The sequence below is a fragment of the Emys orbicularis genome, chromosome 24 (genome assembly GCF_028017835.1).
Source record: "Emys orbicularis isolate rEmyOrb1 chromosome 24, rEmyOrb1.hap1, whole genome shotgun sequence".
Classification (NCBI taxonomy): Eukaryota; Metazoa; Chordata; order Testudines; family Emydidae; genus Emys; species Emys orbicularis.
This window is the reverse complement of record NC_088706.1, coordinates 12,712,037-12,945,826: the sequence shown is the minus strand read 5'-3', so window position 1 is coordinate 12,945,826 and position 233,790 is coordinate 12,712,037. Positions and strand designations below refer to the sequence as shown.

Genomic DNA, 233,790 nt, shown 5'->3' with positions numbered 1-233,790 from the left:
CCAGCAGATCTAAAATTGCAGCCAGGCACATGCTGGGAGTCAGCACCTAGGCACCGTGGGACCTTCTGATCTCCAATAGACACACAATTTGGTAGTTCCTGTTTTACAGGCAGCCTTTATTCTGCAGGAAGGCTGTTGGCTCTGCACTAGATATCACGGGGGCTGCTGGTACATTTTCCCCAATCGTGTTTTTGTGATGTAGAGCACAGATTGGAGGGGGGAGGGGGAGACAGTCCGCTGTAGCTAGCCTGAGCCCTGCCCTTCTAGTATTTTTGTGGCCTGAGCATAGGTGTTGAATCATGATGCAGTATAACTCCCTCAGTGGGTGGGGGGATTCTGCACCAATTACCACCGGCTATAAAGCCTTCAAGCCCCCATCCTGTTCCCCCACCCCTGGGCCCCTCAGTCCTCCTAACACAGGATCCTTTGCAATAAACCACAGCACGAAAGGGAGAAGGAAGTGGGTTCTGTAGCCACTGGCTCTTCAGCTGTCAATCCCACGGGTTCTTTTCCTGGCTCTGGCTCGTTCAGTTTTCACTTCAGCAGGCTGGGGTCCAGTGTCCCACAGCAGGCAGCTCCTCACTTCCCCTCGCACACCCCAGCCTTGTGCTGCTTCTCTCTGAAGTCAGGGGCCAAGCTCCTCCCTTTCAGTAGCCATGGCCCTTCTAGGTAAACAGCCAAGCCGGGAAAGGTGCCGGTTTGCAAACAATGCTGGCTGAAACAGAAGGATGTTCATAGGAGGCTTCAGGGGGAGGGAGTTCCAGACTATTCACTCTTCTGCAATCACTAGCAATAGCAACAACACAGAAGTTGCTGCGCTGCTTTGTGATCATAAAACTAACCACAGCGGTGCCCTGTACGGGGCAGCGGAGGTGGGGAATTACCGTGCACATGAAGCTGATCCCTCCAGGGAGATCCTGCAATCCACAGAAATGTTCAGATCTTTAATCCTTTTGAAGGAGGAAAGCAGCAGTAAGCTGTGACTTTTGAAATGCTGACTCATGGTTTTTTTAACCCCCTGCTTGCACTTCCCTACTAGCAGTTACATAGCTGACCAAACGTCCACACCAGTTCAGTCTCTTCTCTCTACCCCTCCCCTCTCCACTCCTGCCCCAGCTGCCCGCAGCGCTCTGCCCGAATCCCAGCACTGAGTGAACTCCAGGAAGGGGTCCCGAGGGAGTTTTTTGGACTCGCACAGGCAACAGGAATGCAATAGGGGACAGGTGGCCTTTGTGGGAAGGGGGACGTTAGCACCAACCTGTGAGCAGCACGCGCTCCATAGCCTGCAGACCTGGAGCTGTGCTTGCATCATAGCAGGCTGCTTTGGCAATCGTGTGTTCTGGCAGTCTGGTTAAGTGTTGGCTCTGCAGTTCACTTCCAGAACAGGACGCGGCAGGATCTTCCAGTGGGGGGTGTGCTGTGAGCAGGATGCTTTCAGGGCATGTTTGCTTTCCAGTGGTTTGGCATGGGGCTTTTGCTAGCTTTGACATGTTTCACTAAACCAACCAGCTGTCATTTAACTTGGACCAAATCTTAATCCCGTTTGAGTGTGGAAAAACCTGATCTTCGTCTGCCACTCTACACTTCAGGCGCTGAACTCTAGCGTGTCTGCGTTCTGCTTGCAGTTCGCCATCTCCCTCCTCTTTCAAAAATAAAATGTTAATTTCTCTAATTTACTTAATCTGATCCCGGCAGGGGTAATCTCAACAAGCTGTGAATTCTGCAGGGAGCAACTGGCTTCCATTTGTCCTCCATGGTGACTCCATCAAGTTACAGCACTTCATGTACTGGCGGCATTTTTATTTAAAAAAAAAAAAAAAGTTGCTCAAACATGATTTCCCCCCCTCTCATTTGTATCCATTTATTTTGTATGAAACAGAATAAATGTGACTCATAACTTCTTTCTGTTCATGGCTTTAATTTGCATTGCTTGTTCTCTTCATGCTTGACTTGATTCCTGACGCAGACTCTGAATCCTGGGGAAGGGAGAGGGTGGACCAATGAAAGTGCCCCCCCTCCCCAATTTAGAGGAAGGGCTACAGATGCCCCATTCTGCCACTGCACCTCAACCCTGGGCCCTTCTGCGTGAGACTGAGAAGGGAGATTGGACACTTTCATTCTGTCACTGGAGTGCCATCTGCTTGCTTCACACAGGCAGCAAAAGCCATCTGAGGGTAACAACTTAGAAATGATCTGAATTTGCTCCAATGTGGATGTAACTCCCCTTAAAGTCAGTGAGTTACTGCTACTTCAACCCAGGGTGGATTTGATTTAAATCATGATTTAAATCACTAGTCACGAAAACTTGATTTAATCATGGATTTCTACATAAAAGAGCATTCTTGTTGGTTGTTATAACCTTAATACATATTCTTCACAACTCGGAGATAGATGTAGGTTTCATTTTTAGAAGGTACACACTATACATTTTTTAACTGATTTATTTTGAAGACGTTTCAGATTCGTTTTACAGCTATATCAGAAAATGAAGGATTGTTTGGTTATTTCATTTACCAAAGGTAATTGAAGCAGATATTTATGAAGTCATTGGGAGGTGAACTATCTCCAATTCAACATATTAATCATTAATATTTGGAGGGTTTTCTTGCCATGCTGTATTAGGAGGAGAACATCACCAGACAGCCATTTAAATTGTTTTATTTAACTAAAACTACAATGTTATGTATTTTGGATTTTTTTTCTTCAACCGCAAACATATAATATTTTAACAAAACAAGCATATGAGTTTTTTTAATTTAGTTAAATGTGCAAGTTTTTTTTAAATCAGGTTTGTTTTGTTTAACTAAAGTAGTTAAATGAAATTTTTGTTTTTAAAAATCAAAACAAAAATTGACTGTCAGCCAGGTCAACATGAGAAACTTAAAATATTGGTTTCTGCAGCTCTGGAACCCCATAAGATTGGGTCTCTAGTCCATGAACTATTGGAACTCATTTACAAAACCTTTCTTAAACTTTACATGAATATATTGTCTCGTACTATAGAATTAGAATTTATAATCCCTATTCCATGATGAGATATCTTTGAGCTATAATGTAATTTAATTAAAACTATTGTTTTTTCCCCTCAAAAAGCATTTTATCAACAAAATTGATTTAAATAAAAAAAAAATCTGATTTTTATTCACCCTGACCTTAGCAGCTCTTGCTGCTGCTCGCTGGGTGCCAACTGATGACTTGCAGTTTTGCCATAACAGGACGTGCAACTTCTTGTATCAAAAGGCTACCGTCTTACCCACCCAGTTCATCGTGCTACTGCAGGTGCTACTAGAGATTTTGCTGTGCTGTACATGCTGATATGGGGACAGGTGACAAGATTTCATGAGTGACTGAACCTCAAGCGCTTTGGCTAAACAACTTTTGCATAGACACACCCACCCTGCCTAGGTGCTCAGCATGATGGGATTGCTTGCAAAAATGTAACCCTTCTGCCAGGTGGCGCCAGCAGCAACAAGGGCCGGGTTCAGTACCTAGGGGTTCCTTTTCACCAATACAACACCCCACCCAGTGACCTGGGACAATTATACACCACCACCTGGGCACCTCTAAGAGACAATACTTCCCCTCTCGCAAGCACAGAGTCTGAGTGTAGCAAAAACTTTTAATAAAAGGAGGGAAGTAACTCAGCATTAATTTGGGAAAACACCGCAACTAGGGTTCATAAACACAAACCATGAGCAAAAGCCCCACCCCCAAGTAAGTTAGGCAGTGTCCTTCTCCCCTCAGGCTCTTAAGTCCAGCAACCCAAAAGTCCCTTTAACGTGCCCGTCCCTTCTCTGCACCCCACCCACTCACAGTTGCTGTCCTTGGCCAGTGCAGCCCCAGAGTTCAGAGGTTCATCCACAGAGTTCACCTCCCGCCCTGTGTGGGTAAAGAGGCACCTTACACACTGCACTGCTCGGGCACTCGCTCGTCGCCCCAGCGGCCGATTGCCACGCCTCTGGGGGGCTCTGCTCTAGCCCTCTCTGCCAGCCGCCCTAAATTGTAGGCTACCTCTCTAAAAATGCTTGCAGGCCAGGGGCTGTCAGTTGCCTCTCTTCCTCCCTACCCCTGCACTGGCTACCTTTCGCAGGAGCTGATACCCCTCAGGAATTTGGGCCGGCACCTATTTCCCCCCTCCTTCATTCCACTGACCCTCAGGGACCCCGTGTCAAACATGGTGCCTCAAGGCCTGCCCACGGCCGCTGCGCACAGCACCGCCTGCCCCTCGCCTTGTTCCACCCGCCTCCCGGTGGTGGTCCAAATCTTACCCCCTTATTGCCACGTGCTGCACTGAGTAATTCTCTGCAAAGTGCAGCTGTGCCCATCTCCTCCCACCCCGTGTGCCCTGGGGCAGGGCTCACCCCTTCATGCCAATGCAACACGGGGGCAGAGGGAGAGATGCAGGGACCAGGGCCGGTGCTACCATTAAGGCAAACTAGGCGGTTGCCTAGGGCGCCAAGATTTGGGGGCGCCAAAAAGCGGTGCCCCCAATTTCCCCCCCACGGCAGCTCCCCACCCTCCGGCCCGGGTAGCCGTGCGGCAGTTCCCCACCCCAGCTCACCTCTGCTCCGCCTCCTCCCCAGCCCACCGCCCCCGCTCTAATTCTCCTCCCAGGCTTGCGGCGTCAAACAGCTGATTGGCACCGGAAGCCTGGGAGGCGGGAGAATTAGAGCGGGGGCGGCAGCTCGGGGAGGAGGCGGAGCAGAGGTGAGCTGGGGTGGGGAGCTGCGGGGGGGGGGGGGGGCGCCTCAGGGCAGAGGGGCGGGAGCCGCCACGGGGGGCACCTCAGGGCAGAGGGGGGGGAGCTGCCGCAGGGCTGGGGGGCGGGGGGGGCAAGGTGAAAGTTTCGCCTAGGTGCGAAACTTCCTTCCACCGGCCCTGGCAGGGACTGCTGTGACAATTTGGGGTACAGCCCCAGGGATGTGGGGCTCAGGGTGGGGGGTGGCCCCGAGCTCCAGATCAGGATGTGGGGGGCAGAGAGCGGGCTGGGGGGCGGGTCTCAGGGGCTGTGGCTGAGTCACGCTTCGCCCCCCGATCTGCCTCCCAGCCCCTGGGTCACAGCCGCCCCAGGCTGCAGCAAAAGGAGCGCGCGCGGCCCCTTTAAGGGAGGGGCGGGGCGTATCATGCAGTGCGGGGCGCCATGACGTGAAGGGGCGGAACCGGAAGTGGGGCCCGCCGCTGAGCTGGAGGGGGTGGGGCGGGGCGGGGCAGGGCATACGGTGGCCGGGGCGGGGTCCGGGAGCCGCGATCAGGTGAACGTCTGGGTGGGCGCGTCCGTTCTGGGGGGAGGGGAAAAGAACGGGAGCGGGGATATGGGGACTGGAGCGAGGGGTATATGGTATGAGGGGGGGCGGGGGATATACGGTAGGAGCGGGGTGGGTGGGAATGGGAAGCAGAGGGTATATGGTATGAGCGGGGGGTTGGGGGCGGGGATATGCGGTAGGAGCAAGGGTGAGAATGGGGGTGGGGGTTTATGGTATGGGGCTGGGAATGGGGGCAGGGGATATACGGTAGGAGCAAGGGTGAGAATGGGGGTGGGGGTTTATGGTATGGGGCTGGGAATGGGGGCAGGGGATATGCGGTAGGAGCAAGGGTGAGAATGGGGGTGGGGGTTTATGGTATGGGGCTGGGAATGGGGGCAGGGGATATACGGTAGGAGCAAGGGTGAGAATGGGGGTGGGGGTTTATGGTATGGGGCTGGGAATGGGGGCAGGGGATATGCGGTAGGAACGGGGGCGGGGGATATACGGCACGAATGGGGTGGGTGGGAATGGGAAGCAGGGGGTATATGGCATGAGTGGGGGGTTGGGGGCGGGGATATGCGGTAGGAGCAAGGGTGAGAATGGGGGTGGGGGTTTATGGTATGGGGGGTGGGAATGGGGGCAGGGGATATGCGGTAGGAACGGGGGCGGGGGATATACGGTAGGAGCGGGGTGGGTGGGAATGGGGAGCAGAGGGTATATGGTATGAGTGGGGGGTTGGGGGCGGGGATATACGGTAGGAGCAGGGGTGAGAACAGGGGTGGGGGATATGCAGTACGAGCGGGGGTGGGTGGGAATGGGGGTTGGGGGTATGTGGGGGTGGGGTGGGAATGGGGGCATGGGATATATGACATGAGCAGGGAGTATAGGAATAGGGGCATGGGATATACAGTATGAGTTGTGGGGGCAGGGATAAAGGGTATATATCTAGTCATTGGGGGTGGGGGGCAGCAGCATTATCTCAGCAGGCAGGAAAGTCACTTACTCCTTATTCTCTTCATGCCCACTCCAGGATGCCCGTTTATGAGACGGGAGAGTTATGAGCTCGAAAGGCAAGAAGCGGGTGGTTCTGCCGAGCCGGCCTGAACCACCCAGCGTGGAACAGATCCTTGAGGACGTCAGGAGCACCCAGCCATCCGATCCCATGTTTGTCCTTCTAGCAGAGTCCAGTAAAGGTAGGAGAATGCATCCCAGCCCTTTGCCCCAGGAATCTCCATGACCTGTTCTGTATGAAATCTACCAGACGATGGGAGCCTGTCTCTGTCCACTCCAATCCTACCTATGTTATAAAATCTCCATCAGCGAGCATTGCACAAATTAGCCCAGAAAGCTGCCATCTTGCCAGTTTGTTGGCTTGGGTGACATGAATTGCTGGGTCTCAGTCCTGTTCTTGGGGGACACCTCTTTATAGCCCAAAATCCACAGCTGTGATTGGTGCTCTTGTTGACATATTTTCAGGGAAGTCATAGACTTCATGGGGCCTGGAGACTGACCTTCCCTTTCACCTGTACAGGTGTCCTCCCCTGTTCGTAAGTAAGGCGCATTGGTCAGAGCATGGTAGGGAAACATCCCCTGCCGCTACCTGTGCTGTGCCAGTTTTGAGGCTATAAACAGACCTGAAGGTGTACCTGATCCAAAATGTAGCTTAGCTTTACATGAAGAGACTACTACCCCTTTTACATTCATGTTATTCTCTGTCTTTTCCCCCCACATTTCCCCTCCCCAGACTTGCCAGCCCCTAGGAAGAAGGAGGAGTCTGAAGTGAAGAGCGAGCGCCTGTACCAGCAGAGTCATTCTTACGTAGAGATGAACCAGCGGCTGCAGAAGGCCTGCAGTCTGCTGAAGGCGAAGTGTGAAGAGCTGAAGCAGGCGGGCGCGACTTTGGAACAGAATATCGTGGAAATTAAGGAAAAGGCCTTGTGAGGTTGTCTGGCCTCTCTGGAATGCCGAGAGATTGGGAGCAGAGACAAAAAGCTGGCCCAGGAGGGTTTGCTCTCGACAGTAACAAGCCCCGCCTCCTAGTCCTGACACACTTCTCAATGTGCGTTAGACTTTCACAGACGTCCCCAGTGTGGCTTCTTGTTTCTGTATCCAAATCATAGAGCCAGAAAGCCACCCAACCAGGTAACCCCGGTGTGTGCTTTGATTTAATGGAAGATCTGGCACGGCTGCATCTTGCCTGGAATCTCCAAGAGCCCGCCAAGCCTCATGAATGCAGCTTCACAAGAGTCGCCCCTCATGCTCATTGGAAACGCTAGGGGGTATGTGAGGGGGGAGTTTCATCTTTAAAGCTAAAAATGCTACAGGATTTGCCTCCGTAACCCCTTCCCAGTGGACAGCGCTGATCTCGTTGCTCATGTTCGGAAGGGACTCTTGGACCAGGCGTTTCGTTGAGCCATTAGGAGAACCTGATGCCAATTTCCAAATGGCAAGCTTGAACCTGACCTGGCTGGGGTAAGCGTGGGCTCCGGGCAGCCGCTGGCTTTTCCCAAGCTGCGTGTCACCGTCTCAGGTGCCCATGGTGACTGTTGGCATGACGTCCCCCTCACCCTCCAGGTTTACCTACGACTTCTCCATCTGGTACTGCCTCCATGACGACAATATTGCTTCCTGCATCTCCATGATGCTGAAAAAGCAAGGCCTCCAGGGTTATGCCGAACACCAGGACCAAGTGGCAGGGAGGTCCGTTCTCATGACGGCCACCGAGGTCATCCAAGCTAGCAGGGTTGCTATCGTCATCTTGTCGGCCAGCTCGCTGGACGACCCCTGGTGTCAGCGCGTCGTGGAGTGGAACCTGCATCATGTGATAGAGCAGGAGGGGACGAAGATGATCCCGGTTTACGTGGATGTGGAGAAAGAGCAGGTGCCTCTGGTTTTAAGGCATCTGAACGAACTCGACTACAGAAACAAATTCTTCGAGCGGAGGCTGCTGGAGAGCTTGAAAAGCAGCATGCCTCCAGTTGGCAGTGCGAGCGCTGTGCGCCCCTCCAAAGCGACCAGCGCCAAAAGCAGAGTCAGCCGATAGCAACTGGGACTTAGCAGCAGCAGCGCTGCTTACTGAGCCCCGTGGACTTGGCTTTGGTTGATTCCTGCCAGGGGGGACGCGGCATGTCTTGCCCTGTTCATTTGGCATCCGGGGTTTGCTGTGGGCCTCGTTGTGGTGGTGGCAGTGAACTAATCTGCTTGGCTTTGCGCCTAGACTCGACTGTGAGAAGGCTTAGAAAATAAAGTTGTTGCTGGTGGGAGTTTGCTATTAAAATGCAGTGGGAATCTATATGGAATGTTAGCCGCTGCTCATAAATCTCATTATTTAATAAGCTCTTATTAAAATCCATTCCTCAGAAAACTGAACGGCCGAGTCTTTGTTACGAGAGGGGTTGGGTAGGGATAAGATCAGGTCCTGCTGGGAGCCAATAATGAGCTTTATTCTCAGCTCTGACCCTGGCACCCCCATAACCCCACCCAACTTTTCATTGGCCGTGTCTGCCCTGGGTAACTAACTGGTCGTCTCCCAATGCTTTGCTACATTGATGCAGCTCACATCAGGCCCCTGGGAGCCCTGTCTGCACTAGCCGTTCCCAGTGTGGCTAGCAACAGATGGCGATGTCCCTAAAACTGCTGGTGTAAAATAGGCTTGTGCCTCAATTTCTTTCCATCTGTGAAATGGGTGTAACAATGCTCGCCTGTTTTGAAGGGGAGGGGGAGTTGTGAGCACTCGTTAAAGTTTGTGATTTCATTGGAAGTCGTAATGACCCCTAGCCCTTATTTAGTGCTTTTCAGCACCAGAGCTCAAAGCGCTTTACAAAGGAGGTCAATCTCATTATCCCCATCTTGTAGATGCGGAAACTGAGGCACAGGGAGGGGGCGTGACTTGCCCGAGGACACAACTAGCATGCTAGTGGAAGAGCTGGGAATAGAATTTAGGTCTTTGGAGACCCATCCCCTTGTTCTGTCCACTAGCTAAGTACCGTGGACCTGAAAAGCCTGAGCACTTTCCTTCAGATCTCTGCTAGCACCTGGGCGTTGGCTCCACCCCAATTTGCTCATTGGGATGTTGTGCTCCCTGCAGTTAAGACTCTTCAGTGAGCATTGGGTGGTTAAGACCTTGGTTTTACATCTCAGAAAGAGAGCAGCAGAGCTCCGGGAGAGGAATTGTTTTATTACATGCTACAAGCACCAACAGAGCTTCTTGCATGGGCTGGGTGCCGGGGAGGCGGTCAAAGGGGCATGTTGCAGTCGATCACATAAGTGGTTGCGAAAATGAAGGTAGCGGCATATCTCTTTATCGTGACAAGGTCCAGGGCTGTGCAGTGGCTGAGAGCTGGCACATGGGTGTGACAAGGTGACGGGGGTTGGGCGATCGGACTCTACGCTACAAACCTAGCTGGATCGGGGGAATGGGTCCAGATTTGTAATCTAGTCAGGCCCCAGCACCTGTTTCAGCAGCTCTTTGTGCCTAAAGATGTGCTCCTGGTCGAAGAGTGCAATAGAGAGGGAGTTAAAAGGGTCTGGAAACTGCAAGGAAGCAGTTTACATCTCTTACTTCTGTCAGGGCGTGTGGGCTGGGGGATTCGGCTATGTGGTGCAGGGGGGGGGTGTTGAGGGGTAGAATGTCACAGAGGTGTCGGAATCTGGCCCCAAAGTGTTCAGGAAGCATGTAATGGATTAGGCTTGTTTTTTACACTCTGAGTTCCTGTTTTTATGGCGGTAGCGAGGTGAGCACATGCTGTGTAGCAGCTCCTCTCCTCTCCCTGCCGGTAGCCTTCGCTCTGCAAACCTCACACCTCCGCCTCCTGAGAGCCCTTTCTCCCCCTGCCGCAGAGGAGATGCGAGTGCGCTCAGGGAAGGAGCGGGGTATATAACTACGAGCGGAAATGCCCCCCGGCAGAAGCGGTGGGGCGACGACGTCTGCAGACGGCTCAGCGTGGCGGCAGCATGAAGGCAGATGGGAAATTGCTCTTCCTGGTGCTGCTGTTCCTCCCCATTGGGAAGGCTGGTGAGTGGGTGATCGCGTGGTGCCGGGGAGTGGCAGGATGGTCCGGTGGATAGGAGCCCGGGGCTGGGAATCCGGAGGGCTGGATTCTAGTCCTGACTCTGCCCCTAATTTGAGTGGGCTCAGCTGAGCCACTTCTCCTCTCTCTCTGCCTCAATTCCCCCATTGGTGAAGGACTTTGCCTTTCTCTGAAGCATCCAGTATCAGCAGCTGCTGGAGCCAGGCCTCTGGATGTGATGGGTCAATAGACTGATGGTTTAATGTGGCTGGGGGGGAATCCGGGGCTCCTGATTCATACTCCGATGCCCTGCCTGCTGGACTGGAGTTAGCTACCTCCAGGCTTCAGGGCTTATACACCCACGGGCATAGTTGGAGCAGCTGGAACATGGATCGGTTCCAGCCTGGTAGTGCTGGGATTCGAACACACCTCCCTTTCTAAGGTTTGGGGTGAGAATTGTCCCCTGCATCTGCCTTGCTCCCCATCCCCGTGCACTGGGGCACGTTGTGCTGTTTCTTTACAGCAGGCCAGCTCCAGTCTTCGATCATTGGAGGACGCGAAGCATTGCCTCACTCCAGGCCCTACATGGTATCTATCCACAAAGGAGACACTCCCGCCTGCGGGGGAGTCCTAGTCCACGCGCGCTGGGTGCTGACGGCTGCGCACTGCTATGCCGACCTGTGAGTACAGAACCCACCCCTGGCTGGTGGGTTCCCGCAGATTAGGGCCAGAGGAGCAGGCTCCCGGCTCGACCGGGAGGAGCAGGGGTTGCTCTGCTGTTGCAGGGGCAAATAGTGAAACCTGGATTTAAGAAATGCCAGAGGAAAAGCCTTGATGCCAGCCCCAGGGAGGAAAAGGGCCATTATTTACTGAACACCTGTAGGAATCTCACCAACCAGTAGAGCAGCAAACTAGGAACCCTGAAGGTCATTCAGCTAGGCAGGCGCGCAGGGTCAGGGTTGGTCGTGAGGTGTAAATGGGGGGATTGAATACAATTGGGTTCTTTCTCCAGCTCCTCCGTGGCTTTGGGTGAGCCAGATAGGCCACATTTTTCAAAGGGGACCTCTGATTTGGGGTCTGTTGGCCTGATTTTCAGAGGCGGCTGAGAGCCTCCAGCTCCCCTGATGCCCACTGGAGTTGTGGGCGCTCAGCCTCTCTCGGAAGAATCTGGCCCAAAGGTGCGTCGCGGGCTGGGCACCCCAAAACCAAAGCACCCCAAATCAGAGGTGGTTTTTTTTTTAAAGAAGTGGTCTGAATGGCCCTGACCCTCAAAGGTATTTGGGCACCTAACTTCCAATGGAAATTAGACACCTAAATACTTTTGACGAATCTGGGCCAACGTGCCTCCCTCTGCATTGCTCGGCTCATGGGAGGCGTCTGCATGCCCATCTGCCCTCAGCACACCAGGGGCATGCCAGGAGGATCAGTGGTGGGGCCAGCGTCACTGGGGTCATGAGTCAAGAGCTGGGGGAACATGCTCCACCAGAAAGCCGACTTGCTCCTCTGACTGCAGGCTTAGCTTTGTGCCTCCCCGATGGGGTGTTTCCATTGGGATAGCCGGGTGTCCGCAGTGAGGGTGCGAACGCTAGAGAGGCTTTCTTTTTGTGTCTCAGGAGTAAGGGTCTCATCAGGGTGCTGGTGGGTCTCCATCGGCAGCCCAAGAGAAATGCCCGAGTGCAGGTCTTCACTGTCGCGAAGTTTGTCCCGCATCCTTCCTACAACCGCACGACTTTCGCAAATGACATCATGCTGCTCAAGGTACGTGGGCTTGCTAGGGAGCCATGGGCACCAGTTATTCTGGCTTCTGCTACAGGGGGCCCGTCCTACGAGGCGGCAGCGTCTGACCATGTGGCTAGGGCAGTGGAGTGGGTTCAAATCCTGGCTCTTCCTGTTGTGTGGTCTTGGGCAGGTCGTGTTGCCTCTGCCTGCCTTAGTTTCCCCCATCTGTAAAATGGAGGTAGTAATAGTCCCTAGCTCTTATCATCCGTGGATCTCAAAGCACTTTACAAAGGAGAGCAGAGTTGTCATCCTCCTTTTACAGATGGGGAAACTGAGGCACACCGAGGGAAAAGTGACTTGCCCGAGGTCACCCAGCAGGTCAGTGGCAGAGGCAGGACTAGAATGCAGCTGTCCTGAGTCCCAGCCAGTGCTCTAGCCACTAGCCCACGCTGCTAACGATATCAATATTTCCTTTGTGGATGGAAAGCGCTGGGTTAGGACCCTCCGAGGCAAGCCGGGGCATTCAGCACTGCGTAGGATTTACTCCTTCCTCTGTTCCTCCATCTCAGGGTAGGGGGAAGGTTGAGTGGGGTGAAGCGGAGATGGGGAGTGCGGGGGGGGGATGTCTCTCCGGAGGCCTCTCCTGCTGCGGCGAGAAAGGTGAGATTCAGAAGTGACAAACTGCCTAACCCTTACAGGAAATCTTTAACACTAGCAGCGCGCTCTAGCCAGCCTTGAGTCATTCTCAGCTCACACCCTCGCCTCCGAGGTGCTGGAAGGTGTGCAGCCTGGCCTTGCTTTCGCTGATGGGTAAAGTGTTTCCCGGAGTCTGGCCTCTTTAACCGAGCGAAGGAGGCTTCCCTTTGACCCTCAGCTGCTTCCCAACAGCTAGGAAGTCTCATTCCTCCCACCCCTTCCCGCCATCCCTCAGCTTCTGGGCCTGCACAGTTTCCTCTAGGGCTGGATTTGGGGTGGTGGGGGGGGAGGGGGGGTACTTCAGTGATTCCTAGATTCTGGGCTGCTCTAGGTGGGGCTGGTGCAGCCTTTCGTGGGCGTTAGAGCAGTCGCCGAGGCACCTGCTCTGCACTCCCCACACCAGCGTCTGCAAAGGGGGGGCCGTACACGCTGCCCCCGTTTGGGGGAATTCTCCCAGGAGCCCTGTGGCACAAAGGGGCGTTAGGAGAGGGCTGGAGCCAGGCCTCTGGCTGTTGGAGACTGGCCAGGCTTGGCCAGTGGGGGTTGGTCTCCATGTGTTTCTCAAACCTCCTCGGGTTGTGGACTCCCCCACTTAAGACAGACCATCTCCCCAGCCTAGGTCGCTATAGAACTTGGTAATGCAAAGAGTCCCATTTGGGCTCTTCGTATCAATGGCACAAAGCGAGCCCGGGACAGGGCCGCAGCCTGCGGGAGAAGCTGGAGGCATCTCCACTGAGATGGAAGCAGCTCGGGGGGACCGCAGTGGTGCTAGGGCTGGGAATCTTCCTGCAGCCTGGCGGAGTCTGTCCCCAAGGCCTGACCTTGGCTTTTGCTCCTGCCTGCAGCTGGACAGGAAGGTGGTTTGGAACAAGGAGACGAGCCTTCTCCCGCTGTCCAAGAAGAATCCGGCCCCGGGGACGCCGTGCAGCGTGGCTGGCTGGGGGAGGTTCAGAGAGGGAAGCAAGTATTCCCCCGTCCTGCGCGAACTCAACGTCAAGGTGATGGACATCAGGATGTGCAACAACAGCCGGTACTGGCATGGCGAGGTCACCAGCACCATGATGTGCTTCGAAGGGGTCGAGAAGGGCTCTGCCCCCTGCCAGGTGATGGCTTAACTGCAACACTGGTCTAGAACGGGCTGATGGGGGAGAGTCCCCAGCTGGCTGTGTGCAAGGGGGACGGCCTCGTTGCCAGGCCCGCGGGCTTAGCTGCCTGTTCTCGAGCGTGCATGGAGATGGCAGGATCCTACAGGGGTGCCCCAGACCTAGCTAAGATACTGAAGAACCCCGGGGAACATGGCAGACACTGACAGGCACAGGCGCCGACTTGCTGATTTCCCTGGGGGTGCTCGCTCCCTGCTCTGCCCCAGGGCCCGCCCTCAATCCACCCCTTCCCCCCAAAGCCCCACCCCTGCCCCTCCCCCGAGTATGCCTGGCCCTTGCTCCACCTCTTCCTGCTCCCCATCCCCCCCAGTGCCTGCTGCTGAACAGCTGATCAGCAGCGGGCAGGAGGCACTGGGTGGGGAGGGGGAGGAGCTGATCAGCAGGGCCCGCCACAGGGTGCTGAGCACCCCCTGTTTTTTTCCATGAGTGCTCCAGCCCTGGAGCACCCATGGAGTCGGCGCCTTTACTGACAGGGATGCCAGGGGGTTTGGCCATGTGTTCTCCCTGGGAATCGTGTCCCATTTTCCATCCCCGAGGCTTTGACCCTTTTTGGCAGGCGAGGATAAGTGAGGTGCAGGGAGCTGCTGGCCAGGGTCTCCCCACTCCTTTGAAGGCCTTGGTGGCGGGCTTGGCAGAGAGGCCAAAGACTGAATGGGCCATGGAGATTTGCCCCTCGGTCAGGGCCGAGCTCCGCTGGGGCATGTGTGTGGGACGCTTGCCCTACTCTGCACCCGCTCTGTGGAGAGAGGACTCCAGTCTCCAGGGCTGTCAGTCAAGCCCCTTTAACCAGCACAGGATTTGGCCCAAGTTGTTGGTTAGCTCCAGTCCTAGGACAACCCTCATGCCTGCCCCGTGCAATGTGCCCCACTGCCTCTCTCCTCCCTGTTGCTTGGCGCCACTGCCTCTGTGCTCTTCCACGCTCCTGACCCTCATCCCAATGCTGCGCGGGGCCCTCCCAGGCTAACACGCTGTGTACTCTGTGCTGTTGCAGGGTGATTCCGGGGGCCCTGTGGTATGTGGCAAGAAAGCGGAGGTAGCCGGCGTGATCTCCTTCACCGACAAAAGCTGTGTCAACATGTTCAAACCGCCCGTCGCGACGGCTGTCTTTAAATACAAGAGGTGGATCAAAAAATACCTACTCTGGAGCTGAGCCCTGTAACTGCAGCATCATCTGTAAGCTTGCCTGTCTGTCTCCTCTGCCCTGTATTGACCCCTCGTGGCTTCCCTATGCTGCCCAAGTTAGAGATCAGCTCACTCACCCAGCCGCATGTGCCTCATCCATCCGTCTGGGCACTGCTGGTGCAACTCCACCCCCCCCCCGTGCCTACCTGTTCTCTTATAGAGACTTCAGCTCTGTCCTTCTCTCTCTCGGGCCTGGCATGCAAACTGTCCGCCTGCGTCACGCTTCCTGCTGCTGATTTGAAATAAAAGTGAAACCTCATCTGGTCCTAGGTGTGTGTGTGTGTGTGTGTGTGTGTGTGTGTTGGGGGTATCACACTGTGGCTGCCTTGGCTCCAGCTGACACCACAGCCGTGTCTTGTAACTAAGCTAAAGTCTTGGCCAGCCCAACTCGGTGTTGGAAATTGGAACTGGGGTAAGGGACAGCTGGGTGGTGAGTAGCTTCCCTGCCCTGAGAGGCACTTGCTGCCTCCTGTAGCGATTACAGAGAGGCAGGAGCCTCTAAACATTTCCCCACATCACCTCCCTGGGCGGGGCGCGGTGCATCTACGCTACCTGGGGAAGCCCAGCTAGCCCTCAAGATATGCTACACAACCACTGTGTACTGTACGTGGGGGACTAGCTGGGTTCAAAGCTGAGGTTTTCCCAGCTCTGTGCATGGTCTCTCTGGCCAGAGTATCTGAGAGCCTGACCGCAGCCATGGTGTGAGAGGTTGGCATTATCCCTGTTTTATGGCTGGGGAAACTGAGGCACAGAAAGGGGGAGGTGTGTCCGTGTTAACTTTGAGAATTAAACCCAGATTTTCAAGCCCGTGCCTTAACCCTAAGCCCACCCTTCCTCTGGTGAGCAGGACACTGTGCCTGTGAATCACCAACTCCTCAAGCCAGTAGGGGAACCAACCACCTTTAGTTATTAAATTAAAACCCCTCCCCAGCCCCTGCTGGCTCTCTCCTCCCCCCTCCACCCCAACCACCATTTCCAACTGGCCACGCAGTCCTTATTAGAAGGGTGGAAAATAAAGAGAACCGCTTCCTATTTACATAGCTTTAATTTTAATACTGTCCAGTGCCCCAGTAAAATAACATCCTTAGTACGTACAGACAGCAGGTGGGGGAAGAAACCAGTAGCAAAGAACAGGACGGCTCAACACCCAGCGCATTGCTCGACAGAAGAGGATGGAAGCCGGGGGTAACAGTTAGGGGATGCTAGGCTAACAGAAAGCACAGCTGGGGGGAAGTTGTGTTTTAAAGTTAAACAAATGGTTACTGCAAAAATGGTGAGGTAATGCAGGTGTCCCCTGTTACTACAGGTGTGTTGTACCCTGAATTAATTACAGCATTTGGACTGGATGGTGTGTGTGGCTCCTGAGGGAGGGAGGGTTCAGGCTCTTTTTTTCCCTGGGGGAGGAGAGACAAGACCTTTGCTTGTTTAACCCCATGGCTGGCTGGGAATTTGCCACCGTACCAAGGCTGAACCTACACGTGGAGCTGACTCCCGCGGCTCTGAGTTTGCCACAACGAAGGCCTTCCCCGCCAGGGTTGTGTGAGTGGTGATGTCCTAGAGAGCGAGGTGCTGTGGGCCCCACACAGCGGGATGGAAAGGGGGGGGGGGTTGCCCCCATGTTACAGCACAACCCTTTGGGGAGTGATGCAGGAGACATGCAGCTGCCATCCCTGCGGGGGAGCCAGCATCTCTGCAAGGGGATCAAGGCTGTTGAGTGCCACAGCTGGGGTTGGTGTGGGCACGTTGGGTCCAGCAGCTGCTGTTTGAGGCCTTGGGCCAGCACGTGTTTGGAAGGGGCAAGACAGGCAGCTGGAGGGTAGGAAAGTTCAAGCCACGACACGCGTGCTGAGGCTGGAAAACCCACCTGCCCCAGCACGCTTCCCTTGAGATCAAGGAGCACAAGCCCCATCAGGAGCTAAAGTCCTGCCTCGAGCCAGTGCCGCAATTGGACCCTAGGGTGGATTGCAACACGGTGTCTCGCTGCTACAACCAGAAACTCTCCTAGCTGCAACCGCTAGGGCCCTGTCCAGCCTGTGCCAAGGACGGGCCTGAGGGTCTGCCCCGTCAGCTGCATGCCAGGCCCCACAACGGTAAGGTGCCCCAGCAGCCCGTTCTGCCCCTGCTTCATTTTTGTAACAAGAGTTGCAACGCATGTGACTCAAGCCCCTTCCAAAGCGAATTAACCCACTGCTCCCCAGGGAGAGGGAAGCGGGAGCGTTAGCCCGTCTACAGCTAGTGAGGCAGGCAGGGGGCAAAGCAAGTGGCCTTGTTCAGGGCAAGAAGCAGGCCCCACTTTGCTCTTTTTGGCACCCGGGGCGTCGCTCAAAACCATGCAAAGCCAAGGGGGAAACCGCTGCGGTTCCAACTTTGTGGCATTTCACACCCAGTGTGCATGGGTGGAAATCACCACAGCAGCCCTGAGCCAGCCAACCCCAAACCTGAGGTGGTTTTCGCTGTGTAGCTTTGCAGAGCAGGGCCTGGCTGACAAGGCTAGCAGGCTGGACTCAAGCTGGGGAGCTGGCTATAGGGGGCCAGGACCCCCCACCCCTGCACTTCCTTTGCTTGCACACTGAGTGCGGCCAACATAAAGAGCACAGCACCAGGCCTCATACACAGGCCAGGCCTCCGCTTTCAGCACTGCTTCAAAACGCCCAGCGAAAGGAGGAAAAAAACATGTAAGGGAACTTCCTGCTGCAGGATGTATTTAGCAGCTGCTGAGGGAGAAGGGGTACAGGCTGGCCCTCCTGAACCCTCCTGGCCTCACACAGCCCATCCAATGGCTGTTGGGGGGGGGGCGGGAGGGGCTGTGACTTGGTGGATTTAGTCCAGTTCTTAGTGGACCCATCTCCACCCCGTAAAAACCATTTGTGGCACTGATGGGGGCCTATCTGCCAGGCTGCCTGTCCACCCCAGGCGATGCCCAACCACTGCCCTGCTCTGTGATTGACCGGAGCCTTTCAGCTGCAAGGCTGTCCTTTCGCCAAGCCTAGCGTCACTCAAAAATATGACACGTCTATATTTTGAACAGCCTATAAGGCTCTGCCTAGCTCCTGAAAGCAACGTCAGGGGCTTAGTAGAGTGGCTCAGGAAGGGTTTTTCCATGAAAAAAATCAAAAGAAACAATATTTTGCAGCCCTTATTGGTGACGCATTGTCCATTTTCAGTCACGTGTTTCTGTTTTGAGAGGTTTTTAATCGAAAACTGGAATTTTGTTGGGGGAGGGGGTTTCTGTTGAAAAACTGGAAATTTTGGCACCTTGAGGACTTAAAATGTAGGGGCCAAGGGCCTTTCATGCAGCTCCAAAATGGGGCCGTTAGATGCACACGTCCCCTTTGTGAATGCCAGCCTCTCATTCCGGACTACAAATGTGGTGGCGCTGTTGAACTTGCCACACTTCCAAAGTGAATAGGAGCGTCCACACATGGAAGTCTTCCTGAATAGCTGTTCCTGAGTTGCTCCAGGTTTAGAGAAGCCCTTGTGCTCCTAAGCCACTGAGACACTTTTGAAAATGTCCCCCCCCCCAGTGTTTAGTACTTTCAGTGAGTACCTTGTACGACTCTCACTCTCCGTTGGAGCTGGTACGTATATGACCCCCCTCCCCCATTACCATATCACCTGGGCAACTTACCACGTTTAATCCTCATAACCTCCCTGGGAGGTAGGGCTATGTCCTTATTTTACAGATGGGGAAGTGAGGCATAAGGAGGGCCACGGTCACCCAGGGAGTCTGTGACAGAACAAGTCCTTGATGCCAGCTGTCCACAGGCCTAAGCTACAGCCACTCTGCCGGCCTTTCCACCTAAGGCTGCAACATCTCTGGTAGCTCTGCTCTGTCCTTGTTCCCACCTGCCCTCTCCTAACCCACTGTCCCCTTCCTGCCCATCATCTCCTGTTTCTACAGCGCGTCTTGGGGCACCCGGCCCATTGGGGAGGGGGGGGGCACTGGGGATGCTACTGTATTACAGATATTAAATAGCCATCTTTATCTTTCATTCAAAAGGGTCCCAAAGCATTTTGCACAGCACAGACTGAATAGTGGCCCCTGGGAAGTCGGTGACGAAACTTACATAGGCTTCAATGAGACCAGCATTTTGCCCCGTACAACAGCACCTTTATATGCAAGTATCTTCATCTGCCACTGAAATAAAGCCACCTCTGGGGCTGAACGTGGTGGCTCCTTTCAACAGCACACAGCAACGCTGCCAGCTGTGGAAATCAAGCTGTGCCCTGCCTCCAGCTGGAACGCCTGGATAATTCTAGGGAGGTGGAATGGAATAGCCCACCTTGGAATCGAGCCATGACCTGGTAAGAACACCTGCCTCTGTCAAAGACCCTGCATGTTGTCAGTGCTACTGCGAAGGGATCTGGGCGGCCTGCAAACGTCTATTCCTTTGGAACCTACCATACAATTATCATTCAGCAGATTTAAATAAAAAATCTGACATTCTGATTAATTCAGAACACTCTTGAAAGAGAGCGGGCACTGGCCAAACTGACACCCTCAGAATGCATCTTTTTTGTAAAATACCACTTCACGCCCCGCCCCTACAATCTGCCCTCCTGAGCCTAGGCAGCCACGTCGGCAGTTTCCCTCCGAGCTTTGCAACGTTAATCAAAGCCAAATCTGACCATGCTGGACAAAACCTGTAACAACAAAGCCCAAACATGTGGTAGGCAACCCCCTCTGCTTTTGATCAGGCAAGGCCCTGAAACAAACAAGGAGTCCCAAGTCCCAGCGTACCTATAAAGCCCAGTATCTTTGGGAGCAGGAGTGAGGATGGAGAGAGAGAGACGTGCCTCTTTCTCTCTGCCTCCTGTTTCCCACTTGCAAATCAGGAAGTCACTCCCCTGCCACTGACCTCAATGGTGTGATGCTGGTGTCAAACCACGAGAATCAGGACCATATTTTTAAGGGGAGATTTCCACTCCATGCCTATGGAATTAGGCACCCAATGAGCAACTCTGCCTCAGAGGCCAGGGTCAAGGGGCACTGGTACGGACCTCGCTCCTTTCCTCACATCCCACCGAGCCTGCGACTCCCACCCCTTGTCTGGGAGGTGTTGGAGAGCAAACTGGACTAACTACCAAAGGGAGGCCCTGATGCTCATTAGGAGTCGCCTCTGGCCCCACCTTTAGCGCAAAGCCTGCATAGTGGGGCTGAGTTTATAAAGAGGATGAACGGCATAAATCAGCCTCTCCCGCCCAGACCCGTCCCCTAACCCGCTGAAAAAACAAAAATGGCCTTTCCTCACCCCAGCTCCTTGGCGTTCCCCCATGTGCTGTGAGAAGTGTTTCCATAACAACCCTCCTCCCTTGGCGATAATAAGGTGCTGTTCTGCTCCCCCCCAGACACTGGGTGACACCCAACGCAAACACAATCCCAGCAAGTTAGTCATTAGCAGATTAACCAGTCACCATAATTACAGGCCTCGTACTGCGCAAATGGCTGGTTCCGTAACGGGGAGGTTCTGCCCTTCTTCTGTTCCCCATTGTAGAATCCTCCCCAGATCCCCTCACCCCACCCCTCTCCCGCTCTGCTTTTGGTCCATGGGTGGGTTTCTGAAGGTGTTTCTATAAATTAGCTGAGATTATTTGGATACATGGATATTAGTGCCGACATGTGAGACAAAGCATGCAGCTGAGACCTAAGATTAAGGCTTTTGCTTGAAGCATTCTTGGTGGTTGGGTTTGTTTGTTTTTTTAAATAGAAAGAGCAGCAATCCCAGTTCCCTTTGAAATCTCGACCTCCTGGGAGAACTTAGAGAGACCCCAGTGAATCAACGACCGCTGTTGGTTGTCCTCAGATCGAAAATCCCAAGTGTGCTTCAATGAAAGCGTGGAGAAAATGGGCCTACAGCCCCTCCTGGCATTGGGCTGTCTAGGGGGGAAGTTGGCTGATCGCTGCTTCAAAGTTCTTCAACAACTGTGAACTGTGAGGCCATCAAGACGTCCCATAGGCTTCACTGCAAAAGTCCATCCCTTCATGCAGGACACCTGTGGCCATCTAGACTCCACGGATAAAAATCCCTCTCCTTAAACTAGAGTGTATGGTGATCAGACATTGCAGAGAAGACACTGGCACAGCCATCAGCAGAACACAGATGTCGGGGGATAGGCAGTTACCTGGTTCTTTCCCAGTGCCCAACGGTAAAACTTCCAAAGCTCCATTAAACAAAAAAGAAAGGGCGGAGAGAGTAAAGGAATAAATACTTGCTTTTCTCCAGGTGTTTCATGTGTGTCTCAATCAAAATTGTCACAACCCTCCTGGCCAACAGTTACATCAACGCAAAAGTTCCTCCTTGGTTTGTTAAGCTCAAGAAAACAAAAACGCTGCTGCTTCTGTCTCTTTATGAACAAGAGTTTTGTCCTTACGGCGGTGCAGTAGTGAGAGTGCCTGGGGCTTTGTTCGTTTCTTAATACACTATCACCAAAGTTGAGGTGTTCTTTGCATTTGCAATAGCGGCTTAAGCTGGCATTTTTTCAAGCGATTTGTTGTTGATCATTGGTGCTACCATGGGGCTGGGAACGTAGTTGAAGGGAGTCACCCGGGCGGATCTACTGGGAGAGCTGTGCCTGCTGGAGGGGAAGCTCCCAACAGAGCCAGTCGGCCCTTCGTGGCCGAAGGAGATGGGCACAGTGCCCTTGATCGAAGTCAGGCACTCTGTCTCACTCTTGGGCATCTCCCGGGTCTCCAGCGTTGGAGAGGTGCTGGAGTTGGTCTTGGTGGTGGGGTAGTCCTCAGTTTGCACCACAGCATCACTGGTTTTCCTCTGGATGGGGATCTGAGCTTTGGGGGTCTCCTCCTCCAGGGTGCTGACCAGAGGCAGGGCTGAGGAAGGCAGGGTGCTTTTGAGGATGTGTGGGATGTCTTCGTCTCGGATCCTTCTCCAAGTACCCTTCATCATCGCCATCTGCTGCTTGTCCTGCTGCCCCGGGTTCCCCACTGCAGGATTCGGGGTCAGCTTGGAGGCCTCTTGGCTCTTCCTTCTCCTGGCTGACGACTCGGAGCAAGAGGACAGGACGGAGGAGGGGCTGCTGGTCCTCTTGATGATGCTGATGTTGGGGGAGGAGGAATACCTCTTGAAGGGCTCGGGCGAGGGGGTGTTGGTCTTCACAGGCAGCCGGGAAGGGCTCTCGGAGCTGGTCCTCCGAGGAGGCCTCTCACTGGGAGAAGTTTTGTTGTTGGCCGGGGTCCTTGAGATGACTGGCCTCTGGCTGGTCACCACCGGCTTGGCCACCTTGAGCTCTTCGCACCTGGAGGAACACAGGAACACAGCTGGGAGGCCTGGCCTGCTCCTCTTGGGGGAAGCGCTCTGAGACAGTGAGGACATGGACTCGCAGGAGGAGAGCTCAGAGCGATGCCTCATGATGAGGCTAGAGGACTCCTTGATGAAGGTGAGCTGCCTCAGGAAGCCGGACCGGTCCGACTCGCTGCCGCTGGACCTGGCCGAGGACATCCGCAGCAAATTGAGCCGGGCAGTCGGCAGGATGCCCTTCCCATTGCCTTTCAGCTTAGGGCTGCCCACGTGCTCTTCCAGCACCGGCATGGAGCTCCTGGCTGGCAGCATCTTCTTGTTTGGCTTCTGCATGAAGGGGATGCGGACGGGGGATTTCTGGGTCTTGTGCTGCTTGGTGGCTGGGGATTTCTGGGGGGGCGCTTTGGGAGCGGAGCCTGTTGGGGAGCTCCTGCCCACCTTCACCCCCTGAGACGGCAGCTGCTTGTTGAGCTGGGAGGGCGATGTTAACTTCTTCTGGGTGGGCTGGGAGGGGGTAGAGGTCCTAGAGGAGCCCGAGGAGGGGGGCTTGGTGATCCTGGCAGGAGGGGTGGCGCTCCTCTTGGGCAAAGTGAGGTCGGCCATCTCCGAGGCCTTCCCCAGCCTGTGAAGACTCCGTGACCTCTGCTGGCTCAGGGTGAGGTTTTGGATGGTGGCTTCGGGCTTAGTTGTGGCTGTTTTCTGTGGGGTGGACCTGGGGCTCGGGGAGTCCTTCACCGCGCTGGGCACGTAGATCACTGTCCTGCCTCGGAAGACCACTGGCAAGTTCGACATTGGCTTCTGCTGGCTTACATTTTTCTCCGCCCTGGCGTTTCTGCCCCCAGCGTCCATCACTTTCTTGCTCTCCTGAAAGACCATCGCATGGTCTCTCTTCTCCACCTCACGGCCTACCCCACTCCTAGCCCGCTTCTTATCCTTCCTGTCCAGGGACAGCTGCAGGGTGGGGCCGACAGACAGCCCTGACACGAAGGAGAGGATGGAGTCAGACTCCGAGGAAGGCTCCCTGGAGAGGGATGCTGCGGCCTGATGCAGCCACGTGACGATGGAGTTGGCGCCTTCTTGGATGGCCTTCCACTCAACACTGTCCAGGTCCGAGCCTTTGTCTGACACCATCTCGTCCGCTGGGTTGTGCCTCGGCTCCGGCTTCCGTTCCTTGCCAGCGGCGCTCTTGGGGTTGGCACCTTTCAGCTTCTGCTTGTGCTCGGCGTTCCTGCGCCGAGCGGAGTGCCGCCTCCTCCTGGGCAAGGCGGAGCCGATGCACTTCTGCAGCAGGTCGTCGTCCGAGGTGAAGCTCAGGGAGCTGGGGGAGCTGTCCCTCTCTCTGGCTAAGGCCCTAGAGGCCGCGCTTTCTTGCCTCCGGCTAAGGGTCAGCTGCCTGTTGGCCTTGTACAGGGTTGTCCGCTCCTCGTGGTCACAGAGGTCGATGTCACTCAGGGAGCTCATGGAGGAGCTGAGGGAATAGCAGGGCGGCGTCTCGTCCACGATGAGGTTGTTGTGGAGTTTGGCGGCCATCTTGGTTTTGGCGTGCAGCAGCTGCCTGGAGCTTTGCTCCGGCTCCTTCTTAGGGGCGGTGCCGCTCCAGCGTTCCTTCTTCTGAGCCTGGGCAGGGCTGGCCTTCCTCTTAGGCGAGTCTCTCCGCACCTCCAGCAGGTCGTCGGAGTCATTCTCATAGAAGCAGTAGACGGCCTCCTCGGTCGGCGTGGTGTGGCACAGGGACTGAAAGGCCATACCCCCGGGAGCACTGTCCTCACAGGGAGCACCCTTCCTGAGGGGGACACCCTCCGGGTGGACCCCCGCCCTGCCAAAGTCCAGCTCCAGGTTGGGTCCATTCTTCAGGGGAGGTAGCCCTCTCTTCACCTCAGCTGCTTGGCCCCTGCCTGTCTGCACAGGGCTGCCATGTCTCGACCCGCCCTTCTGCTGGTAGGCCGTACTCATCTTGGTGGGCGTCGAGGAGTTGGAAGCTGCTTTCCTGCCTGGCGCGGGACTCAAGCTCCCTTGCTCACGGTGTGCTTCCATATTGCGCCCCACCGGTGGCCCCGCCACTTCTTTCCTCTCCAGCCTCTTCCCGGGGCCGCGCTTGTGGTCAACCTCCTCCTTCAGTGGGTACTGGAGGGTCTCGTCGCTCAGGGAAGCGGCGCTGGAGAAGTTGATGGGGGTGCCTTCTGCGGAGTCGGTGAAGGAGTCGTCATCCTTGAAGAGGTCCCGGGCGGCAGGTCGCAGGTGTTTGGGGACGCCCCGGTGCGAATGGGTGGGCACCAGCATGTAGACCGGCACGTGCAGAGCCTTTTTGGTCTGAGGATTCAAAACCTGGCTGGGCAGGCTGGAGACAAGGGAGGTCTTGACCTTCCTGAAGCGTGAAGGCATGGCTGAGTTGATGCATTCCTTCAGGATCTCGATATCATCGTCAGAGTTGAGCTCTGGACGCTCCAGCTTCCTCTTGCCCTCCCTGAATCTCTCTTCCCGCCTGTCCTCCTGCTTCTCGTGTGCCACGAAATTCAGGCTGTTCCTCTCGGGGAAAGGCGGCATAAGCTTCAACTCCACGTCCTTCTGGATGTAGTGCTCGTGAAGGGGCAGGGCACTTAGACTGGAGGCGCAGGAGAAGTTCTCGTTGGGTTTCTCCACCGTGAAGTAGATCATGGAGTCCAGGTCTTGGGGCAGCTGGAAACGCTCCTTGAAATCCGTGATCTCCATGAACTTCTTGACGTTGTTTTCCCACTGGATGTTGAACTGGCTGGTCTCCTTCTCCGGCTGGGATCCCAGTTCGAACAGGGGCGTCTTGCTGCGGCTTGGGGGCATGGTCTGACCGGGGCTGTCCGGCAGCTCACTCGGGCTGATGGTGCCACTGATCATCTCACTACAGGGGTCGCTCTGGATGGAACTGGCAATGGATGGGCTTTCAAAGCTGCCCAGGGAGCTGACCGAGCTACACCGGCTCATCACCAGAGGGGTCTCCTGAATGTAGTTCTCCGAGGAGCTGGACGGGGTCAGGTCCTCGTGCCGGGATGGGGACGATTCCCTCAGGAAGAGCTTGTCGCGCTTCTGGAAGGGGATGGCGATGGGTTGGGAGATCCCTCCTGGCGTGGCTGGGCCCAGATCCGCCGCCTTCACCTTCTCCTGTCTCCTATCGCAGGCCTCGGCTTGCTCTACGTCACCTTCGGCCTCGGCACCCTCCTCCACCTCGATGATCTCCAGGGAGGAGTCGCTGTCCACCTCGTTCTCGCTGTGACTCTGCCCGTCCAGCACGTTGTCAGCGGAGGAGAGGGAAGAGAGGGAGCTGCACCGGGAGAAACAAATGGGGGTGTCCTCCACCGCGTACTTCTGGACTGACTCCTGCTCCACTGGGGCTGGCTTGTGGGCAGTCAGCTTCTCTGGGATCTTGCTCAAGTTCTCGGCCGTCTGGAGAAGCCCCGTGGGGAGCCAGGCTTGCTTCCGGCCTGGGAGAGTTGGGTGGTAACTAGCACCCGAGAGCCCCACGGCGCCAGGGGCCGGGCTGCTCTTGGCCAGGTTCTCCAGCAGGGGGACATGCTGGTAAGAAGGGGAGAGTTTGATGGTATGGACCTGAGGGTCAGGAGAAAGCTCATTGCCCGGCTCCTTCTTCCACTCAGGCTCCTTCTCAGGGGCGTTGGGGCTGGGGAACGTCACCGCTTTCTTAGCCCTGTCATGCGTGTCTCTCGGATCCAGTTTCTCCGGCTCGCCAGACTCTTTGACCTTGACCCCCGGCTGCTCCATCCTCTCAGGCCTGTGGACGAGGATGTTCTTCAGATCCAGCCTGCTGGGCCGCTTCTGGTATCTCTGCAGCTCCTCCTTGTAATCTAGGAAGGAGGCCCTGGTGCAGGGCTTCATGTGATCCTTGGTGCAGTAGCCGTCACTGGTGCTGCCGCTGTTCAGGCTGTCGTTGGACAAGCTGGTGTAAGCCTTCTTCAGCCTCAGCAGGGTGTGGGCCCGGCTCAGGTTCTCCCGCTTCACGAAGCTGCTGGCATCCGAGAGGCGGCACGGGGAGCAGGACTGGGCCCGGGCCTCGTGGACCTCATCAGAGCCGTACTGCCAGTCAAGGCAGTGGTCCTCCGAGCTCAGGCTGAAGCTGTCGTCCGAGGAGGTGTGGAGGGTGGAGATGTCCTCCACCAGCTTGTCGATCTTGGCCACCGTGGTGGAGATCTTGTTGGCCAGCTTCTCGGCCGCCAGCGACACCTCATCCTCGGGCAACGGCAGCTTCTTGGGCTCGGCCGGCTTGCTGCTCTCGTCCTTCTCAGGCTCCGGGCCCCTCCGCTGGGCGATGGCCCTGGGCAAGGCCTGGCCCTGGAGGAAGGAGGAGTTGAGGAACATGGAGAGGATGGAGGCATTCCCGGTCTCCGCCCCCGCCGAGACGTTGGGCACCTCGTCGTCGTCGAAGCAGCCGGAGTCGGAGGCGTAGTCCTTCGCCAGGCTGTCCATGTGCCTCAGGGGCTTCTTGAAGCTCTGCTTCTCCATGGTGTCGAAGGCCTCCGCCAGGTGCTTCGCATCCAGCTCGGCCTCCAGCGCCTTCTGCTTCCTCACGTAGAGCGAGGGCATGCAGGAGCCCGGGGAGATGACGGCGGTGTCCTTGTACTTGAGGGGTCGGTTGGTGAGCAGGTTCCGGAGGGCGGCGGCGCTGCCCATGGCGATCATCTTGTGCTTGGAGTGGATGAGGTTGCGCAGCATGCTGACGGCCCCCAGGTCCCACAGCAGCTCCTGGTCTTTGGGGCTCCGGGCGGAGAGGTTCCAGAGGGTCCCGCAGGCGTTGCTGACGATGGTGAGGCTGTGGGATTTGAGGTGCTGCAGCAGGGTCTGCAGGCAGTTGTGGTCCCGGAGCACTTGCCTGCAGGACATGGATCAGCCCTCCATTAGAATCACCCCGCTTTGAACATCAGAGAGTTAATGAACAACAACTCCACTTTGCCTCCTCGGCTGCCCCCCATCAGAGCATCTCAAAGCACCTCAAAATCCTCCAGTTGATCCACCCTCACAGCAGCCCCATTCTACAGGGGGGCAGCTGAGGCATAAATGAGTCACCAACAGAGCAACCCAGGAGTCCTGAATCCCAGCTCCCCCCACAACCCACTGGACCCCATTCCCCTCCCAGAGCTGAGAATAGAACCCAGGAGTCCTGACTGCCAGTCACTTCCCCACTTCATGCCTCAGTTTCCCCATCGTAAAATGGGCACAATGAGCTTTGCAAGGTGCTTTGGGATCTTCTGGCGAAAGCCCTGACGAAGAGCGCACAGTATTTACAAAAACCCGAACAATCAACGTAACGCTCCCGGGATGGTAAGGTTCCCCAAGGCACCGTGAGTCTGTTCTATGGGGGAGGCATACACCCCAGAGGGGGTCCGCCGAGCTACCATGAATAATATTAGCATCTCATCAGGGATAGCCCACAGTGACAGCACATCTTGCTGCCCTTATACTCAGGGGCCAGAATGGATCCAAGGCAGCTGGGAATGACCCACAGCCCCTCCAGATCCCGCCCACCAACCAGCACAGCGCTTTGGGGTGGGGTGGGAGACTTGGGAGCAGCGAGAGGATCGGAGCTGGGTGTGGCAGCTGCCCCCAGGGCAAGGCTGACCTGTAATCCTCCCGGGTGGCGATCAGGCTGGACACGTTCCTCAGGATGCCGCCTCCACTCTCGATGATGGCCAGCGAGTTGCTCTGGCACTTGTAGGTGAGGGTGCTCACCAGGAAGCCCAGGGCGCCCTGCACCAGGCAGATGGCGGCTTTGTTCTCGGTGCTGTGAGCGGACAGGTTCCACAGGGCACTGAGGACACTCTTCAGGGTGGATTCCTAGCCAGGATAAAATCACCATCAGCGTCCCTCTAGTGACAGGGCCTCTTCATATCTGTGAGTGCGTCTGCTTTGCACGTACACCCCGCCGCCGTTTGCACACTCACCGTAAGCATGCTCACTCCGTGCATGCCACAGCAACGTTTGCACCTCCAGCTCACTGTACACATGCGTGCCATCCCCTATGTACACGCTTATAGTGAGCGTGCAAGCCATCAGCTGCTCTGTGCGTGCAAGGGCAGCCTTTGCACATGCAGCTCATTGTGAGCACGTAAGCTGTCCCCCGTTTTGTGTGTGTGCCAACGCAGGGTTTGCACCCGCAGCCCAGAGATCAGGGCTCGTGCCTCTTACCTTGGTGGCGCGCAGGGCACACTGCATCAGGCCGGTCACGCTGCCCACCTCGCGCAGGGTCTTCTTGCTGTTGATGTCTGCCCTCCAGGAGAGGTTCCGCAGGATGCTGGAGACCACCTGGGGGGACAAGATGAGGATGTTCACGCACAGGGAGGGACATGGCCAGATTCCCGTGCTCAGCCCACCAGAGCTGTCAATACAGGACCGGAGCAGTTCGGTCACAGCCCAGCAGAGGGCAGCGTCACGACCCTCTTTCACCCCATCCGCCCTGCCACCCCAAAGTCTCCCAGCCCGCCCTCCTGTTCCAGCACCAGCTCCTGGGCCCCTTCGGATGATTCCAGGGCCCGCAGTGGAACAGCCAGGCGGGATGAGCAGCAAGGACTCAGCCAGCCTGCTCCAGGAGGAGCAGGAACTGGAGAATCCTGCACCCAACAGCACACGCTGGTCCTAGTGAAAGGCTCCAAGTCAGGGACCGGGCCAGGCTTTGCCCTGCAATCCCAGGCAGCCTCGCCTAGCCGTGCGTGCACGCCCCCAAGGCACGTGGGGACCTGGAATAACTCAGGCCCTGTGCAGCGGGCAGTAGCCAGCTACATGTGCCCAGGTGTATGCCGCGGCTCAGTGCGCGTGGGCACGACCACCCAAGCGTCTGCAACAGCCCCGGGGGAGCCAGTGTCCACTTACCTGGTGCAGCTCCTCGCTCTCGGAGGCCAGCTGGGCTACAATGGCCTGCATGCAGCCCCGGCGGGAGGACAGAGTCGCCTGCCAAGGGGAAGAGATGCGGGGGGTCAGATCCTGGACACACGCACTCCCAGTGCAGCCCGCGGGGACCCCAGAGCCCCTGCCAGTGTTGGAAGGGACCACGGCTGGGTCACCCAACGCCCTGAAGCTTAGAGCCGGCTGAGATCACTGCTCCCCAGGCCCCTTCCCTGACCCCTCCCCAGGCCCCTGGGCCCCATCCCCACCAGGATCCCTGCTCTGTCTGCATTCCCCTAACACCCCTGTCCCGCCCGCACCCCCAGGTCTCTGCTTCCCAGTCCCTGCCCCTGGGTCCTCACTCCCCTCCCCCCCGCTCTCCCCCAAGCCTTTTTATCCCTTCCCCCGACTCGTCCCCAGACCCCCACTCCCCAACCCCAGGGTCCCTGCCCCATCTGCCCCTGACCTCCTCCCCTTCACCCGTCACCTTCCCCAGTCCCCCACCCCTGGGTCTCCATTCCTCGTCCCCCCAGACACCTTTCCCAGCCCCCCCCCTCCGCACCTTGTTCACCACATCCCCAAAGGTGAGGTTGGTCAGCGCCATGCCCGCGTATCTCCTCAGCGCCAGGTTCAGAGGGTCGCTGGTCATTTTGTGCATCTCATAATCCACCTGCAGCAACTCAGCCACGGCCTGGAGACCACCTGGGGGACGATCCGGGGGGGGGGGGTTACAGAGATGGACGGGCCCAGCCAGGCACTGCGGGGGGACAACACCCCCCACTCCTCTTTGTGCCAGGGATTCCGCTGGTTTGTCAGTGAGGGGGTGGAGCTGGGATCAGGGTGTCCCATTGAAAAGGAGCCAGGGTGCTGTATTCCCAGCCCCCTCCCATGGGTTCCCCTCAGGCACCCACCCCACTGCCAGGCCGTGCCATGCAGGAGGGGGCTTGCTCTGCCCATGGCAAGGGGCACAGCAGCCCCCAGGGACTCTAACCCGTTGAGTCGTGTCCTCTGCACTCCCCGCCCACCCAGGGATGGGGGAGCAGAGCCCAGATCCCTCTTGGGGCCACGTGTGGCTTACCCAGCTCGTTCATGGCCCGCCTGTACTCCTCGTCGAAGGAGAGCTTCATGACGGCGCAGGTGGCCTGGCAGATCTGCGGCTCGATGGGCACCGGCACTGCAAGGAGAGCGGAGGTGAGCGACGCCAGCCTGCTGAGCGGCATGGGCCACACAAGATCCCAGCCCAGCCACGGATCAGACACACCTGGGTCCATTCGCCGTCGGGATCCCCAAATCCCAGCGAGGCGGGAGGGGACGGGGCTGTTTTCCCATCAGAGAGGATCTGTTTTGCTAACGGGACCAACAGACTCTCTAGGGCCAGTCCGCCCGGGGATCAGAACCAGGGGAGAGACACCTGTGCTTAACCATGCCCTGCACATGCTTCCGGCGCCCCTCCACCATGTGTGTGCACCTCGCACACCTGTGTGTAGCCATCCCTGCACACACGCCTTCACTTACAATCACACACATGCACTGACCCCCACACGCACAAACCTGTAGGTGCACACGCTCAGCTGTACACCGACACACACTCAGCTGCACACCGACACACACACACACACCCAGCTGCACACCGACACACACCCACCGACACCCACCATGTGCATACACACACACACTCAGCTGCACACCGACACACACACACACACTCAGCAGCACGTCAGCATGCACAAACATGCTTGCAAACCCCCTGTGACGGAGCAGGGAGCGGGGCAGATTTGACCTGGGAATGTTGCAGGGGGGTTACATTGGGGATGGGGGACTTCCCTTGAAGGAAGCTACCTGAGCTGTAACCTGAGCCAGGAGGGGGGTTGGGAGAAGTGACACCTTCTGCCCGGGAGACTGAACAAAGGAGAGGGGAGGGGGGAGAAAGCAGCTGGAGGAGTTTTTAGTTTCATTTTGGGCTGCGTGGTGCAACGCAGGGTACCCCAAGCTGGGGGTCTAAGCTCCCTGAACCCCCCAGAAGGACTTGATTGAGGGGTTCTGGTTGTACCTACACGCTCTGCTTGGGACTGTGTTCCTGTCATCTAATAAACCTTCTGTGTTACTGGCTGGCTGAGAGTCACGGTGAATCTCAGGAAGGGGGGTGCAGGGTCCTGACTCTCCCACACTCCATGACACCCCCCACCCCACCCCCCGCATACACATGCTCTCTCCAAGCAGAAGCATCAAGATCAGGTGTCCCCTGCTCCTTGTGTCCCCCCACACTCTGCTGGGAGCAGCAGGCCCTGGCGCCCCCTGCTGGAGACAGCGTCACCCTTCCCTACCGGCGCTGCCCTCGGGGCCCTTGCCCCCGTCTTTGCTCTGCATCTGCAGCCAGTCCCAGCAGGTCTCCGAGTAGGAGCGGATCTGCTCCAGCACATGCAGCACCCGCATCTCCTTCTTGGCCTGGCCCTCATCGGGCTGCGAGAAGATGATGTTGTGCAGGGCGGCGTTGGCCCGCATGCGGGAGTCCTTGCCGCTGCCGGGGCTCTGGGGGCCTCCCGGCTCCCTGTCCGTGTCGTGCAGGATCTGGATGAGGAGTGGGAGGCAGCCGGACTTGCGCATGGCCAGGCAGCTCTCCTGCGAGCTGGACATGGCCAGCAGGGTGCGGGACATGTCGTCCTTGTCCCGGGTGGCCAGCATGGACAGGAGCCAGAAGACCACTTCCACCTGCGGAGCACAAGCACCCAGTGGGTGACCCTGCACCCCACCCTGGCCAGACCCCCTTGCACAAACCCTGCTGCACTGTACCCTCTAGTGCAGAGGTCCCCAAACTGTGGGGAGCGGAGGAACGTTCGGGGGGGGGGCACAGCAGGTGTCCAGGCCAACCCCCACGGGGGGCAGGGAGGGAGTGCCACCCAGCTCCACTCCCGGCCCTGCCCCCTTACTCAACTCCAGGGAGGGGGTGTGTGGACGGGGTAAGGGAGGCACGAGGTAAAAAGTTTGGGGACCACTGGGGTCTATTCAATGGTGGGCAAAGTGAAACAGACAAGAGACAGGTCAATTTCACTCAGCAGCTGCCAGCCACCTCTGACAAGCCTGGGGCAGGGGTTAATCCTTCAGGTGTAGGGAACTGGGGCACAGAGGGGAGGCTACCTGACTTGCCCAAGATCACACAATGAACGTCCTTGAACCTTCTCAGCACCTTGGGCCTGATCCTCCTCTAACTCACCTCGGTGGAAATCACGAGCGACCCCACTAAAGTCAGTGGGTTTACACTGGTGTACAAGTGATGCAGGAACAGAATCAGGCTCCCTGCTTGCTTGGGGATCTAAATCTCAAGCCCTTTCCTGGTGCAATTAAACCAAGAAGCAACATGAGACCCCCCCCCTTCCGCCCCGAGCGGTGCTGGGGGAAACGTCGAATCAAATACTGGGGTCAGAGTGCACAATCTGAATAGACGTGTGTAGGAACTGGGTAGCATCCCTTGAAATAGATTGTGTGCCTGCTGCTGGCGCTCACTGTCTTCTGTGTTCCTGAAGCCACCAGACCCCCGGCAGAGCAGCAAGGTGTGAATGCAGCTAAGCCTGGCGAGTTGTACCTAGTCAGCACACGTAGTTATCTGGACCCTGCTGTGCCTGTGGGGTTCCTTCATTTTACATTTCTGGTGTAAAGAGCCAAAGACGCAACAATGGACCAAGGGCAGGAGGGGAAACTGAGGCACGGCGCGGGGAAGTGACTCGCCCATGGTCACCCAGCAGGTGAGCAGCAGAGCTGGCAGCAGAAGATCTAGGCCCAATGCTCTGTCCGCTACGCAACACTGACTGGCGCCGTTCAGAGCCGGGGAAGGACTCGATTTGTTCATCTCCAGCGAGCGTCTGCGTTTCCTCCATCAAATGCCCGAGGGATGGGGATTCTCGTTACCTTATTGTTGCTGAGGTGGCTCCCTCCCTCCTCGGGATGCGTTGGGATGTCCAGGCTCCCGCCCCCTTCCACGCCAGACAGCTTCCCACACAGCTACAAGAACAGAGAGAGGGGATGTGTAAGAACCCATGAGCTGTACAGAGCACATCCCAGCAGCTGCAGTGTGGGGCTGGCTGGCTCTGATTAGCCCCCTGCCCTGTGAGGACCCAGCTGGCTTAACTTCATGCAAGCAGCCTCCTCCGTTCATCCCGAGCCACTGGGAGGCCGGGCAGCAGCCGTGGTGTATGGATGGGTACAGGGGACTCCGTTCACGGAGGACTGGAAAATGCAGAGTGCTGTGATTTTATTCTCCTCTCCCGGTCTGCTTGTCCCGTCTCTCTGTCTGTCTCCTGCATCGGGCACACATAGAGCCCAGATCAGGGGTGAGTCTTGGTGCGATTTGCCCTCTCAAATCACACCCCAGTTAATTCAACTCAGCGGGCCAGACTCAGAGGGAGCGAAAGGTGGATGACATAACCAGAGCCTGCCAGAGCTAACCACAGGAGTCTCTGCAGCGTCTGCAGCTGGGGCAGTGACAGACTCACATCCCCTGTGGATCGGACATGGAGGGGGACCCGCGACACACTGATCAGTGGGTTCCACACCTTAAAGGTCAGCATAGGGCGTGAGTGGGACTTGGATGCTGGAGGCATGTGTCACACCAGTTTTCATGCCCTTAGATACACACGAGACCCAGTTCTGCTCCGTGAGAGGCCGGCAGCAAAAAAACATTTCATCTGAAGAGGCCAATTCCCTCCCCCCCCCCCCAAATACTACCCCATCGGCAGCTCGTTCCAGGCAAGCAAACTCTCTGGAAATTGCTAGGGGACCCTGGCTCTGTCCAGACCTGCTCTCAGATCCAAGTGTGCTCCAGAAAGACACCCAGCAAAGCGCCAGTCGCCTTCCAGGGGGCAGAGGGGCCCAGATAGGCCCCAATGCAGCAGAGGCTGGGAGGGGAGGAGGCATACATGGGACCCCTCGGCGTCACATAACTGGGCTCAGCAATGGAGAGAAGTTTGGGAGTAGGCTGTGCTCACTGGGACCTCGACTCAGCAAAGCACTTAAGCACTCACTTAAAATCCCATTGGCTTCCATGGGACTTGGGGGCTTTCCGAACCAGGGCCTGCAGCCCCTGTTCTAGCCCTGGGGCAGCACCCAGCAAGGGCAAAACTCCTCTTGACTTCAATGGGAGCAAGATTGCACCCTCTACAAGCCCTGGAGAGAGACCCTCCAGCTCAGTCCCGAGCCGGCTCCTTTCGCCAGCGCTAAACGGAGGGATACTGAACTGGAGGTGTCAGTGAACGGGATGCTGGGTTGCAGGAATGCCATGTGACTGTGTAATATGCAACATGGATTTTCCTATGAGGCCAATGCAAGCTTCAGCGTCTTCGCTGCACGGGGTTTTGCTAGGCCTTGCATGTAGGGTGGTCAGTTTTGGTTGGACGTATTCCTGGAGGTTTCATCACATGACATCTTAAACGAAAGATTATTCTTTAATTTCTGGAGACTCCTGGAAGGCCGGCAACCCTCCTTGCACAGTGGAGGAAATGACCTCTGGGTCCATGTAGAAGAGCCAATCCATCTCTCTACTACCATCCTTAGCGATGCATCTCCCACTCAGTCCTTGCTCCTCAATAATCCGCCCATATTAAATTATTGTAAACCCTTTCTCTCGAAGTACTTAGACAGCCCCAATCCCGTAGTATCGGAGCACCTCAAAGCCACCCTGTGAGACAGGGCAGCAATACTGTCTCCATTGCATAGGTGGGAAACTGAGGCACAGAGAAGCTAAGTGTCTTGCCCAAGGTCACACGCACAGTTTGTGTCAGAGGAGGGAATTGAACCCAGCTTTCCTGAGTCATAGGGCAAAGGGCCTAGGCACAGAACTATCCTTCCTTGCTACCGACCGGCCTTATTGCAGATGTATGTAAAACAATATGTATTGCCCAGAGATTCAAGGCCTCAGGACCGAGCGCTATGGCTCATTTCTCTTTCCAGGACAAATCCCCTTTTTAGCCAACAGTGCGATAATTGTCTTACTGAATCTAAACTGCTCCATCTTCCCAGGGCTTAGCTCAAAGCCCCGCTGGCTCCGGCTTTGCATGGGGTTAGGGGAGAAATTCACAGCCAGTTCTGCTATCGATTTCTTGGTGCAGAGAAAGGCTCTGGGGCAAAATAATTTGTCTCTGTATTCACTTAATCTCTGTCCCAGAAGGCAGGAGAGAGAGCACCAGTGACTGTTGGGAGCCCAGAATAGGAATCACGTGACCTCTGGCTTTTTAAACCCAGTTCAGATGTTAATGAAACCCTAAGGCGGAATTCTGATCCCACTGAAGTCAATGGCTAAACTCCTATTCATTTTAATAGGGCCAGGATTTCATATATGGCCTCTGGGTTTAAAAACTGTTCAGAGGCTAGTTAAACTCTGGGCACTTAACCCTTAGAAAAATGCTACAGTATTATGCAGTAATTATCCCAAACACTACAGCTTCCTGCCATATTACTGAACGATTCAGGAGTCTTATTGTAGAATGCCCTAGTATTTTTAATAACATTGTAGGTTTCTTATATTGTAGTATTTTTGTTTAAAAATACTATTCTTATTATAAAACTGTGCGGGGTGTTAAGTAATACTGCAATATCTTTAAAACAATATTGTAGTATTATTTCCTAGCACAACAGTATTTTTCTTTATAATCCTCTAGTATTTTTAATACAAAAGCAATAACTTTTATTGTAGAGCTGCAGGTATTTTTTCTTTAACAATTATATAGTATTTTTCTTATTACGTAATATATTTAATAAAACCATGGCATTTCCCCTTATAATGCTGAAGTATTTTTAAAGGGCTGTACTATTTAATAATACTGTAGTATTTTTTTTAAATGCTGCAGGTATTTTTCTTATAATTTAGCATTTTCTTATAATTTAGCATTTTTAATAAAAACTGTAATGTTTTTTCTTTTAATATGATAATTTTTAAATGTACAGTATTATCAAAAATACTATGTAGTTGATTTTATTCATAAAATAATGGTATTTTCCTTATAATGCTGTAGCATTTTTAATTTAGCATTGTTTAGTATTTTTGGGGAAATAATGCTGTAGCATTTCAATATTGCTGTAGTATTTTAAAAACAACATGGCAGTATTTTAATATTACTGAATCTTTTAAAATACGTGATAGTACTTTTACTATTACTGTAGTAGTTAAACATTATAATTTGAATATTAATGTAGGTTTTAAATAATACTCTCGTACTTTTATATTACTGGAGTATTTAGAGATTTCAAATAATGCTGTGGTAGTTTCGTACAGTTCCGGCAGGATATTCACCTTTGTTGTGGACTGTGTTAGATCTGTGGGGTCACTAACACACATCCAGCCTGAGCAGCAGTGGGATTAATTCAGGGGTCTTGGACACATCTGTCCCGCCCCCCCCCCCCAAACCCCACCCGCTCCTGACTCCCAGCATGGGGGTTGGCTCAGCTGCTCTGAGCTGATGACCCCGCGGCAGCTCTGCAGAATCCAACGCTGGACCTGCCAGCATCTCCCCGCATGGCCTACTTCTCGTCGCCATGGCAACTGCCCATTTCATGGTGCCCGAGACACACAAAGGCCTGGCCCTCCCGCTCAGTGGGGCGGGGAGGCCTCGGAGACCTGCCTGCCTCTAGTGCAGAGATGGGCAAACTACGGCCCGCGGGCTACATCCGGGCCACACAGTCAGGGGCAGGGGTCCGGGGGCAGTCAGGGGACAGGGAACAGGGGGGCGTGGATGGGGCAGGAGTCCCGGGGGGGCCGTCAGGGGGCGAGAAGCAGGGGGGGGGGGTTGGATAGGGGGCAGGGGCCGGGCCACGCCTGGCTGTTTGGGGCGGCACAGCCTCCCCTAACCGGCCCTCCATACAATTTCGGAAAACCGATGTGGCCCTCAGGCCAAAAAGTTTGCCCGCCCCTGCTCTAGCGCCATTCTCACCCCCATGCCATGCAGCCTCCTCAGAGAGCTCCTCAGAGAGCCCACACGCCCCTCATCCACCCAAATGCAGCCAGCGCTGCCATGGCCCGCACGACTCTGCCATTGCCTGCCCAGCCAGGCTGTCCAGACACAGTGCCCAGGCCTGCGGGTGGGACGCGAATTGCTCCCAAGGGCGAGCACAGGAGAAATACACCCCAACATCCAGCTAGGATGGAATGAGGTCACCGGGCGCCAGCTGGGGCAGAGGGAAATGCGCCAGAGATGCTGCCCAGCTGCTGCCTGCCACGGCAAGGCCCTGCAGAGACCCCAGCCACTGGAGAGCAGAGGATGGGGGAGACAGTCAGGGCCATGGCCCTAGACCCTCCACCTGAGGATCTCCAAGCCCTTTGTAAATACCAGTGAGCAAAGCTTCACACCCCACCTCTGGGCCAGGGGGAGTAAAGTATCATCCCGCCTGTTAGAGGGGGACACTGAGGCACAGAGAGGGGAACATGCATCAGGAGCGGGTGGCGAGCCCGGATTAGAACCCAGGTCTCCCCTAGATAGAGAGGGGTGTGTGTGTGTGTGTGTGTGTGTGTGTGTGTGTGTGTGTGTGTGTGTGTGTGTGTGTGTGTGTGTGTGAGAGAGAGAGAGAGAGAGCGCGCCTGGGGTATGTGCGCAGGGGAGGTCTCCCCCACGTTGGTGCAATGAGGGGTGTGTACAGGCAGAGAACGGGCACACCTGGACTGGTGGGGGGGGGGGAGGAGTGCATACCTGTCTTTGTAAGCACCAGCCCCCATTGAGTGCGTGTGCAATGGGTCAGGGCAGGGGAGTTTGTGGGTGACTACAAATGGCAGGTGCGAGTGTGCGAGCCCACATGTAAGTGTGCACGTGAGTCTGGAGTGCAGGTGTGAATGTGCGGGTGTGCACACCTGTGGGTGATGCTGTGCGTGCCGGTGAATGAGCGACACTCGCGGTGTAGACGGCTGGGTGTGTGCACGTGTGGGGGTGACGCAGTGGGGTGGGGGTGCACAGTGGTGTTGCACACACAGGACAGGGACTCTGTTAGCACCACCGCTCCCTCCTGGGGGTGCTGCAGCCTGAGGCCCAGCGGACCCGGCTCCTGCCCCATTACCTGCGGCTCCGACATCTGCACCTGGTCCTGAGCCTCCATCAGCTCCTTGTCGATCTGCTCCAGGCGGGACGCTCGGATCTGCGGGGATTTAACCACAGAGTCAGCAAGCGCCAGCCCCCCGCCTCCCGCAATGCCTTCCAGCCGTGTCCCATGAGGGGATGGGGCCAGGCAGCACGGGGCCTAGAGAGAGGCAGACTCAGCCACCAGGTGGGGAAGGGGGGGCATCCCTCTCCCAGATGAGCTACTCCCCCGTGCAAAAATAAACCACCCCATAGTAGAACATGATCCTGATTCCTACCCACCCCCTATTGTCCCGCTTTGTGGGTAGGGGGTTGCACCCTCATCCCCCCGCCCACTACCCAGATTTCTGGAGTGATGGGGGAGAGCCTGACCTCCCCCAATGCCTCCCATTGTCCATATTTTTTGGGGGGGTTGTTGCTTCCCAATCCACTTCTCCCCCCCTACACACACACACACACACACACACTGCCCCGCTTTGCAGGGAGGGCTTTGCAGTCTGATCCCTCCCATTACTTGGTTTTGCAAAGGGGGGGGCTGCATTACTGGGGGGAGAGGGGTGAGGCTGAAGGGGAATAACCGGCAGGAAGGGAGCAGCTGCCCTGCCCTGACCTGAGCCCTCTGCACCATCTCGTCGGTCGTCCCGAAGCGCTCCTCCATGAGCGAGCGGATGTGCTGGGCCTCGAACTCCAGCTGCTGCCGGATCAGATCCATCTGCATAGAGAACTGGGAGCCGGGAGGAGAGGCAGGGCGTGAGGGGCGAGATCCCAGCAGTCTGGCTGGCCCCGCTCTACCCCAGCACAGGGTATTCCCCCTGGGGCAAAGCGCATCCTACGGGGCAGGGGACTCGCTCAGGTCTTGGGCTGAGTCCTCAACACCCCATGAGCCCCTGGGACCTCCCAGCACCCAGGTCCACCTGGCAGAGGAGGGATCCCTGTCAGCTCAGGTCTCGGGCTGGGCCCTGGGCCCAGGGACTCACCGTCTCCACGTGAGGTAGCTCGTCCAGGCGCGTGGAGAGGCTCTGCAGCTGCGTGTAGTACCAGAGCTTCTCCTTCTCCTCCTTCTCAATCTCGCTCAGCAGGAAACACCTGAAGAAGGGGAGGGGGTAGAGGGCGGGCAGTCACGGATCCCCCCACTCCATGGACCCCACCCCCCGTGCTGAGCTGATGCCAACCCAACCCCCCCAGCCAGAACCCTCGCGAGGAGGGGGAAGAGCTACAGGAAGAGGGACAAATCCTCTAGGGGCCTCTTCAGCAGGCTCTCCCCACACCGAGCCCAGCTGAAGGGCTGGCTAATGGCCCCTGGGGGCATCCCGGGCCAGGGCACGCAGCAAGGTGACTGGGCAGAATGCTGGGCTGCACAGGATGCTGGGTAATGGGAGCAGCAAAGGGGCCCCTTAACCACCTGGCGAGCTAGGGCACAGACACTGTGGTGATGGGGGAAGGATGGAGAGAGACAGACAGGCAGGCAGACACCCGGGTGCACAGGGGGACAGACAGACGGATGGGTGCACAGGGGGAGAGGCAGACAGACAGACAGAGGGATGTGTAGGGGGACAGAGACGGGTGTGTAAGAGGACAGGCAGGCAGACAGGTGTGCAGGGGGACAGACAGACGGATGGGTGCACAGGGGGAGAGGCAGACAGACAGAGGGATGTGTAGGGGGACAGACAGATGGGTGTGTAAGAGGACAGGCAGGCAGGCAGACAGACAGGTGTGCAGGGGGAGAGGCAGACAGACAGAGAGATGTGTAGGGGACAGACAGATAGGTGTGTAAGAGGACAGGCAGGCAGACAGGTTTGCAGGGGGAGAGGCAGACAGACAGACAGAGGGATGTGTATGGGGACAGACAGACGGGTGTGTACGTTTACCTCTCTCTGTCCAGCTCCTCCAGCAGCCTGATGGTGGCTCGACTCAGCTCCCCCATGCTGTCCTTCTTCTGGGGAGCGGCTGAGTGCACGGGGCTGCCCTCGGGGCAGGCGAGCTCGGGCGCCAGGGCGGGAGGCTGGAACTTCAGGTTGTAGAGACTGGTGATGTCCATCTGCAGAGCTGGGGGGGCAGCGGGAACAAGGGCACCCTCGTGTGGATGGTGCTCGGAGGAACAGCGGGACTGAGCCTTGCTAGCGGCCCCTGGGTCTTGACCCGGCCCTGGATCGCTGCTCCCCCTACAGGATGGTTGTAGCATTGCAAGGCACCCCCAAACCAACCTCTGCCAGGATCCAGCAGCTGGCCAGCCCAGCTTCAGGAGAGGGTGGGGAACCCAGACTATGCTGTCCCAGCCAGCAGCCACTTAAAGCTGCATCCTCAGCCCCATCAGAAGCCTCGGGGCCTGGTGACAGCTCACACAATCCCTGTCCCTCTTTTCCCCCCAGGTGAATCCCATGCACCAGGGCACAGGTGGGGCAGTGAACCGAGCCCCTGGTTGTTACATGGTTCCATACCCTGCTTATCACTCAGTCTGGTCCTGTCCATACCAGCAAACTCAGCATGGTGGGAGTGGGAAGCGCTAGCATATTATAATATGCTGCCCCGATACGCCACCTGCATTTCCCAGCAAAGTGAAGGCTGCTCACAGATCAGATGGTTCAAACTCAGTTGGAAGTGGGCAGAGTTAAGGGGAGTTAAGTGGGCCAGCACCTCCTCATGCTCTGCTCACACTGGGAGGGGAACCGTGCAGCTGTGTTTGAACAGGATGCTGGCTGGCTCTGCCAGGGGACTCCCTTGGCACCGGGGATGGGGGAGGAACAGGGCTGGATCTAGGGGCACCTGAGGTGCCAGGCTTAGGGGGTGCTGGACTCGGGGTGCTGTTTTTGTTGTTAGGATCTGTAAATCTGTATTTATTCATGCTAGCAGACACATTTATCGTCTTATATGACAGGGACAAATCATGCATGTAAATTGTGCATCCAAGTCGTGAAATGGGCTACAAATGCAATAAAAAATAAAGTATTCAAATGGAGGCGGGGGGCCGTCGAAGACGGTCTTCGCCTGGGGCACCATTTGATCTAGGACCAGTCCTGGGGGCAGTTCCTCAGATAGTGCAAAGCAGGGTAGCTCCACTGAAGCAAATGAAACTGCTTGTGTGTTTAAAGCACACAGGTAGGTGTTTGCAGGATCAGGGCCTATAGGTGCATCGAAGGAGTCAATGGATCATTGGCTCTAGATTCCTATTATTAAATGAACAGCCTAGGGTTTGAAACCCGTTGTCCCTCCCACGCTTGCAGCATGCGACTTCCATGTGTAAGTAGAGCCTGATGCATAGTAAGGATCAGGATCTTCTCCAAGGTCACACAGGGAGTCAGTGGAAGATCTGGGAAAAGAACCCAGATCTCCCGAGTCCTGGCCCAGCAGCCATCTGCTAGACCCTACTCCCCTCCCAGGGCTACCAACAGAACCCAGGACCGATAACCCCCAGGACCCTGCTCTAATCACTAAACGCAACTCCCCCATCTGAGCTGGGGCTGGAACCCCGGACACCTCGCCCCAGTCCTCCCTGCCATGCAGAACACTGGCCTTCTCCTTTCTTGGATCAAGGACAATTTATTTTCCATGTTGCCCCCGGCCCCCAGGTTCTGGGTTTCTTGCTGCATCACCCCACCGGCCACCAGGACTCCCCTGGTGCAGAACAGAACCCCACCTGCCCTCACCTCCCTGCACGGGCCACCTCTTCGGGTTCACTCACCTTTCAGCTGGTCCAGAACCTCTGTCTGTCCGGAGGACACCATGACCCGGGCCTCTTGCTCCAGTTTGCCCTGAAGGTGCTTCAGGACTTCCTAACAAACAGAGGAACACAGCGCAAACAAGTCAAGCACCAGCCAGGCCCCTGCAGAGAAGCCAAGATGCAAATGGGCCACGGAGACGGGGCTCCCCTCCTACTCCTAAGGGGGATCCCTGCAGGGCAGGCTGGCTGCGCTCCTGGGCGGGTTGTTAACAGCAGGGATCAAACCCCCGCCTGCACTAGCCATGGCCGGCGCTGGCCCACAAGCTGCTACGCGTGGCCTAGGCATCACCAGTGAGGAACACGTACAGGCCAAGGGGATGGGCAAAGAGCATTAATTTCCAGGGCTCCGAGCTCAGCCCCTTTCACCAGCTCTTCCCAGCAGCAGGAGAACAAGAGGCAAAGTCGACATCTCAGCCGGCATCGCTCCAGCCAGGCCAGCGGAGGGGTGGGGTGGGGGGTGTAAATCCGAGCAGAACGTGGCCCAGAGAAGCACCACAACTGCCTGAGTCAAAAGCAGAGCGGGGGGTCAGAACGCTGGACCTCCCAGCTGCCTGCCCTGTGCTCCGCCCACTAGGCTCCCCTCCCTCTCCATGAAACCCAGCTGGAAACCCGCCCCCGCCCCCCACCCTGCTGCAGGGCATTGGGTGACATGCTCAGCAAGGGCTGGGCCCCGGGGCTGCCAGCGCCTTCACCTTCATGTCCGAGGTCTCATTCTCTAGCTTGGAGAGGTGGCTGGAGTTGTCCTCCAGCTCCCTGCGCAGATGGGTGTTCTCCTTCTTCAGCGCCTCCACCTGCCGCACCAGCTGGTCATAGGATGCTATGGAGCCAGACATCTTCAGCTCCTCCAGCGCCTGGGGAAAGAGAGAGACGTAGGTGCACCATCCCCGGCAGGGTCCCCCTGTGCCTTGGTGCGCCCGGTTGTAGGTGTGTTCCAGCAGTGTCCAGCGGAAGCACCGGGGGCTTGTGCACGGGGGGATGCAGGTCCCGATTCGGTGCTGGCTAACAGGAGAAATCCATTGCAAATGGGCAGGGGCTCAGATCCTAGGTAAGGGGGGCCAAGGAAGTACCATAGCAAGAGATGGGGGCCCCAGGGTGCTGCCCGGAGAGCCGGCCCCTGCCCCAGTCTAAGCCAGACCAAGGCAGGGTTATGTCCTACGTGTCAATTGTGGACCTCAGGTCCAAAGACAGTCAGCGACTTGTCCGAGGTCGCCCAGGGACTCAGCAGCAGGGCTGAGAACTGGCCCCAGACCAGCGTGCTCAGTGCCACAGGTGGACGTAGGAAGCAACCGTCCCTGCCCCAAAGAGCGTGCAGTCTAAATAGACAAAGGCCTTGGAGGGAAACAGGAAGGGGGGTGACTTGCCCAGGGTCACCCTGCCAGCCAGGAGCAGAGCTGGGAATGGCAGCACCCTACCCACTGAGCCATTCTGCCCTTAGGCCCTGCCCAGTCAGCTCACGTTACCCTGCATCCTTCTAGGGACCATCTCTTCTCTCACTTCCATCTCCCCAGCCAACCTTCTCCCCATCTGCTGCAGCTCTCTGCCCATCTCCTCCACCAGTATTTCTGTCCACGCCTCCCTCAGCCTGCCTGCCCGTCCTTGTTCTCCGCTCCTCTTGCTGCAGCATGTTCCAGCAGAAGCTCCTGGGAAGGAACCGCGGGCCAAGGATCCTGCCAGGGGGTGACGGAGCTGCCGGGGTCAGAGAGCAGCAAGCCCCGGCCAAGGGGATCCTTAGATCAGGTCACGGCTCCTTTGGGTCTCTCCTGCCTTTCCCCCTGGAAGGACATGCCCGGCTCCCGGGATTCCCCTTGGCCTCAGAATGACAGTGCACCTGCTGCAGTGACCAGCACCCACTCCCCACACCGCAGCTGGAAAGGGCAGCTTGGGTGCAAACCCATGCACCCGATTCAATTATATTTCCTCAGGGTGCCTCACACCTCTGGTCCTGCAGCACGGCTCCCTTTGAAGTCGGGGGGTGCTCAGGTTGGGATTGAGGGTCAGTAGCAGAGTTGTGGGGGATGAGGGGCAAAGCCCAGGGATAAGATACCAGAGGGGCTGTGGGTCAGGTAGGACTGAGGGACATTGACAGAGCTGTGGAGAGCCCAGGGCTGGGATAGCAGGGGGCTGTGGGTCGGGACTGAGGGGCACCAGCAGAGCTCAGGGAGGGGGAGCCCAGGGCTGGGATAGCAGGGGGCTGTGGGTCGGGACTGAGGAGCACCAGCAGAGCTCAGGGAGGGGGAGCCCAGGGCTGGGATAGCAGGGGGTTGTGGGTCGGGACTGAGGAGCATTGGCAGAGCTGTGTGTAGGGGGAGCCCAGGGCTGGGATAGCAGGGGGCTGTGGGTCGGGACTGAGGAGCACCAGCAGAGCTCAGGGAGGGGGAGCCCAGGGCTGGGATAGCAGGGGGGCTGGCGGACAGGCCACAGGGGTGTATGGATACAGCTCACACAGCAGCTGGCTTCGCAGGCCTAGCCCGTGCTGTTACTCCAATGCGCCCTCTCTTCTCTGCAGGGCCCCCTCTCACTCTTCCCTCCCCTTCCATTCCTCTGCAATCGCTCCCTTTTCTTTCCTCCTCCCTCCCCCTCTCCAGGCACAAGATGTGGCAGCCCAGAGCTCGGCAGCAGAGGCCCCGTCCCACATCACCAACCTGCCGCTGCCCTGGCGGACATTCCCGGGCCTGTCTCGGCTGGTGGGGCAGCCGGCACAGCTCTCACCCCAGATAAAGGAGCTCCCAAAACCACGCCAGCGTGGGGCAGCTAATCCCACCCTGGATTACAACATTAGCACCATTAGGAAGCATTTGCAAGGCAGCATTAGCTCAGCTAGGTTCCCTTATTAGGGAGGGGATTTGCAGTTAGCTGAGCTAATGCAAGGAGACGCAGGTTTGCAGGAATCAGCTGGCCCTGCAATGTGCCAGGCGATCGCCCTGTTCCCAGGCAGTGCTGCGCTGGCAGAGCCTGGCACGTGGCACCCGGGGGGAGGAGCTGGCAGCGTAGCCCCGAGCTGGGAGACCGGGGGGGGGGGGGGAACCAGTGCCAATCACTTGCTGTATGATGCATTACCCAGGCGCTCACACTGGCTTCGTGATGCCCACAGCAGGGGATGGGCATCTCCTGGCATCGCCTCTGTGGGGAGCGGTTTGCCCAGCATCGCAGGGCTGCTCAGTGAGGGTAAAGGGGCCTTTAGACACGGCAGCGGCACCAGCCCAACCTGTCCAAACCCGCAGCCAACACAGTCGCCGTCTGGCAGGGGAGGGCTCAGGAAAAACCCTGGAGTACCCAGGAGAAACAGGGCAACCCTGCAGCCGGTTCGGCCTATAGCCTATGGGCCATTTCTGAACCACAGCCTAGTGTTTATTTCCTCCCCCCCACACACACACACAGCTGAGACACCCCCGGATCGCCCAGCCCAGATGCCCTAACTAGGTTCACAAAGAACGGGCGCCCCTCTCCCCCAGCCAGAGAGAGAACAGCTCGCGGGGGGGGGGGGGGGGGGGGAAGGAACGCAAAGGGTTAACTCCAAGCAGGCAAATCATCAGCCAGGCCCAGCCACCTGCACTCCAAGTGACAGGCCCTACAACCCCTGGCCCTGCCGACTCCTAAGCGTCCCCCTGCCCCCCTCCTTCCTTCACCCTTGATCTCCCTGCACAAGCCCCCCAGAGGTGCCGTCTCTCCCCCCCCACACACCTGCTCCACTGCCTTCCCCCTTTGTCTGTCTGTCTCCCCCCAGCTCTCCTGGGTCTCTCCCCCTCCCTCTCATTCCTTTCTCTTTCTTTTCCTTTGGAAGGGAACAACAAAGGAGCCTTTGCCCCCATCCCACCTGAGCCCCCTCTGCCTCACCGGACACCCCCCTCGCTGCAGGCCGTCCTGGGGCAGACCAATGGTCCGGCTAGCCCGGTATCCGGCCGGGGCCAGGTGCTTCGCAGGGAATTATCCCCCGTCGTCCAGTCCCCTGCGCCCTCCCTCCCCTGCTCACCCCATATCCCACCCCGCAGCCTCCCGCCCTCCCCTCTAACCTCCAGCTCTCAGGGCTGCCCCCAGCGCCTTCTCCTGCCCCGCTGGCTCCGCGTCCCGGGGGGGCCCGTCTTTGCACTCGTTACCCCGAGGGCCTGGCCGGCAGGCTGGGGGGCGTCCGACGCCCTGGTGCGCGCTGCATGTTCGGCCCCGTCCCAGGCGCCTCATCGACGCTCGTGCACCGCGGGGGGGTTCCGTGATCAGCTAATTTCCTAGCAGCCCCCGCTCCACCCCCGGCATCTCCACAATCCGAGTGGAGACGGCGGCTGGGCTTTGTTTACCACGCGCGAGCGCTGGGCATGCTCATTCCTTCACACGCTGCACGGGGGCTAGGAAAGCAGCCCCAGCCCCCCCCCCCCCAACTGGAGCCTGGGTTAAAAATCTCCCCCAGGATTATTATTTGCTGCCTCTGAGGGTGCACCCCCCTCCCTCGGCCTGGGGTTCGGCACCGCCTGGGATGCCCGGGGGGACCCTCAGAGGGGAGGAGTTGCAGGGGAGGAGTTGCAGGGGAGCTACCCCCACTCCAGTCCAATGGGCCTCAGTCCTAACCCCAGGGGGCCTCGGCAGGGCCCAAGGGGAAGTTTGGGTTCCTGCGGCCCCATTCAGCCCTTCGCCGCTCTGCTGAGGGGGGCACCGAAGGGGACCCTTAGGGGTAGGTTTTCCAAAGAGCTCAGCACCTAGCAGCTCCCACTGAGAACAATGGGGCATCCCCCTCCCCCACTGAGACCAATGGGGCATCCCCCCCTCTCCCACTGAGAACAATGGGGCATCCCCCTCCCCCACTGAGAACAATGGGGCATCTCTCCCCTCCCCTCCTGAGAACAATGGGGCATCCCTCCCTCCCTCTCCCACTGAGACCAATGGGGCATCCCTCCCTCTCCCACTGAGACCAATAGGGCATCCCCCCCTCCCCTCCTGAGAACAATGGGGCATCCCCCCTCCCGCACTGAGAACAATGGGGCATCCCCCCCTCTCCCACTGAGAACAATAGGGCATCCCCCCTCCCCTCCTGAGAACAATGGGGCATCCCTCCCTCTCCCACTGAGAACAATGGGGCATCCCCCTCCCCCACTGAGAACAATGGGGCATCTCTCCCCTCCCCCACTGAGACCAATGGGGTATCCCTCCCTCCCTCTCCCACTGAGACCAATAGGGCATCCCCCCCTCCCCTCCTGAGAACAATGGGGCATCCCTCTCTCCCCCACTGAGACCAATGGGGCATCCCTCCCTCTCCCACTGAGAACAATGGGGCATCCCTCCCTCCCCTCCTGAGAACAATGGGGCATCCCCCTCCCCCACTGAGAACAATGGGGCATCCCTCCCTCTCCCACTGAGACCAATAGGGCATTCCCTTCCCTCACTGAGAACAATGGGGCACCCTCCCTCCCTCCCCTCCTGAGACCAATGGGGCATCCCTCCGTCTCCCACTGAGACCAATGAGGCATCCCTCCCTCTCCCACTGAGAACAATAGAGCATCCCTCTCTCCCCCACTGAGACCAATGGGGCATCCCTCCCTCTCCCACTGAGACCAATGGGGTATCCCTCCCTGCCCTCCTGAGACCAATGGGGTATCCCTCCCTCCCCTGCTGAGACCAATAGGGCATTCCCTTCCCTCACTGAGAACAATGGGGCACCCTTCCTCCCTCCCCTCCTGAGACCAATGGGGCATCCCTCCCTCTCCCACTGAGAACAATAGAGCATCCCTCTCTCCCCCACTGAGACCAATGGGGCATCCCTCCCTCTCCCACTGAGACCAATGGGGTATCCCTCCCTGCCCTCCTGAGACCAATGGGGTATCCCTCCCTCCCCTGCTGAGAACAATAGGGCATTCCCTTCCCTCACTGAGACCAATGGGGCACCCTCCCTCCCTCCCCTCCTGAGACCAACGGGGTATCCCTCTCTCCCTCTTGAGACCAATGGGGTATCCCCCCTCCCCTGCTGAGAACAATAGGGCATCCCTCCGTCCCCCACTGAGAACAATGGGGCATTCCCCTCCCCCATCGATAACAATGGGACATCCCACTCCCGCACTGAGGGAAATCTGGCCCTTACCGATAACGGCACTAGCGGGTCTTTGTGACGTATCTGTTGGAAACTCAACCGAGATCAGGACTCATTCACCCCGGTGCCACCAACAAGCCACTAGATGGTTTTCGCACAGCCTAGATTTGAACCAGAATCGCAGATGTGAGCAGCCGGGAGCAGCTCCGGTGCCCCCGAACTGAACAACGGAACAAAAATGGAACCCTAAAATACACCCCCACACACACATCCACCCACCCACACATGCTCTCTCTCTTCGATCGGGGACCCATTACAGAAAGGTGTTGCTGCCCAGTGTGTCAGTTGAAGCAAGGGCTGGGTGAATGGTTCTTTCAGCCACAACTTATTAGGATTAATTATTTTTCCTGTGGTAGCGGCCAGGAGCCCCAGTCATGGCTCAAGACCGTGCTGCGCTAGGCGCTGTACACACACAGAGCAAAGAGACAGTCCCTGCCCCCCAGAGCTCACCATCTTCCCAGCTGCATTCCTGTATCACCTGTCAGCTGAGGCTCTCAATGCACTGTGCACGTCAGTAAGCCGCTAGGAGGTCAGAGCCATTAATGGGAGCAGGGGTTCCCAGCACCCCTTAAAACTCAGGTCCCATGGCTAGAATTTTCAGAGGGGCTCAGCACCCCCAGGCAGGGCCACACTTTCCCAAGAGCGTCGGGTGCTGAGCCCTTGGAAATCTGGCCTCAGTGTCTCAAGCTGGGCACCAAAACCTAGTGGCCTCTTTAGAGGACATCAGCATGAATTACCCTAGGCCCGCTTTAGATTTAAATCCACACCCTCCACAACAGAGTCACTCTGGTTTTACATCCGTGTAAGTGACATCAGAAGCCGGCCCTTTGCCATTTCCTTTGCACAAGCGCCTGGAAAGACGGAGCCGTCGGGCGTGCGTGGAACGGCCAGAAGGGTCGCACCCTGGGGTCTCAGATAATGGGGACAAAGGCATTACCGGGGAGCCCGCGGCGATCAGAGTGGGCAGAGGAATAACCAATACTCACGCTGGTTGATCAGGACTCTGCGTCTATACTTCCCCTGGGGGACGGTTACCGTGGTAGCTGCGATGGTTTCACACGGCTCCCTGGGCTCTTGCGAGAGATTTTCATGTGGGTGCGGGACCCAGCAGCTCCCAGTGCGAACGGGGAGACAGTGGGTCATAGAATATCAGGGTTGGAAGGGACCTCAGGAGGTCATCTAGTCCAACCCCCTGCTCAAAGCAGGACCAATCCCCAACTCCCTAAATGCCCCCCCCCCCCATTGAACTCACAACCCTGGGTTTAGCAGGCCAACGCTCAAACCACTGAGCTAGCTTTATGTCCTCCATGGGACCTGCAGGGTGACATGGGCGTCCCCACAAGGGGGGCAGCGCGAGGGGGTGATGGGCAGTTCCAGGGCTTTAATAGCACTGCGGGGTCATTGCCAATGGCGCGCCGGTGGTGGTCCATGCAGGACCCCTTTGTGCTGCCCAGGCTGGAATCTCCCGAGTCTCCGTGTGCCAGGACGGGAGCCGTATGGGTCGGGCTTCGAGCTGTGAAATCCCTGTTTCCCCCAGAGCTCGCGGCATTTGCTTGCTGCCCCTTAGCTTCGGCGCGGGGTGTCCTGGGAGAGCTCGCACAAGGCCAGCGGGAGGGCAGGACAACAGCTGCTTCCCCATCGGTGCCCGCTAAATGTCTGAGCTTGCCAGAGGGCTGGTGAGTGGGCAGCAGCTCGCGTGCGTCTGTGTCCCGGCGTGTCAGCGCACACGTGTGCCAACGCGTCACAGAGCTCGGGCGTCTTTCAGGACGCGGGCGCTACCCACCGGGTCGCACGGCGGGTGTGCGTCCCAGTCTCTCTCTCGGGGTGCGATTGTGGCTCGGGGCGGCAGCGGGCACCTGGGAGGGAGACGGCGTGTGTGGTGCAGTGGCGGAGTGCGAGTGCGTGTCAGTGCCCGCACACTTCCTGTTCCAACGCCCGGACACAAGGAGGTAACAGCCACACCCCGTCTCCTGACACTTCACTGAGCGCCCACGTGAGGAACCAGCCCTGCTCTATGCCTTGGAGCGGCGGGGAGGGGCCAGGATTTAACTAGCCTGATGGGAAGTTGCGTTAGTGCTTGGAGAGCCGGACGGTGGCCTTATCTGCCACAGCCGGATTAAGGGGGAGGGATAGCTCAGTGGTTTGAGCATTGGCCTGCTAAACTCAGGCTTGTGAGTTCAATCCTTGAGGGGGCCACTTAGGGAGCTGGGGCAAAAATCAGTACTTGGTCCTGCTAGTGAAGGCAGGGGGCTGGACTCGATGACCTTTCAAGGTCCCTTCCAGTCCTAGGAGATAGAACATCTCCATTAATTTTTTTTATAACAGCCGCGCTCGCAACACCCTCCCCCACGGAGCTGCTCACAGATACAGATTCAGCTCTAGGGCGGTACCAGTGCACAGTGAAATGGGGATAATGCGACCACCCTCCTTTGTAAAGCGCCTTGAGGCTCCAGATAAGCTCTAGAGTGGGTTATTCCAGCGATCCAGAGAGCCAGACAGTAACACCAGCAGCGGCAGAAACCCCCTGGTAGTGGGGCCAAGGCAGCAGCCAAGTACCCCTCCCTCCAGCCTGTACAACCACGACTGACGCCCTCGCGTCTGACCCACCAGGGGCTGCTCCGTGGACCTAAAAGCACGAGCTAAAGAATGAACCCTCCTAGGTGGGCCTGAAAAGACCCACCCGCTCTGTGGATGGGGCACCCGGGGGGCACTGTCACCCACACATCAGTGAACTGCACAAGATCTCACCCAACTGACATTTCAGGGGGGACGGGGCTAGTCTGGGTCTGAGCAGGGGGCTCCCTCTTCCCACCAGTTAGTGGATTCAAGACCGTGCCGCCCAGAGAGTCACCCAGGTGGTCAGTCATTTAGCCAGAGCTGGTGAGGAAATTCACTGGTTTTCCCCTGCAAAAAAAAAAAAAAAAAAAAAAAATACTTCTACAAAACTCAGATGTCTTGGTTTCTTTTCTGTCTGTCTCCCCATTTCAAGGCCAAAAACATTCAAGGAAAACAGAATTTTCTTTCACAAAATCTCTGCTGTCAAAAGGCCCTTTCCTGTTTTAAAACCCCCTTCAGTGGAAAAATTCCAAACCTGCTTGACTTAGGACCTATGACCCAAGGGTTTCGAACTGCTCTGCAGACATCAATGACTTACACCTCGCAACAGTCCTGCAGGGAAAGGTTATCATTCCCATTTGACAGAGGGGGAAACCGAGGCACGGATCAGGCTCCGAGGCAGGAGTCCTATGCTGAGATCACTTCCCCACCCTTGCCTCGCCACCACCCAGGGGTTCTGGCTCCCAGACCCTTTGCACTAACCACTAGACTATACTCCCTCTCCAAGCCAGAAGAGAACCCAGGAGTCCTGACTCCCAGCCCTGCCTCGCTCCCCACCTCCCAGAGCACCCTGTCCTCTCCTCGACTCCTGTGCTTTAAACACCTTCCATGTGGCCTCACAGCAGTGCAACAGCGTCTGGTCCTCCCCAGTCTGATTGCACTTTGGGCTCCCTTATCCTCTTCCTAATTTCCTTCCTGAGCCGGCCGGCCGACTCCCCTCAACCAGCTTTGCCAAGACACGGCGCAGGCCCCACTCGGCAGAGATAATGGGCCGAGGGTTCCTTTAAACCAGAGCCAAGCCAATTCCCCACTAAATAAATAAATAGGAGACAAAAGGCTCCGCGGCTCTTTGAAGCCTCCTGAATCTTGAGTCGTGGGCGATTCCCATGCGATGCTGAATAAATCATGGCAATCAGGAAAAGCCATGGAGATGCTGCCAACGGGGCCAGCCAATCACAGCCTGGCCAAGGCTCTCTGGTTGCTATGGTGACAGCCAATCGCACCCCAGCAGCCGGAATATAAAGGCAAAGAAGCTTTCAATTTCTTTTCCATGGGCTCTCGACCATGCCATCAAATATAGATGCAAGCGTGCTTGGTAATTCCAGCTCCATCCTGGGTTTCTGGGCCCAGCTCAAGACAAGAACAGTCCGTGGTGAAATAAAAAGCGAGGGTTGGCGTTGGGAAAAGCAGAAGGCTGGTGCCAATCAGCCAGCGTCTTCCCTTGCAAAGGGACAAGCTCCCCAAACCCTTCAGGGACTGGGGCAGCTTTTACCAAAGTCTTTACTCAGGTTGCAAGCTCTTCGGGACAGGGACTGTTTCTCACTGCGCGTACGTACAGCGCCTAGCACAATAGCCTTCTGATGCCCGGATGAGACGCTGGGCGCTACCGTAATGCACATAATAGAAGGATGGGAGCATGCAAAACTCCACCAGCTACTAAAACCCAGTTTAGCTCTTTGGGGGCAGGGACCGTGTCTTTCTTCTGTGTTTATACAGGACCAAGCACAGAGACCCAATGCTGCTGTCTCACTTTACACACACACAAGCTTCAGAGCGAGCAGGATCTAGCCGAGCGGTCATTAGGTTGACATAAAGCAGCTGGGTCTAGTAAAAACCAGTTCAGTCCATCTCCTAGTTCCACTCATAATCCCCGCCTGTTATGTAGTGCTTTCAGTCATTCGATCTCAGAGCACCACCTTAGAGATGGGGAAACTGAGGCACAGAGCGGGGAAGTGATTCACCAGTGGCAAAACTGGGACTAGAACTAAGGTCTCCTGACTCCCAGGCTCTATTCTCCAGACCACATGGCCGCCCTCCAGCTAATGGGGTTTGATGGCCAGGTGCGGACAGGGCTGTAAGCCGGTTGCTGAGAAGCCCAATCAGGAAATCATAAAGACCTTTACGTTAAAGGAAAATTCGGGTTGGGGACATGTCCCCCTCCTTGGCACAGGGACTCTTTGGCTGAGGGATGCACACAGAGCACCCATGGGCATTAGAAACCGACAACAAATAATAGAACGCAGGGGAATTTCCACCAACAGAGTAAAGCCAAAGGCCCCGTCTCTGACCGCACCCGGGCAAGTGGCAGAGGAATCCACGCGGGACGGCCCTCCGTAATATCGCAGCACCACAATGGGTTTGTTTGCCTCCGAGGAAGGATTTAACAGGAAAACAAGAACCGCCCCCACCCCCGCCCCCTTGTACACACCCTTTGCCCATAGCACACAAAGCCCCCTCCAGCCAGCCTTCCCGTCTGCTGCTTTAATCAGCATTTGTCTTTCAGCTCCAGCGGGCAAATGAATTATTTAGGTGTCCCAGGTTCCCGGCTGTGATGGGGAATGGGGTGTGGCTGCTGGCAGTATTCCCTCAGCCTCGGCTCCTCCCCCCCCCCCAAACTCCATCCCTGGGAGAGGAATTCCTATAGGACACCCTCTAATCCCCACTCTCTCACAGTCCTGTCTCTCCTTCCCCACTTTTCCTCGTGCGCGCTGTCTTTTGCTCCTTCCACCGTTCATTCCCTCCCTCTCCCCCTTCCTTGCTCCGTGTTCCCCTGACTTTCTGCATTCCCTCCCCCCTCTTTCCAAGTATCCAGCCCTTCATCAGATCAGATGAGTTAACGCCCCCGGAGTCTCATCTCCAGATCACATGTTGTTCATCGAGCATCAAAGGCCAGCTCCCTAGCTGGCGCGAATGGCCACCGCTTCCCTGAAATCAATGCAGCCGTGCCAATTTACCCCTGCGGACCACCTGACCAACAGGCCCAATGCCTCATCGCCCCACACCTGGCCCAGCCATTTACACCAATCAAAACGAGCATCACACGCAACCAGCTCTACATCCATTCTGCTCTAGTGCACAAGGAGATCCGTGCCTTGTGCCTATCATCGCCTTGTTCCCGCAGCTCCTTCAATCGGCAGACGCCCACGCCCCAGAGAGAGAAGCAGCTCAAAGAATGAGAAACATCGACGCTAGACGCTAAATTTGTCCACTTCAAATCAAGGGAGATGGACGGGCTTCTGTTCCGCACTCAGCGTTTCCTTTGTGCATGAAAGCAGGCCCAGAAGATTGCACTGCCTAAGGCCCCTACAGACTTAGGGCTGGGTTTTCCATAGCGGGTTCTGTGTTTTCATAGCTGGGCTCCTCTGAACATCTGGCCCTTCGTGGAGCCAGACATTTGTGGGGACCGACATGATCATCTAGTCCGACCTCCTCCACAAGACAGGCCAGAGTACCCCACCCAGCCATTTCTGAGTCGACCCCACAGCGTCTGTTGGATCTGCAGCACCTCTCTTGGGAAGATGTCCGCTTGCGATTTAAGGACTTGAAGTGATGGAGACGCCATTACACCATTATGTCAGTTGTTGCAGGGGTTAAAAACGTGTCCCTTATTTCTAATCTGAATTTGTCTAGTTTCTGCTTCTAACCATTAGATGTCTGTTCCTGCTAGATAAAGAGCCCGGTACCAGGGAAATCTCTTCACCACGTAGGGACTTGATCAGGTCACAGTCTTAACTCTCCTTTGGATAAACTAGATGGATAGCGTTTCTCACTCCAAGGCATTCTAACCATGTCAGGAAAAAAAAATATTGACTCCTTTTTAATTAGCTTCGATTCCCATCCTAGCATCTTTCTGTCCTTGGCCTCAGACACTACCGATGGCAGAAGCAGTGATAGCCGAACATCTTAGTCCCTACAGTTTGCAACATCATTTTCTTTAATGAAAACAATCCAAAGTATTCGCTCCCCCGCCCCACTCACTAGACAGGCACAGATTTTAAGGCCAGAAGGAACTATTGATCCGACCTTGTTGCATAGCAGAGGCCGGGGTGAATAATGAAATACCCGCTGGATAAAGAGGGGGAAATAAAAACCCGTCCGGTTCTTATTCAATCATAAAATTCAACAAATTGTGCCACAAATTTCACTTTTCCCCCCTACTAAATATTTGACCAGTCAGTATCTTTGCCCCCCTTATTATCCACCCCTCTGAAGGCTCTTGTTACCAAAGGAAGGCCGGCCTCATGACTAGGGTACTGAATAGGTGACTAAAAAGATCTAGAGAGTCCTGTGGCACCTTTAAGACTAACAGATGTATTGGAGCATAAGCAGGTACATGTGTCTGATGAAGTGGGCATTCACCCACGAAAGCTTATGCTCCAATACTTCTGTTAGTCTTAAAGGTGCCACAGGACCCTCTGTTGCTTTTTACAGATCCAGACTAACACGGCTACCCCTCTGATACTAAAAAGATCTAGGTTCTAATCCTTGGCCTGCCTGTGACCTTGGGCAAATCACATCTGTCCTGCACTCCCGCTTCCCCACCAGTAAAATAAGGGTAATAATTCTTCCTGACCTCATAGGCTCGAGGAGAACTGTACCTCGGGAAGAGGCCGTGTTGTCTGGGCTGCTGTTTCTCCTCCTACCCTTTGTCTGTCACACCTATGGATCTTGTAGGCTCTTTCGGGCAGGCTCAGCCCCTCCCTGGGTGCTGGTGTAGCACCGAGCACCTCAGCTGGAGCTCTGAGCCACAACGCAGATAACAATCAGCTGGATTTTGCTGGCACGCACACAGCTAGTTTTCCTGGCCTAGTCCAAGCGCAGTGTCATGTTATTCACGCCGTGCTGTAACCGCTTGGTGACTCTATATCGCTTCCCGGCTGTAGATCTCCAAGCGCCTTGCGAAGGCAAGTCAATATCATATCCCCATTCTGCAGAGGGGAAAACCGAGGCATGGACAAGTTATCTCCACTGGGGGCGGAAAAGGCCCAAAGTGCAGCCAGCAGCCCCATCAGCTTCCTCTTCGGTCTCCCGGTCTGCAATGGGTGTTTTAGTCTGGGGGAACCTGAGCGAGTCATAGCTGTTTATGGCCGGAAGAGACCATTGGATCACCAGGCACTCCTTTATTGAGCCCAGTAACGTATGTTTGGCTAGAGCATGTCTCCCAGGCTGGCGTCTAAGGTGTCTAAGGTTCGCTTCACCAATGCAGGGCTCTGCTCTGGACCGGAAAGTGCATTCCGAGCGTCGGAGCTCACGTCTCAGGGCAGCCGGCACGCACATGTGCTCTCTCTCGCTCACTCAGACACACCCAGCGACAGGCTGAGCCGCGGGAGCCGGCTTGCACACGCAATCTGAGACCTGTGTTATTTTAAGGTGCTCATCATTATACATTACTGTCATGTTCTCCCCAGAGGGGGGATTTAATTCTTAGCAGCTCTGTAATTCTTCACACCTTCCAAAGGCAAATCATCGCAGCACAAACCCAGGGGAACGAGTGACCCTACGCCCGTGATTAGATCCCCGGTCCCCCCCCTGAGTCTTCCTGCTCCGGTGCCGTATCTGGGCGCCAGTTATTGTCCCCATTTTATAGCTTGGGGAAACTGAGGCAGTACGGGACTTGCTCAAGGCCACTCAGAGTCAATGTAAGAGCTGGGATTAGAACTCAGGGCTCCTGTGCTCACAGCACCAGCTGCTCTGATTGGTTCCCCCAACCTTTTTAGATCCCTCCCCATTGGCAGCCACCATCTTTCCGACTTACAGGCTGGAAGCCAAGGGAGGGGGAAAGGCCTTGGGGTGAGTCATTCAAACTGTAATAAACCATACTGGACAGTAGAAGCAGTTGAAGTCTAACCCCCCATGCACAGGGGTAACTGCAAGGTTTATGCTGCCAGAGGGAGACTCCCACAAGTCAGCAGCACAGGTCAATAGATAGCAGCACTTGGCTGGGACTCAGGAGACCTGGGTTCTAGTCCCCAACTCTGCCACTGACCTGCTGTGGGACTTGGGAAAAGTTGTTCCCCCCGTGTGTGCCTCAGTTTCACACACACCCCCCATACACACACACACTCTTTCCTATTTAGATTGGAAGCTCTTTGGGGCAGGGGCTCTCCCACTGTGTGTATGTGCAGCTCCTAGCACAATAGAGCCCTGATCTCACTTGGGACAGATGCCCATAGTAACTCCTTATGCCGCAATGGCCCTGCCCCCACGCAGGGTTCAGCACCCTGGACAGAACCCAGGGTGTCTTCTGGCCTAGCCACACCTGTGGAAGAGGCCAGTGGCATAGCTGGAGGCTGGAGGTAGAGTGTGGCCCTGTGAACGCCCACACACACTTAGTGTGCAATTAGCATATGTGCAATTAGCATATGCAGACTGACCAAGCAAGATTGAGAACACGGAACAGGGAGCAATGTGGGGTTCGTTATTTCACCATAAGGCGGGTGGCTCATGTGCACCTGGCCCAAGGAGCCAATAGTCAAGGGCCTGTGGCACGGACAGTAGGATGTAGTGACCAGAGCAGGGGACTAGGAATCAGGACTCCTGGGTTCTATCCCCAGCTCTGGGAAGGGAAGGTGTGTGTGTGTGTGAGATATTCAGGACATCTGGGTTCTGGTCCCAGCTCTGCCATCGACTCATCGTGTGACTATGAGCAACGTCTTTCCCTCTCTCCGGGCCTCAGTTTACTGACCTGTAACTGTGCAGGTTCTCAGGGAAGGGCCGGTGCTTCATTACCTGACACTGGCCAAGTGTCTCGACCCCTTTGACGTAGAGGTCACGAGCCAGCGGTGCAGATCACCCCCCGAGGATCTGGCTCAGTGCCGTTATACACTCCAAAGGGTTAGGATAGTTTTGGGGAAACATCAGCCAGGAAATCAAGTAAGAGAAACGGCGCCTGCCCCCTGCAAAGCCCTTATGTAACTCAGCGGCAAGCTCCCAATGCCGCTCACTGCCAACTCGAGCCACTATCCCGGTCACTGGCCCTCATCTGGCATCAGCCGCTGGCCTCTGTCCCAGCAGAACCCCAAGACTTTGCCAACAGGGGGAAGAGACTCCACTCTCCCCCCGCCCTACAGCTGATCAATGCACACCAAAATAAGCCATTGATTTCCAGGGCCAGACCCCCAGCTGGTGCACGGCCCTGTAACCCCTCTGAACTCATTAAAGGTGACGATTTAAACCCGCTGAGGACCTGGCCCCGGTTCTGAGTCTGGCACAAACCTGCCCCTCTGAAGTGTCTCATTGTACCCAGCAATATAGGGCCTAGCCGAGGGCACCCTCTGTGGTGACAGCCCTCTCGACAGCGACCGGCGGAGCCAGGACAGCTGCACCTGCCAAGACGCTTTCTGCAGAGAGGAATTTCATTCTCTCCTGCTCCCCTGACGCTCTGGTTACCTTCCCCAGACCTGGAGAAGAGCTCCGGGAAGCTCGAAAGCGTCTCCTTTCCCCCAACAGAAGCTGGTCCAATAAAAGGCATCCCCCCCCCCCGCCCAACCTTGTCTCTCTCTCAGCCTGGGACCCACACTGCAAACGCCCCCGTGTTCATTTCCAGGAAGTCCCGCAAGAACCCAAGCGACGGTAGCCATGGATCCTCAGCCAGGCAATATTCCTGATGAGGGGTATCTGACACTCGGGAGCCTTCCTCTTCGCCGTGGAGATCTGCCGGGGCCACGCCACCTCACCTTGGCCCGCGGCTCTCACGTGGCAATGGCCAGTTTTAGTCGGTGCAGCGCAAGGAGGGGAGGGGGGAAACCAATAGCATTGTGTTGATTGGCTCCTCCATGTGCTAGACTTAAAATCACTGCTAGGGCCTAGGTCTGTTCTGCACCATCCCAAGGCTCGGGAGTCTTAGCTACCAGCCCAGCTGTTGCGGGGAGATTACTGGGGTGGAAAGCCAAAACGTCTGGCTGCAGCTTCCCCTTGCTTAGCCAGGAGCTGTCTTTGTACCCAGCTGGGCATTTATAGGGAGAGGTGGGTGCGAGGTGCTTCTGCTGTCCCTGGTCCTTCTAGGGCGTAGGTCTGGAGAGAGGGGGTGTAGACCATCTGCCTCCATCTCCTGTTGCTACAACCTCGGCCAATAACAGGAGTTTCTTCCCTAACTCTCCCGGCCTTGTGTCCCACCCGCCCCACCCCTAGGGGAGCTGGTTCGGTCCCTGCAGGGTTCACCCCGTTATGGGACGTTTGATCCCCAGGAGCACGGGGTCAGAGGGGAGCGGTGGAAGAACAGGAAGGGTGCCCCCCCCCTCCACGGGGGATCCCAGGGGAGGTTTATTCTCCATCGGGATCAAGCGGGTGGAAAGAGGAGTTTGCGACAGCGAACGGAGGGTGAATAAAGAAGGAGCCATCAGCTGTGCCATCATCGCCCCCCCCCCCCGGCTGCGAAAGGCAGCGGCTTGGCCACTCCGCTCCCAGCAGCTGCTGTCACACAGATGCCCTTGAGAATGGGGTGCAGAGAGCTGAGGGGGGGGCAAGAAAGGAAGAGGGAAGCACACAGCGAGGTTACAAAGGGGTATTGCAGGAGGGGGCTGCATCTGCTGTTGCCTGTCTTCAAATTAGTGCAGGTCAAAACTCAGACCCATACCCCACTCTCACCCCCAGGGGCGGCCTCCAGCTCAGGCAGGCCAGCAGGGGGGGGGGGGGGGCTGCGTGGGTGGGGCCAGAGGGGCCAGGGGCTGCAGAGAGCAGAGAGCAGAAGACAGTCCCGATGGGAGAAAAGCAGCATCTCAGTCACAACAGACACCTCCGTTGCACAGCAGCCCCCTCCCCAGCAGGTCCCCGGGGGCATTAAACAAACAGCATGTTGTTACCAGCTTCCACTAATTGAAACCGGAGTAAAGGCTGGTTCCAGGCGAAGGGGGACCCAGCTGGGGGAGCGAGGGCGGGGGGAGAAACCCAATAGCCAGCAGCGCAAACAGCCCCGAGGGAGGGTTTGCCAGAGAACTACCCCCCCCACCCCCGCCTCTGAACATATCCCAGTCCGTACAGCAGGGACAATTACAAGCCAGAGGCAGGTCAATGCATGCATCCCCCACACCAATAAAGCCAACGCAAGCCTCTCAGGAAGCAAAGTGGGCATCAAATGGGCACAGAGGGGAACAGAGAACCCCGCAGCAACCAGGCCTGGCGGTCCGGGGTCTCGCCAGCCGCCTCTGTGCAGAGCCCCATCTCCAAGGCACAACTGATGGAGGCAGCCGGGACGAAATAACCAGGCCACATCTCGTGGAGCCACATCCCGTGCGGACGGCCCTGCGGCAGCCCCTAACACCCCGCCGCGATCCCGGGGAGCCGTATTCATTTCTGATCTGGTTTTGCTCGGAGATAAACGAAGCGACCCGGGCTCAGGACCTGCCTCGGGATTTTTATACTTCCACAAATCACCAGAACCGCACCGGGAACCAGGACAGATCCTTCCTCTCGGCGCACACCCCTGGGCAGATCTGCATCTGCCAGCCCCGGCTCTGGGGGCGGGAGACCTAGTGGGAATGATGAGAGGGAGGAGAGAGAGGAGAGGAAGTAGGAAAGTGAAGGGAGGCAGCAGGACAGATCCTGATCTCAGGGACACTTGGGTGAATCTGGAGGCACTCCACTTAACTCAATGGATTTAGGGGTAGATCCTGTTCTCAGTGGCACCCAGAGTCACACCCCTGACTTCAGGATCTGGCCCTCACGCCCAGTGAGGCTGGTGCAGATGCAGAACCGCTCCAGATTTGCACCGGCAGCCCCGAGATCAGGATCCAGCCCCCAATTCTGCTTTCAGTTACCCGCACACAATCCCCCAGAAGTCCACAGGAATGGAGGGCAGAATTGGTCCCGGTATGGATTGTATACACAAGAGAGCAGAGGTGCTAGAGAAAGACCTAGGTGATTTAGGCTCTCCATTGGAAGCCTCCCCTCTCACTGCCTCAGTTTCCCCTCGCAGCCTTTATCGATCTGGTCTCTTTTAATTGCAAGCTCCTTGTGACAGGGACTGTCTCCCCCCGGGTCCATGCAGGGCCCAGCACAGTGGAGCTTCTAAGTAACTATCCAGTATGTTTCACAGCGCACCGTCCAGCCCAGATTTAACGGCCGCCCGGGGGAGACTCTTCCACAGTCTCCGAGATCTCCCTGCCAGGATAAGAGTCCAAGCCCCCCCCACCTTCGACATCCTCATTCTGCCCGAGTTCTGTCAGACCTCCCCTGCGCCGGCCCTGCCCCTCCCTCCCGCCAGCACCTGCGGACACAGCTACGGATGCAGTGGAAACCTGAGAGCCAGCAAAGCTCAATTCCCAGGGAACTAGGACAGGTCCCAGACTGTTTCAGGGCAGGGCAATGTTCCACCTGCAGGGCTGGCCTTTGATTCGGGCGCTGGGATGGAACCAAGGAAAGTTATTCTGGGGGGGGGGGGAAGACTCCCCCAGCCAGGCTACTGAGTTTCTGCCTGTTTTCAAGCCTCCCCTGACTTTTTCTAAGTTCTCCAGGCCCCTGGCTTCGCACGGAGCTCCTCGCAGCAAAGACGGGGCCGGGACAGGCCATGAACTGAAGAATAGCGGAGATGTGGAGTGGGTACAACCCCAGAGCAGAGAGGGGCAAGAGACAACAGTGCCCAGGCAGCAGAGGGGGAAATAATTGGGGGGGGGAGAGGACTGGCTGCCTCCTATGCCCTAGGATCCCACCTCCTAACCACACCTGCCCAGCCCGGTAAGTGTCACCCAGAATCAGAGGATCCATTATCACAGGAGCGTCAATTCACCCCAAACTGGAGGCAGAGCCTTCCGCCTGCTCACCCACGCTGCGGAGAGAGCCTGCCACAAGAATATGATGCAAGAAGCTGTTTAAAATCAGCTGCCACTGTCCCTCAATCCTGACCTGCAGCCCCCCCCATCTGAGTCCTGGGCTCCCTCCAGCCCCCAACCCCCAGCTCTTCTGGTGCCCCTCAATCCTGACTCACAGCCCCCCTGCTACTCCAAACCCAGGCCGCCCCTGCCATTCCCAACCCCCAGCTCTGCTGAAGACCCCCAGGCCTGCCCTGCACTCCCCCGGCCCCCAGCAGCAAGACGTCAGGGCCTTGGGAAAGCTATTTTGCAATGAAATTCAGGGCGGTCTCCTCCCAGGGACGTCAGAGACGCCGCATTCCCGACCGAAGCCAGACACCAAGCCCAGGTTTAACATTCTGCCCCTCCCAACTATGCACTAGCCGTACAGAACCCGGCAGCCCCTGCCCCCCTCCCATGAAAACACCCCCCGGCTCCAGCAGAGACATACAAGGCCCAACCATCAGCCACCATTCAGGCCTCCGAATTTTAAAGCAATGCTGCCAGCCAGGGGGACTGTTTGACGTCTCATCGCAAGAGACTAAGAGGCCCAGACCGCTTGCGGTCACTAAGCTATCCCCTGGCATTTCCCCCACGAGTCAGGGACCCCGGCGTGGGGGGTTGGGGGAAGGGGTTATGCGCTCCCTGAAATTCCCTGCCTCGAAGAGACGTGGTGTGCCATGTGTCTAGGGCAGCACAGCTGCTGAGCTCCACCCCAGAGACAGCTGCCGCTCAGCGTGTGCGCGCGGGGGCGGTCTGGGATGCTGCTGGATGAAAGGCAATACAATGCCAGGCCAAATTCCTTCCTGGTGTAACTCCATTGGACTCGGCGGAGTTACACCCAGGATGGAGCTGGCCCGTCATTGTGATTGATGTGCGTAGGCTGTGAGGGTAAGAGGATGATCAGCCAGAACAGACCCTGCATCGATCCAGCTCCCCCCGCCTGGTCACCTCCCCTTCCCCCAGCACAACAAAGGTCCCGGGGCCCTGCCTGGCTGGGCAACAGACACTCCCCCCCCAACCTCCCTGCAATCCCCCGCGAGCTGCCAGGAACCCAGCAGAACCCCGCCATGCCCACCGGCTCCCAGCAGCACCGTAACCCTTGGTGGGAAGCCCAGATGCCAGTCCCCCCACCCAGAGTTCATAGCTGCGTGGGGGAATCCGAGGTGCAGCGCCCTCCGTGCGGAGGTGGGGATGGAGAATCAGCCCAGTGATGGAGAGATGGACCAAAAAAAAAGACAGGCAGAGGGCTGCCGTGGATCGCTCTGTCTCTCCAGACAGAACCCCCTCTACCAAAGCCCCGGCTGCAAGGCCCGCACCGAGCCCTGCTCGGTCTGTTATGCAACGAACGCCTCTGGAAAACGCACACACACCTTGCCATTGTGATGAAGCCATCGGCAGCCAGGCAGGGCCCAGGCTCTGCCTCCCGCTGCAGGGAGCTTTGTTTCCGTCCTACAACTCAAAGGGTCCCCACTGAACTTGCTAGATCGGATTGGTCATCCCAGCACCAGGCCGGCCTCAACCCGAGCCAGGAGACGCATTGTGCGGCCAGGTCCCCCCCAATCCAGGCACCTCCCCGCGCCACGGGGCTAGACACGGAGGAGACGATGATTTCGACTGTGCCCCGATCTCCCTCAAAATAAAACAGAGCGTGGATCAAAAGCCCCACCGCGATCGCTCCATGCGGAGACCACAGTCCCCAAATGTGCCCCCCCCCCACCATCTCTGTCTCCTGCAACAACCCCCCCCCAAACCCCCTGCAGCTTCAGGGAGGCTGCTGCTGACCCTGCTTAATATGCAGCTCAGGTTGGCAGCCTGAATATACAGCTACCAGCGGGGGGGGGGGGGGGGGGGGGAGCCCATTCCTTTCCTCCCCTGCCCCGCGTCAGCGGGCTTGGCCAGTCGATTGCACCTCAAATAGCCGTCGCCTTTTGCTTTACCTCATCTCCAAAGAAGGTCGAATGCAGAAAGGACAGGAACCAAAGCAGTCCCATGTAGCCAGCATCCTGCAGCAGCTGACGCTGTATCTGTCTCGCTCTGTCTCCTCCTCAAGGGCTGGGTCCTGGGAGTGGAATTTTTTACAAGAGCCGGGCTCCCAGCCCTAGGTGGCAGCAGATCCCATTTGGCTCCAGCGATCAGACCTAATGCAACAGCAATGAAAAGGGGAAATTCAAGTGTGCAAGCCTAGCTGCAAAGGCGCGTGAGCCTTGGAAAAAGATGGGGGTGGGGTGGGGAATAGACAAGACCTGAAGAGACAGCAAGGGAGACGCCGGCGGGGCCAGAAGTGTCAGGGGGACGGCAGGTCACACCTGAAACCATCAGATGAAAATACACAAATCTCATCTCAGACTAAGCGAGGCCAGCGATCAACTGCTCTCCACGGTCGCAGGCCAAGAAGAAATCAGCTAAAGTTTGCAGCCAGGGAGAATTAGATTGGATATTGGGCAAAACTTTCTGACTATACTGCTAGTTACGCTCCGGAAAAGGCTGCCTCGGGAGTGTTTGAGGGCAGGTTGGACAGCCACTGCTCAGGGATGGTCCCACTTCAGCGTAGGGGGTTGGACCGCTTGAGGCCTCGTCCAGCCCGATATTCCTATTATTCTATTCTGTAAACGGACAAAAAAAAAATCTTTCCAGAACCCTCCGAGATTGTTAGAACCAAGAGAACTTTAATCAGCAAATCTGTTGCTTTAGCATTTATTTCAGTTTAAGTAATAACTCACAGGGGCCGTGACACACCGTTAAGACCACAGTGCACGACTACAATCGCTTCAACGGGAGCTCCGCCGGCCACTTGCAAAAATTCCTTTCTGACCCTTATCTGAGAAGCAAACCCTCCCCCTTCTCCAAACCCCGTCCCATCGGACACTTGTCTTCTCTGATCCTCCTTTTAGGCCCTGATCCTGCAGTCCTTCAGCATTTGCAGGATCAAACGCTTACTATTGAATTTCACTCTCCGAGGTGCGGGGGGGGGGGGGGGGGCGCAGAGCGTGGCCCCATTGAAGTCAGTGGGAGCTGTCTCTGTCTATTTCTAGTCAGTTTCACTTCCTGATTCTCAGGCCCTCCTACTGAGGACAAGGAACAGCCCTTAGTTATCTGGCATCTTTGATCCCCTAGTCGCAAAGCGGGGTTAAAGTTCACTATCCTCATTTTACAGATGGGGGAAACTGAGGCGCGGGAAAGGGAAGAGATTTGTCCAAAGTGAGCCAGTGAGTGAGAGGCAGAGCCAAAAAACAGAACCCAGAAGTCCTGACCCTAATGCCAACTCCCTTCTCATCTCCAGACCACACGCCCCTCCCAGAGCTGGGCATACAACGCAGGAGTCCTCTTCCAGCCCTGCCACTACCTCATCCTATCAGGGTGATTTCCTCCCTTTATGCCCTCCTGTCGGGCAGCGAGGCTGCTCCCCTTTCGCCCCTTGCCCGGGCCCTTTCAAAGCCCTGGCACAAAGGGGAACAGGTGTTTTGTAAGCTGCAAAATCAACACAAACCCTGCAGGGTCCTACAGCATTTGTGCCGGAAGGGGATATAATTCTTCCTGATCCTCAGCCACGCTTGTGCCCTGGAGCATAGAGATCGTCGCTAAGGCTTTAGAGCAGTTCTCTGCAGAGACCCCCACGCCTGCCCTAAGGGTGGCATAGAGCAGGGCCTACGTTTAAAATCAGGCCACTCGCCCCATGCTCACGCCTCTCATGTGCCGACAGTACAGAGGTGACACGAATGACCTCGCAGCCTCCCAGCCTGTGCAATGACATCCTGCTCCCTTCCCCTCTTGAGGGCTCCCTGGTTGGTTCTGTTCTAGCCTCTTGCCCGGTCCTGGCTGCTCCAAACCAGCCCGAGCCGTGAACACGCCTGCACCTTGCATGCTACTCCGCTCGCCGCTATTTACAGCAAAACAAAGCAGCAGCGGGAGAGGTCCCTGGGCATTTCCTGGCGACCTCAGTTCCTGGGAGGAGACGGGTTGAGAAAGGTGCCACAGGAAAGGACCCTCCAACTCCAGGAGATGTCGCCGAACAACCTCTAACGTCCTTGATGCAAACTCCCAGGTAAAGGGGAAGCTGGGTTGGATCCTCCTGCTTAGTTTTCCCACTTCTGCCCTGCCCTGCCCCTGGGCTGTAGCTAACTGGCCACGTCCTCAACAGGTGTAAACCGGGGTCGCTCCCATCGCCTTCCAAACTAGGCTAATGGACCCCACTCAAGACCCCAGAAAGGGCTTGATTTCCAGAGGGAGAGAGCTAGACACTTCCTGAAAAACCCATCAGGGTTCTTCAAAGGTGTCTCAGGTTGCCCCCCCTCCCCCAAAACGGAGGCACCCAAACTAGCCAGCGCCTTGGAAAAGTTCAGCCAGAGGCAGCAGCACCAACTGGATTCTTTTTAAATTAAATTAATGGAGATATCCCATCTCCTAGAACTGGAAGGGACCTTGAAAGGTCATCGAGTCCAGCCCCCTGCCTTCACTAGCAGGACCAAGTACTGATTTTGCCCTAGATCCCTAAGTGGCCCCCTCAAGGACTGAGCTCACAAGCCTAGGTTTAGCAGGCCAATGCTCAAACCACTGAGCTATCCCTCCCCTAGGCTACAGAGGAAGGATGGCAGGGGCTCAGCTGAGAACCCAGCACAGCTCTTGCCTCCCCTCTCTCTTCCCCTTGTGCAGCCAGGCAGGGCTGGCCATAATCTGCCCCCATCTCTGCCGCTGATCTCCATTTCAGGGGGCTTTACCCATGAGCCGGGCCGTTTCCCCCTCTGTCCCGCCCCAGCCCTGGGAGCAGCCTGGCCGATCAATGCAGTTCATAAGGATTCCAAGAGCGGCTCCGGCCGCCCCTCAAGGGGATCAAAAGCATTGAACGGAGGCGGGTGCCCTGCCTGGACTCCGGCCACTTGCATCTCCTTTGCCGCTGAGCACGCTGGCCACAGACTGCACAAGCTTTCCTCAGCCCCTGCTCCTCGCTCCGGGCACCCACTGCCCCCCGCTGCTGTTCCAGTCCTGGGCTCTCCGCTTGTACACAGCTCTGCCAACGCCCTGAACTGCAGCCCCACTCCGGGATCCCCACCCTCAGCTCTGCTGATGCCCCACAGTCCAAACCCACCCCACTGCCCCTCACTCCTCAGGTACAAATTATTCCATGCCTGGGCCACTCCTGCACAGTTAAAGCCCCTCCTCCCACCCCCCCAAGGATCATCTGTCAGCTTTCCGCGGGGGCAACCTCCCCTCCCTTCTCCTTTGTCTGATTTCCACTGTCTTAGTAACTAAGATGACGATTTGAAGGCCTACAGTCACCCAGCAGGTCAGTGGTAGGAATAGAACCCAGGTCTCCTAGCTCCCAGGCCACAGGGCCAGCAATAGCCATTCCCCCACTAGCCAGGCCTCGTACAATCCCAGCCAACTGAGATGGCCAGCCTGAGGCTTACCAGAGCAGCTCAGCGGGTGAGGGCCAGGCCCTGCACCGTGCTAAGTTTAGGGAGGGATGGAGTCATAGCTCTGAATACAGGGAAAGGCCCCTGGGGCTCTGATCAGGACTATGAGGCACAAAATCCGGATGAACTGAGGCAGAGAAGCAAGAACAGCAGCAGCTTCGCCTCCCACCACTGACCGGGGATGGGGGAGTGGAAGCTCCACCAGGGTTTCTGCCCCGATGGGCCAGCAGAAATCATTGTCACGTGACAGCCTCCACCGAGCCTGTTAAAGAACCCATCGGGGCACAGGCAGGTTGGTCTGCAGGAAGGGCCCAGAGACGCGGGAGGAGGAGAGCTCTCCTCCAAAGCTGCAAGGGGCAAGGTCACCCCCGTGCCCCCTGAGCCATTCCTTGGAACCTCCCTGTAGCAAGGGAGCAGGGAGTGGGAGACAGGTGTCCTGGGTGCTGCGCCCTGCTCTGGCAATTAGGACTAGTGGCTCAGAGCAGGGGGCTGGAAGTCAGGACTCCTGGGTTCTCTTGCCAGCTCTGGGAGGGGCATGGGGTCTAGGGACTGGAATAGAGGGGGCTGGGATCCAGGATTCCCTTATCAATGACATGCTGGGTAAATGAGTGCCATTTCCCCTCTCCGTGCCTCAGTTTACTCCTCTGGGAGGGAAGAGAAGTTGGAGCCCTGCAGAATGCCACATGAGACAGGCCTTGAGACAGAAGAGCAAATCACCCAGAGTCTTCCCTCTGCCAGCTCTCAGGGAGGTAGGAACATGCAGCCCCCACCTATCCCCGTAGGGTTTGCAAGTGAGTTTCCAGCCCCTCGCAGTCAGTGGTATTGACAGATCAAACAACATAGCAGCAGAGACAATATCTGATCTTCATCCACCGCCTGGAGATCACCTAGCCAAGGGCCGGTGCAGCCTCCGTGCCAGGCTAAGGTCTGTCCCAGGACTGACACGGGTCAGGCAGGCAGAGGCTCTGTCTCTCGGCTCCACGGGATCGGTGCTACGGCCCCAGCCTCGGAACAGTCTCGAGGAGGAGCCCGGTCAGTGCGCCAGACCCCCCTAGGGGTCTCACTCTTCCTCCAGGGTAAGCCAGGCAGCTGGACCACACCGTGAGCTCCGTTCAGCGAGTCCCACTGAGACAGACCCCTCAGGGAGACAACGCACCTCGCCCAGCGTTTGCAGTGGAGAGTCCGGTTCGTTCATTAACTGGAAGTTCTGGGGGTAGTCTAGAGAACTGGAGGGGAAAGCAGAGCCCATTCTGGTTAGCCCAGAGCCCAGCCAAGCTGCGGGGAACCCCTTGGTTCAGGCTCTGTCTGTCTGACCTCCTTTGAGAGATCCCTTACTGCTTCCAGCAGCCAGCTCTTACCCCACACCAGTCCTTTGATCTCCAGCTGGGGGATTGTTGTTCATCTGCCCCGGGGAGAGATGGGGAAGTCCATATCCCTTGGGGATGTTGGTTGCTAGGTTCCAATGTCCTGGCGATTGGATTCACCACTGTCTTCTCCGATGCTCCGTTTATTGGAGACTAAGGCCCAGACAGCTAGGTGACACCCACACCTAATTCTCTTCGCCTGCCCCGAAAGCAAACAGTCCTTTTCCATCCCACTGGGTAACAATGCAGCACATGGGGAAACTGAGGCACAAACAGGACTCAAAAACATTACAAACTATTCCCACTTTGGGACACTCTTCCGCTAGGGAAGCAGGCAGGCAGCTCCCACCATCCCTGCACAAACGCGAACCCCAGCCCAGCCCACATTCCGCCAGCCCCTTCATCCCTGCTAATGCTGAGCTCCTTCTGAGCCTCAAAGACCTGATCCTTCCAGCCGGAGCAGCTCGTTACCTGGCTCTCTGTGGCAGTGGAGTCCCCTCTGTTAACGCAACACGACCCACCCAGACAGGGTGCGTGTCCTAAACGTACGATCCGAGCCTGGGAGCCGGGCCCCATCGTGCTGGGTGCTGCAGACACAGTGAGACTGGCCCTGCCTCACAGAGCTTGCAATCTAAACACACCAGATAGACAAAGGGTGGGAGGGGAAACTGAGGCACCGAGCAGGGACGTGACTTGCCCAAGGTCAGCCAGCAGGTCAGCGACAGAGCCGGGAATAGAAGCCAGGTCCCCCAATGACCACGCCCATGCCTTAATCACTAGCCTGGCCTTCCTCTCTAACACCTTCCATCCCCCATTACCTGTCTTTCCATCCAAGCGACAGTATTTCTCTAAGGCTCTGACTGGGCTGATTTCTAATGTAATCCAGAGGGTTCTAACCTGTTTCTCCCCTCCTCACGCTCCCTAAAGGCCAGGTGTGATGAAGTGGGGGATTATCTTGTTTTTTCTACCGTCTATACTCCTCTGCACAACACATCTACATCTCTCCTCCCCCCCCCCCCCCAGGCTGCCATGGAGGTGGACGCCGTCGCAAGCCTGCTGAGCGGCACCAGCGCACACGCCCCCCGCCTGTGTCGGGCTGGCTTGGCTGTGGTCTTCACGCTGCGTCTGGTTGCCTTGGCGGTTGGAGCCAGGACCCTGTGGCGGGACGAGGTGGGGGACTTGGCCTGCAACGCCAGCGCGGAGAGCTGCCGCCGCACCTGCTTCGACGCCGCCTTCCCCATCTCGCCCTTCAACCTGTTCGCGCTGCAGCTGGCGGTGATCTTCAGCCATGCTCTGGCCAGCTCCTGGCACTTCCGCCCACACGGCGAGGGCATGGGCAGCTGGCTGAAGCCCACGCTCTGGGGCAAGCAGCAGCGGCTCTGGCTCCACTTGGGAAGTCTCTTGGCCAAGGCTGTCCTAGAAGGCATCTTCCTGGTGATGTTCCACACGCTCTACAGCCACTTCCCCGTGCTGGTGCAATGCCCTCCCTCTCCCTGCCCGCCAGCCGTGACCTGCGCCATCCTGAATGCCCGGGAGAAGGACGCCTTTAACCACTTCATGGCCGGCTCCTCCTGGGCTTGTCTCCTGCTCAGTCTGCTGGGGACGCAGCACGCAGCCGTTCAGATCTTCCAGGAGGCTTCTGGAAAAGCTCCGCGAAAAGGCACAGCCAGGAAACCACGCGTGTAACTGGCCAGGTGTCACAATGACTTCGCCCGGTTGCCAGCAGGGCTTGAGCCCATGACTTTCAGTGCTAACTAGGAGGAGCCACCATTGCTTGAGCTAAAGGAGTAACTCCTCCGGCTGATAGCACCACTAGGCTATTATCCACTATTATCCAGCCACTAGCAGGGGACAAAGGCACACTGTGTGTTAGGGTGAGTTGCATAATCACCCCAGAGGGAGAACGAGGACGGTGGTGGAGGGGGTGTATATAGGAATAAGGGACACGGGTTTTGTCATTTCTCCATCAATCTCGCCCAAGAGTGACAATTAAAGCGACTCTGAAACGACCCCCAGCAGATCAGACCCTTACGGAACAAAGGCTGGCAGCTCCTTGGGACAAGGACCGTTTCTTTGTGCTGTTCATACAGCTCCAAGGATGATGGGGCCTGGTGCCACGGCGAGGGCCCCTGGGTGCTACTGTGATACAGCTACTAGGATGACATTTAGACGAGGGAATTTAAGCCGGGTAACAGGAAACATTTGCAAAAGGGCCGAGCTGATTGTGTGGAATAATCTCCCAAAGGGCTCGTGGTTAAAGACATTTAGAGCTGGAGTAGACAAAGCCCTATCTGTTTATCTCCTTACGTGGCCCACACCAGCAGGCCTGAGTTAGTGTTTATGCTCACACCCCCTCTACAGGGCACGGAAATATTAGCCTCATCTTACAGAATGGAGGTGCAGGGTAAGTGCAGAGATTTGACCAAGACCAGCCAAGAAGTCTGTGGCAGAGCCAAGTAGTCCCAGGCCCATGCCTTAACCCCAAACCCAGCCTTCCTCCCTGGAGCACCACCCTGTACGGGCAGGAGCTCGATGCGGATGGCTTCTCTGGCTTGGAGTTCCCAGGCTTCTACATTTAAAAGCCACGTGTGTTCGAAAGTGCGCCGAGAGAAGACGATAAGAGAAGAGCCGAATGAACCTAAAAAGCTGCCAGGAAATTTCAGGTTGTTCCTCCAAATTCTGACTGAGAGTTGGGCATCTGATTTAGACTTTTCATCTCAGGAAGGGTTACAAGCTCTGACCCCAGCAGCCAAACCCACCCTGCAATGCTAATCCTCTCTGACCACTGGTGAAAGAGGCAGTAAGCAAATTTCACATGATCTCCAGAAATATTGACCAAATGGGAATAATCTCACAGCGACATCTGCTGGCCAAAAAACACTACCTGGCTGCAAGCCAGCCTGGCCTGCAAATATCCTTCTGGCTCTCAGGCGGGGTAGCCTGGAGGTCATGCAGTTTTACTACAACAGCCTGTGCAAACATCAGTCATCCAGACAGTTCCTGGAGCTGTGGTAATGGCCATGTAGCAATATTTACGCTCATGCACTCGCCTCTGGGTGGCTTGCTAGCATTTCAGCAGCGGCGTGATCTATAGAGCGTAAAACACCTGGGGACACGGTTCTGCTGGATGAAGCAGAAAATGGTGTTAAGAGTAGCAGACAAACACACCAGGCACAGAGAATCGCTGTTCCTCTTTGGGGATCCCGCAGCACTTTGCTGTACCAGCAGTGCCATCCCCGGTGTCTCGTTATTATGCAGGAGGGCTCAATAGAACTTCTTTCGCACTGATGCTCCTAATGGGTTAAGAGAGCTGCATTCTTTAATCAGACCATTGCTGGGGTACCTGGAAAACAAATGGATGCAATAGATACAATAGCTACATCTTAACAGTGAATGCCTGTCCCCAGCCATTCATATGGAGATTAGGTTTGGTGCACAAAGGACATTCCGACACCAGGCAACCCAGTTCTCTCCTTTCTAAAGCCATCCAATTCCTCGGTTATTATTTAAGCTCCTGGACAGGCAGTCATTCGGGGACAAGGGGAGGGTGCAAAGCCTCTTTTTGAATCTAGGCTATTCCAAAGAGAACAAAGCTGGTAGAGCATGAAAAGGCTTTTTGGAACCAGCCACAAAGATTCCCTTTTGAACCCTGCTGCTAACTGACCTGGCGCCCCCGTCATACGCCAGCAAAGAGCAAGTCAATGGATGGCAGCCATGATGTGGTCACTGCGGGCACTGGGCCGGGCACCAAGGCTGCTGTAGTTGTTTTGGTGGGGGAGCGCCAGGAGAGGTAAATCTAGCATTGGTGAAAGGTCCTGGATTGGTAGATCAAGGCCAAGCCGCATAACAGGTACAGCAATACAAGCTTCCCACTAACACACCTCTGTCTGTATCTTGTCATATTTAACTGTAGACTCCTTGGGGCAGGGGCCGGCTTTGTGTCCTATGTCTGTACAGCACCTGGCACAATGGGGTCCTGCTCCAGGACTAAGGCTCCTAGGGGCTACGGTAATACAAATAGAAACTCTCTCCGCCTGGCTGCAGAAAGACCATCTTTTGAAGGGTGTCCAAGTCCTCCTGACTTCTCTGCTGAAACTGCAATGGTGGTGATGTTGCAGACACGTTTAATAGGAAATGGAATGAGACCCACCTGTTCTTTTCACACGGGCCATCAAACAGCCATCAGGGTAGTTCCCGTTGACCTGAGCCGAATTAGCGACGTTCGTTACCAAGCCCCTGCATGGGGAACTGAAGGGATAGCAATTGACGAGATCATTATGTAGCATCTTTCAGCCCCAAATGCCCCAGGCTAGTTTACAAATCAACCTACCACTGAAGTGCAGGCACCTTTGGGGAGAAACGTGGCCAGGAAAGTGGCATCACCAGCCTCAGTTATAGGCCTTATAGAACAGTTAGAGCTTCATACTAGGCACACTAGAGTTATTCTACCTACCACCCAGGATTCATCCCAACCCCCACTAGCTGTAGTGGGCGAGAGGCGTCTCCCAGCCAAGAGGTATCCAAGCTCAATATCACTTACCTTGCAAGATCTATAAAAGCACAGGCCAAAGGGAGACCTCAGTAGTTTGAAGAAAAGGAGCCAGGTTGCTCCAACCCCCATGTTTTAAAACATGTTATCATGAGATGTAATTAGAGGAAGCTCCCAAAACTCTGCATTTCAGTCAGAGGGAACGGAAGGAACCAGCACTACCCGGTAGCTTGCAGAACAAGGAAATGGGCTACCATTTGTTTGGGTCATTGACTGAAGTTTCACACACCTGCTGCCACAGGCAGAGGGGAATCTGTTGAACCCACTTGGGATTAGACCCCAGAACAAAGTCTTGGCAAACCACATGAACTTCTGTTTGACCTTAATATTACTAGACAAGAGAAGGAAAAACTGATGAGACCAGAGCTGTGTCAGGAGAAGGATTGAAGACTGGAGAACCAGGGTCTTAATACACAAGCCCTTTTATAACCATGCTTCTGCCATTGGGAACCTTTAGTAAAATCCTGTTTCAATTGAGTATCAATTACTTCTAAAGAAAATTGTGCTACAGAAAGCAATGCAGCTGTAAGGGAGCATGCTCAGGACATGGTATTTTAGACAGGTCCCATTAGGGTTTCATTTATTCAATGTTGTTTTTCTTTCCGGTTTTACACACACCCAACAATGAAACCACTCTGATTAGTTTCCATACAGGTGTTTGTTTTTAGTGGAAAAGGATTCTGGACCTCTCACGAGTACAATTAATGAAACCAGCACGGGATTTCCCGGGGCAGACCACGTAAAGAAAAGTTGCATTCACGTTTCTAGTCCATCTTCAGTGTTCTTCTCTAGCATTTACCCGTAGATCATGCCAGATGAGATTTTTCTGCACACTGAGATGCATCATTGACCTACAGGGTTTATTATACACCTCTACCTCGATAGAACGCTGTCCTCAGGAGCCAAAAATGTTTACCGCGTTATAGGTGAAACCGCGTTATATTGAACTTGCTTTGATCCACCAGAGTGCGCAGCCCCGCTCCCCCGGAGCGCTGCTTTACCGCATTCTATCCGAATTCGTGTTCTATCGGGGTAGAGGTGTAACATATTAAATATTTTTGGATGTCATGGAAGCTTGGAAAAAAAATTTTCATCCTTTTCTGTCAGCCACAGATTATTGCGTCCTTCAGATGTTCAGGGTAACCCCCACATTTGTTTATTCTGTATCAGCATCTTCATGGAAGTAACAAGAAAGGCCTTAGTACAGAAAGCAGCTGGGCACAGGAAGGGAACATACTTGGGACACCAAACCAAAAAACACTCAATAGGTTTCAAAGTGGCAGCACGAGCATAGTGACAATTTTTAGAGGTAGAGGATATCGACATCTAAGAATCCAGAGTGCATTCCTCCGACTATAACATCTAACAGCCAATAAACCTGATCTCTGCCTCTCTTTAATATTCAATATGTGCTTGAAAGATTCCAGAAGACTGGGCACATGGCCTGCCCCCCCACACCATACCACAAATTGGTGTGAAAGGATTTTACTCCTGTTTTTTAAGTACCAAGACTGTTGATTCTAGTCTTGCAGGAGGATATTGTTTACAGGATGACCAGACAGCAAATGTGACAAATAGGGACAGGGTGGGGTGTGTGTGTGTGTGTGTGTGTGTGTGTGTGTGGGTGGGTGGGGGGGGGGATAGGAGCCTATATAAGAAAAAGACCCAAAAACCGGGACATCTGGTCACCGTAGTTGTTTATAATGAGCTCTCATCCCTTCATTGAAGAGAGGGTCTCTAATCTTTATCGGGGACATCACTACTCCAAATGGCTAGTGACTGGAATCAGTAAGTTCTAGAACAGTCTGCGTAAGCCATCCTCCCCCACATTTAGCAGTTGTGATGTCATTTCACCAATCTTCAAGTCAGGCTCCCCGGGCTAGACCGCATCAGAATTACTCGCGTGAAAAATAAAAAGAAGAAACATTGAAAAATTCTTATCAGACCCGCAAACCGGCTTATTAGGGCACAAGCCCAGTCCCTCTCCCACCCGCCATTAGAGAGGACATTCCTAGACCAACTCATCAACAAGCTGTGCAACTGGGGACAAGACAGGAGAAGTATCCCTTGCAGCGTCAGGAAGGGATACTCCACCTGACTTGTCCCCATTTGCACAACACAAAGCGTTTTCAGTGAGCTTATGCAGACACATGGACCCAGATTCTCTACAGGACCCCCAGGCCTACACACAAGCTCCGAGTGGCATTTAGCTTCAGAAGGCACAGCCCAAATGGACGGGAAATTCTCAAGACCCTACCCAGAGAGAGACCAGAGACAGTGTTGCGCAGGAGCATTTTCTTTATTTACATATAGAAAACATTTCCCCAAAGCATCATTTACTTCAGAGGAATGAACCTAGATGAGTGGGTGGCACCGATACCAGGTCTGCCATGTTTCACTGGCTTGTAAGTGATGGAAAACTCGCCCAGGTAGTGGCCAATCATCTCGGGCTGCAAGAGAAAAGACAGGGTGACTATTCAGAAACAGGATTGATCTGACGTGACAAGCAGCTGAAAGCCTAAAACAGGAGAGTACCCTGCAAAGACCTCGAAGAGCATCCGAAGACAAGCTGGATTTCATGACACAGAGCTCTGGGATGATTGTTTAGAACTATTCTTTAAAAATGCAGTACCTCCAAACGCTTCTATCAGGTGCTTGGTACAGGTCGAGATGGGCATGCCATTTGCAGCCCATTGAATTAATGTAACCCTCTTTCTGTTTCCAAATTATCCAGGCAGACTGATTAATCTTTCACTGAATAAGAATGTAAACGTTTCAGCCTTCAGACTGCTCCAGGGTTCACTGCTACTACTGTTTTGAGCAAGCACAAGTCATACCTTGCCACTTCCCTGTGAGTGGGCACCAAGTGGCACAGCATTGCTCCTGCTCCCTGCAACAATGCTGTAGAGACAGCTGTACACACACGTGTGTGTGTGAGTGTGTGAGAGAGAGAGAGAGAGACACACACACACACACACTCACAAGTCTCGGTGACTGACAGAAATCGAATACATGGGGTCAAACACCAGAGTGAATTTTTTTCTTTCGGTATTCAGACAGCTCTAGTCACAGCTGCAGATCCTACTCTTCCTTATCACATTCAAAAATGACCCTCCTGCCCCCTCCCCGGACAGCACTCCCACCTCTCTGGCAGATAAGACTCTGTCTACACTACAGACTTCTGCTGACACAGCTGTGTCTGTCGGGTGTGAAAAGGTGCGATCCCTGACAGATAGCCCTAATGCAGATGCACTTATACCAGCAAAGCTTGTTTTGCTTGGGATGGGCTAAACTATCAGTAAAAGCACAGTTTTGTGGGCATTAGTTGCGTCCATGCTAGGAGCACTTACCAATATAACTACAGTGCTAAGGAACTCCTAGCGTAAACATGGCTTCGGCTATGCTTAGGCCACTGTAATTAGCTACAGCAATCCACATTGATAGACAGCCAAAGGATATGTTGAAAGGCACAAGTGGCAGTTATGATTTACATGTGTCTGATGAAGTGGGTATTCACCCACAAAAGCTTATGCTCCAATACATCTGTTAGTCTTTAAGGTGCCACAGGACTCTTTGTTGCTTTTTCCAGTTATGATTTAGTATCCCAGGTGTCTAACTCCCATTTCATGTCTAACTGCCACCTGTGCCTTTAAAAAAAATCACCCCCACGTGTCCAACTCAAAACATTCCCCCAACCAGAGAGCCCAAACAGGTTGATCTACCTTAAGCCCTTCAACAGGCTTTCAGGTTAGATTTCAACCACAAACAAAGCAGGCAAAGAAAATGTTGGTCGGTTGTTTAATCCTTCCTTGTAATATCAGATCACCGCACCTGCTGGCTACTTCATTTCCCGTTAGATCTGCAAGTCGGATTTCTCGATACAGCAAGACATTCTGTGGCTCTGTAACGGAGCCCCTGCTCGGTCACCACCAGGCAGGTGAGCGTAGGGGTGAGGGAATACAGGACTGCCCCAAAGGGTCTGTCTACATTGCAAGAAGCAACATGTTCTTAACTCCAGGCAGACCCTTCCCCCGATTACTTCTCTCATACACAGCAGCACTATACACAACTGATTCATTCACTGAATTACCAGGCGGGCAAGCAACCTCTTGCAAAGCTTCAGTCTAGGTCTTAACAAGCTAAGGAGAAAAAGCCTTGTATGTAGCACATTCCCCGAAGTCAGACACCACCTTCTCAAAGGAAAATAGAGAAGGATTTCATGACAAAGTTTTGGGGGTGTTTTTGTTGTTTTAAACAAAAAGCTCCCACAACAACCTGCCTTTCATAGGTGTTAAAGCCTCATATACAGAGACACTCCTCCAAGAGACAGAACTGGCCAAGCTCCAACTGGAACAGAAGTTCAAGCAAATTAAAGGGCAAATGGCTTACACTTTCAGAATCGATCCATTACAGGAAAATTCAGGATCGGAGACGGGGCTTAAGCAAGCAGGATGCTGGTAAGTTTCTGCTGCTATCAGGCAGTATTTAAACCTTTCGCTCCTGCATAGCTCACCTTGATTTCCACCTGGTTGAAGGTTTTGCCGTTGTATACGCCGACCATGCTGCCCACCATCTCGGGGAGGATGATCATGTCGCGCAGGTGAGTTTTGACTACCTCTGGCTTCTCCATGGGAGGGGCCTCCTTCTTGGCCTTGCGAAGGCGCTTCAGGAGGGAATGCTGCTTACGACGCAGGCCGCGGTTCAGACGCCTACGCTGGCGAGCACTGTACAGCTGCATCAGCTGCTCGCTGAAATAAAGAAGAGGACTAGATCAGCCGGGGGGGATAGCTCAGTGGTTTGAGCATTGGCCTGCTAAACCCAGGGTTGTGAGCTCAATCCTTGAGAGGGCCATTTAGGGATTGGTCCTGCTTTGAGCAGGGGGTTGGACTACATGACCTCCTGAGGTCCCTTCCAACCCTGAGATCCTATGACTCTAAACAAGAGTCAGCTCATATGTAACATTTAGATTCAGTGAGGAAAGGAGCAAAACACCGGAAACGGACCTGGCGCCAGGACTCCTGGGTTCTATTGCCAGCCGTGGGAGGATGGAATTATCATTTGTTCACAGTTGGGAAAGATTCAGGAGTGAGCAAATCCGTAGTCCAGTACTGCTGAGGACATTCCAATGAGATGCAGAGCCATGTATCAATTATTAATGATGTTCGCTGTGATACTGCTTAATGGTCAACCAAGGATTGGGCTAGGAGCTGTACAAACACAGCAGTAGATGGTCCTTGCCCCAAAGACAGTCAGCCATGACATCAAGGAAGGCCACAAGCAGAGTGAACAATGTGTGACAACTTTTTGAGGGTGGGTTTACTTAGAAGGGGGTTAACTAAATAGAAAGAGAGGAAGGGAAGTGGATGAGGGGGGCGGGGCAGGCATGGAGCAAAGCTGAGGCGAAGAGATTGAGAGATGGAGCAAACAGCCAATCGATGCAACATCCAGACAAACTGTAGAAAGTTTTCTGAATGGCCAGAGGTCCCTGCTCTGGAAATTCCCCTTCCTGCAAGCTGGAATCTAGGGCTCCTCTCTGCAGCTGCACCCCACCTGGGTCCTAGCGCCCTCAGAGTTAGGGGCTCTCCCCTGCAGTTCTGGGCCCATGGAATGCTGGGGGCGTGACCCCAGTTTGACACCACCCCTCCTCCCACACTCTGGTATCCTTAATTTGGACTAAGCGATACGAATGAATATGGCAAATTACTTCTATCAGAACACGCAAGTAAAATAGCGGACAACAAAACGTTGCTTTTCTATAGCCCTTTGTACTCAAAGATTCCAGGTCACATTACCCATATTAATGCATTTACCCTAAATTAAGTCTCCAGGAGGAAGATTGATAGTGTCGTTATTTTATAGATGGGGAAACTAAACAGAAGGTCTGGTCTTGTTATAAGGTTTTTGCTTGAGCGGATAGGAAAAAAGCTGTTCTATCCAAATTAAGGAACCACAGCTTAATCCCAATGAACACTTGGTTCAGAATATGGTCCACTGTCATTGTTAGGAGATGAGAAAAGTTAGTCATATAATACACTTGGCCCCAAACTACTTCACAATCCTGTTTAAACCTGGCTACTTCTGCAGTGAAGACAGGGCCTACAGACCTGTTGCACAGAATGTAGAGATCTTGATTTCCAGTCATGGTCTCTGGCCACAAGACCTGCCTTCATCTCTTAACATAACCTCATTGCTTGGTTTGATAACGGGGGAGAAGGGTGCCAATAAGCAAGAATTACTTACTAGGACATATCGAGGAGCTGATCCAGATCGACACCTCTGTAGGTGAATTTCCTAAAGGTACGTTTCTTCTTCTGTTCGACTTCCGCCTGGATTGAGAGAACCAGAGGGAAAACAGATGAGGCCTCCAAATTACAAAGACATCCAAGCAGGCGTGACGTTTTGCCAGATACCTTTGCTGCCCTGCTCCCATGTGTTTACCAGCCCAGTTATTGCCCACGTTTAGGTGTTACCGGGGGAAGAGGAGCACATGCGTGGTAGTTCATTAGTCTCTGTAAAAGTGCTCTGAAGAATATAAATAGAATATAAACTCTGTGTATTATTCGTAATGATTCACTGTTCGATAAATATTAATGCTCCTTCCACTTTGGAGCACACAGACCTAATGAAACACTCCCCCCAAGGGTTAAGCATTCCCATGGCTTAACTGGGCACATCCATATTTACAAGAGGTTGGTTACTGGACATATCTGGAGCCAGTTTCGCCTGGAGGAGCACAACGTACATAAACCAACCCTGCTCAGCATGCTCCCAGCCCATAAGCTTCACAGCCCTTCACAAACCCACCTTCAGCACCATGCCCAGCCCTACAACAGCTCCCCAGAGGGGCCCACGAGTTCCATCAGCCTCCACCAGCAAGCACCCCACATTTAACAGGCACACAATATTACACAGCACCCCCACAACCACATGCGTCATTGGCACCCTGTCTCCAGACAACTCCCTGGGTGCCCGTCCTGCCACAGCACACGTTACACACGCTCAGGCCCACAATGCTCCATGAGCCCAGCTCCACACATTGTACATGGACAATCTCACAACTCTCCTCTCCCCCCCACCCCCCAAGACACAACGCTCCCTCAACACAGAACCCCCAAGAGTCACAGACATCGCCTACAAAACACAACCCCACCTACCTACACTGCACACACCCGCAGCACCGCCAAGAGCCCCCCAAGACACATGCACAACACTCACACCCCAACTACACCATCACAATCCCTGCCCCCCACTCCTCCCCCGGACAACGCACCCCCCCACTCCTCTCCCGGGCCCACTCCCCCCACAACGCACTCTCCCACTCCGCTCGGGCCCCAGCCCCGGAGAAGACGGGTGACTCCACGCCCCCGCCAGGGCCCGGACCGGGCTGCAGCAGCCCAAGCCCAAGCCCAGGCCCGTTCCCCCACCACCACCATACAGCCCCAGGCGTGCAGGGGGCAGCGCCCTCCGGGGCTATCGGCACCCGGAGCCCCGGCCGAGCCGGCCCCGAAGCGGATGGAGCCGGATTAAGGGCTACGGCCCACGCCACTATCACCCACCATCTTGGCCGCGTCTCTTCGGAAAGGGCTGATCTCGTCCGGGCGGCGCCTGATATCGCGAGAGCAGGGCAAGGGGCAGGCCCCGGCCCCGCCCACTACGGCTTCAGCGCAGCCGTTCCGCCCTCACTGAGATTTAAAGGGGCCGCCGCTAAAAAAAAAAAGAGTGTGCGGGGGGAGGAGGGAAGCGGTGTTAGTCTCGCTCATCCCTGCTGGCGCAGCACGTGGGGTGCCAGCAACTACATGGCTCACCTATCCATTTCTAGGGCACCTCCCTACCCCAGACATACCCTAAAACCCTAAAGTCTCATCCGCACTGGCCCCCATCTCCTCTGCCACCCCCACCCCCCAATCCCACACTTATCCCTAAGGTTGGCAACACTGGGGGCTGTTTTCTCAGCACCCCCACCCCACTCTTCCACCTAATATTGTTTGTGAATACTAATCACAACCAGTACTCAGGTACCTGTGCATGGGGTATTTCTTGCAGCTTTTTGCAGCGCTCAGTAGAGAGATGAAGTAATAAAGGGACTGTTGGCAACCCTTATTCCCCCACCCTGCTCCAGACTAGCCCCAGCTGAACACAGCCCCCACCCTGGCACACGCTGCTTCCCCAGGTGGCTACCCTGGGCACCTACTCTGGGTACACACCCAGGCCCCTGTGGCATCCCCCACCCACATGCAGGTCCTTATCCAGCTCGACTTACCACAGAGGGTAGTAACAGATCTCCTAGTCCCCCTCGCCACTGCCTGGCTTCTGCCCCAGAAGTTGATACCCCACCAGCCACTATTCCATGCTAGGGATGTTTGACCCCTCTCCTCAATCTAAGCAAACATCCTAGAGAAGTCTGCTGTCTGTCTACTCCCTGGAGGTAGGGGCTGTGTGCTGGTTCTTCACATCCCACCTACAATCCATCACTCCCGAGGTGGCTGCTACCTGCCAAGTATTCACCCACCTGGGCCGGTCCTAAGCCCCCACAAATCCTGGCCCATACCTCAAGGGCTTTTCACTGGAAGTGGGTTTCAAAGTAGGCATTTCCCAAGGTTTTAGGAGACTTCCCTGGACTGTAGGCCAATCCTGGCTGTCACCTTTCACCCACCCCAGAGATGGCTGCAATTCAGTGGTCCTGTGGCACAGAAGATACTCTAGATCAGACATGTGCCCACACCAGAAACAAATATTGGAACCTCTCCCCATCAATTTGGGAAGGAGGTGGGGAGATGTCCATTAACATGGGACTGAGATCAGGAACCAACCCTTTTTGGGTGTTGTAAAACCTGACTGATAAAGTTAACTGTGAGAATGAGGGCAAAAATAGTATGGAAATAGCTATTGATTAAGCAGTTTCTATAAACCATTTCCCCGGCCCATGCTTTGCATAAGTTCACTGGAGGCTTGGGTTAGGAGCTGATCGAAAATTTTCTATTAAAAAGCATTTTTTAACAGAAAAATGCCTTACTGGGTAAATGGAAATTTTCATGGGAAAGATTCCATTTCTGTCATAATGAAATTTTTAGAGGGAAAAAAATAGTTTAAAACTGAAAATTGTTGAGGTTCCAATTTGTTTGTTCAAAGAAAAGCTGAAAGTTTTTGAGAAAAATAAAAACTGTTCCCCTCCATTTTCATCAACATTTCTCACAGAAAAAAAGTCACTCCCTGCTGGATTCTAGTTGTTTGGCTAGAATATAGATTTGAGTCCTTGTGAGCTTTATTAACCAAATTAATTTTAAGATAAAAAAAGAAAATTACAGAAAGGATATTTTGATAGTTTCATTTTAAATGACAGTGTCTCAATAAAACGTGAGTGATCTAACATAGCACAGTGGGACCAATTCTCAGTTACTCTATTCCTGTGCTTGGGGATACGAAGGGAAGAGGGACTATGTCACCTGTGGTCTCCCCATATTCTGAGTACATGGAGGCCCTGCTTGCCCCCTTGGTGTAAGTTAGAGCAGCCTCAGGGCTGCTCTAATTTATGCTGCTTTTCATCTCTCCCTCTAGGCCCTAGGAAGCAGCAAATAGTCATAATCACAGTACTCTGGCTATGCCGACAATCTGCCCCCTACGCCAGGGGCTAGGAGCAAGGCTGTCAGGTGATTTTGAGTCCTTCGGCTCTACACTCCAACCATACAGATGCCTGGGCAGGGTGGGAAGGGGCGGATGGAATTCCAGGAAGATGAAGAGGCTGCAGAAATTGGAGCAAAAGCAGGAGGTGAGGAGCAGATGGTTGAGGGGAATCCCCGCTGAGAAAGGGCAAGGCAAAAGAAATCCCCACTAGTGCAGGACTTACCAGAACAAGACATCAGGTCCAGGTGGAGGCAGAGAAGCTGCTGTAGGGCGGAGTAGGCTGTGAAGCAAAGCAGAACGCTTAGGCAGGGTGCTAGTCCCAGGTACGCAAGTAGCCACCTTTCAGAAGTAGGAGAGACCACTCGGCCATTTCCAGGTGGGAATCATGTCTGATTAAATGGCTGGCCCCAGCTGAGACCACTATGAAGGATGCTCCGCTTCAGAGCTAGGAGCTCTGCTTTCTATCCACTCCCCTGGGCTGAAGCAGAAATCTCAGGTCTCTGGCTTCTCTCCTTACTCTTCCTTTTTTCTGGTCTCCTATTCCTTCCTTAGTCCAGATGGAGGGAGAGAGCAGGAAAGATGAGGCAATGCCTCTGTGCTTCCAAGATAAGGAGGCAAAGAAAACCTAAGGGAGGCAACATGGTTGAGATTTATATGGGTTTCAGAACTGTTGCCTCCTTGCTTCCGAGTGGGTGGCACCATAAAACTATCCGTCCTTTTTCAACTCATCTAGGAGGGAGCAGAGAATTTGTCTCATACGAGGTAGGTCTTCAAGGCAGAGTTAACCTGGGTTCTTACTCAGGTGTTGCCCCTAAGCCCTCTCCCATCCACACACAACACCCCCTCACCTGAGTTTGGTGGTGCTCTGAACCCAGGCTAGCTGGCGACATGGATTGGAACTTGGGTGCTGCTTTCACTCACACTGGTCCTCACCCACTTTTAGTTTGGATGAGGCCAAATCACTCAAGTACTGATAGTCCCCCAATGCCTTCCCACAATTCCCTCCCTGTGCCCAGAACAGACAAGTGTCCCCTCCTGCCCTCCACCCCCATTCACTGGGAAAAAAATCACAAAGCATCTTGGTTTACTGCTGCAGCAGCACAAAGAACTATGGGATATGCCCCCAGAAGTCGGATAGGGCTTTGTACTAGTCTAGACCCAACTGCCAAACTCCTGAGTTAAGTGCAGTGAAGACATGCCCAAGATCAGATTTCTTAATAGAACTGTTCCTCCAATACTATCATTGGGGCATTTCTCGCTCTTGCTCACAGAATTTGGAGAGCCTCCAGCCTGCTGCGCTTTGTGAGAGGATTCACACATAAGCGTTAGGCCAAGGTGTGGCAGACAAATGCTGGCTCAGCTCTTAGCACAGGTTGATTCAGTTTCTGTTGCTGGGCAGAGCTGCACTTCAAACAGATTTAATGGTTTATTAAACAAAACCTGTCCAACCATTTAAAACATTCCCCTGCCGTGTTGCAATTCCAAACAGCTAAAGTGCAGGAGAACTGGAAAGCAAACCTGGTTTAGAAATTCAATGCATCCAGTCAAGCTTGCATCTCCAAGCTGCACAAAATACAAGATGAAAAGCATAAATAAAGAAGAGTTAAGATCTTCTCCATTATCCTGCCCCTTGTTGCAGTCAGTTACTCCAATGCAACATGAGAGTACAATGCTTCCAAGTCAGACGCCTAGGATTTTACACTCTTTGCTTTGGTTTAAATGACCAAATGTAAAATCCTTCCATTCTGATTTGGAAATATTTTCCTGCGCAAGGACCAGGCTAACAGTGAATCGAGACCCATGACATTTTTACTAAACTCCAGTCATTGTAGGAGTTAACATAGGGAAGGAAGAGTCTTGTTCACTGCAAGTAATAGCCAAGATTTTAAAGACTGAGAGCCACCGCTCTGAAATATCGTGCCCATGTAAAGGATCTCAAATTGGACACCCAAAATCACTAGTCACTCTGGAAAATTTAGGTCTCTTGAGTGTTTCTTTATAGATGACCAGGCGAGCTAACAAATAGGTCTACGTTCACAGAATACTTGAATAACTAGGTCATTAGAGATGCATTCAGCATAGTTTTCAGAGTCGCAGCCGTGTTAGTCTGTATCCGCAAAAAGAACAGGAGTACTTGTGGCACCTTAGAGACTAACAAATTTATTTGAGCATAAGCTTTTGTGGGCTACAGCCACAAGTACTCCTGTTAGTCTCCAAGGTGCCACAAGTACTCCTGTTTTCAGCATACTTTTAAATTCAAACTTTTAAATTTAAAAAAACTAAAGAGCTACTTCTGCCCTATCTCCCCACCGTAGGCTGGCAGTGGAAAGCGAGCAGATTGCTGGCCATAATGCAGTTTTTGCTTTAAGCTTTGCGGTTCATCTTCTGCCAGTGCCTGCCGTGCTGCTGAGGTGGCATTTGTGACACTAACACAACAGGAGCACAGTGCCACTGCAAGATCTGCTTTCACTCCCCATTTAACAGTGATTGGACAATACGGACACAAGCTGTTTAACATTCAGAGACCCCCATGCTTTAGCATTGAGAATCAGTGTAAATTAATCCACTATAGAAACTAATTTACCAGCTCCAAGAACAGCCAGAAATTGCACAGGAACCTGCTTCACATGGTCACTCCAGTTTTTCCTTTTGCAAAACTGGGGGCTCAGGAAGAGGTGCAGAGGGGACTACAGCCACCATTCTTCTCTGGAGAGGGCAGAAATCGGGGTTAACCTCCCCATGCATTGTTCATCTATTCAACTAGCATAGTCTGTTTTCACTGTGCATCTAGCCTACCATTTAAAATCCCATTTTAGCATTTTTCTGCTTGCTTCACCCATTAAAAAAAAAAAAAAAAAGCTAGTTCTACCCCAGAGTTATCAACGCTCAACTAAGCACCAGGCCTGGAGTTAGCAGAAGCTAGTGGACTCTTGATGCAGAGCCTAGGAGTATCAGAGGTGAACAATTGAGGATGGAGAACAAGAAGCAGTGGTTGGGTGCAAGGAGGAGAAAGGCTGAGTGTTTAAGCAATGCAAAGAAAATGCATAATTTAGCTTCATTTTTTTTTTTTTTTTAAAGAGTTATGGTCAAGTTGAGTTATGGTCCAGTGACATTTAAAGATGGGATCAGAGGGTACTGCTAGCATCCAAATTACATACAGACACACATACACAAGGGCCTTAGTTTGATTGACTTGAATTGTCTCCTCCCTATATAAGTGTCACAGTTTGTTATATTTGTACTGAGATTACAAGCATAACTCACGCACAGCAGGTAGCAGCAGAGATGTGAAATGCTGCAAGTGAAATTTTCCAGCATTAATAGAACTACATTAACTTGTGTTCAGAAGCTTGCAACTAATTCATCCAGTCTCTAAAATTCTGACCCATAACCTTCCCCAGATGTGCCAGTTGTCTCTGCAGTACAAATTACTGTGCTGTACAATGACAACGCTAAAAGCAGGTTGGAACCAGACATGCAAAGACAAGGGACCCAGCCCCAGCTTGCAATCTACACAATCAGCAGACGAAAGATGGAAGGTTGAAGGACATCAAGAAGCAACAGAGCAGAGCTGGTGCTGCAAAGTTAGTTCTCTGTTTTAACACTAAGGTTTACAGGCCAAATGAAGTGTTTACAGGACTTAGCAGAGGCACTGAAAATTCAGGCTGGAGGGAGCACCTCAGAACAGGAGGCTGCATGGAAGAAAGAAAAGCAAGATGGGGGTTTAGTTACTTGCAGAGAGGTAGGCAGAAGCCAAGTTATGCAGGGCTTTGAAGGTAAGAACAAGGAGCTTAATTGTGACACAGAGGTTCAGGGGAAGCCAATGAATGGGTTTCGGGAAGATCTGGGCATAGTGGGAGTGGCTTCTGTAGGTGTAGATTTGTGGTAAATTCTGGATGTGTTGATGAAGTGTCACACAAGCCTACAAGTTCAAACTAGTTTAGTTTGCATTCTGAACCATATATGAACCCAGCTCTGTGAAGGCGACACCACAGTTCATTAGCTCCCTATGACCTGCCCCGAAGCACTTTCTTGAATAAAGCAGCTAGCTCACATACCAGTTTGCAAACAATTGGAGTTTAATCCACTATCACTGCTCAAACCAGCACAAAGCTGATTCCAGAGGAATTATGCAGTGGAGGATTTTTTTCATAGATCAGATCCTTGATATGGGGAGGTAACACTACCTGGACTTGTACGAGGACACATGAGAAATTAAAAGGATATCCCAGAGAACAGTGCAATGTATATATTGCCACTGCTTATATATATATATATATATATATATATATATATATATATATATATATATATATATATATATATATATATATATCAAAAGGACCTCGAAATCTCAGAGGAGTTGGTCCCACCCTCTTCTTTGAGATGGATATATTCTTCCATTAGACATTTATGTACTTTGATCTCACCTCTTAAATTAAGAGCTTGTATATGTTTACACATTACATTTAGGATTTAAGATTACTTTGCAGCCTGATAATCTTGAAATTTAACCCACCTTTAATTCTAGACTAAAGCATATCACTGATTTAACATGCTAATGCACCGTAATGCATCAATTCCTGCTTATAGTCATGCACATGTAAGAGACAGAAGAGGGTTTTGGAGACTCATAATGGTATATTGAGTCTTTCACCTGTAGATTACCAGTTCAAATCCAGATCAGGCTGGTACGGATCTAAAGCTACTGAGGTTCTTCAGTAGCCTATGAAATGAATTTAATGGTCTCAGTCCAAATCCTACATCAACCCAATCATATCACTTGCATTAAGGGCTGAAAGGGCATGAAGAGTGCATTATGCTTTCACTTCTAGGCAGTACCTAAAGGTCCTGGTTGAGGCACAGGGCAAAAAGTGTGGGTAAGCGTGCACTGACGCTCTACCCACAAGGACTTCTTTTCCAGGGCTGTCAATCTGGCAACTTTCATGAGAACCCAAATTCACATGGAAAAATTTGTAAGGAAAAAGAAAATGGAGACAGGCTTATGTTTCTAATCCAAATGTACTTCTCTTTATTCAAACCAGGGGTAATCACTGGTTAGTGCAAAATGCACCTAAACCTTTTGCCTGAGGGAAATCTACATCTTAACAAGGCCTCCGTTAACCCCTAATGAAATCCACAGAGGATTTTAATGAGTTTGAAGCACAGATCTAAATGCTGTACTTCATAAGTGACACTGTGCATCAACAAGTCTGCACCTGCATTGTTACCAGTTCTATACTGTCAGGTAACAAAAGCAAAATACACTCAGTAGATTTCTTCTTTTAACTCCCAGAGTTTCTGGACCAACTGCCCCACCATTATGTTAGAAGTAAAGGGGTTGAAACGGACCATCACTTCCAACATTGCTAACGGAAACCCTGTTTTAAATTAAAAAATAAGCCAGCATACATAGTAGAAAATTTCTCTTAAAAATTTCACAATCTGTAAATGTATATATTTTTCTTTAAACATAAAAGTTTACAATATACGGTAAAACAAAGGCTCAGGAAAAATAATTTCAAAAAAAGAAACCTGAAGTTTTGAATTAAAGCTGAAGACATTTTTAAAACCCTGTAGTTTGAACCAGTGACATTTTCTTTATTTGTGCTGATGGGTTAGAGAAAGGAATATATTTAAAACCTGCAGTCCAAACACCCACAGCGTTGCCTTCAAAAGCCATCCCCCCTCCCATTCCCCTCCCCCAATGTTGTTAGATTTTTCTTCCATCAAGTATGTGATTGTCACAAGTTCAGAAGTCTGGGATTCCTGGGTTCAGCTGCTACCAGATATCCCACTGTGGACAGGATTCCCTGCATGTGCTAGCGTCTGTAGGGGTGAAATCCTTGCACATTATGGTTCTGTCCTCGTCCAAAACCACTTCCTCCTGCAGGTGGGCCACTTGATGGTGGCACCGAGGGGCCTCCATAGGAGGGGGGCTGCTGGCTGGGGTCGGAGAAACCTTGTCCAAAACCGCTCAAGTCTTGTCCATAACCTGGGAAGAAGAGGAAAAGGCTGCAGTAAGCTTCTATTACAGTCCACACGCTCAAAGGTAGAGGCGCAGCACCATTTCAAAACTGATGCCACGCACAGCAATGCACAGCCTTATGAACACACAATGATGTGCTGATCTAATACCCAGATGATAGTTGCTTTGACATTTGACCAAGTTATTTGGATTTACATGTAGAAAATACAGGAACTGATAAAAGGCAGAGAGGAGAGGGGACTGAATGCCTAATTGGAGATAGTGCTTTTCACTCTATATCAAATCTTACCCAGGCTGGTGGTGACCAAAATGTCATGCTACTGCTGTTCAGAGGCTTATGTAAAGTGGGTTGGTAGTATCTATTAGTCCATAATGGATAAGTGTTCATATTAGCAAAACTAGCATTCTGTCAGTTTCAGCAGAGGTAGAGAAGACTAATGGGGAAACATCTGTCTGAAAATTTGACAGTTACTATAGTTGATGTTTGTAACTGAAAGGAATTAGTGAAAGTTTGTGATTTTCGGTTTATTTTGTGTACAGCCAATTTTAGTTTCCTGTGTATGGTCAAGTTTTCCTTTGCTGAAAAGACCCCTATAAGATAACCGTAGGAAACTGTTTTAAAAAGGAGTTTTAAATACTAGGCCCTGAATGTATTTTTTTTTTAAGATGATGGTTGCATTAGAAACTGGAATTTTCTGAAATTGTCAATTAAAAAACCCAAGTTGACAGTGTCCCTTTCAAAGGCTGTGGTGACTGGACTCCCATAAACTTCCATCAAATCCACAGACCAGAATCAGGAAGCTTTGTTATTGCTGCTATTGCCCCCATTATGTGGTTAAAAAGGGAACTTCAGCTAATTGCCATCCAAATCCAACACCCTACCCCGGCGTTAACTCGCTGCACAGAACCAGCTGAAATGAGCAAATGGTGTGGCAAGTTTCTTCTCAAAGGTAGCTCAAAAGAACGGCAAAAGCTATTTTATCATCAGCTTCCCACATAACTTAAGCAGGCAGACTATATTTCCAATGTAGCAAAAACACTGAAGCAACAGATAAATAGTTATATTGGAATAGCCATCCCTTCTGTGTACCTTTGCAATTCATACTAACACAACCACTGAGTTAGTCTAAGCTGTTTCACCAGACTTACTCATTTTAAATCTAAAAGTGAGCTGTCCCTCTGTGAACTTTATGCTCATTTATTCTGTAAATCAGTATCTTTCTGACAGGGTAACAACTAGCTCCCTTTCCCTGACGAGATCATAAAGGTAACTACGGAATCAGGAGACTTTTACCTCCTACCACATCTTCCTCCTGCCTTGTCAATGAGATTGTAACCTCCATTCTACGACATAATCTGGAGCTGAGGTAAGAGATTTTGGAGCAACAGGTTTAGAGTAAGCAGGATGACAGAGGAGACAGAGAGACAGCCTTTCAATTTGGAGGAAAAAACTAAATTCCTGGAAGGCAAATGGATGTGTATTAATAGTAACTTACTAAAAGAAGTTAAGAAATCTAACAGAATATTTCTAGTGATTAAAATACAACTGTCAGTCATTACAATGGCATCAACGTGAAATTCCACTATGCAAGACAGCCTTGTTAAGAATCCTAGAATTACTCAGTAGATCTCTGTGACTCACATTTTTTCTGCACAGGGTTAAAGCAGGTTTAACTCTGCTAATCCAAAGCAACAGTCTCTTGGCATCTCCTCGGTATTTCAATTTCAAGCTCTGCCTGTCTCACAGGACTTACTACCACTAATGAACCCAACGATGCATTGATCATGGGCTTCCCCGTTTGAAGATTTCTCAAGCTGCTAATTCAGCCATTTTTGACACAAAGATCAGTAGGCAACCTTAAATGCATTAATTTAATGCCAAGTGGTGGGGTTCGGAGTAAAGATAATCACATTACTCTCACCAGCATTATGGCTTCCAGTGAAGAGTTAAGAAAACCAGAGCTCTGCTGGTTTGTTTGCCACAAAGGAATCCAGCAGTCAAACCAACAGCCAACTTTTTTTTTTTTGGGGGGGGCACTGTTCTTTCCTCCAGTGAACTATCCCACCACTGGTCTGCATTGTCACTTCCAACAGTGACACACAGCTGATTCACAACTCCAGAGTGACCTGGTTTCTAAGTCAGTTGTGTCAACAGTAGCAGGCGATACTGACTCTGTTGCTTAGGGTAACTAAATGCAATTTGCTTACACAAGACAATCTAAGTCTTGCCAATGCAATATCTTGGGAAGCGAACAGCAGCGGAGTCATATTCCAACGACGTGTTTTTACTTAGGCCAACTAACAGATATTTACAGTAGATTATCCTTGAACTGTAAAAAGCAAACATTTCCAAGCCACCATACTTATCTCACCCACCCTCAAAGAGAAGAGACCCTGCAAGAAACAAAAGTTAATTTCCCAAATGCAGATAAAGTAAGAGCATTGGTTGTAAATAGGCTCCACCTACCTAGGATATATCACTGCTCAGCCTGACCATAAGAGTGTAAACAAAGTATTGGCGCGTAGCCTGAAGGGTCTTGAGAATAGGTACCCAGCCCTAGTAAGAAATGAGGAGACCAGGGTGACTAACCCCAAGACAGCCCTGTACAGAGATATAATTTTTTTTTGGGGTGAGGGAGACACACCCTTGTTAGAGTTTAATTTACTAGAGTGTTTACATTTATCTCAGCTGTAAACATAGCAGCATTTATGATGCTGTGAAGCCAGGATGAATCTGTAAATGCCAAAACGATTAAATACTTTGATGCCTCTTTAAAGTCTATAAACTCTATGCATTTAAGTGAAAACATGAAAAACTTGTTAACTGCCTTTTGTATACCAATGCTGCTAGCTGAACTGCAAATGACATATGAAGTTCCAAAGATCTTAAAGAGGTTAAAAAGATCTTAAACATAGCTTTATAAACATGAAGAGGTTATTGACTTGGGTGGTGATACACTAAGTTGAACACTTCTATCACTGTGTACATATACTGTGAGAGTGCAGTCTTGCACAGAAGTAGTTTGCTTTCTGGCATGAATTTTGGGGTGAGAGAGATTAATCCCACTAATCCATTTAACAACATTATCTAACCCTCTTCCTCCTCCCAAAAAATCCATTAACCGCTAAGGACTAACTACAACCAGCATTTCGCTGTAGGAAAAAATGTCTCCAAGATTTATACAAGATGCAGCTGGTACTACATATTCCTTACACCAGACACCCCAACTATCCCTCACAGCATTGTTTTGAAAGTCGGTCAATTAAACTGAGTGGTGAATTTTTTAAAATGATAATTGGAGGTTACTACATAAAAGTCTTGCAACAGGAACTTTAGAGCAGAGTTCCCTGTATGGAAAGTTTATATATAAATCAATTATGGCTTTGCTGTTTGGATCCATTTTAATTATTGGTATTAAAAGACTTGGTTACCAAGTCTGAGACAAGATAAATTTGTATGCATCAGTTTTTATTCTATTCAGTAAATGTTTCCCCTCATATGTAACAGAGGCACATTTCCAACAAGACAAGAAAATCTTCCACCTGAAGTCAAATTGGGGGAAACTTTCGATCCCAGCTACTGTGTCTATGACACAAGCTTAAGAACATCTCTAACTAAACCCATCATAACTCTAACACCCTCATCTTATGCATGTCAAGAACAACTGAAAAGCTGATCTCCTCCTATCAGGAGTCTTATACTTCAGATTTTTTGGACTACAGAAAATCCATTCAAAGAACTTTATGAAGCAGACATTTCGTAATGAACAGCTTCTGCAGGTATTTTATATGGGACTAGTAGGGCATGCATAAACACAGGGGAAAAGTGGTTAAAATACAGGGACAGAGTGGCCATTCTTGATTCCTAGGCTCACCTTGTGTATTATGCTGCCTTCAGAGGCTACCAATGGCCATTGATCAAGAAGAAGGCACACCCACCCAGTTAAATGGGCAATGCTGCTCATGGAAGGCTTGGGTGCAAGAGTAAAATGAAAGAACTCCGTCCTGATCTCCACAAATAGTCATCTTTCAGCCAGTAGCACGAGACTTTGACTTCCCATATTTTGTCTTACTGTAGCTAACCTACTAAATCATTCTTTATCACCTACTTTCAGCAATGAGCTCCAGAGACTGATAAAGTTTTCCCTAGTAAGTATCCACTTTTGTTTTAAATTAGCTGCATCAAGTCTCATGAAACAGGAACAAAAGGGGCATGCAGGTCAGATTTTGCTATACCCTTTATTTTTTTTTGTCTCAGTCAATTCCCGTTACTCTAGAATAATTAGATACTACTTTTAAGTATCACTATTCTCTATGCTGAGCCCATCCTCTTATGGCAAGCCCCATCACTCAATGATTTTCAGTGCCCTTTTCACTGTGCTTTGCTTCAATTCTAGTGCATCTTCCTTGAGATAAGATTACCAGAATTCCCTTTGGCTGCTACTATGTTAACCAAAGACATTTCACCAGAAAAGGAAGCAAACTACTGAGCACCTTGCAGTGTGAAATTGTTAGTTGAACAAAAAAGGGTTTAAACTTGAGCATTTGGGGGAATGCAAGTGGTGACTTATCCCACCACTGCACAGATCTTTAGAGAGCCAGTTATTTAGCGATTCAGGAAATGGGCAATACTTCAGGCAGAGTAGGAATGAAACAATACTGTGATATCAGAGTATTGGATGTTTTGGGGGCCCTTGAGAGCTGGCATTCCCACCATTAGTACAAATGCTGTCAGCATTAATACACTGCTCCTGGAAACTGTGACTTTTCACCAAAACATTATGAATAAAAGGAAAGCAGAACCTTGGGGCTGAGGGGAAAGGTTGCCGCTCTGAGTGTATTTTATATGCAGTTACTTACCAAACTGGCTATAAGGGAATTCTGGCTGAGCAGTTGGGGGTTTGCTCATGTCCTGAGTTGCCTGAGATGGTGGTGGTGGCGGTGGGAAAGCTAGTGGTGTTGCCCCAGGAGTGGCAGGTGGAGGGGGTACTCCAGGAGGGGCAAACTGGTCAGGTGGAGGAGGTGGAGCACCATATCCAAAACCTGATAAATAAGAGGCAGAGCATAAAATCTGTGACATGTTACGAGGCCAAAAGCACTTGGACTTTTCACTTGGCTTCAGAGTAATTTAACATTTTGTTACTAAACCCTTTGTAAGGTGTCTACAGAAAAGAGATTACTACTTGTTGCCTGCAGCTGATGTAAAGGGATTGATTTAACCATCTCTTGACAGTCATCCTATCCACAGCTGAAGTCATTTAAGAGATGTGAAATCTTATACCTGTTACACAGACTGCATGTGCTTAACAGCAACTGAACCATCTTACCTAGCAAAAAATAGCTGAAGAGGTAGCCACAGGTACCGAAAGGTGTACTGGGGGAGCAGGGAAAGGCATGGTGAGACACCCCTCCAAAAAGCCTTTCATCCATCCAAATAAGGAAATTGTCAAAAGCCTCAGGCTGAAAAATCCTGGACAGGCTGCTTCCCCAAAGCACAAGAATCAGAACTAACAGGTGCATAATGGCTGTGCAAGAAACTCTGTATAATTAAGGGTATCTTTCTGTCAGTTTTAACCCAATTGTGCATAGGAATTTTAAAGGAACGTAAAGGAGTTAGGTACCCAAATCCCATTTAAATTCAAATGAGAGCAGGGTGCCTAATTTCTTAGGCTAGAATTTTCAAGGGAGCCTGTGTCTCTAGTTTTCAACATGCAGTATTACTATCTTGAATACCTCAGTTCTAGAAAGGAGAGGTCAAAAATAAAAGTCCTCAGTCAAAACGTAATAATACCGTAACCTCTCAGTTTGTCTAAGTATTATTAATATGATCAGAATTGACGGATTCAAAGAAACATGAACTGAAAATATACTGATTTCTAGTTACAGAACAGAAATATTTGAGTGGATCCACAGGTGAATCAAATGTGAAAGACTCCAGTGAATTCACAGAAAGGCATGAAACAAAGACAAACAGAACTGACTAAAACCCGTTCCTGTGTTCAATGGCACATCATTGGTTCGAGACTCACAGAGGACACTTACTAAATGGTGGAGGGGTGCCATAGCCCTGTGGAAACCCTTGTGGAGGTGGGAATCCTCCAGGAGGCGTAGAAACTATGTATGAGGTAAAAGGTGGTGGAGGAGGGGGGGCTCCTCTTCCTGGAGGAGGTGGTCCATACCCACCTAGAAAATCCAATACAGAGTTGTGAGAACAAGTGGTGCCTTCATCTAAATTCAGCAAAGGCAACTTTTTAATACTAAGTCAAAATTACCTAAAACAGAATAAAGAAGTTGTTATCGTACTTGGAACCAAATTCTCGGAAACTCTACCCCCTCTATGGATACGAACTTTGGAAAATATTCAGAGAACCCTGACTGTAAATAGCTCTACAGTTCTCTTCTTCGTATTTAATTTCTTGATGGCCAATATCAGTTTAATTGCATTATCAGCAAAAGGGTGTATTCCAATTCCCAACACTGAATAGTTAAGAACAGAACTGTTCCCCCTGCCCCATATTTTTTCCAATACAAACTCAAAAGTTGAGTTTTAAAACTGGCTTAGAAGCACTGTACTTGAGAAATTTACAGCCACCATCAATTCTCATTGAAAAGCAATTTACATCTGCACTACCAGTTGGCCTTTTCTACAGTTTACAATATACTAAACAATCAAACTTTTGTTACCTACTTACCAATTGCCTGTCCAGCTGGTACCCACATTCCTAAAACAATGAAACAGAATGATAGTTTATCCACTTATATATTGAAACTGTTCTATTAAAAATGGCATATAATGCAATTCTGAAAAAAATAGTGTTCTACATTGGTTAAAGAGCTAATGCAAGAAGTGTCCAGGAGTCTCAAAACTCAAATTACACGCAGTGTTCAAATTGAGAGAATATTCTAGCGTTAAAAGTCATTCCATAACTTTGTTTAAAAAGACTAAGGATTGCAAAGGTGAAGCTATAGATACAAGGTGTTTCAAATATAATGCTGATAAGAGTTATCATTCAGCTATTTCAAGTGTTTTAGAACCATGGAACCTCATTTTATATTTGCTGCAGTGTGAAGGTAGAAAGTTTAATTTATTTAACAGTCCTGCATTTAATCCCTCCCACAGACTGATATAATGATACCTTTCCCTACAAATAACCAAGATGAAAGTGATCTAGTTTCTCAATCTGAGTTTGCAGATTAGCAAATCTGTGCAGACTGTCAAAGCCTCAGGTGCAGTTTCAAGTTAATAAGTACCATGGGGAAACAGTAAGCCATCCTATGGGGGCATAATGGACAAGGTGACGCCACCCCCTATCCCCATGGTAATAATTTCTCATATCTGAGAAAGGCAGGTTATATATTCGGTTAGATGTCTCAATTATGCCACTTTATTTCTTCATATGGTATGAAAACATTCTTTAGATGAATTCAGCACATTTATTGTGTGTCCAAAATCTTGGGTTGTTTTTTTTATGGCATTCAAAACTAAAACAAGCATCTGCTCCTTCCAGCCCTAAAGGGCTCAAGCTAAATCAAGAAAATTATATGCATTAAGTGCTCCCCTGCATCACCACTAACAACTAACGCTAGAGCTGCTTGTTACTTTTCCAGACTACACTAAGTAATGAAATACAAAGACACAAGATAGCCTGTTTTCCCTTCATATTTCACTCGTAGTTTCCCTTGAAACTCATTTCAGATTTCATCTTTGAAAATCTGTGTTCCATAAATATTTTAAATCAGGGCCCCATGCCACCCACATTCCCACAGCTGCAGAATCATGGAATTCTCCCTGACTTCTCCCCACTACTGGTAAAAAGAACATGCTGATTTGGTACTCCTGCTCCCCACACAAACAGAATGGATGAAGCACCAATCACAGTAATGATCCCCACTTAATCAGGTTGGGGGATGTTGAGGAAACAGAACTTGTGCTGCCAAGACCCATTGATTTCTGCAGCATGTAACAAAAAATCATTCTGAAAAAATTAAACTAAGGAAAACCCCAGGCAGAATTGGGGAAAACAGATGCAGAGTACTTTAGTTCTCTACAGTGTCACTGCATAGACGGCTTCACTCCACTTGGAAGTATCTGTATCACTAATGAGATGTTGTTACCTTTTGAAAGAATAATGCAAGTTAAATGTGGTCTGTAACAAAACCATGGCTAGTGACAGACACTGCCAGTTTTAAGGAAGACAGGAATCACTTTGACTCTGGCTCTCTGAAACCTCCCCAAAGAAAATTTACCTTGAGGGCTGTATCCTTGTTGCCACGTAGGAGGGGGCTGACCTGCCCAGCCATTGGCAGCACTTGGCATGATCCGGCTTCCCCACTGGCTGGCACCTGGTGGCCCTGGGGTTTGGCTTTTGCTATCACGAGGTTCTGCACGTTTTACCTCCACCTAAACAAACAGATTAGCCATTTAGGAGATGATGTAGGTTAGTTCACCCCCCTTCCCTTCACACACACCCTTAATTACACTTAAGACTACACTTAGCACCTTATGACTTATGTCTAAATACTTAATTATAAAACTAGTTAGGCCAGTAATTAAAAAATGTTTCTCAGGTACAATAGATGCGATAGTAAGACATTACAAGTCCTATATCAACATATATTTAAAGCAAAACATGTCCTACAAACAATTGCTGTTCCATTATATTAGTCATTTGCTTGCTCATCTTAAAGCAGCAGTACCCTCTTACAATGGCTCTTTGCTAAAAATGTATAGGCACAATCTTTTTAACTTAGTCTTTAGACTATTTTTTAAATGTTCACTGTGACATTTACAAAGAAGAAAACAATTTTAGTAAAGATCTTTCCACAAGCAAAGAGTCCACTCTGAAAAAGGGTACTAATGCTTTAACATTTAAGGATGATTGGGGTTCATTTGGAAGTTATAGTTTAAACCCACCCCATCTACCTGCAATTTCAGCTCTGTTCATACCTGAGAAACACACATTCGTTTGTTTGGTTTTTTACTTAGGTTTTATTTAAATGTCTAATGGAAGATAAAGACTTACCTTCCCCAGGCTAACGCTTAAAGAATCTCAATAACTCAAACAATGTCAGAGGGAATGGATGTGATAAGAGAATCTTACATTACATCTAACAAAAAAGTAAACAAACATGCAAGTAATAAAAATGGACAGTTGAGTCAATAAGAAGCAAATCTTCATACTGTGTTAAGTCAGTGACAAAAACCTTCCTGTTTTTAAAAGTGTTAATAATCCTCAGTGCTTAACTTATTTCATTTAAAGATAAAATGTCTTAGGGCCCCAAGGCATCAAGTGCATCTGACCTACTTAAAATAAGCTCCACATTCAATATAAACCTCAACAAAAAAAATCCAGTTTCTGATTTAATGAAACACTCAGCACTCATGTATGCTGAATTAAAGTCTTTTTTTATTTTATGATTAATTTTAGTGGATGCCAGAGTACAAAGAAAATAAATCTCAATCGCTAATTGGCCTTAGTATGGAAAATAAAGTATTCAGAATTCTTCCTGCTAGGTCTTTAAACCATTCATGTTACAGAACAAACAGGAAATTGGCACAGCACAAGGACAAAGGCCTCCCTCTCCTCCTCCCCTTCTTCTGAAGATGCCCCAAGGACACTATACATGACAGTAACCAAACCTCTGTCAGCTGAAGGCCCTGCTAGAGAGGAACCAAGGGAATTTCTCAAAGAATTCAAATTAATGAGTCTTAACTCATTTTCCTGAAGGGAATTCGGTTACTGCTTACAAAAGCAAAGTCCTGCTCGTAATTTTAAATTTCTACTTTCACTAACATATGGATACAGATTCACTTCAGCAATACATTTTTAATTATAAAGAAAAGTATTTCAAAATCTTGAAGCGTCTATTAATAATCAATTAAGGGGGTGGACTATCCAATGTTACATTTATCTAAATGGCAGAATTTCATTAACCTGTAAACCAGCATTTGGAAGTGTTAGACTCCTAAACTAGGGATTGGGACAACCTAATGCAAACAAATTTTAGGATCAAGGTGAGAATTCTAGACCTGCCCAAGGCCAAAGTTATAAACACTCAAAAGAGGAAGAACTACCTAGGTTTCTTTCATGCAACCAGGGAAAATACTGCATATATTTGTGCATGTTTTAGACCAGGTCATGCAAGAAATAGTTAAAGTAATCCCAGAAAATTATTTCAACTCTGATACTGAGCCTGTTCAGGAACCACTGTATAGCAAATAGAGACCTAAAGAGGCACTATTAGTGAGTAGCAATTGATTGAAATACCTCAAGAACTGATCACATAAAAGATTATTTGCATGCAAGATGACTTGCATCTGAAGAAGTGAGGTTCTTACCCACGAAAGCTTATGCTCCCAATACTTCTGTTAGTCTTAAAGGTACCACAGGACCCTCTGTTGCTTTTTATAAAAGATTATGACACTTTAGAGACTTACAAGGGGGCTCTCCACAGATTTACAGAACCATAAAAAAGTAGCCGTGGCATCCCTTGATTCTGTTCATAAATGGCATACTGCCTTGCAATCTGTGCTCTAATTTAAGTAGTTCTTCCAAAGTTTAAGGTAATATCAGTGAAAAAGCAATGGATGTATAAAGGATAACAAGTAAATAAATGCTCCAATCCTGCAAACACACATATAACTTTACTCATGTAAGTAGCTGCATTGATTCAAATGAGATTACTCAACTACTCACAGCAAGAAAGTTACACATGTTCCTCCTTCCAAGGTTTGGGTCAAAAGTGTGTTCATGTAGATAATTCATTTGTATTAATTGGTAAACCATTCTTTTTCTCAATGTGACTGTAGTTTCAGTGTATCGAAATAGGGTAGTAACCCTTTAAATACTTAATTTTTAACAGTGACTTTTTAAAGCGCTTTGTATAGAGCACTGTAATCTAACAATGCAAATTTTGCACTAACCCACAAGAACACATTACCTGTCAGCCAAAGAAATGCCTGAGAGATACTAGGCTGTAGAAATCTTTTGAATTCAACATGGAAAAATGTTTGAGTTAAAGGAATATGACAAAGTCCTTTGGTTTTGATGCAAGTTTCTTTGGGGTACTTTTCATGTAGATTTTCAACAGCCTTCTAACATCTATGTTTTCAAATTCAGGGTAAGCTGTATAAAGCTGCAATATTTTCGATTTTACCAGAATTTCCCTTTTAGAAGCTGTGATATTCACAATATAATTAAGATTCTCTCAGGAACTACTTATTCATTCTACTTTTAAATTTTCAATAGGTGAATCTTAATGTTCACAGTTGATTAATACAATCAAAAGGAGTAGAAAGGCGGAATCCCTCACCTATCAAACCTCCTTGTGCTGACAACACAGTATGAAGATGAAACAACCAGAGGTCACTTAACTGCATTGTGGTTAAATACTATATAGAATATGTGGGTTCGTATCAAAGTTTCACAGTAAGTGACCCAATTTTTAAAAAACCAATCCTTCATGATGTTTTATGGTCTTTTTTGGGTTAAAGTTTAGGACTATAAAGGCAGATCCCCTCAAAGTGCCTCAAAATTTGAATATGAAATGCACATCTGAAGGAGTGGTATGTTAAACCGAGCCTTAGCCAGCTCAGAGATTTCACTGGGATCTCAATTTACAAACATATGAGAATTAAAACTAACTTCTATCCCTGCTGCTGAAAAGGAAAATAGTGAGCAGTCATGTAGCAGTGCATAAACCATGACTATTCATATAGTTAATTTATTCAGATACAAATTCTGCTCAAATGGAGCAGTTTGCTATTTGTATAATGGTCAAGGACTCATCTGAACTGTTTAAATAACTTGCATAAATACTCAGGCCTTCAAGGTCTGTTTCCTTCCCATGGGATAGGCAGCAAGTTAAGGAGAGGTTCCCCTCATATCCATTGTCTTATGCAAACTCAAGGGACTTTCCCCATCATCATGGACAAAGCCCTGAATTTGGATTTTCTTTAACTTTTTAGGATCTCCCCTGTTTAAACCACAAATTACTGATTCTATTTCGCCAGTGAAATTGCCAATTGCCCAAGACTTGGTTTTGTCTTAAGGTAAAATAAAACTACAACTACACACTTTTTTGCCCATGATGTCGTGAAAATGCATGTTGACAGCCTGGTCCACTGATTGTTCGTCCTCGAAAGTAATAAATCCAAAACCTAGCCAACGACGAAGAGTGAATCAAGGTAGCAGGGTGTTGTGACACAAAACAGGATGATGAACAGTATTAGGGGCGGACCAAGGGTTCAAGCAGGGGCTTCAGATAACCAAGGCTTGTGTTATGAAGTTCTCAAAAATCAGTCCTCTGAGAAAACTGTAGTGTGTACTTTATATATAAATTATCAGGCAACTAATGCCTCAGCTTAGTTTCATACATGCAACATTACAAACTGAAACAATTAAATCAATGTTTAGTTTCTTATATCTAATCCATCCACTAAAAGGGGTGGAGAGATAAACACTACCACAACCCTAAATGTTACTGTACCACAACTTCTAAAAACAATGTTTGTGGAACAGCAGGTTAAAATAAGGCAGCTTTGCTCTCATCCTTGAACCAAAATATATCCTAGGATTAGGAACCCAGGTAAAACTTACACTTATTACAGTTACTAACGCTGCAAAGTAACCCCCCCGCTCCTCCCCAAAAAATATTGTATGTGTGTGTGGGGTATTTACTTTCTTGGAAAACAGTACAAATTTAAAGGAAATTTTTTTGAAATGTAGCTGATAAAGCATGAGAATTTTTACCACTCCATGGATGAATGATAAGCTTCAGAAACTAACAGCCTAGGTCAGAGATTCTCAAACTTCTTACATCTTAACACAGAGAGCACTTAATGGACATTACCCCTTCCAATCATAGCTCTCCTGTGCCAAATATAGCAGTTGCCTACACAGCAAACGAGAAGTATTTAGCTGTTTAAAGTAACCAGGGTTGCCTTAAAAACAAAAACCAACCACTCATGTCTCTTGCTTGTCAATTCATCTCTGCCCAATCTGTTCTGTTGCTATCCCTTCCCCTTGCTGCCTGGTTCCCTTCTTCTTCAGTCTCAGTATATGTTCCCCAGGAGCCTTTTGCCCTGCACATCTCTACCACTGGTGCTCTGGTGTTCCTAAGGGTAATTCATTTCTTCCTCTCATCTATTGCAGCAATCCCACTGGATCCTCCTAGAATCCAGCTGCTTTTACAGGCAGCTGGGTTCCAATGCCCATAGAAGCAGCCAGAAAGGAGAAGATACCAGCACCATGTGATCTGAGAACTCTCTGCAGTCACAGTTTGAGAACCACTGCGCTTAGGCTGTAGCTGCTGACACTGCCTAGAGAGTGGCAAAGTAGTGGTTAATTTCACAGAACATTAAGGCTGAGTCATGCCATCAACCACTCACTGCTGGTGGAATAACCAAATCTCAGGAAAGGTAAGAACACATGCAGTATATAACAGTTTTGCCATTCTTTAAATTAGCTAAGGGGTACAGCAGTAAAATTAGAAAGAAAAAAAAAACCAAGGTGCAGCATCAAAAGCATATGGAATATGGGTGCATTTCTGCTTTTCTGAAACCCAAGTTTTCCCCCTTGGTTTGCATTTTGCTTTGCAGCTAGTGCTGACAGCAGCCATATATTGCTCTAAAGCGTTAAACAGAAATACAGTATCTATAACAGTTAGTGTCTCTCTAAGCTTATCCAACTGGGTTGGGTAAGCCCAAAGAGGCCTATTGTAGAGAAGGTTTATATATAAAATACACAAAGATACAGGCCAAAATAGATTCCAGCAGGTCAAATTCTGCTGTCAGCAACAAGAGCAAAAGACATCACTAAAATAAAATTAAAATAAAAGGAAAAAACTTTTAGCAATTCCCACACACAAGAGACTGGCAGTATAAACGAAGTTTTGTTGGTCTATGATGAAAGCAGCCTCAAAACTGAAAGCAGCATTTCATCAATATATTTGTCTGAAGTTAACTGGAATTCTCAGCAGCACTGGAGTAGAAAGAGGACACATTCAAAGTCTACATTGAGTATTAGATCAGTTTAATATTACAGCCTTCCACCTCAAAAGATGAGGGAAAAACAGATGATACCCATCCAACTACTGAGATGGTCCATTAAAGTTTGTTCACAGAAAACTGGGTGAAGACAGCAGACAGATGTCATGTGTCAGGGAAACAGACAATTTTTTAAAGACCCAAACACCATACCATAAAAAGAGTATTTAAGAAATGAGAATGATTACAGATGACAGAACGGCCACAAAATTTGAAAAGGATGTCGTAAAAAACGATAAATATAGCTATTGGAAGACTTGCTCTAACTTTTTTGAAGGCAGAAGTTTACTGATGGACTAGACAGATTTTGTGTTTAAGATGAAATCTAGGGGGACTCGAGAACAGTGAAGCTAGACTGCAGCTAAAGGGAAGAAACTGAACACACAGTAAGAACCTCTGAGCTACTGAAAAGTAGTTGGTTTAGTTAATGAAACAGCATGAAAGCAAAGATCACGACAAACAAAGCAGATTATTTCTTTTAGGAAGCAATAATAATAATGTTGGCTATGCTTCTACTTTACTTGGAATTTAGAAAAGTTCTTGATAAAGCACTGCACAAAAGACCACAACAATGTGAGTAGGTATGGGATGTGGAAAGGATAGGATTGTGTGTAAAGTGAAGGACTGGACTTGAGTATTGAAGACCCAGGGCCAGAGTCTCAGAAGTCAACACAGCAACCATGATTTATATCACCTGAGGATCTGGCCCCTGGTTTTCTTGTAGTAAGCAGTCTGAGATGGAGGAAGTAGCAGTAGACTGCCATAGAGGACAGTAACAGGGCCAATTTTGATTTCTTTCTCTCTCAGTCACTTGATAAAATGACATGCACTAAGGGATTTGTAGAAAGTGAGAGCGCACTAAAGTCAAAGGAGGAAGGCAAAATTCAGAATAATGTGGATAGAAAAGAATATTGGCAGATAAGTGAGCTTCTGCAATTTAATGCAGAGAAATTTAAGATAAGTCAAAAGAACAAGAAGAGTATAAGCTCAATAGCATTTTATATAACAAAATACCAAACAGGAGAAAAATATTCTTAGATGCACAAACAGCAGCATTGAATACAAACTATGAGGAAATTTTTCTAGCATTTTCTGAGGGATTAAGGAGGCCGTGTTTGGAAACTACATGCGGTTACCATGTTATGAAGAGGATACAGAAATGGAGACCAGAAACAAGCTACGACAGTGACAGGACTCAGGGATTTCAGTCATTTTTAAAAATTAGACAAATCAAAGAGAATTGTGGGGTACAACTACTCCCTCAAATGGATGGACTCATAGGCTTTCATCCCAGAGTATGATGTCTTAAAGTTCTGCTTTACCCTGTAACATTGTGAGTGGATTGGGAGCCTTCTATTAATTTTTTAGTGCAGTTTTAGCAGCGGAGCCATTAATCCAAACCAGCTGTGATGTTTTAGTCCTTTTTACTCAGAGATTGCAAGATTGGGATAAATATTTCAAAGGTACAGGTGATACAATAATTTCTAAAATATAGTTTCAAAACTCCAGGCAAGTTTTAATCAGGTGTTTATTTTGGTCTCCACTGCCTCCTCTATTTAAAATAAGCTGCTCTATAGCATTTACTGAATGGATGAATGTGTTTTTTATTTAAGGAGAACAGATCAGTTGCAAGAGGATTAAGACTCTATTATCAAGACAAAAACAAAACAAATATATTGAAACTTCGTTTACACCCCAATAAAGACAAAGCCCGCCCTTCCTCTGACTGTGGAACTGGCCTGTACCTCTGTGATAATTTATCACCTAGAGAGAAGAAATCTAAAGAGATATCGTTAATCACAGTTAAACAATTCACAGAGAGAAAAAGAAAAAGAAAAAAAAAAAAGAAAAAAAAAAAAACTTACTTAACATTACTGTACTTTACTATGAAACACTTAAATATGCCACTAAAGATGTATGTCTAAATTAAAAATAAAACTAAGACTTGACTTAGCTTAATAAATATGAAGTGAATATATTTCTTAATAATGGAATCAGAGGAGAAATGAAAGTTCAGATGGCAAACTATTCTCTAGCATGTCTCACATGCTACAAGGTGATCAGTGCAACTAAACTTCATGTACTTTTACAATAGTGCCTCTGTAATAGTCAACAAATAGATGATTGATGCAATGAAAGGCGGATGACATGAAAATTACTTCATATTTTGACCAAAGGTTACAGACTTGCTCATCTAGCCTATTAATTGCTTTCCTTTTTAAGGAACAAAAATAATAATTCTAGTATGAATGGGGACATAGTTCCTGCAAACATATAAACAACTTCTCAAAGGCAATTTTATGTAATTTAAGAAAATTGTTTTTCCTTGAATTTCAAGTAAAGACATTTAACCAAAACAAAAAGCACAAATGGATGGATCTGATTCCAATCTCATGTTTAGAGATAATTTGAACTGCAAAGAAAAAAACTGAATACAACACAACTGTAGACTTTAACATACCTTCATGTTAAACAGGGGGAAAATCTGAGGCAAATTAGTTAATTGAACTTTTTCAATATTTTAAACCATGTGTTCGGTTCAGATGTTTAATTCTGTTCATATTCAAGTAAAAAGAACCAGCAAAAAAATGAACATGTAACATCTGACTTTAAAAACAGAGACACCAAATGAAGCTGTGTATGAAAAGCCTACGTTTGTGATATTTGTCCACTGAAATCTTTTCCTGAGGCAATGTAAAAAACAAACAAACAAAAAAAAAAACACTACGTTTTTTGATGGTGTGAAATAGTTTGCCATCCGACTACAGGAGAGGATGAAGAAATTTCAAGGACAAACTAGATCAGCCTTTACCTCGGGGCCTCTGTTTCTCTGCATCATAGATCATTACAACTTCAGTGACCTGGAAGAGAGAAGGGAAATTCTACTAACTATGTTACCAGGGGAGTGATACAAGCAGAGTAGAACAGGCTGGTTTCCAGCACTCAATCCACAAAGCACAATTAAATGCCTGATGTAGCCATCAATACTTGTCTGTCACAGCACAATGCAAATAAACTCCAGTAAAGAGCAACACTTCCCATTTATGAAAATTCTAATTGAGTTCATTTGTTCCTAGCAACTAAAGTATAATCACATTTTTGCTTATTTAGGACTGCAACAAACTTTACCCACCAAAAACATTGATAAACTAGAGTTACGGTTGCTAAACTGCATATCCCACCAACCAGATCATAAAAATAAGGAAACAAACAATTAAATCATTCAAAACCTCTTTTCAGTACTACTTCTCAGTCTCAACTACCTTTCTTCCACAACATGCACATTTCCACCCTCATCCTGAACAAGGTAGCCTTAATTCCAACTACTTTACTGACTAATATAGGATTTGTGTAGCTTTCCTGCTTATGCCTCTCTGTGGAGCATGGTGTCCCTGAGATAAGACATTTCTGTGATGTTTAGGCAAAGTTATGCCAGTGGGTAATGCTAATGATTGTTGTTTTAAATATGGAAGTGATTAAAATGCCAAATTACAAAACTGGTGTTAAATCTGAGATGTTATCACATACGCATAGAGAGAGAAGCTTAAAGTTTTTGAGAACTGTGATCATTTAAGCTGTAGGAAAACAGGATAAAAGTTCAAAAAATGTTTCCTTGGCAAACACTGGTAAATATTACACGGAAAAGCCAACTGGCCTCAAGAGTTATTATGAAAAATTTGTACTGAGACTAAATTCCATAAAATATTAAAGAATGCAAGCTTATTGGAGCTGAAATTGATGTCTCCATTTTATTTTGAAATACTCTGAAGTATAGACTCTCCAAAGTACTATAGAACTAGTACAGAACACATGCATGTATTAAACAGAGTTCATCTGTACTGCTTTAGGGCTGCTTATTTTCAATATTAATCACCCCTCTCCAGATTTTTCAGAATAAAAATTCACTGCACAATTAAGGTGATATGCATAGACTAACCCCAGGGGTGCCATTTATTTTAATACCAATTTTAAAGGCAGGTCATATGGCCATTTTCAAGTTAAATATAAAAATAAACCAGAAAGTTTCCAGTTTCATAACAATCTTGTGGCTATTCCTATATCACTACATCCCTGCTTTAAAAAACTACTTTCAATTTAGCTTAGAACATTTGTATCTCAAGCAGCTGAAATAATCTATTAGTCTGATACTCATTTGTCCTGCTTTCCAACTTCTGTGAAAGATTCCAGTCATGTTTTGGAGATCACCACAAAGGATACACTCACTTGAAGGTATATTATCGAACTCTGCTGATTCAGGTTTGTCATCATTTAGAGCTGGTAGGCCATTTGGAAGCATGACAACAAGCCATAATATTAATTTGACACATCTGTTCCGCTGGTTTGTTCGATACCGCTTTGCTTGGTTTGAGTCCTACTTGCCACATTGGTCAGTAACAATCCCCATAGGTCTCTTAGAATCAGAGCCTGCCTTTTTGTTGTCGTCTTAGCTTCTAGTTTTTCAGGCTGCTATACCTGTAATTCTGTGTGCTCTTGAATGTGTTTTTTCCAGAATGCAGGATCCCATATTTCTACAGGTACTTAAATGACTACACACACAATTCTTGTCTTAAGAATGCTACCTTGGCTCCCCAAATTCTATTTTAACTATAAAGTGCTTCTACTTACTTTTATGGCACTTACACTCAATGGTTGTGGCCTCCTATATCTGATGGAACTTAACCCTGTATCTCCCAAGCCATCCAGGTCAGAATTGGAAAGCCATAAGTCTGCGAGAAGAGCCTTTAGAAATTATGCTCCACAACTATGGATTCCACTCCCCATTTTTATTTGTAAACTCAGTCTGTTGCAGCTTTTCAAACTAAAGAAACATCTATTAGCCATTGGTGTTGATAATTTTTTTAAAAAAAGATTGTTTTAACCAACTTTCATTGAAAAACATCATGATACCACTTGAGAAAGATGGCTACATAGATGCTTTGGGCTGCTGATGGAATTTAGAAAGATAGGTGATTTAAAGGTGAAGATGGTGACAAAAGCATTTTGGAGTTAGGGCGACCAACCAATAGCCACTGTGAATCTCTTTGCTTTTGACATTATGACTAGTACAATTGACATGAACAGTCATAAAATTTATACTACTCCACAATATTTTAAATTGAACTTAATATACAAACTAATCTTTGAACATTGTAACAATTTACCTATTCCAGAAAAAATCTGACAATAAAAGTAGAAATAAATGTGAGTTTAATGAAGTCATATCTGGACATCTTCATTCTATATCGACTTAAAACTGAAGCGGGCAAAATTTCAAGAAAAGCATGAGTAAGAAACTGCATGAATAGTAGTCTGACCCTAGAAATGAGATTCTGAAGACCGAAAGGACTCAGTTAACTTTAAAACAGCATAGTGAAACCAAAACAATGTCAAGTGGATCACCAAAAAGTCTTTCACCAATTTGCTTAGAGGACAGAGACCTGTGATGATGCAAATTCACTGAAGTACCTGCTGTTCCAAAAGCAAATGGAAAGTTTTCATAATCAAACTAAGGTACACTAAAACAGCAGCTGAAAGGAGGGTGATAAGTCACATTTATACTCAAGTCATAATTAAACTTGAGGGTTTTTCCTCCCCCCCCTTTGAAGAGGGGAGAGAAAATAGTATCAGGAATAGCTAAACCAAAGGAGGCAGGGGAAGGTGCATAACAAGTTGCGCACAAGAGGGCAAGCGATCTGATGAAAAATGGCAAATGTGCTGCAAAAGTAAACATTTACTATACTTTATCACAAAACACTTCAATATGTCTCTGTGGAAGTTTGCCTAAATTAACACTAAAATTTGACAGCTTAATGAAATCAGAATGAAGACGGGGGAAAAACATCTTGTAACCAGCCGATGCTTGCCATGATGATGAATGACTCACCACTCCGAATTTCTTGAAGTATTCCCTGAGCTCAGTCTCGCCACAGTTGTGAGGGATCCCACCAACAAAAATTTTATTTGATTTACTGTTATCACTTCTGGGTCCTTTCTGCTAAATCAAGAGGGATAAAATACTGTTAGTTAGAACTGTGATAAACACTGTAGCATAATCTTCCTTCACTGGTACATGAAGGTGAGTTGCTCTAATCCATTTTGCATTCTAGGACTAACAAAGTCACAATTCAAATTGGAGTCCAAACTTGGAAGACACCCATTTTGTTTCAAATGGAGCAAAAGTGTGTTCTGGATTCATTAATTTGGTATGCTTAGCTATAACTTGGTGTCCTTTCTTGGTAAGGATGGAGAACTGAGGGCAATGTTCTGAAAGCATTTATTTCTTAATTAAGCAGTATTAACCAGCAGGTTGTGGGTTGTGCTGGGATAGCAAATAACCTTAAGGGGATTTTTAGACACTATCATTTACATTCTTTCAATCCACAAAAGTTGGGTAATTAAAAAACACCTCTACCCAGATATAACGCTGTCCTCGGGAGCCAAAAAAATCTTACCGCGTTATAGGTGAAACCGCGTTATATCGAACTTGCTTTGATCCGCCGGAGTGTGCCGCCCCGCCCCCCCAGACCACTGCGTTACCGTGTTATATCCGAATTCGTGTTATATCAGGTCTCGTTATATCAGGGTAGAGGTGTATTACTGATGTCATTGGAGAAACTTGAATGTTGATTAGTCAATCGCCCAAATGAAGATGAACATCTGTAGTAAACCTGGACTGTACTCTACCTAAACATCCCCACGGATATTGAAGAATCACAGTCCAGGATTACCTAAAGCCCCCCCTCCCCCCGCCTTTTTTTTTTTTTTTTTTTTTTTTTTAAATGAGAGCTACTTACAGCCTAGAAAATGTCAAAGCCTATCAATTGTTGACTCTATACTCAATTTCAGCAACCATGAATTTACAAGCCAGGTGGACTTGGTTCACAATCAGTGGAAGGCTAAACATGTTATTCTGGGAAATCAAGATATGAGTCCAAGTAAAACAGACTTCATTAAAGTAACTTTTTTATGGATTTCTACAATTCTGGGTAATTAGAACAATTTTTTTTTGTAGGGTGGGGGGATGGAGGGGGGAAGAATACTGGGTAGCAGAGAATTTACACTGATCAGTCCTAAATTGTAGTCAGATGGTTTCTACTTCAGTTTATTCACTTACAGGATAGACATTCAGGATAAAATTTTCATAAGTGGCTAAGTGACTCAGAACCACAAGTCATGCTAAAAAGGTGATGGACATACATCTCAATGAAAATCGAAAGGACTCAGGCTCCTAAGTCATTTAAGTCCTTCTGAAAATTTTACCCAAGTGCATCTATTCCCACAGGCATTTCAAATATAATGCCTATATCATTCTCTTATCTAGAGTATATCATGAACTGTTTAATTTTCTTCCTCTGAGCACAAGCACCTTTCATTTTCTTAGAAACTGGGAGCTGAAAAGAAAGGGAGTATTTGCAGTACTAAATTTTTTTTTATAATGCAAGTTATTCCAGTAGAAGCCAAATATCCCCATCATATTCCCCAAGTAGATAGATGCAGCTTACACCAAGCAATTCATGTTCAGGATTTACTGTTCTTCAGAAACACAGTTCAGATTTGGGGACAATTTATACCTTCAAGCCAGCGGCACTGCTATGGGTACCCACATGGCCCCACAGTATGCCAACATTTTTATGGCTGACTCAGAACAACACTTCCTCAGCTCTCGTCCCCTAGAGCCCCTACTCTACTTGTGCTACATTGATGGCATCTTCATCATCTGGACGCATGGGAAGGAGGCCCTTGTTGAAATCCTGGTGGAATTCCTCAATTTCCACCCCACCATCAACCTCAGCCTGAACCAGTCCACACAAGAGATCCACTTCCTGGACACTACAGTGCAAAGAAGCGATGGTCACATAAACACCACCCTATACCAGAAACCTACTGACCACTACATGCCTCCAGCTTTCATCCAGACCACATCACACGATCCATTGTCTACAGCCAAGCCCTAAGATACAACCGCATTTGCTCCAATCCCTTAGACAGAGACAAACACCTACAGGATCTCTATCAAGCGTTCTTAAAACTACAATACCCACCTGAGGAAGCAAAGAAACAGACTGAGAGCCAGAAGGGTACCCAGAAGTCACCTACTACAGGACAGGCACAACAAAAAGTAACAGAACGCCACTAGCCATCACCTACAGGCCCCAACTAAATCCTCTCCAGTGCATCACAAAGGATTTACAACCTATCCTGAAGGACGATCCCTCACGGACCTTGGGAGACAGGCCAGTCCTTGCTTACAGACAGCCCCCCAACCTGAAGCAAATACTCACCAGCAACTACATACCACACAACAAAAACACTAACCCAGGAGCCAATCCCTGCAACAAACCCTGTTGCCAACTCTGTCTGCATATCTATTCAAGGGACGCTGTCATAGGACCCAACCACATCAGCCACACCAACAGGGGCTTGTTCACCTGTACATCCACCAATGAGATATATGCCATCATGTGCCAGCAATGCCCCGCTGCCATGTACATTGGCCAAACCGGACAGTCTCTACACAAAAGAATAAATGGACACAAATGAGACATCAAGAATTGTAACATTCAAAGACCAGTAGGAGAGCACTTCAATCACCTTCAACACTCAATAACAGACTTAAAAGTGGCCATTCTTCAACAAAAAAAAACTTCAAAAACAAACAAACTTCAACAAGAAACTGCAGAACTGGAATTAATTTGCAAACTCGACCCCATCAAATTAGGCCTGAATAAAGACTGGGAGTGGCTGGGTCACTACAAAAAGTAATTTTCCCTCTGTTGATACTCATACCTTCTTGTCAACTGTTGGGAATGGGCGACATCCACCCTGATTGAATTGGCTTCGTTAGCACTAACCCCCCACTTGGTAAGGCAAGTGCCATCTTTTCATGTGCTGTAATATATATACCTGCCTACTGTATTTTTCCCTCCATGCATTTGATGAAGTGGGTTTTAGCCCATGAAAGCTTATGCCCAAATATATTTATTAGTCTCTAAGGTGCCACAAGGACTCCTCATTGTTTTTGCTGATACAGACTAACACGGCTACCCCTCTGAAACAGAACTCAATTTGTAGACTTAACTATAAAGGAAGACTGAAAGGGACATCAGTTGATTAAAAAAGGCTAGTCAAAAATGGGATCTCAAGAATTTGGCTATAACTGCAAAGATTTCATCCTCATTTTGTGCCTTGCATGCTCACTCATAGATTTTACAAGTTACACTACCTGAAGAATAGGAAAAAAAGTAGATGCTAGACAAACAGCTACTTTACCAGTTAGATTAAAAACAAAAACAAAAAACACACACACCCAGGAGACAGAACAATACTAAAATTAAACCAATAAAATAAATATATTTCAGAAAAAAATATGTTCAAAATATAGCAGAACTTTAAACAGAGCAACAATCCAGTTTTCTTCCCCAAAAAGGTGGTGGTGGAGGTTAAGCTGTGGTACAAAATACCCAATGCTACCACAGTATAAGGAACATAAATAAGTTTTTAATTAATTCATCCCCCTATCTCTCTCCCCCCAAAAACCCTTACACAAGTGTTGATGAAATTCTTGAACTTTGTTTGGCTCCTGTAAATCAGACGTAAGAGTTAATTCAGATTTAGCCTGTTTGAAATTTCACAAAAGCATACAATTTAACTTCTACTCTATTTGTCCTTGCATAGTCACAGATCTTCATCACCACCATTACCCACATTCAATCATACTTGCTTCTTGTCAAAGTATTTCTTTGATTTCCATACTCTGGCTTGTTGTACACCCAGCAGCAATCAGTAGATATGTCACAATGTCAGTTAAAACCGCAAGAATCTTTGAACAAAAGACCTAGTAGCATAACCAACAATTCCAATGAGAGCTGCACCCCTATGAAAAAAACACTTGGCTGTTAGAACTAAAATTCTGTTGAAGCAGCATGTATGAAAGTAAACTCCTTCACACATCATAATATAAAATGTAGTCAGCTTTAATTAAGAAGGCATCTGGCCTTAATACCAACTGCTTACTGTGTTTTACGCCAACACTTCTGCACTTCTCTCTCAGTTCCAAGCAGGTAAAAGAGCTTTCTAAAATTTACGTAAGATGATCAGGAACTGAGAGAAATACCAACATGATATTCATGATGCGTACAGGCTGAAGAGCGCATGCTGCTAGCCAGAAAGACCTTAGAATATATCTATCAGCATACTTTAAGGAACTCTCCTTACCCATCCCTCCTTTGGCCGTGTTCTTTCTGGTTGCATTCCCCGAGGTGTACATGGCTTTGGATCAATCTGTAACAAGTTCCAAATTGGTCAGTTCTAAGTGTGCAGAATATTTTGCTCTAATAAATGCATTCAAAGCGCCTGTGGATGCCATTCTCTAAACTTAACACTTCTGACAAAAGTTACCCCCAGATTACACATTTTGGAAGGAACAGTCATTGAATTAAACCTAGCCTGAATTATTCATATGTCAACCACCACCCAAATTACTTTTAAATTCACCAATTTAAAAAAAATATTAAAGACCTAGTCATATTCTAATTAGTTAAAACCAAAGTGACAGGTAAACTTACATTTCGGCCATCTAATGTATGTGGTCTGCTGGCCAGTACTGTTCCCACGCAGTTGGGATCTTTAAATTTGACAAATCCAAACCCTCGAGATTGGTTTGTTGTTTTATCTTTCATTATTACGCAGTCTACAACTTCTCCATATTGGGAAAAGTAGCTACGGAGAGTTTCTGTTAAAAAATATGGTATTAAGCAGAACCAGCTATTAAAGAGTTTAACTTTTAGTAAAACTGACATGTCTAAATCTTCTAATATGCACTTGCTAAAACCTCGCATCTGATGATTTGTATCATTTAAAGAGGATATACTAGCCATGTATCTGAAAACAGAAGATGCTCATTGTTTTAACTCCACTCAGGCAGATGGAAGAAAATAGTGCAGTAAATTAATTTTCAAAACAGAGATCAGCTATTTCTGAGTCAGCACTTTAAGGGATATCAAAACCAACTTTTCCTAATATCAACCAACATAACCAGGGAATATAAAATTTCCCCATATCCTTGTCCAGGAGATATGAAAGTGACATAATGTAAAGATGAACAACACAGTCAGGAGAGAAACGTAAATTTAAAGTTTCTTTACGGGAATTCTATTACTGTCATTCATTAAAAAACAACAAAATCGAAGATTAGTAGTAAAGACTCAATTTTCTAGAGATGTTACTACTATATTACTTTATAAGAAAGTATGAGGTATAAAGTTTTGTCCTTTGTAATTTTTTGGTATAATGGTTGTAGAATACATAACTTACCTTGTGTTGTACTCCAGTCTAGGCCACCCACAAACAACTTTCTGTAATTCAAACAACATATTGTGGTTAAAGTCTGAGGTCTGAATCAAACATGATGCATTTATTTTAAGTAATAACATACACAACCTGTTTGTGCTTTCATCTAGCTAATGTAGTATTTTAGCATACTTTGAAGAACTCAAGGCCTGTTACTCACTGAAGATCCATTTCTCCTTTGCTTTTAAGTTTCCATTTTTATTTCAAGATTATCTTCAGGTATGTTACATACTGTTAGAATAGTGAAGGATTTAAAAACACTGAAGTATTATTTCTTCTGCATCCCACAGGTATAGGATTGCACGTTTATACCAAGAATATATTTTATTCTCATTTGAAATAGCAGATAGGATATATGCCAGAAAAGCAGAAGTCAAATCAAACATCTATAGTTTTGACATTCATAAAAGAAAATATATGTCTAACAACATTAAAATATCCAGAAGAAAGAAGACAACACCAAATATCTTTACTTATCTACTTTTTGGGACCAAGTGGGGTTGTTCATGTTGTGAAAATCCCCATGGTTCAGAGAGTATGAGCAAGGATCTACTCATCATTTTATTCCCGAGTTAAGGGTTTGAAGTAGTTCGTAGGATCTTGCATGGACCCTCTGAGAATAAGCTCAGAGAACACCAGTGTGACTGTTTTAATAAACCCATTAAACACTGAATGTTGAACACAACATACAAAATTGTTAAGAAGGATAAATAACAACCCAACTAGATAACAGATGATTTTAATAACTGTAGAGTATCCAATGGGATATGTAAACACTGCAAATACTGCAGTCCCTGAATCCCCTTTGTAAGAATAAATGTTATAGCAGATTTCCCAAGTTCTCTAATGTACTTCACTTTACCTTTCCTTCTTCAAGGGACTATCTTTAAAACTACTGGTGTATGAAAATTTATTCCACCTCAATTACTAAAGTTATCTTGTACCAACTTCCAAATGTCAAGCAATAAATGCGTACACACAGGGAAATGGTATAGCAAATTTCTCTTGTGTGCCATATGGTAAAAGCTCAATGGGAATCATGACTAAAAGACACATGCTTCACTTTAAAGCATATTGAACTAGACGCAATAATGAAAAATTCAGGCATCATTAATTCCAATCTCCTGGAACTTCTGTATACCGCTTTTCCTTTGACCTAATTATAAACTTAGAGAACAACATTTGAATTTCCCCCCACTCTCAAATCAGAGAGCTGGAGTTGGTCCTTTAGGTGAATTACACCCACTTGTCTTTGGGCTCCCAAAAATCAGAAAGAGACAAAGTCAGACCCAAAAATCCATAAAAAGAAATTCTTACATAGCAAACAAAACATTAAAAGTAATTATTTATTCGCTACTTATATGTTACTACTTCACTTATCTTGGAAGACAAGTCAGATTCATTTTTGGTTACTGTCAGATTCTAGTTAATAAATGAAAGTGAAAGGAAAAGTAACTACAAAGTTCAGGTTAAAAACTGCAGGGGAAAGTTTAGTTTTTAAAATGTATATTGGCATAAAAAACAGGGAAACATTTCTATTGTTTGGTCTTTAGGTCTTGGAAAGCTCATTTTCACAATAGCTACATCATTCTAGGGAAAAATCTAACCTGATAGCATCTCGGTCAAGTTGTTTGTTAACTGCGGTGAAAACTAAAGAGCAGTGAAGTTAGGCTCCGCTATCCTGACAGTCAGGCTACAAAAAGATCCTTCCGTAGCTAATTTTTGAAACACAAAATTAATGATTTGCAGTCTAAGACTGCAGACTGCACCATTTTTGTATGGTAGTCTCTCTTCTTGAAGAATAAACGCAAGATACCAAATAAAAGTGGAAATTCATGCTAATTTGGTTGTATCTGAAGAAAGTTTTATGCTATGGTAAGAGCCTGTTAGGAGAAGACTATCTTATATACTGCTACCCATTACCATAGTATCGGAGCACCTTCCACATAAAATCAATAGCAAAGATTTCTGCTTCACGGTAACAGAACAGAATGCCAAGGCCTTTCCCACAAGGAAAATACATAGTCTAGTAATTCTGTAAACTTTGCTGTGCAGTCAGCACATCATGTTTTGTTTGATCTTACTTTAGAAATGATTTTTTTTTTTAAATTACTTGAAATTAATGACTCTCAGACTCATTAGTAAGTTCTTAAATTATTTTAGTTTCCAAAAATAAGTTTATATGAAATATGACATTCAAAAAAGATTGTGATGTAATAAGAAGGCGTTTCCTAGGAACCTTCAGGCACTAGGTAAAGAAGACAAGCCCATTTTAACAAACTTATGAAAAATATTTTTGCTGCAGTTGAAACCAAATGGCAAACATTAAATTGTGTGCTCCCCACTTTAAAAACAGAACACAGCAGGTCAAGTTTCATTTCGTGCACTGAACATCTGGAATACTAAAATATGGTATTTAGTTTTAGTAAAATTGTCACAATAGGTAGCTTTGAAAACCAATCAAAATGCATTGCTTAGGTATGCTGGTTGGTCAGAATTTGTAGTTTTGTTACAAAGACAAGAGGCATGACAGTGACATATGTATTCATACAATGCCTTTCATTTGAGTTCATCAAGGTGTTTAATAGTTATTAATCCACCTGTGATTTGAAAAATGTGAAACAGAAGTGACCGGTCCACCGTCATGAAAGTCAGACACCGAATTAAAAAATGAACTTTGGAGTACTGATTTCCAGGATTGAGATCAACCACCAGAAAACTCCTTAATACTGAACTGTGAAACCATACCTACAATGTCACCTTATGATACAGTTTAAAAGTAACAAGTGAGGACAGTCTCATGCCTGTTGTATATCAGGAAGTTATGGACCAAAACACTAAGACTATAAAAAATTACCAATTCTTAAACTAAAATGTAGCAGAAATCTAGGTCAAGGGCAAGTTTTCAAAAACAGCATCTAAATTGGTACCCAGAAGTTCTCCATGTTACAGCATGCCCCAAAATTTCTATTTGTGCACAGACGCTGGACTACCTGATTTGCAACTGTATGCACATGCATATCAATTTTAGCATTTTAAAAAAACCCTACATATACAAAAAGTGCATCCCATAATTAAAAGCTAACTTAAGGCCATCCCAACATTTGGCCCTTACTCAGAAGCAGCATCTTAAAGGTCCACCTGTTATATTTTAGTAAGTAACTGAGTTTACACTAATATGACAGGGCGGTCTACTTCGTAAGAAAATGTCCTGTTTTCATGATCTTTCTCCAGAGAAAAGAGGAAATGATCTATTGTTTTTGTTTTCCACTTTGCTATAGTGCAGTGTATAGCTCAGCTGAAGTCAGAAAAAAGTGTCTCCCAATGAGAGGAGAAAGTTTCATTTGTATTTTTCCCATTCTCAGCCCGTAGATAAAAAAAAAGAGCTACTTTACCCTATGAGAAAATGTTGCAACTTCCTCTCACCTGCTTTATGCAGAAGAAACTGGCTCTATTAAACAAACAGCTACTCCCTAACAATGGCTGCCATAAGGCACCAGTAATCTTAGCTGTTGCTAATTTACCGAATTGTGAGTGCAGTAGTAATTAATCATCAGGAATTTTGGATAATTCTGCTGTACAGAAGAAGATTAGTAGTGGTAGCATAGACTTCACTTGTTCACTTGAGCTAGGAGCTCCAGGGAGGTATAGCAGTTTAGAAAAAGGCTGCAGTCAAGCCTCAGGAGCTAAAATTTGATTCCAGGAGCTGTAATTTTAATTTTTCTTGCATTTCTTTTAAAACACACATTACACCAACTTGCTCCAAGACATCTCAAGCTTACCTCAGCTGCTCAGCAAATGATAGTAAATAAAAATGCTTTAAGAATTTAGGTTTCCAGAGTCTAAAAATAATTAACACATTGTACAAATTTTAATCTTATTAAATGGTATTTTAAAATTTGCCTAGATGGATCAGGGATTTCACCTCTAAGTCACTGGTTCGTAGATGGACGAGATCAGCAATGACATAAGCCTTATCTGCACTAGAAAACTGATTTGCTGCTGAGAACAGTTGTCAGTGGGTTCACATGAACCAGTCCAGAAAACGACTATCAGTGTACAAAGGACAATTTTCAGCACTCTTACAAAAACACTGACTACATCCACACTTAAATTGTTTTGGGGGAATGATCATTAACCATATCCTCACCATTGATACCAGTATATACAGGGCTTCAGTGTTTTAACTGCTATATAACCCAACTCTGCCGAAAGCTGGTCTAAATGATACAAAAGTAAAAATGCCTGGGCACGCCCACCATTTGTTACCACCAGTGAAGCTGCACCCACAGTAGTGCGCAACAGAGGGAGATTTCCTGGAAGATACTATTAAACTAGGCTTACATGTTGAGAATGTTTTCCACAATGGTGCTAAAAATGGTTTTGTCCTGTCTCTAGGCATTGAAATGTTTGCAGCATCAGTTCAAAGGAACCCACACATTGCTGACAATAGTTTCGAGTAACATGCCATTTTTTGGTTTGGATAAGGTTTTAAAGCCTACCACCAGATGGTCTATTTGGTTATCTGCGTGAAGCAAATTTCTTTCCATCCAATTGCCCATAGGCAGATACAAAAACAGTTTTGCTAGCAGTCTCACCAAAGTGGCCAAGATGAGAACTGCACTCTTCCTTAGATCTGGTCCCCCCAAAAGAGAGCCTTCACTGCTCCTTCCTATGCTGTACCTATTCTGTGAAAACCAAGTTTCTAATAATGCCTAATAGGAACCACACAAAGATGTTTTTAAAATAAATCAGGTAGTTTTGTGTATAACAAAATATTCACAATTAAATATTATAAATAAAAAAGGCAACGATTTTAGCTTTAGTTTTAAACCAAGGACTCTGGATTAGCAATACGCTCTTCATCTGCCACATACAACTATTCTATGTCAGGTTATCAAATATAAAAAAAAAATATACCATCTGTGGGTTTCTGACAGACCATCTAGTTGTTTGACTGCAGGGAGTTCCCCTTCTCGATAATGACCATTGAAACCTTCCAACTCCATTATAAATTATTTCTAGCCACTTCACAGACAAATATTCAAACAAAAAAGAAGGGTTGTCTAAGGTCAACTACAGCAGCTGTATGTAAATAGAGCACTTCTATTTATATGCATACTATAGAATGGCAAAAGCCAAGACAATCTTAGCCTTCAGCTCTGCGATGGATGGATTCTAATATACTGAGCAAAAGTAAACCCTATTTAACCAACCCACCTGCCTAAAACAAGGATACAGGCACAATATATAAAGGAAAGCTGACAGAAGCAAAATATTTAAGAAAGGACAGTGCAAGAGGATTGCTCATCTTGCAACATTTAGCTTATACCATCATCAACCTGTTCTCATGAGTCTTACACAAGCTGAGGCTTGGCCATTTACAGCTTTGCTTGTACAAACACTTAAGGACAGGTAGTTAGTAAACTCTTGCCATCAGTTCAAGTATTGTGCAAGTGTACTTCTCTCTCACACACACAAAAATCAATGTTTTCACAAAGCTATATATAACAACTGACATTATGGAGCTGCTGTAATCAACCCATAGTAAGGCTGAAGTTAACTTCTCTCAAACAAAGCAGACTGTTCTGAAATTTTGCATGCTTCACCTCATCCCAGAGTAGTTTGCATGGGACAATACAAGTGGAGGAGGAATATATGACATGCAAAGCAGCTCCATCCCACCTCTGGAGTCAATGTGTTAACTATGCCCAGAAATATTACACAACAATTGAAACTTTCAACAATGTGAAAGTTTTGAATTAACTATAACAAAGACACTTATTAAACTAAATCTCCAATTAATATCCTCGCTGATGAATACATCAGCTGTTTTCAATGTAGTTTCAGTAGGCTACAGAGTCCTCCAGGAGTACACCATTTTCTTTGGCACACAGTAGTTTAAGTAGTAACTGCAGTGAATAGTATCCATAAAATCTCTATGTGCCCCTGCTAGTGCAAAGGATTACAGCCCTTATGTGTATAATGTATCACCTAGGTGATTTGCCTTGGAATCTCATGTCGTTTTCCCTTCAATTATATAGGCAATCATAACCAATATGGTATGAAATAACAGAAGCAGGTTTCACCAGTAGTCGAGAGAGAACGAGTCTTAGGGGCTCATAGCAGTATGAGACTATATACTCAGGTATTAAATATTTTCAACCACAAATCCCAAATTTACAAAACTAAAATTCCACGTGCTGTATGGCACAAATTCCCCTCCCTTCATTACCATTACCCTATTTCTCAATACAGCGGGAAGACAGTGAACTAATCAAAGTCTTATTTTATTATATGAGTTTACCAGGCTTCCATGAATGTCAGAACTGTAATATTTGGCAGTAAGCATGAAGTATAGGTAGCTAAAGTAATAAATCTCAAGACACAAGGAGCAGCAAAGAGATTTGAAAATAGAAGCCATGTCAGACGGAATAATCAAAAGGCAGGAGAAGCACTCTACTACTCCATTCTCAGGCATTATCTCTCAAATTAGATGTTTTGAGTCCAGCAGACCCAGAACATCTTTCAGATCTTATTTTTTTTTAATAATTTTACACATTGTAATACCATAAATATTTAAAACTGTTTCTTCAGAGTGATTATCACATATCAACTTTAGCAGTTAGCCTACTGGAAACACATAAGTGATCAAAAATATGAAAACTTTTTTTCTTTCTAGTATCTGTCAATTCAATATTCCCCACTATACAAATTACACCTATACCCCGATATAACATGAATTCGGATATAATACGGTAAAGCAGCGCTCGGGGGGAGAGGGGGGAGGAGAGGAGAGAGACTGCGCACTCCGGCAGATCAAAGCAAGTTCGATATAACGCCGTTTCATCTATAAAGCGGTGAGATTTTTTGGCTCCCGAGGACAGCGTTATATCGGGGTAGAGGTGTAGTTCAACAAGCTTGGAATGTTCTTTTTTTAAGTTAATGCTGACAGTTCAATTACTCCCACATATTTTGTTTCTAAGCTTTTAAAAAAATGTTATCAACTTACATTTTTGCATTAGAAGGTAAGACTCATACTCTAGTCAATTAGGCAGCCACAGAAGATTTATAACAGCTTCCAAAATACAATTTTTATTTCTTAAGATTAATTTCTAGTTGACTGCCAAACAGACTTGACATCATAGTAAGTTGTCTAAAACTGCAACATATCCTATTTTTTTCACCTTTCCCTTCTAAGTATTTTTGAGTGGATGAAGAAATTAATGATTATTGTTTTTTACCAACTAAAATCTGATCCTTCCACACCTAAATATAAACTCAGGGAGTGAAATTATGAGCAATTTGCAATCCACAACAAGCCCATTGCCCAGAATGTGAGTTAACATAATATTTTGCCCAGTATTTATAAGCCTGTTTTAAACATGTTACTCCAGAGCAACAAATTAGTCACTTTGAGAAATGCAGCTGTCAATGCCCTCCCATGGGAGGGCATTTCATAAATTAGTTTCAACAGTAATTGGGGCTCAGGACACAAAAATAATACTTTCAGAACAGGCAAATGCAATAACCATAACCCAAGGGGCAAACACCATTCACTGAGACAAGTTATTTTCAAGGTATTCAGTACTATTACATCTCTTGTACTTCTGAGCTAGTTCAGAACTTAAACACAGAGGGACACAATAGATGAACCATTCTAGGAGTATAGTCCTGGACAATGTCGTCTAAGGTTTTAGTTTATGATTTTATGTATATTTTAGTTTTTACAAGGATGAACAGTTTATCATGGTGGAAAAATTCACCGTCAACTGTTGCTACATTTCACTACAACAAAACACTTGGCAACCAGTGTTGTGTAAAAATACTCTATAGTTTTCTGTCAATTCTCCCATGCACCGTCCACTGTCTTGCGAGTCTTAACATTGTAAAATGTTTGAGCAGTGTGTATGGAAAATTATATAAAATGCTATCTTAAATCCATGGGGAGCCATATATGGCATTATCTATTTGAAATAGCCAAAGTCCCCAGAAGGCCTTTAAAGCAAGGGGAACTTTTCTTTTTTAAATTCAGCCATTCAAGATTCCTAATGTGAAGCTGATCTGTGGAAGCCTGTCAGTGGAAGGGAAGGTTAAAAGACCAGAGGCACAGTACAAGGTTCCCGTCTCTAGTAGGGAAGCAGAGGGAAGATAAAAAGACTCTCTGTTTCCGTCTTTGTCCTGCCAGTCTTGGAGGGGTAGATGTAGATGCATCGTTCACCCTCAGCGTGCACCTCCCGACACAAGGGGGAAAACGATGTGGGCAAAGCCTGATGAGTCAGGGACTCCTTGCCCTGGGGCAAGACTGTCAGCAGATTTTGCATCTTCCTCGGCACCATCAAGGTGAGGACAAGCGAGGTGCAGGGCTGCCGCAGTTGCTCTGGTCCCATGAGACCCGCTTCGTGGTACGTCTGTGCGGACCCCATAGCTGGGACCCGGCTGGGCTGGCAAGCACTCACAGACAAGGGGCCCTACGAGGCTGCGATCCCCCCCCCCCAGACACATGGGATGCTCCCGGGCCCACGGAAATGGGGCTCCGCGGACGCTTCGATTCACGGCCTGGAGGAGGGAGCAAAGGCTCCCGCTTCGGAGCTGGCAGGGAGCCCCTATGACCTTGGGCCGCGGCGCGAAGCACCTGCAGCCGCCAGGCCCCCGGCTAGGCGCGGGACCGGCTTGGGGGGGGGGGGAGCAGCACGTGGAGGGGAAACCCCCCCCCCTGATGAGATGCGCGAGGACTCAGGATGGCGTCAGCCGCCAGCTCGTGGCCAGGGGCAGCCTGGGGGGGGCAATATCCCAGCCCCCGGAACTGCCCGGTCTTAGCCCCTTCACTGGGGGGCTCCCCCCGCCCTGAATCCCCCCAGCTCCCCCTCCCCTTCCCTCGCACAACCCCCCCCCCCCAACGGCTCGGCGTCCCCGGAGCCCCTCAGCCGCCCCAGCCCGCCGCGCCGCCCCCCTCACCCGATCTCGTCGGCGCCTCCCACGTTGTTCATGGCGGCGGCTCCAGTCAGCGTCCGGGCCGGGCCCGGCTCCCTCAGGCCCAGGCGGCGGCAGCAGCGGAAGGTCACGGGCTCCGCTTCCCTCCCGAGCTGCGCAACGGCGGCTCCGGCCCCCTCTTCCCCTCAGCGCCGCCCGCCAACCGCCGCTGCGCGTGCACCCTGGCCTCGCTACGGGGTCTCCGGGACCGCGCCCAACGAGCGGGTGAGGGGAAAGGGGTAGCGCGCCTGCGCGGCAGGCGCAGGGCAGCACGGGAAACGTAGTCCAGCGCCGGCTGGCTAACACGTGGTGCAGCCCCGCGGCAGCCATGCGGATTCGAGCCGGCAGGAGGGAGCGAGAGGGCAGTGCGTGCGAGAAAGAGAGGCCGTGTGGGTGCTAAGGAGCGGACGCGTGAGAGAGCCCATGAGTGAATGCATAAGATTTAGCGTGTGAAAGGGAATGGGAGGTTGGCAGGAAAGTTGTTTGCAAGTGAGGCCTGGTCTACACTTAAATATAAAAATTGACCAGGGACATGAAAAAAATTGCATAATAAGGTCCTAGTTTGTCAACACTGGGGATCAGGCTGACCTCAGCTAGGTTTCTGTCAGCCTATCTCCAGCCTCTCAGAGGGGTGGATTAACTATATCAATGGAAAAACCCCTTCGGTCTGTGTAGGAAGCGTCTATGCTACAGCGCCATAGCTGCAGTGCTGCACTTGCAGTGTAGACGCAGTCAGAGTGTGTGCATAGCATGGGGTGTACAGCCTGCGGGCGGCGGGGGGAGGGTGTGTGGGGCAGAGGTGCTCTTGCGTATTTAGTAAGGTGTGAGTGTGCCTATGGCTTTGCCTAGACTAGGGCCTGGTATACACACAGTTTTTGTGCTGGTATCATTATGTCACAGAGGGATGTGATTTTTAACCAAAATAGTTATACCAGTACAGCCCATAGTGTGAACAGTTACACTGGTATAATGGTGCCTCACACTGATACAGCTTATCCCTCTTCCTGTAAGGAAAAAGCTGTACCTGTATAAGCACATTTATACCGATATATCTGTAGTCACACTACGGAGGTTATACCACTTTACCCATCCACTACAGTTAAAGCAGTACAACTTTTGTGTGTAGACAAGCCTTAGGAAAAACAATACTTTTTTAGGCCTGGTCTATACTACAGGGTTAGGTTGATGTAAGCAGCCCTGCATCGACCTAGCTTTGGAAGTATCTTCAGTTAAATTTGGCTCCTGCCAAGGTAAGTGCCTCTATATGCTGATTTAGTAACGTCACCTTCCCAAGCGGCATACAGTCACAGTCAATGTAGTTAGGTTGACGCAGTGTCAGTGTAGATCCTGTGTTGCTTACCGATTGTTCCTGGCTTTCAGGAGCCATCCCACAATGCTCTACACCGACAGTACAATTGATATAAGCGCTCCTGGTGAGGACGTGCACCATGGACACAAGGAGCCAAGTGTGCGCGCACACACACACACGAGTGATTTAATGACTGCAGTGGCTGTATGCTGACGTAAGTTAGGTCGACATACTTTTATAGTGCAGACATCTCCTTAATCGTTAGAGTTTAGCTAACTCCATGGAACTAATGTGATTGAAAAAAGCACCCTTTTTCCTATGCCTGATTTACACGTAAAAAGTTTTACCAGCATTAGTGGAATCTGTGAACTATGTCAGTGGTGTAATACTTTGCCAACATATCAGAGGGGGAGCCGTGTTAGTCTGGATCTGTAAAAAGCGACAAAGAGTCCTGTGGCACCTTATAGACTAACAGACATATTGGAGCATAAGCTTTCATGGATGCCAATAAAAGCCCTACTGTAGATACGGTATAAGCACTTTTGTACGGTTATAACTGGATCTACGCTACGGTTTTTTTGCCGCTTTGAGGTTCAGTCTGCACTTAGCAGCTGCCCCACTGCAGTGCTTCAGTGTAGACACTCGCTACAGCGACGGGAGGGGCTCTCCTGTCACTGCAGTTAAACCGACCTAGCGCTGTCTACACCGGGGACTGGATCGGCTTAACTACTTGACCAGGGTGTGGATTTTCCACAGCCCTGAGAGACGTTGTGATGTCGATGTAAGTTTTCTGCGTAGACCAGCCCTAACTAAGCCAGCATAGTTAAACCAGCAAAACTTTGAAATGTAGGCAAGGCCTGAGGCCTGGTCTACCCTAGGAAATGAGGTTGGTATAACTACATAGCTCAGGGGTGTGAAAAATCCACATCCCTGAGCAACGCATTTAAACTGACCTAACCCCTGGGGTAGACAGCGCGAGGGCGACAGGAGAATTCCTCCATCGACCGATCTATGCCAATGGGAGAACTCCTCCCAGTGGCGTAGGTCGTGTCTTCACTGAAATAAAAACACTTGCTGCCTGTTACAATATCATTGGCTTATGCTTTTCCCTTGTGCTGCACACAAACAGAAACTATCCATGCACCTATGGATGCTGCACATATAGGTCTTGTATGGACTTAAGGCTTGTCTGCACTTAAAACACTGCAGCTGCAGTGTTTTAACTGAGCAACGCATTTAAACTGACCTAACCCCTGGGGTAGACAGCGCGAGGGCGACAGGAGAATTCCTCCATCGACCGATCTATGCCAATGGGAGAACTCCTCCCAGTGGCGTAGGTCGTGTCTTCACTGAAGCAGTACAGCAGGCAGCAAGTGTTTTTATTTCAATGTCAGAAGGATACCTAGCCCTTGTTAACTAGTATGATTTAGTTTTGTATTTATATAGCACCATTGCTGTATATTAGTCCCCTAGCAGTCTGGGAGCATGATGATTCTGTAGATCTCTATGAATCACATAACACCCCCTCTTCCCTTTCTATCACTAATTTGCCCATGGGATTACACATACTCCCAGACTGTAGAGGGCAGGAAAGGCAATTTAATCCCATATGTTGCACAGTTTGGGAGTGGGGTTTTCTTTCTGCAGATTTATTTTTACCCAGGTGTCTGATCTTTCTGGCATGCACCTGCCACATCTCGTTCTTCGGGAGGAAAACATCCTAATTTTGGATTAAGTCTAAGGCAGTTTTATTTGAAAACCTCTCCCTATTGGGAGGAAGGATTTTGCTTATGTGGGTTTCAATGTGACATTTAAAATCTCACACTTGAGGTGGGTTTTTTGGAAATCTAACTTTCTATCTATTGAAATAGTCACACAGCATGGATGCCCTGCTCGCCCTCCTGATAATAGAGAAGCAGGGACATCTAGTGGCTCTAGCTGAATCCCAGAAGGATATTTAAGGGTTTGATTGGCAGAAGTGCCGTGTACCCAAAACTCTGGCTGAGTTCAGTGGATGCTGTGGGTACTCAGCACTTACAAAAACCATGCCCCTATCCCCGGATCCTGTAAAGTGTTATTCATAGAATTCACTTTACTACCAAGTCGATGGGACTACTTACAGTAGTAAAGTTAAGCATACCCGTAAGTGTTTGCGGGATAGTCTGTATCTCAGGGGCTTGGGCAGAGAATTAAAATTCACAGAGAAAGACTGATGCACGGACTCACCCCAGTTTGGGATGGGTGTGGTGTTTCTGTAGGCAGATGGCTTGCACAAAACTGACAACTGCATAAGTGATGCACCTGGCATAAGGTTAGGCTAACAGCGCAATCTTTTTCGAGAGAAGAGAATTGCTTTTATCCCAGTGGGTAGAGTACAGATAATCCATGTGCTGGGCAGAGATATGCCATCCAACCAGGCTGCACTTTTAGGGGTGGCTGATGGAGTGTGGCTAGACAGGAATTTGCTTGATGATTATCTGTTGTGGCTGAGGACTTCTCCTTGCCTTGAGGAACTGTAAGTATGAGCCTAGCTCTTGAGCCATTGATTTCAGCTGCCTTTTGCCCAGTAGTGGACCCTCACTCACACACCCTTTTCCAAACCTGCCAAATCTCCCTCTTTTAGATGGGGACTCTCGTTTAAGACTCGTCTGCATGAAGGGATTTTGCTGCAGGTTTCAGAGAGGCGTTAATATCCTTGTTCCGTTAGCGTGTCCTGCACCTTGGCATTGTCCTGTCTTGCAGTTAGTATAAGCTGGCTCCATGTGTCAGATGGAATGATACCGAAAGATTCCTTCCTTCCCTGATCACAGAGGGAGGGGAAGTGCTCTGTTTACATGTCTCCTTGCAACCTGCTTTCGCTCAGCCGGGTAATCTGTGTCAATGCATTTCTCCAAGGCATCAGCAGATGTCCCTCGTTCACATCTCTGCCCTCCTCCTCTCCCACTTTTTACTGGGCATGCTCAGGACCACAGCCCAGATAAGGGATCCCTTTTACCCAGAAGTAGCCTCTGCTCTTCTTTGCACACGCAGCTTTTTCTGGCTTGCCTATATAAAGCCAGCGAGATCACGGGGGCTCCCTTTCTCTCCTCTCCCCTCCTTAGCCTGCTGGACTTTCCTCTACCATGAGCTCTTCCGAGGTTGCTTGTCCTATCTTCCTCCAGGGAGAGAACTGCAAGCCGTCATGGAAGGAGGCAGACGCTGGCTTCAATCAGACGGACACCCACTTAGAGATCTTGGGCAAACCAGTGATGGAGAGGTGGGAGACCCCTTACATGCATTCTCTGGCTACGGTAGCAGCATCCAAAGGTAAGTGACTAGTGAGGTCCCAGCTCCTTGCAGGGGGGCGAGTATTGTCTGCAGCTAGGGAGTTGTGATGCACTAGTGGGGATTCGGAGGGATTTTATTTGGAACTGAATTCAAGTGTTTTCTGTCATTCTCCGCTCTGGAACGCTGTCCTGAATGGGGCTTCTTGTTGTGGTTAGTTGAGATAAACTTCCCAAAGTTTTTGTGCATTTGGGAACAACAGCTAACAAAGACTAGCAACAGTCAGCAATTTAGCCTGGGAATTAATGTTGCACTATGTTCTTAGTCTAACATGTGCAGCTCAGACTATGAAATAAAGAGCAGTTTGCAGACACGGCTGAGGGTGTACGTGTGTTTTGGAATCTTGCTTCAGTTGATTATCCCTTTGCACTGTTCACAGCACCAATTGATCATGTTAAAGAGAAACTGCTACATGTTAGAAGATTGAAAGTTCTGTTTCCTTTATCAATAGGAGCTGGGCTTTGCGTATCCTGAAATGAATTGATAACGTAACAAGCATTTCCTTCCCGTATGAAGACTGGTGTTGAATAAAACATACAGCTCTTTTAAATAAGGAGCTGGGCTCCCAGCATACAGCCAAAAGCATGGTGTTTTTTAAACCTTCCGGTGAAGTCATTGCCCATGTAACTATCTGCTGTATTGTTAGTAGCACTTACCGCTAGCATCTCAAAGTCACTGTCAGCTTTTTATGAATTGATTCACTTCGTGATTCAAAGAGCAGTGGAAGCCAGAGGGGAAAATGTGGTTTTGAGTACATCAGTACAGTGGTTCATGTCCCCTAACGAAACTTTCAATATGGCTCGTGCAGATAGATCGAGACTTCAGATCAGAGTTTTGGACTTTCATTCTACATGGATGCCTTTAAAGTATTTGATTTCTGCACAGCTTTGAAGGTAACATTGTGAGGGGAAATCAGGCCTGTTGTAGCTTTTCAGTCTAAAGTCAAGAGAACTCCAACAGTGCATATATAATCTCCTGTCCATTGTCCTTGGTGTTCACTCTTCTCTGTCATGCAATCCACATTTTAACTGTAAATGCCAGGCCAAACCATATGCTCCACTAGAGGCAAGGTTAAGAATAGCCCCACTGTAACAGTAGCTGTGTTAAACAGTTGTGCTCTGTGTAATAGAAGACAGGTTTCCAAATAGCTGCAGACTTATCCGTAGGGCAAGAGAGGGGGAAGGGAGGTCTGCAGTTCTGCATGGGAGCAGGGACTAAAGTACCAGAACCCTCCGGTGCTCTACTTGATCTTTGCACTTTACCTTTCATTTAAAAACAAAGTGTCTGATCCAAAGCCCATTGAAATGAATGGAAAGACTCACGTGGACTTCAGGTTTCAGAGAGGTAGCCGTGTTAGTCTGTATCAGCAAAAACAACGAGGAGTCCACCTTAAAGACTAACAAATTTATTTGGGCATAAGCTTTCGTGGGCTAGAACTCACTTCATCAGATGCATGAAGTGAAAAATACAGGAGCAGATATAAATACCTGAAAGGATGGGGGTTGCTTTACCAAGTGTGGTAAAGACTTCAGTACGCTGCGGTTTAGGCCCAAAGCTCTTGAAACATGTCACCTGGAGATTTTTAGTGGCATTTCTACAAGCAGTGAATTGTTACCAGAGAAACAGCCCAGAGGGATCAGGTAGTTTGGTTTTGTTAGGAAAAGGTCTAACCACATTTCATATAAGTAATGACGGTATTGTGGGTTTTTAAAATTGTTTTGGAGGAAAAAATCCTCAAAGTTTAGAAGGGCGATAACCCCTTTTAGGGCATAAACTCACCTCTCTCTGATGGGGGTCAGGAAGAAACGTTCTCCAAGGGCAGGTTAATTTCTGAACCTTCTTTTGAAGCATCTGGTGATGGCCACTGTCAGAGAGGAGTTGGACCTCTGCTTTTCTCCAGTCTGTTTTGCAGTGTTGTTGTAGCCATGTTTGTGCCAGGATATGAGAGAGACAAGGTGTGGGAGGGAATATCTTTTATTGGACCAACTTCCGTTGGTGAAAGAGACACGCTTTTGAGCTCCACAGAGTTTTTCCTCAGGTCTGGCAGTCCTCTGTCCCTATGGAGTCAAACATTACCTGGAGTCTTGTGCAGCGCCAGCCACTGTAGTGTGACTCCAATGCACGAGGGCCAGAATAGGGTAATAATACTTCACACTTATCCAGTGTTCCATTTTCAAAGCAGCCTCCCAAACAGTTAGGCTCTGATCCTGAACATGCACTTATACAAGCACATGAGCAGTCCCCTTGCCATCAGTGGGATTGTCACATGTTTAAAGTTAAGCCTGCAGATAGGTGTTTGCATGATCAGGACCTCATGAGCCAAAAGACAGTGAAACTGACTAGAAACATAGGTGAAACTGACAAACTGAGTTTCCCTCTACCAGCAAAGAAACAGTATAAATGTGTGGGGGGGGGGGGGAAGTAATTTCTTGTCTAGTTTTAATAATTTCAGGGATTAATAGTTGGATGACAGGATATTTATGTTTAAGTAACATTTTAACCCGACAATGTCCCCTTAAGAATAAAATAATGACTGTGTTTGGGAGGTGACTGACAATAGACCAAACGAATAAGGTATGCAGAACATTCCTTTCATTCATGCCCATTCACCGATTTTACAGGGTTGCATGTTGCTGGAGGAAGTAATGCCATCACATCCTTGGTGAAAGTGGGTCAGTGGTAGGACTTTACGCCCACTGATTGGGAGTTTGCATACACTGAGTCATTCCCGTGCTGATGAATTAATTTTCTAGCCTGCCAAGCCATGTGGATCTTGTTCCTTCCTGAGGTTTTCAAATTCCTTATCTCCTTTTCTCTTCCAACACATTTGCAGGGTTTTCTCTCCAGTTAGGCAGGACACCCATGAGTTAGGAGGCAGGGTTTTGTGTTTAAGGTACAGGAGGAAGGAGAGACATGGCTAGAGTGGGAGTAGATAAGTAACAAATCACTGCACCATTTTCCAATCTAGCTTTGATTTAGCCGGCTGGGCAGGCCCCTTGGTGCTGATTCACAGCTTGCCTTGATCTTAGTGCTAACGAAAGGGGCCAGAGCATGAAAATCCCCTGGCTTGAGAATGGGTCCAATATGCAGAGGTGGGACAAGCTTCCCCTGCATGCTACCCTACTGATGTGACCCCCACCCTGACCTGGAGGGACCTCCTTTAGGGCTAAGAGTGATTTTCAGTCTCCATGGCCCATCCAGTCCTTGGTCACATTGCTGAGACTGTCGAGAGAGGAGACCCAGCTGGGTGGGGGCAGACATCAAGACCAAAAAGCCTTCAGATAGGAATGACTGCTGGTCACTAGCAGCCTGGCTTGGACCCGCACCAGTGACCTATCGGTGAAAGGCTCTATACCGGCCCAGCCAGTTCCTCCCAGGTTTGTATCTGAGCACAGAAGACTAAGGGACCAGCTGCCTTGTATCCTGCGATCAAGACAGCTGTCATTTAACTCCCGAGCGTGCCTGCAGAACACTGGTAGCCAGGCTGTGACCTGTCTTTCCCCAGGCGGCCGTGTGCTGGAAGTGGGGTTTGGCATGGCCATCGCTGCCACCAAACTGGAAGAGTTCGACATTGAGGAGCACTGGATCATTGAATGCAATGAGGGCGTCTTCCAGAGGCTGCAGGAGTGGGCCAAGAAACAGCCACACAAGGTACGAGCAGCTCCGCTCGCTGTAGACAAGGATGCGTTGCAGACTCCGTGCTACAGCTGAGCTCAGATGGAAGCATCAAAGGGCCACAATATGGCCTGGGATGGGGGGCGGGGGGGGGGAGACTTATCCCAATCTCTGGCTGTGTAGCTATGTCCATATACAGCCCTTATCACCAGGCTCCAAGCGCCTTGCAGTTGGCAAAGGATTCTGTCCCTCCTCCCACTCCCCAAAGCATTACCCCCATCTTACAGCTGGGGAGGTGAGGCACAGGCTAGATTGTGGTTTGCCCAGGGTCACACAGGGAGCTGGTCAGAGCCAGGAAATGACTCCAGATTGTGAGTCTCTCCCCAGTGCCCTAACCAGTAGGCCAGCCTTCTGTGGTGTTTAGATGTGCTTGTACTTATTAGAACTGGGAGCACTGGCTGTTGGGAGTCTGAAAGGACAGGAAGGAGGCGGGAGGAGTTGAGGAGGCTGAGTGAGAGTTACAGAGGGTGCAGCAGCAGCTTGGTAAAGAGGTTTCCACTGTAAAAATAAAGTCCTGTTGAATATCAGAAGGGTAGCCGTGTTAGTCTGGATCTGTAAAAAGCAACAGAGTCCTGTGGCACCTTTAAGAGTAACAGATGTTAGTCCTGTTGAAATTTGTTAGTACCTTGCCTGGTTGATACACCACCTTCCTGCCCATTTCTTACCCTCTAGATTTCCCTGAGCTGAATGAGGAAACCCTTGGAACCAGAGTTAAAAAAACCGAAACTTTCATAACTTGGAAGCAGAAGAAAAGTTTAGCAACACACAACTACTCCATTAAGCAAACTATTAACTCTCTCAGTAAAGCGAAGGCTGGCCCCACACGCTTCCTGTACGCTCACTAGTATCAAGTTGTTTATTAATTTGCACCATAAACCCGTTTTTTAAATCAGTCACAGTGTATTAGAGTCCACTTGATGGGGTAGAGCAGGGATCGGCAACCTTTCCGAAGTGTTGTGTCGAGTCTTCATTTATTCACTCTGTTTTAAGGTTTCGCGTGCCAGTCATACATTTTAACGTTTTTAGAAGGTCTCTTTCTATAAGTCTATAATATATAACTAAACTATTGTTGTATGTAAAGTAAATAAGGTTTTAAAAATGTTTAAGAAGCTTCATTTAAAATTAAATTAAAATGCAGAGCCCCCCGGACCGGTGGCCAGGATCCAGGCAGTGTGAGTGCCACTGAAAATCAGCTCGCGTGCCGCCTTCGGCACACGTGCCATAGGTTGCCTACCCCTGGGGTAAAGGATCCTCAGTTAATCTAACACACACAGGCACCGCATCAGCCCTGGGTTACATGGATGCCACTCCACTGAGGACCAGCGAGATGCCAGTGGGGTTGAATTTGACTTGTGGACTCTCCCCCCCCACACACACACTTTTACTAGGCCAAATCCGTCCCTAGTGTAACTTACACTGCAGCAAATGGACTTGAATTACACCAGGGTGGGATTTGGCCCAATATCTGTGTGTTAGAAGTTGCAAATGCTGGTCTTGTGACACACACACACTCTCTCTTGCCCAATCCCTGGTGCAGATCAGCTTAGCTCCTTTGAAGCGATCATGCTCCAGCGACGTACACCCATTGTGGAGCTGGACTTTTATATTTAATCGGGGCTTGTTAAGAGGAAACCAAGTTTAATGCTGCCTGTAGCGGAAATTGATCCAACTTTTCCTTCCTGCCCCATTCCCTGGGTGTTGCTTATTCTCTCTTTGGTCAATCATTGATCAGAATCTGTGCCTACATACCATCTTGTGACTTCTTGTCTTGCCTGAAGGTCGTCCCCTTGAAGGGGCTGTGGGAGGACGTGGCGCCGACGCTGCCAGATGGACACTTTGACGGTAAGGGAAGCAGATTGAAATAAAAATCCAAAGGGATCATTGGAATCCCAGGGGTGGGTTGTGGGGAAGGAGGCTGCCGGGCAGTGAGGACCTCTACAACATCCATGGATCAGGGGCCCAGCGAAAGACAAACTACACCAGAGCCAGCAAGCCCTAGTTTATTGGGCAGTATTTAGAGTGGCACGTGCTCTGGCCTGCAATGTTCTGGAATCTAGAACAGGTGTGGCCATTAGACAATGGAGGGATTCAAATGGAGCATGAATCAGAGGCTCTAGCTATATACTCCATAGGAGGGAGCTACATAAACCCAGTGTGAACAGGACCTGAGCTTATTCATGCTAAGAGTAGGAATGACCACGCACCCATAAGAAAATATACCAGCTGGCCTAATTTTCACAGGTGTTGAGCACCTGAAACTCCCATCCAGTTCAAAGGGAGCTGACCTTGCTCAGGCGCTATGAAAAAAAATCAGGCCCTAGGACTTTAAGAACCATACGTGGCTGGAGGAGCTGCACATTAGCTACATGGGAGGCTGTGACACCTAGTGGATAGAGCACCAGAGCCCCATTGGGCTAGGTGGTGCACCCACATACGGTGAGAGACAATCTCTGCCCTATAGGGCTTACAGTCTAAATCAACAAGACAAAGGGCTGGAGGGGAAACTGAGGCACACAAAAGGGAGGTGACTTGCCCAAGGGCAGTGGCAGAGCCAAGACTAGAACTGGTGCCTCCTGACTCCCAGCTCAGTGGCCTGCCCGCTAGGCCCTGCTGCCTCATTAAAGCGGGAGGGATGAAATTCAGCTAGCCAGCTTAGCCCAGCCTGCCAAAGGTTGGCAGAAGGAAAGCACGTTGTTCTCGCTACAATGAAGCTATCGCCAACGTTGGTGTTATCAAATGCATGTGACTCAAATGTCATGTATTAAGGGGTGGGGGGGACACGCCAGGCAGCCAGCTACGAAGAGGAATCTTAGCCCAACTAAATGGTCCCAGTCCGTGCTACAGCATTTCTTGCAGCTAATGCATTATTTCCCTCGGTTTTCCTGGACAGGCATCCTCTATGATACCTATCCCCTGTCGGCAGAAACCTGGCACACCCACCAGTTCAGCTTTATCAAGGTAAAAGGCTCTGCTGCTGTTTTCCAACGAGCAGCGTTCTTCACTCGTTATCTGCATATTGCAAGCCCCCTGCTAGTGTTTCTGCAGCAGCGCCAGGCGGTTGGGGCCTGCTCAGACAAGGTGCTGAGCGCTCTCAGCTCCGGTTGGGTTTCTCTGGGAACTGAGGACACATCACCTGGCAGGGTCAGGACTGTCATTCCCCAGAGGAAGAGACGCTCTCTCTGAGCTGGAGAGTTAGATCTGTAGCCCACGTCCAAAGCCACACGGGAGTCGTCATGAGATGGCACCGGCCCTGAGAGACTTGCTAGGATGAGCCTTTGCCCGTTGTTACGTTACAGCCATCCGCTTCTCCATGCTGCTTTGGGGCCCAGGGTGTTTTAGGATGTGGGATTTTTGCACGTAGCCCACGTTTGTCTCCTGTGACACCTTTCCTACCAGTGCTACCCAAGAAGTGTTTTGCTGGAGTTATGTGGGAGAGGGACCAACACTAGCAAGGGACAATTGAAGCTTTCTGAGATTCTCTGAAAGGAAATGGAGAGGGGAGACGTAGGGGGAGGTTGTTCTAGATGGCAGGCGCTACAGTAGGGTGGCCAGGTGCCCGGTTTTTGACTGGAAAATCCAGTCAAAAAGGGGACCTGACAGTGTCCAGTCAGATCTACTGACTGGACACCCAAAGTCCAGTTACTGCACACAGGAAGGCACTGGGTCATCACCCACTCCAGCCCCTACTCAGCCATTCCCAGACCCATCTCCGCAGGCAAGTCCCTCCTGGCGGGGGTGGGGTGGGAGGGGAAAAGCAGCGAGAGACAGGCGGGGGGGAGGGAGAGGAGTGGACAAGGGCAGAATCTCAGGAGAAGAGGTGGGACAGGGCGGGGCTTTGGGGGAAGAGGAGGGACAGGGAGGTCCTGGCACTCCTGCTGGAGAGTCCATTTTTTAAATATTACAAGTTGTCAACCCTACGCTACGGAGGGCAGGCTCCTGCCCCAGAAAGGGGCAGAGAGGAGCACGGTGTTCAGGCCAGCCCCTAAATCCCATCAGCCTCCGGTTTGTTTCCCTCTTCCACAGGGTCACGCTTTCCGCTTGCTGAAAGCCGGCGGCGTGCTCACCTACTGCAACCTGACGTCCTGGGGGGAGCTGCTGAAGACGCAGTACACGGACATCGAGAAGATGTTTGAGGTGAGGAGGGGCAGAGGCTCGGAGAGCCTGATGGCAGACACGACCGCAGGCGAGGGGGTGCCAAACCCTGCAGTCGTTTCTCACTCACCCAAGGTGGCTGCTGACAGGAGCTTACAGATACCAGAGTCCTACCACCTGCCCGACTGTGGATGAAGAGCTGCATTTAGCCTCGCACCTGCCATTCGGTTTGCAGACACAAACAAGCACATGAGTTTTACAGGCCTGGATGAGATCCACAGAAAAGCCGGCCAGTCCTCAGCTCTTTGGAAACAGACCCTCTGGTAAAGGGCACGGTTAGATAACAGGCAGGTGGGAACAGGAGCAGGAAGGAACGGTTGACAAGTAGGGCTTGGCGGGACCCAGTTAAAGGATACACTTCAGAAGCACCATCAAGTACAGTGGGTGTTTTTCCAGGGCCGTTCTAAAGCTTCAGCCATCTTAGCGGCTGGGGCAGAGTCATTTTAACGTAACCAGACCGGTTAAACAAAGGGTTAGGCGTCGCGTTCATCGGGGATCACATTGGGACGGACTTTGTGTTCAGTCGGAGGTGGCTCAGAACCTCACCGGTCTCTGTCTCACCTGTTCCTCTCTTAGGAGACTCAAGTTGCACCCCTGATGGAGGCAGGGTTCAAGAAGGAGAACATAAGCAACAGCGTGATGGACCTGATCCCGCCCGATGACTGCCGCTACTACTCCTTCCACAAGATGATCACGCCCACCATCCTCAAAGAGTGAGCAGCCACCCAGCACCCACTCCCGTCTCGCTCGCTCAGCTGCAACAAAGAGCGAGGGAAGAAATCCCGCCAGCTGGAGTGAAAACGAAATCATCAAGGACTGGCTATTGCCAATCCAGGGAGGGGAGGAAATATTCGTCGCTCTACAGTACTAATGAGGGAACATTCACATATCGATTGGACTTTCCAGGAAAATTGGAGGGCGGAGAGGATTTGGGAAAGTAGAGTAGGAAGTTTGTGACAGTTTAGAACTAGCACGTCAGTAGTGGACCCTGCACCACAGAGGGCCCAAGTGGCTAGGACTGGGATTCAGGACGCCTGCCTTCTATTCCCAGCGCTGCCCCTGAGCTGCTGGTGCTTTGAGCAAGTCACTGCCCCCTCTGTGCCTCAGTTTCCCCATCCACAATACATCGTTATCCCCTTTCCCCCAATGCTTTGAGATCTATGGCTCCAAGACACTAGGTCAGAGCTAGGTGTTATTTGATCAAAGAAATCTGCCCCGAGGGCAGACCCCTTGTGGGATATCCTGGCTGTGGAATTTCTCCTACGTTTTTAAAGAACGTTTTTATTGTGGGGTTTGACCAGCGCTCAGAGCCCTCGCTGTAGGCTCCACAGAGGTTGATTAAAGTAAAAATCAGGAGGGGACTGTAGGTAACTTGAATGAGGGATTTCCAAATCTAGGTTTCCTGGGGAACACTGTCTTTTTTTAAAAGATCAAGACTTGACTCTCCACGACAAGCCGAGTAAAGTACCCTCCACCCCCGAGTTTAATTCTGAAAGCCTGACATTTGCATTTGTGTAATTAAATGAGATTCAGACAACTCCCAGAGCAAATCCCGTGGGAATCTCTGCTCATATTTTTGGCTAATGGCCTGTTTTTAATTAAGATTTTGGTAACAAATTCTTATGACCTTCCTGGAAGCTTACCGTTACATGAATAATTACCCACCTCTGTACATAGATGTGGTGGACATGCTATTAATACGAACACTAAAGACATTAAATTGATTCAATCCACAGCTGAGACTTCAGAAAAATTTATTTTCATTTTTTATAAGCCCATGTGTAACTCTGCAAAGGCTCTGTGCTCCTCATTACAGATGGCTTGAGGTGCTGGTAGCAAATCACCAATCTGTTTACTCTTCAGCAGCTCCTGTGGTCCTGATGTAGGCAGCCTAAGCTCGGCTTAGAAGCTTTCTATCCTGGTCCCATTTTCACAAAGGCCGCAGCCTTTTAATAAGATTGCTGGGCAAGATTCTAGCTAAAGCAGGTGCCTAAATGTAGACTGTGAGCCCACAAACCAAGACCCCATTGCGCTAGGGGCTGTACAAATGGATGGGCCCTGCCCCACAGAGCTTCCAATCTAAGACAAGAGATAACACGTGGATACTGACGGAAATGGGGGGAGCAAAGAAAACAATGAGAATGTTGGTCAGCATGACAGGCAGGGGTCTCAGCACTTAGTTAAGCAACCAGATAAGAGGCCCGATGTACAGAAATGCTAAGTATCCAACGGGATCTATAGCTCTAAAGAGAAGTCAAATACAGTCGTGTTGTATGCATAGACGTGGAACAGGGAGGTAAATCCTTCTCTGTACAGCTCTGGTGCTGCCGTACCTGGGACATTGTACTAGGCATCACATTATCAGAACGATGATGATAAACTAGCTGGAGTTCAGAGAAGAGCCGCAAAACCTATCCAGAGGGACTAACTTAGCAGTACAGATTATCAAAGGGGTGAGAGGTAATGGGTTGGCTGAAGCGAGGACTGAAGATCAGTGATCAGTTCACAGACACGTGAAAAGTAACCAAAGATAGCAGAGATTTAGGGCAGCAAAGGGACGTACAGAAGCTGCAGTAATGGGCTGAAATGAAGACTATAAATGTTGATTTCGGTCCATATCAGCCACTGCTGGAGCTGTGCTTTTGCCAACAGCATCAAGCTCAGAATTTCACACGCGAGGAAGTGGAGATGAGACTTCTGGGAGTTAGGTTTAGAGCAGGCTTGGGACTGATTTACAAAACGGCCCATCTGTGGCAAAGCTGGGGATACGTCTCAGTCCTCATCGCCACAGAGGGGTCAAAAAACCCCAAATAAATCTCATCTACGCAAGCTGAATCTAAGCCTGTTATCGTCGAAGAGGTAGGAGTTTCAAGGTACTTTCCCCCAGTTTAAAATCAAGCCAGGACTCTGTGAAACATGTGAAACTCACTTATGTATCTGCCTCAACGTCTCTGGTATTAGAACTTGGTTTGGCCGCTTGCACAGTTAACACTATTTTACGTAAATAACATCACTACACAAGAGGGGGTCGTTTCCAGAACCTGCAATTTCCACTGCAGCCAATGGGTCAAACCCAGAGTCGCAGAAGGGAGGGAGGCTGCAGAACAGATTTGTTTGCCAACAGCGGATAACGATATGAAGAACCTAGTGGGCATGCTCTCTCCCCCGCATGAACCATTCAAGCCAGGAACCAGTGTATTCGGAATCCTGATTTAATCCTTATACCCCTGGGGGGTATGCGTGTGGGGGGAGGGCACCCAGAACACCTGGGGGGGGGGGAATTGGGTGAGTTGCAGAGAGTCCCTGAAAAAGAAAGGGATGGCTCCCAGGGAGCACCTGGGGGGTGCAACGACACTAGCTATGAGGTGTGCCCCCCCCAGTTTAAATAACCGAGTGGGAATGTTAAAGACAGGAGATCACATTAAACAGACGACGTTTATTGTGAGGCTTGTGCAGACCACAGCTGCAGTGTGCGTGACAATACAAATACATTTCTCTGTCAGGGAAGGGGGCGAATAGCGAGGTCATAAATAAGGGAGGCTATTTCCTGTACCAGATTTGAATCTTCTTCTCCCGCTTGATTTTCTTCTGCAGCTGCAGGATTCCATAGAGCAGTGCTTCGGCGGTAGGCGGGCAGCCTGAGGGAGAGAGGGAGAGCCTGAGAATTGTAAGCTCTTTGGGGCCGTGTTTGTCCAGTGCCTAGCACCTGGGGGTCCTGCTCCATGACTGGAGCTCCTAGGTGCTACCTCAGTACACAGAATAAACACCAGCCAGCCAGCTGCACTGGGTGGGCTAAAGACACCAGTACTGGAGCTGACATACAAAAGGGCCACTCAGAAAGAGATTGCATAAATGAATATGTTTTAAGGCCGGAAGGGGCCCATTAGACCATCTAGTTTGACCTCCTGCATAGCACAGGTCAGAGAATTTCACCCAGTTACCCCTGCATGGAGCCCAATAACTTGTGTTTGACTAAAGCATCTCCCCCAGAAAGGCAGCTGGTCTCGTTCTGAAGACGTCTGTGACAGTTTGTTCCAGGGGGGTTTAATCCCCCTCACTGTTAAGTAAGAAATAAGGCACAAAATTTTTCTCCTGCATTAAAAAAAGCAGCCGTCACAGAGGAGAGGGCTGTATTTTTAGACATTAGAACTGAGATGCACTTGGAAAAGTTTTATGAATGTCAGAACTGCTTTTCCTTGTAAATACACCTCTACCCCGATATAACACGAATTCGGATAGAACGTGGTAAAGCAGCACTCCGGGGGGTCGGGGCTGCGCACTCCGGCGGATCAAAGCAAGTTCGATATAACGCGGTTTCACCTATAACGCAGTAAGATTTTTTGGCTCCCGAGGACAGCGTTCTATCAGGGTAGAGGTGTAACTTGGAACATCTTGACACAGAACATTCCTTCCTTGGGGAATGACGAATACCCAGACTGGACTGGATGCAATTGCCTGTATAGAAGTTACAAGGATTTGACTTTTCTCCCACTTCCTTGTTGGAACACAATGTAATGAAAGCCTGAAAATGTAAGCGATGCAGCTTAAAACTTAAACCAAAGGCCCGTAAGTAACTACATACTGGACAGGAGTCAGAACATATTACAATCACAGTCCAAACTAAAACACAACGTTCGGTTGCCGCAGCTCTGTTCCAGCTTGCTGCGCTCAGAGTAATGTACTGTAATCCCAGAGACGAGCAGAGTTCCTTTTTACCTGGGACGTAGATGTCCACTGGCACAATGCGGTCGCAGCCCCTCACCACGGAATAGGAGTAGTGGTAGTAACCACCGCCATTAGCACAGCTACAAAAGACGTAAAGGGTTCAGTGTCCTTTGAAATGCAACTCGGGAGCAGCAGGCAAGAATTACACAGAAGGCAAGGCAAGGCTTTACGCGCGCATCGGAGATGCTGAGAGAACAGAGCCACACGGCAGTTAAAGCAAAAGACTTTAGAGCCATGGGCAAGTTTCAGACAGTTCAGTGCTGGGTCAATATTGTGGCCATTCAACAGGAACACACAGGGCCAAGCTCTCAAGACAAGAGCCTAAGTGACACGTGGTTATCTGCACATGCAGATGAATAATTGTGCACCAGTGCATCTCCCACGGGCATGGCTTAGGCTCCTGGTTCTGAGAATCGCTGGACACCCCGGCTGCTTTCCCGACAGACCAGATTCTGAGCAAGGGACTTAAGAATTTCATTCATTTAAAAGAAATCTACATTCTAAAAGTCTCCGTGTCAGTCACAACAATAACCCAAACCTGCGTCATGATCTGTGCATACAAACAGGGTTTTAGAAACCAGCCTGGTTAAAATCACTGCTGCTCCTGCTGACGCGTGCTGCTCGTTCCGATACACGTTCTTAGGGTAGGTCTATACTGCACTCACGGGTGGGATTGCAGCTCGTGTAATCTAGCTAGCTGGGGTCCTGGAGCAGGGAAGCTGCAGCAGTGTTAGTCATAACACTTCAGCACACGCTAGTCCCATACGTAATTATGCAGGGTCCTGGGCAGGTTTCCAGAGCCCACTCTGCAACCCGTGCTGCCATAGCTTCACTGCTCCAGGACCTGAGCTAGTCAGAGTCAAGCTACCTCAGTACGCCTACAGGAGGCGCAATTACACCCCACGACCACATACCCTCGGTGAAGCGGTGCTGGCGACAATGGGAAGGGCAATTCGCACACCGTTCATCCCCACTTGCCTACAAACGTCTGTGATGGAATCAGCCACACGTGAAAGGTCCATATATGCTACAGCGCTACGTATCAGTCCTTACGTTTACGAATCGCTACAGCGAGCGCCACTTTGCTGCCACTGCCGGCAAGTCTATGGATCTGATTACACCACTTCTGAAAACAGAGACAGGTGCTACTAACGCGTACTGGGATCACAACCTAAGACTCACTAAGAGCCATTTCTTAGTGTGGCTGTAAATTATAGCACAGATGAGACCGAAGGCCAAAACACAAGGGGTAGCCAGCAATGCTAGAAACATGTTTGTGAGTTTCCTGATGAAGGGAGAAGCCAGTGGGGAGAGCCCTGTGAAATTCTTTTTATTTTTAATCATTTTTTGTTTTTCCCCCCCGGGAATTTCATGTTTATCCATTTTATCTCCCAAGGAGGTCAGAAGGCCCTGTGGGGATGTCAGCTCCTACCCCCCAGGAGGTGGGTTGGAGAACGAACCTGCCCCACACTTGCCCCCCCAGCGGCAGCTCCTGTCCCATGGGGCTGCACCCAGCTCCCCACTCTGGCCGTTGGGGCTGCAGCATCGCTCACACAAATTTGGCCCGGCTGCCCCTCTAGTCACGAGGGAGCGAGGTTTTTAGTTCCAGTTCATTTAATACGTCATTTTATTTTGTGTTACTTCGCATTTGTGAAGAACACGGGGCTCTACCCCTGGGTGCAGACTGAATAATGGAATTAGCCCCGTTCCTAACCGCGTCTGCCTCCCTATGCACCTGGACGCAGCACTGCCAGGTGCTAACGTCTGCTTCCACGTCACTGGGGTTACTCGCACCAGCAGAGGAGCCAGCTCCGATCCGCTGCTCAGGATCTGCAGACGGTGGGAATTGTCTCATGTTTTGTTCATTACGGATGATTAACGCTAGCTGTCCACTTTTCCCTTCTTTGGGATTTTTATAGGAGAATTTGGCGGCTCCTCCCCTCCTTTGTAAAAAGAAACCTCCGTAGCTCACAGTTCAGAGTTCTGACTCCCAGAGAGGACACTAATATTAAAAAATATTCTAACATCTCCCCCCTCACCAAAAGGGAACCTTGGGCCTTATTTTCATTTACACCAAGGCCTCTAGACACAGTGTAAAGGGCTGGACACATGAGTGAGAAACAGGCCCTTTATCTACTGACTTAATACAGGCAGTGGCAACCGATTTCCTTCCAGCAAATTGTAAGATAATAAGGAAGCCTCTGGCATTTACCTTCCCATGGAGACCACGTAGCGTGGTTCAGGCATCTGGTCATAAACCTGGAGGCGAGAGAGATTTCACAGTGAACTCTGTTTGCATCTGAGTTATAAAGCTGCACTTGCCAGTGCGGCCAGCATCCATACCTTCCGAAGGGCTGGGGCCATTTTGTTGGTCAGAGTGCCTGCCACAATCATGACGTCCGCCTGCCGGGGGCTGGCCCGGAACACCACCCCGAAGCGATCCATGTCGTAGCGAGGAGCCGCCATGTGCATCATCTCCACCGCACAGCACGCCAGGCCAAAGGTCATCGGCCACAGGGAGCTCTGGGACGGCAGAGATCTGAGTTAGGTTACAGGACTGGGGTCTGCAGCACGGAGACCCACGTGGGCTGCTCAGAATGTTTCAAGGGACAGTAAGTCTGTGGGGGGGTGGGGTGGGAGGGTATGGCAAAGGTGTTTTACGTTCTGTAGGACGCATGTAGTGCTACAGATGGATGTGGGCTTTGCATCACTGAAATGCAGCCAGATCTAGAACAGAGGGGCAGCTGCCAGCGCACAACAAACTGCACAAGGGCCCAGGAGAATGGAGAAAAGCAATCTTGGCCAGGATAAAGCCTTACTCTCCAGAGCAGAGAGACCGCAGTTTAAGGTGTCATCTATAGAGCCCCACGCTATAGCCCACGAAAGCTTATGCTCAAATAAATGTGTTAGTCTCTAAGGTGCCACAAGTACTCCTGTTCTTTTTGCGGATACAGACTAACATGGCTGCGACTCTGAAACCTGTCAGATACGGATAAAGAGCCAAGAAAGCGACATTTGCTGGAATATACAAGGCAGGAGGGAAACCACAGAGGAACAGGGTGACTCTCTCAGCACATATTTAAGCAAGTTTGTAGCGCCTTCAGATTAAGACGTTAGTCCTCTGTCTGAAGCAGAAACTCCCAAGCCCCCAGCTCTGGCCAAGGAACATGCCCTATTTCATTGCAGGGCACCAGAGGATTTGAACTCGATTGCTGCCCTTTCGAAGAGACAGGCTCATCTACCTTCCCGCAAGCACTCCGAAGCCTGTTACCCGTTCTCGTTTACAGGCCACGGGCGCTCCTGGCCACTCACCCTACGAGCCCAGTTGATTAGGTCATCGAGTTTGGTGACAACATACTCTCCCCGGCTGGTAGGGACGTAGGATTTTTTCTGGACGACGGTAGTGCTCTTTTGCCGGACCTGGGAGGGGCTGAGAACAAACAGCATGGATGGCAACACCAGCTTACAATCTACCCGGTTATTAACAGAGTCACTGACTAAGGTGTCTCAACTCTGAGGACATTCGATCCCCTGCAGAGGCTGTAATAAGCTCCTCACAGTCAATTCAATACCAGCTGCTGCTGCTAAAGATGGCACAGTAGGGTGAGGGCAGACTCAGCGGTCATCTTTGGACCAGCCAGTTTAAAATCCAGAGGAAATCTCACAATACCACTCCATTTGGCACAATAAAGCCTGTCTGGTCAGGGCTGGAAAGGCAGGGGACGGTGCAGTTCAGGACCGGGATCCACTGGCAGACCTGTGCATGGGATCCAGGATTGGAAGAGCAAGTCACAATGAAGGTGCTCTGGTAAGGAGCCGGTGGTCTGGAATAGACGGGGATACTGCTGGCCAGGTCAGAGGGAAGAATGGGAAAGGATGCACCCGGCTCAAATACCAGTGCTGTTTGTCCCCCGCTTTCACAAGCACTGGAACTCATCCCCAAATTAAAGACCAGGATTCCAGTCGATGAAGAAGAGGAGCACAATACATAGAACATTTGTAAATATCACTCATCTGCCTTGTGACGCAGGCGGCTGAAGATGGCGAGGGTTTTGGATCACAGGCTGTATATGCTGCATCGAGTTTTGTTTCGGAGAGTTCTAACCGTTAAAAATAGCACACCAGGGCTAGTGCTGAGGGAGCTCTATGCTGTTCAAACGAGCAGACTCCACATAGGGGGGAGAAGCCCAAATATCGTGGAATCTGCTGCTCAGACAGGGAACCTTCACTACCCTCAGGCTACCTGGCAGGCTCATCTCTAGGACCCAACACCTTGCCATTTAATACTGATTGCTAAGAGGAGAGAGAAACGGGGCTTTCTTCGGCCATACACCGGAACGGAGCTGTAGCACACAGACATTCTTTCCTGTATCACTTGCAATCTCCCACCTGAAGAAGTGACACTCAGCTAAAGAACTTAGATGGTAGCGTGGCGTTACCTGTCAGCATGGCCGGTTGCTGGCGTCTCATGGAGCGACTGAGCATGAACAGGAGTCACAGCACTGGGCCTGTAAAAATGAACACAGCCAAACATCATGGTGCAGCAGCAACACTTTGCCGGCCATGTCGTCCCTTCCATCCTAGGATCTCACAGTGCTTTACAGATACTATCTAATTAAGCCCCTCAGCCCCGTGAAGCATAATACCCTCATTTACAGACAGGTAAACGGACCAATGGAGGAATTAAGTGTTCTGACCAAAGTCCGTGGCAAAGTGAGAACAGAAGCGGAGTCCTGACTTCTAGCCCTGTGATCTAACCACGGGGCAACATTTTCCAGAGACCCTATCACAATCAGACAAGTCAGGCTTGTTTCCCTGAATGTCCGTTAAGAACTTGACGTTACTGTCTCTATACGACCAGCAACAACTCAAGCAGAGAGCTGTACAGCTGCAATCAGCGCAAATTCACTCTCACTTAAGGAGAAATACATTAAAGGAATAGGGCTGTAGAGGCGGCAGATTGGAAGGATTCACGAGAAAGGCATGAAGAGGGCTGCAAGCAGCAAAATGATTTAATCCATTTTGCCTTTCTCCCCCCGACACAAGTTAAGTTTCTTCTCTGTGGTTGCTCAACCAACCAGGTGCTACTTACCGCAAAAGAAATATCCCAACCCGGGCCAGGCGAGGAGCTGTGAACAAAAGCCACATGGCAGTTTACCTTTAACACAGCCAGAATCTCAATGAAAGAGGATAACGGTGCTGCACTGCCATCCTGGCAGCAGCATTCCACTAAGTGTGCTATTCCTCCCCCAAGGCTCAGAGCTGAGGATAACGGGGGGTGGAGGCAGGGGAAGGAGAGGTGGGAAGTCCAAGCCCCAGGTAGGAGGTTTAATACTGACCAACCTGCCTCATCATCATTCGCAAATGGGTATAATTCTGCAACGATTGGAAAGCTAAGCAGATCTCTCAGTCATAAAACTCTAACCCATTCCCCTGTATTCCCCCCAAAGTCACATTCATCCACTAAAATAAATTAGCCCTTAAACCAAGCAAAGCAATAAATAAATAAATGCACACACAGACTGGTGCTTTTTTAAATGTCAAGAACAATGCACTTCAAGAAAGTGTTACTGCACCTCTGTCCAAATCACAAGTGTGATTAAAAGAAAAGAGTGCCTACAATTCACTGCCTAGGGCAAAAGTAGGTCAGTGACTTAAATGACACTCTTTCAACGGTCCCTTGAAATTGTTAACTACTTATGCTAAACAATCTGTTCCACCTTGGATTTAGCAGTTAGTTTCCCAAACCGGAAGAAGAGCTCTGTGGAGCTCAAAAGCTTGTCTCTCTCCCCAACAGAAGTTGGTCCAATAAAAGATATTACCCCACCTGCCTTGTCACTATTTCAAACTGTCTCACACACTGACAGCCCTGCAGGTAACACTGCCTGGGTGGAAGTAAGCAATCTAGTACCCGTCTAGGGTCGGGAGAGCAGCCTAATATTTGGGGAGCCAAGCATTTGCCACTCCCCGAATCCAGTTCAGAGCCCGCTGTGGTGCATTTCTCAGTTTGCTCAGCGCCCTGCAGCCTGTTGATCAACAGCCCAGGACTTGCCACCTGTTTGAGTTTGTCAGACAAGCCGCACTGAGCTGTCACAACCCCGCTGCAGGGGTATCGGTGCCCGCACTGGTCCCCAAGAGATCCCAGAGGATCAGGCTGCCAGAATCCATGTGTGGGCTGGAAGGAGGGGAGAGTTACTTTCCAGGCACTTTACAAGAGGGTCCTGCAACCGTGTGTCACCCGCACACTGAACTTCACGCTTCCTCCCAGCCGTAAACACCACCCCGCCAGGGAGACGCACAACCCAGACCCCTAAGCTGGGAGGTAGAAGGGGGGGGGGCTTCTTACCAGAGAGGTTGGGCTGAGCCCACTGGACAGGGTTCCCCCTCCCCCCAAGACAGAAGGGAAGCAAACCCCCTTTTCCACCTTCTTCGAGGGGGCTGCCCTGCCCCCCACCCCACTCCCAGCCCCCCCAGGCAGGGAGGCTGGCCCTACACGTGTCCTAGAGGGGGGGCTACCCCACCCTCCAGGGAAGGGGGGGCGTCCCTGCCTCCTACCCCCAGAAAGGGGAGGGGCTGCGTGCGTATGCCCCTCCTGCTGCCCCCCACTCACCAGCCAACGCAGCCATCTCACCTCCAGCCCTTCAGCCAACCTCTGCCGGGCAGGGGCCGTGCACCCGCCTAAGCCATCCGGCGGGGAGCCGGTGCAGCCCCACATCCGGTCCCCGGCAGGCCGGGGAAACGCAGGGAGGCCCCCCAGGTTCCGTGTGTGTGTGTGTGTGTGTGTCTGTGTGTGAAAGGAGGGGTGTGTGTGTGTGAAAGGAGGCGTCTCTCTCTGTGTGTGTGTGTGTAAGGAGGTGTGAGTGAAAGGAGGTAGGGGTAGTGTGTGTGTGTGTGTGTGTGAAAGGCTGGCGGTGCAAAATTATTTGCAAAGGGGGGGGGGGGTGTTCAAAAGGTGAGGCCAGGAACTTGCCAGGGGCGGGGACTCAGATCTGCAGCGCGGGGTGGCCGAGGGGGCGCAGAACACGTGTGCGTGGCACCCACTTGTCCCAGACACTTGCAGGGGGGTTGTTTGCAGCGCAGACTGGGCACAGGATTAGCGAGGGGGTGCAAAGGGGACTCCCAGCTGCACCGGCTTGGGGTGTGTGTTAAAAAAACACGTTCTCCCTCCTTGGCTCCTGGCGCAGCCATCTTGAGTAGGGGCAGCTCTTGTCTGGCTGCTCACTGACTTCCCTCCCCCACTTAGTGTCCCACTCAAATGCTACCGTCCCTCGTGCAAAATGCAGCCTCCCTTCCCCTGTCCTTCAGGAAGAGGGTTTATTTCCCTTGCACAAGCCACAGCTCCCCACTCGCAACCTGGGCCGTTCCCTTTGCATCCCCCCCACACCCAGCCCCAGGGCTGCTTGGGGGCAAAAAAGGAGAACCGCGTCCCTGGGTGGGCTCGAACCACCAACCTTTCGGTTAACAGCCGAACGCGCTAACCGATTGCGCCACAGAGACCGCGCTACTAAGTTGTATTCTGCAGCCCCCTAAGATCTTAAATTCATGTCCTGCTCTGTACCTACCACTTAAAGGACTTTGCAAAACAAAGTGGCAGAAATTATTCCAGGGCGAGCGAGGAAGGGCTGAACTGGAAAAAGGACTGGCCTTCCTCAGCAGCTCGCCCAGCTGCCTGATCCCTCCGATTCAGAGCCCCTGGGTTTGCAAGGCTACAGCTAATACTCCTGGGGAAGGGACAAGAGACTTAGTCTCCAAAGAGGTGGTGTTTTTTTAATGTGCAGCGTTGTGATAATTAATACCAATAAAGAATGTTCTGATTAGCCATGCAAAGCAACAGGGCTCTAACTATAGACTAGATTCCAGGAGGAGGGAATTCCCTAAGGAGGCCTGGCCACTTGGCCCCTCCTAGTTATTGCCCAGGGGGTGAGCCTGATGGTGTCAGGGCCGCATGCAGCCTGTGGGCTTTAGCTTTGCGGGGCTCCCAAAAGCTGTGGGGGTCTTGTGAAACCAGGCTGAGGTGCTGCTGCAAAGGGAGGAGATTGTCTTGCGTCATTTTGTCCCTGTGAAAGATGCGGATGACACCTTCCAAGGAAGGGGGCCTTTTTGCTTGTGGGCTGGCACATCCCAAACACGGGCTGACTTTCGCCACAACTTGCTGACAGTCAGACAAACCATTGGTGCAGTCCCAGGACACTGTATTAGGTGACAGGCTTCAGAGGGGTAGCCGTGTTAGTCTGTATCAGCAAAAAGAATGAGGAGTCCTTGTGGCACCTTAGAGACTAACACATTTATTTGGGCATAAGCTTTTGCATAACTCACTTCATCAGATGCATGCAGTGGAAAATACAGTAGAAATATACATACATACACATACACATACAGAGAGAGAACATGAAAAAATGGGGGTTACCATACCAACGCTTACAGACTAATCAATTAAGGTGGGCTATTATCAGCAGGAGAAAAAAAATTGTAGTGATTATTTTTCTCCTACTGATAATAGCCCACCTTAATTGATTAGTCTCGTTGGAGTTGGTATCGTAACCCCCATTTTTTCATGTTCTCTGTGTATATCTATATCTATATCTATCTTCCTACTGTATTTTCCACTGCATGCATCCGATGAAGTGGGTTTTAGCCCACAAAAGCTTATGCCCAAATAAATTTGTTAGTCTCTAAGGTGCCACAAGTACTCCCGTTCTTTTTGTATTAGGTGAGAGGGCACATTTCATTGACTCCAGATCATCTCATTGCAACAGCATGAGTGTCAGCAACCTCCTCTACCAGGGTGCAGGGCCAGTGGCCAGAACTTGATCTGATTAAAAAAAAAAAAAAAAAAAAAAAAACTCTCTGTGGGATTTGTGTTTACTCCCTCACTGCCCCCACAGCCCTATGCTTTGCTCACTTGAGAAAGCCTGGATGACTGTCCCTCTGCTCCTTCAGTTGGTCTTGCATATGAGCATCCAGAGCCAGCATTTGCAAAGGAGTAAGGGTAGAAATCTGGCCTATTTTCTGGGGACATATTTCATATATATAGCCAAATTTTAGCCCCCTCTCCACGCACATCCGCTGCAATCTGCTCCCCCAGCCCCAAGAAAACAACCCAAGCCTCCTTTCTTCTCACCCACTTAATCAGTAACACCGTCAACTGTACTGGAGTCATTTTAGTGGGACAAAGGCATATCTGTCCTGCATGTCTTCCCTGGACTGGCTGGGCCAGTGTCTTCTTCGGTTGGGTACAGCACTGCACGCTGATGGCTATCAAATCAAACAAGGAAGTGGACCTTTGCATACATTGGCAATGGGCTACATAGGCAAACACCAAAGCGCTCGATCAATACATGAATAAAGACACTTTAATAAACCCTTGGGCATCAATCTTCAATTTCAGGGTAAGGAGGAGAGAAAGGAGACCACAATCAGCCGAAATAGCTCAGTTGGGAGAGCGTTAGACTGAAGATCTAAAGGTCCCTGGTTCGATCCCGGGTTTCGGCAGATGTTTTCCTTGGTCAAAAGGGGTTAGTTTTAGCAGTTTCCATGTCCCAAGCATCAGTTAGGTTCCAAGCCCTGATGCCTTGCGGTGTATTCGCAAATGCAGCACCAACTGAGCAAACGTTTCACCTGCTGACTCCTGATATGCAACTGGGAGCTAAGAGCCACTGTTGCAAATCTCCCTTTGAACTCTTCCCTCTGCAACTAAGCAACAGGCTCATAGTCCAGAGAGTGGATTGTATTTTTTAACTAGAGAACGAGATAGGTGGAAGGATTTTACAAAAAATTCTCCCTACTCTTAAAACCTCTAACAATGAAGTGCCTCCCTCCTGCCACTCTAAAGCCCTTAGACCCCTCTCCCTACAGGGCAGAAGCCCCTAGTCCAGGAGTAGGCAACCTATAGCACATGTGCCAAAGGCAACATACGAGCTGATTTTCAGTAGCACCCACACTGCCCGGGTCCTGGCCACCGGTCCAGGGGGGCCTCTGCATTTTAATTTAATTTTAAATGAAGCTTCTTAAACATTTTAAAAACCTTATTTACTTTACATACCATCGTTTAGTTCTAAATTATAGCCTTATAGAAAGAGACCTTCTAAAAATGTTAAAATGAATTACTGGCACGCGAAACCTTATATCAGAGTGAATAAATGAAGACTCCGCACACCACTTCTGAAAGGTTGCCGACCCCCACCTAGTCTCATAACCGTGCCACAGGCAGAAGCCCTGAGCTTCCCCGTGCCCAGTCTTGTAGGCAGAAAATGTGTGTGTGCGCGCACGTGCGCCCTCCAGGTGCCACACATTAACTGTAAAAAAGCCACAGGTTGCTCACAAGCCACAGTTTGGCCATGCCTGCCATAGACACTTATTTTAGCTTAAGAGGGGCATATATTGACTGAGTGGACAGATTCCTGAAAAGCATGATCACAGTGGGGTTTATACAGGTTTAACATATTTTAGATAAAACTGTAATTTCCATTCAGCTGAGGTTCTTGCGAGGATCAGCATTTTCTCTGAGAAATGGGTCTGAGGGATGGAGCAGTAAGAGGCTATTCTTAAAATCTGATATGCAACAGTACAGTATTTGGAGCTGCAACTAGCTAGGCAATAGTGCCTCTTTGTTTATTCTCATTCCCTGCAAAATGCTGCTTTCCATTTACAGAGAATTAAAAATGTCATTACCGACAAGAACAGCTTAACAACTAAAAAGCCTGGAGTTTACACACACACACACACAATTTAACAGAACCTTCTTCCCTAGGATTTTGTCCATACATTGCTTAGATATGAAGAAATATGCCATAGATGTATATCAATGAACTAGTTTAAGGAGGGGGGAAAGTATTTAGGGTGAGGACTTGTCTACATAGGGATATTTATCAACCTAGCTACCCTGATATACACCTCTACCTCGATGATATAACCTTGTCCTCGGGAACCAAAAAAATCTTACCGCGTTATAGGTGAAACCGCGTTATATTGAACTTGCTTTGATCCGCTGGAGCGCACAGCCCCGCCCCCCCAGAGCACTGCTTTACCGCGTTATATCTGAATTCGTGTTATATCAGGTACAATATCGGGGTAGAGGTGTATTTATAACTCCCCCTCTGGACACTCACTCCAGAATAAGTGTCTCTTTCTGGTTTAATTTATGTTGCTTAGGAAGTGACAAACTAAATCTCAAAGAGGGACTCATGTCAGAATAAGAGCATTCACATTAGAAGTTACAATTATGCCAGTAAGTGTCTCCATGTAGCTTAGCCTTAAAGTACTGAACAAGATTCCATCATCAGGGTTTCAAATGATTAAATTGTGTTTGGAAAAAAAAACATCTGAGATATTTGAAGGCCCATTCTTATTACAGTTCTAAAAGGCAAATAGCCTACAATGAAAGTATAAGTAAAACACATTAGTGTACATGTTGAAGGCAAAGTTATCAAAATGTTATTAACAATAATATTGACAGGGGATCTCAGAAGGTTCAATTTAGATAAACACATCACAAATACTTTTGGATACTTACTCAAAACCCTCCATGGGTTAGAAATAAACACAGGCAGACATAAGTTAAACATTCTAAGAAGAAACCACTTCGCTGACAGAATATTGGAAGTGCTATTTTTAAACTGTACTGTATATCCCAATGAAGAACAAGCCACTGATTAAAATTGTTTCTTTTTGGTTACTCTGCTTTATTAAAAATTACAATACAGGACACTGCTTTCTTATATTCACCCAGATGTTATCTTACAAGATAAACAAAATATTTCAACATAAAACACTGTCATTTAATGGTATTTGACATACCCATAGTAGGAAGAAAACAAAAATCAACTCAACTGTCAGACAATACAAAATGCAGCTGGAAGATTTTTTGGTTAAACTGAGAGCAATGGATTACATGAACTGTATCTGAAGCAACTGAATTTATTTAAACAAAGTAGAAATAATATACCTTGGAGAGTTCATGCCTTGTTAGGTACCAGTTTTAGTTGGTATTTAAGAAACTGAAGTCACACAAAATACCATAAAAAGGTAAATACTGTATATCATATTTACTTTCTATTACTGCATTAGGCAATATCAATCTGAATGTACTGTTAAATTTAATACAATATCTTATGGGAATTCAAAAAGACGGTCTTCAGATTTATCTGTACTTTACAGAAATGCGCTTTCTACAATGAGTGGAAAGTATTTGTCATTCCAATTAAGTTTACAGATCCAATTAAGCCTTTGGATACATATGTGCAGCACCCACTGAAGTTAATGACAGCCAAATGTGGATTTGAGTGCAGAATTTGGCCTTAATATACCCATAAAAACAACAGTTTAAATAAAATAAAAAAAAGCTATCTAGCCTTTGGTTTCTTGAAGATAATAATGTTTAAATTTTGTTTTTAATATTTTCAAGGCTAAGTTGTGCTAGGCACATATTAAAAACAAACTTCAACATGATGTACTACTTTAGGGCAATTCATTCTTGGTTAACAAAGTGCAATTAGATTAGCTATTACTACTAGTTTGTATTTTAAAAAAAGTCTTATGGTAGGATGTGATTAGAAGAGGAAAGGGGAAAAAATGAACATGGAAAAGAGTGTGATACATAGAAATGAGGCATCAGAATTTTTGAGGTTACTTCTCCCCAGACTGTAATTCGAGAACATGAGATATTAGAATTTCAGCTACTGTGGCATTGCTTAGAAGTCCCATAACCATTATGGCAATATTGATGAAAAGTGCATGTGTGGTGATGATTGATTTCAGGAGGGGAAATGGGTATCGCACTGTGATTTAAGCCTTTCCCTCCCTTCTTTCCCCCAACTTTAAGAGATCTACATTTGGTGTGGCCCATTATCTCTGGCTGCAGTAGTTTTGTTTGTTTGTTTGTGTTAAATCTCTCTTCTGAACACGAAGCTTGCACATTGTAAAAGAGATAGCACCAAGCTTCAGAAATCTCCATCTATAATTAATGTCTGCCAAAGCAGCTTTCAAGACCTTTGCAGAGCTGAAGGTATATTTATATAACTGGCTTGTAATTAAAGGTTTTATACCATGACAAAAAGTGTATATAAATTGCATTATCCCTTTTTCAAAAAGTTTTAGTGAAAAGTAATATGAAAGAAGATTTTAGTACGATATCCTCACATTCATTTGTTACATTCATGTTCTTAATACACCTATTTAATAGGTCACTAAACCATACAAGGAGGATGGACTCTCAAGATACAGTGCAGTTAGTGTCATTTGAAGAACTATTCAGATGAGTACAATATATATACACACATAATATCAATATGCCATTTTACATTCCATTTTCTCACAAGGAATTAGATATGAAAAAAATTAAGCTACATCATTTAATTCCATATAAATCAAACTACACCTCAGTTCAGACTGTATACCACACCCTGATCAGAGATTCGTACTACAAATAGAATATAAATAGCCAACCTTTTTGATTGGCTCTTCCCAAATTAAGACGTATTCTGTCAATGAATTCTGATGTCAGCCAGCTTCACTGTAGGCCAGCCAACAGTAATCTGTTTGCAACACGCTAATGAATTTGTGATACCATGATGTGAACTGCTTCTAATGCTGGCACAGCCCCAGAAGCATGCAGATTTGATTTTTGAATAGGCTAGACATAAAAATGCTAAACATGACACTCATTGAATTTATTGCTTCATCTTTCTAAATGAGGTGAAGCTGATTGTATTATAAAATAATTCTAGTGTGTTGAACGCCTTCTCTTACTCTAAAGTTTAAAGTTGCCCTCTTAACAGAAAGAGAGCTTCTGTGCCTTGGGTTTCATTAATGGGTGGCATTTTTATTTCCCCATAGGTACATAAATTAAAGTAGAGCAAGAACAATCAACCTCTGAAAATTTTAAAACAGGAAACCCAGTAATGAAACTACCAAAGCATACTTGGCTATAGAAAATCCTGTAACTCTACATTTCTATCATCACAGATTCCTCTGATGGCAGACCTTTGTTTCCAAAAATATTCTGAAAGGCTAATCCACACAAAATTAAATACAAATTACATGATTATGTCAAAAGCCTCACAAAGCATTTGCCATTTATCCTCTTAGATTGTTACTAATGTACATTTCAAGTAGGGTAGGGTGACGTCAAGCTGACTAGCAATATGTCCATAAAAATTTATATTACATCTTTGTAAAATTAATTTTACAGGGAGTTCAGTAGTATATCACTCAGAGGAAAGCAATGAGCAGTTCCATAGAACAAAAAACTTACAACAAGACGTAGAAGTACAATTGCATCCGAAAGAACACAGCACTCTGAAGACTCAGCACATCCACTAAAGAATATTTACACGTTGATAAAAAAGTAAAAATATTTCACAATTTATTCAAAAAATTGCCTTCTTCTCCAGGATATACATTCAGCGCCAGTGCAGACTTTAAAGCTCCCTACTGCTGTTGCTATACACTGTCTTCAGGGGCAAGGTCAGTCTTCAGCAGCTCCAGTTTCTTTTTTTCTAGAATTTCTGTGTCAAATATTTCTCTTTCCCTGAAAGAAAAAAAAACACAAAACCCCGAACATTGCACTGAACTTCTGCATTTAAAAATAAAAACTTACTTTCTTCTTAAAAAACAAAACACACACCCAAAACACACTATTGTCAGTAGGAATATTTCCAACATTTAATCATTTCAGCACTTGGATAATGAAAGAAGTTAGCTTTACAATTATAAGTGGGCAGTCAAGGTACATTTTAAAAATGTAAGCATTTTAGAATATCTGTTAGTTATTTTTAAATACCGGCAATCTTGGGTCTTCATCTTGTCTAGAAGTTTGCATTTTCACCGTAACAAAGACCATCTAAACTAGTTTTTAATCAAAAACTGATTACAGTAGAACCTCAGAGTTACAAACACCTTGGGAATGGAGGTTGTCTGTAACTCTGAAATGTTCATAGCTCTGAACAAAATGTTATGGTTGCTCTTTCAAAATGTTTACAAATGAACATTGACTTAACACAGCTTTGAAACTTTGCTGTGCAGAAGAACAATGCTGCTTTTAACCATCTTAATTTAAATGAAACAAGCACATAAACAGTTTCCTTACCTTGTCAATTTTCTTTAATTTTCCCCTTTATTTTTCTAGTTTACATTTAACAGTACTGTACTGTATCTGCTTTCCACCCCCACCCCTGTCTCTGCTGCTGCCTGATTGCGTACTTCTGGTTCCAAATGAGGTGTGTGGTTGACCAGTCAGCTCATAATTCTGAGGTCCTACTGTACATGCATTAAGCGAAACTGAACGGGAGTCTCCATTTCCTCTTCATCTTCAAATTATCCCTTTGTATATGTCACAACTGTGCTACATAAACAATGACTAGTATTATGCAGTAATCTTCTATGCACCAATTTAATTGGGTTTAGTTACTGTTGCTCAATACATATCAGCCTATGGGCTGCTCTAACTTCAGACAGAGGGATATGGTTCCTAAAGGCCCACATGCCAGCAGAGAATTGGCCTGGGGAGAATTGGCTCCATTCTATCCCCTCCCCATGCCACTCCAAACTCACTTCCTCCCCTGGTATGCCCCCTTATGCCAGGGAGGAGGCTGGCAAAGGCACACTGCACCAGCATTATGCGAGTTAAGAATTCCCCTCCACCAGCAGAATTCACAACTGGGCAGCTTCAGCCACATTACAACCTCTGAGCACCACGCATTCAGCATAAAGGGGACTGAACTGGAGCAAAGACTCTAGCCCTTTTTTTTTTTTTTTTTTTTTTTTTAAAGTAAGATGAAAAGCCAAATACTAAGTTTTTCAAGGAGTTAAAATTTCTGACAAGTTTCCATGTTGGAATAGTCAAATCTTGCTTTAAATATGAATATAGAGTAATATTTTTGCAAAAGCTGAGGGACGGCTAGAAAAGCCCACTTTTGAGAAGATTTTACTGATTGAGAAAACAAGGTAAAACCTAATGAGTCTTATTTCCTTATGAACTGAAAGTTGGGGCTACATGCTGATTTTTTATGCAAAGATGGGTGAGAATCAGGCTAATTTCTAGGCGAAAAGTCTGACAAGTAAAATTCTGGAGATTACAATAACCACCATACCTTTTGCTGACAGATGGTCCCTTTATGTACTTCTCCTCTGCTTTCTTGTAGTCTATATCATCCACAGCAGAAATTGCATAAATGATGGCCTGTAAGAACAGAGTTTATTGATACTAGTGAAAAATTAAAGTTTAAATTGTATGAACAATAATCTGAAAACAGCAACTGAAATTGTCTCAGCAGATGAACAAAATTCTGGAATAAGATTTTACCTTATTTAGTAAAGTTCGCTCATCGTGCTTTTAGAAAAAAAGTGTGTATTTAAAGAAATGAAATTCAGGAAATAAACTTTCCCTGTAACCCACTTGGAAGGATCTTTTTGCAGCCATAAGAGCTAGAAGTTTAAATTTTGTTTTAAAGAAATTTTAGTTTCTATAGAAGTTGGAAAAGTTCCTTACAAGGATTTTTCCAGTTCTTTTTATAGGCCACATTACAGAAGTATTTATAGAGTTTAGGAAAAGTTGTTTGTGTAATTTTCTAAAAATGCAGAGATTGGAATAATAAAAGCATTTCAGAAAGGCAAATTATAATTAGCATACTGTGAGAAGCAGCCATCTTCCCTAAAGGTAACATTTTGTGACACCAGAAATACATGAGCCCAGAGAGCTATTGTATAGCGCTCTTATTCTACAATAAGGCAATTTTTGACAAACCATTAATGTTTGATATTTAAACTGGTGCTTACATAAGAAGTTTCAGAATAAATCAAGCTGGACAACGGTTTATAAATGGAGACAGAGCTGCCGTTATGCTGGTGTGCATACTCACTTTTCAACAAGATAGCAACACCAGCAGGAGGCCCAGAATGCTAATTTGGCACTTTATTTTCAAAGAATATTTAAAAAAACATATACATGTAAGCTTTCAGATTGCTCTGCTGAACCAAATGGACACCTTTGACCTCCCAAGGCTGAGCCACATAAACATGGTTTAATATTATTAATATATAATAATAAATAATAATAATAATAAAAAGGGTCCACCTTTAATCTTAGTTGCCTAAATCCAGAGTCAGATACTTAATCTGAAGAACCCAAGATTAAAAACTGGGCCCATTAATTTTAACTTGTCTAGCTCAAATATCACTCAATGACTGGGGAACATTCAGCAAGTCTCTGAACCAAGGTCAAACAACAGTAAAGATGTTCACTTACTTCAGGCAAAAGGACATCCAAAATAAATTTTATTCTATCACCATTTTTTACATCCAGCTTCCTGGTATCTATTTCATGACAGACTTCTTGCAAATAATTCACCACGAGGTCCAACTGCTCTTCATCCTCAAGGTAGGTCTCACAGGTCATATACTGACTTGAATTCAGAAATTCTCTCAGCCATCTGGACTGCTTTTTGCTTTTCAAAATAGCCAAAAGATGCTCTTCTGCCCCCTTTGTCTTCACTATGAAGTCAACTATCTTTGAGTTGGCTTTGTCTCTGGCGGCCCTTGTTCTATCAGGAAGAACTTTCTTGGAGGGTTTGATAGGTGCAGTTTCTGACAAAGATTCTTCAAGGTCTTCCTCTGCTATGACTGGGAAGGTCATTCGTAATTTACCTTGATTAACTTCTTTTCTAACTGGATAGCCTGAAAGGAAAGCCAGCCTTAAAGTAACTGCATCCAAATACACTGCAGATAAGAAAAATAAAATATTTTTGATTCTGGAAGAGAAACCTTTAACTATGCCAGAAAAGAAACTAAAGAACTGAAATTCGGATAGAAGTGGTTTTGAAATGTATTTGTTCTCAGAACATCGGAGTTCCCATGCTGAAGTGGGCCACTTGTTGATCTAATGTGGCATCAGGTCTTCATCCGCAGCCAATGTCTGATTGACGAAGAATGAAGGCACCCCATAATGCACACTGCTATTTGTGCAATTCTGGATGACAGTGAGATTGGGCCGAGTGAAGTAAAAAATAAAACAGGAAAGATTCCTGCCTAGTGCTTATACGTATCAGCTTATTCCTTGAAGGGTGACAACAGATGTCTTCTCTAACTATGATCTATCTTGTGTATTAAATTCATTATTATTTGCTGGTGTATAGAGCTGCACACACTCGGTGAGATACAGATAAGGAGTCTTTGCCTCAAAATGCTTTCTGTCCAAAAGACAGACAGCTGATAAGAGGCACTGAGAACCCTGAAGGAGTGAACTTAGATTTTACCTTCATCCTAGTCACTACAGTAGTGACCAACTCACCAAATACCTTATAATATGGCATGTTTAGGACGGAGTCTGTTCAAGAGAGGACAGGATTATCAGGGGATAGAGGTGGAAGAAAAATGCAGCCTGGGTTGTTAGCAATATGTAAATTTATGGAGTCTATTAAAAACAGGCTAAATTATGCCAGTCATTACATCTGCTCTAAAATGAACCATGTCCAGGAAAATAAGCCAGTGCACAGAAGACATGGCATTTTGCTGGAAAGAAGCACAGTAGTCAGGACAGAGAGCAGCAGCTGAGGAGGAAAGAAAAATGATTGGTGCCATGCCACCAGCAGAAGTCAAGAGAGTGGCCAGGAAACGAGAAGAGAACTTATCACCCAGAACTGTAGAACAGGCCTAGGAACAGAAACCTCTCCTAAAAGAGACCAACAGCCATCTTTGGCATGAGTCAGGCAGCACCTCCACCTTAATCTGTAGGTCAGATAACACGACCCTCACATCTCCCATTGTCATCTGCAGGCTTAGTGCATCCCTCTTTTCCATATCATGCTATAGTTAGCGTATGGGACTGTGCAGGAAAGGTCAGTTTTGACAAGTTTCAAAAGGCAGGTTGTTTGGGGTCAAAATGATTTTTTGTTTTGAAATTTAAGTTAATTTATAAGAAAAAATAAAGGTCAAAATCAAAATGTTTTGATTGCTCTTCTGATTTCACCCTCCACCCCGATTTTCAGTTTGCCAAAACGTTTAAGATTTACTTTTTGTCCCAATTCAAGATGGCAAAGTTTTCAAAAACTCAACAATTCTCATGGGACAGGAAAACGGTTTCCTGCCTAATTTGACATTGAATGCCTCCCCTCCCCCTGAATGCTTCTCTTGATCCCTCTTCCTAACATTCTAACTCAATGCTTTGAAGTCTTGATGTTTTCTCTATATCCCTAATAGTTGGAGTGCTTACGCCTGATCCTTACTTCCTTATTCTGGCAGCTCACCCATTTTTTACACCTGTTCTCCCTCCCCAGCTCACTGTGAAGAAGCAAGTACTACCTACAAACACATGGTGCGGGTACCTTGCCAACCATTTGCAGTGTGTCAAATAAGGGAAAGCGCCCCAGGTCTTAGCAGGTGTCTTGAGAAAAAAAAAGTAGTATGGATTTCACCCTGCCCCATCTCTTTTTCTCTGGGGGCTGCACTGACGGGAAGAGATAAAGGCAACTAGGTATTTCTGATCTGACAATATGAAACAACTGTTATTCATTTGCACGAGCACGGAAAAACATGTGCTATAAAAACTGACTCAGATATTTTCAGTTCCAAAATTAAAAGGCAAGTTAACAGCAAAATTTTTAGGCATCCCTGAAGTATGTTGTCAGAAAATCTAACTGCAAGAATTTGGTAGACTAATACATAGGAAGCTATCTACACTGGCTGACATGGACATGAGGAAAAAAACCCAGCCTCACCATGGAAATACTTACTGATGTCATCAGCACAGTATTCCAAGAAGGATCCTGTAAAAGAACGACAACCTGAAAAAAATAAAGGAACCTTTATCAATCCAATTAGAATCTCTGAAAACAAAAGTTTGAGATTTTCTACGCAAAGACTGCACCTAAAGAAACTTTACAGCTTTTAGGCTGTAAATATTCTAAATTTAAGGTGCTGTAATAAAGACATGATTCAACCATTAAAATACTTTAGTGCAACAGGCATACAGTGTGCAAATTTTAAAACAGAGAAGCCACTTAAAGGTGTCCTGCACAGATAAAGTGCCAATATTGATCAGGTGAACATTTCCAAGCTATGAAGGGTATTCAGCACATTATCTAAACACCACATTGCTCATAATACAGCACCTTTCAACTGAGCATTTCAAAGCCTAAATACTGACCTGTCTGAAGGTGTGGCCCAATAGTCTAATGCCAGAACCGAGAGCCAGGAACACCTGAGTTCCAATCCCAGTTTGTAGGGCAACTCTTTTGGCCATGAGCATGTCACTTGCCTCAGCTTCTTCCTCATCCATAAGATGGGGAAACCTACTTTTTAAAGAGGCGTTGTGAAGATTTGTCAGTCTCTAATGGACTGTGTAAATATTGATTATTTTTTCAGTTCCCATGGCATCCAGCCCACGGCAGGTGGCCCCTGTGAAGCCCACACAATGCATGGTGCTACAAAATTAGAGCGACCACAGAACCCCTAGCACAGCTAACTCATAACTGCGGTGAGGGGAGCAGAACAGGAATATGTTTTCTTGGCTTTGAACATTTTCTCTTGCAGACTTGATATAATATATAAACTAGAAAATCAGGTGTATACTTTTTTCTGAGGATTCAAAGCACATTGAAAATATTGATTAATGAAGACTCAGCATCCAGTGAGGTATAATTAGCACATAGGTGGGCAAACCGAGGCACAAGAAGGAAGAGTTAACTTCAGCCTGCAATAAATCCCAGGTCTCAAGTCTTCTACTCTACCACAATGTCCTGTAAGTATAAGGGCCTAAGCTCCACCGGATCTAAAGAAAGACAATATTGCAATAGATATATACTAGAAAGGACATGGTTGACAGCCTTGACCCATTTGCTTACCTACTCTAATTCTGTAGTCAGCAATCAATTCAATGCACCACTCAATTTCCTGGCTGTAGTCCTCTTTGGCTTTGTCCTACAATAAAAAAAGTCAACAGGTTGGATTTAAACTGAATAATTCCTCCTCTCTCAACCAATCAAAAAATAATGCAGGGATGTTTGGTCAGTGTTTTTCTGCAACAGAGTAATGTGTCCATTTGCCATCATAAAATGGATAAGGCTTGCTTATGAAATTGCTTGTTTCTATTTCCAAGGGGAGAAATGGTTCCCAAGTTTTGGGACTGCATTACAGAGGAATCTGAAGATTTCTTAAGGCTTGCAGAAGTGCAAGCTAACATGGGCTGAGCTTCAATCTCCCCCATCCTGCAATTAGCACAGAAGTAATTAGATTTTTAAATGAGTATGGCTCCACAGGCTACTCAGATTTTAACACCTACCCCATTTAGGGTTAGGGTTACTGATGGAAGCTGGTGAACACTCAGGACAAGTCATCTTCTGGGAGTCCAGTCACACTGGGAAGTTGATTGTAGAATGCATTTGTTTGACAACCCAGACAGAATGGTTGTAGGTGCCTGAGCACTCTTCCCCTCACAAAGAGCAAGCTTTACTTTATACACTCCAAACCAGCCAACTACATTAACCGACTGACAGAAAACAGCATCCACATCTCCCTGCTTCACAGAATGTACACAACACCCACAATTCGGTCAATTTGTTGGTCTTCAGCCTTGTAAACATACACACACTCCTTTCCCACTTGCTCTTAGCTGCAGGTTTCCCTCTGCCAGAGCTCACAGGTGAACTGGGATATCTATTCTAGGTCAAAGGGCAGTTAAAGCTCATCTTACTCAGCATCAGCGGGGAGAGAACATGGCTTGCAGTTCCAAAGCAGAGGGATTAATTTTGTCTATTACATAGTGTAACAGCCATTTGATCCATATAACCCAAGAACAATTTGATCCCTTTAAAATGGTTAATACACATTTTAGAAATCTATAAGCTTTCAATGTAGATTAAAAAGAGTACATACTATTATGAATCCATTTCAAGGATATAGAAAACCCTATTGAAATCAATGCACTTTGTATATTAGTACACAATCCACAAAAATACACATGCTAAAAGGCGCTAAGAAAAACCATTCCTAGTGAATATAATGTAGCTCATCTTACATGTTAGACATTTATGAGAGAACTCAGTCCACACTGAATAAATAATACAAAATATTAAGTACTTTTAAAATACTAAAAACCTGAAGACAATTCAAGTACAAGTTTTTTGAGAAAGTACTTTGGAGAGTCTTATGGATTATTTGCCTATGGATTCCTTCTTGGCTGGGCAATGCTTTTGGCACTTGTCTTTTCAAGGCTTGATTTGAATTTTGAAAGCCTAAAACTAATTTCAATGAAAATGCAAACGCTCGGGAACAGAAGCAATGCACTGTGCTGCCGTAATACGCTGGAACTTCAGCTCGGTCTCACAAGTATGCTCTAGTGGGGTAAAAATTATGTAACTACTAACTGGAGCATTTATGACTTACCAAACTGCCACCCATTTAGACAGATTCAAGCAAAAATTCCTTTAGGCCTGGTCGATGCTAGGAAACTAAAGAACGCTTTCTGCAATGCGTGCTGAATGTGGTTTTGTCCTAAGAAGACAGTTAAAGGAAGCCAGATGCTGACAGCCATTAGCTATGGATTACCTTGCAGATACAGGCACTTAGAGAGCTTTGAGCTTGGAAGCAGTAAGTCAAACGAAAACCAGTTCCAGAGACAATCCGAGGTACCCACCCTCAAATGCACCCTCCTGCCCTCCATTTTGAAAGACGTATCATGCCTTGAATATCTACATTTAATTACTTTGTTCAAGATTGCATTCCAGCTGAAAAAAGTTATACGAACAATAGATTTGAAAAAAGGTAAGATATATTTGCATAAAATTTTATTATGGAATAAAGGACCAATTACGGCCAATAAGTAGGGATTCAGCTTTAAAGTAATGTCATATACTGAAGAAAAATGTGACACCTGCTTCTTATTACTGTACTTACTATTAGCTTCTGCTTTTCTTTACAGTCAAAGTGCTTTAGATTTTTGAGACCTATAGAGAAACTTCATGGGGAAAAAAAAAGAGGAACATAGTTAGTGCATACAGACAAGCTTAGATTCTCACCCCACAGCCCCCCAAATTCTACATCTTTCTGCAGGTTAGGTTCCATAACTAGTTTAAGAATAGAATTTGTACCAGTTTTAATTCTTATAAGCTACCAGTTCATATTCAAGGAATTGTTTGATGCTAAATTGGGTTAGGCACAAGACAACAGAACAACTGATTTAGGAGTGACATTGACGAGCTTTGAGGGAAGCTATGTCCAGTGGTCCTCAGCTACAGAGATAAAGATGGCCACATGAAGACTGAAGTGCAAGTTTTAAGTTGCTTTGCAGACTTAAGCCAACCCACAAGGACAGGCACATCCACCTTTACTCAACATATGCCGTTTTGTAAAGTTAAGAATCCTTCTGTATGATCTGCAACACACTGAACTAAAGTTTTATAAAAGCCATGCACATTTTAAGGGGTGGGATGAGGAAGACCTCTCGAGGTTGTTGGCAGTTGTAACAGGATTCCATGGTGGACATGCCATTAACAGCTAAGAGCTACTTTATGCCAACTCAAAACCAGAATGATTGGCTGTGCTGGGCTTCGTACTAGCAAAAGGAATTATGTTCAGAATGCCTCTATTACCCTGGTTGTTAAGGCACTTAGCACAATTCTAACAAATGGTAAGTGAAGTTAGGAAACTAATCAGAATCAACAAAATATACCCCTTTGCCTTCTTGTTATTCATACCCGCTTCTATTAGCAGCACATTTGCTTTTTTATATTTCCGCGTCACTCTTTTTATCTGTTGAAAATATAAAGACAAGTTAATATTCTAGAAACTTGATTGCTTATAAAGCAATCACATTATTTCCACTTGCATTTTTATATATTTCTCCATGTATCATTACAGAAAATAGATTAAACTTGACTATGTCTAACAGGCAAACAAATAAAGCAAATAAAATTGGTACATTAAGAATAGCATGTGCACACATGGCTTTGTTAGTTGTTTGATTATGCAATTTGTTTTACTTCATTTGAATTTATTCCCTTATTGCCGCACAATGGAAAAAAGCAAAGTAGCATGATCAAAACAAATTTACAAATTAAAGACAAGAATAATTGATAATTTAGAGTTAATTCATCTTTGGATGCTACCTGTTAACACTGTATTATGATGTACATTAATCATTCTTTCCTATTCAGAACAGAGTAATGCGTGTTAACAGCCACAAGAGGGACCACTTTGCTGGCTGTTCTGACAGGTAGCAACATAATACAACGCAATGAATAAGGAGGAACTCATGAGATTTTACTACCTAATAGAATGGGTTTCAATGGAGAATTTATTATGTATTACAAAGCTCTCTGAGTGATTATCACCTTCTATACTGGAATCTGTAGCAAGTGCTCTATCTTTAGACACCAGACTTGTATAGGGTGACCAGATATCCCAATTTTATAGGGAAAGTTGGGATTTTGGGGGATTTTTCTTATATAGGCACCTATTACTCCCCACCCCGTCCCGATTTTTCACACTTGACATCTGGTCACCCTAGACTTGCAGCTACACACTTCAACAAGCATGTCATCCTTAACATCTGTCTCTTAAAGGTGACTGATGAGTTCCCAGTGATGTCTGAAAAGGAAAAATATTGGGCTTATGCCCTTTTTTCTACTTTATAGGGTTTAAAGATTATGTCAAGAGATTTCACAAACACACATTTTTTGCCCCTGCTCGTTTTTTACATCCAAAATACAGGTTCTCTTTACCCCAAAATATTACAGTGATTAGAGAATGAGGGAAACATCACAAGAATCAAGACAGATGAGCAATTTAGTAAGGCACTGATTTTTAATCAGGGGGATAAAGCTTTGGGGAGTGGGTTGTTTTTCATTAAAAAATAATTTAATTCAAATGCCTAAATAGCACTTTGAATCTATAATAGAGACATTTTTTGTCCAAAAAAACCTCGTTTTTCAGTGGAAGTAAGCACTAATAAGACATTTGAGACATACCTTTCTCCACACACACCCTCCCCAAAAGATATTCTTCCAGCTAAACTAGAGAAAAGTCTACACATTGAAGTTCCTGATATTTTAAAAAGTAAAAATCAAAATAAAAGTAAAAACCTTTAAAATGCCTTTTGGTCTCTGTGCATAAAAATCCTTCACAGTTCATCTAGCAAGCTCAGATCGGCACTGCACACCTTGCCATGGGAAAGCAAAAATCTATCCTGCTTTCAGGTAGCCGTTGTTTTTAAATGTTGTTCAAAGATTTTGAACCAATGTAAGTAACAACACAGGGAAGAGTGCTGAGTGTTCTCAGCTTATCCTGAAGTCAGTGAGGGCTGAAGATATTCAATACAGCCATACAGGATTTCAGAATCAGACCCTTGGATCCCATTTTCAAAAAAGTAGTAAGGTGCTGTACTTACCACTGCTGGCCAATATGGATATCTTCGCAATTTGCACCAGACCAACATCCCTGGTTCAATTGAACATGGTTCTACAGCACAAAAATAAAAGTTAATTGGACTACATAATTAGACAAGTGTAATATTTACATAGCATCATTGATGTTCAAACAAATAAGACAAGGTCCCTGAACTACAACCTCAAGTTACGCTAAGAAACAGGGTCCCTTTGTGCTAGGCATTGTACACAATACATAAGATGACTGTCCCTGCCCCAGAGATCTTACAATCTCAGTATCTCCATTAGTCTCCTAGGAACACAGGAATTGCGAAACTGGATCAAACTCATGGTCCATCTAGTCCAGTGTCCTCTCCAACAGTGGCCAGTGCCAGATGCTTCAGAGGAACATGCAAGCAACCCTGCAGCTGGCAAATGTGAAATAATCTGCCCTCTATGACAATCTCAACCCAATCCCTAATAGCTAGAGATTAGTGGCAGGCCTTAAGACACTATCAGCATTAACTATAACAATCCTGGATAATATTGCTATCCAGATAAGTGCAATCACTCTTGGGATCTTGGTAATTTTTTTGGCCTCATCAACATTCTGTGGCAACAAGTTCCACAGTCTAATTATGTGTTCTGTGGGGAAAAAGTCCTTTTATTGGATATGAATTTGTTATATTTCAGTTTCATTAGCTGTTCCCTTGTTCCTGTGTTATGAGACAAGGAGAACAGATGCTCCTAAGCTAGTCTCTACACTAGTCATTATTCTGTATGTTATCACCATGTCCTTTTGTCATTATCCCTTTTTTAAGGTAAACCAGCCCAATCTTTTCCATCTCTATTTGTACAAGAGTTTTTTACATGGCCTAATCATTCTCATCATCAGTAAGATAGGGTAACAAGTGCCACACATAGTATTCAAGAGGAGAGTGCACCATTGATTTACATAATGGCATAACAACTTTTTGGAGTGTCCTCCAACATGGATCAGACAGAGACAAAGATTTGGTGAAGGTGAATGAGGGAGCCAAGGAGACAAGGATAGAAGTTTTTGTGAACTATGCCTAGAGGGAAGCAAGAGTGGTGTGACAGGGTGCAAAGTGGATACTTCTAGTTCCGTGTTGGGACTGGATAGCCAGGGCTGGCCTTACCATGAGGCGAACTGAGGTGGCTGCCTCAGGTGTCAGATGGGGTGGGGCGCACTAGGACCCAGAGTGTAGAAAATGGTGTCTGCTGCTCGTGCATCTGTATTCTCTCTGCTCTAGATGCACCGAGATGGTGGAGTGCTGTGCTGGAGGAAGGAGGGCACAAGAGACATAACAGGCAGGCAGGAGAAAAGGCGAGAGGAAACAACAAAAAGCAGCAGGAGCTGCAGGGAGAGAGAGGAGGAGGAGTCTCTTATGTATCTCTCTAGCACCCCCAGGAGCCTGGACTGATTCACACCAGCTTCTCAGGGAGCTTCCTGTTTCCTGCTGCTTCCCTGAACCCACTTGAGGAGAACAGGCAGTCAACTGAAGTAGTAGGAGCCAGTTAGACCCTTAAGACACTGATATCTTCCCTCATTCAGGCCCTGCTACCAGCCTGCTTATTTGCCCCCTTCAACTGAGTGTTGAGAGCCACTATAGCTGGCACAGAACAGCAGTCATGAGTGAAAGAAGAAAATGCCCCTCTGGGGCAGCATTCAGAAAGTAAGCAAGCAAAGGAAGCTTTTCTATCTAAGCAGGAAGGAACTCTCCTGAGATAATAGACACAAATGTTCACGATGAGCCTGCCAGCCCCAGTGAGGATGTGAGTGGTGAGGAGATGCCTGATCGTCCAGTTAGTCAGAGTGCAGGTGACCTGGCAGCTACTGCAGCATCCATATCTCCATCTCAAATGGATGTAACCATGCACATTCCTGAAGAAAAGTATAGATCAGAGAAGAGTATGGTGGAGACGCAAGAAACAGCTGCTGCTGAGTTTAGTTCCTTAAGTCTAGATGATCCAGGACTGTGAACCCACTTGAGCAGTAGCCTGAGGGACTTCCTTGTACTGCATGGGCCACAGCAAGTGAAAAACGTAATGTTCGCCAAAGACAATGAAAATAGAAGTTTCCATCCAACACATTACTGGCGTGAAATCCCCAATGGTGACAAAGTGGAGAGGCCATGGCTTATGTACTCAAAAACCCAGAATGCTGCATACTGTTTTTGTTGCAAACTCTTCCAGTCTAATGTTCCAACCACATTGGGTTCTACAGGAACAAAGGACCTGAAAAATCTGGCTAGAAATCTGGCATGCCATGAGAAGGCAGCAAATCACCAGAGAGCATTCCATAGGTGGAAAGAGCTTGAGATGAGACTAATGTTAAAGGCCACCATAGATGATCAACATCAAGAGAAGATTGCATCAGTCTCTCTTTACTGGCAAAATGTTCTGAAAAGGCTCATTGCCATTGTGAGAATGCTTGCTACCCAAAACCTAGCACTGCGTGGCACTTCAGATCGGATGTATGTGCCAAACAATGGAAACTTCCTTAAAATTGTGGAGCTGATGGCGGAGTTTGATGCTGTACTCCAGGAGCACCTAAGAAGAGTCACCACCCAAGAACGTACACACATCACTACCTTGGAAAAACAATTCAAAACGAGATCACACAGTTACTGGCAACAAGTCAAACAGAAGATTGTGGCAGATCTGAAGTCAGCAAAATATTACTCTGTTATTCTCGACCGCACATCTGACATCAGCCATATGGAACAAATGACTTTAATGGTGCATTTTGTAACAACAACAGAACCTAGTGAAAATGTCCCTGCAATGGTGACGGTCAGAAAGCATTTTCTAAAATGTATTGACATTGATGTACAACAAGAGCTGGTATGACAAATGTGCTTCTTAAAAAGCTGGAAGATATGGGAATTGCGATAGCGGACATGAGAGGTCAGGGCTACGATAATGGTGCCAACATGAGAGGAAAGAACAGAGGAGTGCAGACATGGATCCGAGAGTTAAACCCTCGAGCTTTTTTTGTCTCATGCAGTTCTCATTCATTGAACTTGGTGGGTCAGTGATGCAGCGTCAGCTTCTAGTGAAGCTGCTGAATTTTTTAAATGTAATTCAAAGCATCTATGTATTTTTCTCTGCATCAACTCATTGATGGCAAATTTTGAAGCAACATCTGGGAACATTCTCTCTGACACTGAAACCACCGAGTGCCACATAATGGGAAAGTTGAGTGGAGGCAGTATGTTTGGGATGTTGTATGATATTCCAAAGCTCCTCACTATACCTGAAGAAGACCTACACCAGCAATGCAGGGCACTAGAGACAGTGTTGACACATGATGACATGCGCGATATTGATGCAAGTGATTTAGGTGATGAACTGAAAACCCTTTCAAGATACATTTCAGCAGGATCAACTCCAAAGGCTGTTCTGGAATATATGTGCACAAATAAGATGACCACCCTCTTTCCAAATGCTTTTGTTGCTCTGCGCATACTTCTAACACTTCCTGTAACAGCTGCCAGTGGAGAACACAGCTTCTCCAAGCTGAAGTTAATAAAAACACATCTATGCTCCACAATGACACGGAGAGGCTGGTTGGCCTTGCAACCATCTCAATAGAGCATGAGCTGGCCCAGACTGTGGACCTTCAGGAAGCAGTTCAAATCTTTGCAACCAGGAAGGCATGGAAAGCACCAATTTGATTATTCAAACAGATAAAAATGCCAGTGTTTACTATGCAGACAAGAAAAGTTACATTTGCTGTTCAGGTGTTTGAAAGTTAAGTGTTACTTAAAATTTCTGAACAAGGCATTTTAAGTTGTTAAGTTCTCCTTTATTGGGGTAGGCAGCAGAGCAGTACCACGAGAGGAGAAGAACAGGAAGAAGGCAGAATTGAGACCTTTCAAATTTTTGGCCCAAGCAAGGGGGTATGGGGTAGCATAGGTGCCAAAATGTTGTGGGCCAGCCCTCTGGACAGCATACACATCCCCTGACATTCACCCACACCTGGAGTGAGGGGGAAGAAAGACAAAAGTCATCACATCATCGCAGCTCTTTCCAAAGACTACTCTTGTACTGGTAAAAGAAATGGACTGTCAGAGGCCCGAAAGAAGCCCATGTTTCTGGGAGCAGAGAGGTAAGACAGCATGGCCTGAAGAGATTCCTTTAAGAGGAGTTTGCATGCAGCTTCTAGAGCGGTGCATGAACATGTTGCCACACTCAAATGAACAAAACAACATTCACAGTTTCTAACAAGAACAAGTCTAATGAATAAAAACATTTGTTTGTTACCAAGCTATTAGTAAACAAAGTCTAAATCATAGTTAAGTCTTCAATGACTCTAAGGCTCAAAGAAATAGTTACATTCTCTTCTTACCTTGACGTAAAAGAATACTAGGAAGTTCTTCATCTTCCTCTTCTTCCGCCTCATCTACCAAAGTTGTATCGAGAGAGATATCTCCTGGAGAGCTAAACTTCAAAGACAGATCAGAGGATTCCAATCCTGTCAGTGAAGTGAGAAGAATTGTTTTATCATATTTTTTTCTGGTCATGCGAGGTATCTTAATTGAAAAATATCCCAATAGTATTTTGAATTACTGAGTTCGTTACATCTATTAAGCTATGACAATTTGCCATTGCGCATTCTAACCTAGGCACACTGACAACTCAATTTAATTTTAATGGAGTTACTTCAAACTTACCCTGGTGTAAAATCAGAATCTGGCCAGTGAATATTGAGTTAAGTGCTTAAGAAATTAGGAAGGGGAGAGGAGCAGACTTCTGTAGATAAGTGTCTGGAAACAACAAGGATCTTTTAAAAGAAAAAAAAGGGAAGGGGAGAGACTTCTGCTAGGGTAGAATCCTTATGACTCAGAGAAAGGAAGAAAGTCAAAAGGTTGCATGGGATGCCTGAATTGAAGGAAATAATACAATACATTTTAGACAGACAAGCAAGTAGCAGTCTTGAGTACTGGAGAAATAATTATTCAAATATGAAATGATGCACACACATTAGTTGACAGGTATTTAGCCATATTTTAAAGGGTGGCTTGTCCTTGGGCTGGAGAGCCTGGGGCCAAGCCAACCCTGATTACACGAGTCCTACCTGAGGGGAATAAGGCAATTCCATATGAAGGGCAGAAGGTGGCTGCAGTCAGGGGGAAGCTCAGAAGACTGCAGAGGAGCTCCTGCAGGGAAGACCCTGAGCCCAAGGGAATTGCTCCAGCTAGGAAGAACTGGGAGTAGCCTGCAAAGGCAGAGGGGACTCTGACCAGACCAGGGGAGTTTTGGCTGTAACCAGATAAAGGCTGGAGAGGCGACTTTTGCATTTAGTTTTGAACTTTAAGTTAATAAATTAAACCCTACAGAAGGCAGTGGCAACCAGACTGGAAAAACCTTGTGCGGAGTTTATCTAGGGAATCCAAGAAGGGAAACTGAGGTGAGGGACTGCATGTTGGGCTGCCATGAGGTGGCTACTTGTCTGCATCATATGATTCCACTAAGCCACACAACAGGATCTATACAGATTAATCCATAAATAAGCAGTTCAGTGTTGACCCACACACTGAAGAGAAATAAGAATATATTTGTAGATATGGTACTAGCCTGCTTCTTTGCACAGTAAGAAAATAAAGAAAGCAGCAAGCTATGGCTTGGCTTTGACTAAGACTCAAGTCTATGAAAAAAAAATGTAGTGGAAAGGAAGCATCTAAACACTTGTTACTAATTTAACTGACTTCGTAACTAGAAATAGAACAAATTAGCAAGAACAATTAACGCTCTTTAGAACAGTGAATTTTGGAAAAAAGGAAATCAAAATAAGCTCTAAAAGAGTGGTAAGAGAGGCAAGGTGTGAAATTGACTGCTCAAACTACAAGTATTGCCAAAGATTATCTGCCTCCTTATAAATAATACACTTGTCAATGGATGTAGAAACTGTAGATATTCAAGTAGTAAAACATCAAGCCGAGGTCAAACGATGAAGGAGACTGAAGTCAAGAATTAACACTGGAGAATTACAGTAGGAATCGACAAGGCATTAAAATACAATGCTTGTGCGATTTTCATGTGAATTGTTCAGCGAAGGAACCAGAACCTCTAAAAAGTGTGCTAAGAAACTTATCAGTTACTATCAGAACGCTGAAGAGCAGTAAAAATCCTACCAATTAATGGAAGGTTTGCAAGTTCCCACTATATTTCTTAGTAACATTGAACTGCAAAATAGATAATAATCTGGCACTGCACAAAAAGTTAAAACATTTAGTAAAGCAGAAATGACATGTCATGGGTACTGTAAAGATGCTCATTGTCACACACTAACATCTTGTTAATAGAGAGAGCCAATGATTATACCACTGTATAACGTTTCTCTAAACAAAAGCTCATTGTTGTAATGATTATTGTATTGTGTCGGATATTTACATGGATAGAAGTTGCAAAAACTTCCTAAATAAAGAGTTTAATAAAAAACAAAAATAAAATTTAGTAAATCACATCTAGTACTGGTAAATTATTCTGTATCCTAACTTTCAATCCAAAGCATTGTTGGAATGGAGAAAGTGTTGAATTGTCCATCTCACTAAGCAATTCTGAAATTTCCCCAACAGGGAAATATCTTCCTTCTAGACAATATGACTGAACTGTTTCCACATTTAAATTTCAGGGAAACAAAACAAAACAAAAAATGTCAGATAGAGGGACTGGCCATGATGGACTTTAGTATAAAATGAGTATTCAGAGAACACCTTCCTCAAGATATTGCAACTTCCCACAATAATAGATAAGCAATATTTGAACATCAAATGGCATAAAAGTCCTAGTTCCCCCACTGAAATACTTTACCTTCTTCGTCTTCCTCAAAATCAGGTAGCTGACAGTTTTTAGTTTTATTCACAGGACTGTATGAAGTATCCTTATTCTCCTCTTTTTTAAACTCAGAAAGAGGGCTATCAGAATAATTTGTGTGTTGAGAAGCCCCAGATAAAGGTTCAGGGCCACTTATGCATCCCCCTTTTCTGTGCAGAGGTGACACTGCAGTAGTCTTTTGTTTCCAGCTAACACACTTTGAATTCACTGGCTTTTTGCTCCCATCTAACATTTTATATTTCCTTGCTGGAGTGTCTCTTTCTTCACTGCTGTTACTCTCTAATTCAGGTGAGGTACTTGTAATAGAAAAATCCAGTAATCTCTTTTTGGGCAAACCCCTAACATTTGGCCTTTTTCCAGCAGATATTAACATAGTAGAATTGCAGGAAGCAGATACTGGGGTACTCTCTCTAACAAAAACACGTGCTGTATCATCTGGGGATTTAGTGCTAGGAGATGAGGATTCGCTTGCATCTCTTGGTCTCTTTCTTCCTTTCTTCCTTTTCTCATTCTCTTTTAGCAAAAGCGATGAGCTTTTTCCTGTTTTGGACTTTGGCAACAATTTGGATTTTACTTTTTTCTGTTGAGTTAATGTTTTTAGTTTTGATTTAGCTGTCTTGCAATGCTGGCTTTCTGACTTCCATGTGCTAGAAAAGTCCCCAGATTTAGATACTAAAGAATTTGTTCTGTTTCCATGTGTTTTAGCCGTCTCCTTGGAACTGAGCCGACATTTTCGTTTGTTTTTTTCTGTATCAGTTTGTGGACTGGTTGTCTTTTGTTTCTTTTTTTTCTTCAAGGTCTCACCCCCTTCCAATTTTATTTTTGGGGAAGATATTGGACATCTAGTCACGGGAGGAGATAATGAAGTTCTTGTTTTATTTTCTTTCTGGGCTGATCGAGTAGTTCGTCCCTCATCTGAAGGTCTTACTTGTTTCGGAGAGGCACTCAAAATATCTAGAGCGATTTTAAGAGCTTTCCGATACTTCAGTTCTTCCACAGGGTGACTAGGTTTATTCCTCTGGTCTGTTGAAAGAGGCATGCAAGAAGTTATGACTACTTTTCCTTTGTGTATTAAAAATATAATGTACTGTTTTTATAGTACCTCTTGCACAGTGCATCACAGAATGCATGGCAAAAAGCACCATTAGTTTTTTAAAGGCAGAAAGGAAATGCTAACAAAAAGGCTCATGCTTCTCTCTGATTACAAATTTTAAATAGACTTGTACAGGTTAAAACACATCCTGGCCAAGATTCTCCGTTATGCCTCCCTCAGTGCAGCACGGAAGGCCTAGCACAGGGGAAGGAAGAGCAAAAGTGAATAAAAGAGCATATAACTAAACTGCTACCAAAATGGTCATCAGACCATTTTCCACATGCAGATTTGAGATACCAACTAAATGAAGCAAGCTGGAAACCCATAAGGAAAATGATTCACAGGCATTAAGGTCAGAAGAGACTATTACAACACTCTTCTAGTCTGATCTCCTGCGTAACACAGGCCAAAGAACCTCACCCAGTAAACTGTGCATCAAGGCCATAACTTTTGTTAAGCTATATAGCACAGGGGTGGCCAACCTGAGCCTGAGAAGGAGCGAGAATTTACCAATGTACATTGCCAAAGAGCCACAGTAATATGTCAGCAGCCCCCCATCTGCTTCCCTTCCCTGGCTCCCAGCGCCTCCTGCCCCCTGGCAGCCCCGCCAATCAGCGCCTCTCCCTCCCTCCCCACACTTCCCAATCAGCTGTTTCATGGCGGGCTGGAGATGGGTGGGGGGAAGCGAGGGCACGGCAGACTCAGAGGAGGGGTGGAGCGGGGGCAGGGCCTGCGGCAGAGCCAGGGGTTGAGCAGTGAGCACCCCCCGGCACATTGAAAAGTTGGTGCCTGTAGCTCCAGACCCGGAGTCGGTGCCTATACGAGGAGCCGCATATTAACTTCTGAAGAGCCGAACGTGGCACCGGAGCCACAGGTTGGCCACCCCTGATATAGCATCTCTTTCCTAAAGATACCCAGTCCTGATTTAAAGACTTCAGATTATGAAGACTCCACAACATCCCTAGGTAAGGTGTTCCAACGGTGAATTACCCTCACTGTTAAAAATATGCACCTTGTTTCTTATCTGAATTTGTCTAGTTTCAGCTTCCAACCACTGGATCCCATTATGCCTTCTCCTGCTATACTAAAGTGCCCTTTACTATCAGAAGTCTCTTCCCCATATAAGTATTGGTAGACTGATCAAATCACCTCTTAACCTTCTCTTGGATAAACTAAATAGACTGAGGCCAGGCCTACACTTGGAAGGATTTGCCAGTATAGTGCTACTAAGTATCAGAGCGGTAGCCATGTTAGTCTGGATCTGTAAAAAGCGACAGAGTCCTGTGGCACCTTATAGACTAACAGACGTATTGGAGCATAAGCTTTCGTGGGTGAATACCCACTTCGTCAGATGAATGTGATACTGGTATACTACAGCAGCAAAGCACTCTAGCGTGGATGCAATTTATATTGGGAAAACTGCACTTTTGCCAGTATAACTTATACCACGCCTCCTAAACAAAATAAGGTATACCAGCAAAAACTGCATCTACGGTAGGGGCTTTTGACAGCAGAGCGACATCAGTCATACCTCATCAGACCCCTGACCGACATAGCTATGCTGGCAACAGTTTTTAGTGTACACCTGGCCTGAGCTTCTTCAAGTATAAGACATCTTTTCCAGTCATTGAACCTGGAGACAGAAAAATGAAGCAGCTTTGCCCAAGGCAATATAGCAAATCAGTGGCAGAGCCATAATCAGAACTCAAGACCTGCTGACTCCCATTTGTCCTCATGCCTTTAAGAATAAAGTTTACATATCTGTGTTGCTTCACACACCATTTCCAAATTACAAATAACTTAACAGGGGAGTTAGGTGACAGTCTTACTACTAAATATGCTTTTTAAAAAAAATAACTGTTACATGGCTTGCACAGAAGTCACTCCTCAGTACATATTGGTATCACATTACAGAGATGGCATATTTGGGGAACATCAGAGGTAGCTGTTTGTGATGTTTCATGTATCCACATGGAGACTATTTTTGGAAGCCTCCCAGGGAAACGAATGAGTCAGGTATTTAGATACTCCCCCACCTAGTTCTTCCTTTTCTACCACCCATGTAAAGTAAAGTATCCCACCTAATTCAGAGGCAATGATTTTTATGCGCTCCTCCTCCAAAGGCTCCGTGTCCGTACAGTCCACATTAGTCCTGAAAGAACAGTAAAATTGTTCAAGTCTTAAATTAGTAATGACATTACATTGTTTTAGAAGTCTCGTTTTCTTTAGACAATAGGAAATCAATACCTTTTCCTCAGTATTTTGAATAGCACAAATCAACTGCCATATTGAGAGAAAAACATTGCAACTTGCTGGTTAGTATGGACTGTAAGGACAATAATAAAATCAAGAGGTTGACTGGTAAGGTGGAAGATATCAAGCCCACTATCTAAAATATTTCAATAATTACATGTATACGGAAGTATAGTAATCAAAAAAGAAATGTTAACTTTTGCCTTCTGAAATACCAGGAGGCTTTGCTACTTTTAATGACCATGAAACAGGTTTCAAATCAAAGCCTAGAACAGTTTAAGAATGGCATATTAGTACAATTGTTCAGTCATAAGATTTTATGCATTTAAAAACTGTCACACAAAATTCTGGTTAGCCAACAAGACACTTCAGAAATCAATTAATCTGGTTTTAGAGACAGCTTCAAGAATCAATGATTACAGCATGTTTGCCACATATTTGCATTCTTAAATATAAGACGATTAATGAAAAGGGTACTTAACTGTTCTTCCAGACCGAGTATTTCAACTTTGAAAGAGGCTGCTTTTGCTTTAGCAACAATTGGTCTTCTGGAAGTTCTGTTTTCGTATAAAACCTAAATGAAGAAAAAGTATAATTTTTACAGCCATGCACACAATGCTCATAAGAGTAAAGATGTCATACAGCATGCAGCCCAAGTGAAGGCCTGAGGAGAAACTCAGAAAGCTATGTTGTAAGGAAAAGCCTAGTCCTAGCTATATTGGATCTGGGATATGCAATGGAAACCATCTTAAAATTAAGTATTCCCCCTCCTCAGATAATTTAACATATTATTTGCATATCAAACTATTAACAGAACAGCACCACCTATGCACACTAATGTCCCTGAAACCTTGGAAAGTACCCCACACACACACAAAAAAATCAGTGTTAGCTTTTAGTCAACACATACAACATTTCCTCAAACTGTAACTGTTTTTTTTAAGGAGCATTTGCTAGAGTTTATATATTTACCTGTGACTTTTATACAGCGGGTCTGAGAAGATGCCATATCACTCCATGGAAACAAACATTCCATGATTGTTGTAAGAGGCTATTTTAAGAAAACTAATTTTACAGAAGGTAGGGATAGAAGAGATTCTATTCAATCAAGTCTGTCCCCTAGCAGGATATAACCTTTAACAGAGCCAAAAGGCCACAGAGTTTCATGTTTCTAATCTGAAGGCTTTTTTCTATTCTTGTTATTTCTCACACTTGCTGACCTGAAAATAAACAGAACCAATTTACTTTCCAACCTGCCCAGAGAATCTGAACCACTTTCAAACAAAAATAGTATGTGTTTGTGTCAGCCTGGAAAGAAATTTCAGCTATGCCACAGAGAAAATTGCCCTCCCACAACTAACCCATGGAAGGCGAGAGACTTGGATTGAGCAATCAAACTAATTAAGTTTAAGAACATCAATAAGTGTACTTGCTTTCTCTGATTTAGAATATTTTGTTACATTATTTTAGTCTGATCTTTTCTGCAGCAGATCAACACAAAAGGTGTGCTCGATATTCATGGTGCCAACTTCTCTACCAGATTGTCCCAAATCTCATTTTGTTTTGCTTCATGCTGTTGAATGAAATCTGAAGTGAATAGCTCTGGAGCATCTTGTGAATATAAGAAACCATTTAACAGAATACTGTTGCTAATAGTTGCTAATAGTGCTGTTATTCCTTTCCCCCTACCCTTGCCTATGCCCAATGAAACTTTAAATAGACAACGTGCAAAACAAATTTTGCATTTATGTGGGTATTTAGATCACGTTCACCCTGGTGGCAACTTAGTGTCTTTATTTTGGCACATATATCAAGTTTTGCAGGAACTGTGTAACAGGAGCAAACACGCAGCAAAGTAGATTAACTATGCTTGGAACAAATTAAGATCTCTTTTGTTGAATATAGGTTAAGAATGATGTATCTTATGAGCACCCTTCTGATACTTATATCCAAATCTACTAAAATACAGGGAACCAATAAAGATCTCTAGTTTTCCTAAAATAAACTACCCATTTGCACTAGGAAATATAAAACATTATTATTCGTAAATGCATATTACGATTCTTTTAGGATAAATTAAAATCTCCTAAATAAATTCAAATTACAAAACTCCTAGTTTACTAACAAAACAAGCATCTTACAATGAAAACATAACTGTGCATGAGGGACCTTTTCCATTAAGAACTCCCATCTAGTCCAGGTGGCTTGTGTTTCAAAATAGCAAGTACACCGCTACCTCGATATAACGCGACCCGATACAACACGAATTCGGATATAACGCGGTAAAGCAGTGCTCCGGGGGGGTGGGGCTGCGCACTCCGGTGGATCAAAGCAAGTTCAATATAATGCGGTAAGATTTTTTGGCTCCCGAGGACAGTGTTATATTGAGGTAGAGGTGTACAATGTTTTGGATGATTGATGCTCTTTCTGGTTGCCTTGCAGAAGAAACAGGGAACAGTAAGTGAAAATTTAGTATAAAGGAAGCTAAAGTGTACCGGAAAAAATTATGCAAAGGAAGTGAAAAGGAGTTGAGGAAAAGAAAACAGACAAATTATAAAGGAAATAACAGGAATGAAGAATATGGCACAGATAAGTACATCCTTCTCTTGTGTTAAACTACCTCCCAGGAACGATAAGAAACTAAGGAGAAGAGTTGGAGAATTAAACTGGGAACATGCTTATGAATACATTTAACAAAATGCACTGTGACAAAACCAAGCGTTTCACTTGTTTAAGCAGGAAAGTGGTAAGTAAAGTGATACTTTACATCAAGCAGACCTTACTGACTTTACATTAGGTTAATATAAAAGTTATCTTCCCTCAATAAAAGGATTTTTTAAAGTATGACAGGGAATGAGGCTGCATCTCCCACATAAGTGGGGAAACCCTGTCTTATCTATTACAGCTTACATTTGGCTTCAACTCCTTGCCATCCAGCGAACATTCAAGACAAATCTGCCGACAGTATGGGATCATCCTTAATTAGAAACACTTCCCTAGCTCCCTCTTCGCCATCATATCAAACAAACTTCTTTTCGTCATTTTAAAGTCCGTCCTGACCTATCCCCACTCTACCTGCCATCTCTCATTCAGTATTAAAGTAGACTCCCGCCTCTGCTTGGCCCACGAGGTCAGTTTCTATCACCCATTTGCTAAGTTTTCAAACAAGCACCTTCATGCTTCCGCTGATGCTTCCCCTCATGCTTGGTAGAAGCTCCCTGGAAATATTTGCAAAACTAACTCATTTTCCTTCAAAACTCTCCTTTGTTGTGAGGAACAGAAAAAAACTGACAACAGGTAGGCTGCTGGAGTGCTAAGATCACTGCCGATCATGCGGACAGATACTGTCTCGTTGCTTCCTTGTATGCCCCCATCTGTCTGTATCCATCTCTTCTCTCATTTTATACACCTCTACCTCGATATAACGCTGTCCTCGGGAGCCAAAAAAATCTTACCGCGTTATAGGTAAAACCACGTTATATTGAACTTGCTTTGATCCACCGAAGTATGCAGCCCTGCCCCCCCCGGAGCACTACTTTACCGCGTTATATCCAAATTCGTGTTATATCGCGTGGCGTTATATCGAGGTAGCGGTGTACTTAGATTGTAAGTTGTGTGGGGCAGGAGCCTCTGTTTGTGCATCATTTAATATAATGGGTCCATATACATAAGTCCAGGATTGGGGTTCCTAGATGCTAGCAAAACACAAATCATCAACATCATGTTTACTTGGAAATCATAATTTCTAAATAAGATTTGTCCCTGTCAATAATTCCAATTTTTTTGGCCTAGGTAATTCATTTCTGGTGTTGTCTCCAAATAGGAAGTTTCAAGGAGAATAAGTTTCTTGGCTTTTGATCACATATCATATGACGCATCCCTCTCCCACACTCCCTATCTTTTCCTGATATCTTGAAGAGGATGGGAGGGAACCTCCACAAAGTTTCTCCTCATTCCTATACCTATTTAAATGGTACCATAATGCTCTCACCTTTGCTGGCCATAAACGGTTCTTCCATTTGCATAGGATATATTCTTGATCTGTCATGATTGTGCTTCATGTAGGATGAGCAAGGTAACTAAGGCCCAGCGAATTCTGAAACAAAACTGATATTACATGGGACCTCTAAGTGTAACAGTCTTTTTACAACTCAATTTACCTTATGAAATAAGAGTTATGCAATATCTCAAAACAATTTAATACTACATAATTATTGCTTATTTAATATTATAAATTTCTGTTAATTTCTCCCATATTGTTTTGTACATACGCAGCCCAGCATTATCAAGGATAGCTATTAATACTAATGCACGAAGTGCAAATCATTCTAGGCTAGTGCAACACACCACCAATGTGTTTCAGGTTGCTTGAGTGGTCCTGTTGTATTGCGAAATCTAGTGAATAAAGTGAACCTACAAATGAGAATAAACTAATATTTCAATCATCATTGCAGTCTAGTGCATGCTAGAGGGGACTAACGTACTTGTCTAGTTTGCCCACTGAGCTAGTTGGAAAGGATATAACATTCACTTTTTACCAAATTCTGATAACCAATGTTTCTACAAAATACCCAAAGAGTCTAATTTATAGCATTGAAAAGTAAGTGCGTCCCAGGTTTATGTAGGTGAATTGTCACATCCTGTAACTTATGCCAAACGTGGCAACCCTTTTTGAGGCTTATTTAGAGAATGTGAATTTTTCAGATTCTGAATATTTTACATGTTTGTTAGAGACCTGAAAAAGTCAATGAATTACATATTAAGAGCCAAAAAAGCTTCATGTACTTACAAGGCTGAAGACTTAATTACATGAAGTCTTGTTTTTTGGTCCTACATATGAAAAGTTAAGTGAAAAGTAAAGTGTAATTACTGTACTTAAATGTAAAACTTAAGAGACCATACTTATCACCTTGTTTGCATCACCGAAACATGAGATATTTACAAATAACTTTTTCCCTCCCTTGTATTTTGTGTTCCATGTTTCTCCAGACAATTTTGTACTTTGGATACAGATTACATCCCATTTCCTACCTCTCAAACACAAACAGACACATTGCTAGTGCTAAATAAATAACTTTGTTTTAGCAAGAATAATAAAAACAATATAAAGGTATAATTATCATTGCTACATAAGTTATGTTAGTGCAGAAATATTGCCCTACTTTTAGTCCCCAGTACAGTCCACTTTAGTCCCTAGCTCAGAATGATCCATACATGCCCACTTACTATTTTATTCAGCTTGCATTAGTTTTGTTGCACTCAAATTACATTTAACTCACTCCAAAAACCTGCTTCGGAAAACGTGTGCTACTGCCCAGAAAAAGGTTCATTCCACCAGTCAACAAAAATATACCTCATCAGTGCCAGACGGGCATGTGCAAAACGAGAGACCAGGACAGTATCTGGCACCCCCAAACCTTGAGCCCTCACGAGTTCCAACGCAGAAGAGACAGGGCAGGCCAGCCTGCTAAAGTGCAGCCCCCACGTGCCAACCCACCCCAGAAAAATTCACGTGGAAAAGTGGACGCAGAGGCAAAAGTCACACAGCTCAGAGGGCGAGGGGAAGAAAACAAGAGGGCCCTTTAAAGTCTCACACACACACCCCTGGGGGGAAAGGGCTGGTCTGTCTTATACACACAGCCCAGCCCAGCCCACTCTTAATGGGAAGAGGGGCGCCCCCCCAAGATCCCCCTTGTGTGGGTCAGGGCGGGGGGGGGTGAGGAACCCAGCGGGGGGGGGGGGGGGAGTCCCACGCGCCCTCTCTGAGGAGAGCTGAGTAGTGTGAGCCACCCCGCCGCTACAGAAGGGCCCCAGCCCCCAATTCCTCAGGCGCCCCCCATTGAGGGGGGTGAGACCCAGCGGGGGGGTGAGTGGGAGAATGGGGGTGCTCAGGGGCACCCCCTGAGGAAGGCTGGAGTTGTCTGATCCCATTCTAAGGGGAGAGCCCGAGCGCTACCACCCCCCCATGACCAACCCGCACGCGCAGAGCCCCCCCGCCGTTACCTCAGCGCTCTACGCACGCAGCCGCCCAGCCCAGCCCCGCCCCCTTCGCTCACCGCGCGTAAACAATAGCAGGACCCGGACCTCCGGCCCCTTCCGCCATACCTAGCCTCGTTCTGGCTCCGCCCCAACGGCGTCTCCGCGCGCCCGGCCCGGCCCGGCCCGGCCCGGCCCCGCCCACCCCGCGCCGCCTTGACTCCTGCTCATGCGCGAGAGTTGTAACTTTTTCAACCTCGCGCAAAAGGGCCTGGGGGCGGGGGAGCGCCGGCGGCCAATCAGAAGGCGGCTTCCCCTTGAGTCCCCCCCTCCCCACCTGAACTAGACTTGGGGATGGGTCCACCTCACACACACACACCCCAAGTTGGTGACGTGAATGGTTTGTGATGTCAGCACGTCGGGCCGTGAGGCGGCAGCTTCAGGCGGTACCGCAGTGTGGGCCTGGCGTGGGGCTTGAGTGACAAGGGGCTGCCAGGCGGCTGTTGTGACATCATGAGTTGGCATAGCAACCTGGGGGCGTGATGTCGGCCGGTCTGGGCGTGACCCAATGAAATATGCTGGGGGGATCCTGACAGCTGGTTGAAATTGGCACAATCCTGGTCAGTTTCATGCCTCCCCATGGAATAGACTCATGAAACTGACACAGTTCTTGTCAGTTTCATGCCTCCCCCAGACTCATGAAACTGACCATCCGAAGAAGTGGGCTGTAGCCCACAAAAGCTTATGCTCTAATAAATGTGTTAGTCTCTAAGGTGCCACAAGTACTCCTGTTCTTTTTGTGGATACAGACTAACAGGGCTGCTACTCTGAAATCTGTGACCAGATTGGTCTTTTTTTTTCACCATTGAGGTGGGCGGCCAGGAAACTGACAAGAATCATGTCAATTTCATAGAATCATAGAATATCAGGGTTGGAAGGGACCTCAGGAGGTCATCTAGTCCAACCCCCTGCTCAAAGCAGGACCAATCCCCAACTAAATCATCCCAGCCAGGGCTTTGTCAAGCAGGGCCACCCAGAGGATTCAGGGGGCCTGGAGCAAAGCGGGGGAGTGGACATAAAAAAAGGCGTCACCCGCTGCAGCGCTTGTACTCACCGGGAGGTGCTCCAAGTCTGCGGCGGCGGTGGGTCCTTCAGTCGCTCCGTGTCTTCGGCAGCACTGAAGGACCCGTTGCCGAAATGCCACCGAAGACCCGGAGCGACTGAAGGGTCTGCCGCCGAAGTGCCGCCGAAGTCCCGGAGCGGGTGAAGGGCCCGCCACCGAAATGCCGCCGAAGACCCGGACTGCTGCCGGGTAAGTAAAAATTAAAAAGGCGCCTCTAGCCAGGGAAGGGATTCTCGGCCAGGGCTCGTGGGGCCTGGGGCAAATTGCCCCACTTGTCCCCCCCCAGGCGGCCCTGTCGTCAAGCCTGACCTTAAAAACCTCTAAGGAAGGAGATTCCACCACCTCCCTAGGTAACCCATTCCAGTGCTCCAGTGTAGCAATTTCAGCCAGGCTTTTCCAGGGTCCCTGGCTGGGGAACAGCTCTGACATGTGGACTGCCCCAGTGATCCTGGAAACCCATCCCAGGACTTCCAGGCTGCCAGCTCCATGTCAGGGAGTTTGGACCCAGTGGCAGTCTATGTGGAGGGACTGCCTTGGAGTTGCAGACCTTGGAAGCCCAAGCTCCCCAGGCAAGCTGGCAGGCAGGGCCAGCTTTAGGAAGTGTGGGGCCCGATTTGAATAGTTTCCACAAGGCCCCAGCAGGGATGACTCACCCGGCGGCGCTCCGGGTCTTTGGCGGCACTTTGGCGGCGGGTCCTTCACTCGCTCTGAGTCTTCGGCGGCACTGAAAGACCTGCCACCGAAGACCCGGAGCGAGTGAAGGACCCGCCGCTGAAATGCCGCCAAAGACCCAGAGCGAGTGAAGGACCCGCCGCCGAAATGCTGCCGAAGACCCTGAGCGAGTGAAGGATCCGCCGCCGAAATGCCGCTGAAGACCCCGAGCGAGTGAAGGACCCGCCGCCGAAGAACCCGGAGCACGGGGCCCTCTTAGGCACGGGGCCCAATTCGGGGGAATCGGCCTAAAGCCGGCCCTGCTGGCAGGATTCCATCAGAATTCTGCTTCTGGTTTATCAGAAGTGCATCGAACCCAATACGTTCCCACAGAACATTTCAGGTTAGTCAAATCAACATTTTCCTGATTAGCTCTAGTCATTAACAGACTATAGCCAGAAGTCCAGGCTACTCTTGCTTAGAGCAGCCACAAGGGCCCAACCCACTAACCAACCCTTAGGCTTGCATTGTGTAATCGTGCCCCAGGCAGAACTTGAGCTAGTACTTTTTCTGCTTAACTACATCCTTTGCAATCTTCACAGAATCCACTTTCCTCATTCCCAGTTTTGGAAAAATATCTTTTACAATCCTCAAAAGCATCAATCAGAGCCAACTACCAAACAAGTCAAGTGGGGCAGAGGGAAGCGTGACTGTAAGTGTGGGGGCTCTACTTTAGTTTGAGACACTCCTGGAAAAACAAAAGGCCATTTGCTACCATGGGCCCTTGAAGTTTACACTGATTTTGTTTTATTGGTTGGTAGTTTTTGTTTTGAGTTCCTAAACAGTTTAATGTCTGAACTCACTAGGCATGGTCTAATTCCAGCAGAGGTAACCTTGGAGTGAATGAGTGGTTTATAAACCTACATTTAAAGAGTTCAGAATGTTCACTCCATCCAGCAGTGGGATTTAATGGAAATCTATAAGTGTGCTATAGTATGAAAAAAACAAACAAAAGACAGCCTAGGGAGCCATTGCTTTGTCAAGTCTAAATCACTGGAGTGTTGCTATATCTGTGCTGGTCTCCAGATATTAGAGAGGCAAGATGGGTGAGGTAATCTCTCTTACTGGACCAACTTCTATTGGTGAAAGAGAAGCTTTCCAGCTTACATAGAGCTCTTCTTCAGGTCTGGGCCTAAAATCAGACATTTTAGGGCATTCTCAACAGGATGACAGCCTAGAACAGGGGTAGTTGATAGGCGGACCACGGGCCAAATCTGGACCACCAGACATTTTTGAACAGACCCCGAAATCTTTTTATTTACTTGTTATCATTATTGTTATTTTCTCTTTAGTCTGGACCTTGACTTTACAGGCTTAACTTGGTCCACTTGGGCAATAGATGGCCTACTTGGAAGGACAGATTCTTATTACACTAAGGAGCCTTCATGTAAAGGAAAATCAGACTGAGAATCTTGTCCCTTTATCTTCCAGTCAAACAGAAGCCAGGCAATGGAAGCCCTTAAAAACCTAGGTCCTAGATGTAGTATTCAGTTTCCTGAGGCCTGAAAGTCTGTTATGTGAAGATGGATTCAGGCAACCATGTAAAAACGAGATCAGCTGAGAATTATTTGTCCCTACCAGATGAGCAACACAATCCCCTAACCTTCCCCTCTGTCTGACAGCTCAACAGTAAACACAAAGGATCCATGTGTTATAATGATTAATATTTATTGATACTTTTATAAATACCTATAACACTGAAAATGTTAACACTTAATTGAATTTGTAAATTATTATTAAAACACATATCTACAGATCAAAGCTGTACGTTCTACTTAGGTTTATTCCAGGGAGTACATTTTCTCTACCTTTAAGCTATCATTATTTACAGAATAATTCTTTTTTGAAATGACAGATTTATTTATTTTTGCGTAGTATTTTCCCTTGGATTCCTTCTATCGTTGCAATATCCTTTGTTATTCAGTGTTCCCAGCCTATCCATTTTTTTTTTGTAGTTCATCCTGCAAAATAAAGAGCGCCCTCAACTGCCATTGAAGTCAACCCAGTAGTTATTTAGCAATTCACTGGGTTGGACCCTAAGCTTTATGGGCTATGTTGGCGTGATGGGCTTGAGCCTTCAGGGTGCACTAGGCACTCTGGTCCTGATCTGTAAAACATTTAAGCTTGTGCTTAACTTTAAGCATTTGTGGCCCCACTGAAGTCCAATTAAGCAAAGCAACGTTTAAAGGTGAAGTCCTGACCCCACTAAAATTAATGGCAAAACTCCCATTGACTTTGATGAGGAGACGATTTAATCCTAAGAGTTTTGCAAGATCAGGGCCAGCATGTTCAGCACTCTGTGAAATCAAGCCCTACATGCATTAAAAAAAACACCCCTGTTTTCCTTTCAGATTCTGTCATTGATCTCACCTTAACAATATAATCTGCATTAATTTGACATCAGCTGTTTTCAAGATCCCATATTCTATTCTTCCCAGACAATTCTCTGCATCCAAACTGATATCTTTCTAACGCATCTCTGCAGATGCATGCTATCCCATCTAAGAAATAAATATTAATTAGAGGAGTACTTCTCTAGCCTAGAACTAATACTTTTCCAATCAGTAAAACTCTAGGACTTAATCTCTCCCCACTACATTTTTTGTTTCACATCAAAATGCTCCATACTCAAATAAAAAAAATTTCCTTATAAACCCTTATGTGTAATCTTTCCAATTTCTACTTGTGCTGTGAATATATCTGAAAACCATTTGACTTTGTTTTATAGTTCTGACTTGCTCTCTATCCCCTTTTAGATTTTGCATCAGCAACACTAAATGCTTAGGCTAAATGTAAATGTAAGTTTTATTTGTGAGCCCTTAGTTATCAGATTCCGAACTGTACATACAAAGTATCAAAAATGAACCGTATTTACACATTTCCATCTCTTTCGATTGAGATTTTTCTGCCAGGAGCCCATTGTTGCACACATTGGGTCAGCTCCTCAGTGGTGTTAATCCATTAACTGAACTGGAGCTATGCCAGTTTACAAGTTTTGAGACTGGATCTATAGGGAGTGATCTGACTGAATGACAACTCATAGTCCCAAACAGGTTACATATTTCTAAAATTGCTTTTCACTGATTTGATGCCTCTGAATGGTTATCCAGCAGTATGGGGTATAATTGCGCCAAAAAAAGCTAACTGGGATTTTTCCCCAATACTCTATCAGTTGATTTCAATAACCTTAAAAAAACTGAAACAACATTATGCTGTACAAAGACATTGTCTTCAACGCAGGATACCCAGAAACAACAGCTCTTCTTGCATGTTACAAACAAAGTCTTAGGATGCTCAGTAGAAATATTTGCATTGTTCATCATTAGAATTAATTGTGTAAATTGTCGCTTAGAAAGCAAATGCAAAGGCCAATGGCCTCTGCTATTAAGAACCATGTGATCTGCATTGTTGTCCCTAGCACAAGACTGAACTTCTTAAAAACAACTGAAACTGGAGTGTAATTGAAGCACAAATTAAACAGGGCAAGCACGATTTCTTTGTATGGCATCAAATGCCTAGGTCCAGATGTGTCTACCAACCCTACCTAAAATATCCCGCAGTTGGGCCTCGAAGATTTAACAACAATAATAATAGAGATAACATAGATTCACTGTCTTCCCTCATTAAATAGACCTAAGAGGATTATTTACATTAAATTACAAAACAAGTCATGAAGATAACATAATTTCTTTTGTAGGGATGGTAAAAATGCCTCTATCTGCTGTTTGCTCCTCTTTCATATGCCATAGACAAGGTGGCCATGAACAGTTTGTTGAAAGTTCAACTTGCCAACTTTGACTTGCTAGGTTGGTCCATACAGACACCCACATAGACGGCCACCAGTTACAATTGTACTGGAGACAGGACATTAAATAAGGATGCGTCACATGAGAGACCAAGTGCTTATCAAAGCACACCTACTACATGCTATATATTATTCAGAGTCCCAGTTTCCAATCATTTCTCAGATGCTCCTCCCATTGCTGGGTCTTCTTCTGCCTACTCCTCTCCATATGGCTGTGGCCAAGAGTCATGGGATATTGTTTAGTTAAAGTTGTTAAGAGCCAGCAGCCATATTTATAACATTAACTTTCACAGCTGGCCCCATTAAACGCAACCTTGGGAGCTGCAGGGCAATCACTTTGGAAAGCTTCCAGGTTCTCTGCCTTTGCTGAGGGACCTGTTGCGCTGGATTCTGGGCGGCTGGCCATGGAAGAGCTATCGGGATTGTCTTGAAGACAGGAGTTCTCAGCTGCCTGAGCCAGGCACGGTTCTTTGGTACCTTCGTGAGTACGTCCATTTCTGGAGCTGTCATGATGCCCGTGGTTACCTAGGCGGCTCGAAGCGACTACAGCTTTCATTGCAGCCTATTTAAAAACAAGCACAAGGAGTTAATGAACAGCAGTGGTGCAAGGATGCATTTCAGAGATTTGCTACTTGGATGTAAGTTCAGAAACACTCTGATGCTACATGAAATGGCTGTAATGGTTCCCAGGCCTGTGTTGCTAAAATAAAAAAAACCTCGACAAAATAACCTTGGTTCTTCAATAGGGCCAGTGGGATGAAGAGACAAGGTCACATGGAAATAAATATATATATATATTTCCATATGTGGTATGTTTCTTGGCTCTAAGGAAGGATAATGAATAGCTTAGATCAGAGACCAATGTATTCTTACAAGAGATCAAATCATATTAGGCCAACCAGAGGGATTTATTTTATTTTGATTGTATTAACATTTTCCAATCAAATGTATTTTATATTGTATTAAAGTGTATCCCTAGGCCCCAACCCTGCAAAACTTAATGCGTATGTAAGTTCAAAGTCAATTGGACTACCCATCTGGGTAAAGTTACAAGCGTGAATCTTTGCAGGATCGAGGCCCTAATGTGCATCTATAAGTAATAAAAATAAATACAATTAAAAGACTTACAGTGTTTTCATTAGTAAAACTGGGGTTTTAAAAAAGTAATTTGTTCATTTAAGTTCCTAGAGTGAATTTAGTGTCAGAGAAAGGTTCTGGAGCGACAGCCCTGGGTAGACAGAGGACTTCCGTCTGTCTAGAACAGATAGAACATGGTCCGTATCAGTTTCCCCAGTGTAAGTCCGGATTTGGAGACATACCCCTCCCCTCTAGAGGAAAGAGATCAGTTTCCATGGGCCATTCATTCCTTGGTATCTGGGCTAACAAGGGGGCCAATTATTTTTGTGGCAACATCCATCCACCAGGGATGGACTGAGACTTCTGGTTCGTTTCACGCAGGCCGCCAAAGAGACGCCAGCTTGCAATGACTTTGAGATAGATTTGAAGTGATGCCATAGGCTATGACTCCAGAGTAAAAAAAGATGTGTTTTCTCATCATGTTAGCAACTGCAATGTAAAATCCCAGTGAAGACAGAGCACAGGCAGTTTTTACCTCAGCGTAGCTAGCAGAGTCCAAACACTCTACCAGTCACTGGGGTTTATTTCAACTAGCCACATCAAGGTAGAAGCTACCTGTGCCTGGTCCCCACCAGAATTTTACACTGTGATAGCTAACGACATAACAGCAGCCCTATTTTTGGCAGTGGAAACAGCCTCAGACGCAAAAAGCTTCATATCCTTTTACCAGTTCCCTGAGCCATCCAGTCCCCCATCAAACCTGTAACATTTTAATTAATGTTTGTCTACACATGGAGTTATTTTGGAATAGCTCTTGGGCTGCATATTCATGCCCTATCATAATCCACATCAGCTCGAAAGTGTAGACAAATCTCAAGTGTTTCTTAACTAAAACCACTGCATTCTGAAGAGCTGACGATAGCAGATCTGGTTAGCAGTGACAATTTGTACAGTCTATGTAAAAGGGAAATAAGAAATATACCAGAATGATTAACAGCAAGGCTCTGTAATGTTACCTTCAGTTTCCGCCGGGCATTAAACTCTTGCAGTTTCTTTTGTGTGCTATCCATATGAGCAAATTTAGCTGCTTTGCCAGTGACCCAGGGGTGTCCCAGTGCTTGATGTACTGTTAGCCTCTTCTGTGGGTCCAAGACTATCAGTTTTTGAACCTGCAGCCAGATTTCAAACAAGTAAGTTTAAATATGTTTGTTCAAAAGGAATTGGAAATTTATCATTAATGTCATCCGCAGTCCGGCGATGGGGAATGCAATTACAAGGGGATGCATCTTCTTGCTGTAGGGCACAGAATGATCACCAGCGTGAGTCAAGAAGAATTTATCCCATTGTAGAGTATAGCAAAAGTAAGCATATCGGAGGGATGGTTTAAGTCTTCTTATAAAGCACTGAGCACTGTCAGAGGCCCCAGTTCACAGATCACATGCTTAGTGCTTTCCTGAACTGGGGCCAGACACAGGAAAGAGAATTCAGATAGACCATTGGTCTGTTTTGGTTTGGCAAATCCTCTGTTCCTGTATTTTTTACAAATGGATTGATCGTAAAACATTTTAATATTATCAGTTGACAGTGGATGATAATCATTCATTGATAATGCTGATCTGAATGGTTTTAATTTATATTTTGTTGCTGGAAACGGCGAGAGTTTTAACTTTAGATTGATTCCTGTCATCTTTTGCTGTCATTTTATAAGGCTCATCCATGTTTGTCTTTTCTTTTGGCTATCCATTGTACTTTGTGAGATTGGAAAGACTGCTAAATGGAATCACTTATGTACTTTTCAAGATATTAGTACTTCAATATTGCACTTCAGAAGGATTGCTCTGCAAATCTGCTTTGTATTATTATTAAATATTATTATTATTGAATAACAGCTATAACAAAATAGAGAGCTTTGCACCCAGAGATCTCAAAATGTTTAACAAAGCATTACCCCCCTCATTTTGCAGATGGGGCACAGAGAGATTTGTGCAAGGTCTCAACATGTGAATAGCAGAGCCGCGGGTAGGACTGGCTGAGGGTAAGAGGGCTATTGTCCCAGAATCAGGCTACACCAAACTAAAACCAATGAGTTCAATATCTCGTAGGGAACCTCAGGGTGTATGGCAAGGACACTTAGACTGAGGGCAAAGCACAGCCGTAGTGATTTTTATTAAGATCAATAATAAAGCCAGAAAAGCTCCAAATCACATAAAAGAGTTAGGAATAACACAGTATTGGGGAGTATCTGTGGTATCATTCTTTGCATATGCTCTTAGACTTGCATACTTTTACCCTTCCTTGAGACTTGCATACTTGCACCGTTCCTTGAGGACCTGATGGTAAGAGACAAAGGGCCAGCCCTGTCTCTGGCATGCTGAATGAGTCCAATGGTCCAGGTTCCTCAATGGCTAAGATTGATGGCAGATAACAATAGAGCGGAAGGGTCCAATGATGGAAAGCTAACCCCCGCCACATGGTGGTTTGCCCTATTATAGGGCCTGCGCATTATCATGAAGGTTCATTTTAATGCTCATGTCCAAATCTAACTTCCTCACCCTGGTAATACTGGGGTGCACTTATCCTATAGGTTAACGTATCGTATGCATACACAGTAATGCCATTTAACTCATTATCATACATCTCACTTATTGCTCAAGCAAATTTGTGGTTAAACATCTGCCACAGATCTGTTTAGCTATCCTAAAACATAGGGGTTAGCTATCCTAAAACATCCAAGCCCAGTATCACTTCAGTGTTTGTGCACAGTTAGGTTCCAACTCCTGCTGTTGAGCAAGCTATTACTAGTTCCCCAAAATCTAAGGGTGACTGTCAGGGCATTTATCTATGAGTCACAGGCCTACTGTACTGGATTATACTTATGGGAACTTGCTTAAGCTAATGTCTTCCAGGATACAGGCCTGTATGTTCCTTGCATTACAGCTGAATATAATAAAGGCTAAGCTAGCCCTATGGGCTACAGTATAGAAATGTCACACACACAAAATAAAATAAATAAAAATCACACTCTGAAGCAAAAAGTTTCTGGTGTAGACCTGGCCTTACAAAGTTCTTCCCTGACAAGACGCCCCCTCATGTTACCTACAATACCGAGGTCATAATTTCTTCCACATCATGGCATCTATATCTGTGGCCTTGGGTAACTTACCAAGTCCTTGGCATTGAGGGAGACTTCATCCCACCAAGGGGAAACAAACTCATAGTCACAGTTCAGTATCCTGCTGTACATGTACTGGTCCCCTCTTGGATCAAAAAATGGTTCAAACCCACAAAGCCTGAAAACACAGTGGGATAAAATTAAGAAAAGGGAATCTGAGGCTACATACAAGTAGCAGGGGACAATTTCTGCCAGTAAGAGTTGTAACGCTGTGGAGCAGTCAAGAAAAATGGCGGAAGCCTAGATCCACAAAGGAATTCCACTGAATTCAATGGAAATTAGGAACCCAAAATCCTTTGTGAATCTGGGCCGGAAGCACTATTACCTGGGACATTGACAACGATAGTGGACAAAACACTGGAGCACATCCGGTAGGGAACAATCTTGAGCATTTGCCGTGGCGGATGGACTGGATTACTTTATAGGGCTTTTCCCCCCATCTGTAATTTCTGAGTCATGCTACACTTTAGCATATGGCACAACGAAAGGAACCTATAAGAACAATCAAGAGAGCTTCTGCCCCTTGCTGAGCATCTGTTAGTTTTGCAAGCATGTAGAATTCACAGCCAGTAATACCGTGCACATTCCAAATAGGGCCAGAGCTACTGAACGGCTGCGACGTGCTCACAATAGTTCGGTGATCATTTTGGAAAGAGGTGGATAAAATTTTGCAGCTCAGTTACACCAGTGCAAATTAGGACAATTCTACTCCAGTCAGCGGAGCTACTCTGGATTTACACCGTGGCAACAAATCTGAACTTGGCCAAGGAACGTTTTTAACCTAAAAAATGGTCCCAGTTCTCAGTTGTCCTGTACCTTATGCTGTCATCTACATCAGGGCATAGTAAGGGTAAAGTGGATGTAAGACGTTATACTCCAAGCGCCTGCCAGTCGTGCAGTAAGTGATCTGACCAAGGTCTTGTCTACATGGGGGAAATTGACCAACGTAGCCATTCCAGATTCTTTTTTAAGTGGAGTAACTTTTTTTCTGGAACAGAGTTTCCACATGGGTAGAGACTGCGGTATTGTTATTCCAAATAGTTACGATGATCAGCTTCCACATTGTCACATGTGATTCGTTCTCTCTCTCATCCTCTTACTTTGGAGTAACAGATTCCAGCCCACTGATTTCAGTGAGACTAGGAGCAAAGTAAAGTTCTACTCATTGTGAATAAGTGTGGTAGCATATAACTGTCTAGGGTTCGAAGTTTTAAAAAGACTCATATACTCGTAGAAAAAACTAATGAGAGAAATCCTCCTGGGGCATTAATAAAGTTAACTAACTAACTAAAGTTGTTTTTTAAAAAAACACCAGTACTCAGCTAATAGCAGATGATAGCAGTAGGGACTGTTCAAATCTTCATCCATCCAGTGATGGAAGCTCATTTATCAGCTGGCACTCACTGTCTGTACTATGAAGTTCAGCCAGTCAGAAGATATCTGCTTTCTCCAGCTGTGTTTACAACATGCCTGCAGGGCCCCATAAGTTCAAAGTTGGCCAGTAATTGACATTTTTTTTAAAAAGGGTTCCAATAAGGGAATCTGTATTACTGGGTGTAGCCACCGCTCCGAAAATAAAGAGGCCAGAGTCACTTACAGCAGAACGAGGCTTGAAAAAGAAATTGGGTGACTGAAGGCTTTTAGAAAAATCAGACATTCGTGATCAAAGACCCTGGTAACAAATCATGATATACCATAAAACTGACAGCCATCTCTCAAAAAGCCGTATATATTTCTCTCTCTCTCTTCTTAGTATGACTTATTTTTATTATCTGCAAACAAAGGGCCAGATTGTGAGCCCATTTCTCAAACCAGTGAGAACGCTCCCACGAGTTAAGTCAAAGGTCCAGATGTTCAAAAGTATTTAGGTGCCTAACTCCCAATGGAAGGGAAGTATCTAAGTACCTATGAAGATCTTGGCCAATGAGACAACTTGTTAGAGTTAACGGCTCACTGCTGTGACTAAGGGGTTAAAATCTAGTCCAACGAGCATAAAGATTGTCCACCCCGCCTCACTTGGTAGATGCTAAGGGCTGAGACTGCCAACCCTGAGTCCCGTTCTCATTAATGGGAGTCCTCAGGTAAGTCCTCATTCTTGTAAGGGTTGCATGGACTAGACGTGTAATTAACATGAGTTGCGTGGTAGGCCCTGGAGCAGATTGGTGAAAACACCAGACACGTTTGCAGATGGAGTTAAGATGAGTCAGTGCTTCTCTGCTTAGGGACAGCGGTTGGAAAAAGCAGCAAAGATGAGGGGGCGTGGGCTGCTGTCAGAGATTTTCAGCGTTACTCACAGTATATACGTTATGACACCCACAGACCACATATCCACTTCGGGTCCATACGGACAGCCATGGAGAATTTCAGGCGCTGAAAGCATAATTCACAGTTAAAATATGCCAGCAGGAGGCATCTGTCAACACCCTGAGGATCAAATTCTGCTATCTAGATTATTTATATGGCTCCCATCACCACAGCACCTGAGTGTTGCACAGCTCCCCGGGTGGGGCAGGGCAGTGCTATTATCCCCATTTTACAGATAGGGAACTGAGGCACAAAGAGGCTAAGTGACTTGCCCAGGGCCACATAGTGGAAGTCTGTGGCAGAGAAGGGAATTACACCCATGTTTCCCGAGTCCCAGGCCAGAGCCCTAACCACTGCACATCCCTCCCTTCACCTGCTTTCAGTTACATTGGTGTAAATCCAGAGCAATAGGGTTACTATAGAGTCAAACAGTCGTGTGTTAATGTCTCTCACAGAAATTGGTCAGTCTGCTGTACTTAATAGGTGTTTTATCAGCTGCTAAATATTGCAGATGAAAATTCCAAAACAATGTCATGTTTACATCGTGCCTTTACCAGCTCAAAGCAGTGACAGTGTACTGAAATCTCACTTTTTGAGCTAACTTCCTGTTTCAAGCCACTTCCATTAAAGGGACCACAGCAAGTAATTTAGGCCCAAAACTCAGGTTTTCAGGATCTTTTATAACCCTAATATGAAGAGAATTGGTTTCAAGGAATTAAAAAATAAGTGTCAATGAAAAACATGTTTTGCTGTTGGGATTTAAACATTCCCTTGCAGAGGTTAGAACACGGATAAGACAGCATTGTTCTAGACAATGTACAGGAAGAACCAAAAATGAAGCATATTAAAAACTGGTTATACAGAAAAGCAGAATCATCTAGATCTTGGGGACCAATATCAGTAAGAAGCAAAGAGGAAATAAGTGGCTTGAACAACAATATTTTAAATAAAGCCTACAAATAAATTCGCACTTCTGTAGAACATTATCAGCTGAAGATTTCAAGGCAGTTAACAACCATATTAGAGATATGGGAAACTGAGGCACAGAAAGATGAAGTGACTTGAACAAGTCTGTGACAGATTAGGGAAGAGACTCTAGACCTACTGAGTCCCAGTCCTGTGCTTTACTCACAAGGGAACCCGCCCTGAAAACTAGACTGTAAAATATTCTCCCTGTCTTTAGAGTTCAAGATATTACTAGTGGCACATGTAAGAATTTAGTCTGAGATTATCAAAGCTGCAGTTCCAATTAATTTGAGTGGCAAATGGGCATCCCAATCTTTTGGGCAGCTTTGAAAATCGGAGCCTAAATATAAATAAATTATATGGATTTTTAAAATAATAGTATCTCTTTAAGACGCAGTCTGCGGCTTACCTTTCACAAGTGCCTGGTGATTCTGGGTGCCTAGTTTGAGACACCTTAAAAGGGCCTGCTCTACAGAAGTTGGATGCTAGGCACTTTCTGAAAATCAGACTCTTAAGGCATCTCAAGCTGGGCATCCAAAAATGGAGGCAACACAGATCACTAGTTGCTTGTGAAAATCTTGAAAGTCTTTGCAGACCCAGGGTGGGATTTTCAAAAGAGCCAGAAGGAATTAGGTGCCTAATTCCCATTGGACAGCAATGCGACCTGCACTCCTAAACCCCTGCAGTGCTTCTCCTGGGTGACAGGACCGTTCTCTTTAACACGACTGAATGGCAATTCTTAGGACATGTCTTCACTGCAGAGTTAACCTGGGTGATCAGCATCTGGGTCTGAGGAGCTGGGCTAGCCTACCCCAGGTATGAGTGTCCCCAAAACACAGCCCCGGCCACTTTACTCCATCCTCACTGTCCCTGATCTCACCCGGGTGGGCCTGGAGGTGTAACCCTTGGTTCTTTGATTCTACGGTTGTTCTACGATTCATTCCCAGTCCATTGTGCCAACTGTGGGAGAACTTGTCTGCCCTCCCCAGGGAGAACTGGGGGAAGACACAGGAGACTGCATCCTAACTGCAAAGCAGGTGGGTTCAAGCCTGAATTACAGCAGAGTCCAGGCTGTAATCTCCCCCTCCCCTCCCAAAATGGGTTAAATAGCCTGGGCTTAAAGCACCTCCAGGTAGGAGGGTTTTCTGTGTGGACAGTAGTGGGGGTTTGGGCAAACCCCCTGTGCAATGAAGACAAACCCTTAGGGGTTTCTGTCTATCAGAACATGCAAAGATACATTCCCTCTCCGCTCCCACCTCCACAAGCTCCCCACTACGCGATTCCTCCACGCTCAGCCACTTACCGCAATATCCCGGAGTACCACAAACAGTCTTCATGGTGTCCTGCTCGTCCACTATCTTGGACAATCCAAAATCACCTGTAAGGGAACAGACGGGCAGAAAAAGGACTGTTACGCTGACAGGTGCCCACTGGCTGCCATCCGGGTCGGGCCTTTGATCCTAGACAATCACAGCTCTTGTTAAAGCCAACTGGGTGTGCTGAGCAGCCTTCTTTCAGTGGAAGGCGCAATTCAGCCCCTTTATGTAGCAAAACAACTGCAGACAATGGAGGCTACCACGTGAGGCACTCAACTGCCCAGGCACACTCCTCAGCACAGCTAACCCAGATGAGCTAACCAGGGTTGCCCTGGTTGCCCAGGCTACCACACTGGTTTTGCAACCTGTGCGTACGAGGGCTCATCCATACGTGAAAGTCGGTTTGGGGAATGTTTATCCGCGTGGAGTGATCCGGAACAACGGTTGCGCAAGCAGCACACCCCCCCCACCTTGTTATCCTAGGTTAAGCTGCCCCTCTTTGGGATCAGCATGTCCACACAATGGTGTGCTGTTTTGAATTCAGCACTCAGCAGCCTGGGCAGATATCCCACGCATCCCACCTGGGCTCGGTGCAGTCTCGGATTTTTTCCTCGCGGCATGTTGTGGGATAGCTACCAGAAGGCCCTGGAATTCTGGGACTTGGGGTCAAACTGAAGAATTCCCATTAATTTCTCTCATTGCATCCCTGCCTTCATTTGGCTTTAATAAGCCAGAATTTAAATGGGGAGGTGACATCCAGTCAAAGTGACCCCAGAGCAGTAGAGGACACTCAGGTAAGCAGACTGGTTGACACAGGTAGTCAGCCAAGCAGTGTGGGATCCAGAGGGAGGACTGCCAGGTGTGGATTCAGGACAGGGATGGAAAACTCATCCCAAATGTCAGCAAACTCATTTCCCCAGTGGGTTTATTAGCGTGGGTTGAAACATCAGATGACTGAAAAGAAAATCGTTTGCATGTAGATACAAGACACTTTATCCACCAAAAAACTCAGGTTAATCCAAAACAACTTTCAAGTACAGACAATTCCTGAGAGACAGAAAGAGAAGAATGGTGAGCATGACCCTGAGATGGAGATTCTTGGGCACAGAGCTCACTGGAGGGGCAGACTCGGGGATTTCTGAGCAAGGAAACTGCCTGCTGTTAGCTTCTATTGTGATCAGGGAGACAGGTCTGTCTGTGCATTTTTTTGTAAATAAGATTACAGCCAAGAATAGACTCGACTAGTAGCGTCAATCTCTCCTCCTACTGTAAACAACCCAGCAAGGCCCCAAATATTGGCTAATCGCTCACGCCAAAGGGGCAACGGTACCGTGGCATGCTCCGCAGCCAGCATGGGGATTTCAGCTGATAGGCTTCTTTGAATGTCCTAGTCTCAGTTTAAGGGAGTTACGAATTCACTGGGATGTGAGTGCCTAATTCCCATAGGCTCCTTGGAGAATCCCAGACTGAATTATTACTATTCCAGCCATGAAAAGGGGGAAGTAACTTCCACCCTCCCTAGAGTAAAGGGGAAAGGCGGGAAGGAACTGAGTCACAATTCAGAGTGAAATCCCGCCCCATTGAGGCTAATGGGAGTTTCACTATGGACGTCAATGGGGCCATTCTACCCTTTTTCTCTCATCTGCTCCTGGGACAATGCAGCTCCACACCACCCCCTTACTCAGAGCAGACTGAAAGAGTATAGTCTACTCTAGCCCACTGAAATCAAGAACCAAATTCCCACTCCCTGTTGGACTGGGCCTTCCCCATGGACGGTAGCTGCCTTTGCACAGGAAACCCCAACTCTGCTGCTTGCCCCCCAAACATACCGATTTTGAGAGGGGCATCTGGGGAAAGGTCTGCATACAGGAGATTCTCTGGTTTCAGATCACGGTGGACGACTCCATTTTCATGCAAATACTGGAGAGACAGAGAAAATGAAGCGGGGGAGAAAAAGCCAACTCAGGGTCAGACAAAATGCAGGGATGATAACTGATAATACAGCAGCGTTCAGAGTATTAATTACATTGAGCCAAACCCTGGAGAGTTCGCTCAGGGCCCGATTCTGATACCTTTATTCACATGGAGTTGCAACTTTCTCTACAAGTGACGTCTCATTCCACTGACATCCATGGGACTAGGAATAAGGTACCATTCAATGTCAATAAGGGTATCTGGCCCTTGGTTTTTGGCCAATGTAATTACACTGTTACTGGTATTCGCCATTTATAAGCTAATTACTTACAAATCACCAGTCACTCTTTATAGTGTGACCGGGAAGCATCGCTGAATGGCTGATAACATCAAACGGCACGAACTCAAGTTGAATGGCGAGCTCAGTTTTCCAACCCCCTCAAATGGTTGCCCAGCGCCTTCTAAGATGGCGTGGTTATCCATTCCGAATGCCCGTCAACCTCCGGCATGAATCCTCTTTGACTTTGACCCAAAGAAAGGAGGATGGAAAAGACCCGGTGGAAAACCTCAACTCCGATGGCTGGACGACATCAACGGACACTGGTCCTTCAGAGGACTCTTTTCCCAGAACATGCCAGAGTCGGTTTAGGATAGAATGACATGGAGGCGCATAACCGGTTCCGTAGCCTCTACGCTGTATCACTAGTGTGAGACTTAGCGACCTGCATTGTGATTGCCCCAAGTGATGGACCCTGGTTCTCTGTAAACACATGTCAAAAGACAGTAACCAGATCTCCAGCTGGTGTAAATTCGTGTAGCTCCGCTGAAGTCAATGGAGTTATGCCGGCTTACACCAGTGCGGGATCCGGCCCAATGCCCCAGTTGTGAATTTGCAGTCTGATTCAGACACAGCTCATCAGTTCATGTACAAGAGGTCACAGAGAACGTCTTCATTGAGGAGATCAACCTATGAAGACTTTGCAAAGGAAGAAGATTTGTGTCTTGAAGAATCACAAAATACCCACTTAGATTTCCTTACCACAATGCTTAGTTTGTATTAAACAGAGTACGAGAGTCCATAGACAGAACTATCCAATCACATAGGGCCTTACTCTCTTTTACATGGCTCTGGCAGTGTAAAGGGGCCTTGGTGTGGACGAAAATCAGGCCCCAGTCTCTGTTCAGTTCTAGACAGAGTTCTCAGCAGACAAAGACAGCTGAAGATTAGAACTCTCTTTCAACATTGGATCATGCTTTGACTGCACCCAAGCACTCCTAGTCAACAGGAACACACCAGTTACCTGGTGTTAATCCATATGCAACAGACACAGAGATAGGTCACCCTGTCATTGCTGAAGTCGATATTGTGCCTGGCACGTATCGAACAGTTATAAGTGACTGGAAGGAGCTGAGGGAGGGTCTTTGAGAACTAGCGGGTGGCTTTCAGGAAAGTGGATGTACGAGAGTGGGAAAAGGAGCCAAAGGGAGCAAGGAGAAGAGAGGATATGGAGGAATGAGAGCAGAGGAGGCAGAATGCAAAACACACTATCAGTGAGTAGATGGTAGGGCCCAATAGCTGGGAACCTACCCCGAATACCAAGAGACCCGAATTCCATCCCCAGCTCTTCCATTGACCTAGCATGTGACTATGAGCAAGTTGTTTCCCTTCCTTCCCCTTGGTCTCTCTTCCTGTTTGGATTGTCAGCTTTGTCGCCCACTACGGGCAGCACCAAGCACACAACCAAGCACCTGATGCTTCTATAGTATAAATAATGGCACCTTGGCTGTGTCCGGAACGACGTAAATGGCTGTTGCCACAGTGGCAGCAGGGGAGAGAAAAATGTTCCCTTCGGCTCATATTGATCAGCTGTTGTATTCTATTGTACTGATCAACTATAGGAATCTAACACTCCTCCTCCAAGCACAGCTCGCTTACAGAAATCACCGCCCCCTACGGTAACCTGCTCCCCCCTTAACCCTGACCTGCTAATCAGCTTTCTTTACGAAAGGGCAGGGAAGAGCACATCTGGGGATGTGCAGCATGTTGCCCCGGTTTGCTGTGTGATGTGGCGCGCCTAGAGATCCCAAAATCCCAATTATTTCCTTTAAAACCCCCTTTGCTGGATGCCTTACTCCTGGGTCCATTGTTGCTCTCTCCCTGCCTACGTGGACGGAGGTGCAATTTCCACACGGGAGATTTTCTGTTATGAGCTTCCCTTTTTAAACCCTCTGTTGCCATAGAGACTCTCTTCAGCTAACCTTTCATGTAGAGAAACAGTGACCTTCCTGATACAAATCCAAGGTATTTTCTCTCTGTCTCTTTGATCCTCTCCAGAGCACAGATCTGAAGAGGCAGCTCCTCCGAACAAGGCATCGTGGGTTCCTTTGTGAGTGGCGGGGATTTTTCAGTTGCACAAAAACACAGTTTGGCAGATTTTGCGGCTGTTGTAAACTTGTTTGTGAAGACTGACAGCGCTTGCTAGAAACACGCCCGGTCATGACAGGCTTGCCCCAAAGCCTAAGTCCCCACTCACTGATTTAATAACCAGCCCCTGGGACAGTTTGAGCATATCTAGGGCCACCCCACCCCCACAAAGCCATTTTGATGGGCTCCCCCCTTTGCCCCAGTGGTCAGCACAAAAACAGTCCCATTAAAGAGACCCTGTAACAATGACGCCTTGGCCCTGCACATATCTGTTTTAATCCTGGATCCGAGCCATCTAATTCAGTAGCTGCCTCTAGCAGTGGCCAGTCCCTGCAGGTGAGCTTGAGCCTATAATGCATCTAGTTAACTGTGCATTAATTCACATGGAGGAGGGACTGGGGTAGAGGATCCAATATCCAGTAGCGGATGGTGGGAGAGCGAGCTCCGTTCTCGCTTGCCTTATGCACCGGCAGCCCAGCGGCCAGCTAAATTCCGATTCCGGAACGTTTATCATTGACGATGGAAGGAGACAATGCCTGAGGCCGAGAGCACGTAGCTTTATTTTTAGATGCCAGGTTAGGCTCGTAGTGCTGGAAGTTGGAAAGATCTTGCTTTGATGTATAAGCTTCCCCACTAGGGAAGTCACGGAGGCAGGATAAGGAAGGGAGCCCCTCTGTTTCATATGCAGGGGTCCTAGCCGGGCTGTGCTCCGAGTACAAGGCATTTCCCTCCACTACAATGGGGAGGTATCCAGCTTTCTTTTTCCTCCACAAACACAGGGTACAGGCCTCCCTTGTAATTGTGCTTGAATCTGCAGCACTGCTGCTGTGCTCTTCATTTCGCAGACTGCTGATCCCCGAGACGGGTGACCTTAAAAGGCCGGGAAGGGGCCACCAGTTAACAGGACAAAAGCCAAGCTGCAGCTGTTCTCTCGGGTACTCAGAGACCCACTCCTTTCTTATGCCATTTGGCAGCAGGTTTATGAGACCAGCGTCTTCTAAGCAAAATGCCTTAAATATGCATAATATTTCATTTACATTACCTTAGCGCCTTTAGGCCCCATTGTGCCGTACAGACAGAGTGAGAGACAGTCCTTGCTTGAAAGAGTTTAACCTAAATAGACCAGGCAAAGGGTGGGAGAACAGAAGTATCATCATCTCCAGTTTACAGCTAAAGGAACCAAGGCCCAGCTAAGTGACTTGACCAAGGTCACACAAGGAAACTGTGGCAGAGCCAAGAATTGAACGTAAACTTCTGAGTCCTACCATGACGCTTTAACCACAAAGCCCCCCGTCCTCTCTGAACAACCCATGATCCAGTATAAAGCAGGTGCCCCCCCTGTCATCCTGTCCTCTTTTTAGGGAACCAGGTATAGAGAAAGGGAGAAAGATAAACAGAATCAGAAAAACAACATATAATATTTTGCTCTTGTATCTCAGAGAGCTTGAGAGACATTAATGAAGCCTCACAGAGGTAGGTGAGTTATTAGCCCTTTGGTAAACTGAGGTACAGAGGTGCCCAAGGTCTCACAGTGCTAGAGACAGGCGGCTTATCTCTTGATCTAACCAGCAAACCACTGGTTCTTAATCTTTGCCATACTGAGGAACCTCCTCCTGTTAAGCTAGGACCTCCCTCCCATCTATTCTTCTTGGGGCCTGGTGAACATTAGAACTGGGGGACATTTTTTTGGCTGAAACTTTTTTTTTGGCCAAGAAATGCAGCTTCAGGTCAAGCGAAACCTGGTGTGAATTCATGTCAGATCCCCCGGAATTATTTCAGTCGGGGGAAAAAAATGAAACATTTCCATTCAAAACCACTTTGCGTTGTGAATTTTACCTCAATGTTATTTTTTTTTAAAGTTTAAAAAAAAGAAACAATAATGAAACAAAACATTGTATTTGACACAATTTCCCCCCTCCCAACTTTATCAGTTATTTTCCCTGCTCTAATGGTTGCGATCCCTTGACAGCTGTCCATGACCCCCAGGGTCTGACAGAGGCAGAGAGGGCAAAATACTGTAGACAGATAAAGAAACAGAGGCAAACTTACAGATACAGCTTCTAGGATCTGCTTGACCACATGGGCTGCATCTCTTTCGCTGTAGAATCCTCTCTCTACAATCCTGTAAGGTGAAGACAGCAAAGAGGTCACAAAGAAGCCTGCGTAGCAATGGCACATCCCAATCCCAGGGTGGCTCACAGCCTGCCCTGGAATCAATTCACACCAAGTTTGAGACCCTTTTGCACTACGAGGCTCTTCCTCTATAAACCGTCATCCTTATTTCTGCACTTGGCCAGTTCACGCCTGGAAACAGGAAGGGAAAAATAAAGGGCTGATTTCAGAACCTCGAAAAAGGTTCAGTTCCAGCCCATCGTGTGAGCTTACTCCACTTCCCTAGTGGAAACTCAAACGAGGCCCAAAGAAAACAGCTTTTTCCCCCATCCCCAAAAGATAGCCCAGCCCACACCAGTTATAAGTTAACTATTCCATATAGACTTTATCACAGTGACCTCTTAATACTAAAGCCCAGCTCTTTAGCAGCTATCATTCATCTGATGCTGGCTTTTCCCAGAGGTAAATGTAGGGCATTAGAGAATCAGGTCTTTTTGTGTCCCTCGTTGGCCACTTGCAAATCACCTGGTTTCCTGAATTGACTGGATCTATGAGCCTGGAGATGGAAAGCTGGTAATTTAGCCCCTGAGCCACTCAGATCTCCCTTCCATCCTCCACGTTTTTGGTGGGGCTAGACGTGTCTCCTTTTATTAAGAATTTGCAGGTTCAATGAAGGTCTAGCTGAGTACCTGTCAAAGAGCTCTCCTCCCGTCACTAGTTCAAGTATGAGCACAATCTTGGAGGGCGTTTCGAAGATCTCCTTCAGTTTGATCTGAAAAGAACAGGAACAGTTCACTCACAGTCCTGCTCCCTTGCCAGAACGGGGCCATTCTTCCAACCGCGTCAATTACAAGCCCGGCGCAGAGGGAATTTTCCGCCAGCCCTGTACTCGCTGTAAGTCAATTTATTCCTAGAACAGGTTAATTCGTTCATGAGATGCATGCCGGGGAGGCTCGTCGTGGTGAGAGGAATAAATAAATGCAGAACAGATTGCGTAGATGTAACAAGTTCAGCATCAGCGTAACAGGGCTGCCGTCAGCAAATATGCCTAATTTTTTTTTTTTTTACTTGAACATGGCATTTTAACTGTTCAAAACAGGTTTGCTCACTTAATCGGGCATTTAAAAAAACAACAACTGCAAATTAGAGCAGGGAAACAGACCCGCACGCCCTGCATTTATTCTCTCCAGATCCTGACGCTCATTATTGTAAGTGGAATGTACTGTAGCCTATGAAAGCTTTTTAAATTAGCAGCCCCTCCATCCCTGCCAGGATGACTGAGCAACCTCTGCTGTACACATTCCTGTGGCTTTGCAAAGCCTATTGTCCTTGGCTCTTTCACTCAACCGCTGGTTCTGCTAATTGGAGTGTTTTACCCCTAAGGGTGAAATCCCGGCCCACTGAAGTTAATGGGAGCTTTGCCATTGACTTCAGCAGGGCCGGGATTATAGCTTGAAGCTCTTGGGCCTGATTCTCATGCCTGGTCTATGCTTCCAATGTCGGTTGACATAGTCATGGTGCTCAGAAGTGTGAAAAATCCACACCCCTCGGCTCTGGAGCTGTACTGATCTAGCCCCCAGGTAGATGCAGCTAGGTTGATGGAAGAACATTTCCATTGCCCTAGTTACTGTCGCTCAGGAAAGTGGAGTTTCTACAGTGACAGGAAACCCCCTCACAGTGCTGTCGGCGATGTCTACACTACAGTGGGCTATACCACTATAGCACCTCTAGGGTGGACTTGGCTTCAGTTACTCCATTCCTGCACTTGGATCAAAGAGAGGAGGAGATGCAAACTCCCTGTTCAGAGGCTTGCCTGGTTGCTGGGGTCAGTTACAGCAGCCTTAAGGCTACTCTAACTTACGCTCTGGTTCCCACCATGGGAAGCAAACATAGCTATGGAGCATTGCATTCTGGTCACATCCCTGATTCACTGCCTAGGTCAGAGAATGGGAGCAAGGTTGGAGGAGCTCCTTTATGCCAGCTCTGCAGTGGCTGGGCATGGCCCCTGCACAGGGGGATACTCCGGGGACTGTTTCATCCACTCTAAGGTTGCTTTCTGATGCCACAGCCATGTAAAGGGACCTTAGTGTTACTGAGAATAAGGGTGCTTGCATTTACAGTCCTGCTAATCCCAAGTGTCTAGGCTTGAAAAAATAACGAGATCATCTTAAAAAAGCATGAGATTTTTATATAATTTTTTGTTTTTTTTATTTGCCTTCTGATCTTTGAGCGTTTTGATGTCACATTTTCAAGTTTTCCTATGCAACTGTGAGCACTAGAAACTGGCTTAAAAAAATAAAAAGAATGTAAGCCAAGGGTTTTACACAATCCCATGACTCCAGGAGCTGAGGCTTTAAGGAAAAAACACCAAATATCATGAGACCCACATTAAAATTGCCAGAATTGGCCACAGGGCATTTATGCTGGAATCGCCAACTGCAGTTGAGTTATCTGCCCTTTCCTGGAACAAACTGTACCATTATTCCAGTATGTTATTTGCAGTATCCTTAGATCATGAAAGGATAAAAAGGACAGGAAAGGAAAATTAAATGAATGTGTCAGGGCCGCCCGGGGGGGGGGGGGGGAGAGGCAAGTGGGGTAATTTGCTCCAGGCCTCCCAGGGGCCCCCACGAGAGTTTTTCGGGACCCCTGGAGCGGGGTCCTTCACTCGCTCCGGGGGCCCCAGAAAACTCTCGCGGGGCCCGGGCCTCCGGAGCTTCTTCCGCTCCGGGTCTTCGGCGGCAATTCGGCAGCGGGGGGTCCTTCCGCTCCGTGACCCGCCGCCGAAGTGCCCCAAAGACCCGCGGTGGGGGGTCCTTCCGCCCCGGGACCCGCCGCCGAAGTGCCGGGTCTTCGGCGGCGGGGGCCCCCCACCGCCGAAGACCCCAGGCCCCCTGAATCCTCTGGGCGGCCCTGGAATGTGTGCCGAAGACACATGATTGGGTCCCATGTGCCTATACACAGCAAACTTCTTTTGCTACAGCCTGATGTTTTAGGAACCTCTCATGTTTAGGTAGTGATTGTATACATTGTTTTTCAGGAATAAGAGACCAGCTCTGTTATTTTTGAAAATGTGACGTTGGGCACCTAAGTCAGTTAGGCACCTTTGAAAAGGTCGCCTGTGACACACGGGCTGTTTTGTCATGAGGAGAGCAGAAAAGAAATAATATTTCCTGAAGATTTAAAAAAAATAAATGAGACTAAATGAGACTGCCTGCATTGGCCTTTTGTGCCAATGCAGCAAATGTGGAATTAACAGGGCTCATAAAAATGCATCACGTGCATTTTTTTTAAATGGAAAGAAGAAAATTTCATAGTGCTTAAGACTTTTGTGACACTGTGAATTTCATGGGGCTTTAATCATTACCTACGTATGAGACATCGTGGCAGCTTACTGTATTATAATACTACACAGAAGCGCTATAATTTTCCTATTAACTTCAAAAGTTTACAATCCTATTATCGTCTGCTCTTGAGGTGGGTACGGAATGACAGCAAGAAGCGTACAGATGTCACCAGTGTAAATAATGAAATGAAGCATCATTTTTAAAAAAATCATTTGAACTAGGGAGTGAGCAGAACTGATTTAAATACTAAAGCTGTCCAATTGGTTATGTCAATGGAGCTGGCCTGTAGCTGCGCCTAGTTCTGGGGTGGGCAAATTAAGTTTTCTACCCCCTTTATAACACACCGGAGGCAATCTCTCCTTTGCCTCTCCCCCAGACTCTACACAAACAAGACTTCAGAGACCATGTGGTGCATCTACAGCAAATGTGGGACCTCATCTGGTATAAGCTGATGCTGCTCCACTGGGCTGATTTACGCCAACTGAGAATCTGGTCTGGGTCTCTGTCATATCTTTTAAAAAGACGTAGGGTAACATATTCAAAAGTGGCTTGATCTTGTTCCATTGAAGTCAATGGGAGTTTCACCATTGATTTTTATGGGAGCAGGATCGAAACCCAAGTGATTTAGGAGCTGAAGTGTCACTGTGGGAAATAGGCCTGGTCTACACTTAACACTTAGATGGACATAGTTGTGGTGGCCAGGAGTGTGAAAAATCCACATCCCTCAGGGCGGTAGCTGTGCCGACATAATCCCTGATGTGCACATGGCTAAGTCAACGGAAGAATGCTCAAGGAGGCGGAGGTGGTGGAATTCCTACAGTGAGGAAAACCTGTAGGCTACATCTACACTACAGGGTTGTACTGGGATAGCTAAGGTGCCACAGACAGCCTTAGGTGCTCTTGAAAAACTTCCTCCTTAACGAAATACAGCTTGCCAGTCATTCACACTCATCAAAAGAGGAGAACTGAATGCTGAAATCAGTCTAGAAAGCAGGTGGAAAAGAATCAGACCCTCAAAGCTTACCAGGGGCATTAACAGATAAGGCCATACACAGCCTTTTGGCCCCAATTCAGGATCTCTCTATAAGTATGTGCCTATTCGAGACAGAACTTAAGTATACGGAATCATAGATTGTAAGGCCAGACGGGACCACTGTGATCACCTAGTCTGACCTCCTGTGTAACACAAGCCATAGAATTTCCCCTATATAATTCCTGCAGCAGATCTTTTAGCATGGGATGGAGCTCAGTCCCTGGCAGGATCAGGAGCTTGAGTGCACAGGCAGAGTAGACAGAGCTGTGTGTCGCATGTTCCACGTGGCCTGACAAGAAGATCCCATCGAGGCGGTCGCCTTCTGTAATGATATCTGCTCCTGGGTGTTACAAATTGCTCCAGTTCAACTGCTTACCGGCTGTTCCAAAAGGGGATGCTTTCCTGCACCAGGGGTCACTAATGGAGACCATCAAAGAACAAATACAAATACGAATATAGCTGTCTCAGACCAGGCAGCCTGCTCCAGCCCTCTAACAACGGGTGTCCAGATCTTTTCAGTGACGATTTCCTGGCAGGGAGCTAAGAATGTGAAATAGCCTCTGTGGGTAAGTACAGCAAGTTCCTTTGCTTGGGGCATTTACAGCACTAGGAAATGTCACACAAATGTGTGTGTGTGTTGGGGGTGGAGGTGGGGGGAGGATAGACAAAGGTAGGGTGACCAGATGTCCCTATTTTAAAGGGACAGTTCCAATATTTGGGGCATTTTCTTCTATAGGTGCCTATTAACCCCCCACCCCGGTCCCTATTTTTCACACATGCTGTCTGGTCACCCTAGACAAAGGACAAAATCCATCCCTGGAGTGAGTGGAGTTACACTGGGGGTGGATTTTCCCCCAGCTGCCTGATTTCCAGCGATTCCCTGTCCTGTTGGCTTTGCTTTTGCCAGGAGGATCTTTAACGATTACAAGTGGGCAAGACTTCCATTCTCAATCTCAACCCCACGAGGAGGGCGGGGATTGTTGAAAGCTCCTTCACCCGGGGAAGTGGCCAAAAGCAGCCTTTCTGGGAAATGGGGGTTACCCTGCAACAATGAAAATAAAATTCAGATTGCCTGGCGTTCTGCGGACCTGTGAAAAAACCATCCGTTTACAAATGGGTGCTTTTCTTCCAGGAATTACATTACAGCACAGCATGCACAGGGGGCAGGAAGGTAGAAAGCAGCCATCTGGTCTCCTGGTAATTCCATGTCAGCTGGGGAAGTAAACAGCCAGGAATAAACCTCTGGAGATAGAAAGGCCGGGAAAGGGGTCCAATCCTGCCCAGCACACAGCCCCTGCAGCTCAACGGGTGCTAACCCCGGTAGAATTAACAGCTTGAATGTCTGGGACTAGTAGACAGAGCAGCGTGTCGCGTCAGTTACATGGAACCTGACAAGAAGGTCCCATCTAGGCCGACTCCTTCTGTAATTATATCTGTTCCTGCGCGTTACAAATTGTTCCAGTTCAACTGTCATTATCCTCTGAGCGCTGCATTATATCAACGCCGCTCTGTTCATGCCGGCGAGCGGCTGAGAGCTCAGCTGTTGCAAGACATGGCCTGGCGTTCTTGACTTTATCTTCCTTTGCAGGATTCGTTACAAACAGGCACTTTTCTTTGGCATTCAATTGATCTCCTCGATAGAAATCGCTTACCGAATGGAAACCCTTAGAGGGGGGAGTCTAGTGGCCTGAATGTCAGACTGGAACACCTGAAAGACCCCTGGAAACTCAGACAGTGGCAAACTCCAGCAGGGCTAATTCACATCCTGTCCTTCCCGAGGCAGTGGGTAAAGTGAGTTCCATGCACGGTGCTGCTGGTGGGTGTTTTGAATGAGACCTTTAAAATAAAAATAAACCACGAGGAACAGGGTGGCCTGCCCTACAGCGGGACTGGGATCCTGTGGGTCCTGCAGACCTGCTGCCATAATTGCGGGAATGGGATAAAAATTCAACAAACAATGTGGGAGGGGGTGGGAATGGGTATTGTGGGGCGGGATTAAGAAAACAGTCCCGTGCAGGACTCTTGCCTGCCCCTGTTAGGGCCAGAGGCCTGGAGCCAGCTGTCCTGGTCACTAATCAGATGCAGCTGAGCAGGGGATAGATCAAGATCAGCAGGAAGTGGAGTGGGACCACCGAAAGGGACTGTCTCTCGCAGGAGTCCTTGGAGAAGGGAGGCAGCAGGTTGAAAGCTCTGGGGATTATGGCTGGGCAGACAGCCCCAGCTGGAAGGTTTGTTTTCCTTTGGAGAGTTTGGTGGCTAGGCCTGGAGGAAAAGGCTAAGGGCTGATTTGAGCCTGGCTGACGGTTTCCCAGGCGGGCGAGGAAGGCTGCCAAGCTGCAGCGCGCGTCTGCTTTGTGCAGAGAGGAATGATGGCACAGAGAAGTCTGGGGAACACACCTCACAGGGAGAGACTTAGGAGCTCCGCTTATTAAGGCTTGGTCTACACTAGGAAATTCGACCAGTTTAACTGCATCACTCAGAGGTGTGAAATATCCACACCCCTGAATGAGACAGTTATACCGACCTGACCCCTGGTGTAGACAGCGCTAGGCCTCCCGTCGACCTCGCTACTGCCTCTCGGGGAGGTGGATTACCTGTGCCAACAGGAGAAGCCCTCCCGCCGGTGTAGCGTTTTAGGTGTAGACACGTTGCTGTACAGGTGTAGTTAATTCATCTTCCCAAGAGCTATGACATAGTGCCGTCTACACTGGGGATTAGGTCAGTGGATTTTCACACCCCGAACGACGTAGTTATACCAAAGTAATTCTGTACTGTACTCTAGACCTGCCCGTAGTTTATCAAAAGTCGAGAGGCGGCTTGATCTCGGTCTGCCAGTTCCCCTGTGCAGAGATGGGACTTGAGGGCAGAGGGCTCGAACCTGGCAGGCAAAGGAAGAACAAGGCCCAGGGGGTGAGAGCGGCCAGGAGAAAAATTTCAACTGGAAACAAGGTGAAAATTTTTAAGGAGATTCGCCGTCGGAGCAGCTTCCCGGTGGCGAAGTCCCCCATCATCTGCCACCTTGAAAGGTGAGATTTTTTGAAGGCGCTCATGGGAGTTAGGCACTTAGTTGAATTCCTGCTGACTTTCGGAAGGGGGCTAGACATCCAGTTCCCTTAGGTGCTTCTGAAAATCCCATCCTCTATCAAGACTGGCTGGGACTCAACAGATGCTCTCGCTCAGCCGTAAGTTAATGGGCGGGTGGCAGGAGTCACTGGGTGAAACACAACGGCTCGGGTTATGCAGGAGGTCAGGGTAGATCAGGGGTAGGCAACCTATGGCACGCGTGCCGAAGGCGGCACGCGAGCTGATTTTCAGTGGCACTCACACTGCCCGGGTCCTGGCCACCGGTCCAGGGGGCTCTGCATTTTAATTTAATTTTAAATTAAGCTTCTTAAACATTTTAAAAACCTTGTTTACTTTACATACAACAATAGTTTAGTTATATATTATAGACTTATAGAAAGAGACCTTCTAAAAACATTAAAATGTATTACTGGCACGCAAAACCTTATATTAGAGTGAATAAATGAAGACTCGGCACACGCACACCACTTCGGAAAGGTTGCCGACCCCTGGGGTAGACAGGCCATAAGGGACCGCTACAAGAGATAGGGGTTTGCTCCAGCATCTTTGGCCAAAGATTCCCTGTTTTGCTGCCCACTGTGCGCCTGGCATTGCCCTTTGCCCCAGAGGTGGCTGCATTTCAGTACTGCCGCATGGAGAGCGCTTAGGGGAAACAGTTGGGGATCCCATCTGTTATCTTAGGGTTTGAGACCAGTGCCCATCACCTGGGTGAAATGCGCTAGAGAAATCTACAGCATAACAACCAACAAATCAAAACTGCATTCCGTTGGGAAGATACTTTCCTCCCCCCCATAACAAGGTGTGTTTGTGTGTTTCCGTTTCTCTCTGGGCAATAACTGGACCCCGGCGCCCCTGATGAGGGGCCATGGGGTTCTGGGAATCCCAGCATGGGTTAGGGTGCAATACCAGGAGGTTCAGGAGGTAGAGGGCTACGCACATCCACTGCTTCCATCCTTCCTTCTGCCGCTGGCTTGTGTTGGCCTCCCTCAAAATGTTATGGCTATTTACTTCAGGACAGATTCATAGCGGACTCCCGTCTGGGGAGCACACGAGTGGATTTAAGTCACAAAGCAGCCGCACGGTTCGTACTCACAATGTGGGGGTGCGAAAGCCTCAGTAAGACACCAATTTCCGTCCGTACAATCTTTTTGTCAATCTAAAAATCAATAAAATAAAATAAGAACCATGACGCAAATCATTACATTTTCAAACTCTTCTGGACGTCGGGCTTGAGCAGCACATAAATGCAGAGACCTCTGCTGCTGTTTAAAACCAGGTTGGAATGAATTCTGAACCGGATCGTATTAACCGCATGTAAATTCTCCCACTTCCACTCAAGCACGTCTTCTAAATACGTATGTGAGGGGAACCCCCAAGAGCAGAACAGAGAGCTGCACAGCTGTGTGGGAGACAGACTAGAGAGCTGAAGAGAGCAGGGCTTCCACCCCCCTTCAGTTGGCTGGTCATGACCCATTGTACAGAGAGAGGAACTGTAAATCGAGAGTCAAGGTTTGAGCCTCAGCTGCAGACGATAAACATGTCGGGCAGCAAAGGGGTTTGGCAAAGGTTGCTTTCAGCCATCTGTTTGGTTCCCCAAATCCTGGGGGTGGTGAGGGCTGAGCTAGTCCCTTAACATCCAAGTCTGCTCTGAGTTATTCCTGGCAGCTCACAAGGGGTCATTCCAGCAACCAGGAATTCCCCAGCCATGGTCATAAGAACGGCTGTACTGGGTCAGACCAAAGGTCCATCTAGCCCAGTATCCTGTCTTCCGACAGTGGCCAGTGCCAGGTGCCCCAGAGGGAATGAACAGAACAGGGAATCATCAAGTGATCCATCCCCTGTCACCCACTCCCAGCTTCTGGCAAACAGAGGCTAGGGACACCATCCCTGCCCATCCTGGCTAATAGCCATTGATGGATCTATCCTCCATGAATTTATCTAGCTCTTTTTTGAATCCTGTTATAGTCTTGGCCTTTACAACATCCTCTGGCAAGGAGTACCACAGGTTGATGGTGCGTTATGTGAAAAAATACTTCCTTTTGTTTGTTTTAAACCTGCTGCCTGTTAATTTCATTTGGTGACCTCTAGTTCTTGTGTTATGAGAGGAACTAAATAACACTTCCGTATTTACTTTCTCCACACCAGTCATGATTTTATAGACCTCTATCATATCCCCCTTTAGTCGTCTCTTTTCCAAGCTGAAAAGTCCCAGTTTTATTAATCTCTCCTCATATGGAAGCCGTTCCATACCCCTAATAATTTTTGTTGCCCTTTTCTGAACTTTTTCCAAGTCCAATGTATCTTTTTTGAGATGGGGCGACCACATCTGCACGCAGTATTCAAGGTGTGGGCATACCATGGATTTATATAGAAGCAATATGATATTTTCTGTCTTATTATCTATCCCTTTCTTAATGATTCCCAACATTCTGTTTGCTTTTTTGACTGCCGCTGCACATTGAGTGGATGTTTTCAGAGAACTATCCACAATGACTCCAAGATCTCTTTCTTGAGTGGTAACAGCTAATTTAGACCCCATCATTTTACATGTATAGTTGGGATTATGTTTTCCAATGTGCATTACTTTGCATTTATCAACATTGAATTTCATCTGCCATTTTGTTGCCCAGTCACCCAGTTTTGACAGATCCTTTTGAAGCTCTTCGCAGTCTGCCTGGGACTTAACTATGTTGAGTAGTTTTGTATCATCTGCAAATTTTGCCACCCCTTTTTCCAGATCGTTTATGAATATGTTGAATAGGACTGGGCCCAGTACAGACCCCAGGGGGGACACCACTATTTACCCCTCTCCATTCTGAAAACTGACCATTTATTCCTACTCTTTGTTTCCTGTCTTTTAACCAGTTACCAGTTCATGAGAGGATCTTCCCTCTTATCCCATGACAGCTTACTTTGCTTAAGAGCCTTTGGTGAGGGACCTTGTCAAAGGCTTTCTGAAAATCTAAATACACTATATCCACTGGATCCCCCTTGTCCACATGCTTTTTGACCCCCTCAAAGAATTCTAGTAGATTGGTGAGGCATGATTTCCCTTTACAAAAATCATGTTGACTATTCCCCAACAAATTATGTTCATCTATGTGTCTGACAATTTTGTTCTTTACTATAGTTTCAACCAGTTTGCCCGGTACTGAAGTCAGGTTTACCGGCCTGTAATTGCCGGGGTCTCCTCTGGAGCCCTTTTTAAAAATTGGCATCACATTAGCTATTAGATGTCTGAACCACATGCTCCTCTGCACCTGTCGGCTTTCCCCCAGCCCTTAGTTTAAAAACTGCTCTACGACCTTTTTAATTTTAAGCGCCAGCAATCTGGTTCCATTTTGGTTTAGGTGGAGCCCATCCTTCCTGTATACGGTTCATTTTTCCCCAGGGCCAGAAAATTCCCCAGCCATGCATGCCTTCACTCCCTCTGTCTCCAGGGGATTCTCCCATTTCCCCCAGCCACATGGCTGCTTATTTCTTCCTCTTCCTGGCATTAATTAGTAGCAGCCAAAAGTACCAAGAGAAGAAACATCTGCTTGTATCAATGCAGATGCTTTGCAGTCCAGGCGGAATTTGTAACCGTGCAGTCCTAAATCCAGACCTCAGTGGGGGCCTCTTCACTTATGGGGGAATTTAGGGTTGACCTCAACCTGCTAACTCATGTTGAGACTACAAACTGCCTTGTCTACACGAGGATTTTCCCCTCCCGTTACTTACCACGTGTTGCTAACGCCTGCTCAGAACCTTTTGGAAATCACTGAGGACGGCGTCCCAGGTACTTACCGTCTTCTTCAGGATTTTGGCCGCGTACTGCGTGTGGGTTCCTTTCTCTTCACAGCTGTACACCACGGAAGTGGCACCCCTACAGAAAGAAGGAGAGGTCAACCGTGTTACCAGTCCTCCGGACAGAAAAGCCACGCCTGTTCAAAGACAACCTGCAAAGGGGGGGCTGGTGCACTTTTCAACGATTCTTTGCGATGGATAAAGAAGGCAGAAAGGAGACTGAAGGGTGGTTTGCTGCTTGCTTTTGAAGTTTGAAATTCAGGTCTTGGCTAGCCTGGAAGATGGTCCTTGTCTATACAAGGGCTAAGGTGCTCACGCCGGCTTTCCAGCTCAGAGGCTGCTCGGCCTCATCGCATCACATACACCCAGCCTCTGCTTCTAACACGCCTCCTTTTGGGGGCCACTTGTAACTGTGCTGAGGTTGCCTTTTCCAGATCCCGGAGCTGGACTGTGGGACAGGCAAAGCGGAGACTGGACAACCCCACCCTGGGGGTGATACTCCCGCTGGGGCAGGACTTTGCTCAGCACTGGATGCCCACGCAGCGCAGACCTGAGCTCTGTGGCTCAGAGTCATGCACCTCCCTATGGAGTCGCGGTGCCTTGGTTTAAGGCACGTCTAGTCACCTTGGGCACATGTGGGAGGCAGTGATGTCTAGCGGATAGAGCACTGGAATGGGGCACAGGAGATCTGGGTTCTGTTCCTGGCTCTGCTTCTGGGTGACCTTGGGCACGTCACTTCCCTCTATGTGCCTCAACTTCCCCATCTCTTAAATGGGGGTATGATACTGAGCTCCTTTGTCAAGCGCTCAGAGATGTATGGATGAGAAGCGCTATGTAGAGCGAGGTCTGGTGGCTGTACACTCACTACTGCAACGACACCACCTGGGCCTCTCTCATCACGCTACCTCCGTGGACTTTTCACAGCTGCAGCCCTGGGGGTGATGGGCACCGTCATGCAGCACGTGGGAGCTGCTGCTCGTTCTGCTGCTGTCGTGCCACCCGAGGGGGATGCAGAGACTGTGACCTTTGATTGCGCCAAGATCAGCGCGCTCAGCCGTGCGAGGGGCTTATATTTCCCCCCTGAATCGCTTCCGGCTTTCCTCGGTAAAACCATTTTAATTAAAAACAGAATATTGAGGCGGTCTAAATCCTTAAGCAGCTTTTAAGACCGAAAGAAGCATCCCCTCCCCCCACATCCCAGTAAGTGAATCAGCCGCAAGCGGAGGGTAAAGAAGAGATTACATCCTTGTGGGGGAGCACAAGGGGAGACTCTCGAGAATGTACGACATGTGTGCTCCCTGAACAAGCCTCCAGGGCCACGAACTCCCCCTTGGCACCAGGATGCTAATGCCATGGTGCTTTCAATGCACATGATGCCCTGCATGCAAGATCCCACAGCCCAGCCCATAGGTGGGTGTGATCATCCCCATTTTACAGATGGGGAAATTGAGGCACAGAGCGTTCTTATTAGCAACCTCAAGTCACACAGCCATCCAGGCCCATGGCTGGGACTAAACACAGGTCTCCTGACTCCCCGGCTAGTGCTTGGAGCCCAGGACGGTCTGGGGTTATTTGGGTACACCCCCACTTTGAGCTGGAGGAGACATACCTGCAGTAGGAGCTACCATGCTAAAAATATAGTGGGTGGTGCGAGTGTTGGGAGGGGCTAGCTGCCCTGAGTACAATCCCGAGCCACCATTCACACCTCCAGCTGGAAGTGTGAATGTACCCTAGGACTGAGCAGTTGCTGCCTTTAATGATGCCTGTGTTCTTCTTTGCATTAAAGCAGCGAGAGCTTGCATTTAACAGTCACACGGCAGCAGGCTGCTTCCCACGACACCGCGCATCCCTACGCAACAAGACACCGGCTCTGGGCAGCGCCTGGGCCAGCAGCCCCGAAGACCGACACAAGGAAGGCTACGTACGCCGCAGAGTTTGATCAACCACTTTCCCCAGCCTTGGAGGAACTTTTCAATTCATCTCCTCTCCTCTTGTAGACGCGACCGGTCACCCCCGAGGAGCAAACCCAAACTCCCCATCTCCCCCTCACAAACAAACCCAATCAAGTGGGATTGGACCCTGGGCATTAGGCCATTTGCAAATCCACTAACTTCGGTTGCAGAGAGCAAGCTGTCTCCGGAGCACAGCCGACCTGTTCTGTTCCATCACGTTTTCGCAAAGGCGGTGAATGGGCTCCGCTGAATTGTGACTTTGAACTATCCAGCCCCTAAGGTGAGGAGGGTAGTAACCAGCACTTAATTTGTGCCAGGGTTGAACCCCGGCACCTCTAGGCTTGGCCGTTCATAGCCCCGGCACCTGCGGGCTTGCTGCATCTGGTCCGAAAGTAAAAATATTGCTTGAGCCCCGGCGCCTCTTTCATTACAAAGCAAGCAGTGGTAGTAACCCAATGCTGTGTGTGTCAAAAGAAAGAGAGAGGCTGCATTCCAGCCAGGGGTGGCTCTATGTATTTTGCTGCCCCAAGCACGGCAGTCAGGCGGCTTTCAGCGGCATGCCTGCGGGAGGTCCGCTGGTCTTGCGCCTTCGGTGTACCTGCCGCCGAATTGCCGCCGAAGACGCGGGACCGGTGGACCTCCCGCAGGCATGCCACCGAAGGCAGCCTGACTGCCGCCCTCATGGCGACCGGCAGGCCGCCCCCCGCGGCTTACCGCCCCAGGCACGTGCTTGGTGCGCTGGTGCCTGGAGCTGCCCCTGATTCCAGCGCCCGGGCTATTTGGAAAGGCTGCGGTATATATAATGGGGTTTGCCTGGGAACTCCTTTGTCAAAGGGCAATTGTCTCTCAACGTCCCATCACTCTCCAAATTGGAACAGGCTCGGTCCATCACCCTCCAACCTCACGCCTGGCCCATACCTCTTCCACCAAGGGCATAGCTACAGTGGGACAGGACCCACGAGGTTATGGGGGCCCAATCAGAGTGGGCACTGGGTGAGAGCAGGGCCTGTTGGCCCCCAGTGGCAGGGGGTGGCTGGGATGGGGGGCCCTTCCATCCAGGATGACCCTGGGCACGAGCAGCCAGCAAGGATGCATGGAGAAGGTGTGGGGGAAATAGCAGCACCAGGGGATGCGCGAGGGGTGGGGGGCAGAGATGGAAGATGTGGCCCCTCAGAGGTGGAGTGCAAGGCAGAAAGCCTTGGCCACTTTGCTTGGGGCAGAACTGGGTGGAGCTGGGGGGCTGGATAAGAGCTGAGGAGGGCAAGGAAAGGGGGTTGGAGCACAGCTCAGGGGGCTGGAGCAGAGCTGCAGGGGCTGGGAGCAGAGCGGGGACCATGGGAGGAAGCTGGGGGAGGGCTTGTGGGGGCCTGACATGGGGCTGGGAAGTAGATCAGAGAAGTGGGGGCAGGAGGGGAGCTCAAAGGTCCTGGTGGGGTGATTGGATCGGGGCTGGGAGAGCTGAGGGCTGGAGTGGGATGAGGGAGAGCTGGGAGGATGGGATCAGAACTGGAGGGGACCAAGGGGAGCCAGGGGACAAGCTGCAGGTCTGCAGAGGGCCTGCAAGGGAGTTGGGGGGAAGCTAGGCAGGGGCCAAGGTGTGGGAGATCTGGATTGTGGCTATGGGGGAACCAGCTGAGGGTCCAGAGATGTACAGCAGGCTGGACTGGGGCTGTGGGGAAGCTCAAAGGGGGTGGATTTCGTAATGGGGAAGGGGGTCCCTAAATTATATTTGCACCAGGGCCCTCTGGGGCCTTTGTAGGCCGTTGTCTTCTACTGACACTGTAAGCTCCGAGGCAGGGCCGCTGGACCACTGACTTCAGCTGGAGTGCGGGGGGAAACCAGAGTCCGCGATGTCTCCCTTACTTGTGGAGGACCTCGCGCTACAAGCCCTAAGCCCTGATTACCCACCATTCAGATAATGCAGAGTAACATTTTCAAGAGTATCTGGTTTAGGATCCTAAGTCCCGTTTCAAAAGTGGCTGGGGCATTGGCGTCTCTACACTGGAAAGTGTGCATTTAAACTGCAATAACTCTTCCTGAATACCTCCGTGTGTAGACACACTTATTCCTGCTTAGCTTAATCCACTTCCAACTAGGTCCTGATCCGCATCTTTAGGCACCTAAATACCTTTAAACATTTGGCCCTTAGGCACTTTTGAAAATGGGACTTAGGATCCTAAGTCTCTTAGATGCTTCTGGAAATGTGGCCTCCTTGCCTACATTCTAAACTGCACCAGTTTCCCTAAAAGTGTTATTTCAAACCAGTATAAAACCCTGTATGGACACCCTCAATGTCATTTACACTCGGCTTATGCCCATTGTGCTGAACTCCGTTTTGAATGAATCAAAATAGAAACAGGCCGGGTTTAAATCACATTAAGCGTCCACACAAGGTTTTGTCCTGGATTAACTAAATCAGTTTAAAATCATACCTTCCAGTTAAATCCATGCAAGGTTGTGGTTAGACCAGGCCCAAAGCACCTCTTAGGGGTTGTCTCCACACAGAAGTTGCATAGTTTTAACTAGATGATATAATTAAAGCGCACTCCTCGTGTGAACTCAGTTATGCCGGTGTAAAGGCGCTTATAGCCGTCGTTTCATAGCTGCCTCGAATTTAAGGCCAGAAGGGATTAATAGATCTAGTCTGAGCTCCTGCAGAGCACAGGCCATCCAATGTCATGTTGAGCCCAATGATTGCAGTTAAACCAAGGCATTTTAGTCCCCAGGAGACCACCCCGTTACACACCCCAGGCAGAGAACAGGAGGGACAGAGGTGCACCAATGCCCCTGCAATGGCAGGGAATTGATTAGATGAGACATGGCCAGATGATCCCAGCAGGCAATCTACCCCCCATGCAGAGGAAGGCAAAAAAAGTCCCAAACTATGGTCCCAAGGTCCCATAATCTATACTGGTATAGGACACCTTTATATCCATATAACCCATCCACAGAGGGTAAAACTACACTGATAACAAAAAATAACCTCCCTCCCTGTCCTAGTTCTACTGGTACAAAAATCTGTGTATTAAACTGCAGTGAGAGCGAACATCCAGGGGCTGGCATCAGTTTGCAAACCAGGGCAGGCTATAAGCTCTTCAGGCCCAGTGCACTACAGAAATAATAACGAAATCGTCAAGAGGATTATCTGGGAGGACTAGCCCGTGGCCCTTCCCACCCGTCCCCTCTTTTGTGCCTTCACCGCTTACACAGCAGCCAGGAGTGGGTCTCGTCATTCCGAGACAAGGAGTCGGGTGGCTTCTGCACCATGAAAGGCACGCCCGTAGGGTGACCAGATGTCCCAATTTTATAGGGACAGTCCTGATATTTGGGGCTTTTTCTTATATAGGTGCCTAGTACCCCCCACCTCCGTCCCGATTTTTCACACTTGCTGTCTGGTCACCCTACACGCCCGCCATCCTTTAACCAGGAAGAGCTGCCAGGCAAGGAGCTTTGCAGACAAGTCCTCTTCCCGCTAGTCTCGCCTGGGGCCCCTCCAAGGGGGCTCCCTGGGGTGGTTGTGCTTTGCTGGGATGTCACCCTAATCGCCGGGGCAGGGAGTGAATGTGAGCATGCAGAGCAGGTTCAGGAACACACGTGCCAGAGTGATGAGGGCTGGGGGAAGAGCATGGACTGAGCTGTGCCTCTGGGACTGATGCTGGTTATTTTTCCAAGGTGGGTGAGGGCAGTGGCCGCCGCGTAACAAGCTCGGCTGCATCTTTAAGCCACCTCTGTCTCCCGCTCCTGGGCTCTGGTCAGGGCTTCCTGGAAGAGCAGCAAACACTGTCACCCATAGCCTTATGAGGCAGAGAAGTGCTGCTCTTCCCATTGTACAGGGAAAACAGAGGTGACTTGTCCAAGGACACCTAGTATTGCCAGTAGCAGAGCTGCGAATAGAACCCAGGAGTCCTGATTCCCCCTCCCCTCCAAGGCCAGGAACAGCACCCAGGGGTCTTGACTCCCAGTCACCTGCTCTAACCACTAGACCCCCAAAATGCTTTCCCAGTTTTCTGAGGATCAGCAAAATGGTCCAGGAAAGGTACCAGTGTATAAAATTAAGCCACTTCAAGTTACTAAAGGGGAATCATTACGTTTAAAATCCTCCGCAGTGTCAGTCACTTGCCAGTAATTTTTAGATCTAGTTCACAACATCTCCTAACCACTGGACAGTGAAATCAGCCTACTGCTTGTGTGGCCACGGCACAACCTTGCAATTTCAGCTTTGATGCAGGATTCCTCTTAGCAGGTTAATTCCCGCTCCGAGTAATCGAACACATTTTATTACTCTTTGACTTTCTTGTCTTGGGGGGGAATCAAGTGTCAGTTCTGATTCTTTGCCCCCCATATTTATTCTTCCCATTGCACAGATGGTTGCACAGTGACTCAGTGGCAGAGCTAGGAACAGAACCTTTGCACCCTGAACCTATCGCCACCCGTGCAAAGTTTGAATCCAACACCAGACTTTGATGTGTCTCATCCCTCTACCGTTCAAGGTGAACGTTCTGCATGGCTACTTTAGAGCCCAAATCCTGCATTTAGTATAATCATTTACAAATAATCAGCTCAGAGTTTAAGAGATGCTCAGTTTTGCGTGTCAGTCTACACGCAAGAGCCTCTTACCCTTTGTGTTTTCCAATAACATTATCAGTGGCAGCGGCAGGATTTAGACAAATTAGCTACACCCCAGTCAGTCTGTATCGCTGGCCCAGTCTCTGAGCTTCCAGAAAAGAGTCATCTTCTATTTCTACTTAAAGCTCTGAATAAATAACCGTAATCAACCTTGACTGTGAATGGAGATATAATTGTGTTTGTTTTACAGATGACTGGAAAGTGTGTAACAATGGAATTTGTTGAAAAAAGACTGGATTTGCTTCTAATGCGAGTGTACACTTTATCCAATATCATCGTTTGTGGAGGAGGAGCCAAAGACTATGGGCCGAGTTTTGGCCTGGCTATTGTGAGATGCTCCCGGGTCCAGGGCATTCCAGGGCCATCCTACCAGTGCAGAGGGCTCCCCTGGCTGGTGTGCTGCGGGCTCTATGCACACCCTGCTCCCAGCCCCTAGCTGAGGGACTGGATTGGGGGTTGTGATTGGACCAGTGTACTGCCCTGCAGCTGCCCTATTTCCCAGGGGCCAAGGGAAACAAAGTGTAAATTAGAGCAGCCTTGAGGCTGCTCTAACTTACTCCCAGGGCCTCCATAACCCCAGAATACAGCGAGCACAAAGATGGCTGAAAGTCATCCCTGCCCCACGAACAGGTCCAAAATAACTGCAAATCAGGCCTCAAACATGCAGGCATGGCCACACCTCCAGGCTGGCTGGCCCCCTCCCCTTTGTTAGGTCCTCCCAGTCTAACATGCAAGCAAAGCACTCTAGTCACCCCAGTTCCTGCACAGATGTAATTGAAGAGGTTCCCTGCTGCACCTTTTCTCACCTGGGGGCGCCGACACTACTAAGACACAGCAGGATTTTGCATGTTGTACTCAGCGCTGATCGAGAATCCAGCTGCAATTTCTCATCTTACATCACTGAGATGTAGATATTTTAAATTTATACTTATATGACACTGAAAGCTGGATAAAAATCCACATTTTCCCCACCAATAATCAAACAAACATATGAGATTTAAGGCCTTGATCCTGCAAGTCATATCAGGTAGACCCAGGACCCATGTAGATCAGATTTCAGACTCAGGGCCTATCTTTTCTTCCTCACGGCAATATCCTTCAGCAATTAATTTTTACCCGGAATAAACTATTACCTCACTCGCTGGTTGGCCGTTTTTTGTTCAATCCAGTCTGTCTTTGGAACTGATTTGTGCAATATTCCAAAGCCCTCCTCCCCTGCGCCTGATAAATATCACTTGTCTATGCTCGTTTGTCGGATAATGGCCTTGACACCCCGCTTTATGGATTTCCCCCCACTCCCCCTTTAAGCTGAGTGCTGTGATTCACTGTTTGATTAGAAGAAACTATTGGCTACAAATCAGTCTGCAGAAGGCGTTCTGCTCGGTCAGTTTCAATGCACCAGAGGCAGCGTGGCACTAAGTGACAAATGCATGTGGAGAAGGGTCTTCTATCACCCCAGATTACATACAGTACTTGGCGTTTCAAGTTGTGAAAGAAAAAAATAGAGAGAGGCGAAGGACTGACAATACAGACAGAGGGTTTTTTGGGGAAGGAACAAAATTAATTTGATTGAAATCTGGACATTTCAATTGCACCCACATTCGAATCCCCCCACCCCCCGTTGCTATTTCTCTCTAGTGGCTGCACAGGTATGTGCAGGTTAGGAGGTGACAAAGCCGGCTCAGGGCCCCGGATTTGCAGTGGCGGAGTGGGCCGCCGAAAGCTTCCATTGCTAGATAAATAAAACATCCTTGAGTTGGATTGTAAGTTCTTTGGGGGCAGAGGCTGACTTTTTGTTCGGTGTCTGTGCAGCCCGCAATATAATGACGTCCTTGGCCGTGCCGAGAGCTCCTCGGCGCTATCGCAACACAAAGAAATACATAATGGTAAATAAAAACAAAGGCCGGAGCAGGCTATAAATATCCACTCTTACAAAGGCCGGTGTTACAAATGCTTTACTGAAACCAAAGGACACTATCGGAAGGCGCTGAGATACTGCAGTGTTGAGTGCGGTATAAGAACTTACACAGAACACAACAGATCTTAGTTGTGCTGTTGTTTCAAAGTGGTGATACTCAGACTTCAGTGATTCAGGAGCCAAATCAGAGATCAGCGTTACCCAAAAGAGCCACAGGAGGGTGAATTCCGTGTTTCATTGTCTATCGTACTATATATTCATGTTTAAACAGTATGGCAGGGGAAATATTTAGTTGATATACTATTATATATATTCTCAATTCTCACAGCAAAATGACTAAGTATTATTATTTTATCACCTACAATTGGTTAATAACATAGTACAAGCATCCTGATTGGTTAATACCTTAGCTTGGTTAGTAATTAAATCACCCAGCATTTTAATAGCATGTGCTGCAAAGAGCTGCAGGAGGCACATTAAGAGGCCACTTGCAGCTCCCGAGTCTCAGTCTGTGTATCCCTGTTTTAAAGGAACAGAACTATTCCCCTACACTAAACTCAGCAGACCTGAGACTGCTGCACACTCCAGCGCGCAGCTGTAGTAAGAACGACCCAGGTACAACCGGGAGTATGGTACATCCACTTTGCGCCGGGGTGAACAACTGTGTGAGGGGCAGCCTGATGGAGGACTGGGCCCTGGACCTGGCTTGTTGGGCCAAATACTGAGACGGTGCTGAGCCCGTGTGACAATTCCCAAGGACATCACTGACAGCTGCAGGAGCTCAGCACATGATCTGGGCTCTTTTCCCCTTGTCTCTCATCCCTGACGTGTTGGTGCCAAACCTCTCTATCCGCACCCCACCCCCCCGCGCCCTCCCCGCAGAAGGCAGAACACGTGTTTGGGAGGAATTAACTCCTTGACTGCCACTTCTGCTACAGGGCCTCTACAACCCACCTCCATATGCTTGAGTCCTCTCGTAATCCATAAAACTCCCTGAGAATACCCCTTGCCAGTGCACAATTGATGTCAAGACTCTGCATCAGTCCTGCTCCCAGCTCCTGGTATGGGGGCTGTGTTGGAGTATGTATGGAGTGCAAAGCCCTACAGCTGTTGTCTGCTTCCCACAGGGGGCCCGGGGAAACAACATAAGTTACAGCAGCCCTGAGACTGCTCTAAATTACACCACGGGCTGGATGTTGCAAGAATACAGGGAACACAAAAGTATCTTAAAGCCCCCATAATCTCCCAACTCTACCCTCCAAGTGCAGGAATGGAGTAACTGAGAGTCGGCCCCCTGTCTTTGACAAGAAGGGTAACTGACTCATGGAATGGAATCTCCATTGCAGTCAGCTGTAGCCTCCTCTGTTATTATGATCCTTGAAGAGCCCTTGGAACTTAATGCAGATGGATTTTCAAGTTCAAGTATTAGCTTCACATCATTTGCCAGAGAGTAAAACAACCTCCCAAAGTCTATAGAAATGAAATTTAAATTCAGTTCCCTTGGAGCTCATTCATCCTGATTGCTGTGCTATTTTTCTCAGACAAAGCATTAATAAAATCCACGTCTGCGGTATTAATATCTGGCGACACAAAGCCAAGAGCTAACAGACACTCCACTTGTTCTTTGCCTCTGGTTTTTACTGGCAACCTGGGTTTTTTCCTCCGCCCTTCCAGGGTTTTTCATGAATAGAACAGTAGAGCTGGGCAAAAGTTTTCGACCAAAACTTTTTTGGGGCCAAAATGCAGATTTGGGTCGACCGAAATACATCATGAATTCGCGTCGAATTTGCTGAATTGTTTTGGTCGGGAAACAAACAAAATTCTGAAGAAATCAAAATGTTTTGTTTTGATATTTTCCAAAGGGAACGGGTTGATTTGTCAATAAAATTGCCTTCAGTTTTACTTTTAGAAAACATTTTAAAAAGCTCAAAATCTACACAAAACATTCAGTTTGACCTGAAACTATTTTGTTGTTGTTGCTTTCTGACTTGCTGAAAAAGTCAAAAAAATTCATTTCGGATCATCCTGAAACGATTTCCCCTCCAATTTTGCCAAACTGCCAGTGAACCGAAAAACCAGCTCTTTGCACAGCTCTGTCTAGCAGCGCATCTGAGCTGTGGTGAGTGAGTTAAGAGCTTTGTTAGTGTTTCTATTCGAGACTGGGATCCTGTCCTGCTCCCAGGGAAGTCAATGGACTGGAAGTTCTACCACAGCAATGGAATGGGGTCAAACCGTGGAATGCTATGTCAGGATTTAGGCCCAGCAAAGCGCTGAACATTGCCACCTGCTAAATCAAGAGCTGCTGGAGACAACGGGCAAACCCTCATTCACGTGGGGGCGAAACTGACTCCCCATGCACACGGCCAGTGCAAAACCCGTGCAATAGCGATACCCTATTTTGAAGGCTTAAGTGGGGCTTGAAGGCTGCATGTCTTATGCAGTAAGTAACTACAGTATTCCTCTAAAATATTTTTTAAATTATTAAATCGGCAGGTTCATAATCTTATTTGTTTATTTCTACCACTCACAGCGGGACAAAATTCTGTGCAATCATTGAGTTTAATGGAATTGTATGAAGTATGAGGAAGGTTAAGTACCTGGTGTAATTATGGTCAAAACTAGAAAAACAACACATTTAGGTGATCAAGTAACTGGTCCCTGTACCAGCCTCCAGTGGGAGTTCAGTGCAAAAAGGTCTTCAGAATAATTAAAATAATAATAATTAATGGAGATATCCCATCTCCTAGAACTGGAAGGGACCTTGAAAGGTCATCGAGTCCAGCCCCCTGCCTTCGCTAGCAGGACCAAGTACTGATTTTTTGCCCCAGATCCCCAAGTGGCCCCCTTAAGGATTGAACTCACAACCCTGGGTTTAGAAGGCCAATGCTCAAACCACTGAGCTATCCCTCCCCCCATTATTATTAATGTTTAAAAGGGGACTGGATAAATTCATGGTGGCTAAGTCCATAAATGGCTATTAGCCAGGATGGGTAAGAATGGTGTCCCTAGCCTCTGTTCGTCAGAGGATGGAGATGGATGGCAGGAGAGAGATCACTTATGTTCTTATAGTGACCCTGTGCATGGCGGGTGAATCACACCCAACCCCCGTCCAGTGGTGAACTTCCCATTGATTTCAGTAGTGCAGGATTGGGCCTTAAATCAATGGGTTTAGTCACGTGAGTAAAGGCTACTTGTGTGTGTGAAAGGTTGCTGGCTCAGGCTCCGAACATTGAAGAGCTACGAGTGCAAAAAAAAGGAAAGAAATAGCCGAGCTTTTGCTCCAGTGACACGAAGGTTATTGTCGGCAGCTGTGCAGAGCGTTGTTCTCTAAGGGCCTGATCCAAAGCCACCGGTGTCACTAGGTGTCGATGCCAAAGGGTGTTGGATCAGGCCTTAAAATAGCCTGGTGCCTTTGTGGATGGGCAGGGATATGAAGTGAAAACCGACAGAGCTATTTCATTTCCAGTTCTCTACAGCTGCCATTCTAAGGTATATATATGGTCCCCATAACCATAACATCAGAGCACCTCACAACCTGCCAATGCATTTACCCTCACAACCCCCTGGGAGGCGGGGCCTTGCTAATATCCCCATTTTACATATGGGAAATTGAGGCCTGGAGTGGTTAAGTGATTTGCCCAAGGTCACACAGGCAGTCTGTGGCAGAGCAGGGAATTAAATTCAGGTCTCCTAAAGCTGAAGTTAGGTGCCCTAATCAGTGCACCATCCTACCTCAGTTGTTCCTGCCCCTTTCTACTCCTTGCGCATTTCTTGAGCTTCTTGAGCTCATAGCTGATAGCTGAGTAAAGCAAACAGATTTAAAAGCTCTTCTGTGCTTGTGGCCATGATAGGGTTTAACAGGTCACAAGGAAGAAAAAAGAATCAGCTTTTTAAAAGAGTCCCTAATTAAGGATTTACACACACAGGCTCAGTTACGCTTGTTGCACAGATCAGGATAAAAATATAAGCGCTTTAAAACATTCCTAAACTGTGTATTTATTGGAACAGCCCTCAGGACCTATCGCTAAGATTAATGCACGTTTTAAACCTGCCCAATCTCACCTCCACTTCCAAGAAAGAATTTCCTGTGTGCATTTGCAGATTTTTCATTTTTATATTAGGTAGTTTAATAATGACCAGTAAGCATTGAACGGGAAACTCATGAGGCAAGCGAGCTAGCTGGTTAAAAATACAAAGGTTCCTTCTCTAGAAAGCCCTTGTAGGCAACAGTTTGAAACAATGTTGGTCCTAAAACCAAAAATACCCACATCTGTGGTTTGTTGCCCTCCCTCCCTTTTTCATTTTGATCACTAGCAGTAACTACCCAAGGGCAGGGCATTCCCAGGGATTACAGGCATGAGGTTCTCAATTGGTCATTGATCTGCACAACGCTTGGAGATTGCTCATTGTTTTAATCAAACAACAAAGAAGAATTAATTCCCAAGAGAAGCCACTGGGATGACAGCAAAATCTGACTTCCACTGTCCGCTGACAGAAAATTGTCTTCAATAGAGTTGGTCACATTTTCCCTTGGAAGTTTTTTCACAAGGAAATCTAGATTTAAAAAAAAACAAAACACATTTTGGGGATTTTTTGGTGGGGAAAAAAAAAGAATTTCTGGCAAAAAAATATTTTTTCAACATTTTAAAATGGCAAATGTTGAGAAACTGACTTTTTTTGGGGGGGGGGTATTTTTGAAATTTTTTGTTAAAAAATCGTGGGTTTTTCTGACTGTTTTCCAACTGGCAAAGGTTGGACATGTTCATGGAACCAAGTCCGGTTTTCCAGCCAGCACTAATCTGAAGGCTCCTAAATTTGGTCCTGAATTTACCTTGTAGCATCCAGTTATAGTAGACCCAGCCCAAAATCTCGCATTGTTTCTTCCCATGACCCAAATCCCACAATCCTCTGCAACCACAAAGGACCATGGAATATAAGCCCGAATGTCTACACCGCAATTGTATAGCCCCCACAACCCAAGCCCCTTTAAGTCAGCTGATCCGGGCCAGCTGCAGGCGTTTTACTGCAGTGTAGACACACCCAGAGAGTCTCATTTCATTACACAACCCTAACCATGGCAGAGTTGTCTAAGAGTCTCAGCGAGGATGACCCGAGCCCTGCCCTGGATTGTAATGGTCTCATCTTGAGAGACCCAGAGCGCTTGCTAATCCTACTGAAGGCAATTGCCAGTGCTCAGTACTTCTTTGGATCTGACCTGGAATATGCAGCCTTGGCGCAAGAGACTGAAGCTCTAGTCTGCTCACTTCCCCCATCTGAAGAAAGTCCTGTCCCCCAGGTAGATGTACAGGGCTCTGTAAGCACGGAGGGCCTGGTGCTCAGTGGTGCTGGGCATTCACAACCTCCTTTGACAGCCGCATGCCAGTACTTTAGGAAATCAGGCCCTGAGGATTGTTCTTAACCAATGGGAGCTGCAACAGCTAGACACAGCAGGGTACAGGGTTGCCAACCCCAAACATGCACAAATTGCAAGCCCAGCCCTCCAGCCTCATGCGTTTTTGGCTTACCAATGATGAGAATAAAAAAACCCCTCTTTTGGAAAATGATGATGTTGTTTGGTGCATTGATTCTATTTATTTATTTACTTCTGTTGCGGTAGCGTCCAGGAGCCCCATTCATGGACCAGAACCTCCCTGCGCTAGGTGCTGTGCAAACAGTAACCAAAAAGATGGCCCCAAGATCTTACGTTTGTCTGCTGGGTTCTGAGCCTTTAAGTTTCATGTTTGCAAGCTTTTCTCTGCAGCCATGAGGGCTAGAAGCTTGTTTTGTTTAAATGGAAGCTGAGAGTCTCACCTAATCACCTGACTCCAGGAGCAGGCGCTTTTGGAAAAGCACCAAATACTGCAAGACTCGTGACAAAATCATGAGAGTCAGCGACACGTATTTAAGGGCAGGTTTTTAGTTTTACCTTCGCACTTCCTGCCTATGCTTCCATCAGACTTTTATGTTACATGGATGTTTGCAATGCAAATTACTTACAGGCAACTTCTAGAGCTGGTCTAGAAGGCCGCGACCACAGGAGGGCTTCAACATTCCAGCTTCAAACTCGTCTGAACTTTAGGGGGTACTTCCAATCTGAACCAAGCTCTAGAGCTGGGTTTTGCAAATTGCCCATTTCTTTGTAAGGGCCCAAACCAAGGGCCAGCTACTGGTCAGCAGGAGTCTTTCTGCTGACTTCAGTGGGATTTGGATCAGAGAAACTCTGTGTCTACTAACTTACACGACCACACCGGTCTCTCCCATCACTTTGTCCTCTCACTCTCTGCCCCGCCCACTTCGTCCCATCTGTCTATTGAATCACCTAGAACCTGATCGAAAGCCCACTGAAGTAAAGGGGAGCCTTTCCATTGACATCAATGAACCCTTTGCATAGTGTGAGCTCTCTGGGGCAGAGACTGTCTATGTTATTGGTTTGTACAGCGCCTAGCACCACAGGGCCTGGATCCCTGACTGAGCGGCCCCCTTATGCGCTACTGCAATGCAAATAAGAAATAATAAGAAGTGACCCTCGCTGGAGAAAACGATTGCTCAAAAAGACACATTCTAGGGTTTGAAGCACAACGTTTGGCTTACTTTAAAATCTCATTTTTCTCCGACATAGAGACGAGTCTGGAAATTTCACCCCGGCTTGGTTTAGCGCAAGTCCCGACATAAACAAAGCAGGGCACAGGCCCTGCCCGTTATGAGAGCACCGCTCCTTGTTAGGACCTATCAGAAAGAAGTTGCAGGTCTGTCCACTGAATGAGCTCTCCACAGCCGCTGTCATTAGCTTTATAGTCCAGACTGACAAGAGAACTGGTGAGCACCAGTTGTGATGGTGGACAAAAGCCCGGTAGGACTTGGACTGAGACCCACCACACCCATTGCACATCAGCCCCGCAAGGCCCGGGCAGGGAGTAATCACTTTTACAGAACTTCCTTTGCAAAATGGGGCAGATTCAAATCCGAGGCTCTGGTCCTTGTTATCAATTCCTGAACTATCTGGTGCTTAAGGACATAGAACGTCCACACTGGGTCAGGCCAATGGCCCATCTAACCCAGTATCCTGACTTCTGACAGTGGCTGGTGCCAGATGCTTCAAAGGGAACAAACAGAACAGGGCAATTTCAAATGATCCATCCCTTGTCATCCAGCCCCAGCATCTGGCAGTCAGAAGCTTAGGGACATCAAGAGCATGGGGTTGCATCCCTGACTATCTTGGCTAATAGCCATTGATGGACCTGTCCTCCAGGAACTTATCTAGTTCTTTTTTGAACCCAGTTATAGTTTTGGCCTTCACAACATCCTCTGGCAAGGAGTTCCACAGGTTGACTGTGCGTTGTGTGAAGAAATACTTCTTTGTGTTTGTTTTAAACCTGTTGCCTGTTAATTTCATTGGGCGACCCCTGATTCTTGTGGTCTGTGAAGGGATAAATAACACTTCCCTGTTCACTTTCTCCACCCCAGTCATGATTTTGTAGACCTCTCTCATAGCCCCCTTAGCCGTCTCTTTTCCATGCTGAACACTCCCAGTCTTTTTAAACTCTCCTCATACAGAAGCTGTTCTATGCCCTTAATTATTTTTGTTGCCCTTCTCTGTATCTTTTCCAATTCCAATATATCTTCTTTGAGATAGGGTGACCAGAACTGCACGCAGTATTCAAGGTGTGGGCATACCATGGATTTATATAGTGGCATTATGGTATTTATTGTTTTATTATCTATCCCTTTCCTAATGGTTCCTAACATTCTGTTCGCTTTTTCGAATGCCGCTGCGGATGTTTTCAGAGAACTCTCCACAATGACTCCAAGATCTCTTTCTGGAGTGGTAACAGCTAATTTTATTTTTTATTTATTTATTTTTATTTGTTTTTAATTTAGACCCCATCATTTTGTATGTATAGTTGGGATTATGTTTTCCAATGCGCATTACATTGCATCTATCAACAATGAATTTCATCCTCCATTTTGTTGCCCCGTCACCCAGTTTTGTGAGATCCCTTTGTAACTCTTCGCAGTCAGCTTTGGACTTAACTAACTTGAGTAATTTTGTATCGTCTGCAAACTTTGCCACCTCCCTGTTTACCCCTTTTTTACAGGGAGGAGGCACCCCTCCGCCTGCTGAATCATGGCAGAGCTCATTTCTTGACATGCCTAAGTCACTCCTGGAGAAGGTGGGAGAGTAGGGAATAATCTGAACATCAATCAAGAGCCATTGAAGACACTCTACCCTTTACAGGGTCAGGCTCCAGAGAAGGAAAGGCCCAGTCCTATAAACCCTGAACTGATCTCCCTCATCACCTACCAGATATAATCCTGGTCCTGGGCTTGGTTGGCACGATCTAATGAAAACAATTTGCCCCTCTCTCCCATCCATTGGGAGACCCTCTCCACATTTCACTCCAGGCTCTTGACCTACCCGTCCCGTGCACTTGACCCCCAACTGCAAGAGGCACCGTTAGGAGCAAGAGACACAACGCTCACCCACGCCACGAATCAAAATCCGATAACCTCAAACCGTTACCTTCCCAGTTCCGGGCCCATCGTGTAGAAGTCCTCCAGGGCAGAGTTGCGGTGGGACCCGTCAATCCAGTACTCCGCTCCGGGGTTGGAGGTAGGCATGTCGGGGGGCCGCAGAAAGGAATTTCCTGCTAGACGTGGGGCAGAGATTGGAATCTTGCTGTGACTTCCCACCCTCCGCACCTAGTCCAGTGTCAAACATGCAGATGGACTAAAAAGCAGTTCTCGGGATTCTCTGGTGGAATAAAATTATATCCACAAATCTCTGTCCTTACGGACCTGCACACTGGGTTTAGTCAGATCGATTCCTCCCTCCTGTGTTTTTCATGATGTCTCTGCACGCCCCCTTATTTTTCATGTCTTTTCAATGCCAAAACCTGATTTTCATAGACTCTGCCAGCAATGCTAGCTGAAGCAGGGATCTCCCTCCATGCACATAAGGAGATGGTCACTTTAGGAGATTTGTGTCTTGGTATTTTTCTCAGGAGACGGCAGAAATCAAGACATCAGGGGTGTCCTCTATTTCTGGAACATGCTTCCTTCTGCCGGTGGCTTGCATCATCCTGAATCCTTTCATCTAGTTGCTCTTTGCAACTTGATTAATATTCATTTTGATTTCATTACCGAACATAACCGCAGAGAAGGAATCGCTGCTTATTGAAGCATCGCTCTCATGAATCCTTTGTGCGCATTTGTCCCCGATTCAAGGTTTGCTCTTTAAAGTCCCAAACATTTTGGGTTAGTTGGCAAGAAAAACACCCCCGCCTCTGATTGCACCTTCACTTCTGTTCCACTACGGTTCTGCTTCTTTGACCCGATGCTCAAGGCCCGTGCTGCAAATTGTCCCAAACTGGCTGGGCCATCCCAGAGCAACTCCCAGATTTGCAATCTTGGAAGATTTCCGATATGTGCTGATCCGCTGAAATTTGCAGCTTGTGGTCCCAGCCCTCTTGGCTATGGAAAATCCCAGGATTTCACGTTTCAGATGCCTCCCTCGTCCACAAAGAGAAGGCTAGGGAGAGGCAGACAGTTTGGCATCTGTGCAAGCAATTCAGCACTGCATTCAAAAATCAGCGCACAGGTTTCTCTCTCGCTGTGTCATTCTTGGGGGGCTCGAGGAAGGCATAACACCACGCCCGGCAGCTGCAGCGTACAAGTGACCTTTATGAGAAACACCAACGATTTCTAGCCCCTCCTTTCTAGCTGGCTCTCTTGTGCCACCAAATGGCTCTTTGCTCTCACTGCAATCTCCTTCACAGCACAAAAAACCCTACCTGACAGCTGGTTCCTTAAATAACCCCGGTCATTTCACCCAATGCATTCATATTACTAGTATATATCATAGGAACAAATAGAGGCCTCCTCACATCCAAGATCAGAGCCCCATGGTACTAGGTACGGACACAAAATAAAACAGTGCCTGCCCCGATGAGTTTACAGACGCTGGGGGAAAGGAAGGATTCTTATGCCACATTTACAGATAATACCTAGCTCTGATACAGCACTTTTCATCAATCTTTTGTTCTTTATGCAACCAAATAATATGTAGAAACCACACCGGCCCAGTGGGGGTCCCAATAACAATGTTCACTAGCTACACACCCGTGGTCTAGCTGCATACACATACTGCTGCTCCGCCCGGTTTGTAAAGCATAGAACATAGTGAGCACCACAAGAGGGCTCACACACTATTTAAAGGGGGATTTCCAATTCCTCTACACTATAAAAACTGAGGTTCAGGGAGCTTAAGGGTGAGCTTTGCAAAAGTACTCAGGATTAACCAAACTCTGCTCCCGCTGAAGTCAGTGATAAAAGTCTCATTGGTTGCAATGGGAGGAGAGCTAGGCCTTTTGAAAGCTCCCATCCTCCGTGAGCTGTCCCAGGGTCACAAGCTGTGGCGGGGCCAGGAATTAAACAAAGATCTGTAGCCACCTGCATGGAACTTGGAGAGAAGAGCACAGGTTGCAGGAGGGAAGTGTTTGGCGGAGGCACCGGGAGGTCGGTCTGTGTGCACATGGCTAGAATGCTCGCTGCAGCGTCTCAGCAAATAGTTCTCTTACTAAACAGCCAGTTGAGTTGCAAGCATGGACTCCTTTTATGTTCTGACCACGCAGGCCGTGCCTCAAACAAGATCAAATGTATCCCTGGCTGGTGCCCTAAGCACAAAACTATCCTTCCAATCCAGTCCCAACCCCACACAGCCGTACTGTGACTTTCACCCAGCCAATAGCCAAGCACCCCTAGGATGGGCAGGCTTGGCTTGTAAATGGGTCCTGGGCTTAGCTGGAGGGGAACGGAGACTTTAAGGCCTGATGCTGAGAGGAGCTGAGCCCCTTGACTTCTGTGGGTGTTGCCGATGCTCAGCAAATCTCAGATCCTGTTAGATTCACTCCCTCTGGGGCACCTGGCATTGGCCACTGTTGGCAGACAGGATGCTGGGCTAGATGGACCCTTGGTCTGACCCAGTATGGCCGTTCTTATACAGGCCAGATTTGTCCATCAACACACTGAGTTCTCCAGGAGAAGCGTCCACATAGAGGGAACACGGGTCTAGTGATTAGAGCACCGGCCTGGACATCAAGGGAACTGGGTTCTATGCCTGACTCTGACATCTACTTGCTCTCTGACCTCAGGCAAGTTACAGCGCCTGTCTGTGCCTCAGTTTCCCCACCTGCAATCGGCTAACACCTCCCTGTCTCACCGGGGTGTTGTGGGGATCTGCGATCGATGGGAGCTAGAGAAGTGTAAGGTAACATTGTCCTTGATCTAACTCTCTTGCAAGCCCTGTGGCTTCCTTCCTGCTGCCTGCCTTCTTCTCTGACCAGCAAAGGTGGGAACAGATCCCTGCAGGAAGGAACGTGCTTCCCACTGGGGCAGTGCCCTGCTCTGCCTCTGCCATGGCAAGTCTGGCTCTTGGAAAAGGCAGCAGAGGCAGGGATCAGCTCGCAAAGGGGAAAGCAGTCGCTTCTCAGTCGGGAGCCCTGAGACAATGCAATGAGGTGGGGCAGATGGGCCGTCCCCCAACCTCCAGCAGGCAAAAATGAAACGCAATCCCTCAGCGTCCGTGTAACGACGGCTCCGCCCCGGCATCGCCCATCAGCAGGGTTTGGACCTGGAACCCTCACCACAGATCTCTGCCGCTCGAGTGAAAGGAGTAGCTCCTTTAGCTGGTAGCAGTAGTAGGATGTTCTCTTGGAGCAGCCGGCAGA

The 233,790-nt window shown here is 48.0% G+C and overlaps 10 protein-coding genes and 2 non-coding genes across 30 annotated transcripts; 5 read left to right on the top strand and 7 right to left on the bottom strand.

Moving 5' to 3' along the window:
• The first annotated feature begins 5,206 nt into the window (after positions 1-5,206).
• On the top strand, positions 5,207-7,189 carry C24H19orf25 (chromosome 24 C19orf25 homolog). Of its 3 annotated transcripts, none has more exons than XM_065422100.1 (3): positions 5,207-5,252; positions 6,274-6,436; positions 6,988-7,189. In XM_065422100.1, exons 2-3 carry the CDS (start codon positions 6,301-6,303, stop codon positions 7,182-7,184), a joined length of 333 nt encoding a protein of 110 aa, XP_065278172.1. In that variant the 5' UTR covers positions 5,207-5,252; positions 6,274-6,300; the 3' UTR covers positions 7,185-7,189. The 3 variants fall into 3 exon arrangements, with proteins under 3 accessions (XP_065278172.1, XP_065278174.1, XP_065278173.1); XM_065422102.1 differs by lacking the exon at positions 5,207-5,252 and adding an exon at positions 5,282-5,331; XM_065422101.1 differs by lacking the exon at positions 5,207-5,252 and adding an exon at positions 5,307-5,338.
• A 2,795-nt stretch (positions 7,190-9,984) lies between these two features.
• On the top strand, positions 9,985-14,980 carry LOC135894079 (granzyme M-like). Its single transcript, XM_065422099.1, is given in 6 exon segments — positions 9,985-10,032; positions 10,035-10,257; positions 10,776-10,932; positions 11,866-12,010; positions 13,513-13,770; positions 14,822-14,980. Coding segments are annotated over 6 exon segments (990 nt in total).
• A 6,496-nt stretch (positions 14,981-21,476) lies between these two features.
• On the bottom strand, positions 21,477-42,739 carry APC2 (APC regulator of WNT signaling pathway 2). Its single transcript, XM_065422087.1, has 14 exons — positions 42,587-42,739; positions 41,856-41,946; positions 40,045-40,222; positions 39,154-39,262; positions 38,787-38,900; positions 38,157-38,234; positions 33,030-33,122; positions 31,451-31,835; positions 30,205-30,300; positions 29,689-29,828; positions 29,115-29,192; positions 28,434-28,550; positions 27,868-28,082; positions 21,477-27,120 (listed from the first exon to the last, which is right to left on the bottom strand). Exons 1-14 carry the CDS (start codon positions 42,725-42,727, stop codon positions 21,477-21,479), a joined length of 7,479 nt encoding a protein of 2,492 aa, XP_065278159.1. The 5' UTR covers positions 42,728-42,739.
• A 26,432-nt stretch (positions 42,740-69,171) lies between these two features.
• Positions 69,172-69,828, top strand: LOC135894074 (gap junction beta-4 protein-like). The gene has a single exon (XM_065422095.1). The coding sequence runs from the start codon at positions 69,172-69,174 to the stop codon at positions 69,826-69,828; it is 657 nt and encodes a 218-aa protein (XP_065278167.1).
• A 5,143-nt stretch (positions 69,829-74,971) lies between these two features.
• On the bottom strand, positions 74,972-80,342 carry RPS15 (ribosomal protein S15). The gene is made up of 4 exons (XM_065422097.1): positions 80,248-80,342; positions 78,932-79,017; positions 77,205-77,439; positions 74,972-75,141 (listed from the first exon to the last, which is right to left on the bottom strand). The coding sequence occupies exons 1-4, from the start codon at positions 80,248-80,250 to the stop codon at positions 75,028-75,030; spliced, it is 438 nt and encodes a 145-aa protein (XP_065278169.1). The 5' UTR covers positions 80,251-80,342; the 3' UTR covers positions 74,972-75,027.
• Positions 80,343-87,325: 6,983 nt separating this feature from the next.
• DAZAP1 (DAZ associated protein 1) lies at positions 87,326-122,750 on the bottom strand. 5 transcript variants are annotated; one of them, XM_065422091.1, is made up of 13 exons: positions 122,656-122,750; positions 113,662-113,702; positions 112,914-113,080; positions 112,564-112,629; positions 108,233-108,343; positions 105,161-105,209; positions 100,379-100,461; positions 96,549-96,702; positions 94,994-95,023; positions 94,344-94,484; positions 93,162-93,344; positions 90,769-90,858; positions 88,239-88,307 (listed from the first exon to the last, which is right to left on the bottom strand). In XM_065422091.1, exons 1-12 carry the CDS (start codon positions 122,685-122,687, stop codon positions 90,779-90,781), a joined length of 1,137 nt encoding a protein of 378 aa, XP_065278163.1. In that variant the 5' UTR covers positions 122,688-122,750; the 3' UTR covers positions 88,239-88,307; positions 90,769-90,778. The 5 variants fall into 5 exon arrangements, with proteins under 5 accessions (XP_065278160.1, XP_065278161.1, XP_065278164.1 ...); XM_065422088.1 differs by lacking the exon at positions 90,769-90,858 and having other exon boundaries at positions 87,326-88,307; XM_065422089.1 differs by lacking the exon at positions 90,769-90,858 and having other exon boundaries at positions 87,326-88,307; positions 108,233-108,340.
• A 4,232-nt stretch (positions 122,751-126,982) lies between these two features.
• On the top strand, positions 126,983-136,865 carry GAMT (guanidinoacetate N-methyltransferase). Its single transcript, XM_065422094.1, has 6 exons — positions 126,983-127,285; positions 130,809-130,954; positions 132,757-132,820; positions 133,869-133,936; positions 135,002-135,112; positions 135,707-136,865. Exons 1-6 carry the CDS (start codon positions 127,102-127,104, stop codon positions 135,845-135,847), a joined length of 714 nt encoding a protein of 237 aa, XP_065278166.1. The 5' UTR covers positions 126,983-127,101; the 3' UTR covers positions 135,848-136,865.
• A 1,686-nt stretch (positions 136,866-138,551) lies between these two features.
• NDUFS7 (NADH:ubiquinone oxidoreductase core subunit S7) lies at positions 138,552-146,560 on the bottom strand. The gene is made up of 8 exons (XM_065422096.1): positions 146,466-146,560; positions 144,948-144,984; positions 144,295-144,363; positions 143,168-143,285; positions 142,199-142,378; positions 142,068-142,114; positions 139,847-139,935; positions 138,552-138,768 (listed from the first exon to the last, which is right to left on the bottom strand). The coding sequence occupies exons 1-8, from the start codon at positions 146,479-146,481 to the stop codon at positions 138,671-138,673; spliced, it is 654 nt and encodes a 217-aa protein (XP_065278168.1). The 5' UTR covers positions 146,482-146,560; the 3' UTR covers positions 138,552-138,670.
• A 718-nt stretch (positions 146,561-147,278) lies between these two features.
• On the bottom strand, positions 147,279-147,352 carry TRNAN-GUU (transfer RNA asparagine (anticodon GUU)). The gene has a single exon. It is a non-coding gene; the product is annotated as a tRNA-Asn (tRNA).
• Positions 147,353-149,274: 1,922 nt separating this feature from the next.
• Positions 149,275-149,347, top strand: TRNAF-GAA (transfer RNA phenylalanine (anticodon GAA)). The gene has a single exon. It is a non-coding gene; the product is annotated as a tRNA-Phe (tRNA).
• A 4,923-nt stretch (positions 149,348-154,270) lies between these two features.
• On the bottom strand, positions 154,271-181,587 carry PWWP3A (PWWP domain containing 3A, DNA repair factor). Of its 13 annotated transcripts, none has more exons than XM_065422050.1 (14): positions 181,474-181,549; positions 179,409-179,524; positions 175,900-175,991; positions 175,246-175,316; positions 172,048-173,094; positions 169,583-169,708; positions 165,231-165,301; positions 163,515-163,594; positions 162,740-162,800; positions 160,690-160,765; positions 159,580-159,630; positions 157,098-157,525; positions 155,944-156,032; positions 154,271-154,382 (listed from the first exon to the last, which is right to left on the bottom strand). In XM_065422050.1, exons 2-14 carry the CDS (start codon positions 179,463-179,465, stop codon positions 154,295-154,297), a joined length of 2,337 nt encoding a protein of 778 aa, XP_065278122.1. In that variant the 5' UTR covers positions 179,466-179,524; positions 181,474-181,549; the 3' UTR covers positions 154,271-154,294. The 13 variants fall into 13 exon arrangements, with proteins under 13 accessions (XP_065278122.1, XP_065278116.1, XP_065278112.1 ...); XM_065422044.1 differs by lacking the exon at positions 154,271-154,382 and adding an exon at positions 180,207-180,247 and having other exon boundaries at positions 155,709-156,032; positions 181,523-181,555; XM_065422040.1 differs by lacking the exon at positions 154,271-154,382 and adding an exon at positions 180,207-180,247 and having other exon boundaries at positions 155,709-156,032; positions 181,421-181,549.
• Positions 181,588-187,312: 5,725 nt separating this feature from the next.
• LOC135894090 (calcium/calmodulin-dependent protein kinase type IV-like) lies at positions 187,313-230,683 on the bottom strand. The gene is made up of 11 exons (XM_065422122.1): positions 230,586-230,683; positions 213,569-213,647; positions 210,876-210,938; positions 203,008-203,090; positions 202,256-202,328; positions 197,697-197,787; positions 195,855-195,929; positions 193,576-193,651; positions 191,273-191,399; positions 189,126-189,278; positions 187,313-187,594 (listed from the first exon to the last, which is right to left on the bottom strand). Exons 1-11 carry the CDS (start codon positions 230,681-230,683, stop codon positions 187,313-187,315), a joined length of 1,200 nt encoding a protein of 399 aa, XP_065278194.1.
• Between the last annotated feature and the right edge of the window lie 3,107 nt (positions 230,684-233,790).

Coding starts and splice junctions, on each gene's coding strand:
- LOC135894090 (XM_065422122.1), bottom strand. CDS start 230,683: ATGCCTACCTCCAACCCCGGAGCGGAGTACTGGATTGACGGGTCCCAC. Junction 203,091..210,875: donor GGCTTTCGCACCCCCACATT/GTGAGTACGAAC, acceptor TGTTCTTTTCAG/ATCAAACTGAAGGAGATCTT. Junction 195,930..197,696: donor AGATGCCCCTCTCAAAATCG/GTATGTTTGGGG, acceptor GTTCCCTTACAG/GTGATTTTGGATTGTCCAAG.
- PWWP3A (XM_065422043.1), bottom strand. CDS start 179,465: ATGACAGATCAAGAATATATCCTATGCAAATGGAAGAACCGTTTATGG. Junction 165,302..169,582: donor TAGTATTCTTTTACGTCAAG/GTAAGAAGAGAA, acceptor TTTGTGCTGTAG/AACCATGTTCAATTGAACCA. Junction 163,595..165,230: donor ATCCATATTGGCCAGCAGTG/GTAAGTACAGCA, acceptor TATTTTCAACAG/ATAAAAAGAGTGACGCGGAA.
- LOC135894074 (XM_065422095.1), top strand. CDS start 69,172: ATGGAGGTGGACGCCGTCGCAAGCCTGCTGAGCGGCACCAGCGCACAC.
- C24H19orf25 (XM_065422100.1), top strand. CDS start 6,301: ATGAGCTCGAAAGGCAAGAAGCGGGTGGTTCTGCCGAGCCGGCCTGAA. Junction 6,437..6,987: donor TCTAGCAGAGTCCAGTAAAG/GTAGGAGAATGC, acceptor TCCCCTCCCCAG/ACTTGCCAGCCCCTAGGAAG.
- GAMT (XM_065422094.1), top strand. CDS start 127,102: ATGAGCTCTTCCGAGGTTGCTTGTCCTATCTTCCTCCAGGGAGAGAAC. Junction 133,937..135,001: donor ACCAGTTCAGCTTTATCAAG/GTAAAAGGCTCT, acceptor CCTCTTCCACAG/GGTCACGCTTTCCGCTTGCT. Junction 135,113..135,706: donor ACATCGAGAAGATGTTTGAG/GTGAGGAGGGGC, acceptor TTCCTCTCTTAG/GAGACTCAAGTTGCACCCCT.
- APC2 (XM_065422087.1), bottom strand. CDS start 42,727: ATGTCTGGCTCCATAGCATCCTATGACCAGCTGGTGCGGCAGGTGGAG. Junction 33,123..38,156: donor TGCAGATGTCGGAGCCGCAG/GTAATGGGGCAG, acceptor CTGTTCTTGTAG/CTGTGTGGGAAGCTGTCTGG. Junction 28,551..29,114: donor AGAGCGAGGAGCTGCACCAG/GTAAGTGGACAC, acceptor TTGTCCCCCCAG/GTGGTCTCCAGCATCCTGCG.
- RPS15 (XM_065422097.1), bottom strand. Junction 77,440..78,931: donor CAGCTCCTCGATATGTCCTA/GTAAGTAATTCT, acceptor TCTTTATTTCAG/CGAGCAGCTGATGCAGCTGT. Junction 75,142..77,204: donor TCAACCAGGTGGAAATCAAG/GTGAGCTATGCA, acceptor TTTCTCTTGCAG/CCCGAGATGATTGGCCACTA.
- DAZAP1 (XM_065422088.1), bottom strand. CDS start 122,687: ATGAACAACGTGGGAGGCGCCGACGAGATCGG. Junction 105,210..108,232: donor ACTTCAAGAAATTCGGAGTG/GTGAGTCATTCA, acceptor TCTCTCTTCCAG/GTCACTGAAGTTGTAATGAT. Junction 94,485..94,993: donor ACCAGCTGGACAGGCAATTG/GTAAGTAGGTAA, acceptor TGGATTTTCTAG/GTGGGTATGGACCACCTCCT.
- NDUFS7 (XM_065422096.1), bottom strand. Junction 144,364..144,947: donor GTTGGGATATTTCTTTTGCG/GTAAGTAGCACC, acceptor TCATTTTTACAG/GCCCAGTGCTGTGACTCCTG. Junction 139,936..142,067: donor TACGTGGTCTCCATGGGAAG/GTAAATGCCAGA, acceptor CGTCTTTTGTAG/CTGTGCTAATGGCGGTGGTT.